Here is a 218,893-nt window from a genome sequence, read left to right on the forward strand (position 1 = left end):
GGAACCCTGCTGCTCTGGCCTTCCTCTGGATCAGCCTATTCCTGGAGCTGGCAACACTGGGCCTCGTGGGCTGTGAGCAGAGCTCAGGGAGCACCCAAAGGGCTCAGCGACATCCCAGGCACACTGGAGCAGCAGGGCTGGATTCGCCCAGGTGTCATGAGAGGGGATGGCACAGCTTCCTGCAGAGGGAACTCCCCAGCCTCCAGGCAGGGAGGGGTCGGGCTGTTGAGGGTGTCCCACGTCCTGCTGCTAGCACAAGCTGGGGTTTGGGAATGAGGGGGCTGTGAAACCCATGGGAAGGGGGATGAGTGTCCTGAGAAGGGCTGGAACCTGCCTGGAAGGCAGCTGCTCCCAGGGGCTGAAGGAGAGGTCAGTCTTGGGCACAGAGTTCCTCTGGAAGCTGCCCCAGCCTGCGTGGCCCCCTGGCCCTGAGGCACTGGGTCTGGAGAGAGGCAACCACAGCAGTATTAGTCTATTTATCAGAGGTGTAAATATTCTGTATAGTTTTCTCCTTTAAGGTTATTTTGTATTTGTTGAAGTTCTGTGCAGAGGCCTCTCTGGCAGGGCGGGAAGTGTTTCAGGGTTTTTTAGTCTGATTCTAACTCTTTGGTTTTTTGCCACGGCCTTGTAAACTAGCGCTGAGGATCTGCAGCAAATAAATGTCAAACCTCCGCTCAGCCTCCTGCTCATGTCTTGCCTGTTCTCTCCGGTCTCAGCTGCATGGGGGGGGCTTACACCACAACCTCTGCTGAAGGAGAATCGCTCCCTGCCCCAGTGCTCAGCGGCAAGTCGGGCCCATCCGCAGCCATGTTGGGGGATCTGTGGCCCGCAGGACCCAGTGGGAGCTCTCGGCACTCTGTCATGAGTCACACCCCATGGGGAGCTGCGCACCCCTTCATTCTGGCCTAGGGAATAAGTTGGAGCCAAATCAGACAATCTGGCCTGGCACTGCAGAGCGCTGGCTAGGCAGTGTGCTCTGGGCATCCCTGTGGAATGGGGTGGTCCTGGAGTTTCAAATCTTTCACCTGCAGCCTACTCCTCTCCCAGGCCTGGAGGACTGGTCCCTGCACTGCTGGGCTAGCTCAGTCCATCCCTCTCTTGCCCTGTGCTCTTACTGGGCCTTGAGCTTTCTGGTCTTGGCCTGAGACACCCAAACTGTGCATGCTGCATATGGCCAGTGAGATCTGGCCCCACCGGCATCTCCGCAGTGACCCCCGCGCCTGTCTTTGCTCTGTGCGCTGCATCAGAGCTGCTCTGCGCGCTGCTCTGCGCGCTGGCTCTACTGCCGCTCAGGGAAAGGGCGAGCAACTTGGTCATTCAGTTTGGGGCTGTTTTCTCCTATAGCCCCCGCTCTTCCCTCGGGGAAATGGCTTTGCCTTTGGCAGGACTGTGCCTGGGGAAGGGGTAGTGTTAGCCCTGCTGTGCCACTGTCCTGCCCCCAGTGGCCCTGGAGCATGGCACAGTCCATGGGTAGGGTTCGACTGGGAAGGGAAAATGGCCAAGCCCTACAGGCAGGATGCAATGTTAAACAAGTGAGGCACCAGGCTCCAAGCGAGAGCTGTGAACGCAGTGGGAGCCAGCGGGTTCCACCTCTGTCTCAATGATGCTGCCTGGCTGCAGCAACGGTCTTCAGCCACCCCCTGAGGGTCCTGGGGATCTGCCAAGGGCCCCTGCCCTCCAGTTATCTGGGCCATCAGCGGTTCCAGCCCTGCGGCTTTCGGTGGCTGTGATGGGCACGGGCCTTGGGGATCCCTCAGTTAAACCTGCCCAGTCGAATCTAGGGCTCAATCTGCTCTGGTGAAATCCTGACACACTTGGCGGCCATTTAGGGGTGGGGTGTTGGTTGCTCATGGGGAAAAGGCTTCCCAGCTCTCGTGCTACTGCGCCTGCTTCCTGGTGGCTTGTAGGGTACCACTGAAAGGCAGTTCGTAACCCAGCTGAGGTGTCCCGGGGGCCTGGATTGCTGCTTTCATGCCCCAGGTGAGAACACGTGTGACAGAGGGGAGCAAAGTCACTGGTGCCCATCACTGACGCCCTCTTGCCCTACCTCAACTCCTCACCCCTACACTTCTCCCACAAGCACCTCCCCTTGCCCTCCCAAGTTAGGCATGGCTGCGCTGCCTGCTGGTGAGGGCTGGGCAGGGGTGCCAGTGACGGAGAACTACCTGTCTCCAGGAACTGGGCGAGTTAGGAAACATGCCTGTCACTCCACCTTCCCCCTGCCCTGGTGCAGGCTGCAGTAGGCTTAAGTCCATAAAGGTACTCGTGTAGCAAGCTGGGGAGTGTCCTCTAGCTGCAGGGGGCCCGGTCCTGGAGCCGTACTGTGCATCCCCGTTCTCACAGAGCTGGAGATGAGCTGGGGCCTGGCCATCTGCCCAGAGAAATTAGAACTGTTGCCACGGCACCTGGTGCTGATACACAGCTGCAAATGGCCCACGTTTGTCAGGCCTGGTTAGATCAGTTACTTAGTGGGGTCCCAGGGCTTCCGTGGGCTGAGATGGGAACTCTCTACACCTGGGGAGTTACAGCACTGGGGTTGACGCCACAGTCCCTGCGTGGGAACCTACTGGCTGACCGAAGCCCTATGTTCTTCGAGTGCTTACTCACATCCATTCCAGTTCAGCGTGTGTGTGCTGGGTGCACAGTCGTCGGAAAGTTTTTCCCCTAGCAGCGCACACCTAACTGGAATGGACGTGAGAGAGACATCTCAAAGAACAGGCACGGGAACGCGAGTAACCGTTTTCTCAGCCTGACGCATGTCCGTCTGTGACGAGATAACTGTGGAATGACATGTCTAATGAATTCCAGAAGGACAGGGAAGGAGCTAGGGGTCAGTGGGAAGAATCCTGTGGGATTTCAGGACAACTGGAGAATAAGAACAGCCTGATTTTCCCACTCACTCCTGCCCCGCCTAAAAATCGCCATTTGGTCACACAGGATACAGGGACGAAGCAAACCTTGGTTGAGATGGCAGAACTTCCTCTGCCTGCAGCACCAAATGGAAACTCGGGGCCTGACTTCAGGAGGCTGCGGGATGCCGCTCTGACCAGAGCCCTACTGACTGTGGCGAAAAGCACTTTGCAGGTTTTCCAATTTTTACCAAAGTCAGCAGGGTTCTGGCCAGAGGGGGCTTGGGACAGCCAGGTGTGCAGCTCCCTAGCTGGAAGAGGCTACTGAGGGCCATGGATGCCATGTGAAATGCCCGCAGTATGCCCGGCCTCAGGTTGGTGACCTGGCAGAGGATCTGTTCCCAGAAGCAGTCTCATTTCAGCCCCTCTCATCCCTACAGCCTAAGCCTGTAGGTGTCAGGAAAGCCCCACTCCCAAGTGCAGGGAAAGCAGGCACATCCTGCGGCAGGAGCTGTGGGTTGTGAGTCCAGATCTGTCCGTTTTCTGCCTTCTCTGCAGGCCCCGGAGACGACAGCCCCCAAGGTCATTCAAAGCACCACCCCTTGTTTCAGCCCTAGAGGGAAGTGTCCCCACAGTCCCACTTACCAGCTCTGCAGGCCAAGCTTTGGTGGCACAGACTGATCTCAAGCAGTGACCTAAAAACACCTTAATGCCAATTGTCACGAGAGTTACCGTCCGTCCATGTGCATCCTCTACATACATTCTGGGGCACCAAAGACTGTCATGTGAGGTCTTCAATGAAAGCTGCGGTCACAGGTCTGTAACATTGTGATGTATGTACAGCTGCAATGAAAGGAGTTATGGAGATACGCCGCAGAGATGGTCTTAGTGTCTGTATCAGGGCCTAGTTACCAGCAGTGCTGGAGAAACAGGTTTTGCGTCTGAGATGTTTAGGCACTAGCTCACTGGGGATGTACCCGAGGCAGCGTAAGCTAAGGCAGTGGGCACGTGGCTCGCTGGCCTGGGGCTGGGGACATGAGCTCCTGACAGCAGATGTATGGGGGTGTAAGGCAGGGTTCAGGACCCCTGCTCCAAGCAGCCCTGCCGTTGTGCCCTGGCAGGCAGTGGGGCAGCCCAGTGACCCCTGCAGGAGGTTCAGCCAGGGCAAGGCGGGGCCCACTGGGGATCCACAGGCACTGTGTGGGATTTCAAACACCGCAGGGACTTAGCAGCACCAGGCCAACATGCCTTTAAAATGCCACCCCGTCCATCATTCCCTGCAGGCGAAGTGGCACTGTGCTCTCAGGCCACTAGGGGTCAGTGTGCCCTAAGGAGCCCAGCAGGCTGTGCTTGTGGGTCAGGGTCAGGCAGCTTCCCAGAGGGGCAGCCAGGGGCCCAGGGCTCAAGCAATTTTTTTACATTCATCATTAATGCAGGAAGCATGGAGGGGCCAGGGCTTCAAGCTGCTCGGCCCTGAGGGGGCTGGGGCTTGGCCCTAGCATAAATTAAGCACTGGGGCCAGCTTCCGCATGCAGGCCCTGTGGGGAGGGCCGTGCATCCGGTCCCAGCTGCACTCCTCCCTTGCATGGCAGCAGCCGCCCTGATAGCAGAGCTCAGGCTGCCACCTTCAGCACAGCGTGCTAGAGAGCTCCGAGCCAGGGCTCCAGCCCGGGGAGCTCCCTCACGGCTGTGCCCATGGGTCTCTTCCCCCATGCACAGCTAGACTTTAGATGCTGTGAGCTCACTGCATGAGCAGGGCTGGAACATGAGCTCAGCCAGACAGGTCAAGCCTTCAGGGGGTGCAGCTGGGCCCAGCACAGCCTGGCTTTAATCCTGCTCCCAGGGAGACCCCCCCGTGGCATTGTGATCTCACTGATGGTGTCCTCATCACGCAGAGGTGGTGGCGAGTCCACCCAGCCATGCTGGCTGCTGCTGTTCCCTGTGGTCAAGCCAGGGGTGGATTAGGGTTTTGTGGGGCCCCTGGCCAGAGCAAGTGGGGGCCCCTCCCTACCTGCCATCCTCTCTGCCCCCCTCCCAGCTCGCCTGTGGAAGATTCGTGCCCCATGTGCTGTCTTACAGAATTGCCCCAGTGCAGAGCACGGACTCTGGCAGAACAGAGAGTGTCTTTAATGCACTGAAGCATCCTGGAGGAACAGATATGGCCCAAAATCTCCTGGAAACCTGGAAAGGGACCAAGGTGAAGTGTGAACATGGGCCAGGGTTCCCAAGAAAGCTTGACAGGTTGAGCACGTGTCAGGTGCAGAGCTCTTTGGAAAATCCGGCTGCTCCGGGTGTTTCTTTGCCTGGTCTAGCAGTGGGCATGTTCCACGCCACGGCTGACGAGGGTCCGGGGTTTGTCTCACCCGGGTCTGTTGGAGGTAGAGACTTATTTGGGGGCTCCCCATTGTCGCGAGGGGCACTGAACTTTGACCTGTGAGGAGAGGTGATGATCTCAGCACCCAGTAGGGGCGAAAGGGGCTGCTGTGCTGGGTCATGGCAAAGCTCGAAGCCGATGGGAGCCAGGCTGGGATCCCTAGTCTAGCCAGGACCAGGCTGCGATGCTCCACCCTCCTGGCCTGGAACAGGCCCTCCCGTGGTGGTGGGCGCAGGGCCGTGCACCAAGCTGGACAAGGGGCAGAGTGTGGGGACCGCTCGTGCGGCGGCTGGGCTCCCTGGCCCCGGCCGGCCCCGCAGTGCCCTCACCTGTCAGGGTGGGGGCGGGCGGAAGGTTCCGGCAGCAGGGGCGGTTGGTGGCGGATGTCCCCGACCTGAGGGGTTCCGGGGCAGTTGGAGCAGTCAGCTGGGGCCTCCGGTCTGAGGGGAGAGTGGTGCCGAGACGGCTGCGAGGGTCTGCTCGGTGATTTGGGAGGCGCCGGGGTTCCTGTGGCCAGGAGTTCGATGAAGGAGCTTGGGGGGCAGAGCTCTAGTGGCTGTGGGGCTGGGCTGGGCTCGGTGGGGAGTTGCAAGCTGCAGTTTAAGGGGGGGGGGGCGTTCCTGGTGCTGCATGCGATTAGGCCCACCCGCCAGCCCAGTCAGTCTGCAAAGAGCCAGCCTAGGGCACACGGGGGTGAGGCGCCCTGGCCTTGGGGGCAGCCGGTTTTTCTGTCACTTGGTGGCATCGTTCTGGGACACACCCCAGTGTCATGCTGCAGCCTTCCAGCAAGAGGGTTTGTCTTCGCCTAACTCTGGGCCTGTGCTGGGAGCTCATGGGATGGAAGAGCCGGAATAGCTGTGGGGCTGGACAGAGCTTGGGGGAGAAATATGGACCTGGATGTTGTGAAGCTGGCGGGCAGGATATAGGCCTGGCCCCAGGAGCCATACAGGCTGCCAGACAGTCCCGGGCCTGAAGGCGATTGGCGGCTGAGGGAGGGGCCAAGATGGGACTGTGAGAGTGGGTCATGGGGGCAGGGGGAATATGGGGCTGGGGCTAGGGACATGGGGTCTGAGGGGAAAATGGGATGTGGAGGCTATGTTAAGAATTGTCCCCTTCCTTTCCCTGAGAACGTGAGGGACCTGTTGCTGCCTCTGTCTGCAAGGCAGCACCTCTCCCTAGGGTGGGGTGTGGGGGAGTTTTCCTGCCTCCTGTCCCCTCCCAATGGCTGGAGCCGTGAGGGGGCATTGGCTGCACAAGCCATCAATATAAATGTCACCCCGATCTTTGTGGGGGCAAGACCCAAAAGGAGGGACGTGAAAACAACAGAACAGGAGGCTTTAAAAGCTGTGACCCGAGCGCGACGGACACCGCGCACTCTCGAAGGCGGCCTCTCCCTTTGGGGCTCTCGGTGTGGGTGCCTGGCGTTAGGCACTGAGGCCTGGCCTCCAGCAGAGCAGAGCACCCACAGCTCCCTCCGCCTGCCTTTGGGGGCGTAGGTGCCCGCACTTCCACACACCAGCCCATGGGGCAGCCAAACGCAGGGAGGATCCTGAGCATTTCAGTCTCAAACTTCAGCCCCGTGGCTCAGCCTCTGTGGCTAATGACTGGCTGCAAGGAGAGCGAGAGCCCGGGCACCTGTGCGGGTGGGGCTAATTAGTCACTAATTACCTTGGCCTTTCACTCTCCCACTACAGGAAGCACAGTTAGCCCTGACTGTGGGAGAGACTAGGAGAAAACCTGCCTTGACCCCAGTTTGCTCGGCGTTATCCCTTTAAGTAGGGCCCTGCTGAGCACCGAGGGGCAGGATGGCCACCGTGTTGGACAAGAGGGTGGAGTTCCTGGAGAACTACTCCATGCTCGCCTTGCGGTTCAAGCCGGACAAATGGGTCAAGTTCCTGGGCAGCGAGGAGATCAGCGCCCTGCTCGTGGAGTTCTTTGAGAAGCAGGATGTGCTGGTGCTGGTGCTGACCCTCAACCCCGCCGGGCAGCTAACGCCCTGCCTGGAGTTCCCCCCCGTGCTCAAGAGCAAAGCAGTTTACTTTGTGAAGAGGAAGAGGGAAAACATCACCAAGGAAAACTTCCAGACCGGGCTCCTGGTGGGTGATATCAGCCCCTCCCCAGTGGATCAGCTAATGGCAGTGGTGGAGGAGGTGGGTGTCCTGGAGGCAAATGCTCCTGCCCCCCTCTGCACTTGGGGAGTGGGCAAAGGGCTGGTTTCAGAGTACCCAGCACTGAGGCCATGGGGGCAGAGCAAAGCCTTGGCCCAAGGCTGGCTCCTAGAATGTATCATTTCCACGCCAGCATCACGTTCCATGCTGAGTGAATGAACTGGATCCCAGGGACCTTCAGGAAGACTGTGGCTCCAAAGTTGCTGAGGTGCTTGCCCCTGACTCCCTTGTCTGTTTGCCATCTCTTCTCCCCATGGGCCTCCAGCGCTGGGTACTCTGAAACCTCAGTTCCCTGTTAGGTTGCTTCCAAACATGCCCAGCAACACTGAACTCCCCCTCAGCAGCTTCCTTGCTGTCTCCTGCTGCTCCCTCTCCAGAGCCAGGCCCCGCACATGACACAGTGCCCTGAGCTGAGTGCCGTCTCCTTCACAGGGGCCAAGCCCTGAACCAGCACTTCTTTTGCCTGGGTTTCCTCCCCTTTACATCTTGTAAGATACTGTGGTTTTCCCTGCCTTAATGTGAACTGCCTGGGTCGCTGGCTGCACGAGGCAATAGCCGAGTGGTGCACTGGGGGGAGAGTTACCTGGAGTCCCTGGCTGCACGAGGCAATAGCCGAGTGGTGCACTGGGGGCAGGGTTAGCTGGAGTCCCTGGCTGCACGAGGCAATAGCCGAGTGGGGTACTGGGGGGAGAGTTACCTGGAGTCCCTGGCTGCACAAGGCAATAGCCGAGTGGTGCACTGGGGGGAGGGGTACCTGGAGTCCCTGGGTGCACAAGGCAATAGCCGAGTGGTGCACTGGGGGGAGGGGTACCTGGAGTCCCTGGGTGCACAAGGCAATAGCCGAGTGGTGCACTGGGGGGAGAGTTACCTGGAGTCCCTGGGTGCACAAGGCAATAACCGAGTGGTGCACTGGGGGCAGGGTTACCTGGAGTCCCTGGGTGCACAAGGCAATAGCCGAGTGGTGCATTGTGGGGAGGGGTACCTGGAGTCCCTGGGTGCACGAGGCAATAGCCGAGTGGTGCATTGTGGGGAGGGGTACCTGGAGTCCCTGGGTGCACGAGGCAATAGCCGAGTGGTGCACTGGAGGGAGGGGTACCTGGAGTCCTTGGGTGCACAAGGCAATAGCCGAGTGGTGCATTGTGGGGAGGGATACCTGAAGTCCCTGGGTGCACGAGGAATAAAAAGTCTCAAACCTTATTGCACACTCATGAAATGCATTTTTAACACCTTGCAGTTTTTATTTTTTTTCCCCAATTTCCCCCAATGTCAGTGGCTCTGTGAGGGGCGAGACATATCTCAGCTTAGTAGTTCTGGTGTTATTTGTATTGAAAAAGTCTATTTCTTTCAAATATTGTGGACTGTGTCGTTTCCCCCTCACTGAGATAACTAGGAATTGTCTGGATTGTTTTCAAACTACTAAATATTCACATTTACAGGATCGTCAACCCCAAGTGTTCAAAAATCATGTCAGGCCCCCCAAATTCACAAGAAATTAAAAAATGTGCCAGGAGTATTTTCTTTTCTCTCTGAGCCATCAGGTCTCACTCCTGTCACCTTTTCAAGCTTTTCTCTGCATCCGTGAGGACCAGAAATGTTGTTTTAAATGAAAAATGAGACTCTTATGGAATCACCTGACTCCAGGAGGGCTTTAAGGAAAATGCCACACATTGCAAGGCTCTTGATAAATTTGCCAGAGTTGGAAAGTGCAGCACCAAGCAGAGCACAAACCATTCTTCTCAGCTGTGGCTTTTCTGTATCACTTGTTAGTGATGTCACCTCTGCAAACAAGAGGATGATTTCTCAGCACGGTTTTGTCTTCGGCCTCTGTCCCCAATAAAATACACACAGAGAACTAACGAAGTGTTTTCTTCTAGGTGGTTTATTCCTTATTCATGAATGAGGAGAACAAGAGTGGGTGGCCTAAAGTGGTGTCTGATGATGTTGTGAAACAAGCCCACAGACTGAAAAATGAAATGTTTGTGATGGGAGGAAAGATCAAAGGGAAGACGCTGCTCCCTCTTCCAGAGCACCTGGAGAACCTAGGCAGTTCCACTGATTCCCTAGACAGGTGAGTGCTCCAGGAAATTCACTCTTAGTTGTATTTTTCCTGCAAAGAATATAACCTTGAATCCCTAGGGACAAGGGACCTGCTCTGTTGCAGGGGCTGCGCTCCACACCTGGTACCAGCTGTGTCTCACATGCATCAGACTGTGAAGTACCACTGGGAAGGGAAATCGGGAGTCAAAGGAATGGATCTAACAGGGCTCTGGTGATGTGTTCACCTCTAACCCGTAGGCTCTATGGAAGAGTGTGGGACACTCTGGGTTTTCATTAGGGACTGTGTTTAGGATTAAAGCTGAAAATAAGGCTTCAGTTGCTCTGGCACCTAGGGTAAGATTAGGAAAGAGTGGAGCCCCCACCTACACAGCATGAACTGCTGGAGCTGTTTTTTGATGCAGTCTCACCGGGTGACACATGCTGCCTTTCAGACTCCCTGCGGCAATGGACAGCTCCTTATTACATGCCATTGAGACGATAATAATAGACTGGTCTCATCAGATAAGAGATGTACTGAGCAAAGATTCTGCCCAGCCCCTGCTGGACGGATCGAACCCATCGCCAAAGGTGGAGTTTGAATTCTGGAGCTCCAGGCTGGTCAATCTGCAATGCATTCATGAGCAGGTACTGTGTCTCCTGGCCATTTCTGGGCTAATAACGTTTCTCTCAAACACGCTGTTGTACGCTCTTAGAATGCTGACGTGTTGACACATCTTGATGTCTAGCTGCTTGCACCAAGAGTGAATAAAATAGCAGAGATTTTGAAAAAGGCAAAGAGTTGCTACTGGCCTGCTCTGAAGAATGTTTTCAAGGAAGTCAGTGCAGGTATAAGCCCCAGATGATTCACATAAAGGGATGGTTTCATATTAAATCTTCTGACTTTACCTACCTTGCAGTTTTCATTTGATGCAGGAGTGAAGGAAGCCAATGATATTAATCTATACTTGCAACCACTTAAGGTTTTGTTGGAGGAAATGGAACAAACAGAATACCCTCAGGTATGTTGTTTGCAGAGAACTAGTACCCAGTTCTAAACCACTCAAGCTGCAAATTCCATGCAAGGATGTATGAAACAGTTTCCAGATGTTTCTGTGCATGGGTTTTCTGCGTGTCAGTTTAATCTTGTGGTCAGAATATTGCCATGTTCGACATTCTGAAATGCCGTGAAGTTTAATGATTTTCAGATTTTGTTATTGAAAGGTCAGGAAGTTCCAAGTGAAACTAACTTGCTTTACTGATGGGCCCGTTGTTGCTTTTAAATGGACTCAAAGTAATGTCCTTTCTTCACAGCTGTCTCCCTACATTGACAGCGTCATGTACACTGTCTGTTTAATATGGGCTAACTCGGAACACTATAACACGCCATCCAGGATCATTGTCATCTTACAGGAGATCTGCAACCTCTTAATTGAAATGGTACTGTCCTAGGGAAGGGTGCACCCACCTTTTCCAGAATGCCTGGGGCGGTGGAGGGACAATTGCTCTGGGCTGCTGCTGTTCTGATTTAAATCCCCCTCCTCTGTTCCATAGCAGCACCCACAGTGGCACTCTTCCCTCAGCCATTTTGGGATAGAGTCAAGCCCAGAAGCGACCTGTGCTTCAGGCTGAGGCACTCAGGAATGTTAGAAATTGCCCCTGCTGTAAAAACTCTAGCAGGAAAGGTGAGGTGAGGCTCTGGGCCAGCGGGAAGGAGGGAGAAAACAGTCAGTGGCCTGTTGCTGAGTGACCATTTATAGAGGCAGTTTCTCTTCTTTCTTAAAGGACCACGGGCCAAACTCACTGTTGCCCAATAGGGCAAAGGGGCCTAGGGGGTTGTATAGCCCCCTGATGAATCACATCCGTACAGAGGACTTTGTGCCACCATGACAGAAGCCTGTGGTTCATTCTGGCATGGGCCAGGAGAAGAACAGAGGCAGCAGAGAGGGGAGAGGAAGTGCTGTGGCCAGGACAATCCTACAGCCTTCCTGGCAATTCCCTGATGCTGCCAGCTCAGGGGGTGAGTTAGGGCTGCCAAAGTTTGTGCTAGAGGCTGCCCTCGAGTAGGGGAGGCACAGGTTGAGCCACTCACTCCCTGTGCCAGCCCTGGCCCCGGTGCAGGGATGCATTGGGCTTGACAGCGGTGTGTTGCAAATGCTGCTTGTAGCTGTTGCGATTGCTGGTTTGCAGAAGTGATCAGATTGGGGGAACTCCTTGCTACAAGAAACAAAGCATGTAACCTTCTAGTCGGAACTGCTCTTCAAGTCTTGTTACTGCATTTTACTTTGTTTAGACCCGAACCTTCCTGAGCCCCGAGGAAGTGATGAAAGGCTTGCAAGGAGAAATAGAAGAGATCTTGGGAGGGATCAAACTAGGGCCTTCAATTATAGAGAGACTTTACCAAACCTACCACAGGTGCAGCTCGGAGCTGATGCCCACGTTCTTTAAGGTATGTTTCTGCTGGGCACAGGGGCATGGAGAAAGCAGTCAGCCGAAAGCTCCACATCCCCATCTCGCTAACCCTACCCAAGAGTGATGCTGGGCTCATATTATGCTGACAAATCTTTCTCTGGTTTCAGGACAAGGAGGCCAGGCTATGGGAGTTCCCTTCATCTCTTGTGTTTACCAGAATGAATTCATTTTTGCACAGACTGAAGACTATAGAGGTGCCTATGAAATATTCTGTGTCTGGTAGTTCAACTAGTGCTTGTTCTGATTGGGAAGCCTTTCTGTGTGCTCCGTGTTTCTGATAGTGCCCACAAAATGACAGGAGCCTGCCAAACCACCCAGAAGCTACAAGCCCTGCCCTGAGGTGCTCCCAGTCTAAAGGCAGATGAATTGGCCGTCAGGCAGGGGGCAGGAGGCAACCAAATACACCTACAGTGTGTAAACTGGTCCCAAATGCCAAATCCTTACACCAGTTGTCACTATGGCAGCAGTGAGTCTCCAGGAGGAATGTGACAGGGAAAGAGGAGAGGTCTTCTGGGTGAACTTGAGGTGCTTCTTACACAGTGGTCACCAGAGAAGCAGGCATTTGTGTGGGTGGAGGAGCTGCAGCAGAATAGGGCACAAGGCATTATAGGCTCATGAAAGCTGCAGCTGATGCATCCTTTGGTTTGGTCCTTTTGTCATCAGCACCCTCGTGCCTTCCTCCTCAATGAGTGCTGCTTGTCAGTCATCCACTGTGTCATACACATAGGGACCTGTACTTGAAGAAGAAGGAGAGGTTATGTATCTGTGCAGTAACCAGAGTTCTTCGAGATGCGTGGTCCCTATCTGTATTCCACTACCCATCCTTCTTCCCTCTTCTTCGGATCCTTGCAATTCATGGGAGAGAAGGAACAGGACAAGTGGTTGGTCTGTGCCACTCCTCGATTTGGAGCATGAGAAGAGGAAGGGTGCAGGTGTAGCACAATGTCTTCTGGGCTCAGGTGTGTGGCGCACATACATCCCCCACAGTGGAATACAGATAGGGGGAACTCCAGTTACTGTACAAGATACGAAACCTCTCATTCAGCACTCAGGCCCTGAGTCACTAAAGCACTTAAGCTTGTTCCTAAATTTAAGTACATAACTAGTCCCATTAAGCTAGATGTGTGCTTAAGTACGTGGCTGAATCAGGGCTTTCTGTTTTCCCTTCTGCAAAGGTGAGGAGATAATACTTGGAAATCCTCTGTTGAAAGACACTAAGTGAACATAGAACTTGAATTACTATTTGTTAGTTAGCACCTGCATTTTTCTTCTTGATCACCAAGTCCCACTGATTCTGTGTCAGTCCCTGTTCTCTTTCACTAGAACCCTGGCGTGTAGGTAACAGCATTTCGATATGAAGATTTATTGAGTGTGGTGATTGTTTCTGTTCATTAGGAGTTGTACGTAACAGCTATTGAATTTCTGAAGCTGGAGAAAATTGAGTTGGGAGGAGTGAGAGGAAACATCCTTGGGAGCATGGTATTTCAGATTTATGAGGAAGTCTCTGAACTCATTAAGGTTTTTGCTGATTGCAGATATGATCCCTTAGATCCTGCAGAAGAGGTGAGTAAATGTTAGTGTGAAAAATGTGTTCGTTTGTTAGATGAATAAATTACTTGCTTTGAACAAGGCAGAGGACCTGCATATTATAATAGTCACCATGGCAACAAATGTACTTACTTTAGGGAAAAAACTCTGATCTTAGCACTCATCCATAAAATCAGTTCATTTAAATTGAATGGTTCTCTATATAAAATACCTAAGCATGGCATAACCCTATTATTTAAACCCTTTATTCTTTTTATTGACAGGAATTTGATGAAGATTTTGCAGAGTTCCAGACCAAAATTCAGGATTTAGATAGAAGATTGGCAACCATTTTTTCTCAGGGATTTAATGACTGTAATAGTATTGAATCTGCTGTCAAGGTATAAATGTGCATGTATGGTTGGTGTGCCTCTTTTCTAGCAAGAGTGTTAGCATGTGCCGTAATTAGGGTGAATTTGCTTTGGCGTCTGATACCAAATCTATGAATGCTCCTTGTCAGTGAAGACGTTTCTGTATTTATATATACATTAAAGTAATGATTGAAGGTCAAGACTTTCAAAAGCTAATCTTGGGAGCCCAACTTGAGATACTTCACAGGGGGCTGATTTTCCTTAGAGGAGCCAAATTCTGCAGGGGTGAATGCAGGTCAGAGAGAGGAAACTAGTGGTGGGGGGCAGGGTCACAGAGGAAGATGTTAACTTAGAATGTAAATATAAGAGCTGGTCAAAACATTTTCAGTGGAGCCGTTTTCCATCAGAAAATGCAGTTTTGTCAAAATATATATATATTTTTTTTTTTTGCAGGAACTTGTCAATTTCAATGACATTTTCAACAGGAAAAAGCCTATATGAATTAATTGTTTCAACTTTTTCATTTCATTTCAACAATGCTGAAGCGTTTTTTGACATTTTCATTTCAAGCAATTTCATTTAGACTTTCCTATGATATTAAAATGTTGACTATACACTACAATATGAATTATATATATATATATATATATATATATATATATATATATATATATATATATATTCTATTTAACATTTTAATATCATAGAAAAGTCTAAATGAAATGAAACCATCAAATGTTTTGATGGTTGTGAATAAGAACGTTTTGAAGATTTTATGTGGAAAAATTTCTAAATTTCAGCTTCTTGTTCCAATTTAGAACTTTTGTGTTTTTCAAAATTTGGAAATTTCCTATGGCATGGAAATTCCAATTTCCTGCTCTATTATCTATCCAGTCTCCTGCACTTGGACCAGATGGAGAGATGAGGCTATTTAACTGAAGTGATTTGTGGAAGCGCCCTGTGGAAGAGATGAATCTTTAGGTGATCTAATATTTATAAAGTAGAAGAAAGGCATTATATACATCTAGAGTGATTTTAGCATAATTTATCTAATGCCTCTTGGAAGAATCAGCAGCATTCTTAATAGACTATGTCAGCAGATACAATGATGTATAAACAGTTTACCAATTTCTTTGTTCTTTAGCAAATACACATGTTTGGATCGCTATTGGACCGACCTCTGATAAAAGCAGAAGTGTCCCCTCACTATTCCACCCTTTTGGAAATGTTTAATGTTGAATTGGACAATGCAAAGATAATGTATGATGCCCAGATTGCGGCCACGAAGTCAGGAGGCGTGCCACCTATCAGCAAAAATATGCCTCCTGTTGCTGGGCAGCTGAAGTGGACTCTGGAGCTCCAAGAAAGACTAGAGACTCCAATGAAGGAATTGCAAGCCATTGATCACCCGTAAGTACGTTTTGTTTGTGTTTTGCACTTTAGGATATGCTGTTATCCAGTGTATGTACAACAGAGCAGCAATGATCATTTACAGAGGACAAAGCACTTATCCACTTAGACTACCAAGGTTCTGTTTGTCATTGTGATTAAATCCCATGCTCTATCAGTGCATCTGTTTCATCAATTGCAACTTTTACTTTGGTTACAGTGTTATGGTCAGTGCTGAAGCTAAACTGGTGTCCGAGAAGTATAACGAGATGATGCGTTTGCTGCAGAATTACCGAGAGAAGACCTATGAAGAGTGGATAAGTAGAGTAGATGCAGACTGCCAATTTAACCTCGAACAGCCGCTGATACGGAGAGATCCAGACGCTACTCTCATCAGTGTGAACTTCAACAAGGAGGTGGGTGGCAACATGCTTGTACACAAAGCTGTCTTGTTGAAATCAGTCTGAACAGAAATGAAATGTTTGTAGCTGATACTGTACGAGCCCTGTTCTCTTAGTGTCTGTTTTATTTTGACTACTACTGTTGAGACAAATCTTGCTGCATTTGTGTACTGGTTTGGACTGGCACCTCAGTGAACAGCAGTGATAAACCATTTGGACTCATATCTGATTTCCTTGAGAGATTTTCAATATGGGATGATGCTGAAGCTTTTCCTTTTATGAATAGGTAATTATTTCTAATTATTGTATTTTGTAGCTAGTTGCTGTTCTACGTGAAGTCAAGTATTTGAATTTTCAGAAGCAAAAAGATATTCCAGATAGTGCTGGCAATCTCTTTTCTCAAAATGAAACTTTCCGGAAGTTTGTGGGCAATCTGGATCTCATTGTCGGTTGGTACAATAAGGCAAGTTTGAAAAAGGGGAGGCAATGTGGAAAGATAACAAAATGGTGAAACAGGATCAGTACGTGTCTGTCTCTTTCTCTTATTTAGAAAAGTTAGATTCAAGTTTGAACAAAACCTGGTAACACTTTAAAGTAGTGCTTCGGCTTTTATAAAATAGGGTTATAAAACTTACAGGTGGTTTGAATAAACCGGTCCAACTGTCATGTGTAACTAGCCCTACTTCATGACTTAGGCAGCTCTTTCCTGTAGTGCTATCTTAGGGTTGCAGATTGCTGCACATCACCGTAATATTTGAGAGCATGTTACTTGCTGGGACCTCTCCCATGTCACCTATGCTGTTCTACCCTTCCAGCCTATCTGTGTGGAATGTGAGGCCTCCATTTCTCTCTTTGAAACCAGCTAAGATGGTTCAAAAGTGAGTGTGCTCAGAAAAGGTTGCATTTCCGCACTTATGGCAGCCGCTTACGCTTTGTCCCACAGAATTACTTTGGATCCTAAGCCAGTGATGCTTTTGTTTTCCAGATCAAGACAACCATACTGTCAGTAGAGCTTCCACTGGTCAAGCAGGAGTTAGAAGAGAATGATGTCAAGCTGCAGAAAGCTGAAACCACCTTGTTTTGGAGCAGTGAAGGTACAAAGTCAGTCACTTCATCATTTTCAGTTGACAAAATGTTTGTGTGTGCGTTCTGGAGAGAATCCCCTGCTTCATAACATTAGAGCCACGTGTTCTCATTTATGTCCTTGGCCCAAAGATCCAGGTTGGGCTGACGTGTTCTCGGGTCCTAGAAGGGCTTTGATGTTGCTGACATGGAGGGTCTTCAAGAGCCAGTCACTGACAGTGATACCAAGTGGTTCTGTCTGCTCCCAGGCCGAGCACACACTGCTCCCATCCCAGAGGGTGAAGGCTGACACAGCGGCTCATTTGCTGGGCCAGCCATGCTTCTCTGTGTTGATTTGCAAATGTCATTTTTGAAGCTTTTACCCTAATTCCTCCAAAGTGAGTCCTTTTAGAGGTCCCCACTCCCAAGGTCTGTACCCTGTGTGGGTGACTACAGTCTTTGCACACCTGCTATTGCTACGTAGGCTAGCAAGTCCTGCCTCCTTCCTCATTACTGACCCTAAACTACTCTGAGTCCTAGCTTATTCCTCAGGGGCAACTGGAGTATATGGAAGCCCTGCCAGATCCCACTCATCATGAAAAGGCTTTCTACCCCCTGCAGAGATCAAGAATGTACTGGGATTAGCTCTAAGAAAGGACTAATGATGGGAGACAGAGGGGTGTTAGACCCACTGAGCAGAGGCTGGGGGGTGCTGATGTTCTGTTGTGTGGCAGCCAAAGCCTTCAGTTAGAGAAGCCTCCCCTGCCACATAGAATCATAGAAGATTAGGTTGGAAGGGACCTCAAGAGGTCATCACATGCATAAAGCAGAGCATGAATCTACTGTCAGATTTACCATCTGAGAATACAAATTATAGGTACGTTTCTTTTGTATCTCTCCTCAACAATCTGATGATCAGAGCCATCAGGCAAGCAGTTACTTTGACGTCTGGAGACTTTATCTGTCTACTAGCTAGAAATGCATTTTTCTCTCAGGTGTTATGGAATATATTCAGGAGATGAGAAATGTCTTGCATGATTTAGAGGCAAGAATCCAGAAAACTAAATTAAATGTGGAGAATATCAGCCAGCTTATGCAGGTGGGTGAAAGATTTTTCCAGGCACTTTTGAAAATAACATTCTTGGTATATATTAAATCTCTCTCCTCTGCAGGCATAGTATTTCCCAAGTGTAGTAAAAGTGCATCTTTTAGGTCTTTTTTTTCCATGCAGGAATGGTCAGCCAGTCCTCTCTTTGAAAGGAAAGACAATAAGGAAATGTCTCTCTTAGACTTGGATGGAAAAGCTAATACCATCAACAAACGCTATGCAGCAATTAAAGATGCTGGACAAAAGATTCAGACTATGCTTATGGTAAGAAACTAGGAAAGATAAACTCATTTAAGTCGGAACTGTTTTAACAATAGTTACTTATATCTAGCACTAATGTGCTGTAGCACTTTTAAACGTCAAACCACTTCCACATACAGTACTAATATTTTCCATGTGTGGGTGTAAATGGTGGATTCAAACTATCGGGGACAAAACTCCCACAGAAGTCAATGGGCGTTATAGCTCAGTAAGGACTTCATGCATGAGCCTGTAGTGCTTTGTCAAAGACCTTTGGCTGGATTCATTTGTTGGGTTTTTTTCTCATGTTCCTACTGTACAACTGAGATTTAAAAAAAGTCTATACGACTGCTGTCTAGGGGGACATATATGGCTTTTCGGCATGCCCTGGGGATAGTTTCTTTTCAGAGGACATTACATAAGAATTGTTTCTTTCCCTTACATTCAAATGGAATTGTAAAGAATGGACAGGGAAGCAACAACATAGACATTTGGTACCAGAAAACTAGACTTTTGACTTAATCAAATGTAAACTCCCGTTTTTCATTGAAAGAAGGTAGGACATTTGCCTGACCATTTATCAAACAGAAAGTTAATACAGCTTGTTTCTTTTTGCAGGAGAATGCAGACTTATTTAAGGCTGATAAGACATCCAAAACATGGCAAGATTATGTGGAATATGTGGATGACATGGTTTTGGATGGATTCTTCCGGTTTATTCGCAAATCTTTACAGTTTCTGCTCACCAACATGGCAGCTGATGTATGTTATCCAGCTTCCTCTTCCCTTTTATGAAATGTCAGTGTTTACACACATATAATGCATGTGCCACTATTATTTATGAGCTATTTAAGGAGATCACAGTTTTTCGGATTTCTTAGAACATCTCTTGAAGTTACATTGCATGCACTGAATTTCTTGTTTCAGTACATCCTATAAAGATCTGTCCAAAGGACAGCTGCAGCCATGCTTTTGTTCTAGTTAGTGGCTTGGTTATTGTAATCCGTTAGAAACAACATGGTTCAGTGTGTGACCTGCCTCCACCCTCCCACCTCTTATTTGCCATTGCAGCCATCTGAGCATGTGCAAGTGAATTCTGGGACAATGTAGACCACTATCCCATAGTGCTTCAGCAGCTGCTGAGCAGAGGATTGTGGGTCTCTGAAATTGCTAACTATAATAAAGAAGGGAACAAGAGAGGAGAGCTTGGGAGCAGAGGCAGGGAGTTCAGATTAGCCCTGGTGTGGAGAGTGTGTAGGGGGGCGGTGACCAGGAGCAAATGGTGTTGCTCTGGCAGAGGGAGATGAGACTGAAGAGAGAAGACAGGATGAGGGTGATGAATCATTGCTTGTGACCACACAAGTGCACCCACTGACAAACAGCAGAAGGTCAAGGACAGAGCCCTAGAAGAGATGCCTTCAGAGGGAGAGGGAGGAGAAGTGCCCCCAGCTGAGACAGTGGAGAAGTCCCCAGTTCAGTCTGCAGCCTGGCACTGTCTCCTCTATTCTGAGTTTCTCCTCTGCTCTGCAATCATGAGTCAGCCTCTCCTCCCCTGTGTTGCCCCTTCTGTCTAGTCCCAGGTGTGTCATTGTGTAACCCCGCTGCTTAACATGGCCAAACTGAGCTCCTGTGTTTCCTCCTAAACACTTTCTACTCTGCCCTCTTTCCCCATTGGGCTCTCAGCAAGTTCCCCTCCCTGTCATAGGCTATAAGATCAGTGTACTCTCTGACGCGTCTCTCCTCTTCCCTCACACATCCAGGCTGCCACTGAACTGCTCAAGACACTGTGGTAACGAGCCTAGTCCAAGAACCTGTATAGAATGGAATAGACAAGAAATCTGGCCCTGATAATTAAAATACTCTGTACCATTCATTTCTGCCTCAAGTTCAACAGCAGTTGTCCCCTTGTAGAGAGGATAATGATGATAAGGAGCAGTAACAATGTAGGGGAGCACAGAGTCCCAGACCTCTGGGGAAGAGAGAAGTGCTAAAGGGGGAGCAGAGAGGCCATGCATGAGTGTGGAGAAGAGGCGACTGGCAGAGTTGGTGGAGTGCTGGGGCAGAAGCCAGATAAAAGGGGTCAGACAGAGGGTTAGCAATGAGGCAGTTAACGTAGTGGGCTAAATAGCACATTCAAGATGGGGCTGACGGCAGATGTTCGGAAGGCAGACAGTAATGCGCTTTGCACTAATGTATCTCAGGCCAATGCAGCTCCTTTGTTTGAAGTGCACATGGAACTACATAATGATGAATTAAGATACCGTCCATCGCTGGAAGTGGGAGCAGATAATGGTTTTCTGGAAGTGGTGGAAAATCTAATGAATGATATCTATAACACAGCTAAACTTATACCCCGGCTGGCTAAGAGGAAGCTCAGCTACAAGGTTAGTCCTTCTGTGGCCTGCACTCTTTCCCGTAGCCATGTTTGTCTGCCATGCACGGAGCTCCTTACCATGCACTAGCATTTCCTGAGAGCTGAATGACTGACTGGCTTGTTTGGAGATTTTTTCAACGCACTTGTCACTGCCTCTCGGGGAACATGCACATAAGCTTTTAGATTACAAGAAAATGAATTTTTGTAATGGTGCTTAGGGAGAAAGCTTGTTTCTAGGGTTTCAAAACTCAAAACATAGGGGGCTTTCAGTATCAATATCCATATCTGTAATTGCAACCCAAAGTGAACAGGGAGCGAATGCAGTATTTGGAGCAAGGGTGTAGCATGCTCCTTATGGCCAGCTCTGCTAAGTAAATAGGCCCCTGCAGTTTGCACTATTTGTAGCTTCAGAGTGGTTTTCAAGGTTAGCCCCATATAGAACACAGTGTGTTAGTGGTAAAGGCTTAGATAACTGCGATGATGTGACTATCAGAGAGACCGTCACAAGTATCACACACAGCGCAGGTGAAAAAGATGCACTTCTGACTGTGAAGCCATGTGCAATTCCAAGTGCAACCTGGGTGTGACATTGCACTCCATATGCTTTATGAAAATATGCTAATGAGAGTGAATATGATGTAACTGGAATATGCTTTATGCACAAGGTCTCTTGTAAGGGATCATTACAAAGCTTATAATCTGCTGAGTGTGATCATCCTATTTGTATAAATGTACCACTCTTGTATCGAAAACTAGAAATATGAAGTAAACTCTGAGGTTCTATTGTGACAATGCAAAGTGTTTGCAATTAATGGTGGTTTAGAATCTTGATAGCTCCCATTGACTAGGACAGTTGGTTGTAGATGGTTTATTTACCTGCAAGCCTTCGTTTGGACCTGTGGGCCAGCCTGTGGGTAATGAAGAATGAGGTCTTACAGTGACACGTGATCATGTCACGTGATACTGGAATCCATCTTAAACCTGATGCTTTTCCATTTAGAAGGAGAGGTGGGGACCCAGAGAGACAAAGGATTCCCGCCTTGTGCCAAAGCTATAAAAGGGGGTGGAGCAGGACAAAGAGGTGGCTAGTCATGAGAAATCTCCTAGTTACCACCTGACCTGGAACTAACAAGGATTATACCAGGGGTAAGGATTGGGACCAGACTAGAAAGGAGTCTAGTCTGTGAAAGAGGCTTATTAGAACATCTCTGGGAGGGAGATTTACCTGTATTCAGGTTCTTGTGTGTTTTATTTTATTTTGCTTGGTAACTTACTTTGTTCTGTCTGTTATTACTTGGAACCACTTAAATTCTACTTTTTATACTTAATTAAATCACTTTTGTTTATTAATCAACCCAGAGTAAGTAATTAATAACTGGGGGAGCAAACAGCTGTGCATACCTCCCGATCAGTGTTATACAAAGTGGACAATTTATGAGTTTACCCTGTATAAGCTTTATACAGAGCAAAACAGATTTATTTGAGGTTTAGGCTCCCAGAAAGACTGAATACTGGGTGCTGGGAAAGTCCCTGTTAACTTAGAAGCCCCTGGGCTAAGTGAATCTTGGTTTCTGTGAACTGCAGGGGGGCATGGCCCAACCTCTTGGTCTGTGCTGGAGCCAACTGGTGTGTCTAGCTCAGCAGGATGGGAGTGGAGGGAAGCCTTCTCTGGCGGGGGATTTCTCAGTTATATCCCAGCACATCTAGTGACAGTTCTGAGGGAGATTCTGTGGCCCAGCCTGTCACACTGGGATCCAGAACTGTCAGTTGAACAAGAGGAGCAGCGGGGTGGTGGGTAGCATGTAGATGTTGACTCTATGCTGACCTTGGTAGAGAGAAACAGTCTCTCTCTCTCTCTCTCTGAATAAACCAAAATGATGGAAATTAAATGCAAAAACCTAAAATGCTTATGGATTAAAAAACTAACATGTCAAGAAACACTTAAGTGAAGGTTGTCATAGTAATACTAGATTTCCCATACTGCACACGTGTATCATTTTTGGTGATATGTACACTGTAGCTGAATATTAACAGTGTGTATGTGCAATGCAGGTGAGATAATGTTACTGAGAAACCTTCACTTCTACATGTATTGTGTTGAGCATTACTGTGTGACCCTAATGTGACATTTAATGTCATATGTTGCATTCGTTTACTTCCTGACACTGATGAGAAGTGTATGTCTTTCAGAGTGACCTAGAAGATACGTCAGATCTAATTGAAATAAGAGAGGAGGTGGTTTCTCTAGTTGTCAGTGCCATGAAACAAGCTGAGGAATATGAAGACTCCTTTGAGAAATATTCTTATCTGTGGTTGGATGATCACCACGAGTTTATGCAGCGCTTCCTCATGTTTGGTCACGTGTTCACCCCAGAGGAGCTGGAGTCTCATGCAGAGGACTACTTGCCACACATCCCACCCACCCTAGAGCAGTTCCAGCAACAGGTGAAAGAGCTCCGAAAGCAAAGGGGCTGTGGCTCGGTGCATGGCAGCTCTAGGATACTAGCCTGGCACTATGAGGAGAATAGCAGTGATGCTGGTGCAGGAACAGCCATTCCCCTCATAGACCATCCTTCCCATGGCACCCAAGCTCTTTCCATCCTTCTTCAGGGGATCAGAGGGACCCCCCACACACACACTATTGAGGGAATCTCTCTATACCAGTGGTTCCCAAACTTTTCAGGGCCACGCCCCCCATGGAGCCGGGAATGGGGCTGTAGCTCCTGTGGGGGGAAAAGGGGAATGCAGACAGGAGTAATAGGGCTGAGGCTGGGGGTGGGTCTGGGGCTGGGAGCAGGGCGTGGGACCAAGTGTGGAGCCATGGTCAGGGAAGAGGTCTGGCATGGGGCTGGGAGCTGGGAGCACAGCTAAGGGCTGGAGCAGAGCTGGGAGCAGAGCGGTGCTTGGGTGGCGCTCCCTCCCTATCCCCAGTGAGGGCTGGCCTGGGCCCCACCACACCCTGCTGAATAGTTTGGGGACCTCTGCTCTATACTCATCTCACAGGGGCCCAGGGCACACGTTTCTTTTCCATCTTGCCATTGTATGGAGAGCAGCCATGCATCCACCAATCCTAATGCACTGAGATACCAAAGTGATAGACATCTAGGGCCTGATTTTCTCTCCCCCCTCTCCCCCCGCCTGCCCCAGTCTCATTTATGCCTGTCCACAGTGGGTGTAACAAGGTCACCAAGTCAGAATAGAGCATTTGTGTCCACTTTGCATAGGTGTAAATGGGGAGGTAAGGTGCAAGACTCTGGAGAATCAGGCCCCTAAAAGAGAGGGAGAGAGTGAGCGAGCGAGCAACTGGTGCAAATCCATGTACTTCCATTAAAGTAACAGGCAAACTTCACTGGCGTCAGTGGCATGACGCTGACTTAGACCAGCTGGGGCTCTGGCCCATTGACTATGATGGAGCAGTGCCGATTTACACCAGCTGGAAGATCTGGCCCAGGATGGATAAAATGTTGGGTTTTTACATTTAAACCTGTCCCTCAAGCATGTTTCAAAGCACAGCGCTGAGGGACTCGCTAGCTCAGCAGCCCTGTGCTGCCTGGGAGTTGAGGTGGGAGAGCAGCCAGGAAGGCACCTGTATGGAGGGGTCTGGCTTTAGTAGCAGCTGCCCTGACAGCATTTTGCTGCAGCCTCCCTGAGAGCTGTTCATGCAGCATTACTGTGTGTCTAGGTGCTCCCAAACACAGGGAAATCTGGGGCTTCAATAGTTGCACTCAAAGTTTTACTGTTAAAAATCTTGAATTACAAAAAATGATTTAGTGAAGCCCCCAGACAAGAGCCCTACTGGCAGTTCTGAGATTGCTCCATGCATGCCATTTCTACGTGCATTTCAGATTGACTCCTATGAGAAGCTCTACGAGGAAGTGTCCAAGTTTGAGAACACCAAGGTGTTCAATGGCTGGCTGCAGAGCGACTGCCGTCCGTTCAAGCAAGCACTTCTAAATATTATCAAGCGCTGGAGCCTGATGTTTAAGCAGCATCTCATTGACCATGTCACTACCAGGTAAAACAAAGGAGTGGTTCTCCAGAGCAAATCTTTCCTGACACATACGGGATGGGAACTAGGAGTTAAGGTTAATGTTGGAGGCAAAGATTTTGTAGCTGTACTAATGACTGTCATACATGGAGACCAAGACTAAGGTCAGTTCTGGACTAGGAAAATGGAATGTGTTTTAAACATAGTGGCCAAGAAATTCAAAGTAACATGATATCAAATGATATTGCTTTGCACACAGTGTAGACCAGAGCAGGTCATATGTAACAAGGTGCTAGTGGGCCATGCTCAGACCTGAAGGCCAGTGAAATGGCATCTATTTACACACACTGAGGATCTGAGACTCCAGTTTTTGTTCTCTTTGGAGAATTTCCCCGGGCATCCCCACTCCTGGGGCCCCTGGACTTGGAAAGGGTGTAGCCCCGCTGGATGCTGCTCACCTGGGCAGGGCACCATGAGCCAGGGCTATGGATCAATTTGGGCTGTCATCTCAGGGAGCCACAGTGACTGTCAGAAGCAACCAGGCTTGGGATTTTTCTTGTTCTTTTAACTGGCTGTTCAGAGAGGCTCCCACTGGCTTCTTTTCTTTTAGTCTCCAGGAGCTAGCAGCTTTCATGAAAGACGCAAATGCGGGCTTGACTAAACCTTTGAAAGGAGATTATAATGGGCTGGTGGAGGTGATGGGACACTTGATGAGAGTCAAAGATAGACAAACTGCTACAGACCACATGTTTGAGCCCTTAAAGCAAACAATCGAACTGCTAAAGACTTACGGAGAAGAGATGCCGGAAGAAATTCATATGCAGCTGCATGTAGGTTATTTAATGCTGTTAGCTCAGTTTTGTGGTGCATAGCTTTGGGGTATTTTTAATAATGAAATCTGATTAATTTGCTTCTTTGTAGTAGGCTGAGATCCAAACTCACCTATAATCATTTTTATTGCACACTCAGGTGCAAAGAGGTTCTAACTCTTTATAGAAAATGACTGAAATCAGTCACTGCATTACTAATGCCATCTGTTACTGTGCTGCAAAAATAAGTATCTGTTATAAAAGAGAGCAGGAAACATTTTCTTTGAGATGGTCACTGTGACGAACTGGGAAAGTTCTTAATGTTTTCTCTGAATACTGTGTTGGTGCCTCAGTGTCCCCATGGCAGTTCTTAAGTATCTGGCAGAGCAAAGGGCCAGTGCACCTAAATGCCTGACACTCTGTCTCCTAGCAACTGATGGCCTGGGCCCCTCCTCTGCAAAGGTGCCAGCTGAAGGTGTTAGAGACAAAGGGATCAGGTGACCTCCTGGCCCGGGAAAGGGGCTGAGGAGAGAGGAGGGGCTGGGAGTGGTTGTTAGTCTGGAGCTGGCTGGGGTCAAGGGTGGAGGGCAGACCTGGGGGTCTGGCTCACTGCCCCCCAGAATGGACCCAGCCGAGGGGTCCGGTTCGCTGTATCTACAAGCTCTGTTTTAGACCCTGTTCCTGTCATCGAATAAACCTCTGTTTTACTGGCTGGCTGAGAGTCACGTCTGACTGCAAAGTGGGGGTGCAGGACCCGGTGGCTTCCCCAGGACCCCGCTGGGGTGGACTCGCTGTGGGAAGCGCACGGAGGGGTAGAGGATGCTGAATGCTCCAAGGAGAGACCCAGGAGGTGAAGACGTGTGAGCTTCTTGCCCTGAACAAGTCTGCTCCAAGGGAGAGGAGGCTCCCCAAAGTCCTGACTGGCTTGGTGGGGAGCAGTTCCAGAGCATCGCCCGGTGACTCCGTGACAGTCACTCTTTACTTGTTACCAGAAGGACCATGGGAATGGCCTTGCTGGATCTTCCAAGGGTCTGTCTAGACCTCTCTGACAGTGACTGGTACCACATGCTTCAGAGGAAAGGGCAAAGAACCCCTCAAAGGACAGTTATGGAATCATCTTCCCATGGGGAAGTTCCTTCCTGACCCTGTCAGTCAGTGGCTGCCTTTTGCCCTGAATCAGGAGGGTTTCTAGCCCTCACAAATACAATTGTTTTGATCCCTTCTAATGTAACTGGGGTGTTCTTGTTATCCATATAAATACCTAACTCTGTTCTGAATCCTGCTGAGCTCCTGGCCAGGAGTTCCCAGGTTAATTGTGCTTTGTGCAGAAAAACATTTCTTGTGTCTGTTTTTAAAATTTGCTGCCTTCCATTTTCATTTTCTCTTTCCCCTGGTTCTTGAGAGGGGATAAAAATCACTCCTTTGTAAGCCTCCATCACAACCTCTCCTAACAAGGCAATCCCAGCCTTTCCATCTATTGTAAGATAGCCTATTAGGCCTTTCACTGTTTTCATCACCCATCTTGGAATGGCATTCCCCCGCCCTAGGGTGACCAGATGTCCTGATTTTACAGGGACAGTCCCAATATTTGGGGCTTTTTTTTTATATGAGCACCTATTACCCCTCATCTCCTGTCCCGATTTTTCACAGTTGCTGTCTGGTCACCCTACCCCGCCCACATCTGCTGTGTATTTGTGAGGTAGGGCGAACAGAACAGTGTCCAGAGGAAGTTTCTCCCTGGATTATAAATAGCATTGGACGTTCTCAGTACCTGGGGGAGGCATCCCCGCTGGTCTATACAAGGGCATTACAGTATTCAGGGAGGGGTCCCATTGGGTTAGACAAGGGCATTCGAGGAGTCTGTCTTCTCTTCTCTTCCATTCTATCAGACTTTTGACATGTTTTTTGTTTTTAACATTGCTCCTCGCTGAGAAGAGATGCTCACTGAGCTGCCCACAGTCACGCCCAAATCATTTTCTTAAATGATTTTTGTTAATTTAGAACCCACTGTCAAGCTGCCTGCAGTGACTCAGGAGTGTGAATACCAACCTCAGGGCAGATTGTTAAGAACCAGGGCACAAATCCCCAAATTGGTGGTGAGTTCTATACTTAGATTTCACCAAGCAATTATTAAATGTAAAATCCTCAGACTCCAGGAGTCTGACAGTCCTCTGGGATAAACTCCAATTTGTCTCGCCACCAAGATGAGCTTGCCTTTGTAATAGATGGTCCCTTACACCAAGAATCATTGCAATAGTCAGGTTACTCCCAGAACCAAAGCACCAGTCACTTTCCCAGGTCAACTGCCCCTTAGATCTCATTCCACAGACAATGTTTGTAGCCAGTCCTGTAATAAACTATATACAGATTTATTCAACAGGAAAAGGAAATAGAATTATTTACCAAGTTAAAGAAGGTAAACATAGATACACAAATGAGTTACAATCTCAAGTTTCAAAAGTAATAAAAACTTCTATAATAAGCAAGCTCTAAGCACTGGGGATCCCTTGTGTATGCCTAGAAACTTTTTCTCGCAGAGTCCAAGCAGCAGAGAGAGACAGTTTCTTCTGGTTAGGGGTTTATATTCCCCTCCTCCCATGTGTTCTGAGCTGCAAACTCAGCTGATGAGAGGAATCCACTTGCATGGCTCATCTTCATGGGAGGTGGGGGAGCAGAGCACATCTTTTGTCCTCTTTAATGTTCCACAATAGTTTGGCTGCTGTTAAGCAGGACGCAACACCTTTGGTTCCTGATCGGCATGTCACACTAGTTAATGTCTCTCTCCTGTGTGGTGATTTACATAGTTAGAGAGTCTTACGACACCAATGCTCCAATGTTCCCTTTCAGTATGGGAGACTAATGTTATAAATGAGGCTATGTCTATGTCTACACTACTGCAGGATGGACGCTCTGGCGATCGATGCACCGGGAGTCAATTTAGCGGGTCTAGTGAGGACCCACTAAATCGATGACCGAGTGCTCTCCGGTTGACCCCAGTACACCACCAGGAACAAGACAAGTAAAGTAAGTCAACAGGAAAGTGTCTCCTGTTGTCCCAGTGTGGGGTAGACACTGCAGAAGGTCGACCTAAGCTATGTCGACTCCAACTACATTATTCACGTAGCTGGAGTTGCATAACTTAGGTCGACCTACTGCGGTAGTGTAAAAGTAGACTGAGATTATCGAGTGCTTGTGAACTGCTGCATGCATTAAAGTCTAAACACTAAACACACACTCATAATCCTAATCCCTATTTTAACAATGCTAAAACACAGGTGAGCCAGACTGATTCCATCTCTGTATTTGTCAGTGTTCCACTGAGACCTGGGAATCTTGGCATGAGCTGGCACCTGGTCTGCCAGTATCACGCCGCCACTCTGTATGCAGAGTTTGAATAATTCCGTTCCACGTATTTGTCAACAGTGAGTTTGCTTTGCCTTTGTGGTGCCCATTCACCTAGCTTTGCCCAGTCCCTTTGACGTTCCTCTCAGGTTTATGTTCTTTAGTCTCGACTAACCGAAATAATTTTGAGTTATCTGCAAATGTTGCCCTGCATGTTCACTGCCCACATATTCTCCTTCGTAAGGAACTTCAGGATGTATTTGGGTTCATCTTTGCCAGACAAAGCGTAAGCATCTGTTACCTGTCTTGGGTGAAATGGGTTTTGGTGTTAATTCTACTTTTGCTTGCTGTAGGATCTGCCGGAGCAATGGAACAACACCAAGAAGTTATCTTTCCAGGTGAAACAGAATGTGGCTCCTCTGCAGGCCACTGAGGTCACAATCCTTCGGAGGAAGTGTCAGCAGTTTGAGGTACTGTTACTGTGGGATGCTGGAAGTTTCTCTGTAATGGGCTGAGTGGATTGGCCTCAGCTTCTCATCTAGGCTAGGATTTGTGTGACCCTACATTAACGCTGTGTATACATTTTCAGTTCAGGTACCTGTCCCTGAGACCCTACGCACTTCACAAAGCTTAAAAGCTACAACCGCAACACAAGTCAGTAATGGAAATAACCACTAAGCAATCAGCCAATGAACTGCCCGTATCTGAACCACCAGACTAGTCCTGGTCACCCCAAATCAGCCAATGGAGTAACCCCCCCCCCCAATGTGCCAGGAGTGAATCCAGGCCCTGTCAGAATGGGTGGGGAAGTGTTTCCCAGTTAAGGCCTCTCATGGAAAGCCCCATGCTACTAGCCCTGACTAGCTGAATGCAAGAGGGCTGTAGTGCAGTATCCCCACCCTGATCACAACTGTGCAGAGCATAGGGAAGGAGAGGGGCTTTGAAGGCAATATGTTCCCCAGCCATGCAGGGCTTTATAGGCTAATACCTTCCACCCCAGCAGGGAACTAACAGGTGACAGGGCAGATCCCAGAGCAGCAGTGTTTCTGGCTCTTTGTCTGCCCAACAAGCAAGCAGCCACGTCCTGCACTAAGTGGTTTCCCAGAGGTTTTAAAGTATTGCCCCATGAAGAGCATGTTGGACTCATCTGTCTTGGAGATGACAGCCTGGCTTGGATACCTGTAGCCAAAAGAAAACACACACGCTTGGAAACCAGCCTATACGGGAAACCAGTGCTCTTGGTCACACCAGCTGCCTGGTCATTCAAGTGCTGTGAGTCTGCAGTGGATGCACTTCATTGCCCAGGACAGCAGCTGCAACCCAGCTCCAAACAAACCGAATTGGCTCAGTCTGAAGTGGGCCTTGGCTCGGCCAGCTAGCCGTCCTCCACACCTGGGCCTCTAACAGTGCTGAATGTGCCTACCCGCCTACCCCCACCTGCGTGTGATGCTCTCTGTCTCTGCTTCCTTGCAGATTAAACAGCACGAATTCAGGGAGAAATTTCGAGAAGATGCTCCCTTTTCTTTTACTGGCCCAGATCCATATCGGTCCTTAAACACGGTAATTGGCTGAGATGGGAAGGTGTTTGGGGCAGATCCTCTCTCCACCTGCCTCGCATGGGCTGTGGCTGCTGCAGAACTGACACAATTCTCTTGCACAGATGGCCAGCACGGTTCCAGGAGTCTGCGCTGCTCCTCTGCTCTGATTAGGGTTTGTGACGGAGGCCTAGGGAAGGGGGAAGGGCTTGGCTGTAGAGATCCACCCATCGTGCATTCCTGCATAAGGGAGATGTTTCCTCAATAGTGGCTACTGCACCAGGGGCTGGATTTGATGACTTCTCAAGGTCCCTTCCAGCCCTACATTTCTAAGAGTCTGGACTACATGTGCAGCTGCTGTTCAGCTGCCTAGAGGATGAGGATTCCTCTCTCTTAGACTCCCCACCCTACAGGCTTGGGCCATGCACAGAGAGAGGACTTGGCTCTTTATGTATGTTTTGGCCAGTGAGTTATTCTATAAAAGTGGAGCTGTTCCATTTCTCTTAACGCACGGTGAGGCCACACCAGCACCTAACTGCCAGCTCAGTCCTTTTCTTTTCCTGGTTCTAGCAACAAAAGAGCATCACTGCCATGGAGAGTGAAATGGAAGCCCTGTCCAAATCAGCTGGGTTGTTTGAGGTGTCAGTCCCAGATTATAAACAGCTCAAAGCATGCCATAAAGAAGTACGTTTACTCAAAGAGCTCTGGGATATGATTGTCTTGGTAAGTGTTTGACTTTGGAATGTAGCACGAAGGGAAGGGGATCTGAAGAATGGAGTGCTGAGACATTGCTACTTGCCAGGCTAGTCAGGATCATTTCACTGTTCCCCTTATCCTTCATCACTGCAGGGCAGAGACTGTCTTTATATTTGTGTTTGCAGTGCCTAGCATGCTGGGGCTGTGACCCCAGTCGGGGATGCTATGCACTACCCTCAGAGAAACAATAAATATTAATAATAATGGCACCTGCCTGATGATCTCAGCTGCTCAGGGGAGTTTGCTCACTGTTCAGACAAGAGAATGTGTTTGCAGGAAGCTCAGAATAAGGGAAAGAAACTCTTTGCTGGCTTTTAAAACTGAACCACATGGACTTGTGACCTGAAAACAGAAAGCAAGAGATGTGTTAACAGGCTTGGGCTGGGACTCAGAATCCTGAAGTTGCTATTTTTTAAATGACTGTGTGTGAAAAGCAAATGCTCTGTCTGCTAGTGTGGTTAAAAATCACAATGGCTATAGGTGGCAACATCCCCTTTCCAAGGCTCCATGTGGGGCTAGATGTTGGCAGTTTCATGGCTGGGCAGAATGACCAAAAAGGGAAAGTTTGCTGGAGGCTCTTGTTTGATCACAAATTACTCTCAGCCAGCAGAGGTTTTATTGCAGGAATACTGCTGTAATCCGGAGTGGCACCAACCTGGCAAGAGTCTCCAGCAAGATAGTACAAGCAGCAAATTCAAAATATATGTAACCCTGTTGGCAGCGGGGATTAAACCTGGGACATCTTGAGCTTAATATGGGACCTGAAGGACAGATGTCACTTAACCAGCTTTGTCGCAGGCTCCTCAATCTCTAGCTGGCCTAGCCATCATGGGGGGGGTGGGCGGTGTCAGGGAGAAGAGTTTCACACTTAGCAGGCATGGGTTACATACACAAAACCAAACTACAGACTAAAGCAGGACGCTCCTGTAGTTCCCCAGACAATTGTGTTGATGGACGATGAAAATGAAGGAGCTCTGTTAACCAGGTTCTCACCAGTCCACTGGAGAGGTAGTAGGCCATCTGCCAGTCATGTCGCAACAGACTGTACCAGCTCAGCCCTTGCAACAAGGAGAAACATAGGGGAACACAAATGTGTGCTCTGCAGTGCTGTGTTGGAGTGAGAGCAACATTAAAGTCTTTTGGAAACAGGAGTAAGAATTGTGAAAGTGGAACAATAGTACACTTAGGATGAATAAGTGATAGGCAATATTGATCTGCATGTTTGTTAACCGTGTGGCCTGTGGAACTGGTTCCCAATTCAGGTTAATACAAGCATCGATGACTGGAAGACCACCAGATGGAAAGAGATTAATGTGGAGCAAATGGATATTGATTCTAAAAAGTTTGCTAAAGATGTGAGAAGTTTGGATAAAGAAATGAGACCCTGGGATGCATTCACAGGATTGGATAACACAGTGAAAAATGTGATAACCTCCCTCCGAGCTGTGAGTGACCTTCAGAATCCTGCTATTAGAGAACGTCATTGGCATGAGCTCATGCAAGCGACCAAGGTAATCTGAGCAGTTTTCAAAAATGTATTGACAAGTAAATGCCATCATTCCCCAATCCTGGGAAGGGTGATCCGTTTCAAAAGAACCTAAATGACATAGGTGCCTAAGTCCCACTTTCGAAAGTAGCTTTAGTCATGAAAATGCAATTTAGGCTCCTAGGGAACACTTTCAAAAGCATCTAAATTACTTCAGACCTTTAATATCATTCCTTTCATACTGAAATGATCTGTCAGATGATTTACTATTGCTGGATGGCCACTGCTAGCAAGTATCCAAACATATCAAATCTGGACACTCATCAAAATATAGAATAAACAAAAATTAAATGAAGCGTGATGATTGTATCTACTGAACTGTGAATAACTGTAGGGAATTTTAACTGTGTCAAAAGCCTTACTAAAAATCAAGATATATCACATCTGTATCTTCCCCCTATCCATTAGGCCAGTAACCCTGTCAAAGAAAGAAATTTGGTTGGTTTGGCATGATTTGTTCTTGACAAATCCATGTTGGCTATTACTTATAGCCCTATTATCCACTATGTGCTTACAAACTGATTGTTTAATAATTTCTTTCTAGGTATTCAAGTTAGACTGGCTGGTCTATAGTTCCCCAGGTCCTCTTTGATCCCCTTTGTAAAGATAGGTGTTTTGTTTGCCCTTCTCCAGTCCTCTGGGACCTCACTCATCCTCCAGGAGTTCTCAAGAATAATCACTAACAGTTCCAAAATTTAGTTCCTGGAGTACACTAAGGTGAATTTCATCAGGTCCTGCCAATTTGAATACATCTAACTTATCTAAATATTCTTTAGCTGTTCTGTCCATATTTTGGCTTGTGTTCCTTCTCCTGTATTAATATTAATTGAGATACATATCTCATCACCATTAACATGTTTAGTGAAAACAGAAGTAAAATAAGCATTAAACACCTCAGTCTTCTGTCGTCATTCAATATTAGCTCTCCTTCTCAACTAAAAAAGTAGTGGACCTACACTTTCCTTCAACTTTCACAAGCTCCTAATGTATTTTTAGAACCTCGTCTTATTGCCTTTTATGGCCCTTGCTAGGTGTAACTCATTTTGTGCCTTACCCTTTCTGATGATGTCCCTGCATGCTTGTGCTATTCTTTTGTACTCCTCCTTAGGAATTTGAGGCTTCAGTTGGAGTACTGCGTCCTCCAGCTGGGTGGGCTTGAACTGCAGCCCAAGCCACAAACTCCACACCACTATTGTCAGGGCAGTAGCTTGAGCCTGCTGTGATGGGTTCAGTCACAGAGACCCCTCGGGGCTGTCACTTGATATTCTGAAATTACCTCTGAGCCCATTTTCCCTCATGGCTTGAGACTCCAGAACCCTGCCTTGTTGAGCCAGACATGCCAGTCTGCTGCAACACAGACCCAGGTCTGAACCACGCCCCCAAAGCTCCGGGCTTTAACTGAAAACTACTCAGCTGGTATTTCTGTCTCCAGCACCCAGACACTCAGCTCCCAATGGGATCCAAACCCCAAATAAATCTGTTTTACTCTGTATAAAGCTTATACAGGGTAAACCCATAAATTGTCCGCCCTCTGTAACACTGATAGAGAACGATGCACAGCTGTTCGCCTCCCCCCCCCCCAGGTATTAATCACTTATTCTGGGTTTATTATTAAACAAAAATGATTTTATTAAGTATAAAAAGTAAGATTTAAGTAGTTTCAAGTAATAACAGACAGAACAAAGCAAGTTACCAAGCAAGATAAAACAAACCACGCAAGTCTAAGGCTAATACATTAAGAAACTGAATACAGGTAAATCTCCCCCTCACAGATGTTCCAATAAGCTTCTTTCACAGACTAGACTTCTTCTTAGTCTGGTCCCAATCCTTTCCCCTGGTACAGTCTTTGTTAGTTCCAGGTCAGGTGGTAACTAGGGGATTTCTCATGACTGGCCGCCTCTTTGTCCTGCTCCACCCCCTTTTATAGCTTTGGCAGAGGATGAGAATCCTTTGTCTCTCTGGGTCCCCACCTCTCCTTCTAAATGGAAAAGCACCAGGTTTAAGATGGATTCCAGTATCATGTGACATGATCACATGTCACTGTAAGACTTCATTCTGGTACACAGGAAGGCTTGCAGGTAAATAAACCCATTCACACCCAATTTTCCTAGTCAATAGGAGTCATCAAGATCCTAAGCCACCATTAATGGCCCACACTTTGCACAATTACAACAGGACCTCAGAGTAATATTTCATATTTCTAGTTTTAGATACAAGAATGATAGATTCATACAAATAGGATGAACACACTCAGTAAATTATAAACTTTGTAATGATCCCTTACAAGAGACCTTTTGCATAAAGCATATACCAATTACATCATATTCACTCTCATTAGCATATTTCCATAAAACATATGGAGTGCAACGTCACACCTGCTAGCGTGAGTGTGTCTAGCCAGGCTGGGAGGCTGGCTCCAGCTGCAATGTAGACATAATTTGAGTGTTCTCCACCAATAGGTAAGACTTTTTTAGAGTTAATTCGTTAAGCACGAATGGGCTGCAAGCTGAAAAATTCCACTGTGACCCTCTGAGTAGACATTGAAGGGAAAATTCTCAAGCAGCACATGTGCTGGTAAATTGTGTTTTGAATAATCATATTTATGATCTGCTTTATTGCATATGAAAATCATAGACTTCAAATGATCCAAATCAGGGATGTGTGTGTGGGTGTGTGCAGGACCAGCTCCAGCTTCTTTGCCACCCCAAGCAGCGAACAAAAAAAAAAAAAAGCAGCTCTACCATGCCACTTCCTTCTTCATTCTTTAGCAGCAATTTGGCGGCGGATCCTTCCCTCCAAGAGGAACTGAGGGACCTGCCATGAAATTGCCGCTGAAGACCGGGACGTGCTGCCCCTTTCCATTGGCCACCCCAAGCACCTGCTTGCTGTGCTGGTGCCTGGAGCCGGCCGTGTGTGTGTGTGTGTGTGTGTGTGTGTGTGTGTGTGTGTGTGACAAAGAGAGAGAAGTTAATCTTAACAAGCTAATGAACTGCAGAAATAATATTTACCAGGTGATTGTCCATAAGTATTTGTTTGAAATCTTAGAGAAAAAGACAGCCTTTAAGTATCGTGTGAGACAGCTGGTGTGGGAGAAAATATTAGATGTGTCACCCGTGAAGAGTATTGCTGACTATGTCCATTCTGCACCAGGTGAACTTTATAATGTCAGACAAGACAACTCTTGCCGACTTGTTGCAGCTGAATCTACACAATTTTGAGGATGAAGTTCGCAGTATTGTAGACAAGGCTGTGAAAGAATCAGGAATGGAGAAGGTACTGTCTGTGCCTTCAGTTCAATTTCGACCACATCGTTCCTAAAATAGCCTTTCACTCTGATGTAGCACAGTCAGAAGCTATAACTTTCAGTTTTTCACTCTTATGAAAAGGCTGAAGGTTAATGCATAGATTCTCACCCTTCCATGATGTGCTTCCGTGCCAAGACACACATTTTAAGTTCTAGGATTTTTCTTTCCTGAAAAGTTGTTGTTTATTTTCTGTACATTTTGAAAGCTTTAGTGTTTAGAGTATTTCTGGATATCTTTGTATTCAAAGGTATTGAAAGCCCTGGATAGTACGTGGTCAACCATGCAGTTTGAACATGAACCCCATGCTAGAACTGGTACCATGCTGCTCAAATCTGATGAATTACTCATCGAGACCTTGGAGGATAACCAAGTGCAACTTCAGAACCTGATGACTTCCAAGTATCTAGCTCACTTTCTTCAGGAGGTGTCAGGCTGGCAACAGAAATTATCTACTGCTGACTCTGTTATTAGTATCTGGTTTGAAGTGCAGAGAACTTGGAGCCATCTGGAGAGCATCTTCATTGGTTCTGAAGACATCCGGAATCAGTTGCCAGAAGATTCTAAACGTTTTGATTCTATCGATAGAGATTTTAAAGTGAGCAAGTCTGTCACCCCCCTCCCCCACAACAATTCTAGCCTGAAGGACGAATTTAAATTTAATGCATCACAGGTCATCTTTTCTTGCAGGAATTAATGGCTGAAGCAGTAAAAACCCCTAATGTAATTGAAGCAACAAATAAACCAGGCCTTTATGAGAAGTTAGAGGCCTTACAGAAAAGGTTAGAATGATGCCATATTTGGGGGAAAACATTTGGCCAATTTTAAAAACATCCAGATAAATTCTAGCTGCTGGGAGTGAATGCTTTTCTGGATTGGTAATGGGGACTAATAGCCTCACTCCCCTAGATCTCTAGGCCAAATTTAGACCAGATAAGTAGTGACTCTAAGTTTTAGTCTAATGGCCATTCAATAGTCTGTGAAATCAGAGACTAGACTCAGCCCAGTACATGTGTCCAGTTCAAAAAGCAACCATCACAAATGGCCAAATTGTTGGGATCTCAGTAAAGAGGCTAATTATGAAATGGTCATTAAGGCTGAATTACACTAGCTATATTTTCAAAGTGCTGACTCCATTGCTGCCCTCTGAGCCCTAGGCTCTGTAGAGAAGGTTTGAGGCATATTGGTGAAGTCAGATGGGGAAATTGCCACTGCCTGTTCTAAGACTCAATGAAGGCTTTTTTTTCCACTGCAGTCAACGTAGCATGATCACATCACAACCTTTACTTTGCAAAGAATAAAAATATTGCACCTTTTTCCTTTCTTTGTGTTAGCTTGGCACTTTGTGAAAAGGCTTTGGCTGAATATCTAGAGACAAAAAGGTTGGCTTTTCCCAGGTTCTACTTTGTTTCATCTGCAGACCTGCTGGATATTTTATCAAATGGAAATGACCCTGTTGAGGTAGGATTTAAATTTAATGGATAGTCCTTTGTTTCTTACATGAAATCTTTAGAATGTAATTATAATGTTTTTAATCTGAAAGGGTTAACACTGAACCAAATTTATAACTAGGCTTGGAAGGAGTAGATTTTTTATTGGTAAATGTTGGTACACATCAATTTCACAGCACGCACACAACCAACTAAAAAATATTTCCATCAATAAAATTGAAATTTACAGAGAGGCAAAGTAAGAAAAATTCTGCTTGAGAACTTCCTAGAGATTGATTTAAGGATATTGACTGTGTATATTTTGACACATGATGTTGACAGTTTGTGTCTTAATGGTTTAAAGCTTTAACTTGTTGAATCTGTATCTACTGCCTTTATATAATTATTATCTGAAGCCCCCAACAGTTTCCTGCAGCTGTGAAAATTTAAATTGACAAAAATAGAAAAAAATGCTTTAAAATAAATATCAATATTATCCATCAAAATTTATTTAAAAAATCAAATTCTGCCAAGCCTGATTATAACAGTGTGTCAGAGATGCAAGAGTATAAAGAACAGTATGAAAAGTTAATCAAAACTGTAAAATATTTCTGTGCACTGGCAGCAATTCCTGATTTAGCCTTGTGCTGCTTCACTCTAAGGTATGCCGCCACTTGTCTAAACTGTTTGATAGCATGGCTAAGCTAAAGTTCAGAATGGATCCAGACAACAAGCCTTTGAAGATTGGCTTGGGAATGTACAGTAAGGAGGATGAGTATGTGGATTTTGATAAGGAATGTGACTGTTCTGGGCAGGTTAGTGGAGTTATTTACAATTATATTTTAAACATGCAGGTTGAATTGCTCTAATACAAGAATAAAGTGGTTTATGTGACTAAGCCTAAATTCTCCTTGCTGCTCTCAGCTGGGACCTGAACCAGTGAATCAACGGGGAGTCTATTTCCTCTGTCTTGTGTTCATCCTAGTGAGACCAGGCTTCCTCAGTTAGACTTGAAACCATCCCATCTGAGGCAATCCACATAGCTTCTTTCATGTGGAAGATCTCAAAGTTAAGGGAAAAGACCCCCTGAAAAGCCCATCCAGCATCTTGGTTTACACACGCACACGCACGCACGCACACCCCCCATTTGTGCAGGCATGTTGAGTTTTCACATACAGGTGAGTTCCATTGTCTTTGAGATGGCAGCCTAGGGAGGGAATTCTAAAAACACAGCGACAGTGGGGGAACTAATTGACACCTACATCACATGCAATCCAGAAACCTGCGGCAAGAGACAGGGGAGAAGAGCCTAAGTTGTCTGCCTCTGTTTTGTTTCCTCCAAAGCATCGCAGACTGAGGCCTCTCTGCAGGGAAGCCCTTCAGAGGAATGTAGTCCAGGGATGTGGGCCACATATTTATCCCTTACCCAGCAGTGGCCTGTGAGCACAGTGCCAAAGGCAGCCTATTCCTATTTGTGCAGGGACAGGTCTTGGATGGAACTTTGTCCATATATCCCAGCACTTTTTGGGGTCCATTATTCTAAGTGCCAACCAGAATTTGACCCCCAAGGGTTTAAAAGCAGCCCTGATTTCCTGTACAGAAAGTCATGTGACTGATGGATGCCAGGATCTTTGTAAGGTACTTCCTGTTAAGGGAACAACTGCAGTTAAATACCATAGCCCACAGTAAGACTGACAAGTCTACGTCAGCTGCTGTCAATTTAAAAACAGACAAACAAAATAGGCAAGTAATGCTGAAATATACTAGCAGGGACACTTATTAGAATGGTGGGGGCTTTGTACCTAGGTTGAGGTTTGGTTAAATCGAGTGCTCGAGAGAATGTGCTCCACGTTACGCCATGAAATTCCTGAGGCTGTTGTGACATATGAAGAAAAGCCACGAGAGCAATGGTTATTTGATTATCCAGCACAGGTACGGAACTAGTCATGTGATTAGAACATGGGGTTTATTTGATGTATTCAATATGTGCAACACAAATCAAATAAATAGTCAAGTGCAACAGTAATGTCACTGTATGTGCCATAGATACTGTGTTTAACCTTGAAATCTGGAGTATCGCTTTTCTTAGCTAGATATTGAGTGTAACAGTGGTTGTGAGAGGGAGGTGGGCTGGTTTCTGTCCAGGGATCATGTCTGAGATCAATTCAAGTTATAAGAAAACTAGAATTACTGAGTAATGTTGAACAATTAAAGTGTTGTGGTCCCTTTTGAAATCTTGGCTTAGACTGAGACTAGCAAATGATTTAGGGTGAAATCTTGGCTCTGTTGAAATTCCCAGTGGCCTTGCTGGGCCAGAATTTCAGCCCTAGTGTTTAACACAGAAGCAGGGAAATGCAGCCAATCTCCCAGGAGCTGGGGAGGACCATTCTGCACAGGTTGGAGGACAAGGTGCTTAAAACCATGTGGGATGTGTCAGTAGCTTGTGTGTCTGGGGCTCTGTGCCCTACAACAAGGGGGGTGGGGGGGGCGCCACTGTGAGCGATGGAAAGATGTTCCTGGTGTGATGAGCTAAGGGAAGGCCAGTAGGCTCACAGAGAAGCCAAGAGAGCTCAGGATTTTCTGATTTCCTAAGAAAGGTTTGAGTGTGCCTGGGCTGGGCTTAGGTCTAGCTTTGGACCATTTTCTCTTTGATTTTGAGTTTTCTAGTAAACTTTGTTTTATTTGAGACAGTTGAGTCCTCTTCTGTCTGCAGGGGGAGCAGGCAGAACTGTCCTGGAAACAGGAACTGAATCTTGACCTCTGAAGAGAGGCAGTGGGGGTCTGAAGAAGACCCCCTGCTAGGTTTCTTGGCAGAGGTATGGCACAGGGACCCTTCCCTGAAGTGCTTGTCTGAGCATTGGCCATGCTGATGCCTAGAGCATGGGACTAGACCAAAGGCCGCAGGCAAGAGCTGGGGCTGAGGGGCGCAGGTAACAGCATTGTCACTGAACATGAAATATTCTGCCACTGCCTAGTCTGTGACCCTTTTTCTATGTGGTTTATGGTAGATTGCGTTAACCTGCACTCAGATCTGGTGGACAACAGAGGTCGGCATTGCGTTCTCAAGACTGGAGGAAGGTTATGAAAATGCGATTAAAGATTACAACAAAAAGCAGGTGTGTAGCCAGATATTTAGGATTGCACCTATGCTGCAACAAACTCTGTGCAGTCTCCTTAGAATAGCTTTTATCTGGCAGGAAAACTAGGCAAAATATTACGTCACTTTCCTGTGTCAATCCATTCTTTTCTTTCTTAGATTAATCAGTTAAACACGCTGATTACATTACTCATTGGGAACTTAACCTCAGGAGACAGGATGAAGATCATGACAATCTGTACCATAGATGTACATGCCAGAGATGTCGTGGCAAAAATGATCCTTGCTAAGGTATAAGTTACAGGCTATGTTTTCATTGCTTTGTACATTGGTGCTTTCGAACAAATGTTTTCCTGTAATAACTTTTATTATTTTCAAATATTTTAAAAATACTCCAAATGGAGTGGAGCAATAAAGCATGAACAAAATAGTGTTGCTTGCAAATGTAAGAGTACATGTGATCCAGTGAGGTAACAACCGAACAAGGGTTCACAGGAGACTGGGTAATGTATACACGTTCTTTAAACCTTAATGTTTTAAGGGTCTGGTGCCTTGTTCACATTCTGAGCACCACAATAAATAAATAACTCTAATATATATGAGGACACCTGGGGGAATGAATCACTAGGGTGCATTTTCACTGGAAGCAGTCACAGAAAAAGTAAATACATTTTCCATTGGCTCTGCAGGTGGAGAATTCTCAAGCGTTTACCTGGCAGTCCCAGCTCAGACATCGGTGGGATGAAGGAAAAAAGCATTGCTATGCTAATATATGTGATGCTCAACTTCAGTATTCCTATGAATATCTGGGTAACAGCCCTCGACTGGTCATTACTCCACTTACAGACCGGTACGCAAGGTTCAGCTCCTGCATCCGTATCTAACATCCGGGCAGTCAAGATTTGCCTTAAAACTCGACAGCAATTGCGGGAAGTGGCAGTTTGGTAGGCTGGGCAGTGGTGGGTAGGGGACTGTTGCTGGCCATTTAGGCATGATGCACTTGCCTTGCATTTCAGCTGCTACATCACTCTGACCCAGTCCCTTCACCTGATAATGGGGGGTGCACCTGCAGGCCCTGCTGGCACAGGGAAAACTGAGACCACTAAGGACCTGGGCCGAGCTGTAGGGATCATGGTCTATGTCTTCAACTGCTCTGAGCAAATGGACTACAAGGTAAAACTCAAATGAGTGAACGTAATGAATGAGTTCAGTGGACAGGATCCCAGAGCCCCCTCCCCAGGCATTGTCAGGGAGCAGTCCTAGAAGGGGGTGGGGGTGGGGGCATGTTCAAAGTGCTGCTGCATTCTGCCTCTTGCTGGCTGTGAAAAGGCCCCTGGGGGGCCATTGCGGCCCTGAGACTAAATTACACTGGAGGGCAAACCAGCCCCCCAAAGCTCCAGGATTTAGGGAAAGCAAAGATGCTTTGAAGCACCCACTCAGAACCTCCACCCCCAACCTTCTCCCCTGCATTGTGGCTAAGGATCTTGCCTCAAAGGCTTGAGGCTGAAGCAGTCTTGCCCAGGACACACTGATTGGCAAAGTGGTGGTGACAGGGTCACCATGAACTCTGGTCTGCTGGGGAATGGGAGCTGGAGAACTTAGACTAACTATCAGGAAAGGCTTCCTGCCAATGAATGTATAAACCTTTGACAGTCAGCCCGGGGGATCCGTCTCCCTAGAGGTACCTGAAACAAGACAGCACAGACGACTCGCCAATATATCGCAGGGACAAAGCCCAGACTGGCCAGGGGACAGATTAGCAGGTCTAAGAGCCTTGTTCCATCTGAGTTCGTCTGGAGGCTATTAATGGTGTTGGAACCTTCGCAGGCATGAGCCTCTTGGAGACCATCTCTTGGGGAGGGATACAGCAAACGGAGTGCACAGCAAGCTGAATTCCAATATTTTTCCTCCTCCTCATGACAAATTCAATATCTTACCTTCCCAAGCAATGCACAATGTGTGCTGAGGGCAGCAATTGCTAGGAGATTGCATTCTCCTAAATTGGCCCCTCCACCTTGCCTCTGAGCGTCCCCTGCATGAGCTGTGCTAGCTACTCCAATAGTTTGTGGCTTTGCAGCCAAAGTCAGGCTTGGGAACTCAGTGCCATGAGCAGCAGAGCCCTTTCCCACTGGTAATCCTGTCACTTCACACAGTCTGGTAGCTGGGATGAGAACACTTCCTTTCCCACTGCAGTTGCTAGGGAAAAGCCCAGGCGTCAGCGGTACCTCTCCATGCTGTGGAGTGTCATTCACACACCTGTAGTCACTGTGGGTCCATGGGAGTTCTGGCTTTGACTGCAGTGGAAGAACACTCAGTCTGTGGCACCTTATAGACTAACAGACGTTTTGGAGCATGAGCTTTCGTGGGTGAATACCCACTTCCTCAGATGCATGTAATGGAAATATCCAGGGGCAGGTATATATATGTGTGCTAGCCAGCAAGCTAGAGATAACGAGGTCAGTTCAATCAGGGAGGATGAGGCCCTGTTCTAGCAGTTGAGGTGTGAAAACCAAGAGAGGAGAAACTGGTTCTGTAATTGGCAAGCCATTCACAGTCTTTGTTCAATCCTGAGCTGATGGTGTCAAATTTGCAGATGAACTGAAGCTCAGCAGTTTCTCTTTGAAGTCTGGTCCTGAAGTTTTTTTGCTGCAGGATGGCCACCTTAAGGTCTGCAATAGTGTGGCCAGGGAGGTTGAAGTGTTCTCCTACAGGTTTTTGTATCTTGCCATTCCTAATGTCTGATTTGTGTCCATTTATCCTTTTCCGTAGAGACTGTCCAGTTTGGCCGATGTACATAGCAGAGGGGCATTGCTGGCATATGATGGCGTATATTACATTGGTGGATGTGCAGGTGAATGAACCAGTGATGGTGTGGCTGATCTGGTTAGGTCCTGTGATGGTGTCGCTGGTGTAGATATGTGGGCAGAGTTGGCATCGAGGTTTGTTGCATGGATTGGTTCCTGAGCAAGAGTTATTATGGTGTGGTGTGCAGTTACTGGTGAGAATATGTTTCAGGTTGGCAGGTTGTCTGTGGGCAAGGCACAGGCAGAAATCGTGGAACAACAACATCGCTTGCCTCACAACCTAAGTCGTGCAGAACGCAATGCCATCCACAGCCTCAGAAACCACCCTGACATTATCATCAAAGAGGCTGATAAAGGAGGTGCCGTTGTCATCATGAACAGGTCTGACTATCAAAAGGAGGCAGCCAGACAACTCTCCAATACCAAATTCTACAGGCCACTTCCCTCAGATCCCACTGAGGAATACACTAAGAAACTACAGCATCTACTCAGGACACTCCCTACACTAACACCAGAAGAAATCAACATACCCCTAGAGCCCCGACCAGGGTTATTCTATCTACTACCCAAGATCCACAAACCCGGAAATCCTGGACGCCCCATCATCTCGGGCATTGGCACTCTCACTGAAGGACTATCTGGATATATGGACTCTCTACTCAGACCCTATGCCACCAGCACTCCCAGCTATCTCCGCGACACTACTGATTTCCTGAGGAAACTAGAATGCATTGGTGACCTCCCAGAAAACACCATCCTAGCCACCATGGATGTAGAGGCTCTCTACACAAACATCCCACACACAGATGGAATACAAGCTGTCAGGAACACTATCCCTGATGATGCCACAGCACAACTGGCTGCTGAGCTCTGTGCCTTTATACTTACACACAACTATTTCAAATTTGATGACAATATATATCTCCAGATCAGTGGCACTGCTATGGGCACCCGCATGGCCCCACAATATGCCAATATCTTCATGGCCGACCTGGAACAACGCTTCCTCAGCTCTCGTCCACTCACACCCCTTCTCTATCTACGCTACATTGATGACATCTTCATCATCTGGACCCATGGGAAGGAGACTCTGGAAAAATTCCACCATGATTTCAACAGCTTCCACCCCACCATCAACCTCAGCCTGGACCAATCTACACGGGAGGTCCACTTTCTTGACACCACGGTGCAAATAAGTGATGGTCACATTAACACCACCCTATAGCGAAAACCCACCGACCGCTATGCCTACCTTCATGCCTCCAGCTTCCATCCCGGACACATCACACGATCCATTGTCTACAGCCAAGCACTGAGGTACAACCGCATCTGCTCTAACCCCTCAGACAGAGACCAACACCTACAAAATCTTCACCAAGCATTCTCAAAACTACAATACCCGCACGAGGAAATAAGGAAACAGATCAACAGAGCCAGACGTGTACCCAGAAGCCTCCTACTGCAAGACAAACCCAAGAGAGAAACCAACAGGACTCCACTGGCCATCACATACAGCCCCCAGCTAAAACCCCTCCAACGCATCATCAACGATCTACAACCCATCCTGGACAATGATCCCACACTTTCACAGGCCTTGGGTGGCAGGCCAAACCTTGCCCACAGACAACCTGCCAACCTGAAACATATTCTCACCAGTAACTGCACACCACACCATAATAACTCTTGCTCAGGAACCAATCCATGCAACAAACCTCGATGCCAACTCTGCCCACATATCTACACCAGCGACACCATCACAGGACCTAACCAGATCAGCCACACCATCACTGGTTCATTCACCTGCACATCCACCAATGTAATATACGCCATCATATGCCAGCAATGCCCCTCTGCTATGTACATCGGCCAAACTGGACAGTCTCTACGGAAAAGGATAAATGGACACAAATCAGACATTAGGAATGGCAAGATACAAAAACCTGTAGGAGAGCACTTCAACCTCCCTGGCCACACTATTGCAGACCTTAAGGTGGCCATCCTGCAGCAAAAAAACTTCAGGACCAGACTTCAAAGAGAAACTGCTGAGCTTCAGTTCATCTGCAAATTTGACACCATCAGTTCAGGATTGAACAAAGACTGTGAATGGCTTGCCAATTACAGAACCAGTTTCTCCTCTCTTGGTTTTCACACCTCAACTGCTAGAACAGGGCCTCATCCTCCCTGATTGAACTGACCTCGTTATCTCTAGCTTGCTTGCTAGCACACATATATATACCTGCCCCTGGATATTTCCATTACATGCATCTGAGGAAGTGGGTATTCACCCACGAAAGCTCATGCTCCAAAACGTCTGTTAGTCTATAAGGTGCCACAGGGTTCTTTGCTGCTTTTACAGATCCAGACTAACACGGCTACCATCTGATACTCAGTCTGTGTGTCTCAGGCATGTTTTGGCAGGAAGCTGGGACTGGAGCATTTGTTGAGTTCCTGCATTTACAGCTATCTGGACAGCACATGCTGAAACTAGAGGAAAATCCTGGGTAGCTGCAAAGGAGTTTTCGCAAAGGAGGCAAAATTTCCCTACAGGAGGGGGATTTTTCCTCTCTATTTTTGAATGACCCTATGTTGTGTGAGGCTATCCTAGAGAAACAGTGTGTAGTGTAAATGCCAGATTAATTCCTTAGAACTGTTCTTTTTGTAATGAATTCCAATGGTGCAATCAGCCTTCTCCAATCACTTTGCTCTCTAGTCCTGTGGAAATATCTACAAAGGGTTAGCACAGACTGGAGCCTGGGGATGCTTTGATGAATTCAATCGCATTTCAGTGGAAGTTTTATCAGTGATTGCTGTGCAGGTATGAAGTTTTCTCTAGTATCCAGCTATTATTTATGTAAATTACTGTGATGTTGTGGTAAATACTCATCTGTCCTGATTGTGACAATTTCCCTATCTACTTAAGCCATTCAACAAATGCAAGGTGTTATGGGATACTTAGTGAATGGAATTATAATAAAGATATAGGACAATTTAGGCTATGTAATTGCTCTAATATTTGTCCTTAATGCAGATATATATATATATATATATATATATATATATATATATATATATATATATTAAGGCTGCCAAGCAATTAAAAATATTAAGCACGTGATTAAAAAAATTGAGCACTGTTAATAATAGAATACCATTTATTTAAATAGTTTTGGATGTTTTCTACATTTTCAAATATATTGATTTCAACACTGAATACAAAGTGTACAGTGCTCACTTTATTTTTGTTTACAGATATTTGCACTGTAAAAAACAAAAGAAATAGTATTTTTCAATTCACCTGATACAAGTACTATAGTGCGATCTCTTTATCATGAATGTTTATCATGAAAGTCAATGTGCTCCCTGAGAGATCGGTTCCCTCCCCCGACTCAGGCTGAGTAGCACCTTGCTACATGAAATCAATGGGACCACACAGGGAGGGCCAGATTCTGAGTCCCACCCTCAGAATAAGGAGCAGTTACTCACCCAAATAGATCTACTGAAGTCAGTGGGACTACTCGGGAGTAATTCCTAGCGAATGTGAGTACCGGAAATCACAATCTACCTCAGTGTAAGGGTCTCTGCATCCAGCCTGCATTCACTCAATAAGCCCTCCTGTTCATACTTAAAGGGTTTTAAGAGTGCACAGGGAAGTGCTGCTTGGTTGATTTAAGATACAAACTGTAATTCACTACATTGTTGATACTGAATCTTCCTCTTACTTGTGTAGGTAAAATGTGTGCAAGATGCAATTCGTGCCAAAAAGAAAACATTTAATTTCCTTGGAGAGATAATAGCTCTTATACCAACAGTTGGACTATTCATTACAATGAACCCCGGCTATGCAGGCCGGACTGAATTGCCTGAAAATCTAAAGGCTTTATTCAGGTATTTGTGTGTGGATGACTATCATCAGAACCTGGTTGTTAATTGACAGTGTGCTGATTATACACTCTGATTTGCCACCGTGCTGTACCAAGGGCTCTTAACTTTTATTAGAGTGAGAGAGACTGTGTGTGCGCAAACGCATAATGGATATAATATAATGAAGGCGCTATACTGAAAATCCAAACGCACAAAATTCCATCATCTTATAGCTCAGCTCTGTGCATATGTATGTCAGAGAAGGGGACGCAGAGAATGTACGTGTGCAAAGGCTAATTTTCTCCAAATTTGACATGGAACTTTGTGCATCTTGTTTCCTTTAGACCCTGTGCTATGGTTGTCCCAGATTTTGAGCTTATCTGTGAAATCATGCTTGTTGCAGAAGGTTTTCTTGATGCCAGACTTCTTGCTAGAAAGTTTATTACTCTCTATACACTATGCAAAGAGCTACTTTCTAAGCAGGTAATTTAATATTAGTCCCTGGTTCCTTGAGCAGGAAGAGTTTGTCTATTTTAAAATCGGACATAGATATATTTAAAAAAATCACAAGTTATTAGTAGCAACTTGGCCTGTATTTTTCCAAGCATTTTAAGATTGCTGGAAAATTCCACTCAGACACTGATGTGACTTCTGATAGACTCAGCCTGCCTGCGGCATGGACGAAGGTCAGCAGGAAAATGAAGAGATGCAGCACAGTGCTTACTAGTAGAATAAAGCCTATATAGAGGATTCCATCCTCACATTGTTCATGTCAATTGACTTAAAAGCTAATGGAAATCTGCTTCCAGGGAAGCGAAACACACTACTCAGCCAAAGGTTGCTAGGATTTTGTTCACTCCTTTGTTGAATGGAGTTTCCCCTGCAAATACACACACTTAATGGCATTTCTTCTGGGTGCTGTGGAGACTTTCTGGAGTTTGGGTTTTTTGGGAGAGTGTTGTGGTTTTTTTGTTTTTTTTTTTTATTTATTTAAAACTATTTTATTTCACCCGAACGCAATGTAAGGCTTTGCTCACTGTCTGCCAGGATCATTATGACTGGGGCTTGAGAGCTATTAAGTCTGTGCTGGTGGTAGCAGGTTCCTTGAAGAGAAGCGACCCTGGCCGTCCGGAGGATCAAGTCCTAATGAGAGCTTTACGAGACTTCAACATCCCCAAGATTGTGACGGATGACTTGCTAGTGTTCATGGGACTAATTGGAGACCTTTTCCCAGCACTGGACGTACCTAGAAAACGGGATCTGAACTTTGAAAAGGTGAATGCACAGACACGGGCCTTGCTGACCTTTGGTATTCAGATTATTTGTGGGAGGTGGCTCTTGGGTCTCCTATTTTTTCCTCAGAGGGCAATACCTGCCTGGCATGTCCTCCTGCAGCAGGTTGCAGCACAACAAACCTATCTGCCTCCGTTTTCCCTTCAGAGTCTCCAGAAATAGCCTTCAAAGGCTTTCCAATGATATACAGTCCTTACAGGGTTAATTTATTACACATGTCCCATGCACATAAATCATAACAGAAGTCCCACAAGCATAATCCAGAATTCCCCAGCACAGTCCAAACAGTATATGCAACCCACCATGTCCCGCCCGGTGTATCTCACCACACCTAGCTCGCCAGTCCAGCCCCAGTGTCTCTCCCTATGCCTCACTCCCAGCATTCAGCCCTCTCTGGACCTCCAGCTTCAGCTCTCGAGGCATCTCCCTCTGCTGCTCTCAGCCATCAGCCCTGTCTGGCTCAGAAAGGCCAGAGGGCTAGCCCCTTCACCAGCTTCCTAGCCCTCTGCCATTTTCAGCCTTACAGCACTTGCTCTCTAGACCAGGATAGTCAGCAAACTAGCCCCTGTGCTGGGTCCTAGACAGTTCCTCCATCTTCCCAGGGAGGGCCTGCAGATCCTCTCTCTCTCCCCACCAGGCAGCTCTTACTGGCCCATGTCCAGGCTCTCCCACATTTATATGGCCCAGGTGCCTTCTTTTAAACCCAACTGCAGTGAGCTGGTGAGGCACAGGCCTTGCTCTCTCTCAAAGGGCCAGTGTCACCCTGCGATATCCCCCCTTTAACTTGCACCTCACCACCCTCAAAGGCTTTGTGTCATGGTAACCCTGGCCAAGAAGAGCTTGAAGTGACTCTTTCAAGTTCTTTGCTGCGGGCCAGACAGAAGGGGTAATCTCAGAACGACGTGTGGTGTGTCTGACCTGTGCGGTGCTCCTTCACCCTACCGTCCTGAAGATCAAGGGCTGTCTCAAAACCGGAGCTCAGACCCTTGTGCAGTACGAGTTCCTGTCTGGCCCTAGTGGAGCAATGGGTAGTGCCTAAGAGCCAGCCAAGAGTGCGGCCTCCTGTATTAATTTAGATGGAATCAATGGGCCTAAAGAATCAAAAGTGTTCACCTGACCCTCTCACTGTCCAGCATTAAACAGGGTTTGGTACACAGACCACGGCCTGCTCAGCACCACTGAACACTTGCAGGCTTTTATTTTAGATACAGAAAAGAAGGGGGAGTGTTGTTTGAAATGTCAAGTATTAACTCAGGCTTTCATTTTAACAACACCCCTTATTCCCTCTCCCTCTAGCTATAGAGAGTCTTAGAAAGAACGCTCTCCCCTTGTTTGACAGCCTCTGAGATGGCAATAACGGTCCGTTTTCGGGAAGAGGGGAAGTTAGCTGCAATGAGCTGGAGCTGCTGTTCTTGCTGTTGTTGCTTAAGTCTGACCCCATTTCCTAGAAGATAAAACGAGACAAACACACACAAGAGGGGACAGTAATGGACAGTAAGGGAGAAAATACAGCATCTGTCTCTGGTGTTGATTCCCACTTGCAGCCTCCTTGCTGGAAAGACACATGGACGGCACATGCTCTTATCAGCCACTCTGACACACTTAGCAAAGTTGAACCAACATTGAGCTAGGTAGGGCACTGCCTTTAGCTGCCTCTTTCTGGTCACAGGCTGACAAAAGTGTTTCAAAATATAGTCTTCGCCAGCTAAGCAGAAGGCAAAAGGAGAGGGATAGAGAAGGGAAGAAATAAAGTGAGGAAGGGAAAGCGGGGAGCAGTGGCTGAGGTGGGGGCAGGACAAAGTCTCATATCCCAGATGGTGTTTAGGATTCAGCCAGAGCCAGTGGGATGGGTGAGGGTATCTAGGTCCCTCTCTTGGCCCAGACTAGTCAGGACATCTCTCAGAATTAGGACAACAGACAAAATGGTGTCATGCTGGATCCCAGAAGACGGTTGGAGGTGGCAGCCTTGGCGGGGAAGGTAATTCCTTCCCCTCTTTCAGTCAACATTGTGGTAACCAGCTTGTCCCCCAAAGACTCCCTCAAAAGGGAGCGACGAGTCCTTCCATTATTGTGTCCATCAATTATGCCAAATCTCTGACACACCAATTTTGGTTCACTGATTTCCAGTCACACCCTTCTCTTGTTCAGCAGGCATGCTCTTAACACAATCCTCGAGTTATTGCAGGAGGCCTTTTGGTTTGGATTAGCTCAGTCTCTCTGTCTCCCTTTTCCCACCAGTGTGTGGTGTTATCCGTTACTGTGACACTATATGAACATTCACTCGCTTTTTCCACAGCTGAGCTCACAATTTGGGAAGTGGGAGAATTGAAGTAAACTGCCAATCAGCACAGGGCAGAGAAAGCCCTGTTGAAACTTCTCTGGGTGTCCCATGATCCCTGCTTTGGCTGTTTCTGCAGCTGCTCCAACCAGCTGGAGTCTCTTGGTGGTTCTTCCCAAGGACGTAGTAGCTGCAATCTGTATAGTGACTCTGTGTTCTGTGCAGTGGCTCAGGACAAGCTCTCATATCTTTTCTGAACTTCATAGATTATTAAGCAGTCCATCCTTGAGCTCAAGCTGCAAGCAGAGGAGAGCTTTGTGCTGAAGGTGGTGCAGCTTGAGGAGCTGCTCCAAGTGAGACACTCGGTGTTTGTCATTGGCAACGCAGGCAGTGGCAAGTCCCAGGTACGGGGCAGCGGGGAGAGGGCGGGGAGACTAAATGGACAGAGATTTCTTGCAGCAGCTTTTTCCAAACTCTAGGAGCGAGTGAACCCTTCTCCGATTAAAATACACTTCCTAGTATCCTCACTTCTCCCACCTCAGATGTCTAATGCTGACCAGGAGCAGGCAAAACCTTGGAACTATGAGCAAGCCTAATTATGACATTTCCAAAAGCAAAGTGTAATGGTAAAGGAAGTGCAACTTCTGCATGCCTCCTCATTCCCTGGGGCACAAGGTCTGTGCTGCTGGTAGAAGTAGTGGGAGCCACGATCCACAACCATGTGGCCAGTGCATTACGCATGGGTAGGAAATTCATGTTCCTCCCCTGGCACCTGGGGATCCAAACCCACTACGTCAATCGGAGTCTTTCCACTGATTTCACTGGGTTTGGAATGAGACCTGTAGAGAGGACAGTAGGAGCCCAGCCTGTTAGCAGGGGAGGCTAAGAGTGGAGGAGTATCAGCAAGGGGAGATTGCTGATCATTCAAGAAGGCTGCATGTCAGTTCTTCATGAAAAGAGTGGAGCTGGCACTTTCACTTCGGAGAGCCAGTTCGTTTCAGAGTGGAGAGAGCAGTGTGCTCTAGGGTGGGAGATTGCCTGCTCTGAAGGAAACATCCATCATCTTGTTCAGCAGCTGTTCACTGGCTTACAGCCGTTCGGAGGAGCCCAGACATCATCAGTGGTTCCAGGGCCTCCATTTATGACATAGGGTCAAAGACTATCAGATAAGGGGGAAGACTACCACTCTCTTCTGTGGCTTTCATTGCTTGGTCCCGAGAGACCATGTCAAAGGATGTAGATACCTTCTTTAGAGAACCGCAATCCTGTATGAGCATGTCCAGGTTTCCTTGCAGGTACTGAAATCCCTGAATAAGACTTACCAAACCTTGAAAAAAAGGCCTGTTGCTGTGGACCTTGACCCTAAAGCTGTAACCTGTGATGAGCTATTTGGAGTCATTCATCCAGCTACTAGAGAATGGAAAGATGGTAAGAAATCGACCATCTTCCAATCAATGCACTCTAATAGTGTTTGAGTAGGTGCATTTACTGTAAATTATACTGAATGAAAATGGTGGCATTTAAAAAAACCTCAGCAAGCAGTTCATTCATAACAATACCTAAACCTTTTAAAAATGACTGTAGAAATGGGAAGATCTTTTCTTTGGCTTCTCCCTAGAATTAGAAGTGGAATGTTTTTAGCAAGACTGGCAGGTTTATTGAGGAAATATTGTGGCTGCTTCTTGACCACCTCCTCCTGAACAATTTAGCTTAAATGAAGAAAACAAGTACTAGAAAGAAAAACCAAGCAACGACACTGTTTGTGTTGGGCAGGTCTGTTTTCTACAACAATGCGAGACCTGGCGAACATCACTCACCTGGGTCCCAAATGGATCATTCTCGATGGAGATATAGATCCCATGTGGATTGAATCTCTGAATACTGTCATGGATGATAATAAGGTCAGTGCTGAGATGCTGCTGGAATTAAAAATCAGAGAACTTCACTTGAGGAGTGTTTTAAATTAACCATCTTGTGTGTGTTTCTGCTCCTGTGGAATGAAGTGGTTTTTTCTATCTGGTTGCCTTCCTTTTAGGTGCTCACCTTAGCGAGCAATGAGCGAATCCCATTAAATCCCACCATGAGACTCCTCTTTGAGATCAGCCACCTGAGGACAGCAACGCCAGCAACAGTATCCAGGGCTGGAATTCTCTATATCAACCCTGCAGATCTGGGCTGGAACCCGTGAGTTCTGGTTCACATTCCCTGCTTTGAAGTGTGAATGCCGTGCATTTCAAAATGCAGGATGGTTTTCCATAGCACAGCAGGAAAAGGTTTAGTACTGTTGTATTTACTTATGCCATATGTTGAAATGTGAAATATGTCCATTATTTTGTAGTGTGGTGAGCAGCTGGATTGAGAAGCGAAATGTACAGTCTGAAAAAGCAAACTTAATGATTCTGTTTGATAAATACCTGCCTACATGTCTAGATAAACTGAGGTTCGGGTTCAAGAAGATTACCCCAGTCCCTGAAATTACTGTCATACAAACCATACTGTATCTGCTGGAATGTCTCCTGACTCCAACTAACACGCCTCCAGACTCCTCAAAAGAGCTATATGAACTGTACTTTGTTTTTGCGTGTTTCTGGGCATTTGGAGGAGCAATGTTTCAAGACCAGGTTAGTGACAGCTTGTAAAATAAGGCCAGTTCAACTTGGATAGTAACAAAAAATTTTCTTTTTAGATCTCTTCGCTTAAACAGGCTGAAGTGTTGACCCCAGAGTTAATGCCACTCAATCTCCTGTCCTTTTTTAGTTTATTTTGTTCTGAAATATCTCATGCTTAGGCTAAGCCTACAGTAGAATTTGTCTGGAAAATGTTGAGGAAATCAAACAAGATTTCTGGGGTTTGTGACTGATTAAAAAAAAGCGGTTTGTCTTTTAAATGATTTTTGATTTCTGAGTCACAGAAAACAAAAAGAGCAAAAGGGAATTTAGTTCATAGTTGCAGTGAAATGGGGATTCTTTCATCTTCTGCTGAAGCATCTGGTTCTAGCCACTATTAAAGACTGACAGGACACAGGCCTAGATGGACCATGGCTCTGATCCAGTCTGGCAGTTCCTACGTTCTGAACACAAGAGCAGCGTTGGCTGCCGTAGTGTTTATGGGGAATCCATTCCGAGATCTGTGCCAGTCTTTTAGAGTAGCAAGTACAGCAGCGAGGTCACATGAGTCCTTTCCAGGCTTTGGTTCTGACTGGTGGGAGTTCCCTTAGCTACAAAGAGTGGGGTGCATGTGTGCTGCAGGATGGACCCAGTAGCCTGGGGACTCTCACTTTAAGCAGTGTCTGAGAGGTTCATCAACAAGAACCAGAAAACAAACAAAACCCCACAACATAAGAAAAGAAGAGATGAGCTGCCCATAAGAACAATAGTCTCCCTACTGTACTGGCAGAGACCTCATCACTGCAGCGAATGTGCCCAGCTACGCCAGACTGCATCAGAGAGCCTGAACATGTTTGTCTGATGTTTTAAAAAAACAGAACACACAGAAGAGTCTTCACAAAACACTGCTAACCAAGGTTCTGTGACAAGAAATCTATCCAGGTGCAACAAAGTGGGACTGTTCTTAATGCTTCCTCTGAATACTGTGTGGGTGCCTCAGTTTCCCCTATGCATTTCTTAAGTCTCCAGCATGCATAAATGGCTGACACTCTGTCTCCTGGCAACAAACGGCTCTGGCCCTTCCCTCCTGCAGGGGGATGGCCAAAGGTGAACAAAGAGATCAGGTGACCTCTTGGCTCGGGAACGAGACAAAGGCCAGAAAGGAGGGACTGGAGGGGGTTTCAGTTTGGAGCTGGCTGGGAACGGGAAGTGAGGGCTGACGGGGTTGTCTGGCTCGCTGGGCCCCAGAATGGACCCGGCTGAGGGGTCCCGTTCTCTGTACCTACAAGCTCTGTGTTAGACCGTGTTCCTGTCATCTAATAAACCTGTTTTCTGGCTGGCTAAGAATCACATCTGACTGTGAAGTGGGGGTGCAGGACCCTCTGGCTTCCCCAGGACCCTGCCAGGGCAGACTCATTGTGGGAAACGCACGGAGGGGCATATGCTGAATGCTCCAAGGTCAGACCCAGGAAGGTGAAGCCGTGTGACCTTCTTGCCCTGAAGACAGTCTGCTCCAAGGGAGAGGAGGCTCCCCAAAGTCCTGACTGGCTTTATAGGGAGCAGTTCCAGAGCATCGCCTGGGGACTCTGTGACACCAGAGTCTACCTCATCTCTCACAGCTACACAGTACGCTTTGCTAGACTGCAGTCTCCACTTAAAGAAAAAAAAAATCCGAACTGTCCTGAGTTTCCTGTCCATGAATCTCATTCCCATTTGAGACACAGATGGGAACTTTGGCTTGAAAGGTTAGAAAGGCTGTTTGTTGTGATGAAGAAAGCTGAATCTACCACAAAAAAAGCTATGATCCTACACTTTTCTGGAAGTGAGATGTGCCATATTTTTAAAACATTGCCTGACATTAGGGGTAGCAAGGAATAAGAAAGCAAAACCTGCACTTACGAGGTTCTTTAAACCACATAAAAACATTAACTATGATCAATATACCTTCTGTCAAGCACATCAGTGAGAAAGGGAAAGCATGTATGAGTATCATGCTCACCTACGTCACCTTGCTAGTTCATGTGAGTTCACAAAGGTGGGTCACAAGATACGAGGCCAAATGATACAAGGATGTTTGTCGGATAAGCTGAGAAGACAAACTCTCCAAGACACCCCCACAAATGACTTGTCAGATTACTGGACACTGCTTGAGCAAGCAAGTTTTCAGAAACACATGCTCAACAACTAGAGCAATGACACCTGGCACCAAGCCCAGAGACAGCACATGTACTGCACGCTAAGAACTCAGTCAGGAATTGTGTGTGGCATGCTCAAGATGGTAACCAACCCCAGAAAATGCAGGGTCCAGCCACAAAGATGACAAGTATAAAATGTTACAAATGTGGAGGCTCATACTCACACCAAGGTGATTGCTCAGCAAAAGGGGTCCTCTGTCATACACATGGAAAACAAAACTACTCTGCAAAAGTCAATAGCTCTCCTATTCTCCCACAAGTCAAGACAAATTTACAACAAAAATTGAATGAATGCACTCCAAGCTGACACCTCAGAAAATCACCATGCTTACATTTTCACACTATTCCCGGAGAGAACCAAGTCTTCTGAACACAGAGTTGAGCCACAATGCCACATCATCATACGAGGATATGAGACTGACGTTTTAATTGACACTGGCGCATCAGTGAATGTGATGGATCAACATACGTATGATGGCATGCCACAGAAACCGCTCATACAACCGATGGCAGAAAAAGTATACGCCTATGGAAATCTAGCCCCACTGACAATGTGTTGTGTAGTCTCGGCTCATTTTGTATTTAAGGACTGGTCTGTTACCAGTGCAATGTACTTGGTGTCCTAATATCACAGATACACTGATTAATTATGCCATCCAAAGAGTACAGCCTAACAGGCTAAATCAACTTGTCCAGTCTTGAGAATATGTTCATAAGAGTAGGAAAGTTGACGAGAGAGCAAATAAAATGGCACTTTGACGATATGGTTCAGTCCATAGCAGTATCACACAGACACATTCCTTTCCATGTCAATGAGCTGATGGAAGAAGAACTAGCACACTTAGAAGAGCTTGACATCACTGAATGAGTGGAAGGCCCCATACCATGGGTTTCCCCTATAGTAGTGGCCCAGAAACCAAACCAATCAAACAAAATCCATATTTGCGTGGATATACATTTATGCGGCTATCAAGTGTGAGTGACACGTCACCCCCACTGTATATGACAATAGTGCAGATCTAAATGAAGCAAAGTTTTTTCTCCCAGTGGGATACCATCAACTTGAGCTCCATCTAGAGTCAAGATGCATAACAACTCCATGACACATGTGGGTCTACACCACTATAAACAACACAGTTGTGGCATTCTTCAGCCTCAGAAATATTTCAAAACATCATACGTGAGGTACTAGTTGGAATCCCTGTAGCGCTTAATGTGAGTGATGACACATTAGTATTTGGCACCAATCTGAAGAGCACAACACTTAACTAGCAGCTGGTTTTGAACGACTGCAGGAACAGAATCTCACAGGAACCCCAGACAAATGTGGGTACAATAAACCCACATTAGAATTTTTTGGATACACATTCTCCAAAGATGGGTCTTCAGCAGATCCTAAGAAAGTGAAGGACATACATAATGCCACCATGTCCACAACCTCCAGTGAGATTTGTAGCCTACTAGGGCTTGCAAATTACTGTGGCAGATTCATTCCAAGTTTAGCTACCATTACACAGCTTCTGAAAGATCTTACCAGGAAAGGTTAAACATGGGTTTAGTCAGGTGAACATCAGCATATATTTGAGGAACTAAAGAAATCCCTTACCAGTGATGTAGTCATGTCATATTTTGATTCTGGTAAGAGAAGTTAACTTTTATTAGATGCCAGCCCTGTTGGATTAGGAACAGTCCTCACACAGCTTGACCAGCGTGATCAAACTTACACCACTGCTTATGCCAGGAAGGCTCTTTTGTTCACTAAACAACGATTATCTCAGATGGAAAGAGAAGCTCTTGCTGTAGAATGGGGACAATCCCATTTTCATTTATACACTTACAAATGTCATTTCACAATTCAGAATAATTGTGAATCTCTTGAATTTATGTTCAACAATCCCTCTTTTTGCCCACCAGGTCCCACTGAGCAGCAGATGACTACCTAGTTATCTATCATCCTGGAAAGGATAACCCTGCTGACTGGTTCTCCAGGCACACAGCTAGCAATTGTAACACTCCAGAGAAAGCAGCAGTGCATGTAAACGTCATCCTCTCACACACAATTCCCTAAGTTCTCTTGTTAAAAACCTCCAAAGAATCTGACACAAGTCTCCAAATGGTCATCAAAATTGTTTAAAGTGGTCAATGGAAAGAACTTCGGTGTAGCCTCCAACAATTGATTCCTGCAGTACAAGCTGTTCTATAATTGTTTGCCCATGTTACAGGTGAGTTTACCATCACAGGTGGTGATCGCCTACTCTGAGATAGAAGACTTCCTCTTCCATGTTTGTGGTGGGATCACATGTTTAGTTTGGCTCACAAAGGTCACCGTGGACTGGTAGAAACAAAATCCTTGGTCAGAGAAAAAGCCAAGTTCTTTGGGATTGATAGCCTTACTGAAACATACATCCTGCAGACTATGCCAGGCAACAGTTCTTCAAAATCACACTCCTCCTGGATCTCCCCTGCCCACATCCCCTTGGATTAAAATTAGCAGGGGTTTTTGTGATTTCCCTAATAGAAAACATTTGCTGGTTGTTATAGGTGACTGTTCTCATTACCCACAAGTTGAGAGGGTCAGTACTACTTCTGCCAAGATTTTGTCAGCCTGTGGAATACCCATCTTTATTAAAGCTGACAATGGTCCTCCTTTTCAAGGCTCACAATTCACCCAATTTCAGATATCGTAAACTTACTCCAAAACGGCCACAAGCCAATGGAGAAGTGGAGAGGTTTATGCGAACACTCGAGAAAGCGCTGCGAATTACTGCAGCAGACAGATTAGACATGCACAGGAGTTACTTCGTTTCCTCCGTAGTTATCAAACCACGTCCCACTGTTCTCCTGGCACAGCAACAGCAACTGTCCTGTTCGGCAAACTGCTAAGAACAAAATTACCACAAGTTGAGAGAAGGGCAGATGATGAATCTCTGCATCAGCATGACAATGAAATGAAGCTCATCACATAAAAATATGCCAACTACCGCAGACAGGCTAGGACCATATGTTTCAGTGTGAGAGACGTAGTTCTTGTCAGAAACTTCCAGCTTCACAACAAACTCTGTGCTCTTTTATCCTTAGCCATATACGGTTACAGTGGGTCAAAGGCGTGATGATCCCTACTGAGAGAGGATCCCATAAAATCACGTGAAATGCGTCTCAGATGAAACCACTTTGTGGCACTCAGTATGTTCCTGTTCTGCAAGACGATGCTGCTGACAGCCTTACGGAGACTGAGGGTCTGGCTACACGTGCAGATGTAGAGCATTGTGAGTTACACCCGCTTTCGGAGGGTGCAGTAGGGAAAGCATGGCAGTCTGTCCACACTGACAGCTGCTTGCGCACTGGCGTGGCCACATTTGCGGCACTTGCAGCAGCAATGGGAGCGGTGCATTATGGGCAGCTATCCCAGCATGCAAGTGGCTGCAACATGCTTTTCAAATGGGGGGGGGTGGAATGTGACAAGGAGGGTGTTGTGTGTGGCAGGAGAAAGAGAGTGGGTTTTTAGGGGGCTGAGAGCATGTCAGCATGCTGACTTGTAAGTTCAGACAGCAGCAGACTTCCCACTCCCCTCCACCCTTCTCTCTCTCTCTCTCTCACACACACAGCATTCCACAGTAATGGCTTGCATGACAGCTGTCAGAAATGGAGCTTTGAAAGGGCATTTCCGCATTCCTACAGGAGTTCAAAACAATGACAAGAGTGGCCACTTGACTTAAGGGGTTATGGGACGTTTCCGGAGGCTGCTCAGAGCGCAGGAACCCAGCACCTCGTTCACACTGACACCCGTGCGTTGTAGCCAAGGCGCAGCAAATGTTATTCCTCTTGCTGAGGTGGAGTACTAGCAGCGCTGTAGCCGCAGAGCCAGAGGGCTCTATGTGCCTTGCCAGTGTAGACGGGGAGTGAGCTAGTGCACCCAGGGCTCCTTTATTGTGCTGTAACTCGCACGTGTAGCCAAGCCCTAAGTCCCCTATGCTCTCCATGCAAGTGAATGACTCAACCCCTGTGCTGCAGAGGTGGCAAGTCCCTGTTACCTGACAAGAAGAAGCCAGCACATCTTAAGGACTACATAACATAAATGACTGTGTTTCTGTGGACGTTTTGAACAATCAGCAATTATGCAAAGTGTGGGCCATTAATGTTGGCTTGGAATCTTGATGGCTCCCATTAACTAGGACAATTGGTTGGTTGTAAATGGCTCTGATTACTTGTAAGCCTTCCTGTATATGTGGGTGCCAGCCAGTGAGGAATGAAGTCTCATGATATTGATATGATATTGGAATCCATCTTAAACCTGGTGCTTTTCCATTTAGAAGGAAGGGTGGGAACCCAGAGAGAGACAGAGGATTCCCACCTTGTGCCAAAGATATAAAAGAGGGTCAAACAGAAAAAGGGGGCTGCCAGTCATGAGAAATCCCCAAGTGACCACCTGAGCTGGAACTAACAAAGACTGTGCCAGGGAAAGGACTGGGCCCAGACTAGGAAGGAGTCTCCTCTGTGAAAGAAGCTTATTGGAACATCTCTGAGGGTGAGATTTACCTGTATTCAGTTTCTTAAATGTATTAGGCTTAGACTTGCGTACTTTGTTTTATTTTGCTTGGTAACTTGCTTTGTTCTGTTATTACTTGAAACCACTTAAATCCTACTTTTTATACTTAATAAAATCACTTTTGTTTATTAATTAACCCAGAGTAAGTGATTAATATTTGGGGGAAAAAACAGCTGTGCATCGCTCTCTGTCAGTGTTATAACCTTTATACAGAGTAAAATGGATTTATTTGAGGTTTGGATCCCATTGGGAGCTGGGTGTCTGGATGCTGGAGACAGAAATACCAGCTGAGTGGTTTTCAGTTAAAGCCCGGAGCTTTGGGTGCATGGTTCAGACCTGGGTCTGTGTTGTAGCAGACTGGTGTGTCTGGCTCAATAAGGCAGGGTTCTGGAGTCTCAAGCCATCAGGGAAAACGGGCTCAGCAGTAATTTCAGAACATCAGGTGACGGTCCCAAAGGGGTCTCTGTGACTGAACCCATCACATGCACAAACTTAATTTTAAGCCCATGCATGTTCTCACTGAAGTCAGTGGTTAAAGTTAAGTATAAGTCTGTGTGTTTGTGGATTCAGGGCCATAGCTGCTCAAAAGGGTAACAGCCAGTGGCTTAGCTGCTGCTAGATCAGACTCACAGACTTTATAGAAGGAACTCAAGTAGCAACATTCTTGGTGTTTTCCCCACATTTTGTTGATGCAAAAATTGAGAATTTGATCAGAAAATAATGTAATAGAAAGTGCTTAGGTCTCTCCTGAAAAGGATACTTCCTGGGAATTCCCATGGGAGGGAGATCCTCTGAGCACACAGTTCACATCTGTTCTCTCAGGCGTTATCTGTGTAACCATCTTCATCCAAAGACTGCACAAAGACTGCTTTGTGTAGCAGGGGTGGCAGCTTGGGCTGGGCTGGAGCTGAAAGCGGCTGGAGGACCCTCCACGCAACAGAAACACCAATAGCAGGCTGGCTCTGGGCCAGAGGGCTGAGCACAGAGCTAGGTGTCGGAAGACTTGGATTCTATCCCAGAATCTGCCCTTTGCTTGCTGCATGACCTTGGGCAAGTAACAATCCCTGTGAAAGCAATGGGGATAATCATATTTACACTTGTCTGTAAAGCACTTTGAGATCTAGGGGTGAACGTAGAAAGTGTCAGTAAATATAAATGTGCATGTTTTAATGTCTAAGCCCAAATCCAAGGGAGTCTTTGGGAACCGTGGCATGCTCTTTGGCAAATACACAGAGGGAACTATAGAAATGTCCAGCTGGAAGGGACCGCAGGAGGTCATCTAGTCCAGCCCCTCTCACTGAGGCAGGACCAAGTCAATCTAGACTATCCCTGTCCAGCCTGTTCTTAAAAACCTTCAGTGAGGGCGATTCCACAGCCTCCCTTGGGAGCCTGTTCCAGACCTTAACTACTCTTAGAGTTAGAAAGTGTTTCCTAATATCTAACCTGAATCTCTCTTGCTGCAACTATGTTGAGTCCTTGTTCTATTCTGGGTGGACATGGCAAACAGTTGATCCCTGTCCTCTGTATAACAACCTTGTAATGAACTTGTTCTGTACATTATATATTGCATGATCCTGTTATGAAGGCCCCAAAATGCTATACTGCAGGAGGGGGAGAAGTTAAGTGTGGTCCTACTCTGAAAACTAATCTTGTAAAATAGTTGCCCGGCCTGAGAGCCAGAATTGGCCGGGAAGCAGGATTCTGCCAGCTGGGGAGAATGATTTAATTCCCTCTCTCACTATGCAGCATGAGGACACACTCGGAGAGCAGGGGGCTGAGGCAGGAGCTGGAGCTGAGAGGGAGACAGTGTTTTTCATCTTCCTCTTTGGAATTGGCTGTGGGGAGATTACTTTACCCTGGCTTTGGCAGGGGCAGGCATGCTAGACTTCTGTGCTTTACTCTAAAGCACTCCACAAAGGTGTTTCAATGCCACCTAAGCATGCAGAATCCATCTCGGCTCCAATAGCCTGTGCAGTGGAGCCTTGGGCCAGAGTGACTAACTGAACGTGTCCCACAAAGGCAACAGAAACTGTATAATGAGCTTGTTTTTCTCCTCCTCAGCTGGTGGACTATCGTGTAGAGTTCAGTAAATGGTGGGTGAATGAATTTAAAACCATCAAGTTTCCATCTCAAGGGACTATTTTTGACTATTATATAGATCCAGAAAGTAAGAAATTCATGCTTTGGAATGATAAAGTGCCAACATTTGAGCTGGACCCAGATGTTCCCTTACAGGTAATTCCTGCAAATGATCTTCCTTGATTCTTTCTTTTTACTTTACTTGCTAATGTATTGCCCCCCTCCACACTGGAGTAAAGGGCGTCTTGACAAATTGTGCAAGATCTTGCAGGTACAAGAATAGCATGGCATACACATGGATTCTTTTATTTCCATTACTAAACCTCTGGCTCTGCAAGGTAAGCCAGTGATGTAGGTAATTCGGTCTGATATTTAGGATGCAAGATGGTAATGTACAGTGCCTGGAAAATGTTGTTTCCCTGTGGACAGTGTTGGCTAGGTGAATTGTGGGAGCGGGCTGGTTTCCCTAAAGAATCTGGTCCAGTCCACTGCCACAGAAAGGCCCATACTCTGATAACACTGGACAAGTCCTATGGCTATTGTTTATTTCATATACATCTCAGGTGTCACTCACTGTGATGTGTTTTGTGCTCTCAATCCTGTCTTTAAACACCTGTTTCCAGACATGGCGCAGAAAAACTGGGAGGGAACATATGGAAATTATGGATGCCCAAACAGGAGGGAGACTTGAGCATCTCCTGAGTGCATATTGGCTGCAGACTATTAACCCTCAGGACATGAAAAAAAGTCAGAGGGCAAAAGGGGCAAAGCATGCTGCACTCGGCTTAGAGAAAGAGTTAATTAACAATGCAAATAGCGGGAGTGGAGCTTCCCGATTCTGACTCCAGGCACCAGCTAAGTAACCTTACCCTCTACACACAAACCAGCCTTTGCTGTGTCTGAGTCGCACGCTGCAGCTCGCACTTAGGGTCAGCGAAAAGTCTACAGTGCACAGCCCAAATATATCACAAGCACAGCAACCCTGCCCAGCACTGTATGAGACCTGGAACAAGAAGCTGAGTATAATGCTTGTCCGGTTGCCATGCAATGGAAGCATAACGAGGTCCAAAAGACTACACGTTTTAACAGAAATATTGAGGCCGTATTTGCATGGGTAAGAAAATCACGGGCACAAGCATTGCAACTATTAAGTGCTGACTTCTGGGTTTCCTAGAGAGTTAGTATTTGTGGGTAAGGTAACATTTTATGAGCATGCGTTGCACAGTATTCATGGTGACCTGCAGTCAGCAGTTTTGTCTTGGAAATCTGCTCCTGCTGGGAAGGAAGCAGCTCTGGGAAAGTGCTCCTCTGCAATGGTTTGCTGTGAGACCGGAGCAAAGTTGGCCTATTTCTGGGAGCATTTGCTGCTTGTTCTGGGTTTACATAGGCCTCAGTAATCTAGGGTCTGATCTGACAGCCCATACTTACGTGAGCTGTTCTATTGACGTCTCCTGGGCTACTTACTGCAAGATGAAGCCTTCAGTGCTCCAATGCCAATGGCTGTCTTAGATGCTAAGGAAATAGTCGCTGTAATTAATCGGCTGGTTTATCACCTGGATATGATGTGCAGTGTTAGAAGATGCTCCTGGTTCTTGTGTACATTTTCACAAGCTGTACTCTGACTTTGTACACGTTGAAAACCCAAGTAAAGGGGGAAAGCCCGTCAGTGCATTGACTGACTGCAAAGCTGTGAAGACAAGGGTTGGGTTTTTCAGAAACCTTATCTGAAGCCTGTCCAGTTCTTCTTCGAGTGATTGCTCATATCCATTCCAGGTAGGTGTGTGCGCGCTGCGTGCACGTTCGTCGGAGAAACTTTTACCCTAGCAACCCAGGCGGGTCGGCTGGGCGCCCAATATGTATCCCAGCGGACCCGGCCACACTTCAGTTCCTTCTTACCGCCCGTGTCGGTCGTTGGAACTGTGGAGCGCGGCTTCGCTGACCTCCACACTCCCTAGCAGCTCTTTTCGCTATCGTTGTTATATAGTAGTTATAGTTAATTGTTGTGTATATATATATATATATATATATATATATATATATATATATATATATATATAATTATTTAGTCAGTTAGTTAGTTAGTGTTAATAGTGTAGTTATGTTATAGTTTGAGGGGATTGGGGACCCCTCCCCTTCCCCGCACTGGGAGCCGGAGCTCATGCCCGGCTCATCGGGTTTCAAGCAGTGCTCAGCTTGTCACAAGCCTATGCCAGTTGGAGACCCCCATGACTCCTGCTTGAAGTGCCTCGGGGAGTCGCACTTATCGGCTAAGTGCTCAATCTGCAAGTCTTTCAAGCAGAGAACCAAGAAGGAGCGAGACATTAGATTAAGACAGCTCCTTATGGAAGCGGCCCTGACACCTCCACCCTCGGCACCGAGCACAAGCCAGCCGGTAAGCAAGGGCACCGCCACGGCACCGAGTGCTGCCACCAAGGACTCACGGCACCGGCCTCCGCCGGTGCCGAAACTGGCTCCGAGCCGCTCCCTCTCCCCGAGGTCGAAGACGGTGAAGGCACAGATCATCCCGCCAGCAGCTGCCTCGCAGTCAGAGCCTGCGCCAAAGATGGAACACCTGGCACCAATACCTGCCGCGGCACCATCTAAGCCGGTACCGTTGACTCCGACCCCACGAGGGCCGTCGAGTCCGGCACCTGGCGGCTCCCCAGTGCCCACCACGGTAGAGCCTGCTTCGCCATCTACCCCGGAGACGTTTGCCGCAGCGAGGGATCTGATTGCGATCACCGATGCGCCACCGCCCTTACCCCCGGCACCGCCGGTGCGGGTAATACACTCAATGGGCAAACCGACCCTGACCAGACCAGCTTCGGTCAGCGTAGCAGACTGGCACCGCTCCAGATCACGGTCCCACGGATGCTCTGCATCGAGGCGTCACTCATACTCTCGATGGCGATCTCGATCTCAGCACCGGTTAGACTCCCGGCACCGATCACCTCGGCACCGATCGCCTCGGTACCGCTCACGCTCCCAGCACCGGTCAGGCTCCCGGCACCGGTCGACGTCTTGAGCGTCAACCCGGTACTTGCGGTACCGCTCCAGCTCACGGCACCGTGGTGGGTACCGCACCTCCAGGAGCAGATCAAGACGGAGAGACTCGAGATATCGGTCGGCCTCCCGGCACCGAGCTGGTCACAGGTCCCAGTCTCGCTCTCGGCATCGTCACCAATACCGACACCGGTCACCACAACCCAGAGGTGTAAGGTCTGTCGGAAGCTCAGCTCCAACTTTCGCTGCTCCACCATGGCCGTCCAGACGCACGTCAGCATCCTCCCAGGCGGGTAGCTACTACGAATGGGACCAGGATCCCGAGGTACCGCTGGGAGTGTTCCAGGACCCCCACCCGCAGGACGTGGGTTCCCAACAGTGGGGTTTTTGGACACCCTGGGCATATCATCAGACCCAGGGTGGCCCCATGCCCCAGACCCGTTCTGCTACCTCAGAACATCGGGTACCAGAGGCCACTGTTTCCCGCCCCCCCGTGGTTGAGTCGGATAAACAGCCACTACCAGACTCCCCGGGTCAACTGGAACAGGAACCAGTCCAGGAGCAGGAGCCCGCACAGGATGCCCTCATCCCCGGAGTATCCTCCTCCTCCTCCTCGCCAGATGAGGCCGTGGCTGGGTCTTCAGCGTCAGGGCCCCCACCGATAGACCTCAGGGCCCACCAGGACCTCCTGCGTAGAGTGGCCCTTAACATCAACCTACCTGTGGAGGAGGTCCTAGAGGTTGAGGACCCGGTAGTGAGCATCCTCTCTGCGGAAGCACCTACCCGAGTAGCCCTCCCATTCATCAAGACTATCCAGTCCACCGCCGATAACCTTTGGCAATCGCCAGCCTCCATTCCGCCGACGGCTAAGGGAGTGGAAAGGAAGTACATGGTACCCTCTCGGGGGTACGAGTACCTATACGTCCACCCTCCTCCCTCCTCCCTAGTTGTCCAGTCTGTCAACGACAGGGAACGGCACGGCCAGCAGGCACCGGCCCCCAAAGCCAAGGAAGCTAGGCGAATGGACCTCATGGGTCGCAAGGTGTACTCAGCTGGGGCCTTGCAACTCTGTGTGGCCAACCAACAGGCCCTATTGGGCCGTTATAACTATAATATATGGGCGGAGGTGGGTAAGTTCTCTGAGCTTCTACCCCAGGACTCACGCCCGGAATTTAATGCGTTCCTGGAGGAGGGTAAGAAGGTGGCCAGGACCTCTCTACAGGTCTCCCTCGACGCGGCCAACTCAGCAGCCAGAACCTTGGCCTCGGGAATCACCATGAGGCGCATTTCCTGGCTTCAGGCCTCCACCCTACCCCTGGAACTACAATACACCGTCCAGGACTTACCCTTTGACGGGAAGGATTTGTTCTCGGACAAAACGGACTCCAAATTGCAAAACCTGAAGGACAATCGAGTCATCATACGCTCGCTGGGGATGCATACACCTTCCACCCAGCGTAGACCCTTCAGGCCCCAAACACAATGCCCATACTTCCCACCCCGCCAGAGGCAGGACTTCACTAGACGGCGTGGCCGGGGGGGCCACAGACGCCAATCCAGCTCCCAGGGAGGCCAAAACCAAGGGCCCTCCAAGGCACCACCGGGCTCCAAGTCCGGCTTTTGAAGGTGCGCCCGGGGACGGCGTACCAGCCTCAAGACAGGATCCTTCCCCTACCTTCTCCAACCGCCTCTCCCACTTCCTCCCGGCGTGGTCCCAGTTGACTTCAGACCGTTGGGTGCTACGCACGGTGAAGCAAGGATACCACCTACAATTTGCTTCCTCACCCCCTTCCCGCCCCCCTTCCCAGTCCCTCTTCAGGGACCCCTCTCATGAGCAAACCCTCCTGCAGGAGGTTCGTTCTCTCCTTGCAGCAGGAGCTATAGAGGAGGTACCTCTAGACGAGAGAGGAAAGGGGTTCTACTCCCGATATTTTCTGATTCCCAAGTCTAAGGGAGGTCTCAGACCCATCCTAGACCTGCGGGGCCTCAACAAATGGATGCTCAAGTTGAAGTTCCGCATGATCTCCCTGGGAACCATTATCCCATCCCTGGATCCTGGAGACTGGTATGCCGCCCTCGACATGAAGGACGCGTACTTCCATATTGCCATCTTTCCACCACACAGGAAGTACCTTCGCTTCACGGTCAGACATCAGCACTTCCAATTCGCAGTCCTACCCTTCGGCCTCTCCACGGCCCCGAGGGTGTTTACCAAATGCATGGCCGTTGTGGCCGCCCACCTCTGTCGGCGGAAAATCCACGTGTTTTCGTACCTCGATGACTGGCTCCTAAAGGGGTCCTCCCAATCGCAAGTGCGGCAACATGTCGAGGTGGTTACGGACCTCTTCTCCCAGCTAGGCCTGCTTCTCAATGCCGAGAAATCCAGCCTGGTCCCCACACAGAGGTTGGACTTCATAGGCGCGACCCTGGACTCTACTCAAGCCAGGGCTTACTTACCTCAGGCCCGCTTCCAGACTATTGTCTTGCTCATACGGAGCTTGCAGGCCTCCACAATCACCTCAGCTCGCACCTGCCTCACACTACTGGGGCATATGGCCGCATGTACTTATGTGACGAAGTATGCCAGGCTCCAAATGAGGCCCTTCCAAACGTGGCTTCATTCGGTATTCCGCCCGGGCAGGGACCACCTAGATGTATTGGTGACGGTCCCCTCCAACCCTCTCCGCTCCCTCGACTGGTGGCTGACCCCATCCCTAGTATGCGCGGGGATGCCATTCCATCCACAGCCACCGTCGATTACTCTAACAACCGATGCATCATCCCTGGGGTGGGGGGCCCACCTAGGGCACCTACGTACCCAGGGCCTCTGGTCGTCCCAAGAGCTGTCACTCCACATAAATGTCCAGGAGTTGAGGGCAGTCCGCCTCGCCTGCCAGGCGTTTCAACAACGTCTGCACGGCCGTTATGTTTCCGTACTCACGGACAACACAACGGCCATGTACTACATCAACAAACAGGGGGGAACCCGTTCGTCTCCCCTATGTCAGGAAGCCATTCGACTCTGGGACTTCTGCATAGCCCAGTCGATAGATCTGGTGGCATTCTTCCTCCTAGGGATCAGGAACACACTGGCGGACAGACTCAGCCGATCCTTCCTTTGCCACGAATGGTCGATCAGACCGGATGTCATCCATTCCCTCTTCCAAAAGTGGGGATTTCCCCGCATAGACCTCTTCGCGACCAGGTCCAGCAGGAAGTGCCAGGAGTTTTGCTCCTTTCAAGGTCTCTCTCCCGGGTCGATCACGGACGCATTCCTCCTGCCATGGACCCACCACCTATTGTATGCCTTCCCTCTGTTCCCTCTGGTGCACAAAGTCCTGTTGAAACTACGCAGGGACAAATCGCATCTAATCCTGATCGCACCTGCGTGGCCCAGACAGCACTGGTTCACCGTCTTGCTGGATCTGTCTGTGGACCCCCCAATTCCCCTCCCGCTCCACCCAGACCTGATCACACAGGATCACGGCAGGCTCCGTCACCCGGACCTACGAGCCCTACACCTCACGGCGTGGCTCCTGCATGGCTGAACACGGCGGAGCTTGGCTGCGCCACACCGGTCCAGCATATCCTCCTTAACAGCAGGAAGCCTTCCACTCGCTCAACGTACAAGGCCAAGTGGAAGCGCTTCTCTTGCTGGTGTGCTACTCAGGGTGTGAACCCTACGCAGACCCCGATTCCCACGGTCCTAGACTATCTCTGGTACCTTAAACAGCAGGGCCTGGCGACATCCTCCCTAAAGGTGCACTTAGCGGCCATATCCGCCTTTCGACCAGGAGAGGGGGGCCGCTCCGTATTCTCCCACCCCCTAGTCGCTAGATTTGTTAAAGGCCTGGAGCGTCTCTACCCCTCCGTACGCCGCCCTGCTCCTACCTGGGACCTTAATTTGGTCCTAAATAGGCTCACGCTCCCACCATTTGAGCCACTGGTGACTTGCTCGCTCACGTACCTGTCATGGAAGACGGCCTTCTTGGTGGCCATTACATCGGCCAGATGGGTCTCCGAGCTGAGAGCTCTCACAGTGGACCCTCCCTACACCGTCTTCCATAAGGACAAAGTACACCTGAGACCCCACCCAGCGTTCCTCCCTAAGGTTGTGTCTGCCTTCCATACCAACCAGGACATCTTCCTCCCGGTCTTCTTCCCGAAGCCCCACTCTTCTCGGAGGGACCAGCAGCTACACTCCTTAGATGTATGCAGAGCGCTCGCTTTCTACATTGAGCGAACAAAGCCGTTCCGGAAGTCTCCTCAACTGTTTGTGGCGGTCGCAGAACGGATGAGGGGTCTACCAATCTCCTCCCAGAGGATTTCCTCCTGGGTGACTGCATGCATTCGCGCATGCTACGATCTAGCTCGTGTCCCCGCTGGCCACCTCACGGCACATTCCACGAGAGCTCAGGCGTCGTCGGCAGCCTTCCTGGCACACGTGCCCATCCAGGAGATATGCAATGCAGTGACCTGGTCATTGGTCCACACATTCACCGCACACTATGCACTAGTCCGACAATCAAGAGATGATGCGGCCTTTGGCGTAGCAGTTCTAAATACCGCCACATCTCGCTCCGACCCCTCCGCCTAGGTAAGGCTTGGGAATCACCTACCTGGAATGCATATGAGCAATCACTCAAAGAAGAAAAGACGGTTACTCACCTTTGTAACTGTTGTTCTTCGAGATGTGTTGCTCATATCCATTCCACACCCGCCCTCCTTCCCCACTGTCGGAGTAGCCGGCAAGAAGGAACTGAAGGGTGGCCGGGTCGGCTGGGATATATATTGGGCGCCATAGCGGCGCCACTCCAGGGGGCGCCCAGCCAACCCGCCAGGGTTGCTAGGGTAAAAGTTTCTCCGACGAATGTGCACGCGGCGCACACACACCTACCTGGAATGGATATGAGCAACACATCTCGAAGAACAACAGTTACAAAGGTGAGTAACCATCTTTTCTGTAACGGCAAGCCCCGATTGTAACTGCAGAACCTTTAGAATAATCCAGCTCCGGAGATGTTCATGTGCAAGCATTTCCACGTCTCACTTTAAGATACAATCTATCATAAAACCCAGTTTGGCTAAACTTGAGTAAAATAATTTATTTCATTGATGACTTTTCAACAGGCTTCTGTAGTCCATACGACAGAAACCATCCGAATTCGCTATTTTATGGATTTGCTAGTGGCAAAGAAGTGGCCTGTGATGTTAGTGGGGAATGCAGGCACAGGGAAGTCGGTCATGATGGTGGACAAACTGCAGTCTCTGAACACTGAGGACTACCTCTTGCAGGCTGTTCCCTTTAACTTCTACACGACCTCGGCCATGCTGCAGGGTAAGGTGCTTAGCTAGAAACAGCCTGAAAACAGGCTTGTCTTACTGGGAAGCGATGACTGCACAAGTGATTGGATTGGTGTTGCTGTCATTCTGCAGCTATTCTCGAGAAGCCCTTGGAGAAGAAATCTGGGAGAAACTTTGGTCCTCCAGGCACAAAGAAGCTTATTTACTTCATAGATGATATGAATATGCCTGAAGTGGACAAATATGGCACAGTAGCTCCTCATACACTGATCAGGCAGCACATAGACCATGGGCACTGGTAATTGTGTAGCTAAACTCTTCAGCTGTTTCATCCATGTGTTGAATTACTCTTGCTCAGATTATGCTACTGTGGTGATGGGGTCTGTGTGTCTGTCTAACGGGTGTATCTGGCCCATCACCAGAGTATCTGTGTGCTCGATAATCTTTGGTGTATTTATCCCCACAAGGTATGGCAGGGCAGTGCTATTAGCCCCCTTGTACAGATGGGAACAGAGAGACTGAGAGAGTTGGCTAAGGTCACACAGGCAGTCTGTGGCAGAGCAAGGAATTGGAACTGGGGCTTCTGAGTCTTAGGTCAGCACAATTGAAGTACACAAAGAGAATGATCCGTAACATAGCAGTTCTGGATCATGAGGTCTCTAGAGACCAGGACAGTCCAGAATTGCCAATAGCGAGCCCAGTGTGAGCCCCACTAGAAGTGCTGCCCAGTGGCATTGGAGCAGCGGGTCCATCTCACTGGCCATTCCTGCTTTTACTCTTAGGCCAGATCTACACTATAAATGTATATCGATATAAGTCCACTGCTCAGGGATGTGAAAAATCCAACCCTGGAGGCATGCCATTGTATCGACCTAAGCCCTGGTGTAGACAGCACTACGTTGATGGGAGAGCTTCTCCCATCGACACAGCTCCTGCCTCTCACACAGTGGATTAACTATGCTGACAGAAGACACTCTTCCATTGGCCTATTAGTGACTTCACTGAAGTGCTGTAGCAGTGCAACTCTGCTGCTGCAGTGTTTTAAGCGTAGACCTGCCCTGAGTTGTAATTATTTTCTGGACAGCAAAAAATGTCTTTGCCTGTGCAATAGGTGTTATGCTCTGCCAAGAGAGGAAACTGTGGGCAGATTATCATCTCCCCTGGATCTTCTCTGTAAAGGCGTCTCGGAGGGATCAGTGTGTGTGAAAGTTGTTTGGAGCAAGGGTCATACTACAGGAGGGCAGCTCCTTTAGTCTTCAGAGAATAAAGACATGTACACATCCTTCTCCTTCACCTGCTGTCTAGGTATGACAGAAACAAGCTGACATTAAAGGACATTCACAACTGTCAGTATGTAGCCTGCATGAATCCAACCTCTGGATCCTTTACGATTGACTCCAGACTTCAGGTATGCAATGGAGAAACGATTGGGTTGGGCTTTTGTTAGCTTCAGTCTCAGTGGTAGCCACCCACTTCACCAGCAGTTTGGCTCCCTGTAGATTTTACCTCCTCTCCCCTTGTATGGGGCCTTTGACACTAGTAGAAGGCTGGAGTGTCTAGTTTGTGGTTTCTGTGTCTGACAGCCACCATCTCACTTGCTGTGGTGGGTGCATTTCCAGGCAATGTGTCCTGGCAGGTGGAAACATGGGGGTGCTGATGGAAGTCACACCCTCTCCTGACAAGTTTGGTTTTCAATTGCTTTGTTTTAGCGACACTTTTGTGTGTTTGCTGTGAGTTTTCCTGGCCAAGAAGCACTTGTGAGCATTTACAGCACCATCCTGGCACAGCACATGGCAATCCGTAACATTCCGGTCCCCACTCAGAAGATCCTGTCACCACTAATTGCGGGAGTGCTGGGTAAGCAGCAGTAGCACGTGAATGTTTAGAAAGGCAGCATTATACAGGGCAGATGTCTATCTTCGTTTTTTCACCAGTACTTATCATACCTGTTGTACCAGTGTTTGTAAACTGAACACTGTGTCGGAAAGAGAGGGCAAATAACCACCTACTTGAAAAGTCCTGTGCAGCACTTTGAAACTGTACAGGATATTGATTATGCCTCTGTGCTGGTGGAAGGGTGAGCGACTCAAAGCACTAGGCATCGCCCCACCTCTGTTCCCACGAAAGCTAATGGAAGTTTTACCAGTGACTTAAAGGAAGCGGAGTTAGGTCAATGCTGAGCACTTCTGAAAATCCCACCTGAAATGTTTAGAGAGAGAATGCGTGTTTGGACTGCAGCACCATTGTTCCACCCACCTGTCCTGCTGCTCCTTGACACTAGTGCCTTGGGGGCGGGAGACCGTGCGCCGCTTCCTTAGAATCAGTGCAGTGGGGAGTGCTGCTTTGCTCCCATGAATGTGATGGGGGGGCCTGTCTGGAGGGGGACTAGGAATCTACAACTCCATGTATCCCATGGCCACTAACTACACATGACAAGTGCCGGTCCCGTTGCTTAACATGCCCCTAGGAAGAGCTCAGATGCTATGGCATTAGAAAAGGTTCAGAAAAGGGCAACTAAAATGATTAGGGTTTTGGAATGGGTCCCATATGAGGAAAGATTAAAGAGGCTAGGCCTCTTCAGCTTGGAAAAGAGGAGACTAAGCGGGGGATATGATAGAGGTGTATAAAATCATGAGTGATGTGGAGAAAGTGGATAAGGAAAAGTTACTTACTTGTTCCCATAATATAAGAACTAGGGGCCACCAAATGAAATTAATGGGTGGCAGGTTTAAAACAAATAAAAGGAAGTTCTTCTTCACGCAGTGCACAGTCAACTTGTGGAACTCCTTACCTGAGGAGGTTGTGAAGGCTGGGACTATCACAGCGTTTAAAAGAGAACTGGATAAATTCATGGTGGCTAAGTCCATAAATGGCTATTAGCCAGGATGGGTAAGGAATGGTGTCCCTAGCCTCTGTTTGTCAGAGGGTGGAGATGGATGGCAGGAGAGAGATCACTTGATCATTGCCTGTTAGGTTCACTCCCTCTGGGGCACCTGGCACTGGCCACTGTCAGTAGATAGGATACTGGGCTAGATGGACCTTTGGTCTGACCCGGTACAGCCGTTCTTATGTTTCTTATGGTGAGGAGGCTGGGATAAGAACCTGGATAGAGCAGAATGGAACAGAATTCCTCCCCGTGCACAGTACTTATGGGACCACCGCAGGCTGCTGCTTCATGGTCTGGGGAGCTGAAACCTTTCCCCAGAAACCCAGCCCCGTGTCCCCAGCTCATTACAAAGTGCAGGTTTTAACCTGAGGCTCTATTGTCCTGTTTCTCTTGCTGCGTGCTGGATGTCTAATGTTACATACACAGATCCCTATCTATGCCACTGGCAGCACCTGCAGCTTCATGTGCATCAGTAGGATCTTTGGTTTCTCAGCACCTTGGAAATGAGGCCTTTTATTAGGTGCTTAAATATGGATTTAGTGCTTATCTGTAGAGACCCACGTTTGGGAAATCTTGGCCATCTTGTTGATGCTGCTGCTGTACGCGATACACTCTTTTTACTAGCATCAAGATGAGTAGCTGTAAAACACAGTTGGTAAAGTAAATGGTCTGTGAAACTATAGACTCCACTCCCATTTTAAATAAACTTACTATCCAGTGTACAAAACCTGTGAGTGAATCATTAGTATTTCTTTGTATTACACACATTTGTAAAGCTCCCCTGACAATACCATGAATGATACAATACTCTTATGAAAAGGATCTGGTTTAATTATAATTCTGTCTAAGTTCTTTAACACGTATACTGGTTTCAAGAAACCTCTTGTTTCATGGTTGTTCCATGTTTGTGGTGGTTAGGCTCTGTGTTTTTGCAGTGGCTTTAATTCAGGTCAAGTTTCAGCTTCCTCTCCACCTTCCTATTTTGTGTCTCACAACCTGATGAATAAATTTTTTGGGAGGTGAAATGGTCCAAGCGTGGTCTCAATGAAAAGATGATTCTATTTTAAAGTTTCAGCAAAATTGATTCTGTTGCTTAGACTTTTGAGTGGGCAGGGCCAGCGCAACCCATTAGGTGACCTAGGCGATTGCCAAGGGCGCTAACATTTGGGGGATGGCAACCGCGGCGGCCGGACCTTCCGCCACCTGTGTTGGGGGCGGCATTTCGGGGGCAGGACCTTCTGCTGCCTAGGGCGGCAAAAAGGCTGGCAGCACTCCTGAGCATGGGAAAAAATCCACTTTTCTCATCTTTGCATTGAAATTGCATGGCAATTTCACTGAAGAATGATGAAGCTAAAATTTCAATTTTGGTTTATTTGATAAACTTCAGAGAGGAAGAAAACTCAAGCCATGTTTGAAGAAAAATAATTCCATATTTTAAAATTTGTACTCTTTGGGTATCCGGCTGCTCTCATATACAGGGTGTTTTCCTATAAACAGCCTTACATCAGAAAATTACATCATCATTTCTGCCTACGGCCATCAAATTTCACTATGTCTTCAACCTCCGGGACCTCTCTAACATATTTCAGGTAGAGTGTATTTTATTTCAGTTATTTCATTTTAATTTATATCTGTCTTATCTCTCTCTACCACTTTCACATGTATCATAGATTCATAGACTCTAGGACTGGAAGGGACTTTGAGAGGTCATCAAGTCCAGTCCCCGGCCTCATGGCAGGACCAAATACTGTCTAGACCATCCCTGATAGACATTTATCTAACCTACTCTTAAATATCTCCAGAGATGGAGATTCCACAACCTCCCTAGGCAATCTATTCCAGTGCTTAACCACCCTGACAGTTAGGAACTTTTTCCTAATGTCCAACCTAAACCTCCCTTGCTGCAGTTTAAGCCCATTGCTTCTTGTTCTATCCTTAGAGGCTAAGATGAACACGTTTCTCCCACCTCATGACTCCCTTTTAGATACCTGAAAACTGCTATCATGTCCCCTCTCAGTCTTCTTTGTTCCAAACTAAACAAACCCAATTCCTTCAGCCTTCCTTCATAGTGTTCTCAAGACCTTTAATCATTCTTGTTGCTCTTCTCTGGACCCTCTCCAATTTCTCCACATCTTTCTTGAAATGTGATGCCGAGAACTGGACACAATACTCCAGTTGAGGCCTAACCAGTGCAGAGTAGAGCGGAAGAATGACTTCTCGTGTCTTGCTCACAACACACCTGTTAATGCATCCCAGAATCACGTTTGCTTTTTTTGCAACAGCATCACACTGTTGACTCATATTTAACTTGTGTTCCACTAAAACCCCTGGATCCCTTTCTGCCGTACTCCTTCCTAGACAGTCTCTTCCTATTTTGTATGTGTGAAACTGATTTTTTTCTTCCTAAGTGGAGCACTTTGCATTTGTCATGCCCCTGCCATCTTTTGCTGTTAGCTTTCTCCAGAGCTGGCTCTTCCATTCTGGGCAGTAATCAAGAAACTAGGACTGACAGATTTGTATGTTTGACAGGGACTGTTGTTCTCCACTGCTGAATGCCTTAAAACTCCGATTGACCTCGTCCGGCTCTGGCTACATGAAGCTGAGAGAGTGTATGGAGATAAGCTCATTGATGAGAAAGATAAAGAAAGCTTTGGAAGAGTTCTAGCAGCTACCTGTAAAAAATACTTTGATGTAAGCCATGTTTTGAAATACTAAGAGCTTTTATGTTTGAGGTGCTGAATCTGTGATGGTGACAGAACTGGGTTCAGCGGTGATGTTTAAATCATTTAACTTGCACCTTCCAGCGGCTTGCAGTGTAAATTAGAACCAGCTTAGACCCACTACCAATATGTAATTTATCCTCATACGTATTGCCTCCGGAGTTGACCCATAATCTAACTTTCAGGATGAGAATTAGAGTGTGTCTCAGAAATGTCATAAGGTGCTAGCTATAGAGTTCATGGCAAGCATGGCTGCCAGTTAGTAACCGCTCGCTGTGAATGGTTCTCATGGCAGTTAGAACTGTACTCTCCCAGAGGTTATTTCAATGTGTATATTCCAAACCTAGCTCTCGTCACATGAATTATGAAAATCGACCTTTGCAAATAGGCTTCCAGCTCTTTCTGGCCTGTGCCTGGATTGGATGTCCTTTTCATCTCCAGAACGGCAGGTTTGGGAGGCGCTGCTGAAGACTACCTGGCCATTGTTTTTCTTGACCATGGTTGATGTCCAGTTCAGGACTGGAGGGTGTGGGAGACAAAGACGAGATGATAGGACATGGCCTCAGCCCAGATGGCGGGTTGCGGCCCAGCAAGGACCTGGAGGTGACAACCTGGATAGGGATCAAGATGGAGGAATCCTCAGCAGTGATGGAGAAGGGAGGGAGGGAACAGCTTGGGGTCTCACCGTGTTCCTGTTTGAACTTCTGGCTGGACATCCAGGACAATAAGTGGGACTGAGAGGTCCAGAGGAAAGGGAGAGTTGAGGGTTAGTGGCAGAAGTAATAATGGGCTGTGAGAGCATATGTGGTCATTCAGCATTGGGATGGAGGGCCTGATCCTGCAATTGAGTGTGTGCAAGGACATCCCTGTGCCCACACAGAGCGTCATTGACTTCAATGGGGCTCTGTGCATAGGTGCACCCCAGTGTCTGTGTCATCAGCTGCAAGGTCGAGGCCGTACCCTAGAAACAAAGTATTTTTTGGATGGACTGAAACTTTATGCTGTGGAGTAAAACTATCCCCTGGCTGGAGGGGTCAGGTCTTACATTTTCCCACACCCAGCCCTTGTGCTTCTGAAAGGACTGCAGCACTTTGGTAGGAGACGCAGACAGGCTGGGGGCACCCTAGTGGAAAGTGAGGGCGGCCAGTCGCTGTGGAATAGCTTTGTTATCTGTTTCTCTCTAGGAACTTGGTGAGAATCTGCTGTTTTCAAAGCCCAACATTTACTGTCACTTTGCCCAGGGCATTGGAGAGCCCAAGTACCTCCCTGTGTCAGACTCCGGGTACCTGAACAAGCTGTTAGTGGAAGCCCTGGAGACGTACAATGAGGTCAATGCTGTGATGAATTTGGTGAGTATCAGTGTGAACTGGCAGCAAGAGTGAAATGTTAGGGCAAGAGATTTCTCCTCGCCTTTTGGAGTGAAATGGGACTTTTTTACACCTCTGCTCTCTCTGCTTCACACGCCTTTCGTTTTGAGGTAGTGGAGTTCATTGCAAGCTCTTCTGCTGGTTCAGACTAGCAAAGGCCTCTCCTGTCTGCTCTGCTCAGGTGCTGTTTGAAGATGCCGTGTCTCACATTTGCAGAATTAATCGGATATTAGAGTCTCCCCGAGGGAATGCCTTATTGGTGGGAGTAGGAGGGAGCGGAAAGCAAAGTCTTTCCCGACTAGCAGCCTGTATTAGTGCTCTGGATGTATTTCAGATCACACTGAAGAAAGGATATGGAATTCCTGACCTCAAGGTTAGCAGTGGCTTTTCTTCACCCTTTGCTGGGGCAATCCAATCTGCTCACGAAAAGAAGACATGATAAATGGTGCTAAAAGCCTGCTAGGCAAGCGCCTCCCATTGATCTTATGGCCAAAAATAGGCTTGTAAAGGCTTCATGTTCTATTATCTGATTTATGCTGGCATCCACTCTGGGCAAGGCACTCTCCAACCCTCCGAAAGGAGTCCCTGCTCTGCGGCGCTTACACTGGAGAGACCCACCCATAGAAGAGACTGGGGAAGGGGAACAGCAATAGGCAATTTCTATACACATCCGCTCAGGTCCCTATAAGCAGCACAGCAGAGGTGGCTCTTTAAGAGGGATTTAAACACACATGGGGCAAGGGCCGTGCAATGAGCTCGCAGGGCTCGGACTGTGCATGGGGGATCCCATGGAAAAAGGGACAGAGGGGCTGCAGGAGAAGCTGATCACTGGGCAGATGAGACAGGGAATATTGTAGCGTACTGGGGCAAGAGGTGGGGTCCCAGTGCTGGTCTCATTTCACTCAGCTGATTTCTGGATTTAACTCATGCAGTTTCAGATGAACGGCTTGAACTGGTTGCTTTCTGTAGATGCCAGTGAACTAGAGGCATGTGCCAGAAAGCATCCACCTCAGTCCAGCACAGTGGGCTGCTCAGGTCTCTGCAGGAAGTCAGGCAGTATTCCTACTCCAGTGTCTGCAATAGCGATTGCTAAGTTACCAGCTTTGCTGGAAGGGCAACTGGGCTTTGGGGGTCAGGAAAGGAAGAATTGGGCCCAAACAGAGAGGGGAGGTTGTACCTTTACTAATAAAGGAAAGAACCAGGTAGAAAATAGATTAACAAACAAGGGATGTATTAGCAACCATAGGGGAAATGTCACCGTACCCTTCTCCTCCCACTGGATCTGCTTCTGCTAGTGTGAAATTGCTTCGGCCTCCAGCACAAACGCTCACATTGAACAAAAGAGCGGCAATGGCAGTGGAAGAGCCGTACTGCCAGAGCAATGAGCCAGGCCAGCACTCCAGCTTGGGCTACTGGTGCACTTTTCTGGGGGCTGAAGGCACTTGGCTTTCAGCCCGTCTCACACTGGGGCATCATCTCCCACCTACACCCTTTTGTGACTCGTTCCTGTGTAGGCACACACTGCAGACTAGGGCCCCAGACCCTGTGCATATGCACAGAGCAGTTTGTAGGGTCAGACCCATTTCACGCTTCCAAGTTACTTTTGGCAATAGCGGTACAAGAAACAGGCATGTTTAACCCACGGGCAAGAGTTCTCTAAGAAGTTGTTCAGATGTGTTTGTGCAGAGCAAGTGTGGCATCTAGTGACCATGGGATTCCTCACGGCTCTGTGTTCTCTGGACACATGTGACAGTGTAGGAGATTAACATGCTTTACCATGAGTTCTCAAAGCAGCTATGCAGAAGAGATGTCCATCCACCTTCCTCCTGTGTAAGAAAAGCCAGAATTACTCTGCCTACCCCACACAGTGTTTGGACAGAGCAGTTCTGGACTTATTGACTGTCCTGATCACAAGAAGGGTGCTGTGCCAGCTCTAGGCTTGTAGCTGCTGAGTCTCACAACTGCCCCCTGAACAAGACACTCCTTATTCCCTCCTGCATCAGTCAGTCCTGTCATCTTTTTATGCTAGGAAGAGATGTTCCCACCCTACCCTAGACTGAGGTGCTTACTGTAGAAGAACTAATAATTATAACGTGATTAATAAGACAAGTTTCTGGGTGACAGAAGCGTAATGGTTTCTGTCTTTTGCACTAGCTGGATCTGGCCTCTCAGTATATCAAAGCAGCCGTGAAGAATACACCCACCGTATTCCTAATGACAGATTCACAGGTTGCTGAGGAGCAATTCTTGGTCTTGATCAATGATCTCTTAGCCTCTGGAGAGATCCCAGGACTCTTTCAGGATGATGAAGTGGAAAATATTATTGGTGCCATGAGGCCACAAGTGAAATCTCTTGGAATGCAAGATACAAGGGAAAACTGCTGGAAATTCTTTATAGACAAAGTCAGGCGGCAGTTAAAGGTAGGAGTGAGTCTGTTTAGAATGTACATGGGCTCCCAGCAGTTCTGACTTTGTCTTAACCCCAGTTCTTTTTGGGACCAGTGCCCAGGCATTGCTATCTGCCTGGTTGTATTATATTGTGATAACTTTTAGTGAAACCCATTTTCAGAGTAACCTCAGCCCAGCCCCTAGATGTATACCTCCATGCTCGTGAGTGTGCAATTTTCCCTTCTAAATGTTTACACATCTCAGAGCTGTGTGTGTGTCAACAAACTGCACTCGCTACCAGCGGGTAGCTGGCCATCCAGAGATGGACTTTCAAAGAGTTCATTATCCAGCAGTAAGTGGGAGCTGATGTTTTAAAGATCTGGTCCCGCAGGCGAGTGCTGAACTCTTCTGAAGATCTGGCCCCAAATCCACAGACCTTGGGGGCATGGTTCTGGGCATGTAGACTAAGAGGCTGTTTGGGGATGTAGACGAGCAGACACCCCTGTGGCACCTCCTGCTGGTTATCCTGGGACTTAGCTCAATCCAGCCCGGATCGCCCTCTGCAGGCCGGTGATCCGCCTTCTAGCTACTGGCCCCCATGTCCCTCCCAGGACCCTGGTGCCCCTTTTCTCCAGGGTGCTACCTCTCCCAGGGGAACCCCCACCCCACTGTCCCCACTTTGCCTCAGTATTGGCTACTGCCCAGTCTCCATCTGGGTCTCTGTTCACTGGGGCAGACTGCAGTATCAGCCACTCATCATCAGCAAAGGGGTTTGGACCTGCTGCATTTGCCTACCCCTGGGCTGCCCCCTGCAACCTCCAGGACCTCTTGGCCTTATGCTAGGCCACAGCCTGAGGCTTTCCAGGCTGGAGCTCCCCAGCCTTTCCTCAGGCCCGCTCCACTCTAGGTACCTTGTCTCTAGCTTCTAAGCAGCCAGGCCCTTCTCCCTCTATGGGCAGAGGGAGACTGCTGAGCTCCTAGCTCCCAGCCTCTTTATAAGGCCAGCTGGGCTCTGATTGGGGCATGGCCCAGCTGCAGCTGCTTCCCCCAATCAACCCAGCTCTTTCCTTCCACAGTCCCAGCCCTCTGCAGGGCTGGCTTTAACCCCTCAGGGCAGGAGCGAGTAACCACCCCGCTACAGGGGATAACTTGTTGGCTGGGTGCTGGAGCTTACTACTCTTCACAGTGGTAAAGAGTGAAGTCGGAGTTAATGCTTCCACGCCTGTTAACCTGCCATTTAGCTGTTCCTGCCCTGATGCTGTCATGTTCCATTCCCAGGAGCATATTGTGATTGTCATGTCCAAATCTGCATCTCTCTATTGCGAGTGGCTGTTCTACATGTGGGACCAGGTCACCTGCTGCGCACCATTCTCGCTCAGTGCAGCAAAGAGGGGCTGAATCTCCCTGATTTTCTGCCTAGCCTGGGGAGCCATGAGTCAGTGGAGGATAGCTGGAGATCAGTATGCTCCATCCACACCTCTGCCCCTCCCCACCCAACATGCCCCTGTGCCAGGGGCTGCAGGAGTGGTCTTGGGGCTGATCACATGGACTCCCACACACCAGATGAGAGAGAGAGCTCAGACTATGGTGATGGGCAGCAGTATCAAACTGTAATGTAGATAGAACCAGATTCCATCCCCCCGGTGCCTCCAGAGCGGTGTGGCAGCGAGCTGGCCCATGCATCCTTGCACACAGGGAAGCAACTCTGCACTGGCTTATGCTTAGCCCATGTGACGTGATAAACACACGTAGCAAATGTGCACCAGGTTCTCTCCCACGCCAGCAGCACAGAAGGGCTGTACCCTGGCCGGATGTCTCCAGCTGAGGTGTGTGCTGGCTTTAAGGAGTCCACAGCTGGTGTGGAGACAGCAGCCCTAGCGGAGAGTGTGAAGGGACCCTGTCAAGAGCACGACTGTGCTGCGGTGACCCTGGCTCCATGGAAGATACAGACAGCTGGCATTGGTTAGAGCAGCCTTTCAGCACAGAGCTGGCTGCAAGGTTGGGCAAGGAGACTCCCAAGCTGTGCTGAACAGGTGCTGGGTGCAGCAGGACATCTGGCCCCTGTGTTCATCTTGCTGTTTTGATGCTAGCTTGTCACATGTGCTATGGTCCCAGGTCATCCTGTGCTTCTCTCCTGTGGGTTCTACGCTGCGGGTACGTGCAAGGAAATTCCCTGGAGTAGTCAACTGCACGGCCATCGACTGGTTCCATGAATGGCCTGAAGATGCTCTGGTGTCCGTCAGTGGCAGATTCTTGGAGGAAACAGAGGGAATTGAGGTGAGCAGTTGCCTGCTTGGCCTGAAGTGCTGTGGTCCCTAGCAGCCGGTGTCATGAACCAGTCTGATGGGCAAGGATTGAGCCATCAGCTAATCTCAGTGCGCTGGCTGCTTTGCCCTCCTCATGCCCAGGGGTATTTGACCCAACTGCAAACATGAGAACCCTTGGAAAGCTCCACTGCTGCTTTTCTGCATCATTTTAGCTGAATTCAAAGATGTTTAGATTCTGTAGAAACCTCAGGCTGTGAATTTGTACACAGAGTTCACAGTATGAAGGAAAGGAACAGTTGCGGCCTTCTTGCCAAGCACAGATGGTGGATAAACCTTCTTCTCTCTTTTTCCCTTTGTCTCCTGTCAAACACACACACAGAATACTCAGGGAAATCCAATAGTTGAAAAAGCTGGACCCTCTGCTAATGCACCAAAGGTTATCTGCAGAACATACAGAATTTGAGGAATGCAAAAGTCAAGGCCCTGAATAATAATAATTTTGATAACTTCCCTCATATTTTCAACGATTATTCTGCTATATAATGTGCAGCAATACCGTGGGCAAGTTGGTGTTATTTTGCCTATCCTGGGTGTTGGTATTTAAATAAGTAACTTTCACGTTACATGAAGGAAGGGGTTTGCATTGAATGTCTATAATGAGCCTGTATTTAGTAATGGGGTAACTGATGGCATGTATGGGTCCTATTGCAGCCAGAAGTCAAGATCTCCATCAGTCAATTTATGTCCTATGTCCACAAAACAGTAAATGAGATGTCCAAAGTCTACCTAGCCACTGAGAGGCGCTATAACTATACAACACCGAAAACCTTTCTGGAACAGATCAAACTTTACCAGAATCTGCTCTCTAAAAAGAGAAGAGAGCTCATTGCAAAAATTGACAGGTTGGAGAACGGCTTAATGAAGCTTCAGAGTACTGCTTCCCAGGTATGTGTGTCCAGGGACACCTTCACCCAGCCAGTCTGATCCTGAGGTTTTGGTGCTCAGTGCTTGGGGCTGCTAGTGAGATATGAAATGTTCTAGCTCTCTGGCAGCGACCAGGGTCAGTTACAGCAGATGGGCAGGGAGCCCATGTCTGGGATCCATCCCCATTCTGTGTGCTACTGCAAGTCCCACTGCTTTTGTTCTCTATATTGGAAACACTGGGTGAGCAGTGACATCTTTATTGGGGTGGCCTTGAGGGCCCCATTCTGTCAGGGGCTGCACACTCATCACAATGACTGTCCCTGCCCCAGACGGTTCACAGCCTTAACGTGTCATGAGAGACAACAGACGCAGCAAGGCGGGGAGGATGTGGAATGGTGAATGATCTGTTTGGTATAACTGAGCAGTGGTCCTGGTGCTCCCCTTGCCTCTTTCTGTCTCCTTTACGACTTGAAACCATCTTTTCTCTAAACAGTTCAAAAACAGCCATAGATACCAGGCATTGCCTTCCTGTGCAAATTACCTAGCTGTTTTCCTGTGTCTGGGAGCAGACTGTTCCTATTCCTACGGTACTCTGTATAGGTTGATGACCTAAAAGCCAAACTTGCTGTCCAAGAGCTGGAGCTGAAGCATAAGAATGAGGATGCAGATAAACTGATCCAGGTAGTAGGTGTTGAAACTCAGAAAGTGAGCAAGGAGAAGGTGATTGCTGATGAGGAGGAGCTGAAGGTTCAGGTCATTAACACGGTATGTTCACATCTCCCAGGACAACAGTGCATTTAGCTATAGCTTCTCTCCTGCCATGGCACCACCGCAAGAGGGTCTGTGACTAGGGACATCAGCTACTGACTAACAGAGAAAGCTCCTCTGATGGGTCTGCCCAAGTGTATGTGCTGAAGGAGCTTCAGCTCAGCCCTGCTGCCAGCTGCTATATTGCAACGGGAAGTAAAGCTGGAGAGACAGAACAACTTTTCTTCCAAACTGATATTTAGTGGCCAAGACCCTGAAGCCTCGGCTTGGTCCCCAACCCAATGGCATGGCTGCAAGGGTTCCTTTACACACCCAGCTCTTGCAGCTCCCATTCTTCCCTGGGCGGCTGCCGAGAAGTGTTGGTTATTATTGTACTTTGGGAAGGCTCCTAGGGCCCAACCAGGTGAGAACAAGCCCTTTTGTACAGACAGACAGGAAAAGTCAGTCCCTGTCCCAAAGGTCTCCCTATCTAAGAAGAGGATGACAATAAAGTGGGGCCAGGAGGGAGGGGACAGGTTCACAGGAACAGGAGCTCTGTTGTTCTGGATTCACCCTGTGCCCATGTAGATACAGACTGCATGTGTTGGGGTTATTTTTATTGGTGATAAGCAACTGGTTAGCAGGCATCCCCACATGGCCCCTGCCTGGCCATCACCAGCTAGCAGGGTTCTGTGGCAGCATTTAGCCATGAGCTGTGACTGGGGAGGCAAAGGAGGAGGGGCAGTGGCTTTACAGTTGGTGGGTGAGGTTGTTCCACACACAGGGGCGATGCCTGGGGGGGAGAGGACAAACTGGCATCTTTGAATAAGCTGCCATTCAGCTCAACATGCTCTCTCTGGCCCCGAGTGCAAATCCTTTGTTCTGTCGATAACTTGGCCCTTTCCCTCGCCAAGTGCCCTGCGTCTGACTAGCTTGAACACAGCCATCCCTGTCCCTGCCAGGCGTTTCTGCTTGTGCTAGGGATGGCTTGACAGACCTGCAGACTGAAGCAGGGCAGGGACTGCAGGGCCGTGGCAGCTCAAGTCCCTCCACCCCCCCTTGCCCCCTGGTCCTGTCCCGGTTACTCCCCAGGGACCATTCCAGCCCATTGAGCATGAGCCCATCCCAGCCAGGTCAAGTGAGCCTCAGCTGTGATGTGAAATGGTCACCTGTGCAAAGGGCACAACCTCCTCGTGCAGCCCTGCAGTCACTGTTTGCATTGCTTCCATCAGAACGTAACAGAAAAACAAAGAGCCTGTGAGACTGACTTGGCGAAAGCAGAGCCTGCTTTATTAGCGGCCCAAGAAGCTCTAGACACTCTCAATAAGGTAAATATTTTCCTGAGTAGGGAGGAAATTATTTCCCTGGTTAGTTTTTATCTTCTGGCTGCTAGGCAGGGGCGTGGGCAAGGGGGGCAAGCAGAGGCATGAGCCCCCCCAATAATCAGCAAGGGACACAGTATTCTCCCTGTCCCCGGGGCCGCAGTGGGGAGGGGAGAGAGCTGTAGCCTCAGAGTAGGGGGCCGGGGGCAGTAAGCTCCTCCTGGGGCCAGGAGAGGAGGGGGAGGCAGCAAGCTTCTCCCGGGGCCAGGGAGTTTCTGGGCACCCCCTATCCAAAACGGGTCAAATTTAAATTCCTGTGCATGCCCCTGCTGGTGGGAACCAGACTAACTGGATTCCAAGCTTTGTTGCAAAGCTAGATGTTTTACTTCACTTTTCAGAACCCTCCACCCTGTGCAAAACTGATCAGTCTTTTCTGTTCTCCTTAGAACAACCTGACAGAGCTGAAGTCTTTCGGTTCACCTCCTGAAGCAGTGGTTAATGTCACAGCAGCTGTGATGATACTGACAGCTCCAGGGGGCAAGATACCAAAGGACAAAAGCTGGAAGGCAGCTAAAATCATGATGGGGAAAGTAGATTCTTTCCTGGATACCTTAAAGAAGTATGATAAAGAGCACATTCCTGAACCCTGTCTGAAAGCATTTAAGTGAGTGAAATGAGGGCTGGAGTCCACCGAGGCAGGGATTGAATGAAAGTTGAGGGTCCCTGAGTGTTTTTCAGTGCACTCTGTGCACGGCTACACCCTCAGCCATGCAGTTGTCTCCACAGAGCCATGCTCCATCACTGGAATCGCTCAGTCATGAGGCAGTTCTGGGACCAGGGTGAAAGGTTTCGGCACTAATGAAAACCAGGCCCTTGGTGGGTTAAGCTGGGCACCCTAAATCAGTGACTACTTTTGAAAATGTGGCTGCAAGTAACCTGTCCAAGGCCCCAAAGGAGAATCTGTGCCATAGCCCAGATTAGCCACCACCATCTCCTTTAATACTGTGATTTGTATTTCTCTCTTCAGGCCCTATCAGTCAGATCCAACCTTTGACCCTGAGTTCATACTCTCCAAGTCAACAGCTGCAGCAGGTCTGTGCTCCTGGTGTTTAAATATTGTTCGCTTCTATGAAGTGTACTGTGATGTCGCACCTAAGAGGCAGGCGCTAGAGGAGGCTAATGCAGAATTGGCAGAGGCACAAGATAAACTCAGTCACATTAAAAACAAGATTGCAGTAAGTGCATGTTACTCTCACTGGCAAAATAATCCACCTACAAACTTGCTACCTGAATCAATATCTCTGTTTAAATTGGTTGCCGTCCATCATTGGTAATAAAGGGTTAAACTGTGGATCAGAGAATGAAGCCAAAGGTAAGTAAGACAGATTCCTAGAAGTCTGTGAAGTGCAGGTAGGGGAGACTTGCTTTGTAACAGATACCATGGAGTCACGAGTGCCCGCAGAGCTTTCTCCCTCCTCTGTATCTTGGGGCACTCACAGGTTCCATACTGAATAGATAATTGCAAACGTCTTATTTTTAAAGGACCTAAATGCCAACTTGGCAACTCTAACAGCAGAATTTGAAAAGGCCACAGCTGAAAAAATCAAATGCCAACAAGAGGCTGATGCTACTAACAGAGTCATCACCTTAGCAAACAGGTACAGTACCACTGCCAACACCCAGCTCATAACGCACTTCCCTGGCACTGGCCAGGCCTGGTCAACCACCAGTCTTCAGTGTCAGCTTTTTAATGATCAGACCTGAGATTCTCTAACATCACCTCCTGGGGGAAGAAGCTCTCTCGAATGGTATGAAAGACAAAGATGAACGCACTGAAAAATCCCTGATATGGGCATAATTTCAGTTGCCTCATTTAGGAATGGTCACTTAATGGGAATATGTATCTTTAGTAATTGGTTTAATCGAATTGAAGTTTGTCAGTATAATATTCAACATTTTTAGTCAATAATGTTCTTCCCATCAAGAGCTTTCTTTGTATCGCTGTGCAGTTACTATCCATCCCGCGAGCCTTGGAAGCAATCTCCCCTGCTTCTGCCTTCGTTACTCAGACTTGTTCAAACAGTGACAGTGCACAACTAGTAGTGAATATTTGTATTTATCTGTCTAAGAATATCAGTCACTGGGAAGCTCCATAAGCCACTGAGCCCTCTGGAGACAGCAGCTGTACAATCTTCCTAGCATCTTGGAGCTGCAGCTCCAAAACTCTTTTTGGAGAGCTCACAAGGAAGATTTTTAAATGGACAAATATGCAGACCTTACTGATATTTCCAGCCTCTGCAGTTACTTCTAGGAGACGTAAATTCTCCAGGCCAGGGCAGGACCACGTATCTACCTGAGTCTGTGCAGGCCCACGAGGTGCCACATGACTATCAAAATTCAGTAATAATAATATACTATCTCCTTTGAAATGTCACTGCAGGCTTGTTGGAGGATTAGCATCGGAAAATGTTCGCTGGGCTGAGTCTGTGGAGAACTTCAGAGACCAAGAGAAGACCTTGTGTGGAGATGTCCTGCTAATTTCAGCCTTTGTTTCATATGTTGGCTATTTTACTAAGAAATATAGGACTGAGCTGATGGACAAGTACTGGATACCATACTTAAATGAACTGAAGGTAAATCAGTATAGCACAGGCATAAAGCCAATGACATTAGTTTCATGCCACTAGGAAAAGCAATGTAGGCTGAACATAGGGCTGGTATACACAGTTTGTTCACCCCCTTACACTGTATTTGTGAAGATCTGGAAAGGGGTTGTGGTTTAGCCTAGCCCATGGCACCCTCTGATGGATTCGGGTAGGTGGGAATGCATTTCAAATGGACTCTAGCCGACAAGGGGCACAGCTGCCTTATCTCAGAATGGTCTTGGTGTTTTAAGTTTTTAATCACATCTTTGGCCCTTACATTGTTAAATAATTTAGTGCTCAGTAGTCTGAGATGAGCTAGAGAGAGCCTCACCCGCAACCCTAGATCAGCAGGTGCTTCAGAGAGACCTTTTGTGTTGCAGGTGCCAATTCCTGTTACACCAGGGTTGGATCCTTTGAGCCTTCTGACTGATGATGCGGATATCGCTACCTGGAATAACCAAGGGCTGCCCAGTGACCGCATATCTACAGAAAACGCCACGATTCTGTGCAACACGGAGCGCTGGCCTCTCATTGTGGATGCCCAATTACAAGGGGTCAAATGGATTAAAAACAAATATGGGGAAGAGCTGAAATCAATCAGACTGGGACAGAGAAGGTTTGTTTGGGCACATTGGTTCTTTACACAGCTGTCTGATCATTTGCCCTCACAATACTCTGCAGAGTTCCACTGCCGGAAAGACATGCCTTAACAACGAGACCAAGCAGGCTGCGTCAGGGCCAGCAGAACCCTCTCCTGTGACGTGATTTGTGCAAGGAGACACCTGACTGGGTTTATTCTGGAGACTCTGCAGTGCTTGTTTTATGTATCAATTACTGTCCTTCATGCCATGTCCTCTGCAGAGCCTCACTGTAGAGCACGTGGGGGTGCATGCTCTGCTGTTCCACCATTCCAGAACCAAGGGTACCCTTGCCGCCCCACCCTCACTTCCTGAGCAGATGCGGAACCCAGTCTTCTCTCTGCTCCAGGATGAGTCTCACCACAGATCTTCTCCCATCCTGCAGGAGGAAGGGGGGTGTTTGGCGCATTAGCCTGTGTGTCAAGAGGTCAGGTACTCAGAGCACTTGGGACGCTCCAGACAGCAAGAGAAGGAAACCCAGGTCTCCAGTGCACTCAGACTGCCGGCTGTGAGCCTGGCTGGCTGGCAGACAGCTGCCTTGGGTCACATGGGCCAGAGATAAGGGGCTGCTCAGATCTGAGATGCTCAGTCCTTTGTCAGCCCCTGTGCATCTGACAGTGCTGGGCTCCCTGATCAATGTAGTCTGAATTATTCATTGGAACCTGAGTCTGCAGGTAGGTGATGGGCCCCTTTGGATCCTCTATTTGAACAAGGTCTTGGGCTTCTTCAGCACACCTAGCTCTGTAAAGCTCTGCAGAGAACCAGGATTACCTTGGCAAGCCACTGTGGTGTGTGAGTCTGGAGGGTGCTGGTGCTCCTCCCCCTTTGCATAGAGCTTCCTGGGGGCAATGTTTGCATGGCTAAGGCTCTTCTCCAATATGCTGCAGCTATCTGGATATCATTGAGCAAGCTATATCAGAGGGACACCCCCTGATCATCGAGAACATCGGCGAGTCAGTGGAGCCTGTGCTGGACCCTTTGCTAGGCAGGAACACCATCAAAAAGGGAAAGTAAGTGTATTCTCACTCTTCTTGACAAAGGAATCGGAGCTTCTATCACAGAATCAAAGGGTTGGAAAGGACCGCAAGGGTCATTGAGTGTGATTCCCTGCCAAGATGTAGCATCTGCTGTATCTTAACCATCCAGACAGATGGCTTGCCAGCCTCTTTGAAAATCCTCTGCTCTGAGCAGTTCAATTTTCAACCCACTGAAATGTGCTGGCAGATTTGGGACCAGACCTTTCTGGGCAGAGATGTGACTCTCTGACCAGCTTTACCTCCCTTTTTAACAACCCTTTCCTTGGCGGGATTTTCACTGTCCCTCTTACAGTGTTTTCCCACAAAGGCTAATTTTCTGGGCCACTGAGTCACATTTGGTTAACGATTTTAGAGCAGAAGCCTTCACAGGTGCTTGGGCTGCACAATAATTTGAAATAAACAGGAAGATTTTTTTTGTTTGACACTAAATGGCAGATGCAGGTACACACCCCGCAGTGAGGCTTTCCTTGGGAACTACTCCAAGTGCCCTCACACCTTGGTCCCTTCTCCCGCTCCTGCTTCTGTGCCCATCTCAAGTCCCTTCTCCAGGCCTTTCCAGCTCTCCATTCAAAGCACTCTGAAAACTCCCTCCTGCTGTGTGACAGAGGTGGGGATGTTAATAATGATTGACTAAGGGGCTGCCTTAGCACCTGGGCCAAAACCCATTGACATCTGCAAGAATTTCCCCATTGACCTGTCAGAGCCTGACTGAGTCACTGCTTGATGGGTTTATTGTACCCTGGCCCTCTCTTTGCTGTGCTGTGTTGGAATGGAGACTGTCAGGCTGGCATTTGCAAAGGCATCTCAGGGAGTTAAATGCTCAAATCTTGCTGCAGTCCAACAGGAGCTGGGCACCTCACTGCCTCCAGCTGCTGGGACAATCCCAGTCGATGCTCTGCTGCAGAGCTGTGTATTTGTATATGCCCCAGTAAAGTGGGGCTCAAAGTAACGAATCTCTCATAACAAGCAGTTAGGGCATTGGTAGGAGGGATAGTGTCTGTGTTGGTTTGTTTAATGCCAAATGGTTTAGCACTTACCAAAAGTCACTTTTTTGTTTAATTAAACAGATACATTAAGATAGGCGATAAAGAAGTGGAGTACCATCCAGACTTTCGTCTGATTCTGCACACCAAATACTTTAACCCCCATTACAAGCCAGAGATGCAGGCTCAGTGCACTTTAATTAACTTCCTGGTAACCAGAGATGGACTGGAGGATCAGCTGTTGGCAGCAGTGGTTGCAAAAGAGAGGCCAGACCTAGAGCAACTGAAGGTATCAATGCTATACTGGAGAGAAGGTAGCATGGTAGAGCCTGCTGTAGCTTTACTTACAAATAGCGAAACACACCTGCTAGTCCAGCCAGACCTACACTGTTTGCAGAAAACTGACCGAGGCCTAATTAGGACTCACTGTTATCTATGCTGGGTACTTTCTCCAGGATATCTCCAGTGCCAATAAAAGTGATAATGGGCTGATAGATTTTCTCCATGTAACAGTGATTAATAGACAACACATGATCTACTACAAATTATATGGACTAACTCTGCCCCCTTTGGAAAAAAGGAAGCAGCATCAGGTCCCTTCAACCTCAGCAAGCCACACGAGATGGTGCAGTACAATCATTTTTATTTCAATGCATTAAACTGACTATATCATTCTGGAGTTGCAACCCTGCCATAAGGGGCCAGGAGAGTCATTGCCCTGTCTGGTTCTCTAGGTTGTCAGAACGTTGTGATTTCAGTCTGAAGGGCCTGCCTCTCCCCTGTGTTGCATTCAGTTATGATAGCGTTGCAGTGGTATTCTCAAGTCATGGTGCGGTTAGCAGGCCCAGCTAATCTATTTTAAACAAAACGTAGCGAACACTCCGAGAGAAATGGTAGGTGAGGTAATATCTTTTATCTTTCCTAACCTAGGACCAACATGACTACAGCAACACTGTAAACATAGAATACATTCAGTCATTTCTTCAGTGACTTATACAGCCCATAACTACATTATGAACTAAACTGATATGCAAAAGAACATAAAACCAACACTAGCACCTGCTAATTGGTGCATTATTCTATTGTGCCTGTCAAGGGTACCTAGTTTAAATCACTCCAAACTGATGCTATGAAAGTTTTAGTTGTAAATCCCTTGCTAACTAATTTTCCTCTTTTGTGCATTGATGCTGTAGGCAAATCTCACAAAAAGTCAAAATGAATTTAAGATTTTATTGAAAGAGCTGGAGGACTCTTTGCTTGCTCGCCTCTCTGCTGCATCAGGAAACTTCCTGGGAGATACCGCATTGGTGGAGAATCTAGAGACAACAAAGCAAACAGCCATAGAAATTGAGGAAAAAGTAAGAAAGCTGCCCCATGGGTTACACTGTGAAACTAACAGAGTTTCTTTTAGAAAATGAATTTGATGTCCAACTCTGTCAAAGCAGGGGAGAGGACTGGGAGACATGTTGTTTTCCAGGACATGCAAAGCTGCTGTACTAACATCGTGTTTGTTTTTAAGGTGAGAGAAGCTAAAATTACAGAAATTAAAATTAATGAAGCTAGAGAAAACTACAGGCCAGCTGCAGAAAGGGCATCCTTGTTGTACTTTATACTGAATGACCTCAACAAAATTGACCCCATCTACCAGTTCTCATTAAAGGTAACTAACAAATATGGGGCAGACGGTTATATGTAACTGAATAGATTTTCAAAATATTCACAAAGGTCATTGTTGCTACATTTCTGAGTGTTTTATTGAAAACAACAATCGAGTCAGTCATTTCTGACTGTTTCTGGCTAGGCATTCAATGTAGTCTTTGAGAAGGCCATCCAGCGAACTCTTCCCGCTGAAGACGTGAAGCAACGGGTGATAAACCTAACAGATGAGATCACCTACTCGGTCTTCGTATACACTGCACGGGGACTCTTTGAGAGAGACAAACTCATTTTCATGGCCCAAGTTGCCTTTCAGGTAATACGGACAAACACACTGGACCCCAGTTAAAATTAGTAGCTAATACAGCTTTTCAGATATGTAATACATGGTGGTCTCTTATTTCTGGGGCAAAGCATGTGTCCCCCATATTAGCCTTAATTATTATTATTATGATTTTGTCATGCAAACTTTTACGTCAGAGCTGCAGGGAAAAATCTCATAGTCAAGGAAGGTCATAGCCTGTGGGGAGGGGTTTTGGAGTGTGAGCCCACCTGCCCTGGCAGTTCCTGTCCCGCAGAGCTGGGCGTTGCGACCCCATGTGTTAGGTCACTGCTCCAATCAAGTTTGGCCCATCTGCCCCTCAATCTCCAGCTATGGAAGGGTAGAGATACCAGACTCCAGTGGCACTCTGACCACGTGGCCCAGAGCAGAGAGCCAGGCCCACAGGAGCCATCATTGCAAGGGTCACAGACTTTATTAACATTCCGATTGCCATGAGCACTCTGAGCTCCATGCCAAAATTGTAGCTTTAATAATTATCTTCTGGATGGTGTGTAAATACACCCTGCTTTACAGTCATGGCTCAGTCAGTCACGCTCTCACTCAAAGAATTTACATCCTAAAGTTTGAGCCAAAATCCACTGATGTCAGTGGAAGATTCCCCCAGACTTCAGGGGACTTTGGTTCAGGCCCCAACACATGTATCCACTAGGATGCCTGAGAATGTGCTCAGCTGCATTGAATCCCGGGGCCCAGTTCTGCCAACACCTGGTGAGAGCAGACAGGACCGTTATGCTCGAGCCAATTGTGTAGCACAGAATCTCACTCTGTGATTCCTGCACCAAGCCCTTGTGTGGCACTCTGGTCCCACTGAAGAGACTGGCAAGATGCCTACTGATGTTAATGGGGCCAGGGTTTCACCCCAGTGCTCAACAGTGGAGTATCCCACTGCTTTCCAGAGAGCTGGCTGGGTAAGTGAGCGCTGAGCCCTGCTGGCAAGATTGGGCCCACACACGTGGGGAGGGGCGGCGTTGAGATGCTCTGGGAGAACACAAGGTAGCAATTGTGATAGTCTATGATTAAATGTCATTGTTCCTGGGAGAAGCGAGTTGGAGGTGGGGAGAAATGCTTGGCAGGCTGCTCCAAGTGTGAATGAGGGTGAACCAAAGAGGAAGAGACTGGGGCAGGGGGGGAAGGGGCTGTCATGGTCAGAGCAGCAGGAAAGGGGTGACCCTTATGGCTGCACTGGGTAGAATGCAGGGGAGAAGCAGGAAGGTGACTGATCCAGCCCGGCAGTAATGATCCAAATGGAATGCTAGTGCAAAGCCACAGGGGTTCCTCCCTTCATCGTGGCCCCATCATTGGTCCCACTGGGCTTGTCTGGGCAGGCCAACAGCCTTCTCCAGTGCTGCTGCTGTTATGCATTTAACATTTACAGTGGCATCACGCCAAGAGGCCAGCCAGGTCCCTGCCCCATTGTGTGAGGCTCTGTAGAAATGCAGTAAACGTGGCACTGCCCCCAGAGCATTCCACTGCCAGAGTCTGAGGGGTCCAGCCCATTCCTCCGGGAGCCCATGCGTCTGCACCACTTCTGCAATGTCCAGTTTCCCAACATGTGTGAACACAGAGCTTGTGACACACAGCAGTTCTGCTAACAACGCATGCTGCTCAGAAATGTAACTTTGGGCAAGACGCCTCACGTAGCATTGTAATCTCTGCTTTCTTGTCAGATCTTGTTAATGAAGAAAGAAGTGAACCCGGTGGAACTGGACTTTCTTTTGCGCTTTCCATTCAAGGCTGGACTGACGTCCCCTGTGGATTTCTTACAATCTCAAGGATGGGGAGGAATTAAGGTGTGTCTGAAGAATGTAACATTTTGTACAAATTCTGCTGTTGTAAACACTACACAGAATAGCCTAAGACACTGCACCGTGGAAGTCAGTAAACCAGGCCACACTATTGTGAGGCCACTAATATGCAGGTTGAAACAGGAGACAGGATAAATGTAATAATGCTGGAGATTACTGGTTAAACTAACACCCTTGGGAGCTGCAGCTCTTAAAAATGCTACTGTGGAACAAGCACGTTATTGGAATATTTATCTAAAAATAATGTTGATTAGAAAACCCCTAATCAAATAATCAGCTGATCACCAGAGTAGCCACCATAGCAGAAGGTGGCATGAGAAGCAGTCAATTATGCAGCACTGTGTAACCCAGTATCACTTGGGAAGGCATCTTCGAGTTGGTATCGTTTTAAAGCTAAGAAGCCAGGCTTTGAAGTGTTGCCGGGCAGCGGCTGTGAAGAAGTGGGACTGTTCTTAATGTTTCCTCTGACTACTGTGTGGGTCCCTCAGTTTCTGGCCAAGACACTGTCTCCGTGACAACTAATGGCCGGGGCCCTTCCCCCCTGCAAGGGGTGCTAAAGGTGTGAGAGAACAAAGAGATCAGGTGACCTCTGGCCTGGGAAAGAGACAAAGGCCAGAAAGGAGGGGGTGGCAGTTTGGAGCTGGCTGGGGACTGGAAGTGAGGGCAGACATGGGGTGTCTGCCTCACTGGGCCCCAGGATGGACCCGGCTGACGGGTCCCATTCACTGTACCTACAAGCTCTGTTTTAGACCCTGTTCCTGTCATCTAATAAACCTCTGTGTTACTGGCTGGCTGAGAGTCACGTCTGACTGCAAAGTGGGGGTGCAGGACCCTGTGGCTTCCCCAGGACCCTGCTGGGGTGGGCTCACTGTGGGAAGCGCACGGAGGGGCAGAGGATGCTGAACGCTCCAAGGAGAGACCCAGGAGGTGAAGATGTGTGAACTTCTTTCCCTGAACAAGTCTGCTCCAAGGGAGAGGAGGCTCCCCAAAGTCCTGACTGGCTTGGTGGGGAACAGTTCCAGAGCATCACCCAGGGACGTCCCTTTTGTTTGTGAAAGTATCAGCGTTAAAATCAACATTGTTCATATTTGTTTGACTGGTCCCTGAGTTACGCATGTTGCCCATAGATATACACACAGCCATGTGGCAGCTCTCCACTGCACGGTATGCCTGTGCTCCAGACTGGGACCTCCCATTGGCTTCAGTGGGCACGTGCTGGAGCGAGCCACACTTCCACTCCTAGAGAATACGGCAAGTCACAGGCAGCAACTGGAATAGGATCTAGAGGGAGAACGACAGTGTTAAAAAATCCCGATCCTGATGTTGAGAATTTAAAAATGATACTTTCAATCTAATCCTTCCCTTCCTTGTGCCTACACTGCCTCCCTGGCTGGGCCAGCACCACCAACTGGGCCATGTCTGTAGCTTAGATACCTCTCTTCTGTGCTTCAGACATGTCTCCCTCTTCAGTTTCTCCTGTACATGCCACTATTAGCCTGTCTCGAAAGATGGTTTCTGGCTGGAGGGATGGCGAACATGGATCACCATTATCACAGCAGACCCTTCATGTGCCTCTCATTTCTTGCATAATTGCACAGACTAAATTGTTAGCAGATTTTGGGTGCATCACAAAATCTCCACCTGCTCCACAAGAACCCCCAAGCCCCCACAACAGGAATCCAATGCTAACCACATCTTACCCTCATTTTCTCCGATGGCAGCAAATATCTTGATTATGTCAGTGTTCAACAGAGTATTTGAGTATTTTTATACTGAAAGGTTACAGCCTAGGCCTGATGCCACAGAAAGCTGTAGTCAGTGATTTTACACTACATCACTTAAATTAACTCGAAATAAAAATAAAAGGCTACCAGGTGTTGGGCTAGAGCATGTAACTGGCAACAGTTTGTACAAAACACTCAGCACTTGAGTCTGCTGTCAGCCACACCTGTGAAAAGCCACAATGTCTCCAGCAAGTCAATCCCACTGGGTCACAAAGCAGGAGGAGACATTAGAACACATAAGCAGCTGGTCCTTTTCTCATGTATTTGAAGGTCCTCTCAGATATGGATGAGTTCAAGAATTTAGACAGTGACATTGAAGGTTCGGCAAAGCGATGGAAAAAATTTGTTGAGTCGGAGACGCCAGAGAAGGAAGTGTTCCCGAAGGAATGGAAGAATAAATCAGCTCTGCAGAAGCTGTGTATGATGAGGTGCATGAGGCCAGACAGAATGACCTACGCAGTCAGGTATTCTTGCGTGCTCCTGCAGGGCCCTGTGCCGTCAGTGCCCAGAAGGGGCCTGACATGCCTATGCACAGTGATTCCGGGGAGGCATGTCACGGTGGTGCAGTAGAAATGGGACATGTTGGTGCGTGCAGCTGTGCAGTAACTGCATCTACCTGCGACTTGGGGGTGAGGCAGAGAGCTGACGGCATGTGGCCTGTCGCATGGTAATAGGCTTCCAAAAGGGTGTTTTAAAAAGGGGGGTTATGGTTGTTAGTCCCCTTATGAAGAGCCAGCATGTCCTGTGGGACTCGTGCCCAGAGACATCCAGCTTCTCGCACCCAGGCCACACCAGCGCCCTGTGGTGGTCCTGAGCATGTGCCATGTACCCCACCACCTCAGCTTCATCCTTTCTGCAGCCAGCCGTAATGGCAGAGACCTCCTCTATGCTCACTGCAACTGCTAGGGCTTCCCACTCCAGCCCCGCTGTGTATCTAGAGCAGACACTTGCTGCAGTTGTTGTTCAACTAGAACTCCGCAGAACACTCGGGCGGGGGTGGGGGGGGGTGTGAAGCTGCCTGTTTGTCCCAGGCTGCCCTGGCAGATGGCAATGCTGAGAGGCAGACTGACGGGATGTATAAAGTCATTGGAGGTGTGGCGCTGCTGCCTTTTTATGCTGGGGATGGGAACTCTCTTGCCTGTGCAATTGTAACACTGACAGACTCCCGGTTGTTTAGGGGTGGGGGGGTGGCATCAAACCTGGGGTCTCTGGAGCTTAGTACAGTAGCCTGTACAGCATGAGTTAAATAGAGCCAACTCCTTCATTTCTCTCTCACTAAGTGGTCTTGGTGCCACTAGATGGGATGGAACACCACACCCAGGAGGTGTGCGTGTTATACAAGCTAAAGATTCAAGGTGACGATGTAGATCTGGCCCAGAGACTTTCCTTAGAAGTGCTCCAGGCATGCTGTGTAATCCAGTTTTTCTGTTATCAGCTCTTCTCTGGGATTTCCTTGCTCAGATTAAATTTTTATGCATTATTTTGGTTTGCAGCTCCACTCCCTGCCCTTAACACCTACTAAGCCATTGTAGGAACATTTTCAGTTTTCATACAGTACTTAAAACCTATGCCCTGAGCTGCATTCAAGGCCAACCGTAGAAACATGTGGCCTAGTCCTGCAAGTTATTTGTAAAAAGTCTGGGACTAATTGTGCATCAACTTCTTTTTCACAGAAACTTTGTGGAAGAGAAGATGGGAAGTAAGTTTGTAGAAGGCAGAAGTGTTGAATTTTCTAAATCATATGAAGAGAGCAGCCCATCCACTGCAATATTCTTTATCCTCTCTCCAGGGGTTGACCCACTGAAAGATGTAGAGGCACTGGGTAAATCAATATTTCCCTTCACTAACAGTAGGATCTGTAGCATGGTAGTCATGGAAAACATTATCAATAAAGAGCAGACGTATGCAATTTTCGGATTTTTATTTATTTATTTATTTTTAATGTATTCCTGTGGATTTTTTCCCCCAGGAAGAAAGCTAGGCTTTACCATTGACAATGGAAAAATCCATAATGTGTCTCTAGGGCAAGGACAGGAAGTTGTGGCAGAAAATGCTCTGGATGTGGCTGCTATTGAAGGACACTGGGTCATTCTTCAGGTATTAGAAGCACCATTGCATTGTTGGTTCTCTGCTATACCTTTGTTGTTTCTATAGTAATCTAATAGTATTTAGAGCAGCCCATTATACATTCAGAAATTCTCAATGTCAGTGCAAAGCGTTCTACATAACACACATTATTGAAAAGTCCTGCCTCTCTCCTGGTTGGTTAGATTCTGGAGTACATCACCAGCCACCCAGCATGATTTGCTGCATCTGATCTTTAGCTCCCATGGGCCAGCAGAAGCGAAGACGATTGTGGCGGTAGGCCGTGCATTCAGGGACATCCAGCTGATAGAGTATCACAGTGCTGAGTGAAGCAGGGGCTGTATATCATTTAGTAAAGGACTTCTAATGTTTCAGTGAAGAACTCTGGCGAATACGCCATTACTTGGGAAGCTTTACACCAAGGCTTGATTTCTTTCTAAAGAGGGGCTCTACCTCAGCCAGGTCTACGTACCCGAGGGGCTACGCAGAGATCTTCCAGTACATCTCCTCATCTAGATATCTGTCCAGTTTTACAACAGGCTACACAAAAAGTCACTGCACACTAAAATTTCATACAATGACTTGTGTATACTGTTCTGTGTACTTACATTTCCGTGTACAGTACAATATTTATATTCCAGTTGATTTATTTTAGAATATGGTACAAAGGAGAAAATAAGCAATTTTTCAGTAATAGTATGCTGTGACGCTTGTATTTTTGTAAGCAAGTCGTTTTTAAGTAAGGTGAGACTTGGGCTACGCAAGACAAATCAGACTCCTGAAATGGGGACAGTCGTCTAGAAAGGTTGAGAGCCACTGCTCTACGTCAACCAGAAGTTGCGGCCTGTGTTATGCGGGAGTACAGACTGGATGCTGCTCATGGTCTCTTCTGGCCTTCCACTCTATTATTCCAAATGTTAAAAGATGATGATGGGTACAAATCCTAGGAGACTGACTACAGTATTTGGTGGGCAGCTTCCACTGACCTGTATCAAATCTAAACAAGTGACTAAGTCACCGGAGGAAACATGGGGCCTTGTCAGTGTATCACATCCCAATGAAACAACAGTAAATTAATGGAGATATCCTATCTTCTAGAACTGGAAGGGATCTTGAAAGGTCATTGAGTCCAGCCCCCTGCCTTCACTAGCAGGACCAAGTACTGATTTTGCCCCAGATCCCTTTGTGGCCCCCTCAAGGATTGAGCTCACAACCCTGGGTTTAGCAGGCCAATGATATCTCTCCCACTTGTGAACAATTCAGGGCTGCTAGGCCTAGGAGGTGTGAATAGCATCACCTCCTCCAGCACAGCACTTCCCACCTAGCACTGTGAGGGACTTCGGCTGTACGGGATTCAACTTTGGGAGCAAGAAGTAAAATCAAATTGTGTGTGTTGCAGAATATCCACCTGGTTTCAAAGTGGCTGAGCACGCTGGATAAGAAGGTTGAGAGATACAGCATTGGCAGCCATGAGGATTACAGGGTGTTTATGAGTGCAGAACCTGCTCCCACTCCAGACACGCATATTATTCCTCAAGGACTCCTAGAAAATGCCATTAAAATTACCAATGAGCCACCAACTGGCATGCATGCTAACTTGCACAAAGCACTGGATCTCTTCACTCAGGTATTCAGATGACAGGATTTTTTTTTTTTTTTAAAGCTGGTTGGGTTTGTTTTGTTGTCGTTTTTTCTGCAGTCACAGCTCTTTATTAGAAGTTGTAAGGCCTCTCTCTTTTCGGGCTTTTCTCTCCAGGAGAGTGCAGCCTGCCTAGGAAATGGATTTCTTAGTGTCTAGATTCAGAGTTTACTCCTAAGTCATCTAGTCTGACTCCTCTTAGCTCTGTTCCTTTCAGTGCACTAGGCTGATACTGAAGCCCTTCATAAAGGCATCGCCACATTGCCATTGATTACAGGGCTTTTCCAAAGGTTTGTGTGAGCTTTCTGCAGTGTAGTGGAAAAGTACCCTTGTGATGGCCACGAAAGATCTCCCAGTGTTCCTGCCAGTGTTCCCATAACATAAGATTTTACTAGGGACAGAGTAAATTTGTAATCCTTACAGTCCTGTTTAGCAATATTCAAAAATAATTAAATGAGGTGAGGTCATGCCAAACCTGTCTGATTATAGAAGCACTCTACTGCAGCTGTGTGTTTTGACTGGCTGCAAGTTTCTATTTGTAGGCTAATATACTATACTCTGTCATTACGAGTCATTTCTTCTCTGCCGGTAAATAATGGAAAATTGCAGCATGCTATGGTGTGTAGCCTTAGAATGTTCCACAACCAGTTCCAGAACTGGTAGAATCTTTCCACCAGGTGAAGCTTTTTAAGGGCCCTACTGCCCTTGGCCCTCAAACACACACAGGTACTAAGTGCAGGGAAGGGCCCTTCACCACAGATGAGGTCTCCAATTTATTAATAGAGCTCAGCATATGCTTTTTTCCTACATCTAAGCATTGTTGGGCCTGGTGCAAAAGATGAGCTTCTGAAATTAAGAACTGTAGGTCACCCTGGTATGCATAAGTATCAGAGACAATACAGATAATACAGTTCTAGGAAGAAGCCTGATCAAAATACATCTCTACTGCCTGGTTCTGAAGCACCACAACTAACCTTTTACAGAGGCATGTGACCAGTAGCTGTAGTAGTAATTACTATTATTGATATTTTGGGTTAAACTCACTGATAGAGTGCCAGAGTTTAAAATGAGCAGACAGTTAGAATTAAGAGGTCATTTCTCATCAGATTATAAACACATCACATCACAAACACAAACGGATCGGCAGGTAGTGATCGATCTATTGGGGATCGATTTATTGCATCTCCTCTAGACGTGATAAATTGATCCCTGAACATGCTCCCCGTCAACTCTGGAACTCCACCAGGGCGAGAGGCGGAAGCGGAGTCGATGGGGGAGCTGCAGCTGTCAATCCCACGCCATGAGGACGGGAGGTAAGTCAAACTAAGATACGTCGACTTCACCTACACTATTCTTGTAGCTGAAGTTGCGTATCTTACATCGATTCCTCCTCCCCCCCCACCCGATGTAGACCAGGCCTAAGGTGTTTGGACAAGGCCAGGAGTTTCCCTCTCACACATTTCAATGTACTATGAGTAAATTCTGGGCAAGCAGCAGTCAATGTTGCTGAGACAACACGTGAGCTATTGAGAGCATGCGTAAGCTGAGATACCTGTGTGCACTTTGTGGTAAAGAAGGTTCAGCTCCGTCTCTGCTGGCTAGTTGTGAGAAGTTGTTTTTTTTACATTCAGACACCCATTGGGTACATTTCCTCTTCTGCATGCAAGCATGTTCTTTTCCTCTTTCTTCTGCTTTAGGATACTTTAGAAATGTGCACCAGAGAAATTGAATTTAAGTGCATCTTGTTTGCGCTCTGCTACTTTCACGCAGTGGTAGCTGAAAGGCGTAAGTTTGGTGCACAGGGCTGGAATCGGTCATATCCTTTCAACAATGGCGATCTGACTATATCCATCAACGTGCTGTATAATTACCTGGAGGCTAATGTCAAGGTCAGAATGTGCTTGTTTAACATCAGCAAGTCAGAGTGATTGTCCCCAGGTTACAAAAAGCAGCACTACAGGGGAAATGCAGGGTGCTGCTTAGACCTCCCCTTCCTTGGAGGTTTTTAAGGTCAGGCTTGACAAAGCCCTGGCTGGGATGATTTAGTTGGGGATTGGTCCTGCTTTGAGCAGGGGGTGGAACTAGATGACCTCCTTCCAACCCTGATATTCTGTGATTCTGTGATTCCTGGGTGGGGGGAAGCATGTGGAAGCACAGGGCTCCAACAGCCTTTGGACTGAAGAAGGCTCTGCCGGGGGCTCCACAGGTTTGAGGGGAGGATCTCTCTGCTGCTGCCCCACTACTGAACAGCAGCTGGCTGATGTGTGAGCTGTATGTCCCTGGGCTGGGGCATAGCAAAACCAGGGGAACCTTTAAAGGTGAACTGCAACTCACCCTCAATGAGTAGTGTGGGGCAGCCTTTGTCTGAAAACAGAGATCGAATGTGGTCTTAAGCCTGCAGGGGTGGTGTGCTGGTTTGGCAGCAGGCTGTGTGTGAATCCAGTGAGGGGCCCTAGATTGGTGAAAGATGGACATTTAACAAATCAGTTCAGGCAGCAGCAGGGTGTGCTCAGATTGTCCAGCCTTCTTAGAATCATAGACTAGCAGGGTTGGAAGGGACCTCAGGTCATCTAGTCCCACTCCTTGCTCAAAGCAGGACCAATCCCCCGACAGATTTTTGCCCCCGATCCCTAAGTAGCCCCCTCAAGGATTGAACTCCCCACCCTGGGTTGTAGCAGGCCAATGCTCAAACCACTGAGCTATCCCTCCCCCCTTTCAGTGTTTTCCTTTGAAATGTGAGCACATCCAGCTGGAAGACAAAACCTCTCCCAGCAATGAAACCACAGATCCCAAGCCAGGGGAGGAGCATGCTTAGGGTTACCATATTTCAACAATCAAAAAAGAGGAACGGGGAAAGCCCCGCCCCATCCACTCCCTCCCACTTCCTGCCCCCCTCAGAACCTCCAACCCCTCCCCCCCGCTCCTTGTCCCCTGACTACCCCCTCCTGGAGCTCCTTCCCCAACTGACCCCCAAGACCACACCCCCTACCTGTCTGAACCCTTATCCACACCCCTGCCCTCTGACAGGACCCCCAGAACTCCCATGCCCCATCCAACCACTCTCTGCCCCCTCCCTCAGAACTCCCGACCCATCCAACCTGTCCCCTGACTGCTCCGATCCCTCTCCACACCCCTGCCCCCTGACAGGACCCGCAGAACTTCTGACCCATCCAACCCCTCCTGCTTCCTGACTGCCCCTGAGACTCCCCTTACCACCACACCGCTTGAGCTGCTGGCTCCATGTGGAGGCAAAACACACTGCCAGGGTGCAGAGCACACAGCCCCGCCCCTTCAGAGTGCTGGAGGGGGGAGCGGGGGGGGGGGGGCCTCTGGCTGCTGGAGGCCAATGGGAGCAACTCAATAAGGCCCAGCTGCCCAATCAGCCATGCTGCACCACACTCTGTATGGGGGGAAAGGGAGGGGGAACAGTCCTGGACCTTTTAACCTTATTACCAATTCCTCCCGGATGCCTATTTAAAGACAAAAAAGCTCGACATGTCCAGGGAAATATGGATGGATGGTAACCCTAAGCACACTCCTTGCTCCTGGCGTTATGGAAGTGGCAAAAGCTTAATTAAATTCAGTTGGAATGAAAAGAGACATGATCTGGATGCAAGGCTCATCCGCCCCCTGGGGGGCTGTCTTTGTGCTGGGAAAGGGGTGAAATCCCCAGTGAACATGGTCAAGAAAGTACGGGTTCCATGCTGCTCTTCAGCCCCCCCCCTCCCCACTCCTTGCATGGTGAGGGCACAGCAAAGCTAACTTGACATGTGAAGCCTCCCGCTGCTGTCTGGGACTTTTCAGAACATTCCATAGAAATCACTTTGCACTGAGTTGGCATCTCGTCTAGGTTCCATGGGACGATCTTCGCTATCTCTTTGGTGAAATTATGTATGGGGGACACATCACAGATGACTGGGATCGCAGGTTGTGTAGAACTTACCTGAGCGAATACATCCGGGTGGAGACGCTGGAAGGAGAAATGATCTTGGCTCCAGGGTTTTTAGTTCCACCCAACTCAGATTACAAGGTGAGGAAAGGCTCTTCTCTTCTATGGGGTGAGAGCTCCACAGTTCACTGCACCTGCCAAAAGGCTGTGGCTCTCTTGGGGATGTATGTGTGATAAGAGCACCGCCCTGCAAAACCTGGAAAGAACCCCATAGAGATGACATAAGGAGACACTAGGGAGAGTCCATGGAAACCTGGAGAGATTCCCAGGCGGACAGTGGCAGGACAAGAAAGAGCAGTTCAGTAATAAACCAGGACAAAGCTGAGAAAGGACATGAGTAAAAACCTCTTAGTGAGGGAGGGCAGTAAGTCCACAGCACCCTCAGTGGGAGAGTGAGAGATGGTTTAGATTTTCTGCAGGCGGGAACATCAAAGACGCCTATTCCATGACGGAGTGGGGCTAGATGAGCCCAAAGGCTTTAAGTGCCTTGTCCAGAAATAGGGGTCTACTCACTCAGTGTTTGCTTTCTGCCCTGCCTTTTAGGGTTATCATGAATACATTGATGAGAACCTCCCCCCAGAGAGCCCGTACCTTTACGGGCTCCACCCCAATGCCGAAATTGGCTTCCTCACTGTCAAGTCTGAAAAGCTTTTCCGTACAGTTCTGGAAATGCAGCCTAAGGAGTCTGATGCTGGAGGAGGGACGGGTGTGTCCCGAGAGGAAAAGGTAGGAAAAGTTTCTGTCCTTCAGTACTAACCAGGAATTAATCTGCTACGGCCCCTGGTTTGTTCATGAAGAAACACACGAACTAGGAGGAGGCTCCGTCCTGTAATAGCTTCATCTCTCGCCAATGAAAGAACCTCCAACAGTCTCTTAAGCACATTTGTGCCTCAGTGCTCTTGACCAAGCTCTCCTTCCCACTGCTACCATGGACTAGCACAGTAACTGAACAGGGGCACTCCTGCTTATGGCTTCAGAGAGTTGCAGCCTCCTGAATTATTCAGTAGGGCAGGAGAGAGAGGAAATGGTTAATCTCTCTGGCTTCCTTTTTTCAAAGCTACATCTCCTCCTCCTCCAGCTGCACTGGTTGGCAGCCACCTCCTGTCACTTCAGGTCCTGCACTCAGCTTTGCAAGAGCCCTAAAGCATCTGGGAGCTTCTCGTCCCCACCACTGGGGGAACCAAAGAGTTCCCAAAGCACATTATCCACCCTGCGCTTTGGATCTGGAGTTGGAAGGGCATATCAAGTGGGGTCCTGCAGGGAGAAATGGTCTGAAGTAAATAGGATGAAATTCAAGGACAAATGCAAAGTGCTCCACTTAGGAAGGAACAATCAGTTGCACATACACAAAATGGGAAATGACTGCCTAGGAAGGAGTACCACAGAAAGGGACCTGGGGTCATAGTGGATCACAAGCCAAATATGAGTCAACAATGTAACACTGTTGCAAAAAAAGCGAACATCTTTCTGGGATGTACTAGCAGGAGAGTTGTAAGCAAGACACGAGAAGTCATTCTTCCGCTCTGTGCTGATTAGGCCTCAACTGGAGTATTTTGTGTCCAGTTCCGAGAGCCACATTTCAGGAAAGATATAGATAAATTGGAGAAAGTCCAGGGAAGAGCAACAAAAATGATTAAAAGTCTAGAAAACATGAGCTATGAGGGAAGACTGAAAAAACTGGGTTTGTTTAGTCTGGAGAAGAGACAACGGGGTGAGAGGGGGGACATGATAACAGCTTTCAAGTACATAAAAGGTTGTTACAGAGTGGGCTGTATCCTAATCAGGCAGTGGGTATTGCAGCCATTCCCCTGGGTGAGCTGAAAGGTGTATTGTGTTGGGTTTTTGCTGTACCATGCCACTCATCCTCAGAGTCACGGGAGCAGCACCAGCTTCATTACTTAATGGAACAGGAGCCACTTCAACCCTTGATGGTTTTGAGCGCTAGCCTGTTCAGGGGCAAGTCCAGTCTTGCCTAGTTCACTCTCTCTTGATTTTAAGGCTCTGGGGGACTCTACAGACCAAGTTCATTGGCCAATTTAATTCTAGGCTATTAAAGGTTAGTGATAAATTCTTTCAGGAGACTGAAAATGTTAAATCAATGGAAGAATGACATTTTCCATGACCTGTCCAAGCTCTGTACATGGAATTTGTTCCCTTGCTAAAAATGTTTGTTGGTGTTACGTATTATAGGTCAAGCAAGTCCTAGATGAAATCATTGAAAAGCTACCGGAACCATTTAATATGCTGGAAATCATGGCTAAAGCAGCAGAGAAGACCCCCTATGTTGTGGTGGCCTTTCAGGAATGTGAAAGAATGAACATCTTGACAAATGAAATGAGGCGCTCTTTGAAAGAGTTAAATTTGGGGCTGAAGGTGTGTGACATCGATACTGCTTTACACCATGGTAGTAACTTAGGTAATGTTGCTGGGTTGTGTGCGTGTTTGGGTTTTTTCAATATACCAGCCTTTACAAACAAAGTCAGTGGAATTAAATGTTCAGTTCAGGTTTGGTAATGTGAGCTGCTGGATTACTACGAGTTTCTCTTCTTCTGCCACTCACTACAATGCACATTCTAACTACAGAGTCATTGTAAGGCAGCCAACACTACTCTTTCCTTCATTGTGAAGCCTGCAGATTTGCTGCAGCCTAAAAGCTGAGTGAGTGGGTGCATGTGCACAAAGGTACAAACACCTACATTGAGGGAGACTGAGCTGGATTGCAGAGGCCATGGGATGATGGGGCAGTTGCTTCTGCTGAGATAGCTTGTCTTACATGTGGCTTTTCAGTGCTGACCTAAGGACTCAAAGGCTATGTCCCAGTTGCCTAAAATGCTGGCTTGTTTTGAAAAAAGCAGCTCTGTGTCCCTGCCAATTCTTATGGGGGAGAAATCTCTAACAGAAATTGGAACTCCCTTGGACTCGCTGTAGAGCCCCAGGTATAAGGGATGGGGCCCTCTCTGTTGGAGGAGACTAAAGACAGACCCAGGAATGATGGGAAATGTCCTATTTTTCAAAAATAGGCCCTGCTCCCTGTCAGTAAACCAAGCTATAATGTTCACAACTCCAGAAACAGGTAATGTGACAGCTTGGCTAGAGCTTTGCTCACAAAGGAGGTTCCAACACAATGGGCCAGTTCTTGCTTAACTACACCGTGGTTCTTTTTCTTTCAAAGGGGGAGCTGACAATCACAACAGACATGGAGGAATTGTCTAATGCTCTCTTCTATGATAATGTGCCTGACTTCTGGACAAACCAGGCCTACCCCTCCTTACTTGGCTTGGGAGCCTGGTATGCTGACCTCCTGCTTCGGGTCCGGGTGAGTCTGCTACACCTCCAGCCTCTCTTCATGGTCCTTTGTGGGCCAAAGATCTCTCTCCAAACTGTTGCTCATGGAACAAATATTGCTGTCTGGCCAGGGCTAGGCATGTGAAGGTGCTTTGCATTGCTTGCAAGGATCTAAATTATGTACTAAAAAGAGCATCTGAGCTCAAACACTTCTCAAAAGCCCAGAAAAATCTAGCTTGCTTTGCATGAACCTGGGCTGCTGAGCTCACCATGGCTTGAAAGCACAGTGCTGAAGTGAGAAGGGCTAAGTGCACTTAGGAGCCAGGGCTACATCATCTTTCAGTGCTGCAACTGAGGGTCTAAAGAGATGTCAAGTCCCTCTTGCCTCAATTCGTGCCTGGAATTCAGGGCTTTCAAAGAAGGAGGGAAGGTGGAGTGTGGCTCTTTTCTCTCAAGCACACAGTTGGCATTACAAACCAGGGTGGGTGGTGCCGAAGGAGAACCAAACAGTAAAGAGCAAGAACCCTCATTCTAAATCTGTAATCTTCATTATAAACTTGCCCTGATTCCAGCATTTAATGTCCAGCCGCTTAATGGAGCTGCATCAGTACAAACCCCAAAAGGTAGCTCATGACAGCTGCTTTTCTGGTGCAAAGCACAACCTTCTTCACCTGCACCTGAGGTATGCAGTGGTGCAGCGGCAGCAATGGCTGCAATTGATGCAAAGCCCCACTGAAGACAAAGCTTTAGTTTTTCCAAAGAGTCTCAGCTTGGTGCCATCTCCCTGGTGACTACCCTGTCCACCTGCAGCATCGCAGACCAAAGAGGGGCTCAGCTGAGACAGGGTTGTTCTTTGGAAACTTACTTCAGGTGTTCCTCTGTCTGCCACGTGCCATTACTTTCACAACTGTCCCCCCTGAAATCGCAATCCGATGAAGATGAGGGTCTTAAATCAAAGAGAGGCTGTAAAGACAGTTCTCCCAAAATGCAGTAACAAGTCCAATGTATCACTCCACCAATTCAACAGATGCACCACAGCCTGTGTACTTGGCTTTAAGCTGCTGCTGCTTTATTTTTCAGGAACTAGAGGCCTGGACGACTGACTTTGCACTACCTACAACAGTGTGGCTGGCAGGCTTCTTCAATCCCCAGTCTTTTCTCACAGCTATCATGCAGTCCATGGCCAGAAAGAATGAATGGCCACTTGACAAGATGTGTCTTTCAGTGGAAGTGACCAAGAAAAACCGGGAGGATATGACGGCTCCACCGCGAGAAGGCTCCTATGTGCATGGGCTGTTCATGGAAGGTATAAGACCACCTCTTTTTGGCAGAGCCACACCTGAACAATTAGCCCAGCACACACTTAGAATCATAGAATATCAGGGTTGGAAGGGACCTTGGGAGGTCATTAGTCCTACCCCCTGCTCAAAGCAGGAAAATCCCCAACTAAATCCCCAAATTGCCCCCTCAAGGATTGAACTCACAACCCTGGGTTTAGCAGGCCAATGCTCAAACCACTGAGCTATCCCTCCCCCCTTGAAGGTAAATGCTATACAATCTGACTCTGTACAGTTTTTGCTCCTCAGAAACATTTTTGAACATTGAATGTTAATCTCCAGTACCCTGCTACCATGTACTAATTTTCTCCACAACCATCCTACCATCTCAGCCTTCACTGTCCTGCCCTACAATAAGTGATCCAGGCCCTTTCCCCTCGCTCCTGAATTGGCTTGGTTTGAGGCAGCAGTTTCTAGCAGGGTTTACACTGTGCATCTTTCTAGTCTCCAAGCCCTGCTCTGACCCTGTACTTTTCTGCTGCAACAATGATTCCACCCCACCTGTGAGCTCTACTCAGAGCTTCCACTTTACCTGACACTGTGTGATCTAAGTGCTGATCTTTCCTGCTGCTTAATACCCAGTGTGTCCCTGCTAAACTTTAAGGTAGCCTACAGATAGCTAGTTACCTAGTTAATGCTTATGCACTCATTACTGTCAGAAGTAGCAATTAGTCTTCCCCAAGCAGTAGTCAAGGACTAACTGATGTCATGCTTGTCAGCACTGCAGGAGCATAGTGTGAACTAGAGCCAGCTCATTTATTTTGCAATAACAGAACCCATTAATAGAGTAGCCTATTAGTTCAGTTTGGGTAGCAGTTGCCTTTATTGTGTGTCATTGCCAGAAACATGCCAGCAGAGGGCAGCCTCATCTAACAGACAAACAGTGCCTATTAGTATTGATTTATTTTGGAAATCAAGACAACTACAGGTGAACCTCAGAGCAGAGACAGTATTTGGGTCTCCTGTATAAATAAGGAAGCTATGACTGGACGCAGGAAGTCTAAGTGAGAAGGGAATGTTCTCAGCTTTAGTTTGCGGTCCCTCACAGCTAATAAACACAGAGGGACGAGGCCGTGACAGGATCACTGTACTGTCAAGCTTAGGTCCATGCCCAGCAGATGCTATGGGAGAGTTTCCATATTTTCCATTCTTCCCCAAGCTGTGCAGTGCCCCCTGACATGGGTGCTGGGGGAGGAAGAGTAAGGACAGAATTGACTCTAGTAATAGTGTTAGGGGTGACTAAGCCCAGGCTACTTCAGTACAGCCCTTTGGTCCTCCAGCTGACCCTTAACCATGCTTCCAGGAGAACTCTCCCCCCAGCAGATACAGCAAATAGAACCTTCTGACTGAAAACGCCCCATGGCAGCTGGTATACTGACTAAGCCATAACACTGCAGGTGCTCGGTGGGACATTCCTAGTGGTGTCATCACAGATGCTCGGCTGAAGGAGTTAACGCCCTCGATGCCAGTCATCTTCATCAGAGCCATCCCTGTGGACCGTATGGACACCAAGAACGTCTACGAGTGCCCGGTCTACAAGACTCGCATGCGAGGCCCCACCTACGTCTGGACCTTCAATCTGAAGACAAAAGAGAAGCCAGCTAAGTGGATTCTTGCTGCTGTTGCTTTGCTCTTACAGGTTTAAACTTTTACTGCCTAAGCAAAGCACTTGTTCCACATGCTAAAGTACCACCCAGCTCAACACTAATCCCATTAGTCAGAAACTCCACCCAGCTTTTGGTCTGCCCCAAAGTATTTTAATAGTGACAATAAAAGAAACGTGAAATGATGGTGTTAGTGCTCATGAAATGATGGTGTTAGTGCTCAGGTGGATAAAACAATTGGCCACCAGTGCATTGGTGTCACAATACACATCAGAGAGGTGCCAGCCATGAGGACTCCACAAGGCAGGTTACAGTAAAGCACTTCGTGCCAGCACTGAAGAGGAGAAGGAAGCCAAAGTAAAGGCCTTGTCTACACCACCACATTACAGTGCTGAAATTTTCTTCCTTGGGGGGTGAAAAGACACCCCCCTCAGTGCTGTAAAGTGACAGTGTAGACAGTGCACCGGTGCTGGGAGCTACTCCCCTCGTGAGGGTGGGGGTTTTAAAGTGCTCACAGCACTGGTGCCACGACTACACAGCCACGTTCAAGTGCTTTAACGTTTAGTAGTGAAGACACCCCAAGTTTGTATGTGACCATCTGGTTTCCTCAGCACTTAGTGCCTGTTCAGTGCTCATATGTAGGCAAGGTCCCACTGGGCCACATGCTGGAGTTCCAGTCCCTTCCCCAAAGAGCTTCCAAAGTAAACAGACCAGACAAAAGGGGGAAGGAGAAACAGAGCCAGGAAGAGAGCCCAGGTACAGTCACAGCCTCCGTGCTAGCCTGTACTTCAACACTGGAAATGTACACACAAGTCCCCCGATCAACCTTTAAGCATCTGCTACTAAGCCTTCCAGCACCTGCCCCACAGGGCTGCATAAAGAATACACTCTGGCCATGCTTCCTGTTTACTACCCATTTTTCTAGCTGGGTGGGAAGTCAGTCAGAAAGCACATGTCCTTCTGTTTCTAGGATGTGATGTCTATCTGTCCTTGTGCTCCCAGAAGACCACACACTACAGCCAGCCTTTGAAATACAGCCAGAGTCATTACAAGACTCATGAGAAACAACACAGAAAAAAAGGTGAGAAATGGTGCTCTCCAAAGCACTAGGAGTGGCAAGCGGTTTGTGTTCGCACGCCTGTCACCAGTGGATAGGAGGCCCCTCACAGCTGGTACTGTGTGCAGGGACCATGAAAGCTAACTCACCTCTCACCCCCGAGGGGAACCATTGTGGCAGAAGCAGGAGCCAGCTCCCATGGTGTAGCTGTTTGGAGCATAAAGGATTTTGGTTCGCCTTCATGCCACTGCTAGTTAGGGGCGGACCACCCAAAAGAACCCAACCCCTCTCTCTCTCTTTTGTATGGAGTAGTTTGCTATTTAACATCTGCTAGCAGCACTCAACTGCCTGAAGACAAAATGATAAAACCTCAGTGCTTCAGCATCTTCTATTTCAAGTGTCAACACTGACTTTAGCCGAGGGGGGAGAGCTGTGAAGGAATGCTTATGGCAATCGGCAACTGCCAGGCTGCTGGTGGTCCAGGGCTGACCTGGCCATTTATGAGGCCTCAATAGTGCGGGGTTCTTCAATCCCTGGATACGAAGGAAGTTTAGAACCAGTTACCCTGATGTGGCAGGTGGCTGGCACTTACCCAGAGCAAGCAAGCTGGGCTCCCAGAACCAGAAGGTTGAGTGAAGGTAAAGGACCAGAAAACACACACACATGCTCCAACACTAAGGCTCTTTGGAATGAAAATTGGCAAAAAGTTAAAGTCTGAGTCAGCATCTTCACCAACTCTAGGAGATTAACTGGGGTGAGTCCACTGCCACAGGAGGAAAGACAACAGATGGCCTTGTGTCAGCAAACATTCATGTGATAAAGGCATTTTAGAGGAAACCTCATCCTTACGAAGCAAAAGCCAGAGGTAATGCTGACTTTTTCCCCTCTTTAATCCCAACTCAGGCAGGAAAGCATAGAGCAGCTGAGATTTTCCCACACTGTCTCCCATTGGCTGGCCAGGGTAAGATCTAGGCCTGACCCTAGGCTGAGTCCCCATTGCAAGAGATACATTTCAGAAGAGAAAGTCTTATCAATGCATGGGGATAACTTGGACTCCTGCCTCTCCCTTCCTGAAAAGGATCCTTAGTTACTGCTAGACTACAACATGCATTGGAGATATAACCCACTCAAATGGAAATCGAATATAGGCCCTGAGGAAAAGAGCTTCCCACTGCACTGAAAACCTTCCCCGTGCAAGGGAAGCATTGGGCTGATTCTTCCCGCTGCATTAATAAGTGCAATCAACTCAGCTTTAGTTCTTCCTGGAGCTGAACAACTTCAGACTCACCCAGAGGAGGATCCTTGCTCCTTTCAAAAGAAGTTCTTAATCAGAGGTGTTACCAGCTTCACCCACAGCTTTACATAGCGGGTTGGCTGTTCAAATGTAGAGGACGACACAACGCCTGATTTGAGATAAAGCTGCTCCTGCTCCTACAAGACAAAATCCCAAAAGCCAGTTTCACCATCATGCCCTCACATCATCCACCACCCTAGCCAGATCTGGTGCACCTACAGTCACAGCTTTTGCCTGGCCAGAGAGGCATATCACTCTTCTCTCACAGGGCTGAACACGCATCACGGGCTAAGAACCCAGCCTGCCCCTCCATGTGATGTGAATTGTAGATAAGTAGCCAGCCACTGAGCTGTGAGCATGGGGAATGTCACATGGCAACTGCCCCTGAGGTACGACTGCTGCAGCAACATTTTGAGGCTTGACAGCTGCATTCTGAAGAGCCGCATTCACATCTTATTCTGGAGAAACACTCAGAACCTGAACACTGGAACTCAAAGGGCCCAAGGTGGGTGGCTTTGCAGGATCAGGCCCTACAGCTATCCCAATTACGTAACTAAACTATAGTTATAGTAATAACATAAGTCAAACCCCTAGCTGTAATTGCCTGAAAAGGAAACCTGACTTTAATCTCAAGAGAGTGGTTTGCAGAACTCATCCTAGACACAGCTCTAGTGTTGTGTTTTCAAATGAATATGCAGTCATGATTTCAATTAAATTACCAGAAATGCATAAGTGCCTTTAAAGTATAAACAATACAACTGGAAGAGGAAGTGAACCATCTCTGTTACAATAGACATTTCACACAGCACATGAAAAGCAGTGGTTTGATCAAAGGTAGAAGTGGCTCTTTCTGCAAAACTAGCAAGGCTTCTGGTTTTACTCTACATGCAAACAAGAAGCAGTACCTTTGTCAGATGTAGAAAAAAAATACCTGAATTTCTACTCCACAGATTATAGAAGTCGTTCCCTGTGAGGCAGCCCGTAAGCACTCTGAATTCTGACACATCAGGAAAGGAACCACAAATGATGGGAAATAAACACAAAGGGCTGAACGTACAAGATTCCAGCTTTCAGAAATGGAGAGTGTTGCAAATCCCACTATAAACCCTCATTAGAGGCAGGGTGTCAATCACTTAATGCTAATAGCCTAGTTTCAGTTCAGTTATTTGTACTGAGACTCTAAACTTGTAACAAAATATTATTTACTTTGGTTCACTCACTCCAGCAGCCAGAGAGCCATCTGGGACTGCTCACCATCGTCTCCAGCATTCCTTTTTGAAGCGGAAGTTTGACTCCTACCTGGGCTAACCCCGTCCTTGTTTTTGGTTTGAAAAACATGGCTGGAGATGAGTGACTGCTGCATATGTTTGGCAACAATGTTTCAAAGCACTTAATGTGGGTTCTAGTCCATGCTGTCAATTACAATACAGGTGGAGAGTGGTTATTAAAATGTATCACCAATTTCCTTCAGACTATAGGAATCTGCACTGGAAACACCTCAAACGATACAATGTGTAGGACTGCAGTAATAAAAGGCCTGGGTACTCCTACTGAGTTCCACAGCAGTCCCCACCCTACTGGTACCTGAAGGTCAGTCGTTTGAGGAGCCTACATTAGTATCACCAGCCCCTGTGCTAACAGGAGACTATTTGTCTAATATCAGCAGCAAAGGAAACAAACTAAAAGTGACAAAGGTTCCAAATAAAAACAAAAAGAAGCCTGCTGCTTTCCCCCCATTGTAGGGGTGTCAGAACAGGGAGTGATCCCATCCTGCACTGAGAGTAAAAAAGGCAGGTCAAGACTGGCACAGCCTCTTGCAGGGAAGAGAAGGGAATCAGACACCCCATCCAAATCTGTAATGTAATACTATGCAGTCCCAGAGGCTGTACTTTTTCTGTTAGCCATACTTACAGATAGGACTACAAAATCTTAGTTACCGTATGTGAGACACGTGATTTATCTCCCATAATGCCAACTGGGCCTCCCCACATCAAATCAAGGCAGATGACAGAGAAATGATTCACAATGAACTGTCCAATCACACACTGGACAGGAGTTTCACAAATGAAGAACAGTGCTACCAGCTCACAATATTTGTTTCTCTTAAAGCTGCACCTTGGAATTGACAAAATCTCAGCTTTCATTTAAAAAAATGAAGTTTCTTCCCTCTTGGTTGTGAAGAAAAGCATGAAAACATGAAACTTAAAGGCTCAAAAAGAGAAGGCAAAGATATTTTAAATACAGTTTAGGTTCTCATGTTTTTTTAATGCTATGGTTCGCAATACCGGAAGATCCAAACCCCTCAATTGTTCGTAGATTGGAAATGAAGTCTTTACTGAGAGCTTTGCATATAGTTCACAAAACAGCATGTCTCTAACACTTATTCCAACCATACCAACCAGCGTACGATGGGAGGAGGAAGTGAGAGACTGCTGTTAGATTTCGTCTCAGCACAGAACAGCCTCCACACAAAGATCAAACAGCAATGAAAAAGGTGGTCAAATTCCAGGTCACTTCTAGTATACTGGGGAGATTCAGCCATATGCACTTCGCTAAAATGCTTTGTTGAGTCATTGCAGTCATTCTTCTCAGCTTTACACAATCCCTTCGTTACAAAAATATTTTCATGGATTTTTCTCATTACAGATAAAAACAAATACAGGCCAAATAAAGTGAAACATTCATGTGACTCTTCCAGTAAGACACAGAGAACCCTGCTGGATTAGATATGAGGCTGACTCAGTGGGCCAAATTCAGCTCTGGGGTAAGAGATGCAATTCCCATTGATTTTTATGGAGGCTGAGCCTTCCTATGCCAGGCTTGAGTTTTATCCAATACGTGTTTTGCAAAGCTTCACATGAAACACACACACTGATCCAATTTGCTTCATTGCTGAACATTTTGGTATCACAGGAATTCAGGGTGATGCCAATTCCAGGACTAGATTGGAGAAAACTATCTAAGAGAGGAGACAAGACGACACCAAACAACCCAAGCTGCCCACCCCTTTACAGCTGACTATACATGAAACCGGAACACTGGTCTTTAAACCACTGAAAGAGAGCCTATGGTCAGGATTAAAAACAGGACCACACTTCTTCCTGAGAGGAGGACAGAAATTCTCTTACTGTAATGGAGATGCTGAGTGCAGATCCCCTTCCCTTCTCCAGCCCCCAAATCCTGTGAAAAAGGAAGTCATCTGTAGGCAGCCAAGATGGGGTTTATATAACTATTTACATGGGGTTAGAGACACGTTTGTTTGCAAGTAGATTGATAAAAGCAATTAAGATCCAAAGCACTTTACAGGTGAGAGGTCAGCAACCCTGAATTCCATTTCCGAAAGCTCAGATGCCCAAACCATGGAGGCAAGGCATGAATGTGCAGCGTGTATGAGATTAAGTAGCTTTACTCTGAATGTCTCATCTGTGTTTGGTTAGTCTCCAGGGCCAAATTCAGCTGACCATTCTCGTTATGGCCTCTAGTTCCTAAAAGTGGGCACTTGTAGCCAACAGCTCACCAAGTCACTTAACTGACAGTTCCTCAAGTTCTCTTATGCTAGGGAAGGTTTGAAATTATAGTAGTTGAAGATTTTTAAAGCAATCACCTCACCGACACTCTCCCACCCTATGAAACCTCCTCACATTTGCCACCAACCTGATGGAGCTGCTGCTGCAGGTCACGATTTTCTGTCACTATTGCAACCTGAGCTTCCAGGTCCCGATGAACCGACCTGTACCCAAAATTAGGAGAGCCAATCAGAGTCAGGCAGGGCAGACTGCTTCCTGCCAAGTACAGCCAGAGGCCTGCAGGAAAAGAGGGGGAAAGGAAATATGGCAGACAAAGGAAATGACCATGGGAACCTCCAACAGTTGCTTTTATTCAATGTTTTTCATTTCTTTTAGACGCTTTATTGGATTTACAGGAATTGCAAGTAGTCATGACACAAAGCAAGCTGCCAGGAAACAGAGACGCTTTCTTATGGACAGCTTAGCCATGTGGAGCCCAACATAGCCCTGGAGAGCCCTCTGCTACACCTGCCTCTGGCTCTCTACACTTGTTACTTCCTGTGCTCTGGGGGACAAAGTGGCCTTGGCACCCTGAGGTGGATCTCATCAGTGACACTCCCAAGGGCAACCACCATCATTTTTAAAGCCTAATAAAGTGCACACAGCAGCTCTAACAGTGATGACTCCAACATAACCCTAAATGGCTAGTACTCAGTAGAGAAAGGCCACACAGGAAATGCCTTGGAGAAATGTGCCTGCAGCGTTCTCGTCAGTGACTGGAAAGAGATCTCTTGATCCCCTGGGCCCTGGAGATCTGCACAGCAACCCTGACTCAGTTTCCATTTCCCCTCACAACACAGAGAGATATTCTGGAAACATGGCTATTTCAGTGCTCCCCTGGAGAGAGATCACATCTGAACAGCAACATGCAGCCCAAAATCTGTCCATCTACAAAACAATCATCCTTAATGCTGCCCCTCCCATCCCCTAGCTTGAAACAGAGGACTATGCAGCATTGCACTAATGCTGTGATATTCTGTGCTGTGCCATCCGCCCCCAAGCCTGCACTGACGGGCTGTTCCTCCCTGCGTGGAGCCAAAGGCCCACTCCACTGGCAGCAACAAGACTACGTGCCATTCTGGACCTCACCCCATGTGATTTTTACACTTCTGTTTCTCCTTACTACAGGTGGGAGTGAGCAGTTCCCTTATCGTATCTCTCAACTGCAGGTAGCTTATGAATGCAAGGGAAACTGGCTCAGTGGATTGCTATCTAAAGGTAACCAGGTCACTGCTGTCAGCTGTTATGAAAGGGTTTGAACAACATCCCTCCAATTTCTCTAAGTCTTTGTGTTTCGTTAAGTAACCAGCAGACACCCTGGCAGAGAACAGCCTCATCTTTAGCACCAGCACTTTTACCTCTCAGACTTTTCCCTGGTTGCTGCGGTTGGGAAGTTCTGTAACTTTTTCATTTGAGTTCTCTACAAACTTTGAATGGAATCGGTACATGTGTGCAGACAGCCTTGCCTTTTCTCTGCAGCTTATAATGGCTTTCACACCTTCTCCACCAGGCAAGAGAAAAAAAAAAAAACATACCATAGCAGGGGCACAAGCCCAATTCCGCCCTCCCCTTCCCCCCCGCAGGTTCTCTCTAAAAACCTCTCGGACTGAGAGCTGGTAAGTTACTGAGGGCAGTCTGCAAGAGATGGCATCATGAAGACTCTGAACAATGGCACTGGCTGGCTCTGGCCAGTGAATTCCTACAAGATTGTGACCAGTAGGGCAGGTACAAATGATCACACCAACTCATTCCCTTGAACATTACCAGAGGGTAAATTCAAACTGCTCCTATTTCTAGCACAGCACAATCCAATTTCCTGGGACTCCCAGTCCCCAAACAAAGATACTGGAGAGCTCCTCTTCATTCTTCCAACTCTAGTCCCAAGAGAAACATACCCTAAAGCCCCAGGGAAACCCACACCCTGCCAGATATAAATGGAATTAGGGTCTGGTGTCATGCAACCAGGAAGGTAGTTCACAAGCCCAGGCCTGGTTCTCAGGCATGTCACAGTGTTTGTAAGATGGAGGGTAGAAGAGCGCCCAGAGGTGCTATTAAATTATGGCTGAAGGGCGCCTGACAGGCCACTCGCTGGACAGATGCTGATGTAAGGGAGTTGCTTGCTCTCTGCTAAGCAAGGCACATGCAAGTCCTGGGCACATTCCTAACAGATGCATTTTCCCAGCCCACAAGTCACACAAAGAGCACAGCAGAGAAGCTATAGCTTAAAAACCACCTAGTCCCTGAATAGATGCAGGTTTCCTAATTCAGACCAAGAGCACTTCCAAGAATGCCTTGAGTAAGAGGCTGCCGATTCACCGCCTGTTCCTGTAACATACGCCCCACCCCCACAGCACCACAAAGCCAGCCGCCTCCCCCGTGCCACTTTCAGTTACACCTTCCAGTTCAAGAATGGCAGCTGCCCATCCCACAGCCTGATTGGATGCTGCTCCCCAAGCCTACCACACCCACAGGGCCTGGTAGGAATTTCTGGACACTGTCCACACAGGGAGCCCCTGAAATCCACAAAGCAACACGAGCTGTGCAGAGATCCAGCACTTCCCACAATCACTTTTGATTGACTAGAGCAGATTCCCAGATAGGGCCAGTTTGGTAACAGCAGATATGGGATCGGGCAAGAAATTGATGGCAGGAACCCACCTGCCAAGCTGGGGTAGTGATTAAGGGGAGAATATAGTCACCTCCCTCTCTCATGTAGCCAAAGGAGGGAACCCTTCAGCCCTTGTTGTAGCCTTGGCTTTGTGACTGTGCCAGGAGGAGTTTGCTCACACAATGACTCACTTTTCCAGGAGGGGAAGGCAGAGTTTCCCAATCCTCATTCGGTGGCAATAAAGCACCTTCAACTGGGTCCCAAAGGACACATACCTGGCACCTGATCACCTGACACTGGAGCAGGAGACACAACAGCTCCTCATCTCACCAGGTCAGGAACTGCCACCACTGCGTGTTTGCACTCAGGTACGGGCCATGGAAATCTCCTTAGGTACAAAACTGACATTTCCCATGCACACTGGCACTGCAACTGTGTAAGATATAAGAGCACTGAGCCTTACTCAGGGCAAGTTCAATCACAGCAGCAGTGGGAAAGCTTGTGCAACATTGTCTGTGTGGACATCAAGTGTTTAACCAGGGCTTACCCAGCCAAAACACTGTAGAATAGAAGAGCCAGGTTCTGTAAAAGAGAGTAAAGGGTGCCTTCCTCTGAAGGCTGACAAAGGAAGTAAGATGCCCAGCTGCTGCTGAGAAGCTAGGAGAACTGGGGTTGATCCCACACCCTGTTCCAAAACCCAAACTCTAAGCTTGATTATTTCAACTCTGCCTCTGGGGTCCCCTTCTGCATCTCCTCTTTCAGCCCACTCTCAGTCCTGAGCATCATTCTGCTGCCTGGGGTCACAGTAGAACAAGTCAGGTGAATCACACGTCAGCCAAAGGGCAAACCATACCAGAAATGGGGACTGCAGACGGCCCCTCTAGCACTCAGAAGGGAAAACAAGATCTAAAGGGCTGACATGCCATGTTTCTTCAGGTTTACATCTTCTCCAGCACTGATCCTGCTGAAGCTCAGGAGACTCCTTTGCTCCTGCACATATGATAACATAACAAATTGACCTCTAAGCCCAGGTGCATGGAAAGGCTTTGGCTTCTTTCTAAGAAGGCAAATCCCATATAGTAAAGAACTGCTCCCCAGGAACATTTCAGGTTCCTTGGAAAAGCAATGCATTCCTACCTAGCTCACCACTCTATGCCTGCCCTGGGGAATCCCACTTGCAGACTTGCACTGTCCAGCAGTATGAGTATTCTATAGACACCTGAGCATGTAATTCCTGGAAATTAAAACACCCTATTGAGTCAAGCAGGCTCAGGTTCTTCTGAATGGGAGTATCTACTCTAGGTCCGTCTGTAAGCCTTCCCCTGGACAGGTACTACAAGCAGTGTAAGCTGTGGTATAGGTATTGCACACACAGGTCAGAGGACATGCTGCTAAAAAGGTCTGCAGCTGTCTCCACTACTGCTCTCACCACTGGTAGCACATATGGAAAAACACACATTTCTTAGTCAATGAAAGGCTTTAGTCAGCAGCTTCCTCTCCCATCACCTCTGAACCCTCTTCCGAGCAGCCCTGCAGGAACCAGGGTAGATAGTGGCATTCCCACAATCATTAACAGCCAGTGTCTTCAGACAGGCAGACATCCTCCGAAAGCTGCAGGCCCTGGCCTTTGGGATGCGCTGTTACTGGCTCAAGGGACTAACTGCACCGTTCCACTGTTCTAATTGGATTTATGCTGCAGACAATGAGCAGGCCCCTCAGCACAGTGCAAAGCTGACTCTTGAAACAAACATTAACACCGGACTAGATCTTGCATGCAATGACCCGTGGTTGTCTCGAGGGGAGGGTGCCCCACCACATGACCTGGCAAAACTGCCAGCTCTACTTGAGGAGGACTGGAATAGCAACGGATGCTGTGGATTGGGGTTGAAGGCCATCAGCAGAGCTGAGTGAAACCAAGGACTTGAATAGCAGGGATATCAAAGATTTCCTGTGTGACCATGGCTTACTCTCTTGGGCCTATATTCCCCATGTGCAAGATGGGTATTATACTTTCCTACATCACACGGATGCTGCAAAGATAAGTCATGAATATTTGTGAAGAGGTCAGATGCTATGGGATAGAGCTGTATAATAACCTAGAGAGACAGAAAAGCTGTTTGCAAAGAGGTGAGCTCAACTCCACACACAGCAGTCCTATGTACGAAAGCGCACAATTAAACAGACTTCCTACCGACACTCAACTATGAAAACCTCTCATGAATTGCAAACAATTTACAACTACGTATGTACAGCTGCTTGGAGAGCAGGAGAGTATGGGTCTCACTGTTCTGGCAGGAGACTACAGAGGAGCTGAAGAAAGTGAGGAATTTATGCTCCAGTCTGACCAGCATTGGACTTGTGGGAATTGGACATGCCCGCAGCTACCAACTACTGCTCAGAAAGGTTCTGAGGCCACACGGGTTGGCACATGACTCCTCACAGGAGCACTGTGGAAGCGATCTCTCAGGGACTGGAGATCACATATGTATTTGCCTACTCATCTCTACATATTCTGCCATGCTGTTCTGTGTGTACTAAACTCTTGTACAGCAGAGGGAGATGCTTCTATGTACATCCAGCCCTCCGTTAGGTTTGTAAAGATGGTCAGGGACCCATCCCCATGGGGGCCTAGATACCCCAGAACATTGGAGTCACTGCTGGCTCACTGTGGCTCCTGTTAACACTGAAGATCCTGCCAATTTCCTGCACTCCAATCCCTTTCACATCCTTACAACAGGACTAATTGCATCACTTCCTGTTCTGTAAATGGGTTAGATCAGTGCAACAGGAAACTGAGAAACTATGAATCAGAACTGCTATCACGGTCACGAGTAGAACCAGATGCCTCTTCTCCCCCACTAAGTATAGTCTGAATCACTCTCTTCCCCCTCCCTCCCCGCCCCCCATGCACATGTCTGTGAGAGGTAAAGTAATTTTGTAATTTAATACAATGCATGATTTCCCTACCCCATGATTCCTCTACCCTACACTTCTATGAAGAGGCCAGCTCAATGGAGCGGGGAACTCAGTCCATCTTTGACTTTTACTCAAAGTTCCAATAATTAAGAACTGTTAAATAATAATTGCTTCCAGTCACTATTGACTTGGGATTGGACTGGACCTGAACCAGAATCCTAGAGATGAGAGACCAATTTCCGTCCTCAGTCTCTTGAACCATCCAGATGTATGCATGTTTTGGACCTAGTATGTTGTGACAGGGACATATAGCTTAGAACTGGATGAAGCACCCACCCAGCCTCTCACTGGCCGGATGCTCTGTATCTATGCTAACCTTCAGTCTCTCTACAGAAGGCCTCCTAAGGACAGGCTGTCTCACCTTTAGCATGGAAAGTCCATCCATTCCTGGAGTACTCCAGCAGTTGGACCCTGTCTTGCTGGCCAAGGCAGCACACCTCGCTGTAAAACTGATGCTCAATGTAAACATAGGCAGCAGGAATGGCACCTGCCACCCCTTTGGCACCAAAGAACCCATTCACCTCCGGTGAGGCCAGTAGAATCTGATACTGTGCTCTGGTGCCCAGAACAAGATCCATGTAGGCTTGCGTGAGGTTGAAGTAGCCAGTGGTGAGGTATATTCTGGCACCTCGCTCTGCCTCTGTCAGCAACGTCTCTGTGACTCTCTCATCTATTTGAATCCCAAAGGGTTTCATTTGAATTAGTGGATAAATCCAGGTGTCCGGTTCTGGTTTTTGGTCCCCTCCTGCACTAGGGTCTTGCTGGGGCAATAACGGATCTCCTTCTGAAAGCCTTCCATGAAAAGTCTGCATGCGGAGTTCTTGTCGTGTCCTGGCAGCGTTGATCACTTCCATTACTCTCCTATTTGCCACTTCACAATATGCCGTCTTGTCTCCTGAGTGAAAACAAGGAATGACTAACAGAAGATATAGAGCTATGACACTCAGGCCGAGGCTCGCAAGCCGCCAGTGGCTCTTAAATATATGTCTCCTGTGGCTCTTTGCAGCACATGATATTAAATCACTGCGTGATTTCATTATTAACCAATCAGGATGCTTTTACTATGTTGCTAACCAATTGTAGTTGATAAAATAATGATGCTTGGTCAGTCATTTTGCTGTGAGAATAACAGATAAAATATAAAAATGAACTATGCTGTTTCAATATGAGTACCCAGCACTATGGTGAATGAAGCAATGAATTCACACTCCTGTGGCTCTTTCGGGTAATATTTTCTAGTTTGGCTCCTGAAGCACTGAGGTCTGAGTATCAGTGACATGGGGCTATGTGGTAGCTATTGCCTAGTAAGGAAACTACACACAGTCAGGACCACAGCGGAAGCCACCCAAAGAAACCACGGCCATGGAGACTGCATAGTCTGCTGCCTCTCCAAGATCGAAATGTGGACAGTAGCACAGCACATGATGGAGGGACACCAGTCACTTCATAGAGGGAAGACTTGTCATGGGCAGCACGTCACACTCAGTGGGAAGTGAAAAGGCTCCAAGCAGGGCTGGGGCAGAACGGCTGTCCGGGAAAGTTCTGCACCACAACCGCCCTCTGAAGAGGACTGGAAGGTGCCAAAGACAGCCTATATTCACACAGTCTATCTATTTGCACAGGTGGCTTACTGGGGGACCTTCTGGGAGAAAAAAAATCCCTCAGGAATCAAGTGCCAGCAGAATTTCCAGATGGGGATTTTAGGCAAATGCCAGAGGGAAATAAGAGCCACTCATTTACTTTTCTACAAAAGGTTCTCTTATCACCTGCAGAGTGCAGACACTAGCCTCATCTGCCCCACAGAACAGTACTCAATTGATGCCACCCTATTCTGCTAGGTTCTTACACTGCACCCCTCACTGTGGTATCTGAGTGCCTGTAAAGTGCTGTCTACCAAGAGTGCAGTGCAGGATCCTGTTTGTACCAGATGCAGACCTGATACACTGCCCACAACTTCACTGCAGAACAGAACAATCCCTTCTGAATCAGACTGGGGCTTTCCTTAGGGACTGAAATTTGATCCAGTCAAAGGATCACAGCAACTTTCTACTGTACTTTATAACAAAGTGATCTCAAGTCTCTTCTGCTGGGAACTGGGGGAAAAAAAAAAAAAACAAAAAAAAACAAAACACGTGCAGCCTTAACAAGCCTATGGTGGATCTGTGAATCTCATCACAATTTAAACTGTGGGTGTGTGAAGGAGACACGTTTGTTCCACTTTCCTCTCCTGCTGAATCCCATTACCTAAACCCTGTGATTTGACTCAGCAATTTTACCTGTCCTATGGGGAAATGCAAGAGCACCCTCTACACGCACACTGGACAGCACTATCACCCATTACACTCGCTCACACACAGAGGCCCACCCACATCATGTCATATGGATGAAGGCCTGACTACAGTATTTCAACGTGTCTCAGCTCAAAGAGTCTCCTTTTGATTTCACTCAGTTCCCCACATCTGATAGTCTCCACACTGTAGTGCCACAAAATAACATGCCCCTAAGCAGAAGGGCAGTTCCCAGATCTCCATGGGCTGGGGAAGAAACATTAAAAACAGCTGCAGACATGGCCTGTTCCTCTCTCAAGGGGAAGGTGACCCTTAGGTCACTTTCAGTGATCCCTGCTGCCCAGTTTAGGAACAGCACCAATAAGCACTAAGTTGACCTATCAAGCCATTATGGAAGATAACAGGGAGCTACAAAGTAAGGAGATGTGCATCCTTCATTCAAGAGACCTTTCTTTTTGATCCTCCTTTGGTAGGTTTGGTCCATCTTCTATGTCACAGTGGGCAGGATGAGCTGAAAGCACCCTTTGCTAACACCATTATGGGAGCTACACACTACATTTTATATTGCTCTTTAACACTAGCTACCACTAAAGAATGCTCAGGCTTCTCTCTTGGGCTTAAAGATTAGTCCCAGACTCCTAGTAGGGACCAACCTGTAAAGCAAGCTAATGAAGGCTGACAGGGCCCAGAGGGTGTATACTTGCTCCAAACACTAAAGTAATCTATACCCACTGGAGCAAGGTTTCCAAGTGTAAAAGAGCTGTGTCTAGGCAACTAGTCAGTGGGGTGTTAGGCCTGTGAAGGATGAACACACTAAGGAGTCTTACTGTAAAAGACTATTTATCTGATTAGACACAGCAAACAAATATTTGCATGCTACCCGCCAAAAAGAAAGGTTTTTTATCAGACATGTTTGCCTCCACGATTATCCCACACAAAATCAGTCTGCTGGAGGGTTGTCATTGCTCACTGGATCCATCTTCTATTACATTTAGCTTTGGAAGCACCACATCGGAACATTACTGACATTTAAGACACCCTGCTGCCAGGAAGCAGCTTTGCTAGTCGGCAGTTCTTGAACTAGGTTTCCCCATGGAACACGGCAACAGTCCCATGTGCTTTGTACTTGAGACTGTCTTATGGAAGCAGTACTAAACATAAGTCGCAGGGGTCCAATGCTCTGGACAATGCACTGTGCAATACGTATTCCTGTCCACAGCATAAGCTTTACCCACACACACCGTTACCAGAGTACCACATGTCATCTGAAATAGTCTCCCCTCCTGTCTGCCCATTCTTCCACCATAGGGTCCCTGCCTCCTTCCAACTGGGAACTTATCTGAAAGCCAAGAACACATCTGAGTGCAAAACACTCTTCACTGAAAACAGACTGGAGTCATACATACACTCAGGATATTTATAGGGAACTATATTAATATAGCTAAGAATCTTGGAAAGGATACGATCCCTCTTGCTTCAGGGCCTAAATCAATTACTAACTAGTGGGGTTAGGAAGAAATGCACCCTACGGGCTGGTTATTCTATAATTGACTTCTGCGGTTCCTTGCATCTTCCTTTGAAGCAGCTAGTACTGGCTGCTGTCAGAGACAAGATACTGGGCTAGACAGACCTCCAGGCAGATCCAGTCTGGCAATTCCTAGTAATCCTGGTTTTTCAACAGGTGGGATGAAGGGGATTCCCCACACCCAGCTGACCAACATCAAACCCCCAGTGATCCATAAAGTATTTGGAATCAGACCCACCCCATCCATCTCTTCCCATTGTCATTCCCTCCTTCACCTGGACCATATCACCCTCATATTACAGGTCAGACGACTATCATACCTTGGTAAGGATGCACCATCCCCTCCATCATCTGGACTGTATCATCTGACTGTAACTGCAGCGACACATCTCCAATTGCATCCACTAGTTCAGTGAAGAAATCTGCAATCTCAGGAGAGTCCTGCAGGAACACATAGCGGTCCTGCCGATTGGTGAAGTACGAGTCACTCAAGTTTGCACTGGGGAAGGAGAGGAGGGTAAGAATGGCCAGGATAAAGAGCACAACCACACGATCATCACGTATCTCATTGCACAGGCCTAGATACAACTGAAGAATTACAATACAAAATGCTCCAATTTCACTTTTTAAAGAACATTCCCCAACAAGAATGATATTTATTTTTTGTATTATCCTAGCACCTAGGAGCCCTATTCATGGACCTGGACACCACTGCGCTAGGCATGGTACAAACACAGAACAGGATGACCAGCCCAAACAGCTTACAATGCAGCTCCCTAACTCGGTGCAGCTACTGCGGAAGAGAGCCACAAAGCAAGATGCAAAGAGGTTTCCCTCTGAATCCTGGGACAGCTGCAACACCATAGAGCTCACAACGGTACAAGCAGGTTCCAAATGAAAACAATGCTATCAGCATGTGTCTCAAGACCAGCAATATGCATTTTCAGCTCTAACAGTGCTGCTTCTTTACCACATCCCTGACTGGACCTCTCTAACTCTAGTCAGGACAACAGGAATTCCCTCTCACCCAAATGCAGCACAGAATACTTATAAGGATGGAAAGAGGCAGGACTCACCCACTCAGGATCACATTATCATCAAAGAGGTAAACCTTGATGTGCTGCAGCCCGATGGTTTCGTTGAAACGCTCAGGGATTAAGCGTTTGAGAAGCCCACGCAGATTTGGAGTGTGGAAGAGGGATACACGAACTTGCTCTGGAAACCTTCTCAGCAGTGGAAGTAGCATGGTCCGAGAGTTATTCCTGCCTAAAAGAGAGATGGGAATATAGTTATACGTGGAGCCACTTTTCTACCACAACACCAGATCTGCTGGCCAGGACCCCAACAAGAGGGCAAAATAGACACACACCCCTCCCCCACGCTGGAAGCTGCCTTCCCTAGGATCTGTTGATTTATTTGCTTGACATTTTGAGAGGGCTTCTTGTTTTAAGAGAGGATTTATTTGCATTTTATATTAATGTTATCATGATGTAACAAGCATTCCAAGGCCACTGGTGGGTAGGCTTTATAAACTACCTAGCAGGATGGTCACATTCATGCTTCTTCACCTGGCTACACGTAAGACTAACTGAACTGGAGTGAGGATTTAAACACCACCACTTCTGCCAACTTCCAACCCTCCTTTACAAGGTGAAAGAGCAGAAAAGAGGGTGGGGTGGGGAGGGTGGAGCAAATGCCACTGACACAGGAACTGGAGTTGGTGAGGTTGCTTGGTGTAACTGAGGGCAGGATTTGGCTCAGCTATTTTAATGTTCCTGTCATTTATTTTCTGACGTAATACTACCGTGTTGGAAAGTTACCTGAGAATACAAAACTACTGTATTTTGATGACCTGTGGTTCATAGCAAAACAGAGCTGGTTTTAGAAGAGAGAAGATTTTAAACCTTTGGGTCTGATAAGCTGTTTTTTAGAGCAAGGACCTCCAAGCTCATCTGACCAATCCAGTTTGCTTGCTGTAAACGAGCCTTTGAAGTAGGCAGGAGGAGGGACATCCCATAACACCTACCTCGAGATCCCCTTGTGAAATCTAGGAGAATGGAAACTCTGAAGTCAGAGGGCCCACTTGCCTGCAGTGACCTCTCCAGTGTTTCTTCTATGCAATCCACCTGAGGGGAAGAATCACACTGCTCATTACCCAGAGAAAGTGAAACTTTCCAGTGATCAGTCTTTCTGATTTAGACCTAACCTCTTTGGGGCAGTGACTCTGCCTCTTTTTTAATATGTAAAGCATTAACAACATCTCGGGCATCAAAAACAACAAGGGTATAGATTTTGTCTGCACACAAAGCCATGATTCAAGCCTCTGAACTCCAGTTATGCACAGCAGAGAGTTATCCAACCTCACTCCTAGACCAGAGACTTCCACTGCCATCCAAAAGGGGAGGGAGCAGTTCCCATGAGCTGCAGAACCTGTCCTGCTCCTATTATGTGCAGATTAAAGTCCTGTGTACAAGTCTTAAATCAGTTACAGATCCACAGAGGAAGTCAAACAAACCAACATCCAAGACAATCTGCCCACCTGCTGGATTTGTCCTCACAGTGGAATTTGTATTTCAAGCTACAGAATAATTTCAAGGCTCAAGATTTCTGCTCAAAGCTCTTTGTAGAGAAAAGCCTGGTTTCCAGTAGGGAAAGGCAGGGAGCAGAGAAGGTAAAGCAACATGAGGCAAAACAGTGACCTCCCGCTCGCTACGACAGGCTGACAAAAAGTTGTATACATACAGATCACACTCACTGCACCTGCATGCAGTACACAGGGGGCACACAATACAGACTACCACATTAGCATCACTAAAACTTCTTCCATTCTTTCGAAGGCAAGTGCTAATGTGTGGGTACCAGCAACTGCACAGTTGGAGAAAATCTGTGGGAACTGTGCCAATAACTTTTAACCCCATTACCCATCCAGACTCATGGCATGTGACAGTTCCTTAGATCAGTAATAGGTTTACACCACACGATCCCGGAGCCTGTCCCTCAAGTGCCCTTCCGGCATGCCAAGCCCCATGTGCAGTCTGGAGCCATGCTGAAAGGCTCCCAAGCGAGAGGATGGAAGCATAGGGAAAGTCTGAGTCCAGGTGCTCAGATGGACACCCCGCTCCAGCTAGTGCAAAGGTGAATGCACAGGGCACCTACCCAAGTAGGTGTTTTTTCAAGCCTCCATCCACACTTACTAGTTCCTGTTCTAGGAGTCCTGTTCCAAGGTACAGTGAAGCCACCACCACTCGCTGCTTGGCTGCCTTTATCTGTTCCTGAGGACAGTGGAAAAGGAAAACAAGTGCACGTTCACAGGCTGAGCTGTGATTTCATAAACACTCTTGGTTCTGCAGAGAACACCAACTCCCTTTCGTAGTCCTGTCAGCTACAGAATTAAGCCACAGACAAGCAGCAGAGGTGCCCAATGGGACACATTTAACTTCAACCAGTTTAGAGGGGTTTGACTTTCCCTCCTTCAGTGTTACCCAAGTAGTTATTTTTATTCTCTAATTCATAAAGGCACAAATTGCTAAGTATCAAAACAAGAATGTGTGAAAAATAGGCTCTTCCCCATCTGCAAACCCCAACCCCAAACTACCTCACTCAGGTGAAAGTCTGAGAAGGGCATCACAGGCTCTGTCAGATGAACAGGAACATTCTAGCAAGAATATTATACACCTCCCGCCCACAGACATCCATATAGGACAGCAGTTCTCAAATTGTGACCCCAAGGTGGATTGCAACCCCATTTTACTGGGGTCACCAGGGCTGGCATTTGGCAAGCCCAAGCTCCACTTCCTGGGAATGAAGTCCATGGGCTTCTTTGGCTTCAGCCCTGGGTGACAGGACTCAGGCTACAGGCCCCCTGCCCAAGACTGAAGCACTTGGACTTTAGCTTTGGTCCCTCCTCCCCCAGGGCAGCAGGGCTTGGATGGCCTCCAGGTTCTGTCCCCATTTCTGGGGTCGTGTGGTAATTCTTGTCAGAAAGGAGTCGTGGTGCAATGACATTTCAGAACTCCTGATCTAGGGACTCTTCAGGAAAGTCCTTGCGCAGTGCAGTGGGGAAATGCAAGGAGAAAGGCAGGTCTTGGGCGGCCAGGATGCAAATCACGTAGGGGCTTTATAGAACAATTTCAGCACCTTTACAACCACATTCCCATCCAGACATAAGCAGGAAATCAATGCGGCCTCTGGAAAAGTGGGTAACTTGCTCCCTGTAGCTACTACCACTAAGCACTCAGGGCAGAGCCATACTCTGCACCACCTGAACCTTCAACAGAGCGAGAGGTTTTCCTTCTGGGGTCATTTTAACTCCCTTGATTCCTATCCTAATGCTTTGTTTCTGGCCAAGATTCATGCCTTCCCCAGGATTAAGTGACGCTGTACTCCTTGGCCAGGACCAGCCAGTGGAGTTTGGTATTCTTGTCTTCTCCCCTTCAAAGGCTCAAGTTTCCATCGTGCCCAGAAACTGAGCTGCCATGCCTCTGGGCATTAGAGTTTCTAATCTGCCGGGCAGTGCTCCCCCAAGGCCCTGCCCCAGCCCTGCCCCCATCCACCCCTTCCCTCAATGCCCTGCCCCACCCCGCCCCACCCCACCCCTGCCTCTTCCCGCTCCGCATCTTCCCACCCAGTTCTGCCCCGCCCCGAGTGCACTGTGCCCTTGCTCCTCCCCCCCAGCGCCTCCTGATGCCATGAAACAGCTCATTTGCGGCAAGCACGGGGGGCAGGTGCTGATCCATGGGGCTGCAGGTGGGCAGAAGATGCTGGGGGGAGGGAGAGGCATTGATGGGGGGCTCCTGGAGGGTGCTAAGCACCCACCATTTTTTCCTGTGGGTACTTCGCTCACGGAGTCAGTGCCTATGCCTCTGGGTGCTTTCACCTTCCCCACTTGTCCCACACAGAGGTTAAGTGTGGCATTTGCCAGTAGCTTCTCTCCTCCAGCACTAACTTTACAAAGGAAGGCCTGTCTGTGGAAGCTCCTGGAGGTCCCAATGACTCATTCATTGGTACCCCGGTCTGGCCAATTCTGTTCCCCAGTAACTTACAAGTCATAAGGCAATCCTAATACTGTCATTTTAAGAACTCTGCATCCCTACATTTGAGCATTTCTGAAATGTAGGGTTGCTAATTTTAACTGTGACGAGATCCAAACAATCAAACTGAACAAGGAAATTCTCATACCAGCCCTGCTGCATGTCTGAGGAGATACACATTATGGAACCTGCATACCAGCCACTTAACAGCTACCCCCACCTCCCCACATACATGCTGGAAGCACACAACTCACCTTCATGACCTCATAGAATTCAGTCGGGGAGGAGAGCACCTGGATGTGAGAGCTGGAAACCCCAAACTCTGGAACCAGGTTCCTGATCCACTGGAACCTGTGCGCTCCCTCAGGACACACGTAGAACGATGGGGCTGTGACCTTAGAAACCGCGGGGGTGAGCAATGGGGCCAGCAGCAGCCATGATGATCTGGCAAAGAAAAGACAGATTGAGGAATTCTGCATGATGGAACTGCAGTTTTCTACAACCACCATCCAGGTACATGAGCAAAGGATGCATCAGGCGAGGCATTTCCAGTAGACACAGGGAAGTGTTAGTGCTGTTATACAAGGCACTGGAGAGACCTCATCTGGAATACTGATTAATTCAAACTGCAACAGGTCCAGAGAAGAGCTACTAGAGTGATCTGAGGAATGGAAAACCTACCGTAGGAGAGGAGACTCAGAGCTTGGCTTGTTTAGCCTAACCAAACAAAGGCTGAGGGGAGATCTGATCACTCTCTCTAAATACATCACAAGGATAAATATCAGGGAGGGAGAGGAGTTACTTAATTTAAATGCCAATGTGGACACAAGAACAAATGGACAGAAACTTGCCATCAACAAGTTCAGGCTTGAAATTATACAAAGGTTTCTAACCATCAGAGGAGTGAGCTCTGGAACAGCCTTCCAACAGGAGCAGTGGGGGCAAAAAATCTAACTGGTTTCAAGCTTGATAAATTTATGGAGGGATGGTATGATAAGACTGGCTACATACTATTGTAGGCAATCTGCAACTGCTAGCAGCAAATATCTCCAAAGACTGGTGACGAGACACTAGATGGGGAGGACTCCGAGTTACTACAGAGAATTCCTTCTCAGGCGTGTGTCTGGCTGGTCTTGCCCACATGTTCAGGGTCTAATTGAGCGCCATGTTGGGAAGGATTTTTCCCCAAATTGGCAGAGACTCCCAGGGTTTTTCACCTTCCATTGTAGCATGGGGCATGGATCAGTTGCCAGTTTAAACTAGTGTAAATGGTGGATTTTCAGTAACTTGAAGTCTTTAAATCATGATTTGAGGACTTCAGTAACTCAGCCAAAGGTTAAGGGTCTATTTCAGGAGGGATGGGTGAGGTTTTGTGGCCTGCAATGTGCAGGATGTCAGCCTAGATGATCATGATGGTCAATTCTGGCCTTAAAGTCTGTAAGTCTATGCGCACGTCCAGACTAACCCGCGGCATTGGCGGGTTAAAATCGATTGCTCGGGGATCGATATATCGCGTCTAGTCTGGACAAGATGTATCGATCCCCGAGCGCGCTTACATCGATTCCGGAACTCCATCAACCCGAACGGAGTTCCGGAATCGACACGGAGAGCCGCGGACATCGATGCCGCGCCGTCCAGACGGGTGAGTACCTCGATTTTAGAAATTCGACTTCAGCTACGTTATTCCCGTAGCTGAAGTTGCGTATCTAAAATCGATTTTAATACCTAGTCTGGACGTGGCCTATGCAAGTGGGCCTGCAGCATTACACATCTCACTGATGTTAAGACTGCCTTTCACCTCTGTCTGTCACAGCAGCATCAAGCAGAGCTACATGTGGAAGCAGGAAACTCTGAGCAGAGGAAGACAGACCTGAATGTCAGTGACTCCCTTGGATTCCACAAAGGGAGAGGCTCCCTGAGGGGCAGCAGAGCAGACATGCAAAGAGAGGAAGAAAGACAATGAATGGCACTGAGAGCAGAGACACACTAGAGCAGGGGTAGGCAACCTATGGCACACGTGCCAAAGGCAGCATGGGAGCTGATTTTCAGTGGCACTCACACTGCCTGGGTCCTGGCCACTGGTCCTGGGGGCTCTGCATTTTAATTTAATTTTAAATGAAGCTTCTTAAACATTTAAAAAACCTTATGTACTTTACATACAACAATAGTTTAGTTATATATTATAGACTTATAGAAAGAGACCTTCTAAAAACGTTAAAATGTATTACTGGCACGCGAAACCTTAAATTAGAGTAAATAAATGAAGGCGCAGCACAGCACTTCTGAAAGGTTGCTGACCCCTGCACTAGAGTAACTCCTAGGATCCCCCATTCTAACTTAGCTTTCCAAAGGCTCTCTTTATAACCTTACCATGCTCTCTGCCAACTCTGGGACAAGTCACTCATCACTGCCTTTACTACACAAATATCAGCTTCATTGTGGCCAAAACTGTTTTCCGTTCTGTTATAGCTGCTCTGATTTGTGTCGTCGTTCCCCCCCACCCACGCTTCTTATAATCCAATCCAAGAGCTTTATAACTGCTTTCACAACAGTGTGTGGCCTTTAAGACACATTTTTGAATCCACATTTTTAATAAAAACAAGTACTTCAGGACTGATCCAAAACAAAACATATAACACACAAAGCACCCAACACCAGTCTTAGCAAAGCCACTGAATGCATAATGCTGCAAGTCAGAAACACCACAATTCAGGAACTCCCCTCACTGAAAAACCCAGAGAAATCTGCCAAGTGCTGAAATATGCCACAGATAATATAAAGGAGCTGAAAACTGAATGGGAAGAAACTCCAGAGTCACACAGAGCATAAGGAATTGGAAGGAGGAAGTCAAGGTTTCACTCACTGAAGCTGTAAAGTGTAACTGGAAAATGAGTTGCAGGAAACATTTAAAAAAAGAAAGTTTCAAAGAACAGTTCAAACTCCTCATATCTTTGAGGAGTGGTTAGTCCCTCAGGGCCAACATGCAACCCTGTAATTTTGATCTGCCCTGACACACTACATCATCTCATATAAAGAAAATCCTCTTGAGTATTACCAGAACTTTATGAGAAACTCTTCAGTTTTACCACCATCCAAAGCCAAAATGACCACAGGGTCCAGGAAGATAAAATGATTTCACTTACTTACTGCATGATAAAACACTGAATCTTCACAAGGTTGCAAAAGCCCTTGCATAAAAGCCAGACAGTTTGCAACGGCATTTCCCAAAAAATCCAACAGTTTGTGACTGCCTATTCATCGCAATGGAGTCAGCTTGTACAAGAATTCCTAGCAGATCATGCAGACTGAACTTTAACTTAGCAACCATGAACTGCAGTAATTTGATCTTGAAGAGGAATGGAAACTTTCCCCAAAGGAAAGACATTTTAAAGCATCTCCCTAGCCATTTCCAAAAGCAGCTACTATGTAAAATGCATTTTTAAGATATTCATCTGCATCCTATAGGAGCTGAGCAGCACCATGCAAGCACACAGGTCTTTATTTACTATGTCCTGCAGCATGACCTACACAGATACAGGCTGAGCAGAGACCCACTGTGATGGCAACAGACTTATCACTGAAGCCAGCTGGGAAATAGGAGGTATCAGGAAGCTCACACTGCCCAAGTTCACATTGATATGCAGAAATGCTTCACGCACAGGTATAAGGCATGGAGAGCCACAATGAAGACAGCACTACAAGCTACTCTTGTACCAGAAAGGTTCATTGACCCCTACAATTATTCCATATGAAGTGGGGGCAGCAAATTTTACATGCAACATGACAGCAACTAGCAAATCACACAATCGAGGATGAATATTTTCCTCACTAGACTGCTGGCCAAGCCTGACGCAAACTGCATTTCCCAAATGACATGACAATGGCCTAGAATCAAGTTTCAAAAGGAAATTTTTCAATACCATTTTTGAGATTTCAAGGAAGTTGTTTCACTGCAGAAAGTCTGAAGACCGAATTTAAACTATCCTCCTCCATAAAAAGCCCAGAACTAGGTATGGCTTAATAAATACTCTTCTGGAAGTTCTTTGCCACTGTGGGAAAGATTTTACTTTATACCAGGTTCTCTGTGTGTGTTGATAGGCATTGGCTGCCATTTGTAATCTTCTCTGATGCCTCTAAGATTAAAAATAAAATGTGTAAGTGCACCACTTGATCTCTGTAAGACAGATTTAATGTTTATAATTTATCTGAGGTGGAGACTACAGGATTTTATAAATGGGGCTACAAAACCCTTCAAAGTGAATACAAATTTGGCACTAATCAACTGTAACTAGCAGCACTGTATGGAAGCAGATACCTCTACCCACAGACCACTGAAAGTAGCTCAGGCAACTACCTGTGAATCATCCTAAGAATGTTCTGCACATACAGCCATTGGAACCCTAAGTTAAGGAGAAACCACTAGAACCCACATTTCCAACAAACCAATAGTGTCCAAGAACAGACAGAAAAAGCTTTCAAGTCAGTCAAACAAACAATGCCGAACTAATCTGAAAAAGAAAACAGAACTAGCAGAGGTAAAACTGAATCTTTTCTGCATAAAATCTATTCCCTATTTATAGATGGGAGTTTTTCTGGACATTCTATTTTTAAGAATTGTGGTTTTGTCATGCAGACTTGTACATACTAGAGGGAACTCAGATGCTACGATTCACTATAAAACCTCAGCTACAGTACAGGAAATGAACTGAAACTGCAGAATCCAGCTCAGTCCTTTCACTCACATGGAAGTCACCACACAGTGGGATCTGCAAATTGCTCTTGCCCTGAAATTCAGCACTTGGGTATATACTGGTTTTTTTCTTTTACAGAGCTTTAAGGGTCAATGGCTGAGTCTGAAAACTGATTTGGTGGTTAAAACACTGATGCAGCCAACAAGCAGAGAAGCCTGAGAGCAACTTCTTTGAACTGCCAAGACCAAGCAACAGTGTGATGCTAAACATATGGCCTATTCTTTTCTTCCCAGACTCTTGCTTTCTCTGTTTTAAGTCCACCAAGGAGAGAAGCAAGCCACACTCTCACTGGAGTCTATAAGGTCACTTCAGCATTCACAGGTCAGCCTGCTGCTCATCTCCCACCCACTAGAAAAGTATCAGTCAAAGAAGATGCCAGGAGACCAGGAAGGGTAAAGCAGCACACAGGTTGAAAAATGAAAAAAGTCACGTGTGCACTGGCTCACGCTGTAAAAGTTGTACAGTAACTCCTCATTTAACATTGTCCCACTTAACATTGTTTCAATGTTACATCCCTGCTCAATTAGGGAACATGCTCATTTAAAGTTGTGCAATGCTCCCTTATAACATCGTTTGGCTGCCTGCTTGTAAGATTCTGTGGAAAAGCAGTGACTTTACAAGCGAGCACTGCACAAATTCTGCTTCTCAGCCTCCTCCCCCTCCCTCTCAGTGCTTCACCCACAGCTAAACAGCTCTTTGGCAGCGCTTAGGACTTTCTGGGAGGGAGGGGCAGCAGCAGGGAAGCGCTGCATCTCTGCTCCTCCCCCTCTCTCCCAGAAAGTCCTAAGCGCCGCCAAACAGCTGGGGGGGGGGGGTGCCAGCAGGGCAACAACAACAACAAAAACTCACCAAGAGCTGGTGGCCGAGGAAAAAACAAACAAGAGCTGCCAGAGCATAGGAAAAACTGGTGGGGGCTGAGCACCCACCGGCAGCTCCATGCCCCGTCCCCCACACCAGCTCACCTTTGCTCTGCTCCACCTCCCCTGAGCTGGCTGCCACGTCCTGCTTCTCCCCACTCCCTCCAGCGCTTGCGCTGCCATACAGCCGATTAGCGCAAGCCTGGGAGGGAGGTGGGAGGAGAAGGAATGCGGTGTGCTTGGGGAAGGAGGGGGGATTTGGAGAGGGATACAATGGGGGGAGGGGCAGGGTCGGGGGAGGGCTGGGGGACACGGGACAAACAAGTAAATATCGGGACAGTCCCGATAAAATCAGGATGTCTCATCACCATAGCTGCTGCAAAGGTGCTTCCTAGCGTCCTTGCCTGCAGCAGGCTGTGCCTGTGTGGGGTAAGCCAGGGGCACTTCCCAACCACAGTACAGTACTGTACATTATACAGTATAATGCCTTGTGTCTGCCCCCAAAAAATTTCCTTGGAACCTAACCCCCCGCTTTTACATTAAATCTTATGGGACAATTAGATTCGTTTAACATTGTTTCACTTAAAGTTGCATTTTTCAGGAACATAACTACAACGTTAAGTGAGGAGTTACTGTACTGTTAGAAAAACAAAACACCACCATGAGATACTTGTGAGAATTGTTAAGTGAAATGAAAGTTTCAATGATTCACAGGATAAGAAGATACCCCTCCCCAAACAAAACTTAATATATTAAAAATACCAGGAATTAAGTAGACTAAATACAAGAAAGAGACATGCACCCTTTTGCCCAGGAGACAACATGGACAGCTAATACTCGAGTTGCTTTGCAAACCAGATTTAATGCATCCAACCACTTTTTCAGCAATTAATTCTTCATGGAAATTGGCAACAGAAATTGTGGCTTGGTTGTCACTTAAGAAATCTTTATGTAACTTTTAAGTATCAAGAGATGGCAAACAATGAGAGGAACTCGTTTTTCACCATCTCCTGATAATAAATCTTTAAGTAAGTTTTACTGTACCCAAGTGAATTAGTGAGAACAGAATAGTCAGAACATCTGTGGAGACAAGGTCAAGTAGTTATGAGAATGCAACAAACTTCCTGTAATACGAGCAGCAGATGGTCTTTCCCAAATAATGCATGACTCACAACTATCAAAGACAATTTAAAGACTTTAAAATTCTTCTTCGTCATGCATCTGATGAAGTGGGTATTCACCCACGAAAGCTTATGCTCCAGTACATCTGTTAGGCTTTAAGGTGCCATAGGACTCACTGTTGCTTTTTACAGATCCAGACTAACATGGCTACCCCTCTGATACTTTAAAATTTGTGTACATTGCAAAAAGGCGTCATCATTCAGTATCTTCAAAAAAAAAAAAGAGTCCCAATGTATTTAGTAGCAGTTATTCCTAGTGCTGGCACTCAGTCTCCAACTGGATGGTGTAGGTATCTAACAGAAATACACTGGTGGAAAAGTAGCCAACTCGCCAATTACTACAAAATGACACCACATGTTAAAAAAGCAAGAGTCTTCAGCAAGATTCATTCTATCTGATGCCTCCATTTAGTGGATGAATGAAGAAAATGGACGCCCTACACATCTCGTGTAAGTGGACGGCTGCTGAGGGTTACTGTTTAAACATATAATAACTACACTCCTATCGTACAAGTACCAATATTTTTAGTGAGGAGCTTTTCCTGCCCCTGCTATGCTAATTGTAGAGCATTATTAGCAGGAGATTTCTGCTGAAGTCGAAGTTCATCTGAACTTGAGAACAACATAATATATGGTATTCTACAAGAATTTATGGCTGCAGAGCTTGGAATGTCAGTATGCAATCTGCCCACAGTAAAAGGGCAGCAAGTGGCCATCTTATGCTCCAACACAAGAGAGCAAAAGGGTAGAGGATGAACCACAACATGGCTCTAATTCAGCAATCACTTCTTTATACTCAGTTTAGATGCAAAAATGTTAAAGATACAGACACAAAATGCTGTACCTAACTTCAGGGCAAATGAAAAAATTAAAGAAAACTGGAAGCCTCCCTTCAAGACACGGATATAATTTGATAATATAAGGAATATTGGCTTTTCTTAATATGGATCAGATTTGGAGACTGTGCATGGAATTATCCCAGATGAAATATCTCAGAAAGCAGGTGAATAAGACATACATGGTGCCAGAAAAGAGGTAATTGCTACAGGGCTTTGTTTCAAAACTGTGCCATCTACAGTGAGGCAGCTGGCCTGTGCTCTGTGAATGCTGCAGTTATAATTCCCCTCAGTAATAATTTATATCCTGAGACTTTGCATTGTCTTTTTTTGGGGGGGGGGGCAGGGGGAGAGGGGGGGCGGGGGTTGTCATTCAATAACAGGAGGCTGCTCTGAAAACAGTAAGTTCTCAAGAGACTGTGACAATGCAGAATCTTGCAGATTTGTCTTTAGATTGGCTGGAAGCTGTACAATATTGTAACTTCTTTTCAAACTAAATATTTGCTCAAGAATCCAAACAAGATTCCAACTGAAGTCAGGCATATGCTTTCCTAAATTGAATTTCCTTTTCTTGATCTTTCCAGAGAAAGTCATCTTCCACAAGATTAGGCCAGTAGCTCTCAAAGTGGGCTTCCTGGTGGTCTGCCAAAGGAATGAATTTAATAACTAGCAGAATGGGCTGTTGCGAATGGAAGGCAAGTGTTACTAAGGAATCCACAGAATGAAAGAGTTGGAGATGCCATGGATTAGGCCAAACCTGGGAGTCCAAAAAGATCACATCATTATTCTGCCCTACTCTAGAGGGATTTTTGTTAGCTATGCGTAAATTTGGAATTTGAGAGGATACTGAGTTTTTAGTCAAAAGACACTGCAAGAAGCTACAGAGATAGAGATCAGGAGCAGGAACACACATGCCAGATAAAATAAACACTGATCTGTAGCCCAAAACAATCAGATCCTTTCAGAGTTTAAAAGAGAAGTAATTCTTTTCCCATCACCCATTAGTTTGCATAACCTGGTGCTACAGATTTCTGTTTATTACTAGGGACAGCGAGCATCAGCAGTGTCCCAACAAAGAATGGTCTCAGGTTTCTGGACTACTCTGCACTCCAGAGGATCAGCTAAGGCATCAAATACACTCAGTATAAGGACCTGAAAAGAAAGAAATGCAGACACTAAGGCTATGATTTTGAAACAAATATTTAGTAAATTTCACAGCAGAGTTGTGAGGAAAAAGAAATCAAGTCACAGAAAGGGCAAAGCTGGAGAGCAAGACCACTGCCCCGAAGCAGCTCCTCGCTCTGGGTGTCACAAGCAGGCGCATGGGGTCACAGAGCCACTCAGGTGCGGCTGGTCTCCCCTCCATCAGTGGAGAGGGAAGGGTGGGCAAGGCAAAGCCAGCGACATTTGCTGGGGGGTCAAATCAAAGGCGCGTTCACAGACTCCATTGGCACGGGGCCCGTGATAGAACCGCAGCCTCACTCACAACGCGCCGTCCCGCGCTCTCCGGGCCCCTCAGACGCGCCCCGGCGGCAGGTGGCATGTCCCGCCCCCCCGCTGCCTACCCAACGCTTCCATGGGCCGCCAGCCGCGTCCGCCCCGCCCCGCCCCAGGAGCCGGCCACACCTCCCCGCGCCAGCGTCGGGCCCTCGCCGCTTTGCGAGACCGGCCGGCGCCCCCCGCCCCCGGCTCTTACCTCCGCGAGCGCCGGTGCCGGCCGAGGGACAGCCGGTCCGAGAGGCGCCCGAGCAGCGCGGCCAGGCCCAGCCTCCCCTGAGGAAGCAGGCCCAAGAGCCGCCGCCACAACACGGGACCGCCGGCCGCCGCCATGGAGACTGTGCTACTGCCGCTTCCGGCCGCCGCCATGGAAACCTCGCTACTTCCGCTTCCGGCCGCCGCCATGGAAACCTCGCTACTTCCGCTTCCGGCCGCCACGGGACGAACAAGCCACCGCCTCCAAAAGCGAAAACTTTATTTGGGGCGCGAGGCACGGACACGGCCCCTCGCGGGTAGCCGGGCCCAGCCCGCCCCCCCCCCCGAGCCGGGGACCCAGGGGCCGCCTGGCTCCGCGTCCCCCGGGGGTGTCAGGGCGCGGCGGGCTGGGCCGGCAGCCCCTTCCACAGGCCCGGTGCTCGGCGCTGCCAGAGTCTCCGTGCTGGCGCTGACTGCCCACCCAGCGCTATGAACCGGGACACGTGGCCGGGAGGGCGGGGCGGGGCGGACGAGAGAAGGTCACAGGCAGTGCACCGCACCTATGGAACTCACTGCTGCGGGAATGACCGTGCACCTTCGCTGTGCGCAGCCCTCCTGGGACAACAATAGCATCACACCCTGTTTGGCAACAAAATACCGTTCCTCTGGGGATTTCCAGGGCAGGAGTGCCAGAAGCAGCACAGGAGCTGATTTTCAGTTGCACTCACACTGCCTGGGTCCTGGCCACTGGTCTGGGGGGGGGGCTCTGCATTTTAATTTAATTTTAAATGAATCTTCTTAAACATTTTTAAAACCTTATTTACTTTACAACAATAGTTTAGTTATATATTATAGACTTATAGAAAAAAACAGGAGTACTTGTGGCACCTTAGAGACTAACAAATTTATTTCAGCATAAGCTTTCGTGAGCTACAGCCCACAAAAGCTTATGCTCAGATAAATTGGTTAGTCTCTAAGGTGCCACAAGTACTCCTGTTCTTTTTGCACATACAGATTAACACAGCTGCAACTCTGAGACTTATAGAAAGAGACCTTCTAAAAGCATTAAAATGTATTACTGGCACGTGAAACCTTAAATTAGAGTGAATAAACGAAGACTCAGCACAGCACTTCTGAAAGGTTGCTGGCCCCTGTTCTAGATTGTAAGGTCACTAGGATATGGACTGTCTTGCTACTCAGTGCTAAGCACATTGAAGGCACTTTTAATAATAATGCATCATTCACTGCTATCTAGGTACAGGAAAGTTGGTTTGTTTGCCTGGGTAGTGGGTTTACAGCAGGACAACAGTGTCTGCTGAAAGGAAGCAGATGTGCACATGAAGTATAGAAGTAACCTGACCTTGCAGTTATTACACAGACAAAATTCCCATTGACATTTGGGGCAGTTTTACCTACATCACAAATGCTGAAGTGTGAACGGGTTCACCTAGCAGAGGGAGGTGTGAACGTGAATTCTGAGCATTACAAGTCAAACAAAAATGTCTTGAAACCCTACTCATCTGTGCTGCATTGTCACCATTGATCTCCAAGGGGCTCAGCAGGGATCCTGAGATCTTTGTCTTCTGAGTGCCAGAGCCAGAATGCCTGGCCACTTTGGGGCCATGCCAGCCTCTACACCTTCCCTTTCAATCCTCTCCTCATTTTCCAAATAAATAAGCAGAAGGCAATATTGCTTCAGGCAGCATGTCTGAGAACATTCCCTGTACTGAAACCAGAGAATGAAAATCTTTCCACAGTAAGACACTTTTGTAAGGAACCGCTGGGCTCTTTACAGTGTCCGTGGATACCGTCTGATCCAGAAAAAGCATGAAATCCTGAGTTAGGGCTGCTGCTGCCAAAGTGTCTGTGATTCACCCCCAAGGCAAAACCAACACAAATAACAGCCGGAAAGACACCCTGCCCAGCAGCTGTTGGCTTTCAGATTTAGGCCCCATCTGGCTTATGCCCATGAGTATTTGACCAAAACCAACATTTAATTTTTATTTTTTTTTTAAATCAAAGCATAGTGTTGCCTTTCCTCATACCCTACCATTGTCTCTGCCATATCTGGCAGCTGGACCCTAGAATCAGTCAGCTGCTGGAGTCCCATCCTCATAGCTAGATTTACTTTGTGCACACATGTCCTACACATTACTGCTGCCCAAATTTGGACTGGGGTCCTTCTGGGGGGCATAATCTGCCACTTTCTCACATAAAAGCGTGGTCTCCTGTCAAGGTCTATGGGGGAGACATACTCAGATTTCTCTGCCCCCAGTCCCATATCAGTCCATATTTGAGCATGCAGTTTGGGACCCAAGTCTAAGATGGCTACATGTGGATGATGCTCTTTAATATTTCACAGAGTTCCCCTGAAGTGATCAGAACACTAAGGTGCTCAGGTACCACAGTGATGACCATGGACTAAAAACCTGTAGTAGAATACATTTTGCAACAGCTCCTCTAAAGCTGATAAATGTTGTCTTGTGTGATGGGCAAGATAAAACGCACTTCCTCCATGCGCTCTGAAACCTGAAATTCTCCATCCCATCAAAGCTTTGATTTTCCCAAAAGGGCTTTGCCAGGTCACCACTGGAATAGAAAACTTCTCAACATGGAAACAAAAGGATTTAAGAAAATCCCAGAATGGAACTCAGTGTCCTGCCGATGGGATGGGAACTGTCCTTTGGGCAGAGGTTGTGTGTCACAGTGTTCTCTCTCTCAGAGGGCCCTGCTTGCAGAATCTCCACACCAGCAGGGGCGGCTCCAGGCACTAGCACGCCAAGCGCGTGCCTGGGGCGGCAAGCCATGGGGGGGGGTGCTCTGCCAGTCGCCGCGAAGGCGGCAGGCAGGTTGCCTTCGGCGGCATGCCTGCGGAGGGTCCGCTGGTCGCGCGGCTTCAGGGACCTCCCTCAGGTGTGCCGCCGAACCCGCAGGGCCGGGGACCTCCCGCAGGCAAGCCACCGAAGGCAGCCTTCCTGCCGTGCTTGGGGCGGCAAAATACCTAGAGCCGCCCCTGCACACCAGCACAGTGGAGTGTCAGTTTGGCTGCTGAATTGTTCTCCTCTTGGATTGTTTCTCTGTGTCTGTTAGGTCAGTTTCTCTATTGCTTGTCCAGAGCCAAGTCCACCATTTAGTCCCCAAAAGAGGCAGCCAGGGAGAGGCTTGGTTCAGTTTCTGGCTGATGGTGCAGAGGACAGATGAAAGTCTGTGATACAGGGCCTTGTGGAAGACCCCCGTCTGCCTGGGGGGAGGGAAAGGAGAACGAGTTCACTGGGGAAAGAGCACAATCTGCTCTTGTGGGTTTTATTTTCCTACTTATATTTTAAATTGTCCAGAATCTTGTCATCTGAGATGCTATTGCCCAACAGCCTCTTACTCAGCACTCAGCCACACAGGCAGCAGCTCCAAGGAGCCATAGGAAGCTCATTTTCGATAAATGAACATGTCCTCCCTGCAGCCAGGTTTCTGGAACAGAATCCCTTTAGATGGGGCTTCTTGTTTGTTTTCCTGTCTCTGCGCTTGTAAACTGCAGGCAGATAAATGAAGCTCTCTTGATATCAAGGGAATCTCAGCAGTTTGTGGCATGGCAGGCAGCCAGGAGCTGCTCTGGAGCCTTCTACACAAGTCATCCTTTGGCAGATAGTGCAGGGAAACACAAGTATCTAATCAGGTTACTTCAGAGGGAATTCCCAGCGTTCAGGGCTCCAGAAGCTGTCAGGGCAGAGCAGGATTTACAGTACATGAGTGTTATCGGGACTATCCTGAAAAGCCTAGTTTCCCTAAGGTCTGACCTGCATCCTCTGCCCCAAATCCCTGTCCTGGACCTCAACACACACCTCCACCCCGTTATTCCAACCCTAATTCTCCCTCATGCACTCACAGGCCTGCCAGTGCCCCTCAGGCCTGACAAGCAGCATTCCCTGTTTCCAATCCCAGGCCACACCCAACATCCAGACATCAGGGTGGGGAGTGCTGCTAGCCTGCATTCTTGGGGAGGTGCAGCCCTGATTGTCAGACACTGTGCATGTGTCACATGCAGTCAGAGGTCAGTCTGCAAGGAGCTATGGGCCTCTCCCCATGCCTTTGATCAAGGTCTTGAAGAAACTAGTCAAAACATGAACAGTTGTATTGGCACAAAGGGGGAAGGGCTCATTGTCTGTGGCAGGCAGGAGGCAGCTGGGCTTGGAGACTTTCCCTGACCCATATATTTGTGTAGGACTTTACAAATTGTGCTTTGAATCTTCAGCCTCCAGCAGGAAGCCTCGGCCCTGATCCCCCGGTCACCTCACCCAAAGGAAGCGGATTGTTGAGGCAGGTTCATTTCTTTAGCATAAATGACACTTCCAGGTTTCTTGAATCTGTGACTGACATTGATAGAAGTGAAGCTGCCTGTCAGGGATAGGGTAAATTTGGGCCTAAAACATGGGAGGGGCCACTTGCAGCCTCCTCAGGCATCAGGCTGGGGAGGGTGAGAACAGTCCATGAATTCCAAAGAGGAATCCCTGAGGTGGCATCCAGGGCTGAGGTGTGCTCAGCCTGCGGCAGGGAGCTGGCCATCCGCCATGCACACAGAAGGCATGCTCCTATCTCGGAAGGTCTCCCCTACCTCTCTAACGATGGGGGAACCCCAGCCCTAAGGCTGGTTTCAGGAGAGAGCACGGTACATTGGTCCTCAGTTCCACCCAGCTGCAGAGTCAGATCTAGCATTCAGCCAATGGGACTGGGCTTCTTTTCCCCAGCAGCCCCTCCCCTCATCCTCCCCGCTGCAGAGTGGAGCCTGGCACTGCCGGCAGGGGCTCTCTGCCACCCAGAGCCTTCTGGCTCCTCCTTCCCTTGGATTTCACCACTCCTGCTTTAGGCAGAGTTCCAGGACTCGTTTGCATTTCAGACCAGCTGGTTCACCACAGCCTCACTTCCCAGAACTACTCCTTTTGTGTTTATTCCTGACTGGCAGCAGCTCCAGGGCAAATGATACTATTTAAAACAGAGTCCACTGACAACGTGTGTGTTGTTTGTATGGTCAAAGTTGACAACTGCCAAAATTAAAGTTTTAGACCCAGCTGAGAAGCCAGCTATCCTCATCTGCCTGCCTGCAAATCCTCCAAGAGACAAGGTGGGGGAAGTCAGGTATTTTATCTGCGCAGCTTCTGTTGAAGAGAGACCAGCTTTCTCTCCCAGCAGGAACTGGTGGTCCAATGAAAGATGTGACCTCACCCACCTTGTCTCTCTAATACCCTGAGACTGACACAGCAACTACACTAAATCCTCAAGCAAATGGGGAACATTGGGGGACCTGCCTCCCAGAGACCTCCTGGCCCTTCCCCTTCCAACAGCATCTGGCCAGCTTGACCTGCCAGCAAAGTGTATTTGAATTCTTCGAAGGAGTCGTTGGCCCCTGCCTGTGGTCTGGTCCCTTCTAACTGGGGCTGGAGAACCCGTCAGACCAGATTCTGTGCTAGGCCTAGGAAGAGGCATAGCCTGGGGAACGAGGGGATCCTGGGCTGCTCTAATAGTGGCTTGGCTTCCTAGGTGTAAACTGCTCCAGACACGTCCCCTCCTGCCCTCTGCCACTCCTATGCTGAGGGCTGGCACACCACTGCCTATGCCACAACTGCACTGCAGAGCATCCCCAGGGGCCAGCTCTATATAGTAGCTGAGCCCAGAATCAAGCCTTTAATTTTGATAGGACTATCAAGCTAACCTTTGCTCTGTCATTCCTCTCTCCTCTCCACTGACTGAGGCACTTTAAGTGCTGCTGCACATCCAGTTGTTGAATAATCCAGTAACCTGACCTCTTTCTCAGAGCCCCAGGGGCGTTTAATCATGTTGGGGAGAGTTTCACCCTCATTGTTCCCAAATGTTAAATCAGGGTTTTTTCCTTCCCTGCAGCTCTTCTGGGAAGTGCAAATGAGGTTAACGGTGGCCTGGAATGTTGTACTTGAACTAAACTTCAGAGCCATCAAGACATTTGATCCACAAACCTTTCCATAACAGATTAGTAACTCCCTTCCCCTCCCAGCAGCGGGGCTGAGGGCATGGCAATTCCTCCCAGATGAACTCGCTGGAATTTTTGATCTCATGCCTGCTTCTGCAGCACATTCTGCATCCTAGTGGGGAATCCTCAGCCGAGGACAGAGGTCAGTGTCCTTTGAGTGGCGGCAGCATAAGGAGCTGTCTATCAGGGAAAGAGCCAGGAGGGTTCTCCAAGGCAGTTTTTGTTTGTACTTTGGTTCTTCCACTACATCCTGCCATATGCTGTAATTTGGGGGTGGGGGGTATAAACTGCAATTGGTTTGCTGCGCTAGAGGCTGGTGGACAAACAAATTCATCTTTTGGGAGCTCACCTCAAAACTTTGGAGCTCCAGCCACACCAGCTATCTTTGTCCACCTCCAGCGCCGCTTTCCACACAGGGCACTCAAAGCACTTTGCAAACATTGCTGAATTAGCCTCCATCCCCGGAAAGCGTTAGCCTGGCGTACAGCTGGAGGAAGGAACACAGGGACATTAAGTCCCAAGCCACACAGTGCATGGGAGGCAGAGCTGGGACTAGAACCCAGCCTCTCTGTGTCTGTATCCCAAGCTCTCCCGTTTACACTGCAAAGAGCTCCCACCGGCCACTCACCACTGTTCTGCCTGCCCTCCCTCCTCCGTCTCCTCTTTGCCTCTGCGCCCGGGGCCCCTGACACGCTCTCCTGCCGTCTGCCAGGGCAGGAAGGGCACTGCCGAGGATGCTATAAGCTTCCATCACCTGTCCTGGGCAGTGCCCTGCAGCTGGGAGAGCCGCTCACCACCCCACCAGCAAACTGCCTGCGGACAGAGACTCTCCCCAGAGGCAGCCGCAGCTCCTGAGGTCTCTGCCCCACGGAAGGAAGCTCCAGCCTGGGGGGCTCGTGGGCAGGTTTTCGAGAGAGCTCAGCGCCCAGGAGCCCAGCCCAGGTGCTCGGCGCGGCAGGCCCGGAGCCTGCTCCCCAGGCGGGGGTGCCCGGCCGGCGACTCACAGCTTCTTAGAAGGAAAGCGCGCAGGAGCCGCGGGGGGAGCCCCGCGCTGCCCGGAATGGGCCGGCGCTGCCTGGCGCGCTGCCCGGGGCGCCCGGCGGGCGGGCGGGGCCGCGGCGTTACAAGAAGAAGCCGAGTTCCAGGAAGCGCGGGGCGGGGCCGGGCCGCGGCGCTATAAGAGGCGGCACCGAGCGGCCCTGGCAGCTTTGGAAGGTGCCGAGCCGGGCGTGCATTGCCGAGTCCCCGCCGCAGCCCCTGCCCTGCCCGGAGGCGAGATCCGCGCCGCCGCTGCCCGCCCGTCCTGCCCCAGGTAACTGCCCCCGGCTCGGCCCGCCGGGCGCCGCGGGCGTGACAGCTGGCTACGGCCCGGGCACGCTGCGGGGTGCAGCCTAGAGACCGCCCCGGGGGCATCCGCGGGCAGGGGCAGCTGGTACTGGGGGGCAGAGGGGGAAGGGGGGAGTTGGTACTGGGGGAGCACCCTGGGGGGCAGGGGGAGTTGGTGCTGGGGGAGGGGGCAGGGGGAGTTGGCACTGGCAGTGCTGTGTTTCTGACTCTGTCCTTGCCTCCGTCCAGGTGATGGTTTAGCAGCCGCTGCACAAGGCAGCAGCACAGCAGAGCTTGTAAAGCTGGCTCCCTGCGCCATGGTCACGCACAGCAAGGTCCCCGCTGCTGGGATGAGCCGCCCGCTGGACACCAGCCTGCGCCTCAAGACCTTCAGCTCCAAGAGCGAGTACCAGCTGGTGGTGAACGCTGTGCGCAAGTTGCAGGAGAGTGGCTTCTACTGGAGCACAGTAACAGGCGGCGAGGCCAACCTGCTGCTGAGCACAGAGCCGGCTGGCACCTTCCTCATCAGAGACAGCTCCGACCAGCGGCACTTCTTCACCCTCAGCGTCAAGACTGAGTCGGGCACCAAGAACCTGCGCATCCAATGTGAGGGTGGCAGCTTCTCTCTGCAGAGCGACCCCCGCAGCAGCCAGCCTGTGCCCCGCTTCGACTGTGTCCTCAAGCTGGTGCATCACTACATGCCTCCTTCCCCGTGTCCCCTCCCCGAGCAGCCCGGGGGGACCCCCTACCCAAAGCGTGCCTACTACATCTACTCTGGGGGTGAGAAAATCCCGCTGGTGCTCAGCCGCCCGCTCTCCTCCAATGTGTCCAGCCTGCAGCACCTCTGCCGCAAGACAGTCAATGGGCACTTGGACTCTTACGAGAAGATGACTCAACTGCCAGGCCCCATCAAGGAGTTCCTGGACCAGTATGATGCCCCCCTCTAAGGAGTGCAGAGGAGGGAGCAGCACATGGCACAAAAGCAGGGTAGGGGGCACAATGATCTAGTGGCACCTGAACTTGCAGGGCAAAAACAGACCCCCTCCCCCTTTGGAAAGGGAGTAGGGGGATGACAGTGAACTTAGGGGTGACCAATGGGCCCTGCCTAGCCGAGAGACGTTTGCAGTTGTGTATGCGTGTTGGGGTCTAACCCAGGGACAGTTTGGAGCCCCTCTCCGTAATGGCAAGAAGCAGACGTTACTTGACTAAGGATGAACATACTGCAGCTCCTGTACACAGCCTGCCGCCCCTTCTGCAGCCCAGTCAGAACTGTGTCTGTTTCTGGGGCGGTCCCACCAGATATGAGGGCGGCTGCGGGGAAGGAGCCGTGCTGAAAAAGTTTGCAAACACCACGTGCATGGTGTGTACCTTGCAAACTGCTGTTGCTCAGCTGTGGCTCGGATCCTCTCCCCCGTTTTCTGGCCACAATGGTATGTCCAAACTGGAGCTGGTCTGGTAACAAAGCCGGTCAGACCGTAGAAGGAAAGCACTGGAATCTAGCTAGTGCCTGATAACTCTTCCTCAGTTTTAAGGGGAAAGTGATTTTTTTTTACCTCTCACCGCCTCCTTGTGGGTGGAAGCTCCTTTCACACCAAGCCCCAGACTTGGAGGATGCTGCCTTTTTCCCTCACTACCGTTATCCTGGGGACTAAGCCTTAAACTCCATCCTTGTCCCATGGATTGGGTTACTGCACATTACAGGCAACACTTACAATGATGGTCCAGGCTATGAACAGTGAATCCCGGTCGGAAAAGGAACCCGTCCTGATGGCACATTGGCACCAAGGATTTTCACGTGAGCATGACGAGCACCAAAGCTGTTGTTAAACCGTTATTCAGAAATGCTGTCCCATCCGGGCTTCTCCCAGAGCCTGCCTCAGCCCCTGGACTTCCAGCTTCATAGAGCGTTCCAGAAGCTGGGATTCTCTACAGTCTCTGGCTGGCTCTGGGGCTGTGGGTTTGCCTGGGCCCCAGCTGCACTGATCCCTACAGGAACGTAGCAACAACGGAGCACCCTGGAATCTGTCACTTTGTAACCGCTGTCCGTGTTGAGGCTGGGAAGGGCAGTTGGGTTTTTCTGGTTTTTAGAGAGAGCACCATTTACAGCCCTGCCCGAATCACTGTCTTTTATAAAGATTCTGCCTTCACCTCCAGCCTTGAAGGCTGAGCTGAACATGCTTGAAAACTCAACATAAACCAAACTCAGAAGAAACTTTGCACATATTTATATTTATATTCAGAAAGGAAGCATTTCTGTAATTTATAATAAAGAGCACTATTTTTTAAAGAAAATCCCACCTCTGGTTTTGTCTCGCACCCCCACCTCTGCCTGCCAGACCTCGGTGAAACACACTCGGCAGACACAGCCTTCCACCTGCAGCCATGGCTATCGCTTTAATGATAGTGGGGTCACAAGTATCCAGTTTCAGCCCATTTTTAATGCCAAGATGTAAGAATTATTCATAGCTTATGTCAGCTGGGAGCTGCTGGGAGCAATTCTTGGGAGCAGTGGCATTGGACAGGCCAGCCTGCAGTTGTACTGTGAGGTATTGTAAAGTATCTGTGTCACGGAGTGTGGGGGAGACAAGGCCCTGCACCCCCAGCTTCCTGTGATTCACCAGGACTATCAGCCAGCCATTAAAACAGAAGGTTTTATTTAGACGAAAGGAACACAGTCCAAGACTGGTCTTGCAGGTACAGACAACAGGACCCCCTCAGTTAGGTCCATCTTGGGGGGCCAGGGAGACCAGAGCCCCATCTGGGCTCCCTTCCATTTCCCCAGCCAGCTCCAAACTGAAACTCCCTCCAGCCTTCTCACTCAGCCTTCTCCCAGTTCCTCCCCCTGCCTTTTTTCCAGTTTCCCAGGCAGAGGTGTTACCTGGCCTCCAACCCGCCCCCCCCGGGGGTCTCATGTTACATGCTCAGGTATCCTCCCTCAAGGAAAGTCTCTCATCCCCCAATGCAGCCAGTCCCAGCAAAGCTCCCCTGCAACCTTCCCAGGTCGATACTCCCCACAGCCCATGAAAGCTTATGCTCAAATAAATGTGTTAGTCTCTAAGGTGCCACAAGGACTCCTGTTCTTTTTGTGGGTACGACTAACACGGCTGATACTCCCCACTCAGTATTCAAAGAACTCATTAAGAACATTCTCTGTTTGTCGCAACCGCGAAGCAGCTTAGATGCTGGCTTGCAAACAGGCTGCTGTGGACGCAGCTACCTGAATCTTGCAGGCGCTAAAGGGGCAAGCGACTTCCATTGCTGACATTAGAGGTAATTAAACCATCTCCTAGGGAAGTCACTTTCCAGACAAGCATTAACTGCCCCCTGAGACCTATTCTGAGGCATCACTTCATGGGCATGAATTCCAGGCCCAGGAATAAACCTGCCAGTTCAAGAGAAGAGAGGCCAGAGGATGGATCTGTGATGGAGAGGGGCTGTCTGCATGGGGGATGGGAGAGCCGGGGATGTCTTTAGGTGAGGGACAGGATCTTTAAGCCTGTAACCTGAGCCGGGTAGGGGGTTAGCAGCTTGGCTTGGGAAGCTGGAAAAAGGAATCCACCGGCTGGAGGAGGGGCAGTTCAGTTTCGGTTTTGGGCTGGATGAGGGGAATTCAGGGGATCCTATGCTGGACCCAAGCACCCTAAAACTCCAGAAGGACTCGGTGGAGGGGTCCTGACTGTGCCTGCAAGCTCTGCTGTAACCTGCATTCCTGTTGTCCAATAAACCTTCTGTTTTACTGGCTGGCTAAGAATCACTGTGAGTCCCAGGAAGAAGGGTGCAGGACCAGACCCCCCCCGCCACACTCCGTGACAGGATCACATGCAGAGGAATTAACCCTCTGTGACTATTTCCCCTCCTGCCCAAGAGCACAGCAGCAGCCTGTGCTGAGCAAGCTGTGCTCAGGAGGGATGTTCGCAGGGCTGCCCAGGTTTGCCTGTCTGGATGGGAATTGTTCAAGGGCATAAGAACGGCCACAGTGGGACAGACCAAAGGTCCATCCAGCCCAGTGTCCTGTCTGCCGACAGTGGCCAGTGTCAGGTGCCCCCGAGGGAATGAACAGAACAGGGAATCATCAAATGATCCATCCCCTGTCGCTCATTCCCAGCTTCTGGCAAACCATGTGCTTCAGTCCCCATGCTGCGTGCACAAGGCTGCTTCCTACAGCTCTGCCTCCTGACAGAAAAACATGAGGGGCTCCTACCCCTCCCCACTGTGGGATCAGCCAGGCCGTCAGCCCCGCCACCATCCTTCACACTTTCCATCCAGTGCAGTATTAAATCAATTCTGTTTAAAATGCCACTAGGTCAGTTACACACAAGTCAGAGCTGCAGGAGGGCTGCAGGTTTGCAGGGTTCCCCTGCCAGAGGGCTACGGCCAGAGAGGTGTAGTGGCATGGGCAGGGCAGCACTGCCAGGGAATTCACACAGTTGGCACTGGGGTGAGGGACCCCCCACTGCCCACTCAGCGGCACTTTGGGAGAAACTGTTTATTTTTTGGAACCAAGCCATGAAAGGTGCCTGGGTCCCATCCGCACCCCCAGCCACACGCAAGGCTGGCTCCCTGCCTCTCTATTTTGGTACCATTCTCTCCAGCCCATTGTTCCAGCCCTGCCAGGAAGAGCGACTTCCCAGCCTGGCCAGGAACCAAGGGAGTTATGTGAAGAATGTCCAGGCAGCGCAGAGTGGGTGGCACCATGCCAGGCCTTGCTGAGGCACATCCCCGACGTCAGCACCATCTGATCCCAAACACCACACCCACGCCCCTCCCCGGAGCTGGGTCTCCCAGGCAACAGGGCTGGAATATCACTATTTATTCTCAGCCCAGTGCCAGGAAATTAGGCAGCGCTCCTCCCTCCCCTTCCCTGCTGCCTGGGGGAGGGTGGGGGGAGCAGAGGAGGCCAGAGCAGGGGTACTTACGGGTAGCCTGTGGGGAGAGGGGCCAATGAGCTGCATATGAAGGGCTGTTCCAAAGGCTTCCCTGAGGAGAGATGGCAGGAGGCCCAACTGGGACAGAGCCGGCAGCACTCGGCTAATTCTGGGGAGACTCCCAATGCCTCAGTGGCCATGGAATAGGGCAGTTGTGCTGCCCAGGGAGAAGTGTGACCAGGAAGGGTGTCTCAGCTCCTGGGGCCTCAGCAGCACTCCCCACAGGCCAGCGGGCTCCCTCTGAGGCAGCGTGACATGCGAGGAGCCATCAGTTTGCCCACGTTGAGCTTCAGCTCCCAGAGAATAAGCTGCTAGTGACCAGCAGTGGCCTGCAGTCAGGGTCATCGCTGCCATGCCCTCAGCCAGCCCGGCAGAGCTCCTTGGGGGCCTGCCATTACCCATAGCAGCTGCATCTGGATCCCACTCAACTCCCCCTGGGTAGAGAGCACCATGTTAACAGCTGGGGGTAGTGCCAACTCCCCAATGACCAGTGAAGGGGCTCCCAGGCACGTCCCCAGTGGAGTTACTGAGAAGTGAGAGCACCCCGCGGCCTCACAGTGCTAGAGGAAGGCCAAGGTTTGTTTCAATACCTGGTCCTCTCTAGATGGCTCCTGAGCTGCCTTGGCCCCCAGCCCATCTTCCTGCTGCAACCACCTGGGATTTCTTGGCCTCCCAGAAGAACCCCTGATGCTTCCTCTCCCTCTGCTCAGGGGCCTCTTCCCTTTTGCCTCAGGGCACGGTGCAGCGCTGCAATAAACTGCTGACTCGGAGAGTCCGGGAAGCTGTGTGAATGCTTCCCGCTTCTTGGAACCTCCCCAGCCCCGCAGCAGCAGTGACGCGGACGACCAGTGGGCAAATCCCTGACAGAAATTTCACAAGCCTCTCGCCTCCCCCAGAAACGCCAAATGGACTTGACCCTGCATTACGTAAGGAGCTATTTCTGTGCGTCATGGACGGTCAGTTCCCCTCTGCCCCACTTCTGCACCTGGGAGAAGGGCTGAGTGATTTCCTGGACCCAGAAGACCTACTCCACCACTCATGGGGATTAGGTGGAGCAGGTCATTGTGAGGAGCTCGAAGACCCCGCACTAAACCAGGGCTAGGCACAGAGCAGCACTGGGCTAGGGAGGCCGCACCCCCATAGGTGCTGGAACCAGGGGAGCTGCCGCACCCCCTGTCGAAGTGGTTCCATCCTACACAGGGTTCACAGCTCAGTTCAGTGGCTCTCAGCCCCCCACTGTACAAATTGTACCATTGCGACCGCCACCCCCACCCCCACCCCCTACCCCCTGCGGCTGCAGACAGCGGGATCATTTAAAAGGGCCCTGGTAGGCCAGGGCAGGGGGATTTGGGGGATCGGCACCAGGAAGTGAGGCTGATGCGGCTATAGCTCCTACGCCGAGGGCAGGCCCTCCAGCTCCCCGAGAGGCGTAACTGTGTCGCTGGGAGATGCCCCCCCATTAACCTAGCACTGTCTGCAGCGGGGGTTGGGTCAGTGTAGCTGCGTCCCTCAGGGAGGGGAAGTCCACACCCTGTTACACGGTGTGGAGCTGGCGTGGCCACGAACCGGTCTCCCCCACCCCTGCTCTGAGGCACGGGATATTAGCCCAATGATGGACTGAACAGAGCCTCCTGAGTCTGTGACCACGCCCCCCGGAGAAGCCACTGTCCACTGGGAAGCGACCGGGGGGAGTAGAACATGGGTAGAGCAGTGAGTGGTCCAGGTTCTGTATCACCCCCCTAGGGCCCTGCGGGGGGGCTGGGTCGACTTACCTCATCTGCCCATATCCCATATGGCAGAACCCTAAGGAGAGTGGAAGAGACTCTCGGGCTGGATTGTGGCCAGCTGCATGTATCTCGGCCAGGGCCCCTCTAGAATAAACTGGCCAGAAAGAATGGTGGAACCGCTGCCTGACCACTAGCCCAGCTGGCTCTCAGACAGGCCCGGCAAGCGCCACGCTAGGGAGGGGGCAGGAGAGCATCTGAACCTCTGCCATGAAGGATGGAAGCTGGGATTAGCACTCCGCACTGACCTGGTGCTTCACTAGCACTAAGCAGTTCACCTCCTACCCCAGGCTGAGGGTGAAGGAGGTGAAGTGAGTCACGTGACACTTAGCCAGGCCCTGGCAAAGCCACAGTTAAACTAGCACTGGGCTCTCAGGCTGCAGAGAGTCTGGGGACCATGTCTAGCCCCCCTGAGTATCCTCACAGCCGAACCTCCCGCTCTGCACCATTTTGACGTGAGCCCCATCACACAGAGAGGAACAAAGGCACCAAGCAACACAATTAGAAACCTAGGGATTGTCAGGCTGGAAAACCCCACCCGTCTGCCAAGTCTGGCACCGCGGCTGCCACGGTAGCCAATGCTGGGCACTGCAGATGGTTCAGTGCTCCAGGGTCACCTGTTTGTGAAACACTATCCCAGGAGAGGAACATCTCTTACCTCAGCAGCCAATAACTTCTCCTCGGCCAGGGGCTGCAGAGCCCTGCTCCCCGTGTCCTGGGCAGCATTCGTTCCTGTGATACCCTGATACGTGGCCAGCTCTTTCCCATGCAGTTCACCGAAAGCACACCCAGGTACCCAACCACCCCGAGGGGAAGGAACTAGCCTCCTCGCACCTGGCCAAGGGCTGGGAGCTCTGGAAAGCTCAGAGCATAATGGGCAGGGAGTGCAGCTCGCACTACAGGATTCCAGAAAATTGCAACAAACTCATGCACTGCCTAATGGCACTCGAGGGTGACCCAACCCGCACCATATCCGCAGCCTCTCTGGACGTCAGCGCCCCAAGGTCCTGAGGCAAGTTTCTCCTGGGGGGAAATGAAGGTAAAGGCCGGACTCCCCTACCTCACCTCACTGACAGCTGGGCCAAGGTGTGTCAGCCACTCCCATCTGCGTGAGTGGGTGGAGCACTGATTGGCAGCTGCTCAGCTGTGCTTGAGGGCTCAGCCTAGACTCTCCTTCCGGTGACACTGGGCCACATTTGTCCCTGGTGAGCACATGGGCTTCAGGGGAGTTGTCCCAGCAATGAGTTTCATCCAGACCTTGCTGCACTCGGCACAGGGCCCGATGTGTGGGGCGGGGGGGCAAAGTCCTTTAATTAATACCCTTTGGGCTTCTCCAGCGCGTCTCACCTATGGGGCTCACCAACACCTGCATCTCCCAGTGCCCAGGGGAGAGACAGAATCAACGTGGGCCAAGATGTTCAGTGACTGGTGATGAGATGGGCTGGGGAAGGGTTGAGAAAGTGAGCGCTCAGCTCTTTCTGAAAAAGCAGCTAGCTGAAGCCCACACCCAGAATCCCTGGTCAGGTGTGAAAATCTTGGCCATACAGTATAAGAATTCTCTGGCCACTAAATGTAGCCACCTCTGGGATGGAAAGCACTAGCACTTCAACAGTAACCAGCAAAATGTCTCCCTCCACCAGAAGAACTGGCCATTTGTCCAGCTCTTTGCTTCCCCTCAATTAACTGGTAGCTAAACTCAGTGCTTTAGCTCTGGCCCTGAGGTCATTAGCTCGCTTTAATGACCTGAGGTGAGGGACACAGTCAAAGGCCTTTAGAAAATCTCAATAAAAGATACCCACTGACTCCGCAGTACTGTTCCCATGTGGCTCAGTGCTCGACCACTGGTGAGAACAGCACCAGCTCCCCTCACCATCCAAGGGAGCGCTAGATTAACTTAGGTGCTGTATGTATGCCGCCTCAGCCCTCTTCCTGGTTCACAGGCTCCTAGCTCTGTCGCTCCTGGGCTTCCCTGTAGCCCCTGGGCTGCGCTCTAGCAAACCAACAGAGAACCACAGCCGGTGAACAACTGGCTGCTCCACTCACTGAGCCCTGAGGGACAGGTGCTGGCAGATGCACATGGCAAAGGCCCTGCCAGAGCAGGGAAAACTAGACCCAAAGACGTAGAGAGCAGTCAAGGCCTGTTCCTGGGGCACCCCTGCCTGACCTAGGCCCCATTCACAGCTAGGCAATGTTTAACGGGGGCAGGGCGGGGGGGGGGGGGGAATTCTGCGTCCCTTGCGCACATGGAGTGATCCCATTAACTCCAGTGCTCCTTGCTGCAGGGGCTGCGGAATTGGGAAGTGCCCCTGGGCTCTTCTCGCTGTGGCATGTCACTGCACGATGCCCCATTTGCTCTGAAACACAACATGCTGGAGGTCAGCAGAGACATTCAGCACCACCCATCTGGCTGGCCAGGACACTAACTCAGCTTGCGGAGGACCAGACTCTGCTGAGTATGAGGCACTCAGCCTAGTCTAGACAGAGCCGTAGTCAGAACAGCCAGGATCTGAAGAGCTGGGAGACCCATGCTCTCTGTCTTGGACCCACCCAGTCTGCAGAGGGAGTGTGCTGATTTCCAGGGCACTTGGGAAGTGGAGCTGTGTTCTGCCCAGGGATTCCCCAGAGCTCTACAGTAAGGACAGGGAATGTTCTTGTTAGGAACAAACATTGACACACAATCCTTCCAACCTCTGTAAAGTGTTCGTCTTCACAGGGAGACCAGCATGTATACAGCTCCCTAAGTCACACAGTGTCCCCTAGCAACTCCACAACTGCTCACAGGAAAATGTGATATCAAGAAAGTGGGAGAGGGATTGTTTGCTTCCTGTAATGTGATTCATCAGCTAGAAGAAAAGAGGAGCACCAGGCCCACTGGACTGACCAGTCCTGGGAACCCCCAGCCATCTGTTCTGCACTATGGGAAACTGGCCTCTGAGTGGGAACTCGCGAAACACACGGTAACTGTAATCTCCACCTGCCTCCCAAAGTCTTTGTCTTCTCCACACTGTGCTGACCGGCACAACTGGATCATAGCAGCTGGTGATGTGCAGAGACCCCCCTTCTGCCCCCAGGTAAGTTCAAAGGAGACTCCCCTTCCCTCCTCTGAGCTGGCTCCTCGCTCTCCCTGACCCTGACCTGTTGGGGACACTGTCTGCTGGTCACAACCTGAGCCACCCCTTGTAGGGGCTGGCAGCAGAGCTGGGCCTGACGGAGCCCAGGGGCTGTGAGCAGCTCTGCAGCTGGCATGCTGAATCCAGGCAGTCTCCCACTACACTGGTCTGAGTCCTGGTACTGTAACCAAATGGGAGAAAAGGAGCTGTCAGCCAGGAGCTGGAAGCCCAGGTCAAAGGGCTGCAGGAAATGGGCTCCACCAGCAGGAATGGACTGCAGCTTTCAACCCAGCACAGTTGGTACAACCAACCAGCAGCCTCTAGTCGTGGAGGCCGCAGGGCTGCGGCTTACACCAAGGTGCCGTGCAGCCACCTAGGCGGAATTGCTGGAAAGCTAAACCTGCCTGGCTTGGGGAGCCCTGTCTGTGAGCAGCGGAGGGGCAGGAGCTGTTTGGCAGGGCCCCTGGGGCTCAGCATGGGGAATGGGGCTCAGTTAAAAAGGGAAATTCTGGTTGAAGATCCAGACCGACATTGTTTGGCCACCCTGGGCTGGGTTCAGCTGCTGATGCTGCTGTAAATGGAGCGCAGGCCTGCAGGGGAGATCCAGCCAACCAGTCTCCTGCTCCTCTTGGCACTGGCTTGGGCACAGGCCTGGGCGGGTCAAGCAGCTGGCTGCAGGACACAGCAGGGAGGCTGGCCTCCAGAACAAGGGTGAAGGACCCAGAACAAAGGAACTTGCCCCAAAACTGTGCAACAGTTCCTAGGCGCAAGGTCTTGCTGAGCAGCCCCCGAGGCTGTCACGGAGGTGGGAAGATTGTCACATTTAATGCCCCGACACTGGAAACACTCCAGCCAAACGCCTGTTCCTGTGCAGGGGCTAGGTTATCATCTTATCTCCACTCCTGCGTGCTCCAGGCCCACGAGGTACCCCACAGAGACCACCCAGCGGAGCTCCAAGTAACCCCTGAGGTCAGCAGGACACGGCTGTGCAAGGTGAGAGGAGTAGGCCCAGGCACCGCAGGGGGGCTCCTGTTGTGAGTGACTGGGGACTGCATGCCCAGCTCCATGGCTCACAACCCCATCTGCCGTCCCATCTGTCCTTGCCAGCTCCAGGACATGCCTGCATCCCCCACAGCACTTCCCAGTAGGGCACAGGCAGGGGCTGTGCTGCCGTGGGGCAGTTACTACCGGCTCCTCACATGGGGATTGCTCTTGGCCAGAGCCAGGATCCCAGGGAGATCTGGGAACACTGGCCTGAGAGATCTGCTCCCTCTCCTGTGCCAGCTCAGGAAACGTGCCCAGCTCCCACTCACAAACATGCTCCTGACACCAGAGGGGCTGCTGGGCAGGGCTGGGGATGGCAGAGCTGAGAGCCAGGCTGGGGGTGTAGCACGAGCAGATCCTGTACGTTCCAACATCTGCTGCCTCTAGGCTGAGGTCCCTGCCAGCTCCGGGCAGGGGGCAGGTGCCTCTGGCAGTGCTCTAGGATGGATTTCAGATTCTGCCTGGCTTTGGGGAAGGGGAAGGGCTGGTAACTGCCAGGTGGGCCTGGAGCCCAGAGCTGAGTGTCCCCAAGCGCAAACTGCAAATAAAGGCACACAGGAAGCTCAGAGCTAGGCGAGTTCATCCCCAAAGAGGGACGAGCACATTAGGAAGCTCCCTGAGTCGCCCCCAAGGGCTGCTGTTCTCAGGAAGGGGCTCGGGCAGGGTGTAACTCCGGGACAGGACAGGAACGAACAGCCCTTCCTGTTGGCTCAGGAAGAAACCTCACAGCCCCATGACGATGTTCCTGTGTCCCTGGCGCGGGGCTGGGTCCAAGTCCCTGCTCTGCCACACGTGCCCTGTGGGCCAGTCACCCAGGCCTGGCCCGCACCTAAACATCGGTTGACCCAGTTCCGTCGCTCAGGCCTGTGAAAAACGTCACGCCCTGGGCAGCGTAGGCAGGTAGCTGTGGCTAGCCTGATGGAAGGAGCCTTAGCTAACCCTAGTGATTCCCTCTCGAGGGGGCGGATGTACCACAGCGATGGAGGAACCCACCACACAATACGGCAGTGCTGCTGCAGCCCCAGCTGTGCCCCGTCTTTGCCACCTGCCTTGTCTATTTTGACTGCAAGCTCTTTGTAGGGACCGTCTCCCCCTGTGGGCAGTGCCCAGCACAGGGGACCCTGGTCTCGGTCAGGGCCTCTGGGTGCTGCTGGAATGAACACCATCAGAGCAATAACACGAGACTGAGCCACGACCCGGTTGCCTGGCGTCTCTGACAGAGGGCCACTCTCGAGGTCAGGAGCTGGGAATGCTCTTTATTGCAGCATGTTGGACACATGTTGCTGGAACCTGATTTCCCCCCTCCCCCGTCCGCAGCCCGCCTCCTGCCCAGCCTTTCAGGGAACTGAGCACTTTTAGCAGAAGTGTGAGCACAGGCAGGGGGAGGGGACGCTCCACGCCAGGGCTGATGTATATTTTGGGACAGAGAAGCTGCTAATAAAAAGTCCTGTTTATATTTCCATAGTAACTCATTGCTGTTGCTCTGTCTCCAGCGAGCACTATGTAAACTCCTAAAAGGAACCAGCCAGCTGCAAATTCCTCAGTCGTTCCATCAGTGCAGATCATAGCTGAGTGGAGCCTCCTCTGCCCAGACCTTCCCTTCCAGTCTGAGACACATGATGTCACTGCTTGCCCCTCCAGTGTCTCCCTGGGCTTTCCAGATACTCTAACTGCTGAGCCAGGCAGAGTCTGGATCTTCGCCTACTGGTCCCAGCAGAGAGGAGCACGCAGCTCAGCGTGACTGACAGCACCGCAGCAGGGCCCATCCTGCGGGCTCCCTGTGGAGCTCACTTTGCCGAGCAGCCATTGTAAATAGCTAGTGCATTGGCCATCCCAGTCCAGAAGAGACCCCACAGCCCAGGTGGGTAACATGCCAGTGGCTGCTTGAAGCCCTTCATTGGCACGGCTGAGCTGGGGTGCAATGGTGCCAAGCATTGGGCACAGCATCCCCAGGTGGGCACAGCCTGTGTGCAGCAGGGATGGGGGCTCATGGTGCTGGGGCACAAACCCAGGCAGTGGTGATGAGAATGGGGCTCCAAAGTTGCTGGGACTGCTCCATACAAACTACTGGCCATGAGCAGACACCATCTACCACCAGAACAACGGTGTGGCTGGATCTCCCCGTCCCATCTGTCTCCAAGCTGTCTGTTTGACTGGCTCTCGCACAAGCCAGGGGCTGCATTATTCAAACCTGGCATTTGAAACTGTGCACACAAAGCTTGTGTTTCCACATGCACAGGGGAGCAATCTCTGCCCAGCCACAGAGCTGATGGGATCTGCAGCCCACCTCACCGCTCTGTCATGGTCTCTGAGTCTGACGGCTGCAACAGTCAGGAGGGCAGCTAAAGGCCAGAGATTTTAGAAGCAGCCCTGAAAAATCCCCCAGAGCCTAAATCACTGGGCAGGAATTACATGCACACACACACACGAACCACCCCACACTCACACACACAAAGCGCCCCACGCACACAAAGCACCCCACGCACACACACACGCAAACCAACACACATGCGCACACACACAATCTCCAGACGTTTACAGCAAGCTCCCATATTCAGGTGGAAGCTGAAGGACAGGGGCAGTTGCACGCTTGTGGGAGGCCTGGTCAGTTTACAGAGCCAGACAGGATTGCTTAGGTTTGCCAACCCTCCAGGCTTGTCATGGAGTTTCCAGGAATTAAAGCTCAATCTTTAATTAAAGATGTGTTAAATCATGTGATAAAACCTCCAGGAATACATCCAACCACAATTGGCACCCCTGGGCTTGCTTGGAGCCCAGCTGTGGTTGCCTCAGTCCCTGCCCGCCCAGTCTGACGGGCGTTAACCATTAATCCGGAGCCCAGGAGCCAATACAATCTAGCGACTAACATCTGGGAAAGCAGTGGGGTGGCCTCTGCCCCTCCCCCCATGCCTGCAGGGGGAGTGGCCTCTGCCCCTCCCCCCCGTGCCAGCAGCTCTAGGGCATCCCAAGGGGGCAGCCAGCTCCACAGAGAGGTTCCCCCACTGCCCGTGTCTGCACTGCCAGGAACAGGAGAATCCACAGGGATGGGGGGAAGGTGTCTCCTGCCCTGCCTGAGTGCCCGCTGGCTGGGCTGGCTGGCAGGGGCGCGGGAAGGCCCTCATGGTCACTGCCCACCTGGGCCTTGTGGCGTGCTCTAGCTCCTCACCCCTCTATGTCCCCCCATGGCCTCTGTCTCAGCCTGGGCGAGCCCCTTGTCCCTGGGGTCCCTGTGGAGGGACTTCTCCGAGGTGGAAGAGGACTTGGGAAGGGAACAAGGCCCTTCTTCCCCCTCGGGCATCTGGGTCCCACTAACTGAGGCTTCAGTCCCTCAGATACAGGCACAAAGTGCCCAGCTATCGGAGACATCACTGCAGAAACCTCCTTCCACAGGGGCTTTTCAGAACGCCCTGCCAGAACTGGGGCTAGCTTGGGCACGTCGCTCTGGGGAGCATTTGGACAGCCCCTGTTTAAACCTACCCAGTGCAGCCAGTGACCTGCTCACGGGTGTTGCATGCCAGCTCCTGACAACACCCCATGGCCAACTCATGAAGTCACACAGCTCATGGGTTTCTGTGATGTCTCAAAGCCCCAGTGCCGGAACCCACAACCTGCAGGAGATTCACAACTCCTGACAATAGCCCCTTTCCGCAACTCATGCTTGCAAAGAAAAACTTGACAAGAGGTTGTAAGTGCCCCGAGGCAAGCGCCCTGTGATGCCCTGATACGCCCACCCGCTATACAAGTGCCTCGATGCCAGGGTACCCTGAGACCCGCAATGCAAGCACCCCGGACATGCCTGCCCTGATGCCAGTATGCCGATGCCCCCGACATGAGGACCCCAACTTGAGTGCCCCAAGCCCCCAACACCTCTGACATGAGCGCTCCCTGACAGCTCACACACTATAGCACAAGGAAAACAGCCCCCACCTTTTCTGATTTTTAAAACTATCTAATGATTGTGTGGCCTGCCTCTCAATGTTTGAGCACTTGAGGCATGTCCCTGCTGGAGAAAACTCCTCCTCCTTTGCATCATGCATGCGGGAGGATATAAAGGGAACTAACAGCTGGGCAATGTGACAGCTGGGGGTGGTCCAGGCCCCATCTAACCCCACCCAGGGTGCTTGCGTACAGTCATGCCAATTTTATGCTGACATCACAGGGCTTCCCATCTGACAAGCAGCCCGGGGCAGGATTGCTGGAGGACCTGGCGGCTTATGCCCACCCCTGTTGCAGCCCCCTGGGCCCTGCTCCATGACCAGGTGAATCTTGTTAGCTGGAATTTCCCTGTCCTGTCTTATGCCCTAACTCCGGGGGAGGAACAGGAAGCGACATCAGTCAGTTTAAAATAGCAAGCAGGACCCCCTCTACAGTCCTCTGGAAGGGCCAGGGCTCTGTGTCACCGGCGGCACTGCCGCAAGCCCCGGGGCAATGGGCCCCAAGCCAGGGGTGTCACAGGACCCGGCTCATGCCGGTGCCACATTACACTGCCGAGCTCCTGAGGGGGCGGGGGGTGTTGCAGGGGCATTCAGTGAGACCTTCTCCACCTCACAGGGGAGGTTTCCTGAGTTCAGAGTCAAACTCAGGCTCCCTCCCAGCCCCTGTCAGCCCTGTCTCCCAGCAACACAGGGTTAGATCAGAGCAAACAGGCCAGCCCAGAAAAACTGAACCATCCCCTGAGCCCCGGCTGCAGGGGCCTCTCTCTCGGGCCTCTGGCTGCTGTGCATCAGGGCAGCCATGCCAGCTGTTCTGAGGGATGTGTGGAATCCAGTGGAAACATTAAAGCAGATGCAGGGCCGCTCAGAGGATTCCGGGGGCCTGGGGTCTTCGGCGGCTGGGGGTCCCTGCTTCAGCGGTAATTCAGCGGTGGGAGCCCCTTCCGTTCCAGGACCCGCCACCGAAGTGCCCTGAAGACCCGTGACAGGGGCCTCCCGCTGCCGAAGCGGGACCTGCCGCCGAAGTGCAGCTGGGTCTTCGGCGATAATTCGGCGGCGGGGGGGCCCCGCCTCAGGTCTTCGGGGCACTTCGGCGACGGGTCCCGGAACAGAAGGGCCCCCCGCTGCTGAATTACTGCCGAAGACCTGGCTGCATTTCGGCGGCAGGTCCCACTTCAGCGGTAATTCTCCGGCGGGGGGTCCTTACGCCCCGGAGCAGAAGGACCCCCTGCCGGCGAAGACTGGGAGTGGAAGAAGCTCTGGGGGCCCGGGCCCCGCAAGAGTTTTTTGGGCCCCCCAGAGCGAATGAAGGACCCCACTCCAGGAGCCCCGAAAAACTCTTGTGGGGGCCCCGGCGGGACCTGGGGCCTGGGGCAAATTGCCCCTCTTGCCCCTCCCTCTGGGCGGCCCTGAGCAAATGCCACTGGAAAATTCAGATGCTCCCATCCCTGACTCAACAGGACCCACAGGGAGCCATTCCAAGCCGCACTGAGGAAGAGAGCAGATCCTCCCTGCTCCGGCTGGAGGGCTTGGGTCAGGGACTAGGACTTCCCTCCTATCCCATTCGCTGAACAAAATCACCACCCCCCTGTGTTATCAAAGTTACAGCAATGCCCGGCCTCATGCCAACAATCCCCCTTCTCGCACCAGCTTGGCTCTCAGCCAGCCAGCTTCCCGCAGCCCCAGCCAGGAGAGATGGCAAGTGCCCTGCTCCTGGGGAAAGTGTTGGGGTCTCAGGCCTCAGGATACATGCCAGCGAAGTCAGCCCCTCCAGCACAGAGTGACTCCAGCCCAGGCTGGCGCTGGGTCAGGACTGACTCATGGGGCAAGGCGCTGCCTCCAAGCTGAGTCTGGAGTGTGGGGCAGGATAGGAAGATAACTGCTTCCTTAAGGAACAGCTCAGCTCCACGACCAGGATAGCAGAGTGGTCTGAGTCGAGCCTGAGCACCCCCGGTGTACTCCCCTGGCAGGAGAGAGGGAGGGATGGGGGAGCAGCCGGCGGGCAGGAAACACTGTTCCCTAGCAAGTGCCGAGAGCATCAGCCCTTTGCAGGTGTCCCAAGCCCCAAAAGGCCCTCGCATGTGCTCCATACAGAGGGCAGCAGAGGGGGCCCCATGCCTGACTGGGCAGCTGATTCTAGCCCACCAGCCAGGCCTTCTCACTACAGCTCTGCAGGGCAGGCAAAGACACAGGGACCTAGGCCTTGGTGGTCCCTCACGGTGCACAGCAGGGAGTGCCAGACTCACATCCCGGTGCATGTGTCAGCAGAAACCACGCCTGGCACCAGGGAGGCCAGCCCCCTGCCCAATCACCCACTTCTTGCTGCACTTCGCCACACACACCCCTGCTATGGCCACGCATTGCACTGGGCAGGAGCCACCCACGGCCATGGCTTAGCATTTCCTGCTGAGCATCCAGCTGTCAGGCACAGGTCTTACTTCTGGGAGACCTGGAGAGGCCCAGATCAAACAGTTACTGGCAACAAAAGTCAAACAGAAGACTGTGGCAGATCTGAAGTCAGCAAGATATTACTCTGTTATTCTGGAGTGCACATCTGACATCATCCATACGGAACAAATTACATTAATGGTGCATTGTGTAATAACAACAGAACCTAGTGAAAATGTCCTTGCAATGGCGACTGTCAGAGAGCATTTTCTAGAATTTATTGACATTGATGATACTACAGGAGCTGGTGTGACAAACGTGCTTCTTAAAAAGCTGGAAGATATGGGAACTGTGTTAGCTGACATGAGAGGTCAGGGCTACGATAATGGTGCCAACATGAGAGGAAAGAACAGAGGAGTGCAGACATGGATCCGAGAGTTAAACTCTCGAGCTCTTTTTGTCCCATGCAGTTCTCATCCATTGAACTTGGTGGTCAGTGATGCAGCATCAGCTTCTAGTGAGGCTGCTGAATTTTTTAAAGTAATTCAAAGCACCTATGTTTTCTCTGCATCAACTCATCGATGGCAAATTTTGAAGCAACATCTGGGAACATCCTGTCTGACACTGAAACCACTGAGTGCCACACGATGGGAAAGTCGAGTGGCAGCGATAAAGCCTATCAAACACCAAATTGGGAAGATAGATGATGCCACAGTTGGCATTATGGAGGATAATGCTATGACAGGAACTGTTAATGGGAGAACAGTGTGTGATGAACTGGGAATGTTTTTAATGTTTGCTCTGAATACTGTGTTGGTGCCTCAGTGTCCCCTATGCAGTTCTTAATATCTAGGTGGTGGAATAAGGGTGTGTGATTGCTGCAGAGGAAGGGGCCAGTGCACCTAAATGCCGGACGCTCTGTCTCCTAGCAACTGATGGCCTGGGCCCCTCCTCTGCAAAGGTGCCAGCTGAAGGTGTTGGAGACAAAGAGATCAGGTGACCTCCTGGCCCGGGAAAGGGGCTGAGCAGAGAGGAGGGGCTGGAGGGGGTTGTTAGTCTGGAGCTGGCTGTGGACGAGGAGTGAGGGCAGACGTGGGGGTCTGGCTCACTGCCCCCCAGAATGGACCCGGCCGAGGGGTCCTGTTCGCTGTACCTACAAGCTCTGTTTTAGACCCTGTTCCTGTCATCGAATAAACCTCTGTTTTACTGGCTGGGTGAGAGTCACGTCTGACTGCAAAGTGGGGGTGCAGGACCCTGTGGCTTCCCCAGGACCCCGCCGCGGCGGGCTCACTGTGGGAAGCGCACGGAGGGGCAGAGGATGCTGAATGCTCCAAGGAGAGACCCAGGAGGTGAAGATGTGTGAGCTTCTTGCCCTGAACAAGTCTGCTCCAAGGGAGAGGAGGCTCCCCAAAGTCCTGCCTGGCTTGGTGGGGAGCAGTTCCAGAGCATCACCCTGTAACTCCGTGACACAGTGGCAGAGGGAAATGGAATCACCAGAAACATACATAATTTCAAATTTCTGTCTGGCTTAGTGTTGTGGCATGACATACTGTTTGAAATAAATGTTGTACGCAAGAGATTCCAAGGTGTTGACCTTGATATATCTGAAGCAATGGAACAACTGGACAAAGCAAAGTCATATCTACAGTCTTACCGGTCAGATGAGGGATTTCAAAACGTTCTGAAGAGTGCACAGAAGTTGGCAGAGGAACTTCACACTGAAGCTATTTTCCCACCCATTCAAGGATACAAGAGTCACCGAAAAAGACAACATTTTGGTTATGAGGCACGGAATAATCCCATGAGAGACCCCAAACAACAATTCAAAGTTGAATTCTTTAACCAGGTGCTAGATTGTACAATACAGTCAGTTGAAGAATGTTTCATGCGGCTCAAGGAACACAGCAGTATATTTGAGATGTTGTATGATATTCCAAAACTCCTCTCTGTACCTGAAGAAGACCTACACCAGCAATGCAGGGCACTAGAGACAGTGTTGACACATGATGACATGCACGATATTGATGCGAGTGATTTACGTGGTGAACTGAAAGCCCTTTCAAGATACATTTCAGCAGGATCAACTCCAAAGGCTGTTCTGGAATATATGTGCACAAATAAGATGACCACCCTCTTTCCAAATGCTTTTGTTGCTCTGCACATACTTCTAACACTTCCTGGAACAGTTGCCAGTGGAGAACACAGCTTCTCCAAGCTGAAGTTAATAAAAACACATCTGCGCTCCACAATGACACGGGAGAGGCTGGTCGGCCTTGCAACCGTCTCAATACAGCATGAGCTGGCCCAGACTGTGGACATTCAGCAGGAAGCAGTTCACATCTTTGCACCCAAGAAGGCATGGAAAGCAGCACTCTGATTACTCAAACAGATACAAATGCCAGTGTTTACTATGCAGACAAGAAAAGTTACATTTGCTGTTCAGGCGTTTGAAAGTTAAGTGTTACTTCAAATTTTGGAACAAGGCATTTTAAGTTGTGAGTTCTCCTTTATTGGGGTAGCTAGCAGAGCAGTACCATGAGAGGGGTAGAACAGGAAGAAGGCAGAATTGAGATCTTTCAAAGTTTTGGCCCAAGCGAGGGGTCTTGGAGGCGTTGTTGAGCTCCCCGCCTCAGGTGCCAAAAAGTTGTGGGCCGACTGTTGCTGGGCTGGACTCCTGAGGCACCAGCCATGTTTCCCTGCCCCCAGCACAGTGACGGCAGCCCCCGGAAACATGGCAGCAACATCCCTAGCGGCAGCAGGCAGGAGCCTTCTCCAGCCAGGGCTCCAGACCTGGCCTGTCAAGGGGCCACTTGAGCAGCTCACCCAGAACCCGAGGGCTGCACCTGATCTGTGCACAAGGGGGCCAGCTACCCTCACTACAGGCCTCATGGTGCCAATCTCCAGCCACTGGAGCAGCACCCGGGGGTGCCGCCTGTGCCTGGCTCTGCTGCACTGGCACAGCAGGGTACTGGGCCCTGTCACAAGCAGCATGCCCAGCCCAGCCTTCTCCACCTGCCGGCGGCCCAGCTTTCAGCCCTTTACGGAGACAAATGTTTAGGAGGAGAAAAGAAGTCCCATTCGGTTTCTATGGAAACGGAGGAAGTTTTCCTCCCAGCAGTAGCAGTTGGAACCCAAAGAAAGTCTTGACGTTTCAGATGATCCTTTCAAACAAAGCTGCGTTGTCATGGCAACAGGAGCCACAGGCTGTCACTGCAGGACACCTCCCACCCCCCGCATCCGGGGACATGGCCAATGGAGAACAATAAGAAAGAAGAGCAGCAACTGGCTCGGCTCACAGAACAGCTCGGGGATGGGGAGTTCTTCAAACAGCCCCCCCATGGTCATTCCTCCCATCTCTGGCATGGCTGACCCAAGCGGATGCCAGCTGGCACTAGCCTGGCACAAGCTGGTCAGGTGATCAGCCAGGCCAACACCACGGTGCAAACGCAAACTCTGCCACTGTATTCGATGGACAGCCTCGCTCCACTGGAGAGACTCTTCAAGGAATTCATCTCCCATCCTCTGAGCGATCCTGTCCCCTTGGTTCCTGCCCCGTCCCCTCTGTGTCCCCTCCACACCATCCCTGCCCCGATCCCTCAGTCCCTGCCCCATCCCCTCTGTGTCCCCTCCACATCATCCCTGCCCTGTCCCCTCGGTCCCTGCCCTGTCCCCACCGTGTCCCCTCCACATCATCCCTGCCCTGTCCCCTCTGTGTCCCCTCCACACCATTTCTGCCCCATCCCCTCAGTCCCTGCCCCATCCCGTCTGTGCAGTGATTTTCCTACACCACCTTTGAATTTCCCCAACACCATCCCCAGTTTTTTGAACTAGTTACATGCTAAACCTGGTGACTGAACTTTGCAACTTTGTCTTCAACCACAACTATTTCACATATGGGGACAATAGATACCTTCAAGTCAGTGGCACTGCTATGGGTACCTGCATGGCCCCACAGTATGCCAACATTTTTATGACTGACTTAGAATAACACTTCCTTAGCTCTCATCTCCTAACGCCCCTACTCTACTTGCGCTACATTGATGACATCTTCATCATCTGGACCCATGGAAAAGAAGTCCTTGAGGAATTCCACCATGATTTCAACAATTTCCATCCCACCATCAACCTCAGCCTAGATCAATCCACATAAGCAGTCCATTTCCTCAACACTACTGTGCTCATAAGCGATGGTCACATAAACACCACCCTATACCGGAAACCTATTGACTGCTATACTTACCTACATGCCTCCAGCTTCCATCCAGGACACACCACATGATCCATTGTCTACAGCCAAGCTCTAAGATACAACCCCATTTGCTCCAATCCCTCAGACAGAGACAAATACCTACAAGATCTCTATCAAGCATTCTTAAAACATTCTAAAAATATCCACCTGCTGAAGTGACAAAACAGATTGACAGAGCCAGAAGAGTACCCAGAAGTCACCTACTACAAGACAGGCCCAACATAGAAAATAACAGAACGCCACTAGTCGTTACCTTCATCACCCAACTAAAACCTCTCCAGTGCATCATCAAAGATCTACAACCTATCCTGAAAGATGATCCCTCACGCTCCCAGATCTTGGGAGACAGGCCTGTCCTCGCTTACAGACAGCCCCCCAACCTGAAGCACATACTCACCAGCAACCACACACCGCAGAACAAAAACACTAACCCAGGAATCTATGCTGGCAACAAAGCCCAATCCCAACTCTGTCCACATATCTATTCAAGTGACACCATAATAGGACCCAATCACATCAGCCAGGCCATCAGGGGCTAGTTCACCTGCACATCTACCAATGTGATCTATGCCATCATGTGCCAGCAATGCCCCTCTGCCATGTACATTGGTGTGACAAACTAGGAATGTTCTTAATGTTCCCTCTGAATACTGTGGGGGGCCTCAGTTCCTGGCTGACCCTCTGTCACCTAGCAACTAATGGCAAGGCCGTTCCCCTCTGCAAGGGGATGCTAAAGTTGTGGGAGAACAAAGAGATCAGGTGACTTTCTGGCCCAGGAAAGGAGGAGGGGCTAGAGGGGGTTTGGGAGTCTGGAGCTGGCTGGGGACGAGGAGTGAAGTGCAGACGTGGGGGTCTGGCTCACTGTCCCCCAGAATGGACCCAGTTGAGGGGTCCTGTTCGCTGTACCTACAAGCTCTGTTTTAGACCGTGTCCCTGTCATCAAATAAACCTCTGTTTTACTGGCTGGCTGAGAATCACCTCTGACTGCGAAGTGGGGGTGCAGGACCCTGTGGCTTCCCAAGGACCCCGCTGGGGTGGGCTCGCTGTGGGAAGCACACGGAGGGGCAGAGGATGCTGAATGCTCCAAGGAGAGACCCAGGAGGTGAAGACGTGTGAACTTCTTGCCCTGAACAAGTCTGCTCCAAGGGAGAGGAGGCTCCCCAAAGTCCTGACTGGCTTTGTGGGGAGCAGTTCCAGAGCATCGCCCGGGGACTCCGTGACAACTGGCCAAACCAGTCAGTCTCTATGCAAAAGAATAAATGGACACAAATCTGACATCAGGAATCATAACATTCAAAAACCAGTAGGAGAACTCTTCAACCTCTCTGGCCATTCAGTAACAGATTTAAAGGTGGCAATTTTGCAACAGAAAATCTTCAAAAGAGATTCCAACTAGAAATTGCTCAACTTGAATTAATATGCAAACTAGATACCGTTAATTTCAGCTTGAATAGAGAGTGGGAATGGCTGAACCATTACACACATTGAATCTATTTCCCCATGTTAAGTATCCTCACACCTTCTTTTCAGACTGTCTTAAATGGGCTATCTTGATTATCACTACAAAAGTTTTTTTTCCTCCTGCTGACAATAGCGCATTTTAATTAATTAGCGTCTTAGAGTTGGTTGGGCAACTCCCACCTTTTCATGTTCTCTGTATGTATATATATGTCCTCATTATAAATTCCATTCTATGCATCCGATGAAGTGGGCCCACGAAAGCTTATGCTCAAATATATTTGTTAATCTCTAAGGTGCCACAAAGACTCCTGTTCATTTTAAAAAAGCAAACAGAATGTTGGGAATCATTGACTGCCACTGCACATTGAGTGGATGTTTTCAGAGAACTATCCACAATGACTCCAAGATCTCTGTCTTGAGTGTTAACAGCTAATTCAGACTCCTTCATTTTGTATGTATAGTTATAGTTGAGATTGTTTTCCAATGTGCATTACTTTGCATTTATCAACATTGAATGTCATCTGCCATTTTTGTTGCTCAGTCACTCAGTTTTGTGAGATCCCTTTGTAATTCTTCATAGTCTGCCTGGGACTTAACTGTCTTGAATAGTTTTGTATCATCTGCAAATTTTGCCACCTCATTGTTTACCCATTTTTCCAGATCATTTATGAGTATGTTGAACAGTATGGGTCCCAGTACCGACCCCTCAGGGATACCACTATTTATCTCTCTCCATTCTGAAAACTGATCATTTATTCCTACTCTTTGTTTCCCATCTTTTAACCAGTTACTGATCCATGAGAGGACTTCCCTCTTATCTCATAATGGCTTACTTTTCAAAAGTAAATTTAAATTAAATACTTTTTTAAAAATTTATATTTTTAAAAAATCTAGACCTGTTATGCGTTTTGGTATAACTTGCATTATTCTTATGTTAAATGTGTATCATCCTAACAAAACATTTACTTCATTCATATCTCTTTATATCTCTCATTGGTCCTGACACCCCCCCTGTAAATTTGAAACCTCCCGCTAATTTCAATTCCTGGGGAAATCACTGCCTCTGTGTCCCCACCACATCATCCCTGCCCAGTCCCTTCAGTCCCTGCCCCGTCCCCTCTGTGTCCCCTCCACACCATCCCTGCCCCATCCCCTCAGTCTCTGCCCTGTCCCCACTGTGTCCCCTCCACACCTTCCCTGCTCTGTCCCCTCGGACCCTGCCCTGTCCCCACCGTGTTCCCTCCACACCATCTCTGCCTCGTCCCCTCAGTCCTTGCCCCGTCCCCTCGGACTCTGCCCCATCCCCACCTTGTCCCCTCCACATCCCTGCCCCGTCCTCTCAGTCCCTGCCCTGTACCCTTGGTCCCTGCCCTGTCCCCACCATGTCCCCTCCACATCATCCCTGCCCTGTCCCCTCGGTCCCTGCCCCTTCTCCTCCACACCACCCCATCCCCTTTGTGCCATCCCTGCCCCGTCCCCTGTCCTCTCCTCCCCATCCTGTCCTCTGTATCTCCTCCATCCCACACCATCCTTGTCCCATCCTCTCACACCATCCTATCCCCTCCATGTCATTCCGGCCCCTTTGCCCCTCACCACCCATCTCCTCTCTCAGTGTCAGCTGGGCAGGCCCCTAGTGTGAAAAGGGTGGGCTATACACTACTGCAGTCTCTCTGGGGATGCTGGCAGGAAGCTGCAAACTGCCTCACCCTGTCATGTCCAGCTCAGTGCCAAGTATCCTCTGCCACCTCCTATTGGGCACCCAGGGCCTTTGCAGCTGAGGCCCTGCTACCAGGGGGCATGGAGGAGAGCACTCCAAGGTCCAGCGGGACAGGAGCTTCCCCCCCAGCCCCACAAACAGGCAGGCTCAGCCCCTAGACCAAGGCGCTAGGTTTGTTGATGCAGTGGTGCTGGGCCTGTGTGATGAAGTGAGGCTGTTCTTGAGGTTTCCTCTGAATACTGTGTGTGTGCCTCAGTTTCCCCTATGCATTTCTTAAGTCTCTAGGGGATGAGAGTTTGGAGGGGGTTTCAGTTTGGAACTGGCTGGGGACAAGGAGTGAGGGCAGACGTGGGTGTCTGGCTCGCTGTCCCCCCAGGATGGACCCGGCTGAGGGGTCCTGTTCTCTGTACCTACAAGCTCTGTTTTAGACCGTGTTCCTGTCATCTAATAAACCTCTGTTTTACTGGCTGGCTGAGAGTCATGTCTGACTGTGAAGTGGGGGTGCAGGACCCTCTGGCTTCCCCAGAACCCCGCCTGGGCAGACTCACTGTGGGAAACGCACGGAGGGGCAGAGGATGCTGAATGCTCCAAGGTCAGACCCAGCAAGGTGGAAGCCATGTGAGCTTCTTGCCCTGGAGACAGTCTGCTCACAGAGAGGAGACTTCACCAGAGTCCTGAGTGACTTTGCAGGGAGCAGTTCCAGGGCATCGCCCAGGGACTCCGTGACAACTGGTGGTAGAGGTGGGATACACTGCACCCTGTGAATGGCGCTGCTTGCAGTAAGTGACTGGAGAGCAGTAAAACTAAGGGGGATTGACGAGGACCAGGTGTGCTGAAGAGTCAGTGAGGGATGGTTTCAGGGGGCACTTAACCCCTGGGAGTGTGTGACCAGTGAGAAGGACTTTTGCAGTAATAGGGTCTCCCTAGGGATTGCAGGAGCAGTCCCGGGGCGGAGGAGTCTGCAGCTTCACCCTGGCAAAGAGGTGGTGATCACGAGAAGGGCTGGCACACCAGGGGTTCTTCCTGGAAACCATGGGGGAGCCAAGAGCACACAGGCCTGTGAGTCCAGAGCCACTTGGGAACAGTGAAGTGCTGTCCTATCACCATCTCCTTAAGAAGGACATTGTGATCCTGTGCACAAAGAGAGGGTTACACATGGGGAAGTTCGCCAAGGCACAGTTAATCGTGCAGTTGGAGGAGGAGGACTGCTCTGAGGAGCAGATTCCTGACCCAGATGGGGCTACAAGAGGGTCTGGGAGCAGCTAGAGGGGTAGCCAGGCATCCCCAAGAGTCTGGTCCCCAACTAGATGGGGGTCTTCATGATCGGGTTTCCCATCAAGGTATCGGAGACGGATGGAATTGGAGCTGAGTCTGAGAGAGTGAGAGGACCGTGAGAGACAGCGATAGCCTGAGGAAAAGCTGCAGGAGAAGCAGCGGCAGCATGGACTGGCGATGGTGGAGCGGAGAGGCATAGGGGGCTGCCCAGGGGTGAGTGGAGATAGACCTCGGGCTGCCAGTTCTGCAGGGAACCTCGATACTAAATTGCTGCCCCTGGTTAAGGAGGGAGGGGATGTGGATGCCCACCACACTGCCTTCAAGGAGCCGGGTGATTTGAACCAGGGGGACCCTTCAGAAAAGCCCCGGTATCTAGCTCCCTTGCTGGGTCCCAAGGCCATAGACGCTGTCAGCCAGATGGGTGGGGTGGTGGACAGACTTCCACTCCTGACCCCAACCTATATGTCTGCATGAAGTTTCCTGGGCTCAGGCTCCTTGGACCCCCAGTGGGAGCAGAAGGTGGAGGTCAGTGGGGAGACACGCCTGGGGTGGCAAGAGCCTGGGACAGACAGAACTGTTGTCAGGCCCTGGGTGGTACAGCAGCAGATGCTGAGGGGCTGTGGGACCTCGGTGAAGGTCCCTGAGGTGAAGCCCCTCGCCCTGCCTATGGCCCGGATCCCTGTGCAGACCCAGGAGGGGTCGGGCTGGCTGGTCGTTGGGGTTCTCCAGGATATCAGCTGGGTGGCCCTGTTGGGGGGTGACTGTGTCTCTTTGTGACAGGATCCAGGCCCTGCTCCTGTAACGGCCGAGGGTTTGAATTCAAATCCAGGGAACCAATTGGTTAGAATGGAAATGGTCAGTGAAAATGCAAATGACCTGGCTGGCAGTGGGGAGGGGCTGCTGGGCTCAGGATACCTGCCTACCTGTAACCAGCCCCCTGGGGCTGAGTGGGAGGGAGAGCTGCTCCCCGCCCCCCTGCACACCGGAGAGGGGGCTCACGCTGGCTCTGATGCTGGGACCAGAGCAGAGAGCTCGCTGCCTAGCCCCACTGGGACTGCAAGGGCAGTGCTGAGCATGAGGGGAGCTGAGACCCCAGCTGAGTGGGGGGACACCCAGGCAGGGCATGTCAGCTGCCAAACAGGTTTGCCTGGTCCAGACGTGCTGCTGGGAAGTGATTACACAGCAGGGAGGGAGCTACCAGGGACGGGGCTCAGGGGGGCTGTGACCCCAGGCCCAGCCAGCGAGAGGGAGCAGGTCCCACTCCCTGCCCCAGCAGCTGAATCCCAGACTGAGCTGCAGAGGGATCCCTCCTTGGAGAAGCTGAGGGAACTTGCTGGCCACAGCGCTGCAAACCCCCTTGGGGAAGGCTGCAAGGATAGAGCCTTGTGGGAGAAGGGATTCCTGTACCGGGAATGGGTTCCCCAAGGGGAAGTAGAACTGGGGGGAATCAGGAGGCAGCTGGTGGTGCCCCAGGAATCCACAGGGTTCTTCCCTTTCAAGCCGCTGGATGGGAGGAGAGTGAGGGGACCCCTGGACCTGAAAGGGGAGGATTGGAAGGAGAAGGGGGAAGACTCCCTGGGGGATCTGTTCCCTGAGGTGGGAGCCAATCTCCCCATCAGGTATTCCCCGTTCAGAGTCACTGGGAAAGCAGCCCAGAACCTGGGGAGAGAGGTCAAGGACATGCTGACTTTAGATGGGATCCAGCTGTTCAACAGCCCATGGGCCTCACCCATGGGGCTGGTCCCCAAGGGAGACAGGATGATCTAGTTTAGCGGGGACCATCGGAAGCTTAAAGCCATCACAGTGTCCGATGCCGACCCCATGCCTAGGCCTGGGGAGATTCTAGCCAAGCTGAGGGGGATGGAAAACTTGGCCCTGGCATACACTGATAACATGTTCATCTTTAGCCAGACCTGGGAGGAACAGGTGTCCCAGGTGAAGAGGGTGCTGGGCTGCCTCAAGGAGGCAGAACTGACGGTAAAAGCCAAAAAGTGCAAGGTTGAGAAGATCAGAGATTGGCCCGTTCCCCAGACCAAGAAACAAGTCCAGGCTTTTATCAGGATGGCGGGGTGCTACCGGAGGTTTGCACCCCATGTTAGCCCCTAGCTGCCCCCATCCCTGAGCTATGTGAGAGGGGTAAGCCAGACGAGGTGGTCTGGACTGAGCAGTGCCAGAGGGTTCTCTGTATTCTGAAGGAGGCTCTAATCCAAGGCCTGGTAAATCTGGTAAACCCAGACTTTGGCAAGCCCTTTGCAGTGTTCACTGATCCCTCAGATGCAGGGTTGGGCATGGTGCTGATGCAAGCCGATGCTGAGGGAGGGAGACACCCCATCAGGTACCTGAGTAAGAAACTGCTGCCCCGGGAGCAGAACTCTGCGGCCTCAGAGAAGAAATGCTCCGCCATGGTGCAGGCCCTTAGAAAGCTGCAGCTGGATCTATCTGGGCGGCGCTTTACTGTGTATACTAACCACTCTCCTCCGATGTGGCGGCATCAAATGTAAGGGGCTGATGCTGAGCTGCGAGTGACAGAGACACCTGATCAGAGGGTGGCCAAGGTCAAGATGGGGGCTCTTAACCCAGAGAGCCTGAACTGCAGCCCTCCAAACTGGAGCACTGGGAGAAGACCCAATCCCAGTTTAAACCTCAGGAATATTGGGGTGGCATAAGGGTATGGGTTGCATAAACCTTCCCACATGCAGTCTGCAAGTGCCGTCAAGCACAACAGACCCACAGGAGGGCCTGAAACTGGAAGGGCCTGGTATAACTCCCACCAAGGATGTGGAGAGATGATGGGGCATCCATGGGAATCCTTGGTGGGTTCGAACTTCCCCAACCTATATGTCTGCATGGAGTTTCCTGGGCTCAGGCTCCTTGGATCCCCAGTGGGAGCAGAAGGTGGAGGTCAGTGGGGAGACATGCCTGGGGTGGCAAGAGCCTGGGACAGAGAGAACTAAAGTGACCCCGCTCAGTTCAATCTTGAAGGGGGGAGAAAAGTTGTCATGGAGTCCCCAAGCAATGCTCTGGAACTGCTCCCCACAAAGCCACTCAGGACTCTGGTGAAGTCTCCTCTCTGTGAGCAGACTGTCTCCAGCGCAAGAAGCTCACACAGCTTCCACCTTCCTGGAGCATTCAGCATCCTCTGCCCCTCCATGCGCTTCTCACAATGAGTCCACCCAGGCGGGGTCCTGGGGAAGCCAGAGGGTCCTGCACCCCCACTACGCAGTCAGACATGACTCTTAGCCAGCCAGTAAAACAGAGGTTTATCAGATGACAGAAACACAGTCTAAAACAGAGCTTGTAGGTACAGAGAAGAGGATCCCTCAGCCGGGTTCATCCTGGGGGGACAGCAAGTCAGACAACCCCGTCTGCAGTCATTCTTCATCCCCAGCCAGCTCCAAACTGAAACCCCCTCCAGCCCCTCCTCCTCTGGGCTTTGTTCCATTCCCGGGCCAGAAGGTCACCTGATTCCTTTGTTCTCCCCCACCTTTAGCTATCCCCTTGCTGGGGGAAGGGCCCTGGCCATTAGTTGCCAGGAGACAGAGTGCTGGCCATTTATGGGCACTGGCCCTTTGCTCTGCAACACTGTCACCCCCTAGAGACTTAAGAAATGCATAGGGGAAACTGAGGCACGCACACAGTTTTCCAAGGAAACATTAAGAACAGCCCCACTTCGTCACAGCCTGCCCTTCAGGCTGACCCACACAATGATGTAGCCTTGGGGCACTGAAACTATTTCCGGTGCCCAAGGGTGTTGTACCTTGGAGAGGGCTCAAAGAAGGACCACGAGCCTGATTGAAGAAAACCTGGTGAAATCAGTCTATTTCACTTCACAAAGAGAAGGGTCGGGGTGACTTGATCCCAGTCTGTGAGTACCTACATGGGGCAAATATTTCATAACGGGCTCTTCACCAAGCAGAGGAAGGTCTAACATGACCCAGTGGCTGGCAGCGGAAGCCAGACACATTCAGACTGGAAATACAGTGTAATTTGTTATCAGTGAGCATAACCACTGGGACAATTTACTGGAGGTCCAGTGATTCTCCATCACTGACCATTTATAAATCAGGATGGGATGTTTTCTACAAGTTCCGCACTAGGAATTGTTTTAGGGACGTTCTCTGGCCTGCAGACTGGGTCGCTTCTGGCCTTGGAATCTATGAAACAAAATGCCCCAGTGCCCCCGCCCCCACCCCACCCCGACCTCGCGAGTGTATCTCACCTGGCTGAGGGAGGTGCGGCTGGTGTGTCACTGGCTAACACTAAGGGCCTGGCTATCCATTGCCCTGCACCTGCTCTTGCTGTCTCCATCAGCACAAAGGGATCATGTGATGCCACCACTCGGATCAGGCCTGGTTACTGCATGGGACACTCACTTGCCACTGCGGGAAATGACAACACGAGATGCACAGCAAAGGAGACCTGGGGCTGAAGGTTCCACCACCAGGGCAGGGCAGGGTCCTCTGTCCTGACCAGGTCACAGGCTGCAGCCAGACTCACAGGATCTCAGCCAACTGCCTTATGTCTAAGAAACAGCAGGGGAGGGGAAGCAGTGCCCACTCCTCCCTGAAACTGAGCCCCCTAGGCCAGCAGACATGGCTCTGCCCCTGCACAGGTGGCCCTGGGTGGAATTCTTGCCAGAATATCCCCAGGTGCTTTCCACCTGCTCTTGCTTCCCAGGCTGTCTCACAAGGGCAGCTTGGTTATGTGGAATAAACAAGGCACATCAGAACACAAGCCACCCCTGCACTCCCCACCCACAGCCTGAGTGCCAGCTCCGCTGTGGTCTGGGAGCTTTTATAAACAGAGGAGAAAGAGCTAAAACAGACCCTGGGCCCTGCACAAATCCTGCAGGCACAGTAGCCCAGCCTGAGGGTAGCTGGACAGACGATACAGGGTGACAGCGCTGTGTATTGCAGCGCCCAGAGCACCCCACACCACAAACCCCGCAGGGCAAGCCCCCTGCCTGACTCCATCCCACGCTGGGGGTGCACAGGAGGAAGGGGCCCTGGGAAGCCACATGCAGCCTTCCCTGACCAGAGAGGCAGCACAACATGGGGCCTCCAAGTGCTCCTGAGGGAGTGGATGTGGAAAGGACCCAAACAAATCCTGGCCCCAGAGCCCCCTCCCCGCCTGGCCCCAGAGCCCCCTCCTCACTGGGCACCACATGGCCCCTGGATCATGCCATGACTGGGGCATTAGTAGCACCATTGATTGGACTGGCTGCTGGCTGGGTCTGGGCCCTGCGTCTCACTGCACTGACCCCCTGGAGGTGTCACTGGCCCCCTGCTGCCAGAGTCTTCCGGAGGGGGAGTCCGGAGCCTGGCCCAAGCAATGACCGGAGGAAGAGCACTGAGAGCAGGAGAGAGGAGCCCCTGGCCTGGCCCTGGAACGTGCCCTTCCCTTCATGCAGCGGGTCCTGTTCGAAGGAGTCATGCACCTTTTGCTCCCACATGTTCCCCTCCCATCGCCCATGGCCCTCGGGGATGCACGCTGTGCATTGGCCTGCGTCCAGCTAGAGCTGTGAGAGTCACTTGCAGGTTGAGCAAGAGCCAAGCTGCCTGCGACCCTTCCTGCAGGTACCTTGGCACTAGGCAGCAGCGGGTGTGGAGCTGGGGTGGGGAAGCACTTACACAACACTCTGCAGATTGGCCTCAGCCCAGTTCCCATCACTCTAGACACACAGACACTCCCTGCTGTCATAACCTGCACACACACACGCCCTCCAACGCACCAACCCTGTGTCCTCACTGCCACCCAGCCATGGGGAGCGGGGCCCCTGTCCCTACTGCACCAGGGGGGCACCGTGCCAAACCCCAGGACAGACACTGAACCCTGCTCACATGAGGGACACGCCTCTTCCGACAGGCAGAGGTTACAGCTGCGGGAGCGTTTCCCTTGAAGGACTCAGGAGCCCTTGTTATCAGTTTGATGATTGGGAATGAGAGTCGAGCGGCTCTTTCCAGTAACTCCAGCAATTCAATTATGCATCCTTGGCAGCAGGCACCGATTGGTGTCCAGAGACCGAGGCACCACCTGGCACAGGCACTTGGCAGCACAGCCTCCCCCACGTGCAGCTGGCCAAGCCACAGCTCCTTATACCCGGCCTGGGACGTGCTTGTCCCCGGGAGTCAGGGTACAGCCCCCCTCACTGGGAGAGAGTAAGGCCAGGTGAGCAGCTTGGGTGGAAGGAGGTGCCAGAGGCAGAGCCATGGTGTGATGAAGTGGGGCTGTTCTTAATGTTTCCTCTGAATACTGTGTGGGTGCCTCAGTTTCCTCTATGCATTTCTTAAGTCTCTAGGTGGTAGGATAAAGGCCAGTGTGCATAAATCACTGACACTCTGTCTCCCTGGCAATTAATGGCCAGGCCCTTGCCCCCTGCAAGGTGATAGCTAAAGGTGGGGGAGAACAAAGAGGTCAGGTGACCTCCTGGCTTGGGAAAGGAGCTCAGCAGAGAAGGAGGGGCTGGAGGGGGTGTCAGTTTGGGGCTGGCTGGGGATGGGAAGTGAGGGCAGATGGGGTTGTCTGCCTCGCTGGGCCCCAGAATGGACCCGGCTGAGGGATCCGGTTCTCTGCACCTACAAGCTCTGTTTTAGACCCTGTTCCTGTCATCTAATAAACCTCTGTTTTACTGGCTGGCTGAGAGTCACTGTCACGGAGTCCCCAGGCGATGCTCTGGAACTGCCCCTCACCAAGCCAGTCAGGACTTTGGGGAGCCTCCTCCCCTTGGAGCAGACTTGTTCAGGGCAAGAAGCTCCCACGTCTTCACCTCCTGGGTCTCTCCTTGGAGCATTCAGCATCCTCTGCCCCTCCGTGCGCTTCCCACAGCGAGCCCATCCCAGCGGGGTCCTGGGGAAGCCACAGGGTCCTGCACCCCCACTTCACAGTCAGATGTGACTCTCAGCCGGCCAGTAAAACAGAGGTTTATTCGATGACAGGGACAGGATCTAAAACAGAGCGTGTAGGTACAGAGAACCTTCCACTTGGACTTTCTGCTTCTGTGAAAGCCTCAGCTCTGGTGTGATGATGCTCCCTGCTTCCCCCTGGGTGTCTTCTGCGTGGCCTGGTCTGCCCAGCTGCCGCACCCCACCCAAGGCCCCCAGAGGCTGGGCTGGAGCTTGCCCAGGGGAGCAAGACTGCTAGCACTGCTGAGTCACTTTGCTGCACTCCTGTTTCCATAGTGTTGGGACTGTGTTTGCTGGAAGGGCCCAGCTGGGAATCGTGACTAATCTGTTCTCAAAACAAGCAGAAAAGAGCAGAAAGGTTTTGCAAAGCCCTGGGGAGGGGGCTGAATCCCTGTCAGGGCCGCGGGGGGAGGATGAGCTGAGATCGGCGCCAGCCGAGGCAGTGACGCCAGGAGCAGAGCTCTCAGCATGCAGGGGCAGGACTGGGCCCCAAGGCCAGGGGCAGCCGAGAGCCAGAGGGTTCAGTGCTTCCTCACACCTCCATGCCCCGGCCACCCCCTGCTTTCCCTGGCACTGGCAGATGGAGCTTCCCCGCTGCCCTCTCACTAGCCCAGACGCCACAACCCCAGAGCCAAGGTCACTCCTGCATCACACAGGCACAGGGCTCTGCCACCAAGGGGGCACCAAGCCTTGGGTCCTCGGCCAAGCTGCCGTTGGCTCTTCACTGAAACCTGCCCCTAGAACGGCACCTCTAATCAGGCACAGTAACATGCCGGCTCTGTGTGCAGCTTCCCAGCCAGCAGCCTCTCCCCTGGCGTCCCATGAACACAGCTCGGGGCAAGCCAGGGAGCCAGGGGAATAAGAGGGGGAGGGAAGGGTCCCAGCCAGAGCCCCCATCAGAAAGGACGGTGCGGGGGGCCTGCGGCAGGGACGGGGCACGGGGGGCCTGCGGCAGGGACGGGGACAGGGCACGGGGGGCCTGCGGCAATGATGGTGCGGGAGGTTGTGCGGCAGGGAGGGGTACATGGGGGGCGTGCGGCAGGGACAGGGCATGGGGTGTGTGCGGCAGAGATGGGGCACGGGGGGAGTGCAGCAAGGATAGGGTGTAGGGGGACAGGGAGCGCAGCACGGACAGGGGACTGGGCGCAGGGAGATGGAGCACACAGGGACAGGGTGCGTAGGGATGGGGTGTGGGGGGACAGGGAGCGTGGCAGGGTTAGGGGACAGGGCACAGGGAGATGGGGCACACAGGGACAGGGCGTGTAGGGATGAGGTGTGGGGGGACAGGGAGCGCGGCAGGGTTAGGGGACAGGGCGCAGGGAGATGGGGCACACAGGGACAGGGTGTGTAGGGATGAGGTGTGGGGGGACAGGGAGCGCGGCAGGGTTAGGGGACAGGGTGCGTAGGGATGAGGTGTGGGGGGACAGGGAGCATGGCAGGGTTAGGGGACAGGGCACAGGGAGATGGGGCACACAGAGACAGGGCGCGTAGGGATGGGGTGTGTGTGGACAGGGAGCGTGGCAGGGTTAGGGGACAGGGTGCGTAGGGATGGGGTGTGTGGGGACAGGGAGCGTGGCAGGGTTAGGGGACAGGGCGCAGGGAGATGGGGCACACAGGGACAAGGCGTGTAGGGATGAGGTGTGGGGGGACAGGGAGTGCGGCAGGGTTAGGGGACCGGGCGCAGGGAGATGGGGCACACAGGGACAGGGTGCGTAGGGATGGGTGTTGGGGGACAGGGAGCGTGGCAGGGTTAGGGGACAGAGCACAGGGAGATGGAGCACACAGGGACAGGGCGCGTAGAGATGGCGTGTGGGGGGACAGGGAGCGCGGCAGGAACAGGGCGTAGGGATGGGGTGCAGGGAGACAGAGCCAGGGCAGGATTTGTGCCCCCTGCGTCTCGTTTACTTTCCATTCAAACCGTCAGAAAAGCGCTAAGCGGACAGCAGGCCGAGTTTGCTCTGGCTGGACTCAGGCCCCATTGATTGGCTGTTATTAAAACCAGAGCTACCAGCGCTGTCGGGAACTCGGCAGCCTGGCTTCCCTTGCTCAATTACTGGAAAGGGCTGTACAGCATGTGCAAATGGTTGGGTGAGTGGCCCACAGCCCCGCACACGAGCACCTGGCCACAGCATTCAGCTGGGCTTCCACGGCCCAGTGCCCTGGCCCCACCAGATCCCTTTTGGGAGAAGGAAAGGGAGGGGGCTAATCCCACTCCCCAGGCACCCCCCCCTCCCCTGACCCTGGCAGCCTCCCTCTGCCACGTCTGTGCTCTCCGAGCTGCTCTCGCTCCCAACCCAGCTGCAGATCTTCGTGCTGCAGGCAGCCCCCTGGGATGCACCAGAACATGGCTGGACAGGGCAGGAGCCTGCTGCTCGACAGCCCATACAGCCCCAGCCCCACAGCCTGGGGAGAGGCCAGGACCACGTTCCCACTCACTCTCCCCACAGCCGCCCCCAGGAGTATCACAGGCTGGCTGAGCCCAGTGCCCTGGCTCCTGCCTATGGCTTGGGTGTGCGTGGCTGAAGCTGTTAGTGGAGCCGGGAAAGTCATCGCTTCCAGCTCGGCGGGGGGCTGAGTCACCGCCTTGCAGGAATTCTGCCCAGGGGCTTTTCTGTCAGAGCCGCGGAATGTCGACATGACCAGAGGGAAGTCAAGCTCCTCGCTGCCCTCACCCTGGGCACGTGCGAGCACTGGGTGCATCTGCCCTTCAGCCTTACACAACCTGCCAGAAGAGGTTCCTGTTCTCAGGCAGAGCAACAAATGCACAGGAAATGCCCCCAAAGCCCTCTGGCTCCATCGCAGGCAGCGGCTGCTGCAGGCCCTGGAGGGGAGCGACCCCCATGAGATTCGCCCCAAAGAGCACTGAGTTTCCCAAGCCAGAGGCACCGGGACTTCTCACACTTGGGGAGGCTGTCACCCCCTCTAGTTCCCCCCAGAGAAATGGGGAGAAGCCCCCTGACACCTCCCCCACAGAGACATGGGGAACCCTCCCAGCACATCCCACAGAGAAAAGAGGAGCCCTCTCCTAGCACACACCCCATGGGGCTTTACTGGGGCAGACTGTGGCTTCCAAGAATGCTCCATGCGCTCAGCGCTGTGGGAGAGGCAGGGGCTGCACCATCCAATCTCATCTGCTCTTCAGCCTAAGCTATAGGTGGGGGTGGGAGATACTGGAGCCACCCCTCCCTGCTCTACCCCCACCTGCCCCATCAGGCACAATCGGTCACTTCTCTACTGCTTGGCATCTCCATCCACAGCACAACCGGTAACAATCACCACAGGGGGCGCAGGGCGCCCACAGCAGGATCCCAGGCCAGGGGCTGTGACTTCACCTAACAGCCAACGCCCCTTTGGTGCAGCTAAGAGGGGCTATGGGGCCTGGTACCACCTGTGAATTGCCCCAGGGGATGTCAGCCCAGAGTGGGGGAGAGGAGCCAGCCATCTGCTGAGCCCTGCAAGCCCACCCCTGTGCTCAGGGGAGATCCATCCCCAGCATTTCAACCCACTGACACTTCTGCCCACAGGCTCCCAACTGGATCAGAGGTGTCCCCCCCCAGCTTTCCCCTTGCTAAGTTCCCCCTGAACCCCCCAGCAGAGTCAGGCTCCAGCAGCCCCGATGTGACGAACTGGGAATGTTCTTAATGTTTTCTCTGAATACTGTGTTGGTGCCTCAGTGTCCCCATGGCAGTTCTTAAGTATCTGGCAGAGCAATGGCCAGTGCACCTAAATGCCTGGCACTCTGTCTCCTGGCAACGGATGGCCTGGGCCCCTCCTCTGCAAAGGTGCCAGCTGAAGGTGTTGGAGACAAAGAGATCAGGTGACCTCCTGGCCCGGGAAAGGGGCTGAGCAGAGAGGAGGGGCTGGAAGGGGTGGTTAGTCTGGAGCTGGCTGAGGGCAGACGTGGGGGTCAGGCTCACTGACCCCCAGAGTGGACCCGGCCGAGGGGTCCGATTCTCTGTACCTACAAGCTCTGTTTTAGACCCTGTTCCTGTCATCGAATAAACCTCTGTTTTACTGGCTGGCTGAGAGTCATGTCTGACTGCAAAGTGGGGGTGCAGGACCCGGTGGCTTCCCCAGGACCCCACTGAGGCGGGCTCGCTGTGGGAAGCGCCCGGAGGGGCAGAGGATGCTGAATGCTCCAAGGAGAGACCCAGGAGGTGAAGACGTATGAGCTTCTTGCCCTGAACAAGTCTTCTCCAAGGGAGAGGAGGCTCCCCAAAGTCCTGCCTGGCTTTGTGGGGAGCAGTTCCAGAGCATCGCCAGGTGACTCCGTGACAACTGGTGGCAGCGGTGGGATGTACTACACCCCGTGAATGGCGCTGCTTGCAGTAAGTGACTGGGGAGCAGTAAAACAAAGGAGGAATAATGAGGACCAGGCGTGCTGAAGGCTCAGAGGGACGGTTTCAGGGGGCGGTTAACCTCTGGGAGTGTGTGACCAGCGAGAAGGACTGTTGGAGTAACGGGGTCCCCCTGAGGACTGCAGCGAGCAGTCTCAGGGGCGGAGAAGCTTGCCGCTCGACCCTGGGAGAGAGAAGGATCTTTGCAGTAGCAGGGTTCCCCTGGGGATTGCAGGAGCAGTCTCAGGGGCGGAAGAGTCTGCAGCTCGACCCTGGCAAAGAGGTGGTGATCACGAGAAGGGCTGACACACCAGGGGTTCTTCCTGGAAACCATGGGGGAGCCAAGGGCACACAGGCCTGTGAGTCCAGAGCCACTTGGGAACGGTGAAGTGATGGCCTATCACCATCTCCTTAAGAAGGACATTGTGATCCTGTGCACAAAGAGAGGGTTACGCATGGGGAAATTCACCAAGGCACAGTTAATCGTGCAGTTGGAGGAGAAGGACCGCTCTGAGGAGCAGATTCCTGGCCCAGATGGGGCTACAAGAGGATCTGAGAGCAGCTGGAGCATCAGCCAGGCATCCCTGGGAGTCTGGTCCCCAATCAGACAAGGGTCTTCACGATTGGGTTACCCATCAGGAGACTGGAGACGGATGGGATGGGAGCAGAGCCCGAGAGAGCGAGAGGACCGTGAGAGAAAGCAAGAGCCCGAGGAAAAGCTGCAGGAGAAGCAGCAGCAGCTTGGACTGGTGATGGTGGAGCAGAGAGGCATAGGGGGCTGCCCAAGGGTCAGTGGGGAGACACGCCTGCGGGGGCGAGACCCTGGGACAGAGAGAACTGTGGTGGTGCAGCCACAGATGCTGAGGGGCTGTGGGACCTGGGTGAAGTTCCCTGGGGTGAAGCCCCTCACCCTGCCTATGGCCCAGATCCCTGTGCAGACCCAGGAGGGGTTGGGCTGGCTGGTAGTTGGGGTTCTCCAGGATATCGGCTCGGAGGCCCTGTTGGGGGGTGACTGTCTCCCCATGGGACAGGATCCAGGCCCCACTCCTGTAACGGCCAATTCAAATCCAGGGAACCAATTGGCTAGGATGGAAATAGTCAGTGAAAATGCAAATAACCTGGCTGGCGGGGGGGAGGGGCTGCTGGGCTCAGGATACATGCCTACCTATAACCAGCCCCCTGGGGCTGAGTGGGAGGGAGAGATGCTCTCCGCCCCCCTGCACACCGGAGAGGGGGCTCACACTGGCTCTGATGCTGTGACTAGAGCAGAGAGCTCGCTGCCTGCCCCCACTGGGACAGCAAGGGCAGTGCTGGGCATGGGGGGAGCCGAGACCCCAGCTGAGTGGGGGGACACCCAGGCAGGGCAGGTCGGCTGCCAAACAGGTTTGCCTGGTCCAGACGTGCTGCTGGGAAGTGATTACACAGCAGGGAAGGTGCTACCAGGGACAAGGCTCAGGGGGCTGTGACCCCAGGCCCAGCCAGCGAGAGGGAGCAGGTCCCACTCCCTGCCCCAGCAGCTGAATCCCAGACCGAGCTGCAGAGGGATCCCTCCTTGGAGAAGCTGAGGGAACTTGCTGGCCACAGCGCTGCAAACCCCCTTGGGGAAGGCTGCAGGGACAGAGTCCTGCCATAGAAGGGATTCCTGTACCGGGAATGGGCTCCCCAAGGGGAAGTAGAACTGGAGGGAATCGGGAGGCAGCTGGCAGTGCCCCAGGAATCCACAGGGCTCTTCCCATTTGAGCTGCTGGATGGGAGGAGAGTGAGGGCACCCCTGGACCTGAAGGGGGAGGATTGGATGGAGAAGGGGGAAGACCCCCTGGGGGATCTCTTCCCTGAGGTGGGAGCCAATCCCCCCATCAGGTGTTCCCCGTTCAGAGTCACTGGGAAAGCAGCCCAGAACCTGGAGAGAGAGGTCAAGGACATGCTGGCTTTAGATGGGATCCAGCCATTTTACAGCCCATGGGCCTCACCTGTGGGGCTGATCCCCAAGCGAGACAGGATGATCTGGTTTTATGGGGGCTAGCAGAAGCTTAAAGCCATCACAGTGTCCTATGCCGACCCCATGCCTAGGCCTGGGGAGATTCTAGACAAGCAGAGGGCGGTGGAGAACTTGGCCCTGGCAGACACTGATAACATGTGCATCTTTAGCCAGACCTGGGAGGAACAGGTGTCCCAGGTGAAGAGGGGGCTGGGCTGCCTCAAGGAGGTGGGACTGACGGTAAAAGCTGGAAAGTGCAAGGGGGGACGGCAGAGGTGTTGTGTCTGGGCCACAAAGTGGGAAGCGGCTGCCCAAGCCCAGAGCTGGCCAAGGCCAAGATGGGGGCTCTTAACCAAGAGAGCCCGAATCACAGACCGGAGGGCTGGGAAAAGACCCAATCCCAGCTTGAACCCCATGGGTATTGGGGTGGCAAAGGGTGTGGGCTGCATAAACCTTCCCACATGCGGCCTGCAAGTGCCATGAAGCACACCCGACCTAAGGGAGGGCGTGAGACTGGACTGTCCTGGTGTAACTCACACCAGGAATGGGAGAGATGCTGGGGCATCCATGGGAAAGTTGGTGGGTTCGAACTTCCCCAGGTCACTGGCTGGAGTGACCTGGCTCAGTTCGGTCTCGAAGGGGGGAGAGTTGTCATGGAGTCACCGGGCGATGCTCTGGAACTGCTCCCCACCAAGCCAGGCAGGACTTTGGGGAGCCTCCTCTCCCTTGGAGCAGACTTGTTCAGGGCAAGAAGCTCACACGTCTTCACCTCCTGGGTCTCTCCTTGGAGTATTCAGCATCCTCTGCTCCTCCGGGTGCTTCCCACAGCGAGCCCGCCTCAGTGGGGTCCTGGGGAAGCCACCGGGTCCTGACCCCCCACTTTGCAGTCAGACATGACTCTCAGCCAGCCAGTAAAACAGAGGTTTATTCGATGACAGGAACAGGGTATAAAACAGAGCTTGTAGGTACAGAGAATCGGACCCCTCGGCCGGGTCCATTCTGGGGGTCAGTGAGCCTGACCCCCACGTCTGCCCTCAGCCAGCTCCAGACTAACCACCCCTTCCAGCCCCTCCTCTCTGCTCAGCCCCTTTCCCGGGCCAGGAGATCACCTGATCCCTTTGTCTCCAACACTTTCAGCTGGCACCTTTGCAGAGGAGGGGCCCAGGCCATTAGTTGCCAGGAGACAGAGTGCCAGGCATTTAAGTGCACTGGCCATTGCTCTGCCAGATACTTAAGAACTGCCATGGGGACACTGAGGCACCAACACAGTATTCAGAGAAAACATTAAGAACATTCCCAGTTCGTCACACCCTGCCATTGAAATCCCTCTGGGGCCACTGGCTGCTGCCTGGCTGCTGAGGGCTGGCATTCAGGATCAGCTCCCGGGGCAGAGCTCTTAGCTAGCTCAGCCCAGCAAAGTGGCTCTGGCCTGCGGGTGGCGGCCCAGCGCACCCCAGATGAAGCCAGTAGGTTGGGAAGGGAGAGGGACAGCCCCAGTAACTGCACCTGCAGTGCCGTGCTCAGGAGATGCATCTGCTGTGCCATCAGCTCTAAGAGACCATGCACATCCTCTCACACCTAAGCTGGGCCCTCTCCAAACTCCACTCCAGGCACCAGGATTCCTGACTGCAGCATTCAGCACAGAAGGGAGAAGAGCAGCAGGCTGATGTGGGAAAGGAGGCGTCTGGCTCTGGACAGAGGGACAATTCCCATGAAGACAAATGGCAAAGGCACTTCCATGCACTGGGGTTCTGCACTCGCCTCCTTGTCCTTCCCAAGGCACAATTCTGGAGCTAAGAGAAAACCAAAGTCCAAAACTTGGGCTGTGAGAGGCAGGACTAGGAACCAGGAGGGGAGGCTGGAGCTCGGTGACTTTGGGGAAAAGCAGGAGAAGGCAGGCCAAGTCGATGCAGAGCAGAGGAGAGAACTGCCATTTCTTTGGGATGAAGCTGCACAAGGCGGTTTCCTTGTAACCAGCACTGACCCGCACTGCAGTCGCCCACACTCCAAGCGAGGGATGCTGACGTGAGGGAGAGCCCAGGACTCTCAGAGCTCTGGCAGGTACAGCTCAGCTCAGTCTCCTCTCGTTTCCGTCCACAGCAGAAACCTGTTGTCAGAGGGAGAGCAGAGGGGTTTCCTGAAAAGGGGGAAACACATTCAAAGCAGGAACTGAGAAGTGTCGCCTTGCAAGAGCAGCGGCTTTTCCTCTAAGCCAGCCAGAGCCCCGTCTTGCCACATGCCCCTGGGGTGGCTGGGGCGGTGCAAGAGCCACGTGGCAGTGCGGCCCAGACAGCTCCCATCATGCACTGCTCAGAAGCAAGTTCAGCATACTGGGACATTCTTGTGATGAAGTGGGACTGTTCTTAATGTTTCCTCTGAATACTGTGTGGGTGCCTCAGTTTCCCCTCTGCATTTCTTAAGTCTCTAGGGGGTGAGAGTGTTGCAGAGCAAAGGGCCAGTGCCCATAAATGGCCGGCACTCTGTCTCCTGGCAACTAATGGCTGGGGTCCTTCCCCCAGCAAGAGGATGCTAAAGGTGTGAGAGAACAAAGGAATCAGGTGACCTCCTGGCCCGGGAAAGGAACAAAGCCCAGAAAGGAGGGGCCAGAGGGTGAGTCAGTTGGGAGCTGGCTGGGAACAGGAAGTGAGGGCAGACGGGGTTGTCTGGCTCGCTGGGCCCCAGAAGGGACCCGGCTGAGGGGTCCCGTTCGCTGTACCTACAAGCTCTGTGTTAGACCATGTTCCTGTCATCTGATAAACCTCTGCTTTACTGGCTGGCTGAGAGTCATGGTGAATCGCAGGAAGCCGGGGGTGTAGGGCCTTGTCTCCTCCCCACTCCGTGAGAATTCTGCCTTGGCGCCTCTCGTCTCCCATGTGGAGCGCTAGTTCCTTGGGGCAGGGACCCTTGTTTTGTGTGTGCAGCTGCCAGCCCTAGGGGTCCCTGGGTGATCCCCCAGTGTAGTCTCAGGGCTCAGAGAGGGCTCAGCCTCTGCTGCTTTCCTTGCAGAGCTGAGTTGCTCCGCATTCCTCAGTCCCAGCAACAGGAAGGCCAGGCGGGCTGCTGGGCCGATAGCAGCCTCACCATGCAGACCCAGTGCACTGGCCTTGGCTGTGACTTCCCTTCCCCATCACTAGGCATCAATAAACTCTGCCCCTGCCTCCTAGGCTCTGTGGAGATCTGCTGCTGCAGCAGCCGGGCAGCCCTGCTCCGCCAGAGGGAGGGCTTGGACCTTGTGGGCTGCCCTTGACCTGTGCAGGGGATTATTCTCTAGGTAACCCACATCCCATGGTGCTTTGCCAACACAGGGCAATGTGGTGCCTGTCCTGGAGTGGAGGCAAGGGTCCAAGAGAGGGGATGGACGCACCAGGCTGCCCCAGTGTGTATTAACTACAGGGGGTTGGTGTTTAGAGGGTGGCACTTGGGGAGAAAGGGATGGAGGGGAGGGACAATGGAATACAGTGGGCACAGGCGAGAGGCTGTGTGGCTGGAGAGGTGCAGGGAGACGGGTCCAACAGCCAGTGACACTAGAGCACTGCAGCACAAGGTGGGAAACAGGAGGGAAGCCCGAGTGCCAGCAGCCAGGACATCTCCACCGAGGAGACCCGGGATTGGTGGAGTGTGGGGGCAATCCCAGCCCTGAGGCCCGGGGCTGCTAGCCAGCACTGGGACAGGCTCACAAGGAAACAAGCTTCCAGAGGAAACTCAACAGCACAGCACACAGTCAGAACCGGTCACTGCTCACAAGGCAGCCCAGAGAGACAGGGAAAGTCCTCGCACGGCTCCCCAGAAGGGAGCTCCCGCGCCAGCAGTCTGCCATGGAGGCCCCTGTGTGCTCGCCAATGGACAGCCTGCAGCACCTGAATGGCAGCAGGTGGAGGCGCTGTCTCCATCTTCCTCTCGCTCCCCCCAAGAGCTGCTTCGGGGGCACCGAAGGGAGGGAAGCATCAGCCCCCAGTCAGTGGCAAGAGCCACTGTTCACCCCAAGCAGGGAGGGGCGACATGGCAGAAGGGACCTATGGCTGTCAGACTGACACCTGAGGGGTCTCCCCAAGGGGAGCTCAGTCCTTGGGATACTTTCTGGGGACTGGGGTGCAGGGGACAATCCTGTACTGGTGCCCAGCATGGACTCAAAGCCCCCCACTGGGCATAGAAACCCTGCTCCACCTGCTATGTGAGGGATCACTCACCCCCACCCCCAAGCCCAGTAAGTTTGAGGGTCTGGCAACTATCTAACAGAAGGCGTGTTTCTCCGCCTGCACACTGTGTGGTCCCTCACTTGCCCAGGCCCACCAGGCAGCCCCCCGGAGCTCAGTGGGACTGTCTGCAGCATCTGGGGCCATGGGAAAGAAGCAGGGGCTCCTACGCACCATGCAGCACTGAGCAGCTGCTGCGCTCTGCGCTGGAGGAGGGCCTGACGGCAAGGGACACACTTGCTCCCAGGAGAAGGTGAGCAGCCCACTCGGGACACATCCTAGGCACGTGCTGCTCCCTGGCAAAAAGGGCCGGCGAGCCTGCCCCGAGCACAATGACATCACCGCCCCCGGCATCCCACCTTCCATGGCCCCAGTTCCAAGAAGGGACAAGAGACGCAATCCCCCCACCCCCTCCAACACACAGAAAGGGGAAGGGAGGCTGTGTCCAAGGAAGAAACGAAAGAGAACATCAGCCTCTGACTGTGCTGCACTCCTGCTCTGACACCCCAGCACAGCCTAAGGACCCACCTGACAGGAAGCAGATGTGTGGGAGGCGCAGGGCTCCTCAGTGGCTAAATACAGTCAGCTCAGCTGGCCCCTTTCCCCTAAAGCGAGGGTGCAGCGAGCAGGGGAGGGGGCGTGGAAACCTGCGCGGGCTGCACTAGTAAGAACCCCAGTTTGACAGGGCTGGCTGCACTCCGGAGCTGACTGTGGCACGCACTATTGATCATGTTTCTGGTGAATTTGAGGCATTTCTCCTGACTCTTCTCTACCCTTCCTGGAAACACTGCACTGCCTTTCAGTCTTTGCTGGGGGCTGGAAGTTCCACTGGTTCCCCATCGCTTTAGTGATCCCATTGGCCAGGAGGCTCCTCTCGCACCCCCACCGGTTAGCACAACCCCGCACCCCTGGGCCTGGCACCCTGTGCTGCGGCTGAGAGCCCGTCAGTTCTGGGGGAGGGTTGGGACATTCTGTGAAAAGCAGTGCAACCCCTGGGGCTCTCCCTGGTTGTGGATGTGCAGAGGCACGCTGTGACCACAAGCCCCGACTGTCAGTGACCAGGCTGTGGGCAGTCAGGCCAAGCGGCCAGAGCCAGAGGCCAGGAGCCAGAGCCGAGGCTCACACCCAGGTTACGTGGAGTGACGCAAGGGCGCTGGAGCTAGCACAGCTGCAGGCAAACTCTGTGAGCAGCCACTGAGCTGCTGCTGCTGCTGGGCTCAAGGGCCGATCTGCTGCCCCTTGCAGTCAGTCAGTCGTGGTTGTGCCGATCAGGCAGCCTGCTACAGACCCTCATGCTCATTACATTGGCCAGAGACTGGCTCTGCAGCAGGCCCAGATTCCCGACATTGGGCTGGGGTGTGACGGGAGCTCGGGGCTGGGGTGCACTGGGAGCTCGGGGTGGGGGTGCATTGGGAGCTCAGGGCTGGGGCAGGCTGGGAGCTCGGGGCTGGGATGCGCCAGGAGCTCGGGACTGGGGAACACTGGGAGCTCAGGGCTCTGGGCTGGGGCGCACAGGGAAGATAGGTGAAGGTGCTACAGAGGCAGCTCTGGGACGGTACTCGCTGTGCTGAATGTGTAATGGGGGTGCTCATCCTCAGTGGGTCTCTCCCTCAGACACAGCTCAGACATTCGTGGGAAGGGAATTGGTCCATGTGCCAGGTTTTCTACCATGGCTTTAACATCTCACTAGGATTTCCCCCACCCCACCATCACTGATCGCTGATCACTCTTATCTATCCCTGGGCAACTGACCACAAGACAGATGGACACACACACCCTGCCAGGCATCGGTGCTGTTGGCCATCACTTACAGCACCCAAAGACGAGGCAGTACTAGCCCCACTTCATACAGAGTGAAGCACAAGGAGGGTTTAAGAACTGAGAAAAGAACCCGAGAGTCCTAACTCCTAGTCCCTTGCCCTAGCCCACTACCCCTGCAGCCCCACCCCACTGCAGCTGGCTGGTCCCAGGTTGCCCGCTGCAGTCTGGTAGTCCAGGGGTTCTCTCACTCTATCACCTGCCACAGGCAGCCCTAGCCTGAACCAAGGGGGACGAGATACAAAACCCGCTCACCTCCACTGCCCAGCCCCTCGCTCCCTGCTGGACAGGCAGCCCTGGCTCTGGCCCTTTAGTGAGAGGCACCAGAAGAAATCACTCCCTGTAACGTGGGGATATTGTGTAAGGAGCTGCCACCCGCTCCTGGAAGCGCCAGGGGACTCAGGGAACCAGGGTGAGGAGGGAACCCTGACTGTAGGGGACACATGAGCCAAGTGGCCTGCATCCTGGACATCTCACACCCCAGAAGCAGCACATTTAGGAGGGTGGCAGCTGTGTGCCCCTCTCAGCAGCAGAGCACCAGGCACCCCCACCCAGCCCGCAGTAGCAAGCAGCAGATGCAGCTCCCGGAGGGGATACAAAACGCTCGTCTCCACCTAGTGGTCAGACACACTTAGCAGGAGTGTTGCGAGGCGAAGCTGATCCCCCAGCCTGCCCAGCAAGCAGCCTCCGTGCCAGAATAATCAGGGGGTTAGGGCAGTGTTACCAGCACAAGCCCTACTATGGATGCAGCTGTACTGGGGCAAAGTTGGCTTGTAGCAGTACAATCTATTGCCTTAAGAATACACTGCACTGAAGCACTGTTAGCCTGGTAGAACTGTGTCCACACTTGGCGACGGGGGGCATATGTTCATACAAGGCCTTAGTCAGAGAAAAGCACATACAAGCAGAGCGGGAGGGGACACCCCACTGCACTGGCAGGAGAGCCAGGCTTTAAATCACCACAAAACCAGCGTTAAATATACAGCAGGCTCCTTCACACATGCTCACCACAGCTGTCGTGTTGCAGGTGTCACAGAGAGAGGTGGGAGATGTGGCCAGAGCTGAGTTAATCCAGGACGAGAAGCCATGCGCAAGGTGCAGCGTCACTGATCTGGGACCAGCCGGGCAGCAAACGACATCCTGTATCTGAGTGAATTGGCAGAACCTGGCTCCCCGAGTGGCACTTGGCTGAGATGCCAGGGCTAGCACTCATGCCTCATGAAAATGCTCCGGGCTCTTCACTGAGCACAGGGCTTCCAGACCCACCCAGATTCCAGAGTCCACTGTAGCTCTGCCTATCTCTGCGAATTCCACATGGCAAGGGGACAAACTTGCTTTACCATCAATGCCAGTTCATGACCATGGGATCTGCTAAGAGCCCACATAACCCAGCTGTTAGCAGAGTTGGTCTCCCCAGGGGGAGCAGACCTATGCCCAACCAATGGGCAGAGAGCTATTGAGGGTGGGCTCCCATGCACATGCATGCCCATGCTGCACCATTACCCAGCTCTGAGCTGCAACGTTCATCCATCTCCTGCTCTCGCTTGCTGTAGGGAGCTGGGGTCAGAGTGCTTCGTTTTAACCATTTCCCTCCCTGCCCGTAGCAAACATGAGCAGTAAGTGCAGGGTTCTAACGGGACAGTCAGGTCTGAGTGGGAGATAAAGTGCCGCCATCCAGAGAGCTGCAGCTGCTCCTCTGCAGGGCCAGGTGGACTCAAAGCCAGGCTGCAGAATGTCTCATCTGCCCAACCTGGATCCCCTGCATGGACACAGCAAGAGCTTGGATCTCCTTGGGGTCACACGGGGTCTCTCCTCACATCGCCCACGAGTGGACTGGGGTGCAAAGACTGGCCGCCTGGCCCTGCCTTACTGCCTACGTGTGAAACCAGGCTGTCTGCAGCCAGGCTGCAGCAGAAGCTCATTGCTTGGTAAGGACATTTCTGCAAGGGAAAGTGAGCACCTGCCACTACCAACTGTGTCAGTGAGCAGCTGCACTGGGTGGCGAGAGACGGGTGGGGGTGGGATGAGACTTGGCTGCTCTGGTTCCCTGAACCAACCAAACTACACTCAGGTGAAGAGAACAAACACACCCAGCCTGGATCCTTTCCCCAGCACCCAGCCACCCGTGCACCACTCAGCTGTGCACTGGGGCTCTGCTAGCCTATCAGCACATCACCCTAGGAAACCAAAGATAACAGGTCCCCACTTCCTGGCTCCTCCTTTCCTGGACAAACAGTTCACACACAAAAACAGAGCAAAGCTCTGACTGAGTTCAAAGGCTTCCGAGAAGGCTCCCTCTCAATGCAAATCTCTTCCAGCAAGCCCCAGGGGCAGCTCAGGTCAGACCGAGAGCCAGGGAGCTTGAGAATACAGCTGGAGAGAACTGGAGACACCAGCCAGATGATGCCAGTGTGGTTCTCCCCTGGGCCCCATCCCACGGAGGAGGCCTGGGCTCTGAGGAGGATCCAGTGCAGGGCAGCCCAGAAGGCTCCCTGAGGAAAGGGTCAGGGACTGGCCTGGCTCCTCTTGCCAGGGGGAAGGAGCCAAGTAGAGTCCTGGAGCCTGCTCTGAGACTAGCCCAGACAGGCTGGGGAGACAGGGCCTGGCTCCGTGGAAGCAGCAGGGCCTGGTGGTGGGATGCCGGCTTGGCCGCTGCCTGGGCAGCCCTGCTAGAGCCCGCTCCCCATCCCTCGCTCCGGCTGTGCTGGGACAGGGATAGTGAGGGGTTGGAGGGTCTGCCCTGGTGGAAGGGGGGATGGGCAGGGCAATGGGCTGAGCAGTGAGTGTATGCCAGGGGTCGGCAACCTTTCATAAGTGCTGTGCCAAGTCTTCATTTACTCACTCTAATTTAAGGTTTTGCGTGCCAGTAATACATTTTAACGTCTTTAGAAGGTCTCTTTCTATAAGTCTATGATATATAACTAAACTATTGTTGTATGTAAAGTAAATAAGGTTTTTAAAATGTTTAAAAGCGTCATTTAAAATTAAATTAAAATGCAGAGCCCCCAGACCAGTGGCCAGGATCTGGGCAGTGTGAGTGCCACTGAAAATCAGCTTGCGTGCCGTGCCATAGGTTGCCTACCCCTGGTGTATGCCATCTCCTGCCCTTCCCCCCCAGCTCCTCTCTCCAGCACCTCAGGCTCCAGGCAGGGCTTGCGGGAGGGAGGAAGATAGCCCAGGAAGGGCTCTGGCCCTCAGAGTACAGCCCAGCCCAGGGCCTGGAACTCTCCTGGCTGGCTGAGTGCCAGCATGGTGGCCAGGGACAGGGCAGTGTGCGCAGGCCTGCAAGGCCAGAGCACTTCCTAGAGTGGCCCCCTGCCAAGACAGCACGGCCACCTGGCCATGCTGAGCCACAGACTTCCTGGAGGGCCAGGTGATTTGCTTGCCGTGATTTGCATGTGCAGCAGGAGGGCTCTGCTGCCCTGGGGATCAGGAGACTCTGCTGGGGCAGCCTGTGGCCAGACTAGCCATGCCCCTCTTGTTTTGGGAGGCAGGTTCCTAGCAGGGACATGGGGCCTAATGCTGCCCACATCTCCCTCCTCCATTGCAGCCCCTCCAGTTATGGACAAGTGACCAGCACTCCTCAGCTTGCCCCAAACGCGCCACGGTCCCCAGCAGCCGGGTACATTCAGCACCATCCCAGGCAGCAGGGAGCTCGGCCTGAACCCACCACCACGCCAAGCAGTCTGCTGCACTGGGAGAACCGCTCCTAGCCAGTCCTGGAGGTGGAGGGGTGTCACAGCGATGGGAGAGAAGGAGGGAGGCTGTGAAAGGAAGGGGGCTGGGAGTCAGGATGTGACATGGCTCAGTGGGGTTTGGGGTGGCTGCTTTATTTTGCTTCACACTTTCCGTCATTACTGGAAACAAACAGCTGGCAGGGTCTCTGCAGACCTGCCTGCTGGGAAGTCGTAGTCCTCCCCCCACCCCCGTCCCCTTTCCAGGATGCTAACTGCTAGGCTTGGCCTCACCGGGACTGCTTTATACCTTCCCCGAGGAACCGAGTGGCTGGCAGCTGCCTTCTACCTGTCAGGCTCCCAGCGTACACCAGCAGGTCCCAGCTTTACAAAGCCATCCTGGGGCCAGTGTATCAGGGGCCAGATTCTCCCACTGACCCTGTGGTGGATCATTAACTCCCCAGCCACCCCTGAGCATGCCTGAGTGATTCCATGTCCTGGGGGCCCCATCTGTGCTCCTCGCACACCCCCCACAGCTCAGTGCCTGCCCTTCCAGGGCTCTGCAGGACTCCTTCCACCGGCAGGGCAGGTGTGGGGGGAGGCGCTCCCCCTTTCCACTCTGTCAGCGCAGGCCCTTCCCTGAAATGCTGCTGGCTGAAGCATCCAGCGGAGAGGAGGCTGTGCAGGCTGCACTCCCTCTCCATTAACACCAGCTGATTTATAGAAATCCAATGGCTGGGGCTGCCAGCGCCTCCTGCCAAACCTCATTAACAGCTGGCCAGGGAGCAAGGTAAACAGCCTGCACAGCAACAAGGAAATCCTTGTTTAAGCGTTTATGGAGACACATTGCCCTTTCCCTCGTGTCCTGAGGAGGAGAGCGAGCCCCTGGCCAGGCGTTCCTAGCCCCCAGTACCCTGCCAGCCCATGTGCCCGCTGCCCACCACCAGGCACAGGGAATGAGGTGCAGAGAGATGGACTGGGGGGCAGGATGGACTCAGACTTCACCAACCCACAGAGCAGGGGCTGCTCCTGGGGGGGGTGGAGCAGCCACCTGAGGGAAGGGTACACTGCAGATAGCAGGCCCAGGAGGCTGTTCGCTATTGTTCTGCTTGCTTTTCCTCTCAGGAACTGACCTCCAGGTGTCCTGGCAGACTGTGGTTGGCTGGGACGGGAGGCTGGTGGTACTCTGGAAGTGATGCCCGATTTACTGGGATCGAAGCTTTGGGTTTTGTTACCGGCTGCTTGGTTCCAAGGCTTTGAGAGGGAGTGGTGCAGCAGCCTGCCCCTCCTGCTACGATCCGAGAGCTCCCAAGCGCCCTCTCCAAGTCAGTCGAGAAAACACCCAGCAAACTCCAGAAGGCCAGGCCAGACAGCCCAGAATTCCCCAGCGACAACAGTCCCAAACTGTGACGAAGTGGGGCTTTTTTAATGTTTCCTCTGAATACTGTGTGGGTGCCTCAGTTTCTGACCGACACTCTGTCTCCTGGCAACTAATGGCCGGGGCCCTTCCCCCCTGCAAGGGGATGCTAAAGGTGTGGGAGAACAAAGAGATCAGGTGACCTTCTGGCCCAGGAAAGAGACAAAGGACAGAAAGGAGGGGCTGGAGGGGGTTTCAGTTTGGAGCTGGCTGGGGATGGGAAGTGAGGGCAGACGGGGATGTCTGCCTTGCTGGGCCCCAGAATGGACCCTGCTGAGGGGTCCCGTTCTCTACACCTACAAGCTCTGTTTTAGACCATGTTCCTGTCATCTAGTAAACCTCTGTTTTACTGGCTGACTAAAAGTCACATCTGACTGTGAAGTGGGGGTGCAGGACCCTCTGGGTTCCCCAGGACCCTGCCTGGGCAGATTCGCTGTGGGAAGCGCACAGAGGGGCAGAGGATGCTGAATGCTCCAAGGAGAGACCCAGGAGGTGAAGCCGTGTGAGCTTCTTGCCCAGAAGACAGTCTGCTCCAAGGGAGAGAAGGCTCCCCAAAGTCCTGACTGGCTTGGTGGGGAGTAGTTCCAGAGCATTGCCCAGGGACTCCATGACACAAACCTTCAGGCGTTTTTATATGACAAATCCAAACCAGGGTGCAGGGCTCAATCTCTCCTCTCCAGGCACTAAGACAGTCTGGAGAACTCCGTGCAAGCACAGAGCAGCTCCCCGCCAGCCCCAGCCGACAGCAGGGATGCTATGCTCATCCACACTGAGTGCCCAGCAGCTCCGGAAAGGTGACTCCCCCACAGGACTAGCTCAGAGCCTTTTCCCTCCCCTTTCATCCTGGGGAGGCACAAAATGGGGAACCCCTCCAGGTACCAGCTGCAGAGGCTCCTGTGCTTTTCTGCCTGCCTCAATGGAAGGATTGTGTTTCCTACCCACACAGAGATTCCACTCAGACAAAGAGCCACTGCCCACTCATGCTGCTTTCCCCAGGGCAGGCGCGCCAAGTGGCACAGCCTCAGGTCCCCAGCCCGGCTGGATTCCATATACCCAAGGGCAAGGAGTGGAACAAGAGCACGAGAGAATTCCCTGTGATCAGGAGAGACACCCAGGGCTGCCCATTGACCCTCGGCTGGGAAGTGACCTGGGGTGATTCTGCCAGCAGGGAGGCTCTGAGCTGGTCTGGAGACACCCAGAGTCCCCATCCCCGGGTCAGTAAAGAGCCAGGTGTGGGGCAGTGGAATCAATTTGGTTTCCACTAGGAAATTCACGTCTAAAAGCAGAACGTGTAACCAAAGGCCTCTCTGCCAAGAAATCCAGTGCTGGAAACGGGGCGAGGCGGAGGCCGAGTTGCGTTGGCTAATTGCTGTTCCTGAGCCCCTCCAGGGTCTTTGGAGGCCTGAGGCTTCCCCCCAGCGCGAGCATAGGGGATGAGGCGCTTCCTTGGGAATGACGAGGGGAGAGGCAGCAGCTGTGTGAGCATGGCCCAGGACACTGCTGCTGTGCCTGTTTCCAGCAGAAAACGAGCCCCTCGTGGGGAGGAGGCCTGTACCAGCCAGTGCCTGAAATCCTGCTCCTGGCCTGCCTCTTGAGGAGCCATGGCTCAAATAGCCTGGCACACACACATCTCATTGGCCATGTACTCCCTTGTGCGGGGCTGCTGCTGCCCTCAGGACACACTGCTCTCTGCACAGCTGGGCCAGCCAGGCACCAGGCCCCGAGCACGACCTCCCCTGCCCCCAAGGCTGCTTTGTACATGTCTGGTTCTGGTAACAACTCATCTCTGCACACTCATCCCACAAAGATTATCTCCTCTTCCAAGCACGCAGGAGGTAACCAGCCTGTCCCTGATGGACATGATGCTGGGAAGTCATGTGACTTGCCACACAGCTCTAACGAATGGGGCTTGGGAGGGAGTGGAGATGCCGTAGAGAAGTCCCTGCCAGCCCAAGCTCTTGTGCACAGCCACCCTCGCATCACCGGGACAGCTTCAGCTTCACTGCCCCAGGCCTCTTTGTTCTGCCAGGCCCCTGGTGCCCAAGGCAGCCGGTCGGACCCTGCTGCCCCAGGGAACTCAGAGCACAGCCGCTCTACACTCACTGAACTCCCCCAGCCAGCTGCACCCCACTGGCCCTCGGGGCGGGGGCTGGGGTGCTCTGTCCCCCTCGTCATGGAGATGCCAGCAGGCAGTGCTAGATGAGTGCAATCTCAAAGCTCCCCTCGCCCCACACTGGACAGCAATCGTCAGCACAATCACTTTCCAGCAACCCATGTAGAACAGGCCCCCTGCCGGAGTCACTGACCTGGCCATCTGCTGGGCCCACAGGACCAGGACTCTGACCTGACAGCAGGAGAAAGGCAGCTAAATGGATACTGGGATGGTTAACAGGGAGGACTGACTGGCAGATGATGCCTGAGGCTGCAATCTCAGCAGCCAAGCAGGGCTGGGCCGGCTTAGTACAGAGCACGCCGGAAGGGGAGGTCAGGATTCAGCAGGTGGCATGCTTACCTCACAGCCAGAACTAACTTGCTGCCCACGATGCGGCACTAGGGGCTGCCATGCCACACAGGGTACCAGTTCCTGGGGGACATCCCCCTAGCCTGACTGCCTGGTCACTGTGGATCCCAGGCACTTAAACAAGAGTCGGTGTTTGCTCCAGTACCCTTTCTGCCCACTAAACTCCTGGCAGTCTCCACTGGATACAGGAGTCTTCACTTCCCATCTTCAGCCATTGGTGCATGGTCCAGTTATTAATGGACAGATGTGTTCCACCCCAGAGGTGGCAGGGGAAGCAAGCCCTGTGCTTATTTATTCTGTGGATTTTACACTCCCGTTGCCATGCCAGCTGGGCACCCAGCACAGACTCACGGTTACACAGAGAATTAAACAGCCCCCAGATGCTGGCACTGAGACCCCACGAGAAACATCTCTCCAGCAGTGGGCCAGGGCAAAGCAGCGCGTGGCCGGCAGCCATGTCCCCTGGCCCAGACTGCGTGCTACAGGGAGTGCCCAGGCAGGGTCAAGCCCAGAGCGCTGGTGCCCCATCTCTCCGCAGCACACAGAGAACTGGAGAGGGGCCTACGCTCACATTCAGTGACATCCGTCCACCCCCTCGTGTGGCTCAGGATTTATTTTATCATCTTCGGAAAAGCATTTACTGCCAATGAACAGCAAATTAATTCTCCTCAAAGACCTCTCAATTATTCATCCCAGGCCACAGAGAAAACAATTACAGCACTTCCCTTGGGCTGCCGAGACTCTCCGCCAGCCGGCCACGGGCTGCAGTGCGACCACCACCTGGCCCAGCCCCTGTAGCCCTCCCCATAAGCGGCGGGGGCACTCACATCATCACCCGGCTGCACAGGTGAGCTGTCACCTGGAGAAACAGAACATTGAGCACCTGCCCAGGTGGGGTTTAACCCCAGGGGAACATCCCTGACTCTTCAGGGTGATGTCATCCCTGCAGCCCTTCCCTCTCGCAGCATCAGGCACAGCTTCCCCCAAGGGCTTGGAATGGAAAGTCAGTTCCACATACTCCCCTGCCTCACTGCCACCCCAGCAAACCCCGACCCCCAGAGAAAGGCGGATCTTCCTGGAGCTCCCCCTCCTGGCTAGAGGTGGCCCTGGAGGCCCTACAGCCTCAGTTTCCCCATCATGAGGTTCCTCGTGAACTCCGTCTTTGCTCATTAATTCAATAATGTCCTTACTCCGGGCTCATTTTGTTAACGTCAATTCTTCCAAACAATCGGACTCACAAAGTCTGCTCCATCATCATAATACAGACGCTGGGCTCTTCAATCAGAGCGACTGGTTCCACGGAGGCCACTAGTCAAACTCAAAGCCCAGACACAGAGTATGAAACAAACAGCATCTGCCGTGCCAGCCGTGGGCTTAAGCTCTTTGTCCCACTAGCTTCTCCCAGGATTAGCCCTGGCAGCTCAGCGTTAGCCCCTTGACTGACAAAGGGAGCGTCCACACTTCCCTTAGCTGCTCCCTGAGGCCATGTACCCTGTTCCTTCCTCCTAGAAAAGGCTGGCAGGGCCCACCGAGTACTCCCTGTTCTCGAGATGGGGCCTCTCGCCCTCCTTGTTGCACCAGAGGATGGTTCTGGTGGATACTCCAGAACTGGAGACTCCCTAGACTATAGCCAGAGGGACAGATGGACTCCCTGGCGCCCAGCCAATGCATGCACTGCCCACCCTGCGTCTCCCCTGTTGAGTACTCCAGGAGATGAGGGCAGCCATGACCCCACTTCTCTTGCACATCTCAAGCAAGTTGTGTGGGAGGGCATTCCCTCTCCACTCCTCCCTCCCGAATCTTGTCACTGGGCCCCTGTCGTGTGACCCTCCCAGGCCACCCCTAACATGCCCTACCAGTCTGCCTGTGCACCACTCCGCGAGCACACCTGTACACCCCTCCCTTTCCTCGCCCCCTGCCCAACACCAGGCGGGAGGAGGTGCTGCTATGCTGCTATCAGCAGAAGGTGAGGAGCCCCGGGGAGACAGCCTGTACTGCACTCCGGTTCCACGGCCCAGTGGGAATATTAGCTGGTGGCTCCTCCATGGAGCTGTGAGCATGGGCGCCTATGTGGCATGGTTCACGAAATCTCCTGAGGCCTGTCCCTCCTGCGGCGAGAGGGAGACCCTGGCACTCAGAGTGTGGTAGGCTGCAGCCCCTCTTCCAGCTTCTCCAGAACCTCTCTCTGAGATTGTGGCTGCACCACACCCCCCACCTCTCCATTTACATGTCCCACAAGTCATGAGACCTCTCGCCAGCCGCCTCCTGGCGTGAGCAAAGATGGCCATCCCTCACACCAGGAGGGGGATGCTGGAGGGGGCTTGGGGCCTGTGGGGCCTGGGTAAGTCACAGCTCCGGCGAAATGCCTCTGGGCAGTGCCTGCTGACTCCAGCACTCAGAGGAGCGGTGGACACTGCCCAGGCTTCTCTGCTCCGTGTCCCCCCCAGGTCCCTGATTTCAACCTCTGATCCTCACTCCCATTTCTGGTTTTTCATCTGTTGCCCCAAGAGTTCATTTTGGCTTGGGTTCTGTGGTTCCTCCCTGTGGCTGAGGGACTTGCCCTTCAGTTCTGGCTGGGCCTAGGCCCGCCCATCACACCAGCCGCTCACTGTAGGTCCGAGCCCTGAGCTCTCCCAGAGGCTCTAAGCAGCTGGGAGTGGACTCACCACAAGGACGTCAGCAAGCCCTGTCCCACTAGCCTCTTCCCTGCAGCTCTGGGTGACAATTGTGACTGCTCCGGATTTACACTGCTCCCTCCCCAGCTCCCCCGCCCAGGGCTGGGACAAGCAGCTGGCTTGGGGAGGGCCAGAGAGACAGACCTGTTGCATCTCTCAAGATGAACAAGGTTCCCACAAGGCAAGGTACCAACAACAACCCTGCTTCCCAGCGCCAGACCGGCTGCTGCTCTCCCCGGCTTGCCTGCAGGCTCTGCCTGGCGCCGAGGGGTTAAGCATACAAGCTGGGTCCCCACCCCCACGCACTAGACAGCTGGGGGACGGGCCTGTCGGGAAGCCTGGATTTCTGCAGTGGTTTTACTGGAAAACTTGTTGCCGAAGGTGGGGGGGTCACCATGGCAACGCCAGCAGCAGTGACAGGTTAGCTGGTGGTATCCTTCCCTCCCAAAGCTCTGGCCCCCGCAGTAGGGAGGGAGACATTGCCTCCTCCTCAGGGGCCCGAGGGAGCCAGGTGCACCGGCAGCAGGACGGGACACAGGGCACTCCCCAGCCCCCCTTAACAAGGATCTCCAGGCCAGCCTAGCCCCTCCCATACCCCAAACGGGTCTTGCTGCAGCAGCAGCCCTCACACCTAGCCCAGCAACACCAGTGGCCGATGTAACAGTCAGCAAATGCTGCCCGTGCCCCACTGCTCCAGGCCCCCTCTCACCCTCTCCCATCTGCCAGCGGCAGAGGAACAGATAGCTGGGCCCTGGAGCCCCCCATATGCCATCCCACATCCCACAATCAAATAAACTCACTTCCCCCACCCTCATCCCTGCCTTTGCACCTCCGCCCAGCTCCATGCCCTGCTGTCAGCTCCCTCTGGCCCAGGCCCTGTGCCAGTCCCACTGCTGCAGTCAGAGCCAGCCGGCTGTCATGGGCAGCAAAGCTGCCAAGCCCCACTGCTGTCCCCACAGCTAGCCCCAGAGCCACCAGGAAAAGCAGCGAGCTGGTGCCTGTTGCCCCATTCCAATTAGCCTGGGCAATGGGTGGGGGGGTGGCCTCTCCTCAGACTGGTGCTCCCACTCATCAGAATCCATGCCAGAGCCACCATTTTGGAGTGGGCAGGCAGCAGGGACCAGCACATGGCTCTTTCTAAAGTAGCTTCCAGCCTGCCGCAAACAATGGTGCAGCCTGCCCCAGGCATGTGTTGTGTGGCCGAGCATCCCTGAGCATGGCCGCCGAGCAGGTATTTCTCTGCCAGTGCCATCTGCGCCTCCCCCTGCTATTCTGGGGCCCTACCCTCATATGTAACTAAGTCAGGCATGGAGCCCCCTCACTGCCCCACTGCTAATGCAATCACATGAGTTGCATGCAACCCTACCCCTGGCCAACAGCTCCCATCTTTACAGGGCTCCCAGGGAACCCACACTCATCAGTCCTGCAATGCCTTTGCAAAAGCCCATCACATTTGAGCATGCCTAGAAGTGGCTGGTTGTTGTAGGAGTTGTCATGGGACTTTTCAGCTTGGAAAAGAGATGACTAATGGGGTTATGACAGAGGTCTATAAAATCATGACTGGTGTGGAGAAAGTAAATAAGGAAGTGTTATTTACTCCTTCTCATAACACAAGAACTAGGGGTCACCAAATGAAAACAAACGAAGGAAGTATTTCTTCACACAATGCACAGTCAACCTGTGGATGTTCTGAAGGCCAAGACTATAACAGGGTTCAAAAAAGTGCTAGAGAAGTGCATGGAGGATAGGCCCATCAGTGGCTATTAGCCAGGATGGGCAGAGATGGTGTCCCGAGACTCTGTTTGCCAGAAGCCGGGAATGGGCAACAGGGGATGGATCACTTGGTGATTCCCTGTTCTGTTCTTCCCTTTGGGGCACCTGGCATTGGCCACTGTCGGCAGACAGGACACTGGGCTGGATGGACCTTTGGTCTGACCCAGTGTGGCCGTTCTTATGAGTTTTCTACCCCACTCTGTAGACATTGCAGCCACTGGGCATGCTCCAGTGCACGGGGGCTGCTGTTGGGAAATGTAGTTTGTTTCCATAGCCTCTTCTTGCTGTAGGCCACTGAGCAGATTTGTCTGCCTGCTCTGGCCTCTCCCAGCCCCACAGCGCTCTCTCCGGCCAGCCCCAGGCTCTCCCAGCCCCACAGCGCTCCCAGCCCCACAGCGCTCTCTCCAGCCAGGCGTGGCCCCTCCCAGCCCCACAACGCTCTCTCCGGCCAGCCCCGGGCTGTCCCAGTCCCACAGTACTCTCTCCGGCCAGCCTTGGCCCCTCCCAGCCCCCCAGTGCTCTTTCTGGCCAGCCCCAGGCTCTCCCAGCCCCACAGCGCTGTCTCCGGCCAGCCCCGGCCCCTCCCAGCCCCACAGCGCTCCCAGCCCCACAGCGCTCTCTCCGCCCAGCCCCGGGCTGTCCCAGCCCCACAGCGCTCTCTCCGGCCAGCCCCGGCCCCTCCCAGCCCCACAGCGCTCTCTCCGGCCAGCCTCGAGCTCTCCCAGCCCCACAGCGCTCTCTCCGGCCAGCCCCGGTGTGACGAACTGGGAAAGTTCTTAATGTTTTCTCTGAATACTGTGTTGGTGCCTCAGTGTCCCCATGGCAGTTCTTATGTATCGGGCAGAGCAAAGGGCCAGTGCACCTAAATGCCTGACACTCTGTGTCCTAGCAACTGATGGCCTGGGCCCCTCCTCTGCAAAGGTGCCAGCTGAAGGTGTTGGAGACAAAGGGATCAGGTGACCTCCTGGCCCGGGAAAGGGGCTGAGCAGAGAGGAGGGGCTGGGAGGGGTTGTTAGTATGGAGCTGGCTGGGGGCAGACGTGGGGGTCTGGCTCACTGACCCCCAGAATGGACCCAGCCAAGGGGTCCGGTTCTCTGTACCTACAAGCTCTGTTTTAGACCCTGTTCCTGTCATCGAATAAACCTCTGTTTTACTGGCTGGCTGAGAGTCACGTCTGACTGCAAAGTGGGGGTGCAGGACCCGGTGGCTTCCCCAGGACCCCGCTGGGGTGGACTCGCTGTGGGAAGCGCCCGGAGGGGCAGAGGATGCTGAATGCTCCAAGGAGAGACCCAGGAGGTGAAGCTGTGTGAGCTTCTTGCCCTGAACAAGTCTGCTCCAAGGGAGAGGAGGCTCCCCAAAGTCCTGCCTGGCTTTGTGGGGAGGAGTTCCAGAGCATCGCCCGGTGACTCTGTGACACCCGGCGCCTCCAAACCCCACAGTGCTCTCTCTGGCCAGCCCCAGCTCTTCCCAGCCCCACAGCACTCTGTCCAGCCAGCCCTGGGCTCTCCCAGCCCCACAGCGCTCTCTCTGGCCAGCCCCGGCCCCTCTCAGCCCCCCAGCGCTCTTTCTGGCCAGCCCCAGGCTCTCCCAGCCCCACAGCACTGTCTCGGGCCAGCCCCGGGCTCTCCCAGCCCCACAGCGCTCCATCCGGCCAGCCCCGGCCCCTCCCAGCCCCACAGCGCTCCCAGCCCCACAGCGCTCTTTCTGGCCAGCCCCAGGCTCTCCCAGCCCCACAGCGCTGTCTCCGGCCAGCCCCGGGCTCTCTCAGCCCCACAGCGCTCTCTCCGGCCAGCCCCGGCGCCTCCCAACCCCACAGCGCTCTCTCTGGCCAGCCCCAGCTCTTCCTAGCCCCAAAGCCCTCTCTCTGGCCAGCCCCTCCCAGCCCCACAGCACTCTGTCCAGCCAGCCCTGGGCTCTCCCAGCCCCACAGCGCTCTCTCTGGCCAGCCCCGGCCCCTCCCAGCCCCCCAGCGCTCTCTCTGGCCAGCCCCAGCTCTTCCCAGCCCCACAGCACTCTCTCCAGCCAGGCCCGGCCCCTCCCAGCCCCACAGCGCTCTATAAGACCAGCCCCGGCTCCTTCCAGCCCCACAGCGCTCTCACTGGCCAGCCCCTCCCAGCCCCACAGCGCTCTCTCCGGCCAGCCCTGGGCTCTCCCAGCCCCACAGCGCTCTCTCTGGCCAGCCCCGGCCCCTCCCAGCCCCCCAGCGCTCTCTCTGGCCAGCCCCAGCTCTTCCCAGCCCCACAGCGCTCTCTCCAGCCAGCCCCTCCCAGCCCCACAGCACTCTCTCCAGCCAGCCCTGGGCTCTCCCAGCCCCACAGCGCTCTCTCTGGCCAGCCCCAGCTCTTCCCAGCCCCACAGCGCTCTCTCCGGCCAGCCCCTCCCAGCCCCACAGCACTCTCTCCGACCAGCCCCGGGCTGTCCCAGCCCCACAGCACTCTCTCCGGCCAGCCCCGAGCTCTCCCAGCCCCACAGCGCTCTCTCCGGCCAGCCCCGGCGCCTCCAAACCCCACAGCGCTCTCTCTGGCCAGCCCCAGCTCTTCCCAGCCCCACAGCGCTCTCTCTGGCCAGCCCCAGCTCCTCCCAGCCCCACAGCGCTCTCTCCGGCCAGCCCCGGCGCCTCCCATCCCCACAACGCTCTCTCTGGCCAGCCCCAGCTCTTCCCAGCCCCACAGCGCTCTCTCTGTCCAGCCCCTCCCAGCCCCACAGCACTCTGTCCAGCCAGCCCTGGGCTGTCCCAGCCCCACAGCGCTCTCTCCGGCCAGCCCCAGTGCCTCCCAACCCCACAGCGCTCTCTCTGGCCAGCCCCAGCTCTTCCCAGCCCCACAACGCTCTCTCTGGCCAGCCCCTCCCAGCCCCACAGCACTGTGTCCAGCCAGCCCTGGGCTCTCCCAGCCCCACAGCGCTCTCTCTAGCCAGCCCCGGCCCCTCCCAGCCCCCCAGCGCTCTCTCTGGCCAGCCCCAGCTCTTCCCAGCCCCACAGCACTCTCTTCAGCCAGGCCCGGCCCCTCCCAGCCCCACAGCGCTCTCCCCAGCCAGCCCCGGCTCCTCCCAGCCCCCCAGTGCTCTCTCTGGCCAGCCCCAGCTCTTCCCAGCCCCACAGCGCTCTCTCCGGCCAGCCCCTCCCAGCCCCACAGCACTCTCTCCAGCCAGGCCCGGCCCCTCCCAGCCCCACAGCTCTCTCTCCGGCCAGCCCTGGGCTCTCCCAGCCCCACAGCGCTCTCTCTGGCCAGCCCCAGCTCCACCCAGCCCCACAGCGCTCTCTCCAGCCAGCCCCGGCTCCTCCCAGCCCCACAGCGCTCTCTCTGGCCAGCCCCAGCTCCACCCAGCCCCACAGCGCTCTCTCCAGCCAGCCCCGGCTCCTCCCAGCCCCACAGCGCTCTCTCCAGCCAGCCCCGGCTCCTCCCAGCCCCACAGCGCTCTCTCCAGCCAGCCTCTCCCAGCCCCACAGCACTCTCTCCGGCCAGCCCTGGGCTCTCCCAGCCCCACAGCGCTCTCTCCGGCCAGCCCCTCCCAGCCCCACAGCACTCTCTCCGGCCAGTCCTGGCTCCTCCCAGCCCCACAGTGCTCTCTCCAGCCAGGCCCGGCCCCTCCCAGCCCCACAGCTCTCTCTCCGGCCAGTCCTGGGCTCTCCCAGCCCCACAGTGCTCTCTCTGGCCAGCCCCAGCTCCACCCAGCCCCACAGCGCTCTCTCCGGCCAGCCCCGGCTCCTCCCAGCCCCACAGCGCTCTCTCCGGCAAGCCCCTCCCAGCCCCACAGCGCTCTCTCTGGCCAGTCCCAGCTCTTCCCAGCCCCACAGCGCTCTCTCCGGCCCGCCCTGGGCACTCCCAGCCCCACAGCACTCTCTCTGGCCAGCCCCGGCCCCTCCCAGTCCCACAGCGCTCTCTCTGGCCAGCCCCAGCTCTTCCCAGCCCCACAGCACTCTCTCCCTCCAGCCCCAACCTCTCCCAGCCCCACAGCACTCTCTCTGGCCAGCCCCAGCTCTTCCCAGCCCTACAGCGCTCTCTCCTGCCAGCTCCAGCTCTTCCCAGCCCCACAACGCTCTCTCCGGCCAGCCCCGGCCCCTCTCAGCCCCTCTGCGCTCTGTCTGGACAGCCCCACTGTAGCTCTGCCTATCTCTGCGAGATTCTTCACAGAAAATCAACACTTTTTAGGATTACCCCCACAGCTGAAGGATGAATTAGGCAGCACAATTCATAAATACACTTTATTTATCTTTACTTCCAACTTAGTTATTCTCATATTAGAAGACATCTGACAATGAAAACCATAAATACCAATACAAATCTGGTTTTAGAAAACAAAATGAAAAAGAGATGTTGTTATTATAAACGGACTCCAAAGATCCTAAGCAGCAGAAACGATCATTTGTAAACTTCCTGATCAACCCCCGCAGACTGAAGTAGAAACACAATAATTGCATGTCAATTCTGGGCTGAATATGTTCTTGTGTCAAGGTTTAATTCAGGAAAACAAGTTGTGCAGTACCACTGAAGGAGTAGCTAATATTTCCAGAGAAACTTTGCTTGAAACCAGATCAACTGAAGACCCTGTCAGATGAGCTACAGATCAACAAAGCCAAAGATCCTATAGATGATCTGAAAAAAACACAAAACCCCTCAAAGACTCTGTAGATTAACTTGAAAGGAGCAAAACTAAATGCACTGTAGATGAGCAGGTCAACAATGAAGCAGGTCAAAGCAGTCTTCCTGCTGAAATGGGTCTGAAGTTCTCATCTGATAAGATTCAGCTTTATCACCTGAGCAATTGTGTATGCTTGTACAGCTGGCCCTTGCCAGCCCACTGAGAGTGATGTGTTGAAAGGACAGTTTCCTTTTCTTCCTACAAACTGCCATTTTGCATCTGCATTTTACAGACTGAAAAATGCACTGCATGACGATTTGCATGTCAAGTGGCTAGATGCTCAGATTATGCATCCTGTAACATTTGTTGGTTGTTTGGGGATACAGAAACTTGAAAAATCCACCTGGGTACCAGGTTTCAATGACTGGAAGAATATGCACAAGTCAATGTCTGTTCATGGGAGGAGCATTCCCAAAGGCAGCTCTGCCGTTCACGAAGAGTCACTGTATCGGTGCATGTTTGGATAAACAAACACCTGACAAGATTAGGAAATGGCAAGAAATGTTATTAAAGGTAATGTTTAAAATTAAATAGACACAAGTTAAGAGGGAAGGTACTGTACATCTGGGGTCAAGCTTGAGTTATGAGGGATCACAGGTAGCAGTTACAAGGATGAAGAGATACATACATATCACAGAACCAGCATAGACCCAGATTGGGGTGCAAGAGTTTTTAGAGTGTCAGTGGATAAGTGGGCTCAGGTACGCCACCCATGGAATGTATTAAGAGTCCAAGTCAGTATCAGTGTAGTGAATGAGTACATCCCTCGGTTTGTCAGGGAAGGAAGTGGGTTATTTCCCTGGTAAGTGGTCTGAATTACTCAATGTGATATTGATGGTGTCCTGTGATGTGTTCCATGTAAATGTCTCTGGATCACCTGATGGTGTCGGACACCATGAGCTGTCTCATACTACTACAAACATTGCTTGACCCTGTCAAAACTGTAGCTAGTTTAGGTCTGCCCTCCCATGGCTACCCCATAAAGAGCTGGAGAGCAACAATTGGGGCATTTACTTGAGCATCTTTAAGCTGTTTGCTGGACATAATCCAACTTTTGCACAGTCAAGCTGGGGTAGTCAATAGGCCGAACCAGCCCACCAGATGCTTTTAAATGGACCCTGAAATCTTTTTATTTACTATTATTATCGTTACTGGGGGTTTTGATTGTTATTATTTTCTCTGGAGTCTGGACCTTGACTAGACCTGGACCAAGAAATTTGGACCTTGACAAAAATACAATTTACTACCCCTGGATGTATCAGTGACACCAAAATCAAATACTTGAGCAAGACGTTACTGGTGAACTTATAACTTGCTTAGCATCAGAAGCCAAGAGGCACATACTTAATAGCAGCAAGGAAGCTACATTTTTTATCGTCATTGCAGATTCAGCCGTGGATATTAGCCATGTGGATTAAATGGCCATTGTGCTTTGATTTCCACCAGGCACCTAAGGCTAGTTCAGGATGTGGGCTTTGCCATCGCACTGCTGATGCGTCAAGATTTTCCAGACAGGAACAGTGGGTGGTGGGGGTGAGCCACCTGCTGCTCCCTATGTGGATAACGTGGAGGCGATAGCCCTTCTCCCTGCCCCAGTCCTGGGAGCTGATGACAGGGGTGCCCAGGCCAATTCACTTCTCACAAGGGTCTGCATGCTGCAAGCCATCCAGCCTGTCCAGTCCTTTGCCCTTCCAGCAGTGCATTCACGGAGTGGCATGGGGTTGGGGGTTGCACAGCCATTCGTCATGGAACTATCTCACTTCCAGCTTCAAGGACTCTCTATCACGTCGCTCTGTTGCAGGTCAGGCTGGCTCTTTCCAGCCTCAGACCAATTAATCCTGTGGATTTCTGCAGTTACTGGCAGCTGTTATCAGTGGCCCTTTGCCATATCCTGGCTGGTTCCTGGCCCAGAGACCACCAGGGTTTTAACTGCTTTTTGTGAGCTGAAGCAGCTGGCTCGCAGACCAGGGAGACGGCTGGGAACCGGGACTGCAAGCATCCTCTTAACAGAAGTGCCAGGTGGGCACACCAGAGCGCCTGGGCTGGGGCCAAGAGGCTGCAGCCATTTCTCCAAAGCGGTGTCTGCAATGAGGTTGGTCCATTCTTTCAGGTCAGGGGCTGGGGCTGCTCTCACTGGATCTGGTGAATGCAGGAGCCTTGGGGGCTGGAATTCTTCCCCACTGGGTTTGTCGTTGGGGCCGTTCCTGAGAAGGATGGCCTGTGTGTTTGGGTCCGCTGAAGGCCACCATCTGCCTCCCAAGCCCTGCCCCTCCCCCTCCAGCTGTGTACAGCCAGCAGTGCCGCTCTGGGGCCCTGTGGGTGGGCATTGCTAATGCCTCACCTAGGCAGGGCAGGGGGCAGCCTCCCTTCCACAGGCAGAGGTGCCAGCCCTCCTGCGTGAGGCTCACAAACAGCTCCAAGCCCACAGCCCTGGCTGGCTCAGCCTCTGCTCTGGTGCGTTGCTGGCTGGCTGGCTGCCTTATCCTGCCTTCCTGAGGCTGAGCAGTCTCATGCTGGAATGGGGTCCCAGAAGATGATCTCTCCCTGAATTCCCAGCCATGCCCTATCCTTGGCAGCCTCATGCCCACTGGACACAGCACCAGTCTATCCTTCCAGCTGTGTCATTTCTGGAGGCTGCGCTGCTACAGCAGCACCAGGCCAGGGCACCGCAGTGCCAGCAGGGCTCCTCTGCCACCTGACCTCGGCCTGCCAGCGCCTTGCTCCTGCTCAGTGAATTTTATGCTGGCTGCCTCTGACGTGCCTGTCACAGAGCCACCGGGCAATGCTCTGGAACTGCTCCATATGAAGCCAGGCAGGACTTTGGGGGAGCCTCCTCTCTGTGAGCAGGTTTCAGAGTTGCAGCCGTGTTAGTCTGTATCAGCAAAAAGAACAGCAGTACTTGTGGCACCTTAGAGACTAACACATTTATTTCAGCATGAGCTTTCGTGAGCTACAGCCTACTTCTTCGGACTGTCTTCAGACAAGAGACTTACGCAGCTTTGACCTTCCTGGGTCTGCTCTTGGAGCATTCAGCATCCCCTGCCCCTCCTTGTGCTTCCCACAGCGAGTCCGCCCGGGCGGGGTCCTGGGGAAGCCAGAGGGTCCTGCACCCCAACTCCGCAGTCAGACATGAATCTCAGCCAGCCAGTAAAACAGAAGGTTTATTAGACAACAGGAGCATGGTCTAAAACAGAGCTTGTAGGTATAGGAAACAGGACCCTTAAGTCAGGTCCATCTTGGGGAGGCAGGAAGACCAGAGCCCCCCATTTTCTCAGCCAGCTCCAAAATGAAACTCCCTCCAGCCGTTTCACTCAGCCTCCCCCCAGCTCCTCCTCCAGCCTTTGTCCAGTTTCCCTGGCAAAGGTGTCAACTGGCTCCAACCCCACTCCTGGGTTCTCATGTTACATGCTCAGGTATCTTCCCTCAAGGAAAGTCTCCCATCCTCAATGCAGCCAGTACCAGCAAAACTCCCCTGCAACCTTCCCCGGTCAATACTCTCTACTCCCTGCTGTGTCACAGGCACCCACCCAGTATTCAAAGAAAACATTAAGAACATTCCCACTTCGTCACAGTGCCGAATTAGGTTAGAGAGAGCCCTGTCTGCTTGCCAAGCCTTTGATGGGCAGGGAGCAGAAAACATTCCAGGAATCCTCCCTGATGTTCATCCCGCAAGGGCTTGGGAATTTGTTATGGGGCTGCTTCCCTACAACCTGTGTCTGCCCCAGCCCAGCCCTCCCACTGCTAAAAACCTGCTCTTTCTGCCATGGGGCTTCCCCTCCATAGAGACAGGGCTGCCCAGAGGATTGAGGGGGCCTGGGCTCTTCGGCGCTGGGGAGCCTTTGCCTCTGAACTGCCGCCGAAGACTCAGCACTTCAGTGGCAGGTCCCGGAGCGGAAGGACCCCCCCCCCCCCCCGCCACCGAATTGCCGCTGAAGACCCAGAGTGGAAGAAGCTCCAGGGGCCCGGGCCCCGGGAGAGTTTTCCGGGGCCCCCAGAGTGAGTGAAGGACCCCACTCCAGGGGCCCCAAAAAACTCTCATGGAGGCCCCTGCAGGGCCCGGGGTCTGGGGCAAATTGCCCCACTTGCCCCCTCCTCTGGGCGGCCCTGCACAGAGATCTTTGTAAGACAATGACACAATCTCCTCTTCCCATCTCTGCTGGGAAAGCCAGCACTGGCCTGCTAGGCTCTGTGACCCACGGCTGGGATGCGTCGGGACGTCGCATTTGAACAAGGAGTGTGGCACCTTGCTGGGGAAAGGCGGAACTGCCAGCCCCTCAACCAGGCAGCGAGGACCCATCCCCAGGACTCTGTGTTCAGGCCAGGAGCCAGCCCAGCAGCAAAGTGGGGGGATCTCATGCTGGAAGGGGTCAGTGGGGCCCAACACACTGATGTCTGGGTCACAGTGAGCAATTGGCCATCCTTCCTGTGCACCAGGTTCCACTCCTGCAGTCAGCCAGGTTCCACGAGCGGCAGGCATCCCTCCAGCCAAGAGCTCTGATAGCTGCCCCATGTCACTGCAAGACCCAGACACTAGCCAGGAGCCAAGTGTGCAAAGGGGCTGGACTTTCAGTCCTTCCGGGCACCGCGCTGCCATCTCTGCTGAGTGGGAATCACTTGATGCCCAGGCACCTGCATCACCCATAACTGATCTGACTGTCCACCTACCCCCGGGCTTGTGCAAACAGCTCTCAGAGGCAACTGATCCAGCCCCCAGAGCTCGACAAGCCTGTTCTCTGGCAACTGGCACAGGTGTCAGAGCGGCACAGGAGAGAGACGGACATGGAGCATGCGGGAAGAGCTAAAACTCCTTACCTGAGGAGGTTGTGAAGGCTGGGACTATAACAATGTTTAAAAGGGAACTGGATAAATTCATGGCGGCTAAGTCTATAAACGGCTATTAGCCAGGAAGGGTAAAGAACGGTGTTCCTAGCCTCTGTCCATCAGAGGATGGAGATGGATGACAGGAGAGAGATCACTTGATCATTGCCTGTTAGGTTCACTCCCTCTGGGGCACCTGGCATTGGCCACTGTCGGTAGATAGATACTGAGCTAGATGGACCTTTGGTCTGACCCGGTATGGCCGTTCTTATGTTCTTATGTTCTTAACAATAAGCAGTCCTCGTAGGACCCTTGCAGCAGCCACCCCCCTCCTCAGCCACCCCCTCCTGCCAGCCCCACTCTGCCAGCCCTTGCTGCAGGCCCTGCTTCATCACCCCTGCCACCATCCCCCACTCCGCCAGCCCTGCAGCACCTCCTGTCTTTTCATTAACTCCCCCTGCCAGCACCAGTAGGTAGGTGACATTCGGGGCTGCCAACTCTTCCAGACTTATTAAGGGGATTTAGGCCCCTCTTGCTGGAGCTCTCAGCCCATATCTCCTGTGCCCATGTGTGGCCCTGGGAAGGCTGAAGGCTGCCACCAAAGTTGGGCTCAAAGCACCTGGCCAGGGGTTTCCCTGTTAAGATTTGCTCATGTTACCCTGCCACCCCCAGCAAATCCGTGGAGCCAGTGGGCTGTTTGGCCCTTTCCTATGCCCACGCAGAGGTTCTCTTGGTACCGACTAGGCCAAGAGGCAGTGTGTGCCAGGGAAGCCTCCCGCGCCCTCCCCCGGGAGGAACCCCAGGGACATGTGTGGAGTGGAGAAGGGCCCCTTGTCCGTGATGTGCCATATTCACACCCACAGGTCCAGCCCCTCCTGGGAAGGGTCTTTGCCCCCGTGGAAGAGGCACGAGGCTGCAGCTGAGACAGAAGGAACATCTCTGTGGGCTCTGGGAATCACCTGGTGAGGTTGTCAGCTCCAGTGAGAAGGGAGAGACCCATAAATCTGTCCAGCCAGGATAAGGAAAAGCCAAGCAGCTGATTTTAGCCCCTGGGAGGCCAGCCACGCAGAAGGACCTCACCTCCAACACTCCCCAGGAGGCAAAGCAGGTGGAAGCCAACGCTTGCAGGTGGCGGCCATAAGACACAGCCCTTAGCAAGCCCCCCTGCAGCCCCTGCTGGGAGGGGCTTTTCCTGCAGCTGCCTCTGAGAAGGCATCGCAGGGTAAATTGCCCCTCAGAGGTGGCTGCAGCACAGTCTCGGGGCTGAGCTCTTCAAGAGGGACAGCAAAGATTTCCTGAGTCCAGCCAAAGCAATGCGGCTGGGGCCAGCCAGAATCAGCACAGAGGGAGGGAAGGAGGGAGCGCGGTGGGTGCTGACCACAATGAAAGTGATCAGTGCAGCTGGCGGAGCAGACCTGGCCTCACAAATCGTCCAGCAAAGCCAGCACCTGGGAGCAGAGGGCACTGGCGGGCAGCATGATATCAGAGCTTTGGCAACCTCAGCTGTTACCTCATGGATGAGGTGGCTGCTGCGGGCAAAGACTCCAAGGCTGAGCCCTCCTCCCTGAGCCGCCTGCCCTGTAAAGTCGTTTCCTGCACGGCTGCCAAGACCACAGCTGATCTGGCCAGGGAGTGTGGAGCATTTGCAGCGGTGCTAAGTGGCAGCACAGTGCCAGCTCCCCCAGCCCCCCAGCTCCCCGCTGGCCTCAGCTGGCAGTCCTGATCTGCACGTTCCCTCAGTGGTGTCCTGTCCGTGCCAGCACTAGGGTCTGCAGTGCCTGGGGCAGGTTCATGGCACAGCGAGAGGGCTGAGGCAGCAGGCTCCTGCTTCTTGTAGCCATGATTGCCTGAATTCATCCCTGGCGCGGTGCTGAGCCTGCTGCAGCAAGCAAGGGAGGGGCGATGCCTTCCCTCCCTAGGGCTGCGGGGGCTGATTCTGCCTTGAGTGCTGCCCTGTTTTGTGCCCCAGCAGCCCTTAAAGGTACTCTGACAACGGAGAACAGCAGGGTGTCAAGCCACCCCGCCCACTCTAGGCCATAGCTCCTGCGTCTGACGAGGAAGGCCCTACCCCAGGGCGTTCCGCAGGACAGTGGGGGCTGCTTGATGCTGGCTTTGTGGTGACTCAGGCTGAAAACGGCCCCTTGATCCAGCCAGGCCCATGCTTAACTGGAACCAGGTGAACTGCACCATAGCAAGGCAAGTGAGTCACATCCAAAGTCCAACAGGCTGTTCCCCAGGAGCAAGCAGCCACCGTTGGAAAGCAGGTGAGGCGTGCGCCATTCTGCCTCCTTGCTCTGGACTGCTCCTCGCCCTACCCCCAGGCCTAGTCACCCCACTTCCCCGTCACTACACTCTGCATTTCTTGGCCCTAGCTCCTCACCTGCTGCGTAACTGACCCACAGCCCAGCGCTTACTGGAAGAGGAAGCTGCTGGGAAGGCAGAGTGTGTGATGAAGGAAGCTTTGGAGAGGAGAGGGGAGCCAGCAGGCAGAGCTGACCATGTTCCCAAGTCCAGGACCAGTAACGGGAAGCTGCTGCTCTCAATGACGGTAAATCAGATCGCAGAGATTAGAGGCCTTTCTGCCTAATCACAGGCAGCTCGAAGTTGGAGGACAAGTTACTGGAACAAAGAGGAAATAGAGGCAGTAAATAAAGAGAAACGGTTAACATATGGCCTCTGCGTGTGAAAAACGTCTCTGTGAAGGGCTGTTTATGGCTCAGTCACTCACATTATGGGGCTGCATGGCACACACGGCAGCTAGGTGAAGAGTAAAAGGGAAGGATGGGTGTGGGTGACACAGTCAGGTGTGTGTGTATCTACACCAAGGTCCAGATGTTTGTGCAGTGTGCAGGTGGGTCTGCTACGGGTTTGGAGAGCAGCAGCAGTATGGCTGTGTAGGGTGGGGTACAGCTGTGCAGAGGAGGCTGTGCTGGTGTGTGAATACAGCTGTACACTTGGGGGCTGGAACAATTTGTATAGTGGGGGAGCTGAGAGCCATTGAACCAAACTGTAAACACTGGATAGGATGGAAACCACTTCAAGTAGCACCCCTAGTTCCAGCACCTATGTGTGGGGGGAGGGGGCGGTGTGCTTGTGCAGAGAGACCACTGACAGGAGGAAGGGGGGGTGCACTGGGGGCCATGCACCATGCTCCCCACCCCCACATACTGCTCACAGGAATGGCCCAGATAGCGCAGAGAAGGAGGTGGACCCCTTCTTGGGCTTGCTCCCTGGCTGGAGACTGACCAGTACCAGGGCTGGAAGTGAGTCTCTGAGGACAGTGCTGGTGCAGACCTGGCTCCAAGGGCTGCCCTGACCTGGGGAATGGCCCTGTGTGCTGTGATAGCATTCATCCTGCCCTCCTCCCTGTAACCACTGATCCCAAGAGAGCCCGGCAGGGGCCAGGCTCTGGGCTCCTGGGGCAGACACACTGGGGTTTATTGCATCCTGGTGCTCAGAGCCATATCAGGGACATCTCTCCACATGCCAGGCAGGTTTTGGTGCTGAACCTGCCCCCTCCTGGCAGGCTGCTACAGACCCCATGCCTGTGACGCAGGAGACACCTGCGGGGAGCGCTTGGCTCTCAGCTGCACTGATGCACTCAGCCAGTTCACAGAGCTCCCCAGGGACCCTCCCCCAGGCCTATTCTGCTCTATGCAGGTTCTTACAGCCGTCCACTGCTCTAGGACACAATCACAGAGCTCCTTGGCGGTGCCCAGCTTCTCTTGCCCATCACACAAGATGTCAGTGTCCAGCTCCCAACTGGGCCAGCCAGGCAAAGTCTTCACTCACTACAGGCAAACCTACACTCCCCCTCTGCTGCCCTGGGCACACTGGGGATGGCATGGCCACTATCTCCCTGCCATAGCCCAAGCAAGCGGAGTCAGATGAGGGATTTCACTAGGGCCTTGGAACCTGCCAGGGTGGACATGTAAAGCAAGCGTGGGAGCATGTGCCTAGGCCATCCGTCAGCACACAGGCCCCACAGTGCCATTCACCTGGCAGAGCTGGGAGTGGATGGGAACAGGGTGGAAAAGTCTCCTAGTGGTGCAGGGCACATAGTGACTTGTGTGTGTGCAGCATGTTGGTTTTGTCAGGGAGCCAAGAGTCCTATAGAGCCTCTGAACAAAGTGGGAGGAGATTTTATAGCGATCTCCATAAAACGTGTTTACCCGCCTGTGCGCCAGTCGTACTGAGGATTAGACTCAGCGCAGAGGGCTGTAACTGCCAGGCTGGGCTAGGATTCCCAGCAGCAAAGGTCACTGCTTTGGTTTCCTGTTAGCGGCTGTAGCAGCATGACAGGAATAATTACAATTAAATAAATATGCTTCTGTGTGTGCGCGGAAAAGGCACAAAGGTTGGATTCAAACTGCCCATCTCCCTGGAGACCAGTGCCGACCCACAGTATGTGAGGAACCTGCCTGCTCTGACCCGGGGATCTCTTCGGGAGCTGGCAAACACCCAGTGGAGGAGTCACCCCCAGAAAGGCACCAGGGGCTGGGGTAATAAAGCCTGAGGGAGCTGTAGATTCAGAGCACCAAGGGAGCTGTGAGAGTGCCAGGGAGGAGAGCAGCACAAACCAGCCATGTTCAGTCTGAGTGTCCCCTTGGACATTCCCTTCCTGTGGCAGCCCTGCCATCGCCATAGCGGGGCCAGGAACAGGAGGTAGCGAGAGCACAAGCGGGACTTCAGCCGGCAGGGGCAGAGGGAGCTTCCCAGAGACAGGGGTGGGTTCACTGGGGTCAGGACAGTATAACAGGGAGGGCACCTGGGAGTGAGGGCCCTTACCCGATTTCTTTAGCCACGTGCATAGGGCATCACTCTCTCCCCTCCCAGCACCAAACACACATGCTGAATGGGGGCCATACTGATGGTCTGCAGCCAAGGGGGCCAGAGAAGGAGTTTCCCTCCCTGTTGGGCATGGATCAGGGTGATGGTACCAGGCACACGAGTCAGACCCTGCCTCTGTCCCTGCGCAGGAACTGTCACACTTGGCCAGAGACGCCTGCAGAGCAATTGTCTTTGGGTGTCAGCAAATGGCATCAAGTAGTAAGTAACATCAGAACATGTCCCCCGGGGACAGTAACCCACACATACGCCCCACCCCTTGCAGGATTCATTAACCTCCTCCCACCCTTGCCATCGGCAAACCTCACGTGGACAAAGAATGCCAAGAAAATGAGCAGCCCATCCTGCACTTGGAACGGGGCTGCAGATTCCTGCATCCCCTCACCGTCGCCCATGCTTTGCCCTAGGAGGGTATTGATTTGCCAAGGGATCAGAGTTAGCACAGCTCATATCCCTGCCCTTGATTAGCCAGGCATCCCCACTGCTCCAAGAAACTTGCAGCAAAAGAAACAAAGGCAGCCCAACACGTCAGGGGAATCGTCCTCCTGGCATCGGCTCAGCAACACACACAGCCTCCAAGTGCGAGCTCTTTTGAGCAGAGACCGCTCTCCCTCTGTGTCTCCACCACTGCCCTGGGACATCATCGGCAGCGTGCAGGGAACCGTACGGCCCCGACCTTCTCCAAGGCAGACACGGGCAGCAGCATTTGGGGCCTGCAGTCAGAGCCGAGTCAAAATCTCACCCGGCCCCATCTGGATCCCCAGGGGCCTTTGAAAAGCTGGCCTTTAGCAGCCAGCGGGAACAGGCCTGGCACAGTGACCTAGGTGGGACGGGCAGAGCTGCCAAGGGCCCTGCTGCTGCCCCAGACGGTCCAGG

General features: G+C 51.1%; 3 protein-coding genes across 3 annotated transcripts; 2 read left to right on the forward strand and 1 right to left on the reverse strand.

Moving 5' to 3' along the window:
- The first annotated feature begins 7,028 nt into the window (after window positions 1-7,028).
- Window positions 7,029-110,275, forward strand: DNAH17 (dynein axonemal heavy chain 17). The gene is made up of 80 exons (XM_050919908.1): window positions 7,029-7,373; window positions 9,266-9,459; window positions 9,881-10,073; window positions 10,175-10,274; window positions 10,362-10,447; window positions 10,740-10,865; window positions 11,719-11,874; window positions 12,005-12,091; window positions 13,293-13,460; window positions 13,709-13,825; window positions 14,940-15,205; window positions 15,405-15,600; window positions 15,902-16,048; window positions 16,571-16,679; window positions 17,643-17,746; window positions 17,879-18,019; window positions 18,614-18,757; window positions 20,197-20,379; window positions 22,560-22,814; window positions 24,215-24,384; window positions 24,968-25,187; window positions 28,862-28,978; window positions 29,982-30,068; window positions 30,614-30,766; window positions 32,062-32,310; window positions 35,496-35,618; window positions 35,898-36,245; window positions 36,338-36,429; window positions 36,982-37,108; window positions 37,740-37,892; window positions 38,884-39,009; window positions 40,086-40,193; window positions 40,334-40,465; window positions 40,864-41,024; window positions 41,191-41,347; window positions 45,689-45,793; window positions 46,706-46,863; window positions 47,184-47,322; window positions 47,887-48,114; window positions 50,677-50,814; window positions 51,694-51,838; window positions 52,184-52,311; window positions 52,446-52,594; window positions 52,749-53,031; window positions 61,819-61,992; window positions 69,970-70,177; window positions 70,276-70,441; window positions 71,449-71,551; window positions 71,853-72,000; window positions 74,528-74,619; window positions 75,560-75,721; window positions 76,935-77,099; window positions 77,299-77,490; window positions 79,272-79,538; window positions 81,621-81,782; window positions 82,484-82,717; window positions 83,297-83,461; window positions 84,676-84,771; window positions 85,212-85,429; window positions 85,793-86,000; window positions 86,308-86,423; window positions 87,206-87,398; window positions 87,791-88,026; window positions 88,936-89,058; window positions 90,153-90,357; window positions 91,262-91,426; window positions 91,588-91,728; window positions 91,870-92,040; window positions 93,735-93,857; window positions 95,927-96,120; window positions 97,330-97,478; window positions 97,626-97,753; window positions 99,141-99,368; window positions 101,078-101,269; window positions 103,231-103,410; window positions 103,873-104,055; window positions 105,520-105,702; window positions 106,502-106,645; window positions 107,695-107,920; window positions 109,349-110,275. Exons 1-80 carry the CDS (start codon window positions 7,029-7,031, stop codon window positions 109,594-109,596), a joined length of 13,401 nt encoding a protein of 4,466 aa, XP_050775865.1. The 3' UTR covers window positions 109,597-110,275.
- On the reverse strand, window positions 108,751-145,685 carry PGS1 (phosphatidylglycerophosphate synthase 1). Its single transcript, XM_050919962.1, has 11 exons — window positions 145,561-145,685; window positions 139,221-139,478; window positions 130,154-130,343; window positions 128,064-128,141; window positions 126,896-126,995; window positions 125,946-126,135; window positions 125,190-125,368; window positions 121,418-121,951; window positions 115,561-115,709; window positions 111,901-112,043; window positions 108,751-109,530 (listed from the first exon to the last, which is right to left on the reverse strand). The coding sequence occupies exons 1-10, from the start codon at window positions 145,668-145,670 to the stop codon at window positions 111,924-111,926; spliced, it is 1,908 nt and encodes a 635-aa protein (XP_050775919.1). The 5' UTR covers window positions 145,671-145,685; the 3' UTR covers window positions 108,751-109,530; window positions 111,901-111,923.
- Window positions 145,686-146,435: 750 nt separating this feature from the next.
- Window positions 146,436-148,834, forward strand: SOCS3 (suppressor of cytokine signaling 3). Its single transcript, XM_050920066.1, has 2 exons — window positions 146,436-146,523; window positions 146,787-148,834. Exon 2 carries the CDS (start codon window positions 146,855-146,857, stop codon window positions 147,482-147,484), a length of 630 nt encoding a protein of 209 aa, XP_050776023.1. The 5' UTR covers window positions 146,436-146,523; window positions 146,787-146,854; the 3' UTR covers window positions 147,485-148,834.
- The last annotated feature ends 70,059 nt before the right edge of the window (window positions 148,835-218,893 follow it).

The sequence above is a fragment of the Gopherus flavomarginatus genome, chromosome 12, assembly GCF_025201925.1.
Source record: "Gopherus flavomarginatus isolate rGopFla2 chromosome 12, rGopFla2.mat.asm, whole genome shotgun sequence".
In the NCBI taxonomy this organism is placed as follows: domain Eukaryota; kingdom Metazoa; phylum Chordata; order Testudines; family Testudinidae; genus Gopherus; species Gopherus flavomarginatus.

Bases quoted from the DNA above. Each gene is read 5' to 3' on its own strand.
- PGS1 (XM_050919962.1), bottom strand. From the start codon at position 145,670: ATGGAGGCTAATTCAGCAATGTTTGCAAAGTGCTTTGAGTGCCCTGTG. The intron at 128,142-130,153 runs GTGAGTTGTGTG...CACTGTCCTCAG, and splicing joins AATTCTATGAGGTCATGAAG to GAACAGATAAAGGCAGCCAA. The intron at 126,996-128,063 runs GTAAGTGTGGAT...TCTTCCCCTCAG, and splicing joins GACTCCTAGAACAGGAACTA to GTGGATTGCATAGAAGAAAC.
- SOCS3 (XM_050920066.1), top strand. From the start codon at position 146,855: ATGGTCACGCACAGCAAGGTCCCCGCTGCTGGGATGAGCCGCCCGCTG.
- DNAH17 (XM_050919908.1), top strand. From the start codon at position 7,029: ATGGCCACCGTGTTGGACAAGAGGGTGGAGTTCCTGGAGAACTACTCC. The intron at 16,049-16,570 runs GCAAGTTTGAAA...TTTGTTTTCCAG, and splicing joins TTGTCGGTTGGTACAATAAG to ATCAAGACAACCATACTGTC. The intron at 30,767-32,061 runs GTAAGTGTTTGA...TTCCCAATTCAG, and splicing joins TCTGGGATATGATTGTCTTG to GTTAATACAAGCATCGATGA.